Here is a 231,015-nt window from a genome sequence, read left to right as displayed (position 1 = left end):
AAGGGGAGCAAGAATGAACATAGGGAAATCCACAAGAACATTGCATTGAGTCTGGATGAGTAATGAAAATTATTTAAGTGTTTAATGATACATGGTAAAGAGTTATAATTTTAAAAAGTTCGTAAGTTCAGTTATGAAAATCTGTTATGTGTATAGAGGAAACAGGGCTGGGCCTGGTGGCTCAATCTTATAATTCCAGCACTTTGGGAGGCGGAGGCCGGAGGATCACTTGAGCCCAGGAGTTCAAGACCAGCCTTGGCAGCATAGTGAGACCCCTGTCTCTACAAAAAATACAAACATTAGCTGGGCATGGTGGCTCGTGCCTGCAGTCCCAGCTACTCTGAAGGCTGAAGTGGGAGCAGAAATTCCGCCTCCCAGGTTCAATCAAGTCTCCTGCCTCAGCCTCCCGAGTAGCTAGGATTACAGACATGAGCCACCATGTCCAGCTAATTTTTTTTAGTAGAGACGGGGTTTCACCATGTTAGCCAGGCTGGTCTCGAACTCCTGACCTCAGGTGATCCACCCGCCTCAGCCTCCCAACGTGCTGGGATAACAGGCGTGAGCCACCGTGCCCAGCCTCATACCTGACACTTCTATAACAGAAGACAGATTAACAAGAGGTAAGCATAACAAATTTATTTAAACATATTTTAAGTGGACCGACCATGGCGGCTCAGGCCTGTAATCCCAGCACTTTGGGAGGCTGAAGTGGGAGGATCTCTCGAGCCCAGGAGTTTGAGGCCAGCCTGAACAACAAAGCGAGGCAAGGTCTCCCCCAAAAAATGTAAAAATTAGCTGGGGCTGATGGCACAGGCCTGTGGTCCCCGATATGGGTACCCAATACGGGTCACTGAGGCAGGAGGATGGCTTGAGCCCAGGAGTTGAAGGCTGCAGTGAGCTATGATTGCACCATTGCACTCCAGCCTGGGCCACAGAGACCCTGTCACAAAAATATATATTTTTTTGACCTCCCATTTTGAAACAAATTCATATATATATACATACACACATGTATATGTGTGTGTGTGCGTGTATGTGTGTGTATGGTATTCCAGAGAGGGAAAGCCTGGTAAGGGGAAGATGAGGGCTGCTATTTTGGAAAACCCTACCAACATGCAGCTATTTTTCTTTCTTTTTTTTTTTTTTTTTGAGACGGAGTTTCGCTATTGTTGCCCAGGCTGGAGTGCAATGACACGATCTCGGCTCACCGCAACCTCCGCCTCCCAGGTTCAAGCCATTCTCCTGCCTCAGCCTCCTGAGTAGCTGGGATTACAGGCATGCGCCATCACACCCGGATAATTTTATATTTTTAGTTGAGACGGGGTTTCTCCATGTTGGTCAGGCTGGTCTCAAACTCCCGACCTCAGGTAATCCGCCCGCCTCGGCCTCCCAAAGTGCTGGGATTATAAGCGTGAGCCACCGTGCCCGGCCCGCTATTTTTCTTTTCTTTTCTTTTTTTTTTTTTTGTTTTTTGAGACGGAGTTTCGATCTTGTTGCCCAGGCTGGAGTGCAATGGCGCCATCTCGGCTCACTTCAACCTCCGTCTCCCGGGTTCAAGCAATTCTCCTGCCTCAGCCTTCTCAGTAGCTGGGATTACAGGCACGCGCCACCACGCCCGGCTCATTTGGTATTTTTAGTACAGACAGGGATTGCTCCATGTTGGTCAGGCTGGTCTGGAACTCCCGACCTCAGGTCATCCGCCCGCCTCGGCCTCCCAAAGTGGCGTGAGCCACCGCGCCCTGCCGACACGCAGCTATTTTACTTAAGCTCTTTCCATGCTTTCTAACCGTGGCGGCCCGGGCCTACCCCGGGCCTGTCCCTTTGCCCCGGCAGCCCCACCCCAACGCTAGCCTCTCTTTGCATTCGTTCTCACTCTCCACCCTAGCATATGTGCGGTTCAAACCAGACGTTTCCACCTGGCTTTGAAGGTTACCCGCCTTGCATTCCTGCAGTGGAAGCCCAGGGGGGCACGACGGAGTCGAGCAGCCCCGCTGGGGTGGGGCGGGAGGGTCCGGAGTTCACCTAGGCGGGACGCCGCGGGGCGTGTGAGCAAAACAACTCCTGGCGTCCACGCCTCCTCCTCACCTCCCGCAGCCCTCAGTTGCCTTCCTCTCCAGGAATCCTCCTTAGTTTTTGGAATTCCACAGTGAGAAATTAATACTCCCAGGGCCAATTATTTAATAGCTTAGTGGAAAATACTTAATGATGACAATACGATGACAGCCCTCTAAAGAGCTTGCTGGAAGAAATGGTGGCTCTGATAGAAAGAGGGGAAGATGGGTGGTAGATTTCCCAAAATTCGCTGTTTGAGTGAGGCTATCTGGAACCCTGACTAAAGGTCACTTGGGCCTCTCAGAAGAGGGCAGTAAATACTGTTAGCATTCCCAGATTTGCTTAAGGATGAGATTTCAGGAAAGACTTGTTTTGTGTATTTATAGAGCTCCACAGAATGTACAGGGAGTAATGCTGGTGGGGTGTTGCCTAAGAATAACTTTGTGTTTCATTGTTTCTTTTTCTTTTTCTCTTTTTTGAGACAGAGTCTCGCTCTGTCGCCCAGGCTGGAGTCCAGTGGCGCGATCTCGGCTCACTGCAACCTCTGCCTCCCGGACTCAAGCGATTCTTGTGCCTCAGACTCCCAAGTAGCTGGGATTACAGGCACGTGTCACCACGCCCGGCTAATTTTTGTGTTTTTAGTAGAGACGGGGTTTCGCCATGTTGGCCAGGCTGGCCTCGAAATCCTGACCTCCGGTGATCCACCGCCTCGGCCTTCCAAAATGTTGGGATTACAGGCGTGAGCCACCGCACCCGGCGAGATCTTACTTTCTAGTAACATTCTCCAATAAAAAGAACGAGAGCTCCCTGGAGAAATGGCTAATTCTAGGACTGGGAAGAAAATATGTAAGATAAGAGCATTGTCAGACCAGGCGTGATGGCTCACACCTGTAATCCCAGCACCTTGGGAGGCCAAGGCAGGTGGATCACTTTGATACTGCTCAGGTGAATGAAGGAACACCAGGGCTCTTGTCTCTCCTTGAATTAGATAAAACAACATGGCCGGGAGCGGTGGCTCATGCCTGTAATCCCAGCACTTTGGGAGGCTGAGATGGGCAGATCACAAGGTCAGGAGTTCGAGACCAGCCTGGCCAATATGGTGAAACCCCGTCTCTACTAATAATACAAAAATCAGCTGGGAGTGGTGGCGCACGCCCGTAGTCCCAGCTAGTCGGAAGGCTGAGGCAGAAGGATCACTCTAGCCCAGGAAATCAAGGCTGTAGTGAGCTTTGTTCATACCACTGCACTCCAGCTTGGGTGACTGAGCAAAACTGTCTCAAAAGAAAAAAGAACCAAAAACAACACACCTGTTGGTAGGAGCACAGGAGCCAACTAAAAGACCTGGAACAGCTTGAGCCACAAAATAAATAAGTAGTATTGGATTATCACCCAAAGTTTAAAATAAACATTCATGAGGTCACTCTGATATAAATAAATGATAGGACAAATTAATAATTGGACAGGAAGTGACAACTCTCTCTCTGGGCTGTTTTTTGTTTGTTTGTTTGTTTGTTTGACAAAGAGTCTCGCTCTGTCTCCTAGGCTGGAGTGCTGTGGCGTCATCATACCTCACTGCAGCCTTGAACTCTTGGGCTCATGCGATCCTCCCACCTCAGACTCCTGAATAGCTGGGATTACGGGCATGAACCCCAACAGTCGGCTAATTTTTTTAAGTTTTGGACAAGAATTCCAACTCTCTTTAGAATTGCAGAAGAATTCCAAACAATGTATGCTCAAGACAGGGGTGGGGGGGGCACACCCAACTACCCACTTCTTAGGTGTGAGCTGCACATAGTGACTCCTTTTATGGTATGAGGCCACCACTTCTCCTGTTGGCCTTCTCAGTTTCTCCCCAACCTCCCCTTTTCCCTAGTTTATAAGACAGGAGAAAAGGGAGAAAGCAAAAAGTTGGAAAGAAACAGAAGTAAGATAAATAGCTAGACGACCTTGGCACCACCACCTGGCCCTGGTGGCTAAAATAATAATAATATTATTAACCCCTGACCAAAACTACTGGTGTTATCTGTAAATTCCAGACATTGTATGAGAAAGCACTGTAAAACTTTTTGTTCTGTAAGCTGATGTATGTAGCCCCCAGTCACGTTTCTCATGCTTACTTGATCTATTATGACTTTTTCACGTAGACCCCTTAGAGTTGTAAGCCCTTAAAAGGGCTAGGAATTTCTTTTTTGGGGAGCTCAGCTCTTAAGACACGAGTCTGCCGACGCTCCCGGCCGAATAAAAGAACCTCTTCCTTCTTTAATCTGGTGTCTGAGGAGTTTTGTCTGAGACTGGTCCTGCTACACTTTCAAAGTGTACAGTATGGCTGGGTGTGGTGGCTCATGCCTGTAATCCTAGCACTTTGGGAGGCCAAGGCAGGTGGATCACGAGGTCAGGAGTTCGAGACTAGCCTGACCAACATGGTGAAATCCCATCTCTACTAAAAATACAAAAATTAGCCGGGTGTGGTGGCACACCTGTAATCCCAGCTACTTGGGAGGCCGAGGCAGGAGAATCACTTGAACGTGGGAGGCGAAGGCTGCAGTGAGCCGAGATCACACCACTGTACTCCAGCCTGGGCGACACAGTAAGACTGTCTCAAAAAAATAAAAATAAAAATAAAAATAAAAATAAACCCCCAAAATCAAAGTGTACAGTATGGAGCCAGGCGTGGTGGCTCATGCCTGGAATCTCAGCACTTTGGGAGGCCGAGGCAGGCAGATCACTTGAGGTCAGGGTTTCAAGACCAACCTGGCCAGCATAGTGAAACCCTGTCTGTACTAAAAATACAAAAATTAGCCAGGCCTGGTGGTGTAGGCTGAGGCACAAGAATCACTTGGACCCAGGAGGCGGAGGTTGCAGTGAGCCAAAGTTGCACCACTGCACTCCAGCCTGGGCAACAGAGCAAGACTCCATCTCAAAAATAAGAAAAGAAAAGAGAAGAGAAAGAAAAAAAAAATCAGGTGTTGGGATTATAGGTGTGAGCCACAATGCCTGGCCCTTTATGTATCCTGAATTGATAATTAGACATAATTTAATAAGAAGATAATATGGCCGGGCTTGGTGGCTCGTGCCTGTAATTCCAGCGAGGAGGCCAAGGAGGGTAGATCACGAGGTCAGGAGTTCAAGACCAGCTTGGCCAACATGGTGAATCCCCATCTCTACTAAAAATACAAAAAATTAGCCGGGTGTGGTGGCGGGCACTTGTAATCCCAGCTACTTGGGAGGCTGAGGCTGAGGTAGGAGAATCGATTGAACACCCGGGAGGTGGAGGTTGTGGTGAGCCAAGACCGCACTACTGCACTCCAGCCTGGGCAACAGAGCAAGACTCCGTCTCAAAAAAAAAAAGAAGATAATATAAAATGTAAATCTTTTTTTTTTTTTTTTTTTGAGATGGAGTCTTGCACTGTCACCCAGGCTGGAGTGCAATGGCACAATCTCTGCTCACTGCAGCCTCCACCTCCAGGGTTCAAGCAATTCTCCTGCCTCAGCCTCCCGAGTAGCTGAGATTACAGGTGCCTGCCATCATGCCCGGCTGATTTATTTTATTTTATTTTATTTTATTTTATTTTATTTTTTTCATTTTTAGTAGAGTCGGGATTTCACCATGTTGGTCAGGATGATCTGGATCTCTTTACCTTGTGATCTTCCCACCTCGGCTTCCCAAAGTGGTAGGATTACAGGGGTGAGCCACCGTGCCTGGACGTGAGATTCTTTTCAAAAGTTAGTTTTGGTATGTTGGCTTTGTATGTACCCTCGGCAAATTCTATTCAACCTATTTCGATAATGTCTTATTGCCTGTGCTCATTTCCTTTCTTTGAAAACTAGTAAGAAAGGTAGAAATGGTCACCAGGGCATGGCGTGTAATTAGTACAGGACATCTCAAGGAGTTTTCCTTAATTTCTGAAGATTCTTCTCAACTTTTTTTTTTTGAGACCGAGTCTCACTCTATTGCCCAGGTTGGAGTGCAGTGTTGTGATCTCGGATCACTTCCAACTCCGCCTCCTGGGTTCAAGGGATTTTCATGCCTCAGCCTCCCAAGTAGCTGGGATTACAGGTGTGTGCCACCATGCCCGGCTAATTTTTGTATTTTTAGTAGAGATGGGGTTTCATCATGTTGACCAAGCTGGTCTTTAACTCCTGACCTCAAGTGATCCGCCTGCCTCGGCCTCCCAAAGTGCTAGGATTACAGGCATGAGCCACCGTGCCTGGCCTCAACTTTCTTATATCCCTACTAATGATCATATCATGTTTAGAACAGATGGAAGAGGTGTCCACAATTCAGTTGAGAAAAAAAGTTTCAAACAACAACAACGAGACATTTCTATTAGGAAAAGGAGCTCATTTATCAATGGGAGGGTGTTAGAGTATAAGGGTTGAAGAAGAAGCTTCATTATATTTGAAGTTCTCCTCCTGAGTGTTTTTTGTTTGTTTGTTTGTTTTCAAGACAAGCTCTTGCTCTGTTACTCGGGCTAGAGTGGAGCAATTACACTTATTTTTTTTTCTTTCTTTTTGTGGAGAATGGGGTCTCGCTATATTGCCCAGGCAGGTCTTGAACTCCTGGGCTCAAGCTATCCTCCCGCCTTTGCCTCCCTGAGAGCTGGGATTACAGGCGTGAGCCACCGCGCCCGGCTGAGTGAAGCAATTACATATCGGAGCAATCACATAGCGGAGCAATCATAGCTCCTGGGCTCAAGGGATCCTCCTGCCTCTGCTCCACCAAAGCACTGGGATTACAGGCATGAATCACCATGCCTAGCTGGGTTTTCAAATTTTTTTTAATTTTTATTTTTAATTTTAATTTTTAAATAGAGGTGGGGTTTTGTCATATTGGCCAGATGTCTCTTGAACTCCTGGCCTCATGTGATCCACCCTCCTTGGTCTCCCATAGTGATAGGATTGCAGGCGTGAGCCACCACGCCTGGCCAGGAATAGTTTTTAAACATTTAGTATATATTACAAATTTTTCTTCCAGATAAGTTATGTTAATGTATACCTAGACCTGTGTATAATAGTGTTAATTTCCTTGTTTCCTCATCCACACAAGCCGTTGTCTTTTTTCATCTTGCTAATTGGATAGACAAAGACATTTCATTGTTTTAATTTGCATTTCTTTTTTTCACTAGTGAAGTTGAAAATTTTTTATGTTTATGATAACAATAATTCTGCTGGACTGATATTTTTCTCATTTTATTTTATTGTATCATTTTAACTTTTATTTATTTATTTATTCTTGAGGACAGAGTCTCTGTTTGTCGCCCAGGCTGAAGTGCAGTGGCACAATCCTGGCTCATTGCAACTTCCACCTCCTGGGTTCAAGCGATTCTACTGCCTCAGTCTCCCGAGTAGCTGGGATTACAGGTGCGCGCCCCCATGCCCAGCTAATTGTTTTCATATTTTTAGTAGACCCAGGGTTTCACCATGTTGGTCAGGCTGGTCTCGAACTCCTGACCTCAAGTGATCTGCTCGCCTTGGCCTCCCAAAGTGCTGAGATTCCAGGCATGAGCAACTGCGCTCAGTCCTTAACTTTTATTTATTTTTAATTTTTTAATTTTTAATTTTTTTGAGACGGAGTCTTGCTCTGTCGCCCAGGCTGGAGTGCAGTGGCGTGATCTTGGCTCACTGCAAGCTCCGCCTCCCAGGTTCAGGCCATTCTCCTGCCTCAGCCTCCGGAGTAGCTGGGACTACAGGCACCCTCCACCACGCCCGGCTAATTTTTTTGTATTTTTAGTAGAGATGGGGTTTCACCGTGTTAGCCAGGATGGTCTCGATCTCCTGACCTCGTGATCCGCCCGCCTCGGCCTCCCAAAGTGCTGGGATTACAGGCGTGAGCCACCGTACCCGGCCAACTTTTATTTTAAATTCAGGGGTACATGTGCAGGATGTGCAGGTTTGTTACATAGGTAAATGAGTGTCACGGGGACCCGTTGTACAGATTGTTTAATCCAGGTGTTAAACCTAGTATCCATTCATTATTTTTCCTGATTCTCTCCCTCCTCCCACCCTCCCTCCTTTTCTCATTTTATGGATTAGAAAACTAAAGACCAGAGAAGCAATTTTTCCAGGACCCACAGCCAGTAAGCGATTGAGTTAGGATTTTAGTCTTAAGTCCATGACTCCAGAACCAATTCTATACTACCTAGCTATATTGCCTTGATTTTCTTTTCTTTTTCTTTTTTTTTTTAAGACAAGTCTCGCTCTGTCACCCAGACTGGAGAACAGTGGCACAGTCTCAGCTCACTGCAACCCCTACCTCCCGGGTTCAAGTAATTCTCCTGCCTCAGCCCCCTGAGTAGCTGGGATTACAGGCATGTACCACCAGGCCCGGCTGATTTTTGTATTTTTAGTAGAGATGGGGTTTCACCATGTTGGCCAGGCTGGTCTCGAACTCCTGACCTCAAATGATCCACCTGGCCACTGTGCTTGGCTGATTTTTATTTTCTGATTTGGGCTCAAAGTCCAGAATTACAGTGGCTTTGCTTATAGAATCTTTTTTTTTTTTTTGAGACAGTGTCTCGCTCTGTTGCCCAGGCTGGAGTGCGGTGGCATGGTGGCGTGATCTTGGCTCAATGCAAACTCTGCCTCCTGGGTTCAAGCAATTCTCCTGCCTCAGTCTTCCGAGTAGCTGGGATTACAAGCGTCTGCCACCATGCCCCGCTAAGTTTTGTATTTTTAGTAAAGATGGGGTTTCACCATGTTGGTCAGGGTGGTCTTGAACTCCTGACCTCAGGTGATCCACCCATGTCGGCCTCCCAAAGTGCTGGGATTACATGCGTGAGCCACTGCACCTGGTCTGCTTATAGAATCTTTAAAAACAATAAAATTCAATCCTATGATTTCTTAGGTAAGCAAAGTGAGTCCCAAATAGGTTAGCCCTGTATGACATATCAGACCATTCCAATTCTTCACTTTGAAAAATTTCCATGCCTGAGTATATATCATAAAAGACTGAGTGAATTGCCTAAGATTACATTGTTTGTTTATTTATTTATTTATTTTTGAGATGGAGTTTCATTCTTGTTGCCCAGGCTGGAGTTCAATGGTGCGATCTCAGCTCATTGCAACCTCCGCCTCCTGGGTTCAAGCGATTATCCTGCCTTAGCCTCCTGAGTAGCTGGGATTACAGGCAAGCGCCACCACTCCAGGCTAATTTTGTATTTTTAGTAGAGAGGGGGTTTCAGCATGTTGGTCAGGCTGGTCTCAAACTCCTGATCTCAGGTGATCTGCCCACCTTGGCCTCCCAAAGTGCTGGGATTACAGGAGTGAGCCACCGCGCCCAGCCTACGATTACATCGTAATTGGAAATGCTGTGCTTAACTCAGATCCCCTGGCCGATTTGGTGCTTTTTCTGCTAGGCAACTGCACATTCTCTATTACTTCTTTTTCCCTCCATGATCAAACTACCTCTCTCCCTGCCTTTTTTTTTTTTTTTTTTTTTCTTTTTCTCTTAGCTTGTGCTCTGCTGAACCTTTTTTTTTTTCCTTTAGGAACTGGGTCTTGCTATAGTACCCAGGTTGGCGTCGCACTCCTGAGCTCGAGGGATCTTCCCACCTCAGGCTTCCAAGCGGCTGGGACTACAGGCACAAGCCACTGCACCTGATCAACCTCCTCTTTAATTAATAATAATGACGATAATAATAATAGCTAACTTTTATTGAGTGCTTTCCATTCGGCAGACATTGTCCTGAATGTCATCTGTACATTATTTTACGAGTTGCCCTCAGCACCTTAACAAAGAATGTTTTTGTTTGTTTGTTTGTTTGTTTGTTTTGAGACAGAGTCTTGCTCTATCCCAGGCTGGAGTGCAGTGGCGCGATCTCTGCTCACTGCAAGCTCCGCCTCCTGGGTTCACGCCATTCTCCTGCCTCAGCCTCCCGAGTAGCTGGGACTACAGGCACCCGCTACCATGCCCGGCTAATTTTTTTGTATTTTTAGTAGAGACGGGGTTTCACCATGTTAGCCAGGATGGTCTCGATCTCCTGACCTCGTGATCCGCCCGCCTCGGCCTCCCAAAGTGCTAGGATTACAGGCATGAGCCACCGCGCCCAGCAACAAAGAATATTTTATTCCCACTTTACACTTGAGTGGCTTGCTCATGGTCACATAACTAATCAGTAGTGGAACCAGAATTTGAACCAGTTAGTCTGCTTTCTGACCTTAAGTCAGGAAAGTCAAATAAAGAAAACCCAAATACAACCTACTCTTCTTGTTGAAAAAAGGTTAAGATTGTAGATTAATTTAAAAGTGTTAAATAAGATAGAAACAGGAGATAAGTGGGACCTGCCAGCAGTGGCACCTGCCTGTAGTTCTAGTTACTTGGAGGCTGAGGCAGAAGATTTCCTTGATCCAGTAATTCAAGGCCAGCCTGGGCAACACAGTGAGACACTCCCCAAACCTAGTCTCTAAAAAAAAAAAAGAAAAAAAAGAAATGGGGAAAACCTCACTATATAAAAGAGTGAGACCTCTAGAAATAGCAACCAATTAATTCCTTAATTTATTTTTTGCACAGATATTTATCAAATGTCTGCTACCTGCTGGACACTTTCCTCACCAGTGGAGATACTTTGGGGAAAAAGACACACTGAAGATACTTAGGCAAAGAGACACAGTTCTGATCCTCAAGGTGTGAGTTGTCTGAAAAGGAAGGAGGCAAACACAGTAAAATGCACTGCAAAAACTGTAATGGAGGGCCGGGCGCGGTGGCTCACACCTATAATCCCAACACTTTGGGAGGCCGAGGTGGGTGGATCACCTGAGGTCAGGAGTTTGAGACCAGCCTGACCGACATGGAGAAACCCCGTCTCTACTAAAAATACAAAAGTAGCCGGGCATGGTAGCGCATGCCTGTAATCCCAGCTACTAGGGAGGCTGAGGCAGGAGAATCGCTTGAACCTGGGAGGCAGCGGTTGTGGTGAGCTGAGATCGTGCCATTGCACTGCAGCCAGGGCAACAAGAGCGAAACTCCGTCTCAAAAAAAACAAAAAAACAAAAAAACTGTAATGGATGCCCAAGTATGGCTCAGTGGGAGAAAGAAGTATCTCAATCTATTTTGGTGAGTCGAAACTGTGGAAGTAGAGGTGACCTTTGAACTTGGTCTGTGTAAAGGCTCTGAGATGAAACGAGCTCACAGAGCTACAAATAGGTCAATGTAATTAGAGCATCCACACTAAGGATGGTGGGTGGTGAGAAACAAGGCTGGCGGCTGGGTGTAGTGGCTCATGCCTACAATCCCAGCACTTTGGGAGGCCGAGGTGGGAAGACTGCTTGAGACCAGGAGTTCAAGACCAGTCTGGACAACATGGCAAGGCCCCATCTCTGTAAAAAATAAAACAATTAGCTGGGAGTGGTGCCCTATGCCTGTAGTCTCAACTACTCCAGAGGCTGAGGTGGGATGATCTCTTGAGCCCAGGGGGTCGAGGCTTGCAGTGAGCCAAGATCAGGCCACTGCACTCCAGCCTGGGCGACAGAGCGAGACCCTGTCTCAAAAATAAATAAATACATAAATAAAAATAAAAATAAAAATAAAATAATGAAATCTACTTGAGTATTTGTCTAATCCAGGGGTGTCCAATCTTTTGGCTTCCCTGGGTCACATTGGAAGAAGAAGAATTGTTTTGGGCCACACGTAAAATATACTAACACTAATGATAGCTGATGAGCTTAAAAAAAAATCACAAGAAAATTTCATAATGTTTTACGGAAGTTTATGAATCTGTGTGGGGCTGCATTCAAAGCCATCGTGAGCCTCATGCGACCCTCGGGCCGCAGGTTGGACAAGCTTGGTCTATGTAGATGATTAATTACAAGTCTATGAATTATTCACTGCTCTATTCCTAGCACCTATCTCAGCACCGTGCACATAATAGATGCTTAATAACTGTTTGTTAAACGAATAAATGCATGTCTCCTTTTCACTCTGTCTACTGCTGACAACCTCACATTGTTGTAGAATTTATGTCCATGCATTGGTAATCTTTGTTCTGTGAACTTTTTCCTGGAAGAGTAGAGCAAGAGAAGAGAAAAAAAAATTCCCTCTTCACATCCAATGGCCTTTGAGGAGCTGGGAAGAGAGCAATTCACACTTGATTATCTTACATCAGATAAATTAGCAGCCCCTGAATTGTTGGGCAGTCTGGCAGTGGAGCTCTCCCCGGTCTGACAGCCACTCCAGAGGCCATGCTTCGTTTCTTGCCAGATTTGGCTTTCAGCTTCCTGTTAATTCTGGCTTTGGGCCAGGCAGTCCAATTTCAAGAATATGTCTTTCTCCAATTTCTGGGCTTAGATAAGGCGCCTTCACCCCAGAAGTTCCAACCTGTGCCTTACATCTTGAAGAAAATTTTCCAGGATCGCGAGGCAGCAGCGACCACTGGGGTCTCCCGAGACTTATGCTACGTAAAGGAGCTGGGCGTCCGTGGGAATGTACTTCGCTTTCTCCCAGACCAAGGTAAGGAAATGGGAGTGTTATCCAGAAAAACATCTGGAACTGGGTGGTGTGAAGAAAGGAAAGGACAATAGGAAATGACAATTACTGATGGCCTTGTGCTGGTATTTTTCATATTTTATCTCATTTAATTCCAGCCACAATCCTGAGAGGAAGTTAGATATTCTTATCAAGTTCCTAACAGTAAGGAAATTAGGCTCAGACAGTAGGTAACCTGTAATCTATTCAAGATCATACAGCTAGTGTGTGAGAACAAAGTCAGGATTTGAAATACGTTTTTGTTTTCTGAATCAACTGCTTTGTGCTTCAGTTGAGATGAAAGAGGTGAGGGAGGAATCAGAGCTCAGTCTCCCACCCTGCAGCCCATATATACACATCCTGCCGTCTTCCATGTGGCAAGCAGGGTATGACAATTTTGAGGTTGGTTTGCCCAGGAGTCCTGCTTCCCTTCTTTGTACCTCCTGGCTACTCTTGTTGGGTGGCAAAGGTTATTCTAGATTTGTGAATAGAGAGCAATAATATATACAACTGTCATATCCTTTTAAAAGGATCTCAGTGAGTGGGATCCAGTACTTTCCCAAACTGACCACCCACCAAATAACTTAGGTCTTCCATTAACAGTAGATCCTCCAACCCCATTCCTGCCCCTAGTTCTCCCCACCCAATTCTTATTCAAAGTCTGAAATGGGTGTTGAGAATCTGCATGTCTATACAACCTCCTGGGTGTTTCAGATGCAGAATTTAGAGCCTTGGTTAGTTTTACAGCAACTGGAGAGAAGATTTGAATATTTATTTGTCCAAGAAGCACTTATTGGATACCTATGGTGAGCCAGGAACTGTGTATGGCCTTGAGAATACAAGATAAAGTTTGCCTTTTTTTTTTTTTTTTCAGAGTCTCACTCTGTCCCCCAGGCTGGAGTAGAGTGGCACTTTCTCAGCTCACTGCAACCTCCGCTTCCTGGGTTCAAGTGATTCTTCTGCCTCAGCTTCCCAAGTAGCTGGGATTACAGGCGTGTGCCACCACGCCCAGCTAATTTTTTAATTTTTTAGTAGAGACAGGGTTTCACTATATGTTGGCCAGGCTGGTCTTGAACTCCTGACTTCAGGTGATCCACCTGCCTCAGCCTCCCAAAGTGCTGGGATTACAGGCCTGAGCCACCGCACCCAGCCCAGAATTACCTTTTAAAAATGCGTATTGAGTCATACTGCTCCTCCACGTAAAATTCTCGTCTGCAAAATTCTGCAAGAGTTGACCCACCATGCCCTGCCTGTTCTGACCCTGCTGCTTACTTCCCCAGTCTCACCTTTTACACCCTCTCGTTGCACACTCACCTCCAAGCTCATAGTAGTCTATTCCTTCTAGAGCATGCATTCTTGTCTCATCTTCACACGTGCTGTATCCAGGCTGCCTGAAGTACTCCCTCAGAATTTGCCTGGTCAAGTACTTCAGGCTTTTCTTCTTCTTCCTCTTTTAGTTTTTTCCCCTTGAGACAGGTCTTGCTGTGTCACCCAGGCTGGAGTGCAGTGGCACAATCTCGGCTCACTGCAGCCTCCACCTCCTGGGCTCAAGCGATCTTCCCACCTCAGCCTGCCGAGTAGAGTAGTTGGAACTACAGGCTACAGGTGCACGCAACCACGCCAGGCTGATTTTTGTATTTTTTTATAGAGATGAGGTCTCACCATGAGGCTGGTCTCTAACTTCTGAGCTCAGGCAACGGCCTGCCTTGACCTCCCAAAGTGCTAGGATTATAGGCATGAGCCACCATGCCCAGCCAAATTTTGTTACGTTTTGAATGATGCTTGCGAATGAAGAGGTGTGGTGGTGGGGTGCTTGAGAGTGTTTCGGTTTGAGTTGTAATTTCTCCCTAAGCTGAATGACCTCAGAAAATACCTACTTAAGGCCGGGCGTGGTGGCTCACACCTGTAATCCCAGCACTTTGGGAGGCCGAGGCAGGCAGATCACGAGGCCAGGAGTTCGAGACCCGCCTAGCCAACATGGTAAGGCCCCTCCCCCCACTCCCCCGACCCCCGTCTCTACTAAAAATACAAAAAAAAAAAAAAAAAAAAAAAAAAATTAGCCAGGTGTGGTGGCGGGCGCCTGTAATTCCAGCTACTCTGGAGGCTGAGGCAGGAAAATCGATTGGACACCTGGGAGGCAGAGGTTGCTGTGAGCCAAGATCGCACCACTGCACTCCAGCCTGGGTGACAGAGCAAGACTCCATCTCGGGGAAAAAAAAGAGAGAAAATACCTACTCAAGCGTGAAGTCATTCTACCAAACAAAATGATGGCATTAGGCCAAATGAGTTATTTGTGGAAAGGGAGAAATTGAAGATGCAAAAAATAAAATAGTAAAAGTATACTGTATTGGGTCTTTTCCTAGAGGAATAGGTAAAATTTGAAAATTCAGGCAGGAAAGTTAGCTTAGAAAACAGGGAGAGCACATTTGTAACTTCAGAAGAGGGGCATCCATGGACAAAAATCGAAGAATCACATTGTACTTCAATATGAGGAGAGGCTGGGCACAGTGGCTCATGACTGTAATCCCAGCACTTTGAGAGGTGGGAGGATCCTTTGAGCTCAGGAGTTCTCGATAAGCCTAGGCAACATAGAGAGACCCTATCTCTACAAAAACTTAAAAAAAAAAATTGGCTGGGCGTGGTGGCTTATGCCTGTAATCCCAACACTTTGGGAGGCCGAGGTGGGCGGATCACCTGAGGTCAGGAGTTTGAGACCAGCCTGGCCAACACGGTGAAACCCCGTCTCTACTAAAAATACAATTAGCCAGACGTGGTGTGCACCTGTAATCCCAGCTACTCCAGAGGCTGATTCAGGAGAATTGCTTGAACCCGAGAGGCGGAGGTTGCAGTGAGCTGAGATCAAGCCACTGCACTCCAGCCTGGGCAACAGAGCAAGACTCCGGCTCAGAAAAAAAAAAAAAAATTACAGCCAATCTGAATGATTGGACTTTGGCCAACAACACCTGACTGTCTAGGTTGCTATTTTTTTTTTTTTTTTTTTAACTGAGACGGAGTTTTGCTCTTGTTGCCCAGGCTGGAGTACAATGGTTTGATATCGGCTCACCACAACCTCTGCCTCCCAAATTCAAGTGATGCTCCTGCCTCAGCCTCCCGAGTAGCTGGGATTACAGGCATGGGCCACCCTGCCCGGCTAATTTTTTTGTATTTTTAGCAGAGACAGGTTTTCTCCATGTTGGTCAGTCTGGTCTCCTGACCTCAGGTTATCTGCCCGCCTTGGCCTCCCGAAGTGCTGGGATCACTGGTGTGAGCCACCATGTCCCGGCCCAGTCTATTGACTCTTTCTCAGAATAATGGTTTAAGTGCCTGAAGTAAAATATTTAGGATTTCAAAAGAAACCAATTAAATATTGAAATATATTTTTAAATTTTTTTTTAAACTTTTTTTATTTTTTATTTATTTTTTATTTTTTGAGGCAGAGTCTTGCTCTGTCGCCCAGGCCGGAGTGCAGTGGCGCGATCTCGGCTCACTGCAAGCTCCGCCTCCCGGGTTCACACCATTCTCCTGCCTCAGCCTCCCTGAGTAGCTGGGACTACAGGCACCCTCCACCTCGCCCAGCTAATTTTTTGTATTTTTAGTAGAGATGGGGTTTTACCGTGTTAGCCAGGATGGTCTTGATCTCCTGACCTCGTGATCCGCCCGCTTTGGCCTCCCAAAGTGCTGGGATTACAGGCGTGAGCCACCGTGCCTGGCTTTTAAAATATTTTAAAAACAAATATATATATAGTAATATATATAATGCTTTATTGATGTAATACATAACAAGATCTAGGGAGGTGACTATACCTATAACTACCATAAATTTCGGCATAGTGTTAGCATAAGTGTTTTTTTTTTTCTTTTTCTTTTCTTTTATTTATTTATTTTGTAGAGATGGGGTTTCACTATGTTGCCCAGGATGGTCTCAAACTCCTGGCCTCAAGCAAATCTCCCATCTCAGCCTCCCAACATGCTGGGATTACAGGCATGAGCCACCTTGCCTGGACTCCATAAATGTTTTAAGTTATTTGCAACAACTAAACGTATGAACACACCTATGATTTTATTGATAACAATGTCATAGGCCCTGATGATATTACTGGGATTTGTTACCTATATTCATAATGAAGGAAATGCTAAATTTCATTTAGAGTTTAGTGGAAATAATGATGTAATTATTTTTCCCATCTAAGTTTGTGCACCCTCTACATTTCATCCAGGAATCTCTGGGAACCTGTGGATGTGAAGATAAGAACCTCTGGCTTTCTTTTTTTTTTTTTTTTGAGACGGAGTCTTGCTCTGTCACCCAGGCTGGAGTGCAATGGCGCGATCTCGGCTCACTGCAAGCTCCGCCTCCGGGTTCATGCCATTCTCCTGCCTCAGCCTCCCGAGTAGCTGGGACCACAGGCGCCCGCCACAATGCCCGGCTAATTTTTTGTATTTTTAGTAGAGACGGGGTTTCACCATGTTAGCCAGGATAGTCTCGATCTCCTGACCTCGTCATCCGCCCGCCTCAGCCTCCCAAAGTGCTGGGATTACAGGCGTGAGCCACCGCGCCCGGGGAACCTCTGGCTTTCAGGAATAGAGAAACAAACCCTCCCAAATGACAGGGCTTGTGTCCTTCCCTGCCCTTATATTGTATATGTGGGTATCTGACATTTCTATTATATAGGTGGGTATGAAGTAAAATACATTATTATGACTCTGACATGTCTCTTTTCCCATCTAGGTTTCTTTCTTTACCCAAAGAAAATTTCCCAAGCTTCCTCCTGCCTGCAGAAACTCCTCTACTTTAACCTGTCTGCCATCAAAGAAAGGGAACAGTTGACATTGGCCCAGCTGGGCCTGGACTTGGGGCCCAATTCTTACTATAACCTGGGACCAGAGCTGGAACTGGCTCTGTTCCTGGTTCAGGAGCCTCATGTGTGGGGCCAGACCACCCCTAAGCCAGGTAAAATGTTTGTGTTGCGGTCAGTCCCATGGCCACAAGGTGCTGTTCACTTCAACCTGCTGGATGTAGCTAAGGATTGGAATGACAACCCCTGGAAAAACTTTGGGTTATTCCTGGAGATACTGGTCAAAGAAGATAGAGACTCAGGGGTGAATTTTCAGCCTGAAGACACCTGTGCCCGACTAAGATGCTCCCTTCATGCTTCCCTGCTGGTGGTGACCCTCAACCCTGATCAGTGCCACCCTTCTCGGAAAAGGAGAGCAGCCATCCCTGTCCCCAAGGTTTCTTGTAAGAGTCTCTGCCACCGTCACCAGCTATTCATTAACTTCCGGGACCTGGGTTGGCACAAGTGGATCATTGCCCCCAAGGGGTTCATGGCAAATTACTGCCATGGAGAGTGTCCCTTCTCACTGACCATCTCTCTCAACAGCTCCAATTATGCTTTCATGCAAGCCCTGATGCATGCCGTTGACCCAGAGATCCCCCAGGCTGTGTGTATCCCCACCAAGCTGTCTCCCATTTCCATGCTCTACCAGGACAATAATGACAATGTCATTCTACGACATTATGAAGACATGGTAGTCGATGAATGTGGGTGTGGGTAGGATGTCAGAAATGGGAATAGAAGGAGTGTTCTTAGGGTAAATCTTCTAATAAAACTACCTATCTGGTTTATGACCACTTAGATCGGAAATGTCAATATACCTGTGTTTATAATTTGTCTTCCTGAAAAACCCACCATAATTAACAATGCCCATACTTGCATGCGTGTGCACACACACACATCCTGGAGCCCTAATAATCGTAGTTAATTTCTGTTCTAACATACTCATTATGCATATGACAGTATGGACACTGGCATTTACTGATGGCCGATTATGGGCAGGCATTATCCTACGTGTTACTTTACAAACATTTCACTGTCTTTGAGGGAAGCGTTGTTATTTATGCTTTATAGACAAAGAAGCTGAGGTTTAGAGAAGCTAACAAATTTTCCTAAGGTCAGCAGCTCTCCCTGGCTCTCCCTGGCAGATCTGATATGCTAACAGCATTACATTAAAAATATTTGAGGCCGGGTGCGGTGGCTCACGCCTGTAATCCCAGCACTTGGGAGAGAGGCTGAGGTGGGTGGATTGTGAGGTCAGAAGATCGAGACCAGATTGACCAACATGGCGAAACCCCGACTCCACTAAAATACAAAAAATTAGCCGGGCGTGGTGGTGCATGCCTGTAATCCCAGCTACTTGGGAGGCTGAGGCAGGGGAATCGCTTGAACCCAGGAGACCGGTTGTAGTGAGCTGAGATCGTGCCATTGCACTCCAGCCTGGCAACAGAGCAAGACTCCGTCTCAAAAAAAAAAAAATTAATTTTTTTAAAGGAAGCCTTGGCCTCTAAAAGCGCTGGGACTGCAGGTGTAAGCCACTGCACCGGGCCCTAGTTAGACCAGCCCCGTTCTGGTCTTTTATTGATGTTCCATATGATTCCTATAGTGCAGATCACATTGTACATATAACCTTTTTTTTTTTTTCTTTTTGAGACGGAGTCTTGCTCTGTCGTCCAGGCTGGAGTGCAGTGGCGCGATCTCGGCTCACTGCAAGCTCCACCTCCCGGGTTCACGCCATTCTCTTGCCTCAGCCTCCCGAGTAACTGGGACTACAGGCACCCGCCACCACGCCCGGCTAATTTTTTGTATTTTTAGTAGAGACGGGGTTTCACCGTGTTAGCCAGGATGGTCTCGATCTCCTGACCTCGTGATCCACCCGCCTCAGCCTCCCAAAGTTCTGGGATTACAGGCGTGAGCCACTGCGCCCGGCTCATTGTACATATAATTTTATTTTATTTTATTTATTTAATTTTGAGGGCTGGGCGCGGTGGCTCACGCCTGTAATCCCAGCACTTTGGGAGGCCGAGGTGGGCAGATCACCTGAGGTCGGGAGATTGAGACCATCCTGGCTAACATGGTGAAACCCTGTCTCTACTGAAAATACAAAAAATTAGCCAGGTGTGGTGGCACATGCCTATAATCTCAGCTACTCGGGAGGCTGAGGCAGGAGAATCACTTGAACCTGGGGGAGGCAGAGGTTGCAGTGAGCCGAGATTGTGCCATTGCACTCCAGCCTGGGCAACAAGAGTGAAACTCTGTCTCAAAAAAAAAAAAATAGAAATATTTTGAGACAGGGTTTCACTCTGTCACCCAGGCTGGTGTGTAGTGGCACAATCTCAGCTCTCTGCAGCCTCCGCCCCCTGGGTTCAGTCGATTATCCTGCCTCAGCCTCCCGAGTAGCTGGCATTATAGGCATAGGCCACCATGCCTGGCTAATTTTTTTGTTTGTTTGAGATGGAGTTTTGCTCTTGTCGCCCAGGCTGGAGTGCAATGGCGTTGTCTCTGCTCACAGCAACCTCTGCCTCCTGGGTTCAAGCAATTCTCCTGCCTCAGCCTTCCAAGTAGCTGAGATTACAGGCATGTGCCACCACACCCAGCTAATTTTGTATTTTTAATAGAGATGAGGTTTCTCCATGTTGGTCAGGCTGGTCTTGAATTCCTGACCTCAGGTGATCCGCCCACTTTGGCCTCCCAAAGTGCTGGGATTACAGGCATGAGCCACCTCGCCCGGCGCCGGGCTAATTTTTGTATTTTTAGTAGAGACGGGATTTCACCATGTTGGCCAGTCTGGTCTTGAACTCCTGACCTCAGGTGATCCACCAGCCTTGGCCTCCCAAAGTGCTGGGAGTGCAGGTGTAAGCCACTCTGCCTAGCCCTAGTTAGTTAATTTAATAGCTGCAACTGTATGTGCTTGTTTAGATATACCATAATTTACTTCAGAGAATGTTTATCACTAGACATTATGAAGTTTGCAGTTTTCATGATGGAATAGGGTTGTAACTCTGTGTTCACATATCATTGTCCATTTTTTAGTCCCCACCCCCTTAGAAAATTTTCAGACATGGAATTGCGGAGTCAAAAGCATAAGCTGACTCGTGTATAGTTAACATAAAATCAATATTAAAACAAATATGGATAAATTTTGGGGTGAAATGCAAAATTTGCATATATATAGAAAAACTCTAGTCTGGGCTTGGTGGCTGATGCCTGTAATCCCAGCACTTTGGGAGGCCGAAGTGAGAGGATCACTTGAGGCCAGGAGTTTGAGACCAGCCTGAGCAACATAGTGAGATCCCATATCTACAAAAAATTAAGAAATTAGCTGGGTGTGGTGGCACTTGTCTACAGTCCTAGCTACTTAGGAGGCTGAGGTGAGAGCATTGCTCGAACCCAGGAGATTAAGGCTGCAGTGAGCTGTGATTGTGCTACTGCCCTCCAGCCTAGGCAACAGAGTAATAAACAAACAAAATTTACAAAATAATAAAATGTAGATTATAATTTTACTATATTATAAATATATGTGAAGACCCCTGCATAATCCCCTCAATCTTTTTTCTCATCCTTCCAAAGAAACCACAAACCTGAATTTGTTGCATATCTTTTCTGTTTATTTCTTTAAAATTTTACTACATATATATATATTTGAGACGGAGTTTGGCTCTGAATAGCAATCTATTATGTGCATGTTCCATGCTGCCCAGGCTGGAGTGCAATGGTGCCACATCAGCTCACCACAACCTCTGCCTCCTGGGTTCAAGCGATTCTCCTGCCTCAGCCTCCCCAGTAGCTGGGATTACAGGCATGCACCACGGTGCCCGGCAAATTTTGTATTTTTAGTAGAGATGGGGTTTCTCCATGTTGGTCAGGCTGGTCTCAAACTCCCAATCTCAGGAGGTGATCCACCAGCCTTGGCCTCCCAAAGTGTTGGGATTACAGGTGTGAGCCACGACCCCTGACCTACTACATATATTTTTATCCATAAACAGTATAAAACATTATTTCACAAATATGTAAACATTATACAAATCATATTGGAATATCTATCTATCTATCTATTTTAGAAATGGGGCCTCACTGCATTGCCCAGGCTGGAATGTAGTGGTACCATCATGGCTCACTGGAGCCTCTACCTCCTTGAGCTCAAGTGATCCTCCCACCTTAGCCTCCCAAGTAGGTGGGACCACAGGGACGTGCCATCAAGCCCAACTCATTTTTGTATTTTTAGTAGAGATGGGGTTTTGCCATGTTGCCCAGGCTGATCTGGAACTCCTGGGCTCAAGCGATCTGCCTGTCTCAGCCTCCCAAAGTGCTGGGATTACAGGTGTGAGCCACCGCACCTGGCTTCCAAAGATATTTTTTAAAAAATTAGGTCAGAAGCTGGGCATGGTGGCTTATGCCTGTAATCCCAGCACTTTGTGAGGCCGAGACGGGCAGATCGCTTGAGCCCAGGAGTTTGAGACCAGCCTGGGGAACATGGCAAAACCCTGTCTCTACAAAAAGTACAAAAATTAGCCAGGTGTGGTGTGGTGTGCCTATAGTCCCAGCTACTTGGGAGGCTGAGGTGGGAGGATCACTTGAGCCTGGGAGGTTGAGGCTGCAGTGAGCCATGATTGTGCCACTGCACTCCATTCTGGGTGATAGAGTGAGACCCCATCTCAAACAAAAAGAAAAAAAAAAAAGAAAAAAGGAAAGAAAAAGAAAAAAATGGTTTTTGAGATGGGTCTTTCTGTGTTGTCCAGGCTGGCCTTGAACTCCTGAACTCAAGTGATCCTCCTTGTTTAGCCACCTGAGTAGCTAGAGCTACAGGCACCTGCTACTCAATCCAGCTCACAATTTATTATTTCTGTGATTCATAGAGGTTGATAGGTGTAGATATAATCAATTTTATTATTATTTTTGAGAAGGAGTCTTACTTTGTCACCCAGGTTGGAGTAGCAATGGTGTGGTCTCGGTTCACTACAACCTCTGCCTCCCGGGTTCGAGCAATTCTCCTGCCTCAGCCTTACGAGTAGCTGGAACTACAGGCACCTGCCACCACACCTGGCTAATTTTTGTATTTTTAGTAGAGAAGGGGTTTCACCATGTTGGTCAGGCTGGTGTTGAACTCCTGACCTCAGGTGATCCGCCCGCCTTGGCCTCCCAAAGTGCTGGGATTACAGGCGCGAACCACTGCGCCCGGCCAGTGATATAATTAATTTTTTTCCTAGCTGAATAGCAATCTATTATGTGCATGTTCCACGATTTATTGATTTGCTATCTCATTATTGGATACTCAGGACATTCAAACGGATTGCAACAATCATTCCTGTAGAAGGGACACAAAATCTCTTTGCATAGCTAGAGCTTCATTAGGGCAGCAGTTTGGGCAATTTGTAAGGAGAGTGGAGAAAAGCATAGGGAGCCCGTGGCTACTCTGAATGTATGTCCTTGAACATAACTGAAACTGGTCTTTAAAAGCACTCGCCTCGCCAAATGCATCATTTGAATGAAAAGTACTGTTATGACTGAGAGTAGGAGATTGACTCTGGACAAATCATTTAGAACAAATTAGTGGAATAATCACTAACTTGGATAACGCAGTAATAACCTGCATGAATATGATAACAAGGCACTTTTAGATTACGTTTGTTGAAGAAAGAGCTAAGAAATTAATGTATGGACATAAAGAAGGGAACAATAGGCACTGGGGCCTACTTGAGGCTGGAAGTGGGAGGAGGGAGAGGAGCAGAAAAAATAACTATTGGGTACTAGGCTTAGTACCTGGATGACAAAATAATCTGTATAACAAATCCCCAAGATGGGAATTCAACTACGTAACAAACCTGCACGTGTACCGCCGAAATTAAAATAAAACTTAAAAAAAAAAAAAAGTCCGGGCACGGTGGCTCACACCTGTAATCCCAGCACTTTGGGAGGCCGAGGTGGGCGGATCACGAGGTCAGGAGATCAAGACCATCCTGGCTAACACGGTGAAACCCTATCTCTACTAAAAATACAAAAATTAGCCGGGCGTGGTGGCGGGCGCCTGTAGTCCCAGCTACTCGGGAGGCTGAGGCAGGAGAATGGAGGAGAATGGCGTGAACCTGGGAGGCGGAACTCGGAGTGAGCCGAGATCGCGCCACTGCACTCCAGCCTGGGCGACAGAGTAAGACTCTGTCTCAAAAAAAAAAAAAAAAAAAGAATGTAACAGAAGAAAGATGGGTGGATGTTTTGGTGAAGGTAGCAGTGCTTTGGTGAGGATGCGGTGGTCTCAACCCTGACCTCTGTCTGTGGGTCTAGGATTCTTTTCTTTCTTTCTTTTTTTTTTTTTTTTTGTGAGACTGGTCTCGCTCTGTTGCCCAGGCTGGAGTGCAATGGCGCGATCTTGGCTCACTGTAACCTCTGCCTCCCAGGTTCAAGCCATTCTCCTGCCTCAGCCTCCTGAGTAGCTGGGATTACAGGCACCGCCACCATGTCCAGCTAATTTTTTGTATTTTTAGTAGAGATGGGGTTTCACTATGTTGGCCAGGCTGGTCTCGAACTCCTAACCTCGTGATCCGCCCACCTGGGCCTCCCAAATTGCTGGGATTACAGGTGTGAGCCACCGCACCCAGCTGTATACTTAATCTATGAGTTTACAAAAAGATGCCAAGGGAAGAGGGCAGCCAGCACTCTTGTTGATTAAAAACAAAACAGAAAACAAAAAGTAAAACTTTCTGCTAGGGTTGGAGGGGGAAAAAAAAGAATGAAAAAGAAAAGAAAAAACAAAGTACACTTGAAAATCAGTTTATCATCTGAATGTGTATTGGGAAATCAGAGGAAAGGAATTAGGTAAATTATCCCAATGGCAAGATTTATTAACCTCCAGGTCCAGACACTGAAGACATTTTCTAGTCATTTTACATCTTATCTCTCCTATTAATATTCTAATTAGTCTACAATATGCTTGATAGAACTCTAGCTTTTTTTTTTTTTGAGACAGAATCTCGCTCTGTCCACCAGGCTGGAGTGCAGTGGTGTGATCTTGGCTCACTGCAACCTCCACGTTCCGGTCTCAAGAGATTCTCTCACCTCAGCTGGGACTACAGGCACCTGCCACCACATCCGGCTACTTTTTTGTATTTTTTGTAGACATGGGGTTTCACCATGTTGCCCAGGCTGGTCTCGAACTCATGAGCTAAACCGATCCTCCTGCCAGACCTCATAAAGCCCTGGAATTACAGGCGTAAGCCACTGTGCCTAGCCTAGCTTTCTTATTTGTATCATATGTCAAACCTGCTTCCTAAAGCCTCCTAAAGTGCTGGAATTACAGGTGTGAGCCACCGTGCCCAGCCTAGCTTTCTTATTTGTATCATATGTCAAACCTGCTTCCTTGGGCTTATATTGATTGGTGTAATCCTAAATCATGTTGGCCAAACATTACAAATCATAGCACAGATTATCTCTGAAGTAAATTATCTGCACAGTTTCACTTTTATTTCATTCAACTGATATTTATTGTGTGTCTATTATATGCCAATTAGTGTACTAGGTCCTCGGAAATAAGGATAAATGGTCACTTTCATTGTAGAGGTTAAAATCTAGCATTTTTTTTTTTTTTTGAGACGGAGTCTCACTCTGTCATCCAGGCTGGAGTGCAATGGTGGGGTCCCGGCTCGCTGCAACCTCCGCCTCCTGGGTTCAAGCAATTCTCCCGCCTCAGCCTCCTGAGTAGCTGGGACTACAGACATGTGCCACCACACTTGGCTAAATTTTGTATTTTTAGTAGAGACAGGGTTTCACTATGTTGGTCAGGCTGGTCTTGAACTCCTGACCTCATGATCCGCCTATCTCGGCCTCCAAAAGTGCTGCGATTACAGATGTGTAACACCACACCTGGCCTTTCTAGCACTACAAATTATCTGAGTATAAATTATTTGAATATGTACATGTGAAAAAATTTAGCATATATCCCAATGTAGGCATATTTAATTATTCACAAACTGTATGTATTATTTTTAATTAATATATTGTGCATATTTGAAAATGCTCACATTAAAGTTTTTTTTTTCTTTTTTCGAGTCAGAGTTTTGCTCTGTAGCCCAGGCTGGAGTGCAGTGGTGTGATTATGGCTCACGTCATCTTGCTTGAGCCTGCAGCCTCAACCTCCCAGTCTCAAACAATCCTCCCATCTCAGCCTCCTGAGTAGCTGGGACCACAGGTGTGCACCACCACACCCAGCTAATTTTTGTGTTTATATATATATATATATATATATATATATATATATATGGTTTTTTTGTTTGTTTGTTTTTTGGTAAAGATGGCATTTCACTATGTTGCTCAGGCTGGTCTTGAACTCCTGGGCTCAAGCAATCCGCCTACCTCTGCCTCAGGGAGGCAGAGGTTGCGGTGAGCCGAGATCGCGCCATTGCACTCCAGCCTGGGCAACAAGAGTGAAACTCCGTCTCAAAAAAAAAAAAAAAAAATAGTGGCTACTGCCTTTTTCCAGTTGTTCTGAGGTTGGCTGGTTTGTTCTGTTCCTGAATGAATCAGATTATCTCCTGAGGTCATTATCATGCCTAAAACTAAAGAAATGCATGCATAACTGCCTTCTTGGGTTTGGGATCCACATTATTCTATTTATCTACTAGAATCTTCATGTTCGTCAGACCAGTCTACAATAGGCAGAGTATGTGCCCTGTAGGCCAAGTTATAGGCTGTGATTTGGGCAGGTTGGGGCAAGATAGGACTCTTTATTCTAAAATTTAAGTAAATTAAGCATATGTGTACAGCACAGCTATTTTAGAACATTTTAAGACTCATGATCTTATTTAATGGCAGGAATTTTTACCATCAATTTAATTTATTTCTATTCAATTTCACATTTACTGAATGCCTTCGTGAGGGAAAAGAGATTTCGTTCTTTACCCATTGTTCAATTCATGGCTGATGCACACATAACATAAGAAAAGAAGGATTGGTGGGGCACGGTGGCTCACACCTGTAATCTCAGCACTCTGGGAGGCTGAGGCAGGCAGATCACGAGGTCAGGAGATAGAGACAATCCTGGCCAATATGGTGAAACCCCGTTGCTACTAAAAATACAAAAAATAGCCAGGCATGGTGTCACGTACCTGTAGTCCCAGCTACTCGGGAGGCTGAGGCAGGAGAATCACTTGAACCCAGGAAGCAGAGGTTGCAGTGAGCAGAGATTGCGCCACTGCACTCCAGCCTGGCGACAGAGAGAGACTACGTCTCAAAAAAAAAAGAAAAGAAGAATTAACAAGAGAAAAGCAATCAAATTTATTTAACGTTAAGTTTTAGTGAAAGGAGAACCTTCAGAAATGAAGACTCAAACAGGGAAACTTGTGCTAAGTTTGATAAAGGGTAGACAGTTGTGCAGAAGTATGATTGGACAAAGGAGGTCTGACCTAATGGTAATATACTGGGAATGGCTCGGCACTGTGGTGTGAGCCTGTAGTCCTTGCTGCTTGGGGGGCCAGGGCCTGAGGATCACTTTAACCCAGGAGTTCAAGACCAGCTTGACCAGCTTGGGCAACATGGTGAGACCCCCACCTCTTAAAACAAACAAACAAACAAAGGAACTGGAGGAGTACTTAGCAAGCCTGTTTGTTCAGATTCTTCTTAGTGCCTCTGTGTCTTTAAGGATAAAGATGTTCCTTTTCTTTGGGTATAGAGAGGATACATCTAGAATGAAGTTTTTATGCAGAGGAAGGGCAGAGAGTTCTTTCATGGCCTGCTTTAAGAAGAAGGGCAGGAGAAAGTGCAAGAGACTTTCGGGCTTCTGTTTCCTCAGATACCAAGGTGCTGTATTTTGGGATAGTATGTCCTGAACCCCATCACCTTGAAGGGAGAAAGAAAAATAAGATAGAGATTCGGCCTTTGAGTAGTAGTTTATCGTAAAACTATACTTCCTAAATTCAGACTGGGCCTAATTTTTGTTTTCCTTATTTATTTATTTATTTATTGTGAGAAGGCATTTCGCTCTTGTTGCCCAGGCTGGAGTGCAATGGCATGATCTCAACTCACCGCAACCTCCGCTTCCTGGGTTCAAGCGATTCTCCTGCCTCAGTCTCCCAAGTAGCTGGGATTACAGGCATGCACCACCACGCCTGGCTAATTTTTTTGTGTTTTTACTAGAGACAGGGTTTCTCCATGTTGATCAGGCTGGTCTCGAACTCCTGACCTCAGGTGATCCGCCTACCTCAGCCTCCCAAAATGCTGGGATTACAGGCGTGAACCACCACGCCCAGACCTTTTTCTTTCTTTTTTTTTTTTTTTTTTTGAGACAGAGTCTCTCTCTGTCGCCCAGGCTGGGGTGCAGTGGCACCATCTCAGCTCACTGCAACCTCTGCCTCCTGGGTTCAAGCAATCCTCCTGTGTCAGCCTCCTGAGTAGCTGAGATTACAGGCATGTGCCACCATGCCCAGCTAATTTTTGTATTTTTATTAGACATGTGTTTTCACCACGTTGGTCAGGCTGGTTCAGACTCCTGACCTAGTGATCCACCCACCTCAGCCTCCCAAAGTCCTGGGATTACAAGTGTGAGCCACTGTGCCCGGCAATTTTTGTTTCTTTTAAAATAAAACAATCTTTTCTCCTTATCCACTCCCACTGCTTCACTCGACTAGCCTAAAAATAAATAAGTAAATAAAATAAAACAAGCCAGGCTCAGTGGCATGCTATCAGCTACTCAGGAGGCTGAGGGGGAGGATCACTTGATGCCAGGAGCTCCACTCCATCCTGGGCAACATAGCAAGAAATTAAAATCTCTAAAAAATTAAAAATAAAGGGATTCATTTTTATGAAATGAAGGGACTCATATAGGTTCACGCCTATAATCCCAGCAATTTGAGAGGCCGAGGCGGGCAGTTCACTTGAGGTCAGGAGTTCGAGACCAGTCTGGGCAGCATGGTAAAACCCCATTTCTGAAAAAAAAAAAAAAAAAAATTTGCTGGGTGTGAACAAGTGGACCTGTGGTAAGGCGGGAGCATTGCTTGAGCCTGGGAGGTGGAGGTTGCAGTAAGCCGAGATTGCACCACTGCACTCCATCCAACTTGGGTGACAGAATGACGCCCTGTCTCAAAATAATAATAATAATAATAAATGAAAAAATTAAAATTACATAAAACAAAAAAGCAATGGAGCATAAACATCAGTACACCAGGGGTGGTTGCAGGATTGTTTTCTCAACATCTTATTCTCTCCTCAAAATGATATTGAGCACTTTAACTTTTATCGCAGTGGTTTCTGTGCTTTGCTTTTGAGTGAAATATTTGGAGCATGTGTCTTTAAATATTTGAATCTGTTGACTTTTGACGAGAGTTTTGACTGAAAACAGGCACCTGTTTCAACAGGAAAGGGGTATGTTCTGTTGTTTTTTTCCACTCTTCGTAGGGCAGAAAGCACTGTCAGTGATTGCATATGCCGAGATTTTCTCCTGGACCAAACTTTGGTGGGGCTCTTCTGAGCTTGCTTTTCTACTCAGCTTGACCTTGGGCTTCTGTGTTCAGTTCTGGCAAGAATTCCCAACCTTGATATAGGATCACTGTCATTAAGTGACCAAATTCCTCATCCTGCATTGCCCCCAGGTGATGTCTTATCACCTTGGCTTGTCTTCAGCAAGAATTCTAGTCTGAAAAAAAAAAAAAAAAAAAAAGAATTCTGTTAGGTCGATTTAGCCAGAATCCCCCCTTACTCCTGATGTTTTTTCGTAGTAATTTTCCATCAGAGATGAAAGTTTTCCGTCAGAGATTGGAAAATTACTGGTCTTTGGCACTTCATACTTTCATACCCATTTTTCCTTGTTGTATTTGGAATTAAGCCCACTCTAAACTAGGCCCCTTTTCCCCTATTGCAATCGTCCTGAATAAAATCTATTTTTACCACATCAGCTACTGTTTAGCTCTGGGTTTTCTTCAATACATGCAAACATAAATGCATTGCTTTAGGTCCGGGCACAGTGGCTGTGCACGCCCAGGCTGGGGTTCAGTGGCACCATCTCAGCTCACTGCAACCTCCGCCTCCCGGGTTCAAGCAATTCTCCTGCGTCAGCCTCCAGAGTAGCTGAGATTACAGGCACGTGCCACCATGCCCAGCTAATTTTTGTATTTTTCCTTTACATTACAGGCATGAGTCTGTAATCCCAGCACTTTGAAAGGCTGAGGCGGAAGGATCTCTTGCGCCCAGGAGTTTGAGACTAGCCTGGGCAACACAGGGACATCCCATCTCTACAGAAAAAAAAAAAAAAAAAAAAAAATTAGTCCGGTGTGGTGGCACGCCCTGTAGTCCTAGACTGGGACTACAGCCGCATCTGAGATGGGAGGATCACTTGAGCCTGGGAGTCGAAGGCTGCAGTGAGCTGTGATTGCGCCACTGCACTGTAGCCTAGAAAACAGAGCAAGACTCTGTCTAAAAAAAAAAAAAAAAAAAAAAAGTATATCACACAGACACACATATATACACACACACACATGCATACATATATACGTATATATTCAAGTGGGTTTGATGGACAGATAGATTCTTTCTTCTCTCTTTTAATAACAAAAAGCATTAAATAACAAGAGTAGGGGCAATTGTTTCTGATCAAAAATTTATCACTGCAATCATTATTACCCTGTTGCGATAATGTAAAATTTATCTTTCTGAGATAGTGAAACTTACTTGAGAACTGTTTTAGCCACAAACTATTTCCTCCTCCTCCTCCATTTTTTTTGAGACAGAGTCTCACTCTGTTGCCCAGGCTGGAGTGCAGTGGCTTGATCTCGGCTCACTGCAACCTCTGCCTCACGGGTTCAAGCGATTCGCGAACCTCAGCCTCCCGAGTAGCTGGAATTGCAGGCGTGACACCACACCCGGCTAATTATTGTATTTTTAGTAAAGACAGGGTTTCGCCTTGCTGGCCAGGCTGGTCTCGAACTCCTGACCTGAAGTAATCCACCAGCCTCGGAGTCCCAAAGTGCTGGGATTACAGCTGTGAGCCACCGGGCCCAGCCCTATTTTCATCTTTCAAAAAGTAAATAATATACAATAATTATATGGTAAGTGATATGGGAGCTTTAGGCTCCTCATGGGGTAATTGTTCAAGGTCTCCTGGAACAATAGTAATTAAAACAATATCAGTTGTGAAAGAGAATATGATAACTACCGCAGGTGTAAACAGAAATGAGAAAATTAAATTCTTCCGGAAAGATGATTTAAAAAAAGAAAAATGCAAATTAAAGACTGAGTCCAACTAAATAAAAGAAGAGGTAGGACGCAGTGGCTCACGCTTCTAATCCCAGCACTTTGGGAGGCCGAGGGGGATGGGTCACCTGAGGCCAGGATTTCAAGACTAGCCTGACCAACACGCTGAAAGCCTGCCTCTACTAAACATACAAAAATTAGCCAGGCGTGTTGGCGGGCGCCTGTAGTCCCAGCTACTGGGGAGGCTGAGGCCGGAGAATCGCTTGAACTCGGGAGGTAGAGGTTGCAGTGAGCCGAGATGGCGCCATTGCACTCCAGCCTGGGTGACAGCAAGACTCCGTCTCAAAAAAAAAGAAAAAAAAAGAAGAAGAAGAAGGACTGCTTATCTTGATATGGTTATTCAGAGATAGTAGTATTTTGACAGAGGGAGATGTCAGGGAATTTTATCTAGAGCAAAGGCAGGAAACAGATGGCAGAAACTGAGAGGGACTGGAGGAGTTTGAGCAATTTCTGTGTTGTGGTTGGCTCTGCTAATTGTATTGTTTTTCTGCCCTCTGTTGACTTAAATGGGGAAAAGCAAATCTATGAAAACACTTCCTTACGTCTGGGGGATTGAAGGACCCATTAAGAACCTGATAAAACATATAGACACTCCCCCAGAAAATAATGCACATAAACACAAAATGTTTTGCATATAATTTCAGTGGCTTCATGGATAAACTATGGGACGATGAAAGGCACACTCCTCTTGAGTCAGGTGTTTTTCCTTTTGTCTCTGTTTATGATTTTGTGTGTGTGAGTACACACGAACTCTTTTGCAGTATTCAATTCCTTTTAAGTAACCTATTTCCCACTCCAACTTTTTCTATTTCCATATATCTATGGCAGGTTTGTTATGACAATTGCCCTTTAACCTATTCCCTACACTGCAGCTGTGGTGGTTCTTTGAAAACCCGATTCTGGACCAGGTGCTGTGGTGCACGCCCAGCACTTTGGGAGGCCCAGGCAGGAGGACGGCTTGAGCCCAGGAGTTCAGATCAGCCTGGGCAACATAACGAGACCTCGCCTTTACTAAAACAATTAAAAAAATAAAATAAGCTTGTACAGTGTTGAGCACCTATAGTCCCAACTACTTGGGAGGCGGAGGAGGAGAGAAAAATCACTTGAGCCTAGGAGTTTGAGCTTATGATGAGCTTTGATTGCGCCACTGCACTCCAGCCTGGTGACAGAGTAAGACCTTGTCTCAAAAAATAAAAATAAATAAATAAAACCCCAATTCTAGTCATGTTACTTCCCTGTGGTACTGAATTATTTTTTGCCTTAGGGAAGACAACCCCCTGATTTTCCTTAGAACACTTATTTCACTTTTTTTTTTTTTTTTTTTTTTGAGATGGAGTCTTGCTCTGTCACCCAGGCTGGAGTGCAGTGGTGCGGTCTCGGCTCACTACAAGCTCTGCCTCCTGGGTTCACGCCATTCTCCTGCCTCAGCCTCCCGAGTAGCTGGGAGCACAGGCGCCCGCCACCACGCCCGGCTAATTTTTTGTATTTTTAGTAGAGACCAGGTTTCACCGTGTTAGCCAGGATGGTCTCGATCTCCTGACCTCGTGATCCGCCACCTCGGCCTCCCAAAGTGCTGGGATTACAGGCGTGAGCCACCGCACCCGGCCACTTATTTCACTTTTGTTTGCCTTACTGCAATTAATTTTTTAATTTAAAAAAATAACAAACAAAAAAACCCCATACACACTCAAAAGCATTTCCTGGAAGAGAATTGAAGTCTATGACAAAAATGCACGGATTGATCAAAAGTCTCTAATTTCTTCCAATTTCTGAAATTTCTCCTGGACACTGATTTGTTTTGTTTTGAGACAGAGTCTCCTCCATCACTTAGGCTGGAGTCCAGTGGTGCAGTCTCTGCTCACTGCAACCTTTGCCTCCAGGGTTCAAGCAATTCTTGTGCCTGAGCATCCCAAGTAGCTGGGATTACAGGTGTGTGTCACCACACCTGGCTAATTTTTTTTTTTTTTTTTTTTTTGGAGACAGAGTCTCACTCTGTTGCCCAGGCTGGAGTGCAGTGGCGCAATCTCAGCTCACTGCAACCTCCACCTCCCGGGTTCAAGCGATTCTCCTGCCTCAGCCTCCCAAGCAGCTGGGATTACAGGCGCCCGCCACCACGCCTGGCAATTTTTGTATTTTTAGTAGAGATGGGGTTTCACCATCTTGGCCAGGCTGGTCTCAAACTCCTGGCCTCATGTGATCTGCCTGCCTCAGCATCTCAAAGTGCTGGGATTATAGACATGAGCCACTGTGCCCGGCCAAAATTGGGTTTTTATTTCAGGTTCGATAGATGATTAAATAGGTGTTGGAGTCCTTGGTTACGGGTACATTATTTTTCAGACTCAGGCTGCATTTTGAGAAAGGCAGTACAGGAACTGGAGACTAAAGATTTTGATTTATGGCTTGATTACCCAATGGAGGTGTCATAGTGCCAGATGGTCTCAGAGTCAGTGGCATGAAGGAAAAAGGAAGTCTGTGAGACCTCACTGTAAGAGGCTCATGACAATAAAATTGAGTCTGAGAACTCTTCTCAAGCTAATATTTTTAAATAATAATCACTTGGCACATATTGATTGAAAATTTAGGTCGGGCGCAGTGGCTCACACCTGTAATCCCAGTGACTTAGTACAAAATGCAGTTGGTTCAAATGATTCTGGCTGAGAGGCCAAATATATAATTCAGATGTTTATGTTACAAGTATTATTGTTTCCCTTTTTCCCTCTGTTAAATAGCTATTTACACACACACACACACACACACGTATATACAATACACTTGGACACCAAGTGGGTATTTTTTGCAACCCAAACTAAAAATCCATAAGCGTATGCATGGCAAACCAAATAGTAGAGATAAGAAAGAGAAGTATTCCTACACAGGAGGCTCTCACCTCCTCAAAATTCCCGAGTTGACATTTAATGTCAATGATGTTCTTGCCATTGAAATAAACATAAAACAGGAATCACTCTGTTGCCTCGGTTAAAGTACTGGTGGTGTGATCATAACTCACTTCAGCCTTGACCTCCTGGGTTCAAGCAATCCTCCTGTTTCAGTTCCTAGTAGCTGGAACTACCCTGAGGAAGCCGAGTGCAGTTTCTCATACCCGTAATTCCAGCATTTTGGGAGGCTGAGGAGGGAGGATTGCTTGAGCCCAGGAATTTGAGACCTGCCAGGGCAACATAGTGAGACCCAGTCTCTACAAAAAATAAAAAAATTAGCTGAGCATGGTGGCAAGTGCCTGTATTCACAGCTACTTGAGAGGCTGAGGCAGACAGGTTGCTTGAGCCCAAGAGTTCAGGATGCAGTGAGCTGTGATTGTTTCACTGCACTCTAGCCTGGGCAACAGAGACCTTATCTCACTTAAAAAAAAAAACAAATAAAAAAGAAAACAAAAAACTTAGAGGCATCTCAGAGAGATCTTTGCACACCTATGTTCATAGCGCCACAATTCACAATAGCCAAAAGGTAGAAGCAATACAAATGTCATTGACTAATGAAAAAACAAAATGTGATATACACATATAATGAATACTATTCAGGCTTTAAAAAGAAACAAATCCTGTCACATGCTACAACGTGGATGAATCTTGAGGATATTATGTTAAGTGAAATAAGAGTGGCCGGGTGCGGCGGCTCACACCTGTAATTCCAGCACTTTGGGAGGCTGAGGTGGGTGGATCATCTGAGGTCAGGAGATGAAGAATAGCCTGACCAACATGGTGAAACCCTGTCTCTACTAAAAATACAAAAAATTAGCCAGGCGTGGTGGTGGGCGCCTGTAATCACAGCTACTCGGCAGGCTGAGGCAGGAGAATCACTTGAACCTGGGGGAGCTGAGGTTGCAGGGAGCCGAGATCACGCCATTGCACTCCAGCCTGGGTGACAAGAAACTCCATCTTAAAAAAAAAACTTAGTGGCCGGGCGCGGAGGCTCACGCCTGTAATCCCAGCACTTTGGGAGGCCGAGGCGGGCGGATCACGAGGTCAGGAGATTGAGACCGTCCTGGCTAACACAGTGAAACCCCGTCTCTACTAAAAATACAAAAACTTAGGCGGGCTTGGTTGCAGGTGCCTGTAGTCCCAGCTACTCGGGAGGCTGAGGAAGGAGAATGGCCTGAACCCGGGAGGCAGAGCTTGCAGTGAGCCGAGATCACGCCACTGCACTCCAGCCTGGGCGACAGAGCGAGACTCTGTCTCAAAACGAAAAAAAATAAAAAATAAAACTTACTATAAATTTATGATAATCATAACAATGTGGTGTAAACATAATAATGGACATATAGATCAATGGAATGAGAGGATTCCAAAATGAATTCATGCACATATAGGCCAATTAGTTTTTGTTTGTTTGTTTGTTTGTTTGTTTGTTTTGAGATGGAGTCGCACTCTGTTACCCAGGCTGGAGTGCAGTGGCACGATCTTGGCTTGCTGCAACCTTTGCTTCCTGGGTTCAAGCGATTTTCCCGCCTCAGTCTCCTGAGTAGCGGAGACTACAGGCACAGGCCAACACGCTAGGCTAATTTTGTATTTTTAGTAGAGACAGGGTTTCACTATGTTGGCCAGGCTGGTCTCAAACTTCTGACCTCAAGTGATCCACCTGCCTTGGCCTCCCAAAGTGCTGGGATTATAGGCATGAGCCACCGCACCCCGTTTTTTTTTTTGAGATGGAGTCGCACTCTGTCACCCAGGCTGGAGTGTAGTGGCACGATTTTGGCTTACTGCAACCTCCACCCTCTGGATTCAAGCGATTCTCCTGCCTTAGCCTCCTGAATAGCTGGGATTACAGGCGCGCACCACCACACCCAGCTAATTTTTGTATTTTTAGTAGAGATGTAGTTTCACCGTGTTGGCCGTGCTGGTCTCGAACTCTGGACCTCAAGTGATCCACCTACCTCGGCCTCCCAAAGTGCTGGGATTGCAGGCCTAAGCCATTGCGCCTAGCTGCCAATTGATTTTGTATTTTTTGTATTTTTTATTTTTTGAGACTGAGTTTTGCTCTTTCACCCAGGCTGGAGTGAAGTGGCTAGATCTTGGCTCACTGCAACCCCCGCCCCCCGGATTGAAGAGATTCTCTGCTTCAGCCTCCCGAGTAGCTGGAATTACAGGCACCTGCCACCACGCCTGGTTAATTTTTGTATTTTATTTTTTTGAGACGGAGTTTCGCTCTTGTTGCCCAGGCTGGAGTGCAAAGGCTTGATCTCGGCTCACCACAACCTCCACCTCCCAGGTTCAAGCAATTCTCCCACCTCAGCCTCCCAAGTTGCTGGGATTACGGGCATGCACCACCATGCCTGGCTAATTTTTGCATTTTTAGTAGAGACAGGGTTTCACCATGTTGGTCAGGCTGGTCTCGTACTCCCGACCTCAAGTGATCCGCCTGCCTCGGCCTCCCAACGTGCTGGGATTACAGGCGTGAGCTACAGTGCCCAGCCTAATTTTTGTATTTTTAGTAGAGAAGAGGTTTCATCATGTTGGCCAGGCTGGTCTCGAACTCCTGACCTCAGGTGATCCACCCGCTTCTGCCTTCCAAAGTGCTAGGATTACAGGTGTGAGCCACAGTGCCCAGCCTGCCAATTGGTTTTTAAATAAAGGTGCCAAGATAATCCAATGGGAAAAGTGTATACACACACACACACACACACATATATGTATTTCTTTCTTTCTTTTTTGAGATGGAGTCTCACTCTGTCACGCAGCCTGGAGTACACTGGCGAGATCTTGGCTCACTGTAACCTCTGCCTCCCGGGTTCAAGGACTTTTCCTGTCTCAGCCTCCCGAGTAGTTGGGATTACAGGCATGCACCACCACGCCGGCTAATTTTTGTATTTTTAATAGAGACAGTTTTACCATGTTGGCCAGGTTGGTCTTGAACTCCTGAGCTTAAGTGGTCTGTCCGCCTCGGTTTCCCAAAGTGTTAGGATTACAGGTGTGAGCCATGGTGCTTGGTCGGAAAAGTATATATTTTTTAAAACAAATGATGCTATAAAACTAAATATCCATACGAGGGAAAAATAATGCAGATATTCATATGTACAGAAAAGAATCCTGGCCAGGTGCAGTGGCTCATGCCTGTAATCTCAGCACTTTTGGAGGCCATGGAGGGTGGATCACTTGAGGTCAGGAGTTTGAGACCACCCTGACCAACGTGGTGAAATCCCATCTCTACTAAAAGTAGAAACAAAATTATCTGGGCATGATGCTGCACACCTGTAATCCCAGCTCCTTGGGAGGCTGAGGCAGGAGAATCGCTTGAACCCAAGAGGCGGAGGTTGCAGTGAGCCGAGATTTCGACAATGCACTCCAGCCTGGGCCAAAGAGCAAGACTCCATCTCAAAAAAAAAAAAAAAAAAAAGAATCCTGACCCTGACATCACACCATATACAAAAATAACTCAAAATGTATCATAGGTTTAGTGTAAAAGCTAAAACTAAAAATATATAAGTACCAGAAGAAAATATAGGAGAATATCTTTGTGCCTTTTGAGTAGACAATGATTTCATAGACAAAAAGCACTAACCATAAAAAGTAATCCAATTGATAAACTGAACTTTACTAAAACTTCATTAAACTTCTGCTCTTCAAAAGACACCATTAAGGAAAATAAAAGGCAAACCAGAGATTAAGGGAAATATATACAGACAGTCCCCAGTTTAATGATGGCATGACTTAGAATTTTTCAATTTTACAATGGTGTACAGGTGATACGCATTCAGTACAAATTGTATTTCAAGTACCCATACAGCCATTCGATTTTTCCTGTTAAGTGCAGTATTCAATAAATTGAATGAAATGTTAAGCACTTCATTTAAAAATAGTCTTGTGTTGGATGATTTTGCCTAAGTGTAGGCTAATATAAGTGTTCTCAGCATGTTTAAGGTAGGCTAGGCTATGATGTTTGGTAGGTTAGGTGTATTTTTTTTTTTTTTTTGAGACAGAGTTTCGCTCTTCTTGCCCAGGCTGGAGTGCAATGGCACGATCTCGGCTCACCACAACCTCTGCCTCCCAGGTTCAAGTGATTCTCCTGCCTCAGCCTCTCGAGTAGCTGGGATTACAGGCATGTGCCACCACACCCGGCTAATTTTGTATTTTTAGTAGAGGTGGGGTTTCTCCATGTTGGTCAGACTGGTCTCGAACTCCTGACCTCAGGCGATCCACCCGCCTTGGCCTCCCAAAGTGCTGGGATTACAGGTATGAGCCACTGCACCCGGCCAGGTTAGGTGTATTCAATGAATTTTCAACTTAACAATATTTTGCAATTATGATGGGATTATGGAGACATGACTTCATTGTAAACTGAGGAGCATTTGTATACAGATATGACAAAGCTTGTATCCACAATATGTAAAAAACTCTTACAACTCAGTAATGAGACAAAGAACCCAATTAAAAAATGGACGAGGCCAGGTGTGGTGGCTCACACCTGTAATCCCAGCACTTTGGGAGGCTGGGGCAGGTGGATCACCTGAGGTCAGGAGTTTGAGACCAGCCTGACCAACATGATGAAACCCCATCTCTACTAAAAATGCAAAAATCAGCCAGGCATGGTGGCACACGCCTGTAATCCCAGCTACTCGGGAGACTGAGGCAAGAGAATCACCTGAACCCGGGAGGAGGAGGTTGCAGTGAGCCAAGATGGGGCCATTGTACTCCAACCTGGGCAACAAGAGCAAAATTCTGTCTCCAGGGTGGGTGGGAGGTGGGCGAGGTAGGGAGGGAAGACAAAAAATTTGAACAAGTTTCAGAAAAAAGATATATAAATAACTAATAAGTACATGAAAAGATGTTCATTGCATTTAATTTTAATGCAAATTAAAATCACGATGAGATACTACCACACACTCACAAGTATGATTGTAACTAACAGGGCTGACATTACTAAGTACTGATGAGGTTGTATAGCAATTGGGGCTCTCTTATACACCTGATGAAAATGTCATAGTTCCAAGTTTTCTTAAACAAAACAGAACATGGATGAAGCGCGCAATAGGCATTCTAGTAGAAAACAAACCCAAGTTTTGCACCCTCTTGGCTGCTGCATGTTTACTTCCTGGGAGCATGTCCTACCATATCAGTTTCCTATTGCCGCTTCATGAAATTGCTACAGACTTAATGGTATAAAATGACACACATTGTTTTATAGTTCTGGAGGTCTGAAGTACAAAACAGGTCTCACTGAGCTGACATCAAGGTGTCATCAGGGTAGCATTTCTTCTGGAGGCTGTGGGGGAGAATCCATTCCTTGCCTTTTCCAGCTTCTACAGGCTTTCCTCATTCCTTGAATCGTGGCTCCCTTTGAGCCAGCAAGCAGAATCCTGCTCTCATCCTCATATCTCCATTTCGCATCCTGACTCGGACTCTTCTACCTCCCTCTAATAAGGACCCTGTGATTAGACTGTGCCCACCTGCATAATCCAGGATTGTCTTCTCATCTCAAGATTTTTAATTAACGACAAAGACCCTTTTGGCATTTAAGTTCATATGTTTAACAGATTCCAGGGATCAGGACATGGATATCACTGAGGGCTATTATCCTACCTTTTTTTTTTTTTTAGACGTAGTCTCACTCTGTTGCCCAGGCTGCAGTGCAATGGCGAGATCTCGGCTAACTGCAACCTCCCCTCCTGGGTTTGAGCAATTCTCATGCCTCAGCCTTCCGAGTAGCTGGGATTACAGTCACCTGCCACCATGCCCAGCTGACTTTTATATTTTTAGGAGACTGGATTTTGCCATGTTGGCCAGGGTGGTCTCGAACTCCTGACCTCAGGTGATCCTCCCATCTCTGCCTCTCATAGTACTGGGATTACAGGCGCGAGCCACCGCACCTGGCCTAACCTACTTTTATTCTACAATGATTCTATTCTTACCTAACTTAGAAAAACTTGGTCTCTGAAGGGCCTTTATTGATGATGTGGGATTTCTGCCCCTTCTTCAAAACACTGGTCTGCCCCTGTCCAAACTCCTGCTTTATCTCATGGAGGGTCCAGGTTGACTTTCATAACTAAGTAAAGTCTTGTATGTAGGATTCAGGTTTCAGGTTCATGGGGCCTTGAGATTCAAAGTTCAGGGGTTCTAGATTTGAGACACTAGAGGGAGACTTAGGCCTTGAGAAAGTGACCTCAATTCTAGGAGTAAGTGCTGAGACTCAGAGGAATTTTTGGCTTGAACTTGACCCAGGGTTCAGGCAACAGAGAGCAATGGCATAGAGAAGTATGGCATTTACTTTTTCAAGGGGGATAAAAAAAAAGAAGTGGCTGGGAGAGGTGGCTCACGCCTGTAATCCTAGCATTTTGGGAAGCTGAGGCAGGTGGATCACCTGAGGTCAGGAGTTTGAGACCAGCCTGGCCAACATGGAGAAACCCTGTCTCTACTAAAAATATAAAAATTAGCCTGGTGTGGTGGTGGGTGCCTGTACTCCCTGCTACTTGGGAGGCTGAGGCAGGAGAATCACTTGAACCTGGGAGGCAGATGTTGCAGTGAGCTGAGATCGCGCCATTGCACTCCAGACTGGGTGACAAGAGCGAAACTCTGTCTCAAAAAAAAAAAAAAAAAAGGCAGAAGTGGACTTGGCCACAGACTTAATCTTAGATTCAAGGATGACGAGAGCACCAAAGACCTGTACACAAATTAGCTGACTCAGAGGCCAAGGTCCTTCTCATTTTGTATCTAATAGCTCCCCTCCCCTCTCCAACACGGATGTGGGACAGAGAGCAAAATGAGAGGAAGTTGGAAATAGGTAAATAATAGCTGAAAGCCAAGGCCACAGTGTGCTCACCAGATAACATAAAAATTTTCAAGCTATAGTTACAGATTAAGTCTCTCTTAACTTTATTCTTCCTCTCATCTCTCCATTAAAGAATGATGCATCCTAGGCTAGGCACGGTGGCTCATGCCTGTAATCCCAGCACTTCGGGAGGACGAGGCGGGTGGATCACCTGAGGTCAAGAGTTCAAAAACAGCCTGACCAACATGGTGAAACCCCGTCTCTACTAAAAATACAAAAAATTAGCCGGGCATGGTGTTGGGCGCCTGTAATCCCAGCTACTCGGGAGGCTGAGGCAGGGGAATCGCTTGAACCTGGGAGGCAGAGGTTGCAGTGAGCCAAGATTGTGCCATTGCACTCCAGCCTGGGCGACAAGAGCAAAACTCTGTCTCAAAGAAAAAAAAAAAGAATGATGCATCCTTGATGCAGAGTAGGAGATAATGAAAAATAAATAAATAAAACAAAACAAAAAAGAATGATGGATCCACCTTGCCTTAATCTTTATTTAAAGAAAGAGAAAGTTTACCAAATTCAGATGTCATTGAAGAACTTTGGAATTTGGTACCCAGTGATCCACCCTACAAAATTCATGTCATTTGCATCATAGGCTTTCTCATCACTAAAGATGCAAATCCCCACGATAATGTCCCTCTCAGTCGGCCCCCTGTTTGTACAGACAGCTCAGATTCCCGTAACTGCCTGAGATGCGGGAATGAGTCATCCTCTGCCCAAGCAGGTGGCAGTGGGCACACCTGAAGCAACAAAGTCCAGGAACAATCAGCACAACTTATGACTCCAGAGGAGGAAGTCCAGAGACAGAGCACCATGACTTCTGAGAAAGGTAAAATGGATCCGGGGGCTTGGCAAGTATTCTTGAACAATGCAAGAATGGTGTGTGTGTGTGTGTGTGTGTGTGTGTGTGTGTGTGTGTGTGTGTGTCCTGCTGATTCTTGCATCTGTGGGTGTTTTCAAGCTTCCCTATTATTGATTAATATATTAGTCTTAAATAAGATGATTTATTATTATTAAATATTTACATCTCCAAGTGACTTTAACCAAATCAGTGTTTGTTTCACCATGATAAAAAATTAAGTAGCTGGGTGCTGTCGCTCACACCTCTAATCCCAGCACTTTGGGAGTCCAAAGAGGGTGGATCACTTGAGGCCCAGGGTTTGAGACCAGCCTGGCCAACATGGTGAAACCCTATCTGTACTAAAAATACAAAAATTAGCCAGGCATGGTGGCGCATGCCTGTAGTCCCAGCTACTCGGGAGGCTGAGGCAGGAGGATCGCTTGAACACAGGAGGCGGAGGCTGCAGTGACCTGAGATCACGCCATTGCACTCCAGCCTGGCGACAGAGCAAGACTGTCTCACGAAAATAAAAAAAAAGTTAAGTAAAAGTACAACTGTTTAAATAACAGTTTAAGGTAACAACAGACGTGATAGCATGAGAACAATGTGCTAATTGATAAATGAATTGACTATAACTAATTGATAAATTAGTGCACAGTAAGTGTTAGAAAAATGCATGGGAGAGGAAGAACACTTCAGGCTGAAGGAAGTAATTTCAGCTGAGCTAGGATTTGAGCTGGATTCTAAGAGAAGTGTAGACCTAAAAAAATTTTTATCTTATTTTGTTTTTAGAGACTAGGGGGTGGGTTCACTACTTCGCCCAGGCTGGTCTGGAACTCTTGGGCTCAAGCAATTCTCCACCCTTGGTCTCTCAAAGTACTAGGAATACAGGCATGAGCCACCATGCCTAACCAAAGTTTTGTTTTGTTTTTTTTTTTTTTTTAAGACTCGCCCTGTTGCCTAGGCTGGAGTACAGTGGTGTGATCACTGCTCACTGCTGTCTTGACCTCCTGGGCTCAAGAGATCCTCCCGCCTCAGCTTCCTGGGTAGCTGGGACAACAGGCACGGGCCACCAGCCCTGCTAATTTTTTTGTAGAGATGAGGTCTTGCTTTATTGCTCAGGCTGGTCTTGAACTCCTGGGCTCAAGTGATCCACTAGCCTCGGCCTCCCAAAGTACTGGGATTACAGGTGTAAGCCACCATGCCAGGCCAGAAGGGCAGACTTTGGATCGACAAAGAAGAGGAGATTCCAGGTTGATTGAATCCTATTGATGAACAGAATTTAAAAGCTTTTATAGAGACTTGTGTCTGGAATATAATGAATAAACTGATTAGGCTACAAAAAATTTATGTAAACAATTTGCAGTAAGACCAGAAAGCAAATTTGAAGTGTTATTATACTATAGAGGACTTTGAATGCCAGGCTCAAGGAGTGAAAGTTTTTCTTTATGGTAGAGGGAATATCTTTGGAGAATTTATGAATAGCACCGAGAGATGACTAAAATAGTGCTTTAGACACATTTACTTGACATGTGATGGGTTTTGGACTGGAAGCAAGGAGACCAGTTAGAAGACTATTGCAATAGTGTGAGTGTGATGGGGCAGAAGGTAATATAGATATCAGTTTGGAGTTCAAGTAACAATTTATTTTCTCCTTTATGTTCTCCATCTGTTAGAATTCTTTTTTAAGGTCAGGTGTGGTGGCTCACACCTGTAATCCCAGCACTTTGGGAGGTCAAGGCAGGCGGATCACCTGAGGTAGGGAGTTTGAGACCAGCCTGACCAACATGGAGAAACAACGTCTCTATTAAAAATACAAAATTAGCTGGGCATGGTAGCACATGCCTGTAATCCCGCTACTTGGGAGGCCAAGGCAGGAGAATCACTTGAACCAGGGAGGCGGAGGTTGCAGTGAGCCGAGATCGCGCCATTGCACTCCAGCCTGGGCAACAAGAGCAAAACTCCATCTCGAGAAAAAAAAAAAAAAAAAAAGAATTCTTTTTTAAGTGGCATACTGGGGGAAAGACCAAACACATTATTTGATTGTAGTATCTAATACCTTCCCTGGACTTTTCTTATGAAGGTGGTGTGTTCTATACCTCAAACTGTCCCCAGTCATGTGGCTGGTATCCTTGTCTTTGCATCCCAGGAATAATATTGATCAGTGTAGACACAGCATATGTCTCACCGTCCCTTTCTGAACTTCTCACTGCTGCTTCAGCTCTTTCAGAGAAAGTGTCTTCCCATCATCAAATGCCTTTTTCCTATGATGTGGCCTCTGTTTTTGTAAGGCTCCCTCGGAGTAGATTACTGGTTCAAGGGCCCCAATTTGCACTAAGATCTGAGAAGAGCTCATTCCAACGTGCCAGCCACCCACTTCCTCCTTCCTCCCAATGCTCAAATCCCCCATTCCTCCTTTAAAAGTAAGAGATTTGTTCTTCAGGTCACACTTGGAATAGTGTTTCCTGACTTCATCCTATTTCCTAGATATCTGGCTAATTTCTCATTTTAGTTCCTCTCCCCAGCTAGAACCACTCTCTACAAAAAAACCATGCCATGCCCAAGTCCTTTCTACAACTCCTCTACCATCCACTGCAAATGCATAAAAAGTAACACACACAAACAGGCACACACACAGCCTAGGGTAAAGCATGCTCTGTTTTAAAGGAAGTGTCTTCCAGAGCCTGTGAGTCTTCTTTGTCCAAAAATAGCACCTGCGAGTTAAGGCTTGGCCAGGAGCGTGGGATGAATTTCTTGCCTGCATCTCCCCAAATCACCCTTAGAGGTTCAGGCCTTGTCAGTGCCCATTTTATTGCCAGGAACATCCCCAAGCTCTGAGTCCTGAGAGGCGCAGGTCTCTAAAATTCAGTACTCTCCCTTGAATCATCCCCATACTCTCTAATGGCTTCTTACACTTAGCATACTATCCAGAGCTGGTAAGGCCCTGTGGCTTACCCCCTCCATTGCTCATCTCCCTCCGTTGCAGGTCTTGATCACTCCCACCCAGCCAGGCTGACTTGCTTGCTCTTCCTTGAACAAGTCAAGGTCCACACTTCAGGTCGTTTGCACCTGGTGTTCCCTGTGCTTGGAAAGCTCTCCCCTTCCCCAATGTCCACATGTCTTGCTCTCTAAATTTACATTCAGGTCTCAGCTTTAATGTCCCTCTTTACAGATGTCTTCTCTGACTGCCATCTCTGATATGGTCGATATGGTGCCCACACCACCTTTTGTCTCCTTCCAGTACTTTTCTTCTTCCTTTTTTTTTTGAGATGGAGTCTCTCTCGCTCTGTCTCCCAGGCTAGAGTGCAATGGTGTGATCTTGGCTTACTGTAACCTCCACCTCCCAGGTTCAAGTGATTCTCCTGCCTCAGCCTCCCGAGTAGCTGGGATTACAGGCACGTGCCACCACGCCCGGCTAATTTTTGTATTTTTAGTAGAGACAGGGTTTTGCCATATTGGCCAGGCTGGTCTCAAACTCCTGAACTCAGGTGATCCACCCGCCTTGGCCTCCCAAAAGTGCTGGGATTACAGGCGTGAGCCACCGTACCCGGCCGTCTTTTTTAAAATTTTTAAATTTTTTTTATTTTTTAAAGACAATGTCTTGCTCTGTCGCCCAGGCTGGAGTGCAATGGCGATCACGGCTCACTGTAGCCTCGAACTCCTGGGCTCAAGTGATCCTCCCACTTCAGCCTTCTGAGCAGTGGGGACTACTGGTGCACACCACCATGCCCGGCTAATTTAAAAAAGGTTTTGTTTTGTTTTGTTTTGTTTTGTAGAGACGGGGTCTTGCTGTGTTGCTTACGGTAGTCTCAATTTCCTAGCCTCAAGCAATCCTCCTGCCTCAGCCTCCTGAAGTGTTGGGATTATAGGCATGATCTATGGCACCCAGCCAGGGATTCTTTTGACTAAAGGAGAGATCAAGATAATCCCCACTCCCTGAAGCCCTGTGCATTGGGAATTTAGATGACTGCTCATATCCACATCAATTGTTACTTCCCATCTCTCAATTCTAGTGCTGGACCTACTGTTAGGTTCTATACCTAAGAGCAGCAATTGTTGCTTTTTTCTCTTTCCCCTTCCAGGTTAGCACGATTCAAAGGGAGAATCTGTGCCCCACTTGAGGTCCCTTATGTAGCAGGACTGCCCTGTAAATGTCTTCAGGAACCACTTGACTCCAGTTGGAACCTGGTCCTTTTTTGCTGGTTCAATAGGATCTTTCCATATGTTCTTTACAAGTATCTTTTTACACTTATTACTCATTCAGTTATCTTTTCTCCTTCCTCTCGAGTTGTGGTTTAAAATATGTATAATTACAATTATAAAGAGATATCTATCTATCTATCTATCTATCTATCTATCTATCTATCTATCATCTGTCATCAAAGATATCCTGGCTTCTCTCCACACTACCAAATACTCTTTCTTATTTTTTAATTATAATTTTTATTTCAGATTCATGGGGTACACGTGCAGATTTGTTACAAGGGTATATATTGTGTGATGCTGAGGTTTGGGCTTGTATTGACTCTGCTACCGAGATAGTGAACATAGTACCCAATGGGAAGTTTTTCAGCTCTTTCCCCTCTCCCTCCCTCAGTCCTTTTGGACTTTTCCAGTGTCTATTGTTCCCGTCTTTTTTTTTTTTTTCTTTGAGACGGAGTCTCGCTCTATCACCCAGGCTGGAGTGCAGTGGCGCAATTTTGGCTCACTGCAAGCTCCGCCTCCCGGGTTCACGCCATTCTCCTGCCGCAGCCTCCCGAGTAGCTGGAACTATAGGTGCCTGCCACCACACCCGGCTTTTTTTTTTTTTTTTTTTTTTGTATTTTTAGTACAGACGGGATTTCACCATGTTAGCCAGGATGGTCTCGATCTCCTGACCTTGTGATCCACCCGCCTCCGCCTCCCAAAGTGCTGGGATTACAGGTGTAAGCCACCATGCCTGGCTGTTCCTGTCTTTATGCCTATGTGTACCCAAGGTTTAGCTCCCACTTATAAGTGAGAACATGCAATATTTGGTTTTCTGTTTCTGTGTTAATTTGCTTAGGATAATGGTATCCAGCTGCATCTATGTTGCTGCAAAGGACATGATTTATGATTTCATTCTTTTGTATAGCTGTATAGTTTTCCATCAAATACCCTTTTTTTTTTTTTTTAGATGGAATCTCATTCTGTCACCAAGGGTGGAGTGCAGTGGCACATTCTTGGCTCACTGCAAGCTCCGCCTCCCGGGTTCAAGCGATTCTTGTGCCTCGGCCTCCTGAGTAGCTGGGATTACAAGCATGGGCCACCATGCCTGGCTAATTTTTTGTATTTAGTAGAGACGGGGTTTCACCATGTTAGGTTGGTCTCGAACTCCTGACCCTCAGGTGATCCACCCGCCTAGGCCTCCCAAAGTGCTGGGATTACAGGTGTGAGCCACTGTGCCTGGCCCAAATACCCTTTCTTTCTTTCTTTCCTTCTTTCTTTCTTTCTTTCTTTCTTTCTTTCTTTCTTTCTTTCTTTTTTCTTTCCTTCCTTCCTTCCTTCCTTCCTTTCCTTCCTTCCTTCCTTCCTTTCTTTTTTTGAGACAGAGTCTTGCTCTGTCACGCAAGCTGGAGGGCAGTGGCATGATCTCTGCTCACTGCAACCTCTGCCTCCCGGGTTCAAGCAATTCTCCTGCCTCAGCCTCCAGAATAGCAGGGATTACAGGGGCCTGCCACCACACCTGGCTAATTTTTGAATTTTTAGTAGAGACGGGGTTTCACCATGTTGCCCAGGCTAGTCTTGAACCCTTGACCTTGTGAACCACCCACCTCAGCCTCCCAAGTGTTGGGATTACAGGCGTGAGCCACCGCACCCAGCCCAAATACCCTTTCTCGAAATTGAAACTTTATTTTATTTTATTTATTTATTTTTTTGAGACGTAGTCTCGCTCTGTCGCCCAGGCTGGAGTGCAGTGGCTTGATCTCGGCTCACTGCAAGCTCTGCCTCCCAGGTTCACGCCATTCTCCTGCCTCAGCCTCCCGAGTAGCTGGGACTACAGGCGCCCGCCAACACACCTGGCCAGTTTTTTGTATTTTTAGTAAAGTTGGGGTTTCACCGTGTTAGCCAGGATGGTCTCGATCGCCTGACCTCATGATCCGCCCGCCTCGGCCTCCCAAAGTGCTGGGATTACAGGCATGAGCCACTGCGCCTGGCCAGTAGTTGCATTTTTAGTTTTTCTTTTTTAAAATAAATTTGCAAACTGTTTTCCAGTATGGCTGTACCAGTTTACATTCCCAACAGCAAAGTATGACAGATTCAGTTTCTCTGCATCCTTACCAGCATTTGGTGTTTTGCATGCGTGTCTGTGCACACACACCTATACACACACATATAGCCATTCTGATAGATGTGTAGGAATATCTCATTGTGGTTTTAATTTGTATCTCCCTGGTGCAAATTAAATGGTGAGTTGGTCACAAGTACTCCAGGTTGCCGGTAGTTCCTTTTGTGTGTGTGTGTGTGATTTTTAAATTTCAAATATAAACATATATATATATACACACACACATATATATATACACACATATATATATATACACATACATATACACATATATATATACACACATATATATATACACACACATATATATATATATATTTTTTTTTTTTTTTGAGAGGGAGTTTCACTCTTGTTGCCCAGGCTGGAGTGCAATGGCGCGATCTCGGCTCACCGCAACCTCCGCCTCCTGGGTTCAAGCGATTCTCCTGCCTCAGCTTCCTGAGTAGCTGGGATTACAGGCATGCGCCACCACACCCAGCTAATTTTGTATTTTTAGTAGAGACGGGGTTTCTCCATGTTGGTCAGGCTGGTCTCGAACACCTGACCTCAGGTGATCTGCCTGCTTCAGCCTCCCAAAGTGCTGGGATTACAGGCATAAGCCACCGCGCCCGGCCTATAAATATATTTTTAAATTTTCTTTTTTTGGTGGAAGTGCTTTTTTTTTTTCTTTTGAGATGGAGTTTTGCTCTCGTTGCCCAGGCTGGAGTGCAATGGCATGATCTGGGCTCACCGCAACCTCTGCCTCACAGGTTCAAGTGATTCTTGTGCCTCGGCCTCCCAAGTAGCTGGGATTACAGGCACGCGCCACCACACCCAGCTAATTTTTGTATTTTTAGTAGAGACGGGGTTTCACCATGTTTGTCAGGCTGGTCTTGAACTCCTGACCTAAGGTGATCCACCCACCTCAGCCTCCCAAAGTGAGCCATCGTGCCTGGCCTAAATTTTCAATCAATATGTGCCAAGTGATTATTATTTAAAAATATTAGCTTGAGAAGAGTTCTCAGACTCAATTTTATTGTCATGAGCCTCTTACAGTGAGGTCTCACAGACTTCCTTTTTCCTTCATGCCACTGACTCTGAGACCATCTGGCACTGTGACACCTCTGTTGGGTAATCAAGCCATAAATCAAAATCTTTAGTCTCCAGTTCCTGTACTGCCTGTCTCAAAATGCATCCTGAGTCTGAAAAATAATGTACCCATAACCAAGGATTCCAACACCTATTTAATCATCTATCAAACCTGAAATAAAAACCCAATTTTGGCCGGGCACGGTGGCTCACGCCTGTAATCCCAGCACTTTGAGATGCTGAGGGGGGCAGATCACATGAGGCCAGGAGTTTGAGACCAGCCTGGCCAAGATGGTGAAACCCCATCTCTACTAAAAATACAAAAATTAGCCGGGTGTGGTGACGCACGCCTGTAATCCCAGCTACTTGGGAGGCTCAGGCACGAGAATCACTTGAACCCTGGAGGCAAAGTTTACAGTGAGCCAAGACTGCACCACTGCACTCCAGCCTGGGTGATGGAGTGAGACTCTGTCTCAAAACAAAACAAAACAAAACAAAACAAAACAAATCAATTTCCAGGTGATTCTATTTCGGAAATTGGAAGAAATTAGGGATTTTTGATCAGTCCATGCATTTTTGTCATAGACTTCAATTCTCTTCCATGAAATGGTTTTGGGTATTTTTTTTTGTTACTTATTTATAATTTTAGTTTAATTATTATTATCTTTTTTTGAGACAGGGTCTGTCTCTCTTGCCTCTGCTGGAGTGCAGTGGCGTGCTCATGGCTCACTGCAGCCTCAACCTCCTGGGCTCAAGTGATTATCCCACCTCAGCTTTCCTAGTAGCTGGGACTACAGGCATGCACCACTACAGCTGGTTAAACTTCTGTATCTTTTTGTAGAGACGGAAATTTCCCCATTTTACCCAGGCTGGCCTTGATATCTTAGGCTTAAGCGACCATCTTGCCTTGGCCTCCCAAAGTGCTGGGATTACAGGTGTGAGTCACTGCCCACAGCCTGGTTTGTTTTTTAATTTTGTTTTGTTGTTATTGATTGTTTTTATTTTAAGGAATTTAGTAGCTCTAGATGCAGGCTTATCTTCAGTTTTCCACAGCCCTTGCTCACTTTCTTTTCATGGGAATGGCCTGGGCCTACTGTAGAAAGCACACTTCACAGTATATGGCTAGCCCTCTATATGAAAAATAAAACGTCAGAAAGTGTGCAATCCACCTCTCTCCAGCCTTAAAGGTGCAAAAAGCCTCAGAGTCACTTCAAAAGTGTTCTAACTTTGGAGACATATTCCAAGGACTGGCTCAACTTAGGTTCTATGTTATACAACTAAACATTCAGCTAACAATTTGGCAGTCATGGCGAGGAAACATACACACGAGGCTCAGTTCAAGGGTAGTAACTTAGTATGAAATGCAGTTGGTTCAAATGATTCTGGCTGGGATGCCAAATATGTAATTGAGATGTTTATGTTACCAGTATTATTAGTTTCCTTTTTCCTCTGTTAAATAGCTATTTACACACACACACACACAGAGACACACACACACACACACACACACGTACATACAATATACTAGGACACCAAGTGGGTATTTTTGCAACCCAAACTAAAAATCCATAAGCATATGCATGGAAAACCAAATAGTAGAGATAAGAAAGAGAAGTATTCTTACACAGGAGGCTCTCACCTCCTCAAAATTCCCCAGTTGATATTTAATGTCAATGATGTTCTTGCCATTGAAATAAACATAAAACAGGCATCTTTCTAACCCTCTGAAAGGCTGCCATAATAACAGTGCTTAACGTTTATGAAGCATCTGCTGCGTCAGGCACCTTGCAAATGTTTTCCATTCATTGTGTTACGTGAGTCTTCCGACAACCTTGTGGAATAGGCAATCTTAGGGTCTACATTTGACAAATGGGGAAACTGAGGTCTAGAGAGGTTAGGAAACTTGCCAAATGTGTTAGAGCAAGTAATTGGCTAAACTGGGGTTATAACCCGTTTTTCTCTGACCCTAGAGCCTTGGCTCTTGATTGCAACACTGTGTTGCTTCTTTAGACTAGACTGAGATTCATGGACCGTTTAAGTTCGTAACCACCTTTGAGAGTCTGAATGGAGGACATGGTTTTGCCTGGTTTTACTTCCTCCTCTAGAGTGCGGGGTCCATATTCCTCTGATGATAAGGGCCAGGAGCGCCATCTAAACAAAGTACTGCTTAGATCACTCCAAAGCCGGGGCCACTCACACAGCACCGCAGGAAACTGAACCTCTGTCCTTTCCAGCCCAGACTTTCTTCCACGGAGTGACACTGATTAGTTTGTAGGCCAGGTGAGGCATGATTTCATAACCGTGGAGTAATCTGACCAGGGTCATGCAGGGGAGCAGCAGGCCTGCAGTATATAAATTCCCAAATACACATCTTCCATTTATTTCCTTATTTCTCTCTTTAAAAAAAAAATTTGGCCTAGGCATGGCGAATCATGCCTGTAATCCCAGCACTTTGCGAGGCTGAAGCAGGAGGATCTCTTGAGCTCAGGAGCTTGAGACCAACCTGGGCAACACAGAGAGACCACGTCTCCACAAAAAAAAAAAAACAAATGAAATAAAATTTTAATTTTTTAAGAGACAGGGTCTCACTGTATCACCCAGGCTATGTACAGTGACATAATCATAGCTCACAGTAACCTGGAACTCCTGGGCTCTAGTGATCCTCCCTCCTCAGCCACTCAAGTAGCCACAAGTGTGTGCCAACACACCCTGCTAATTTTACATTTTGTAGGAATGGGGTCTCACTGTGTTGCCCAGGCTGGTCTCAAATTTCTGGCTTCAAGAGATCCTCCTGCCTTGGCCTCTCAAAAAGCTGGAATTATAGGTATGAGCCACTGCACTCTCTCTATATATATAAAATCAAAGCCCCACCAATGCCACCTCCTTTTCTGTTTTCCAAACTACTCCACCACCATGGTCTGCACCACTCCCTGTGAGGCCCCTCAAAGCTGTCCATGCCCATGTCTACATTAGGCTTCTCTACCCATCGTGTCATAACATTTCCTGTATTTCCATTTCTTTCTTTTTTTTTTTTAAGGAGTCTTGCTCTGTCACCCAGGCTAGAGTGCAGTGGCGTGATCCCAGCTCACTGCAACCTCCACCTCCTGGGTTCAAGCAATTCTCCTGCCTCAGCCTCCCAAGTAGCTGGGATTACAGGCATGTGCCACCATGCCCAGCTAATTTTTTTGTGTATTTTTAGTAGAGATGGGGTTTCTCCATGTTGGTCAGGCTAGTCTCGAACATCCGACCTCAGATGATTTGCCCGCCTCGGCCTCCCAAAGTGCTGGGATTACAGGCGTGAGCCACCACGCCCAGCCTATTTTTAATTTTTATTTTTGAGACAGAGTTTCACTCTTTTGCCCAGGCTGGAGTGCAATGGTGCGATCTTGGCTCACTGCAACCTCCTCTCCCCAGGTTCAAGTGATTCTCCTGCCTCAGCCACCCGAGTAGCTGGGACTATAGGTGCCTGCAACCACACCTGGCTAATTTTTGTATTTTTGGTAGAGACAGGGTTTCACCATGTTGGCCAGGCTGGTCTCGAACTCCTGACCTCAGGTGATCCACCTGCCTCGGTCTCCCAAAGTGCTAGAATTACAGGCGTGAGCCACTGCACCCGGCCTCTAAGAGGCTTTAAGAAGTGACTTTCCCATTGTGCTTAATCATTTTTGTTGAAGCCTTAAGGCAGACTACCTTGTTTGGGATTGGGCATCTGGGAAAAGAGATTTTGGCAGAGTCCTTAAAAATCTTGCTTTTCTTGGGTACAATGAGCTGGTCCAATACAATTAATCCATGAGAGAATCTTCAAATTCCATTTTTTGAGATGATTTGCAGGTTTGGAATAATAGAGCACTTTTTCTTAGCAACTCATTTGATATTTGAGTGTTGTTTGACGTAATCATATCTTGGTCAACAGGTCCTTCAACCGGTGACCCCACTCTGAGGTAAGAATAACACTATCACAGTGCCCATTTAATTCGATCAAGAATCAATGGGTATTTAAGAGCTGTGCATGGTGGCACATGCGTCTATAATCCCAGCTACTCAGGAGGCTGAGGCAGGAGTAGGAGGATCGCTTGAGCCCAGGAGGTCAAGGCTGCAGTGAGCTATGATTGCACCACTGCACTGCAGCCGGTGTAACAGACTGAGACCCTGTCTCAAAAAAAAAAAAAGGAACTGTGGATATAGCTTTCTTTATTGTTCCTTTTCTCTTTTGCCATTTTCCATTCTTTCTTTCATTTTTGCCTTTTCCAGTTTCATTTTCTATGGTTATTGTTTTTTATATCTTTGCTCTTATGTCTTTTGATCTCTTTAAATAAATGATTTTCTAGCTTGCTTATCTGTTATTGTCTTACGATTTCTCTTCTTTTTTAAAATCGCATGCTTTTATAGCCATTAGTGAAATACCTGGGAAACTCATTCGTCACTTTAACTTCATCTTCGTTTTATAATGTCTGCCCATTTTTCAGACATAGGACAGGGAAGTCATGTCAAGGAATATATTATCTCGTGATAGGTGGAAGGATTGATCTATGTAGTAAATGAATGTGATACTTTAGGGATGAGTGGGAACTATTAGGATGTAATAAGCTTGTGACTTAACCATATTGCAAAGAAGAGTCTGCAGTTCAATTTTGAGTTTCCCTTGAGTCACAGCTGTCAGACATAGAGTGTTAAATCTAAAGACACCACTGAGAGCAAGTAGAATTTCTTTCTTATAGGAGTTAGTATATAGAATCCTAATGTGGAAGAATCTTGAGGCTAAATTGCTCTTTTGTCTGTTCTTGACAATACAATCTTGTTGGCAATTTGAGGCTTCAACACTTGAGAAAATCTGGTTAGAGTCCATTGAGGAATAGAAAAGATAAGGATTGGAACATAGCACCTCTAGGTGTAAAATAGAAAAGTTAGAATATAGCTAGGCATGGTGGGGCACACCTGTAGTCTCAGCTACTCAGGAGGCTGAGGCAGGAGAGTAGCTTGAGTCCAGGAAGGGGAGATGAGGCTGGCCAGCTTAGAGGGACCATGTCTTAAAAAAAAAAAAAAAAAAAAAAAAAGGGTTAGAATATACTGAAAGAAATTTTAAAAGAGAAACAAAGACACACTTATACCTGAATTCAAGACTAAAACATAATGGTATTAGAGAGTGGTCACCAAATAATGTGACTGGGGGAAAAAACCTGTGCACTATGTTTGTGAGAAAAAAAAATCTGATAATTCAAACAGACCTCTTCAGATAACTTTGAGACATATACTAGAAAAAGAAGTTTCCTGAGATGTTATGTCTCAGATCAGCCTGATAGAAGAGGGGAGCAGAGGCTGGGCGTGGTGGCTCACAACTGTAATCCCAGCACTTTGGGAGGCTGAGGTGGGTGAATCACAAGGTCAGGAGTTCGAGACCAGCCTGGCCAACATGGTGAAACCCCGTCTGTACTAAAAATACAAAAAAATTAGCTGGACATGGTGGCGGGAGCCTGTAATCCCAGCTACTTGGGAAGTTGAGGCAGAAAAATCACTTGAACCTGGGAGGCGGAGGTTGTGGTGAGCTGAGATTGCACCACTGCACTCCAGTCTGGGCAACAGTGTGAGACTCCATCTTAAAAAAAAAAAAAAAAAGAAGAGGGGAGCAGGAAAAGATTTCTAAGATCTCTCTAAATATGGCATTACAGTGTGGGCTGCTTTTTGTATTTCAGGAGAAGAATCGAACCCTGGGAGTTTGACGTCTTCTATGACCCCAGAGAACTTCGTAAAGAGGCCTGTCTGCTCTATGAAATCAAGTGGGGCATGAGCCGGAAGATCTGGCGAAGCTCAGGCAAAAACACCACCAATCACGTGGAAGTTAATTTTATAAAAAAATTTACGTCAGAAAGACATTTTCACCCATCCATCAGCTGCTCCATCACCTGGTTCTTGTCCTGGAGTCCTTGCTGGGAATGCTCCCAGGCTATTAGAGAGTTTCTGAGTCAGCACCCTGGTGTGACTCTAGTGATCTACGTAGCTCGGCTTTTTTGGCACATGGATCAACAAAATCGGCAAGGTCTCAGGGACCTTGTTAACAGTGGAGTAACTATTCAGATTATGAGAGCATCAGGTAAAAACAGTAAACAAAGAAACTTCATTGTTTACAACAGACTGTGGTGATAGTAGCTGTTTTTAGGCCAGAAGATTGGTTAGCCCAGGCTGGAAGTCTCAGAAGTAAAAGTCCAAAATAATGTCATAAAGGACTAGGTCTGAAATTCATGACAAGGAAAGTTACAAAAATACAACTCCTGGCTACGCATGGTGGCCCATGCCTGTAATCCCAGAACTTTGGGAGGCCAAGGCAGGAGGATCACTTGAAGCCAGGGGTTCAAGATCAGCCTGGGCAACATAGTGAGACCCCATCTCTAAAAAAAAATTTAAAAATCAGGCCAGGTGCGGTGGCTCACACCTGTAATCTCAGCACTTTGGGAGGCTGAGGTGGGCGGATCACGAGGTCAGGAGATGGAGATCATCCTGGCTAACATGGTGAAACCCCGTCTCTACTAAAAAATACAAAAAAATTAGCCGGGCGTGGTGGCGGGCACCTGTAGTCCCAGTGGAGGCTGAGGCAGGAGAATGGCATGAACCCGGGAGGCGGAGCTTGCAGTGAGCCGGGGTCGCGCCACTGGAGTGCAGTGAGTGCACAGAGTGAGACTCCATCTCAAGATAAAATAAAATAAAATAAAATAAAAAAATCAGACAGGCATGGCAGCATACACCTTTAGAGGCTGAGGTAGGAAGATCTCCTGAGCCCAGAAGTTTAAGGCTGCAGTGAGCTATGATTGGACCACTGCACACTGGCCTAGGTGACAGAGCGAGACCCTGTATCAAAAAACAAAAACAAAAACAAACAACAACTCTTTTTTTTTTTTTTTTTTTTTTTTGAGACGGAGTCTTGCTCTTTCGCCCAGGCTGGAGTGCAGTGGCGCAATCTCGACTCACTGCAAGCTCCGCCTGGGGTTCACGCCATTCTCCTGCCTTAGCCTCCCCAGTAGCTGGGACTACAGGCGCCCACCACCACGCCTGGCTAATTTTTTGTATTTTTAGTAGAGACGGGGTTTCACTGTGTTAGGCAGGATGGTCTCGATCTCCTGGCCTGTGATCCACCCGCCTCGGCCTCCCAAAGTGCTGGGATTACAGGCGTGAGCCACCGCACCCGGCCAAAAACTCTTTTCTCTAGTCTTGCCTCTCAGCCATCTTTAAATGAACTGCTTTATTCTTTTTAGGGGGTCTAATGTCCAGCAGCAACTAGACTAGAGACTACAGGCTTTCCATATGGGAAGCTAGGTTGGGGATCTTCTTAAGTAATTTACCATTGTGCTTGTTGAATGAGCCAAGATTTGTGTTTCCTTAGAGTATTATCACTGCTGGAGGAATTTTGTCAACTACCCACCTGGGGATGAAGCTCACTGGCCACAATACCCACCTCTGTGGATGATGTTGTACGCACTGGAGCTGCACTGCATAATTCTAGTAAGTCACTTTAGGGACACAAATGCTGATGCAAAAAGAAGCATCCTTCTTCAAAGTTCTTTCCTGAGAAAATTTGACTCATATCTTCTTTTTGACATTTATATTGAGATTTAGTTATTTAACTAGCTAGCTCCTCTTAAGAAAATCTCAGAGCCAGGTATGGTGGTGCACACCTGTAGTCCCGGCTACGCAGGAAGCTTGAGTCTAGGAGTTGCAAGCTGCAGTGAGCTATGATCACGCCAATATGCTCCAGCCTGCATGGTATAACAAGATCCTGTTTCTAAAACACAGCTGGGTACAGTGGCTCATGCCTGTAATCCAAGCACTTTGGGAGGCCAAGATGGGAGGATTGCTTGAGGCCAGGAGTCTGAGACCAGCCTGGCCAACATAATGAGACCCCATCTCTATAAAAAAGAAAATTATGTATCAAACAAGCAAACAAACAACATCTAAGCCCAAGAACAAGAAGTGCGTTTGTGGGAGGTAAGTGGGAGAAGGGAATTTGGGTAAACCGATCTAAGATATGGGTGGTCCCCATATTAATTACATTTTATCATTTTTATTCTTATTTTATTATCATTATCTTTTAAGCCACAGGGTCTCGCTGTGTTGCCTAGGCTGGGGTGTAGCGGCTATTCACAGGCACCATCACAGCAACCCACAGCCTCAAACTCCGAATTCCTAGCCTCAAGCAATCCTCTGACCTCAGCCTTCTGGGTAGCTAGAACTACAGGCGTGTGTCATCATGTCTGGCTTTATCATTATTATTGTTCTTGTTACTACAACACATATTGGCTCTACTGTATTTCAGATATTCTCCTTTCCCTTATTAGTATGTGTAATCTTATTGAAGAGAATGTACGTGTTCCATTGGATTCTCTTGAAAGTGGTTCAGGCTGGGTGCAGTGGCTCATGCTTGTAATCCTAGCACTTTGGGAGGCAGAGGGGAGTGGATGGCTTGAGCCCAGAAGTTGGAGACCAGCCTGGGCAACATGGCGAAACCACATCTCAACAAAAACACAAAAAAATTAGCTGGGTGTGGTGGTGCGTGCCTGTAGTCCCAGCTACTTGGGAGGCTGAGGTGGGAGAATTGTTTGAGCCTAGGAGGTTGAGGCTGCAGTGAGCTGTGATTGCACCACTGTGCTCCAGCCTGGGTGAATGCAGTGAGTCCAGAACCAGACCCTGCCTGGGAAAAAAAAAAAAGAAGAAATAGTTAAATCATCTTCCAACTAACATTTTTAAATGTTTGTGGTGATAATATTATTAATTAAAATATTCATCCTAAGGATTAAATATAATCCTTTTTTATTCCAGAGTCTTCCACCCTGTTTAAAGATTTCAAGAAGATGGCAAAATCATCTTACATTTTTCAGACTTCATCTTCAAAACTGCCATTACCAAATGATTCCGCCACACATCCTTTTAGCTACAGGGCTGATACATCCTTCTGTGGCTTGGAGATGAATAGGATGATTCCGTGTGTGTACTGATTCAAGAACAAGCAATCATGACCCACTAAAGAGTGAATGCCATTTAGAATCTAGAAATGTTCACAAGGTACCCCAAAACTCTGTAGCTTAAACCAACAATAAATATGTATTACCTCTGGCAGTTTCTGTGGGTAAGGAATTTAGAAGCAGCTTATCTGTGTGTTCCTGTCTCAGGTCCCCCACGAGGTTGTAGTCAAGATGGCAGCCAGCGCTGCAATCATTTGAGGGCTTGACTGAGGCTGGAGAATGTGCTTCCCAGGTGGCAGGCTCAGATGGCTGGCAAGTTTGTGCTAGTGGCTGGTAGAAGGTTTCAGTTTCTTGCCACACAGGCCTCTCCACGGGGTTGCTTAAATAACCTCAGGACATGGCAGTTGGCTTCCTACAGATTAATTTACCTTTTGAAAAATTTCCTGTAGAGATGGAGTTTTGCTATGTTGCCCAGGCTGGTCTCAAAGTCCTGGACTCAAGTGATCCACCAGCCTCGGCCTACCAAAGTGCTGGGATTACCGGTGTGAGCCACCATACCTGGCCCAGAGCAAGCGATCGAAGAGAGACCAAGGTGGAAATTTCCACGACTTTGATGACTTCATCTTGGAATCACACCCTATTTCTTCTGCAGTATTCTATTTGTTACACAGGCCAGCCATGATTCAGAGTAAGAGGGGACTCATACACAAGGATTTGAAACTCAGGACATGAAAATCACTGGAAGCCATCTTGGATTTTCCCTGTAGGGGCTTTCTCTGTTTTCAGACAAATAATTACATGGAATCAATTTCTGAAGACACAGATAGAGGGAAACAAAAGACAAAGTAGTAACATCTATTTTTATTTGTTTCTTAATTAGAATATTGTAAGATTCATAGGTGATTTATAGAGGATTGGATGACCAGATGCAGAGAGGATCTACCATCTCCATGAGAGCTTCGGAGACCTGCAGAGACATTGCATGACTTGCCTGCGGAAGTTGTTTGACAGGAATTCTCATTGGTTTACAGAAATAATATTGGTTAGTGATTGGCTATACATGGTGTCCAGCACAGGGCATTTTGTGGCGCTTGGTGTCAGTCTAGAGCCCATGTTGCAAGGGGCTTTAAGAGGTAATTAGCTCAAGCAGAGAGTGAGATGTGGTTGCTGTCACATTTTTTTTTAAGTTTTTTTTTTTTTTTTTTTTGAAACAGAGTCTCACTCTGTCGCCCAGGCTGGAGTGCAGTGGCACAATCTCTGGCTCACTGCAAGCTCCGCCTCCCAGGTTCAGGCCATTCTCCTGCCTTAGTCTCCCGAGTAGCTGGGACTACAGGCGCCCACCACCACACCCGGCTAATTTTTTGTATTTTTAGTAGAGACGGGGTTTCACCGTGTTAGCCAGGCTGGTCTCAATCTCCTGACCTCATGGTCCGCCCGCCTCGGCCTCCCAAAGTGCTGGGATTACAGGCGTGAGCCACTGTGCCCAGCCTGCTGTCGCATTTTAAATATTCCTCTGGGCTTGATAATTTAAAGGAGCTCACATTCCTCAGATAAAATGTTCATTTTCTTTCTCAAACCTAAACATCATATTAACCACCCCTATATTATCATTTTTAGTAGGAGGATGAAGGGCTAAATCAGACACAATTACAAAAAACTCTTAGCCTACTCATCAATTACTCATAAGCTGAGTAACAGCAATTCTAATTTATAACTCCTTTATAATAATATTAAATCTACTAATGAGGCTGGGCGCGGTGACTCATGCCTGTAATCCTAGCACTTTGGGAGGTCGAGGAGGGCAGATCACTTGAGGTCAGGAGTTTGAGACCAGCCTGGCCAACATGGTGAAACGCGGTCTCTACTAAAAATACAAAAATTAGCTGGGCGTGGTGGTGCACGCCCGTAATCCCAGCTACTCAGGAAGCTGAGGCAGGAGAATCGCTTGAACCTGGGAGGCGGAGGTTGCAGTGAGCCGAGATTGCACCATTGCACTCCAGCCTGTGGGACAAGAGTGAAACTCCATCTCAGAAAAAAACCCATAAATAAATAAATAAATAAATAATAAATTTACTAATGAGAGGAGAGTGAAAAGTACCAGTTAGGCAGATACCTAGGACATGTCCTTGGTAGAATTCCTTTCTAACAAAGAAACAGCTTGAAAGATCAAGCTGCAAGCACAGATCAGGGGGCAAGGTCCACCATAAAAATGCCTTCCGTGTAACTAACTAAGGTCACAGTCTGAGCTGTCAAAGTGTCAGTCAAAATCTTGGGTTTATATGTATTTTGGAGTCTAGTAGTTGAGGTCAATTACTCACATGTGTGGTCTGACGAGGTGTGACATACTACTCTTGCAGGGAGGGGGAATTACATTCTATGTTCTTATCACAGCAATACATATATCACTCATGTAGCAAACTATGGAAGTAGAATCATTTTAAAGCTTTAAAACAGCACTTTTAGCTGGAAATTTAGCCCAGGAAGGAGCCTCTGTAGATCAAACCATTTTCTCATTACATTTAGCAGGTATTTCATCAATGTTAGGTGCTACTAATTTTATCACAACAATTATTAATATACAACCACAAATTATATCTCAATGTCAAAAATCATTTTATTTGATCTACATTAATTACAGCTGTGCTTTTGCTACTTTCTCTTCCAGTTTTAGCGTTGATATTACTATACCTGTGCTATTCACAAACATAACCTTAATACTGCTGTTTTATCCCACAAGAAGAGGAGACTCAATTTTATATCAGTGTTGTATTCTGATTCTTTCTCTTACAGAAGTTTATATTGTTATTTTACTCAGATGTAGAAGAGTTTCACATGTAACATATTCGGTTAACAGGAATAGTCTAAACCATGATATCTATTGGTTTCTTAAGATTCACTGTATAAGCCTGATAACGGTTTGGATATTTGTTCCCTCCAAATCTCATGGTGAAATGTGATTCCCAATGTTGCAGGTGGATCCTAATGGCGATATGGCTCTGACGAATGGAGGAACACCAGGGTCTTTGGTTTCCTGCTGATTTAGATAAAACAACACGGAAACACTTTGAGTGGTTTTAAGGAGTAGAGAGTTTAATAGGCAGGAAAGAAGGAAGAAGCTCTCCTTTACAGAGACAGAGGGAGTGAGGCTCCAAGGGAGAAACCTGGTGTGTGGTAGGGAAGTAGTTGGTTATATTAGGAAGCTGGAGGAGGAGGTGTCTGATTTGCATAGGGCCCAAGGGATTGGTTTGACCAGGTGTGTCATTCACGTAGACCACAAAAAACCCTGGCACTCCCACCTTAGCCCTTTAATATCCAAATGCAGGCCACCAAGATGTCCTGAGCACGTGTGAGTTATCTGGTGGTGGCTATGACACTTGGCACATGTGGTGACAAGGAGAAGAGGGTGGCAATTGCCATGTTGGCCATGTTGGGTGGACCTAGTTTCTAATCACTGGCATTTGCATATCAAACTTGCCGGTCTGGTTTTTCAAGCTGCCGGTTAGAAAAGAAATGGTTTGGGGGTTGCTTCTCATGACAGGAAAATTTCCACTGAGAGCTTTTACCCTTTCTAGTGGCCTAAAAATTATTTCCTAATAACTCCTGTATTATTCCCTGCCTCAAGAGAAGTAAACCTAACTGCTGTTAAGAGGTGTTGGACGACAATTCTTTCCGGCTACTTCCTGTTGAAAAGGCTCGTCACGTGAGGGACAGCAGTTGGTCCTCCTCCTGAGGTTGATCTAAGTGTTCTAGGAAGAATGGTGTGTCCATGGGTGGCTCTGCTCGCAGCGTTGTTTGGAGTTTGATTGCTTCTAGGTGAAAAGAGATAAATTTTACAAGAAGATTTAAAATATAGGGTTAGAGTATGAGTATTAAGATGACCACCATTAGAGGGAATTCTGTAGACCATAACTGAGTTTGAAATCGGTTAGTTACACCAAAGGATTGCAATACCGGTTTTCGTCCACTAGATGCCGTTGTACATTGCCAGAGACTTTAATATAAAAGTAACATTTTCCTTGAGAAAAGCACACATTTTCCTTGAGAAAAGCATACATTTTCCCCTTGACTTCCCATTAGAGAATAATTTTAGGCATAGGCCATTTTTGTGAGTTGCAATATGATTGGGAGAAATATGATATTGGGTGGCTAAAATAACTTTAGCATTAATCTTGGCAATTCCTTTCCTTTAATTAGTAAATTCTTTTGTGACTTTGACAGACTCTCTTACAACATACTCAAACTCTCTGACTTGTCCTAAACATCCTTCCTGTAAACAACCAGTCATTTCCTTTTAGGACAAGAATTTACCATACAAAATCCTTCCTTATATAAAATCTCTTTCTTTATAAACTTCTTTTAATAGTTTAGAATGCATCCTATTACCAACTTTCAGTAAAAAGTCATATCAAACTTAATGATAGTAAAACTTTTATACTTTCATGCTTGCTTCTTTTTTTCTTTTTTTGATATGGAGTTTCGCTCTTGTTGTCCCAGCTGGAGCGCAATGGCACGATCTCAGCTCACCACAACCTCCTCCTCCCAGGTTCAAGCGATTCTCCTGCCTCAGCCTCCCGAGTAGCTGGGATTACAGGCATGCGCCACCACACCTGTCTAATTTTGTATTTTTTAGTAGAGATGGGGTTTCTCCATGTTGGTCAGGCTGGTCTCGAACTCCCGACCTCAGGTGATCCACCTGCCTCGGCCTCCCAAAGTGCTGAGATTACAGGCATGAGCCATCGCGCCCGGCCTTATGCTTGCTTCTTATCCATAACTATCACTCCTGCTATAAGCAAAATAACCTTGACTAAATCTTTCCTGCAATTATTAATCCTAAGATAAGGAAGATAATCAGGCAAAATATTACAACAATTAGAATTTTACAACCAAAATTCCGCATTGTGGGTGCCACGGTGTATAGTGCCATCGCAAATAGTGGTGTAACTATAACATTTCCCACAAGAGTGGCATAGTAAATAATTTTCGTTTAAATCTTTACTTGCCTAGATATAACATTTCCCTTTGGGGATCTACAAAGTTACAAATGCAATCCCATGTATAATTAAATCTCGCTGCAAATATGCCTTTAAAGGAGTTTTAATATTTGGTGGCAGATTTTGAGAGGAAAGGCAGAAATAATAAAAAGTACCCGATGAGGTAGGAGTAGCCCTCACTCAGTTACTTATCTTTTATGATTTTCAGTTTAAGATCTTCTATTTCTCCACATTGATATTCAGGACGTGCCTCTGGGCTGTCAGAGGTTGATCCCTCAGCTGTTCAGGCTTTGACTTGAATGTGGAAGTCAGGAGTTGATTCCTGTAACTTTTACTGCCAATGGGGTTGAAAGAAGAACAGTGTAGGGCCTTTCACAGCTTGGCTTAGGGAAGGAGACAGAGATGAGGGTTTTCACTAACACCAAATTTCCTGGGTTAAATAAAGGTGGTTCTGTTTCCTGGGGTTGGACTTCTGTTAGTTGCGTTAATTCTTGTTGGAGAGGTTTCCTGCCTGAAAACAATCTCTGAGCACACTGATAAGTTTTATCCTTTCCCAAGTGAAAAGCTTGGTGAAGGATTTTAAGGACGTTGGCTGGAGGCTGGCAAATGGAGTTTGCCATCCTCTGACTGTAGCCTTTCTGAGGGCTGGGAACTACGTCCTCGAGAAGTGGCCTATTTTATTTCTGCAGGGAAATACTGAGGTTTAATTTTTCTTATGGAGCCTTCCTAGATTAGAAGGGGCTTAAGTGCCTTAACGGCTTGAGGCTTCCTTGCCTCTGACTTAACTGCCTGATCAGCTAACCTATTTCCTTTGGCTACCTCATTTGTTCCCTTTTGATGTTCCTTACAATGCATTCCTGCTATTTCTTGTGGAAGAAAAACTGAAGATAACCTGCTAATTTCCTGGTGATATTTTTATAGGGGATCTATTAATGGTAAGAAAACGTCTTTTCTTTCTTTCTTTCTTTCTTTCTTTTTGAGACGAAGTCTCGCTCCGTCGCCCAGGCTGGACTGCAGTGGCGCGATCTCGGCTCACTGCAACCTCCACCTCCCAGGTTCACGCCATTCTTGTGTCTCAGCCTGCCGGGTAGGTGGTACTACAGGCGCCTGCCACCACGCCTGGCTAATTTTTTGTATTTTTAGTAGAGACGGGGTTTCACCGTGTTAGCCAGGATGGTCTTGATCCCCTGACCTCGTGATCCGCCCGTCTGGCCTCCCAAAGTGTTGGGATTACAGGCGTGAGCCACCGCCTGGCCGAAAATGTCTTTTCCTTCAAATGGCAGCATGAGCATAGAGAACCAAGAAAGCATACTTGGAGTTAGTATAAATGTTAGCTACCTTTCCCTTGCTTAATCCAAGTGTGCTTGTAAAAGCTGTTAGCTCAGCTAATTGAGCGCTTGTGCCCGGGGAGAGACGTTATTTAGAGTGACTACTGCTTATCCTGCCTTATGTACTTCTTGCTTTACTGGCGGTTTGTTGGCTAAGAGCTCCCCCTAGAGGACAGTAATCCTGCCACATTATGTGGGGTGTAAACAGTTAAATTATTTCCTAGGGTTAACTTGGAGGCTTTTCTGATTAGCGAGCTGTCATGGTAATGGCTTGGAAGCACGTGTCAACTAAGGTTGAGAAAAATACTGGAGTAGAGTTTTTCCTGAGATGCCCCTTCTGGTTGTGCTATGGGAAGAGGGGAGGCCTGGATTAGAGAGGAGAAAAAAGAGAGACTGGCTGAGTGTTTAGAAAGAGGTCTACTTTCCTTCTTTTAATTTCCAGAATCACTCAGAGCTCCTGTGCTATAATGGCAGTTTGAGCCGCTGGAGCTGGAGTTTGAGCCCCGGGATCCAGTTCTGCTGGATCATCAGTAAGACTGGTTCTGAACCCAGTGACCTCCACCTCTGGGGGCAGTTCCATCTCCTGTTGTCTCTGCCACAGGCTGGAGAGGGTTGAGGTGGCTTTGTCTTGCTGTATGGGCATTCTTTCTTAACATGCCCTGGCCTGCCCCACTGATACCAACTAGCAGATGCACCTCCGGGATCCTGGACTTTGCAAGCCTGCAAAGCTGCTGCTAGAGTCTCTGTCCTTCTGACCATTGTCTCTTTCTTTTGGGCCTCCTCCTGGTTCCTATTACAAAAGACCAAAGTGGCCACTTTCAGGAAGTTCTCTAAGGTGCTATCTGGTCCTATAGCTTGCTTGTGTAGTTTCCTTTTAATATTGGCAGCTGCCTGTCTAATAAACTTGTCCTTTAGGATGAGCTGTCCCTCGACTGAATCAGGGGATATGGAAGGGTGTTCTGTTAGTGCCTCTCTCAGCCTTTCCATAAAGGCTACAAGATTCTCATCTGGCTGTTTATCATGGACAGTTTAGAGTAATTGAGAGGTTTGGCCCTGGTTTTCCGTAGGCCCTCTAATGCACACTTAAAAAAGAGCTTCCTTTTCCATTCATCTCCTGAGTTATTGGGGTCCCAATTAGGGTTGTCAAGGGAAACTGCTTTCCTCCCAATTGGGAATGGCATTTCTGCTATTTCTTCTCTTTCCTTATCTGCTTTCTTCCCTTTTGGTGTATTATAGGAGATATGTTGCTAATCTCTGAAATCAGAGCTGCCTGCTTTTCAGCTGCAGTGAGGGTCTGACTTAGGAGCAACATAACATCCTTCCATCTGAGGTGAAATACCTGAGTTAAATTTTGGAAAGCTTTTTTTTTGAGACGGAGTCTCACTCTATTGCTAGGCTGGAGTTCAGTGCCGTGATCTTGGCTCACTGCAACCTCCACATCCTGGGTGCAAGCGATTCTCCTGCCTCAGCCTCCCGAGTAGCTGGGATTACAGGCACATGCCACAACGCCCAGCTAATTTTTGTATTTTTAGTAGAGACGGGGTTTCACCATGTTGACCAGGATGGTCTCAATCTCTTGACCTCGTGATCTGCCCGCCTCGGCCTCCCAAAGTGTTGGGATTACAGGCGTGAGCCACCGCGCCCGGCCTGGAAAGCTTTTATATACCTATCAGGGTTGTGAGAAAATTGGCGTAAGTCTCCCTTTATTACAGGCCTAAGGGGCAGTAACAAGAAGGGAACCTGAAGGGGCCCCCAAAGAAGGGGTATCTTCAGATGGCTCCTCTGGAAGTTGCTTTTCTAATTTTGGGGAACTATTTTCAGTGAGCGTGCCTGATATGATTCCTAAAAGAGCTGGGTTGATTTTACACTGCTTGCAAAGTTTTAGTAAAAATACCATGCCCTTGTGCAAAATAAAATGAGTTGCTGTTCTCTTTAATGTCCTGAGGTTAAGGAAGTTTCAGTGTTTCAGAGTGTACACCAGAGGGGCACAAGCTGAAGATAATCTGTTACCCATCTAGAAAGAAAGCAAGAATGAAAGTGTCCTTTTAATCTACTTTGATTCCCTATGACCCCTGACGGAGAATAAGACAGTGGAGTGTCCTCCTGTTTTCCTTCCCTGGTTCCTAAGACCCTGTTAAATGTGCCACCCATGGTTGTAGGCATGGTCCTCCAAGCTATGGGAGCGGATGAACTAAGTGATTGTGTGTCCGGAATTGGCGGGTTCTTGGTCTGACTTCAAAAATGAAGCCGCAGACCCTCACGGTGAGTGTTACAGCTCTTATGGTGGCGCGGCTGGAGTTTGTTCCTTTTGATGTTCAGGTGGGTTCATGGTCTGGCTGGCTCAGGAGTAAAGCTGCAGAGCTTTGCGGTCAGTGTCACAGCTCTTAAGGCGGCGCGTCTGGAGTTGTTCGCTCCTCCCGGTAGGTTCGTGGTCTTGCAGACTTTCGTGGTGAGTGCTACAACTCATAAAAGTAGTATGGACCCAAAAAGCAAAAGAACAAGGCCCCAGCAGTGCAGAGGAACACTCGAGCGGGTTACTACTACCAACTCGGGCAGCCTGCTTTTATTCTCTTATCTGGCCCCACCCACATCCTGCTGATTGGTAGAGCCGAGTGGTCTGTTTTGACAGGGCGCTGATTGGTGCGTTTACAATCCCTGAGCTAGATACAAATGTTCTCCTCCTCCCCATCAGATTAGTTAGATACAGAGTATCCACACAAAGGTTCTCCAAGGCCCCACCAGAGCAGCTAGATACAGAGTGTCGATTGGTGCACTCACAAACCCTGAGCTAGACACAGGGTGCCGATTGGTGTGTTTACAATCCCTGAGCTAGATACAGAGTGTCCATTGGTGTATTTACAATCCCTGAGCTAGACATAAATTCTCCACGTCCTCACCAGACTCAGGAGCCCAGCTGGCTTCACCCAGTGGATCCCGCACCGGCGCTGCAGTCCCGCGCCATGCGCTCGCACTCCTCAGCCCTTGGGCGGTCGATGGGACTGGGCGCCCTGGAGCAGGGGACGGCGCTCGTCGGGGAGGCTCGGGCTGCACAGGAACCCACGGAGGCGGGGGGAAGGCTCAGGCATGGCGGGCTGCAGTCCCGAGGCCTGCCCCGCGGGAAGGCAGCTAAGGCCCGGTGAGAAATCGAGCGCAGCGCCGGTGGGCTGGCACTGCTGGGGGACCCAGTACATCCTCCGCAGTCGCTGGCCCGGGTGCTAAGCCCCTCACTGCCCCGGGCCGGCCGGCTGCTCCGAGTGCGGGGCCCGCCAAGCCCACGCCCCCCCCGGAACTCCAGCTGGCCCGCAAGCGCCGCGCGCAGCCCCGGTTCCCGCTCGCGCGTCTCCTTCCACACCTCCCTGCAAGCTGAGGGAGCAGGCTCCGGCCTTGGCCAGCCCAGCAAGGGGCTCCCACAGTGCAGCGGTGGGCTGAAGGGCTCCTCAAGTGCCGCCAAAGTGGGAGCCCAGGCAGAGGAGGCGCCGAGAGCGAGCGAGAGCTGTGAGGACTGCCAGCACGCTGTCACCTCTCAATGGGACTAACCACGCTTTACCCACGCAACCTTAACTTACCTGCCTTGTGTGATTCCCTTTGACTTCCTAAGCCTATGTGATCCACCTGGCTCCCTGAAAAATTGATCTTTGAAGAGACTGTGTTGTTTTTGGTCAAGGCTCCTTTAACAGAGGCAATGTGCTAGACTGCCTGCTATTATGGCCCATGCCAAACCATTTACCCTCAGAAAAATGGTTCTGGTTAACTTCTGAACTTAAAATCTCCCTACTAATTATACCATTTTAACAGGAAACAGACTAGATGTCTTAAAAGAGCGTAGGAACAGAATGGCCATTTTCCTGCTTATGGGACAATATCAAGACTAAAATTTGGCAGCAGACATATTACTTCTTTTTGAGACAGAGTCTCACTCTGTCACCCAGGCTGGAGTGCAGTGATGCAATCTCAGCTCACTGCAACCTCTGCTTCCCCGTTTTAAGCAATTCAATAGCCTCAGCCTCCTGAGCAGCTGGGACCGCAGGTGTGCACCACCACGCCCAGCTAATTTTTGTGTTTTTAGTAGAGACGGGGGTTTCACCATATTGGCCAGGCTGGTCTCGAACTCCTGACCTCGTGATCCACCCGCTTTGGCCTCCCAAAGTGTTGGAATTACAGGCGTAAGCCACCATGCCCGGTCGAGGACATATTACTTCTAATTGCTGAAGGCAGAACTTTCCGGTTCACAGAAGTAGCTTAGAGCCTGATTTCTAGCGGTGCAAAAGGATGTTCAGTGTTACCGTAAAAAATGTGGCCCCTGAAGAGGATTTCTACTTCCACTAGGTGGCGCTGTTGGCTTAGAAATACTATATGCTCACCAGCGCAGCCACAGAGAGAGCGGGCTTGTTGAGTTACTGCCTGCTGCGTTTGCCATCTTTCCTAGCAGACCTGTTTCACTGAACTGTAAAACTCCCTGCACTTTTCACAGAGAGAGAGTAAGAGACCGTGGATAGAGAAAGAAGGAAAATTTTGCAACAGGATAGTAAGAAGAGAGCCTTGAAATTGAAGGAGAGATTTGAGGTTGGGGCTCGCTCTACAGTCACCACTCCGATGAATGAATTCCCGGTCAATGCAACCAAAATGATACTGCTCTGATGAATGGAAGAACAGCAGGGTCCTTGGTCTAACATTGTTTTAGATAAAGCGACATGGACACATGTAGAGTGGTTTTAAGGAGTGGAGAGTTTAATAAGCAAGAAAGAAGGAAGAAGCTTCCCAGTACAGAGACAGAGGGAGGGGGGCTCCCAGAGAGAAACCCCGTGTGTGGCAGAGTAGTTTGTTATAGCAGGAGGCTGGAGGAGGAGGTGTCTAATTTGCATAGGGCCCAGAGGTGCATAGGAGGTGTCTAATTTGCATAGGCCCAGATTGGTTTGACCAGGCGTGTCATTCACATAGCCCGTGAAAAACCTGGCACTCCTACCTTAGTCCTTTAATATGCAAATGCAGGTCACCATGATATCCATGTTATCTGAAGGCAATGATCATGACGCTTTGCACATGTAGTGATGAGGAGGAGAGGGTGGCACTCGTCCTGTTGGCCATGTTGGGTGGACCCAGTTTCTAATCGCCAGCATTTGCATATCAAAGCTTGCCGGCCTGGTTTTTCAAGCTGCCTTTCTGTTAGAAAAGAAATGGTTTGGGGGTTGCTTCTTATTACAGGAAAATTTCCACTGAGAACCTTTACCCTTTCTAGCGGCCTAAAAGTTATTTCTTAATAATTCCTGTATTATTTGGAGGTGTTTGGGTCATGTGGGTAGATCCCTCCTGAAGTAATGAGTTCTCACTGTTCGTTCACACAAGAGCTTGTTGTTTAAGAGTCTGGCATCTCGCTTGCTCCTACTCTCACCATGTGGCACACTGTCGCCCCTTTGCCTTCCACCATGATTGTAAGCTTCCTGAAGCCCTCATCAGAAGCAGATGCTGGCACTATGCTTCATGCACAGCCTGTAGAACTATGAGTCAACTTAACCCGTTTTCTTTATAGATTACCCAGCCTCAGGTATTCTTTTATAGTAATGCAAGCAGACTAACACAAAGCTCATTATATATTTACAGTAGAGATGGATGTTAATACATGAGCGTATTTTACATGAGCCACTATAATTATTGCTATTCCTATAGGAGAAAAATTATTCAGCTGATTAGCAAACTTTCACAGAGAAAATATCTAATGGTCATTAGCTGTACTATGAACTTTAGGCTTTATTTTCTCATTCACAGTTGGAGGCTCAACAAAAATTGTATCAGCTAAATTATCATTTGATATCAACCTTCATGATAGATATTGTAGTAAAGCAAAGTAAAATGAAAGTAAAGTAAAAGCAAAGTAAAGCAAAGTAAAAGGCTAGAGAGTGTTGGAAGCAGTGAATCCTATTTTAGATGGACTTGCCAAGGATACTGGTAATTTTCTTTTTTTTTTTTGAGATGGAGTCTTTCTTTGTCATCCGGGGTGGAGTGCAGTGACTTGATCTTGGCTCACTGCAACCTCTGCCTCTGGGGTTCAAGCGATTCTCCTGCCTCAGCCTACTGAGTAGCTGGGATTATAGGCACGTGCCATCATGCCTGGCTAATTTTTGTATTTTTAGTAGAGACGGGGTTTCACCATATTGGCCAGGCTGGTCCCGCACGCCTGGCCTCGTGATCTGCCCGCCTCGGCCTCCCAAAGTGCTAGGATTACAGGCATGAGCCACTGCACCTGGGCGGATACTGGTAATAAAGTAAATGAGCAGGCCATGTGAAAATCTGGAGAAAGTTTATTTCAAGCAGATGGAAGAAGGTGCAGGCATTTGAAATTGGAACAAAACAAATTTGGCATTTTTTAAGGAATAAAAAATGTGGTTAGAGTGGAATAAATGAGGTGAGAAAATGTAGGAAATAGGGCCAGGGAGACAAGCAAGGGTAAGATTATGTAGGGAAGTATAGGTCATGGAAAGAAATTTGGATTTTCTTTTGAGTAAACTGGATTTTAGAAATTTGTGGTAGTGCAGGATTTATTATGTATTAACAAGAACTGGTTGCCTGCTGTATGGAAAACAGATATAGTGGGGCAAAAGTGAAGTAAGGAAGTCCAGTTAGAAATACAGCAGATATCTAGTGAAGACTAAGCTCTGATTTTTTATCTGGCCCAAATTCCTTATTAAGGGGTATGGGGAGTCATGACCCACAAACCATAAATTCTCATCAGATGGGTTTTATTTAATCCTGTATATTACGACTTACTTTCCAATCTGACTCTGGCATAACTAGAAAGAAAATAAAAATGTTTTACCCCAAAATATATTTTCTTGCCATACCTTGAAATTGCCCTGCAAAGTCCCTTGTGGGAAAAATCCACATTCTATAGAGAATCCCCTTTCCCCTTTGTTTTCCTTTCTTCCTTTCTGGATCCAGGAGATAATCAACTAAGAGCCAGGTACCCTTTTAGGTCTGATAGGAAACATTTTACAACCTGCTGTCTCTGAAGTCTGCTATCAGAGAGCTTCCTCTGCACAATAAAACTTGGTCTCCACAATTCTTTATCTTAACCTGAACATACCTTTCTTTTTTTTTTGAGACAGAGTCTCACTCTGTCACCCAGGCAGGAGTGCAATGGTGCAATCTCGGCTCACTGCAACTTTCGCCTCCTGGGTTCAAAAGATTCTTGTGCCTCAGCCTCCCAAGTAGCTGGGGTTACAGGCACCCACCACCATGCCCAGCTAATTTTTGTATTTTTAGTAGAGACAGGGTTTCACCATGTTGGCCAGGCTGGTCTCGAACTCCTGACCTTGGGTGATCCACCTGCCTAGGCCTCCCAAAGTGCTGGGATTACAGGTGTGAGCCACCGCACCCAGCCTGGACATTTCCTTTCTATTGATCCCAGCTCTTCAGATAAACTCAACCAACTGTCATACAGAAAATGTTTAAATTTACCTATAGCCTGGAAGCCCCTGCTTTGAGTTGTCCTGCCTTTCTGAACCAAACCAATGTATTTCTTAAATGTATTTGATGTGTCATGCCTTCCTAAAACATATAAAAGCAAGCTGTACGCCATCCATCTTGGGCACATGTTCTCAGGACCTCCTGAGGGCTGTGTCGTGGGCCATGGTCACTCATATTTGGCTCAGAATAAATCTCTTCACATATTTTATAGAGTTTGACTATTTTCATCCATACTAGGAAATATGACTATTATCTCTACTGAAATAAAAATACAAGTGGTGAGAAGTAGTAAGATTTGGGATATATATTAAAGGTTTAGTTGACAGGATTTGTTGATGGAATAAATGTATGCTACAAAGGGAAAACTCATGACTTTTACATTTTTAGCAAGAACAACCAGATGAATGATACTGTCACTTACTGAAATGAGGAACACAGGGCTAGGAGTGGTTTGAAAGTGAAGTCAAGAGTTCCATTTAATTATGTTAACTTTTAAAATGTTTATTAGATGTACAAGTGGACAGTTATTCATGTCTGAATTTGATAGAAAAGGTAAAACCTGGGGATTAAAAAAATGGGCTTTATCAACACATGCATTGTCTTAAAGTCACAGGAATGGTTGACCTTACTTAGACATGTGAATATGGATTGTGGACATAAGAAAACTGAAGGCCAATCCACGGGATTTACCAACATCTGGAGATCAAGACAAAGATGAAGAAACAGCAAAGTTGGCTGAGTAGCAGTAGCCAATAAGATAAAAGATAAATCAGAAAACTTTTATCCCAGAAGCCAAGTGGAGAGAAAAGTGTTTTAAGAAGGAAGATGGGGAAGATTCTATGTAGGTGGTTTTAGTACAGTGCACTTTAAAAATCTCCATCTAGGGCAGCAAAACCAAGGAGCAATGAACAAAACCCATTTATAGCAAAACTAGATGGCAAAATTTCTCCATGAGCTTTCAGTTATGAGAAGATGATGACGAATTATCAATAACTACACAACCCACAAAGTATCAGCATCTGTTTGGGAAGTTGGACAGGATCCAACTCACAGGAAAGTCTGATAGGGCCACAGTGCAATAAAGTGTAAAGATGTTGGGTAAGTCTGGGCCCTATAGACTTTCTTTTTTAAAAATTTTTAACCTTTTTTTTTTTTGGAAACGGAGTCTCGCTCTCTCGCCCAGGCTGGAGTGCAGTGGCACGATCTCCCCTCACTGCAAACTCCACCCCCCGTGTTCACGCCATTCTCCTGCCTCAGCCTCCCAAGTAGCTGGGACTACAAGCGCCTGCCACCACGCCCGGCTAATTTTTTGTATTTTTAGTAGAGATGGGGTTTCACCATGTTAGCCAGGATGGTCTCGATCTCCTGACCTCGTGATCCACCCGCCTTGGCCTCCCAAAGTGCTGGGATTACAGGCGTGTGCCACTGTGCTCAGCAAATTTTTTTAACTTTTTAGTTCAGGGCTACATGTGCATGTTTGTTACATGGGTAAACTTGTGTCATGGGGGTTTGCTGTACAGATCATTTCATCACCCAGATATTAAGCCTAGTACCCATTGTTATTTTTCCTGATCCTCTCTCTCCTCTCACCCTTCATCCTCCAATAGGCCTCAGTGTGTGTTGTTCCTTTCTCTGTATACATGTGTTTTCATCATTAGCTCCCATTTATAAGTGAGAACACATGGTATTTGGTTTTCTGTTCCTGCATTAGTTTGCTAAGAATAATGGTCTCTAGCTCCAGCCATGTCCCTGAAAATGACATGATGTTTGAGCTAATGGATATCCCAATTACTTTGATTAGATGATTATATACTATATGCCTGTATCAGAATATTACATGTGCTCTATAAATATGCACAACTATTATGGATCAGTAAAAAATAAAAATAAACTAAGGCTGTCATTTTCAAGCTACAAAAGAAAAAAGGCAATTAGGTCCTACATATGTCCTTTTCCATGTCATCTAAGTCTAACTTGGCTTATAAGATCACAATCAATATCCTAAATGGGAATATGGGATTTTAAGAATTATCTCTTAGCTTCTAATTTTCTTTAGCTTCTAATATTTCTGTAGATAATATGCCAGTATATTGAAAGTACATATATCACACAGGGGCAACAGTTATGTTTCCATGCAAGAATTTATTCCCCAAATAGTTATTCAACACTTACAACGTGCCAGCCTGGGGTATAAATTAGGAAGCAAATTAGACGTATTTCCTATTATGAAGAGGTTACATTTACATATGAGTAGATATTAAAAGCAAATAAACAGGCAGTGTTGTAAGGCCTAAGACGACGTAAGAAAACCAAATAACGCCTCTTAACTTAGACTTGGAAGAGCAAGGATGTCCTCCTGCAAGGAATGACATCTCAAAGAATTAGGTCACTAGTAGAAGTTACGTAGCTGAAGAGTTGAATGAGGGCTGTTCTGATGAACATAGATGCCAAAGTCCTCAACAAAATATTAGCAAACGGAATCCAAAAGCACATTAAAAAGATTATTCATCACAGTTAAGTGGGCTTTATTCCAGGGATGCAAGGATGGTTCAACATATGCTAGTCAATTAATATGAGGCACGATATCAACAAAATGCAGAGCAAAAAACAATCATTTCAACTGATGCTGAAAAAGCATTTGATAAAATTCAACATCTTTTCATAATAAAAACCCTCAACCAATGAAACATCAAAGGAACGTACCTCAAAATAATAAGAGCTATATATGACAAACCCACAAACAACATCATACTGAATGGGGGAAAGTTGAAAATATTTCCCCTAAAAACTGGAACAAGAAAAGGATGTCCACTCTCACCACTCCTATTCAACATAGTGCTGGACTCCTAACCAGAGCAATCAGGAAGGAGAAAGAAATAAAAGGGATCCAAATTGGAAAAGAGGAAATCAAATTATCAAATTATCTCCATTCACTGATGATAGGATCATATACCTAGAAAACCATAAAGACTCCTCCAAAAGACTCATAGACCTGATATTGACTTCAGTAAAGTTTCAGGATACAAAATCAGCATATAAAAATCAGTAGCATTTGTATACATCAATAATGTTCAATCTGAGAACCAAATCAAACTCAATCCCATTTACAATAGCCATGAAAAAATCAAGTGCCGAGGAATACATTTATCCAAGGAGGTGAAACATCTCTACAAGGGGAACTACAAAACACTGGTGAAAGAAATTGTAGATGACACAAACAAAAAAACATTCCATAGTCATGGGTTGGAGGAATCCATATACTTAAAATGACCGTATTGCCCAAAGCAATCTACAGTCAATGCATTTCCCATCAAATTACCAACTTCATTTCTCACGAACTTAGAAAAAACAATTCTGAAGTTCATATGGAACGAAAAAAGCCTGAATAGCCAAAGCAGTCCTAAGCAAAAAGAACAAATCCAGAGGCATTACATTACCTGATTTTAAATTATATCACAAGTCTATAGTAACTAAAGCAGCATGGTACTGGTACAGAAATAGACAATTAGATCAATGGAACAGAATAAGAGAACCCAGAAATAAAGCCAATACCTACAACCAACAAAGTTGATAAAAACAAATAATGCAGAAAGGACACTCTATTTAATAAATGGTGCTGGAAAATTGGATTGCCATATGCAGAAGAATGAAACTGGATCTCTATCCCTCACCATATTAAAAATTAACTCAAGATGGATTAAAGACCTAAATTAAATACCTAAAACCATAAAAAATCTAGAAGAAAACCTAGGAAAAAGTCTTCTGGACATCACCCTAGGCAAATATTTTATGAAAAAGACTCCAAAAACGAATATAACAGAAACAAAAACAGGCACACGAGACTGAATTAAACTAAAATGCTTCTGCATAGCAAAAGAAATAACCTACAGAATGAGAGAAAATATTTGCAGATTATTCCTCCAATAAAAGATTTATACCCAGAATTGACAAGGAACTCAGTAAGTGAAAAACAAAGAACCCCATTAAAAACTGGGCAAAGGATATGAACAGATATTCCTCAAAAGAATAAATAGCAGCCAACAAACACATTGGAAAAAAAAATGCTCAACATCACTAATCATCAAAGAAATGCAAATTAAAAAGACACTGAGATATGATCTTACACGAGTCAGAATGGCCATTATTAAAAAGTCAAAAAACAACAGATGTTGGCATGGATGTGGAGAATAGGGAATACATATACACCATTGGTGGGAATGTAAATTAGTTCAGTCTCTATGGAAAATAGCATAGAGATATCTCAAAGAACTAAACATAGAACTACCATTCAACCCAGCAACCCCACCACTGGGTATCTACCCAAAGGAAGGGAAATCATTATATAAAAAAGACACCAGCACATATATGTTTATTGCAGCAGTATTTACAATAGCAAAGTCATGGAACCAACCTAAGTGTCCATTAATGGCTGTTTGGATAAAGATATTGTGGTATATATACTCCATGGAATACTATGCAGCTATAGAAAAGAATGAAATCTGGCCGGGCATGGTGGCTCATGCCTGTAATCCCAGCAGTTTGGGAGGCTGAGGCGGGTGGATCACCTGAGGTCAGGAGTTTGAGACCAGCCTGGCCAACATGGCGAAACCCCATCTCTACTAAAAATACAAAAATTAGCTGGTTATTACGCGCCTGTAGTCCCAGCTACTCGGGAGGCTGAGGCAGAAGAATCGCTTGAACCTGGGAGGCAGAGGTTGTAGTGAGCTGAGATTGGGCCACTGCACTCCAGCCTGGGTGACAAAGTGAGACTCCGTCTAAAAAAAGAAAAAAAAAAGAAAAAAAGAATGAAATCATGTCTTTTGCTGCAACATGGATGGAACTGGAGACCATTATCCTAAGTGAACAAACCCAGAAACAATAAATCAAACATCACATGTTCTTTCTTAAAAGTGGGAGCTTGACAATGGGTACACATGTGCATAAAGACAGAAATAGACACTGGGGACCCTCAAGTGGGGAGGGTAGAGGTTGAAAAATTGCCGATTGATTACAATGTTCAATCCCCTCATTAGCTGTATACCCACGTAACAAACATGCACATGAACCCCTGAGCTTAAAATTAACCCACAAAAGGAGATCTGAACAAGTCAGGGAAGTGAATTAAAGCTTTTCTGAGGGGTGACATTTGAGCTCAGCTTAAATTTACTGAAAGAACAGAAAACAAGGTATGAGCCTTCCAGGTATGAGGAAGGGCCCTGATACAGGAATGAGCACGGCAATTATAGAGGACAGAATGCCAATGCATCTAGACCTATCCCTGGACAAATATACCTAATATTTGCATAAAATTTCAGAAACATTGACATCCTGAGGTTCATAGGCTCCAGTACTGCTCTTGTGTCATATGGTAGCCGTGAAAGAACAAAATGATATAACCCCTATGGAGGGGAATTTGGCAAAATCTACAAAATCACGTGTTTATCCTTTGACCACCAATCTCACTTCTTGGATCCTATCTCAAAGATATGCTTGCAAAAATATGAAATGGCAGATGCACATGGTTATTTGCACCATTATTTACAATAGTAAAACTGGAGCCCCATTTGAATATTCATCAAATTCAGGACTAATGAGGCAGAGCAACACAATGGATTATTATGCAGATATACAAGAGAATGCGGAAGCTCTCTAAAGTAGAGTGTGAACTCAAGGACACAGAGTGAAGTGAAGAAAGCAAGGTGCAGAAATTGCACACAGTATGCCATCTTTTGTACTGGGGAAAGGAATACAAAGCAGCGGGGAAAGGAATGTGCATGCATGTATATGTAAATACAGTCATTAAAACTGAAAACAAAGTGGCACAAATAAGCCTAATTCCCTATCGAGTTGGCATTGCTGTCTCAACCACACAGAGGAAAGCATTATTACATCTGACTTTGGAACACAGTATCTTCACTGTATTTCTTCAGTATGATATACTCCAAAGACAAAAATACTGCATAGACATCTCAACGTCACTTGAAGTGAAATAACATAAAAATGGGAACAGCCTCCTCCTGATGCTCCGGAAAGATGAATATGAGAAGGGGACCATTATCTCTAACGGGAAAACTTCCGGCCTAAGGGTTGGGCCAAGTCAAGGTTCTGTGTGGGAATTCTGAGCATATCAGTGGGAAGTGTGCAAGGCTTGTCATCTCCGTGAGCACTTGTTTCCTGTCCATGAACGACGAGAATAACCCAACTTTCCTGTTTTAAGTAGGGTTCTTTTTATTCTTCTTCTTCTTTTTTTTTTTTTTTTTTTGAGAGGACTCTCGCTCTGTCGCCAGGCTGGAGTGCAGTGGCACGATCTCGGTTCATTGCCACCTCCGCCCCCCGGGTTCAAGCAATTCTTCTGCCTCAGTCTCCCAAGTAGCTGGGACTATAGGCGCGCGCCACTACGCCCAGCTAATTTTTGTATTTTTAGTAGAGACGGAGTTTCATCATATTGGCCAAGATGGTCTCGATTTCTTGACCTTGTGATCTGCCCGCCTCGGCCTCCCAAAGTTCTGGGATTACAGGCGTGAGCCACCGTGCCCGGCCTAGTAGTGTTATTTTTCACATACACCAATAGGCATCTTGGCTCAACATACGAAAGCCCCTTTCCACAGAGACAGCTGCCTCCAGCCTGAAGAAGTTGCCACAGGAGGTAGAAGGAGGTCCCTTGCCCATGCCTGGGAGACCCAGCCAGAGTGGACAGGGAGGCGGCCCGGGCCGGGGTGCCAGACTCAGCAAATAAACACAGCATGCCCAGGTAACCCTGAATTTCAGATAACCAGCGAATAACTTTGTATGATACTATATTTGTACTTAAGAGTAACTCGTTTATCTGAAATTCAAAGTTGACTGCGCATGCGTTACTGTATTGTATCTGGCGACGCTCCACCTGGAGCCCTTAGGTTGGTTTTCCTACTCGGGTTTGTGGAAGGGGCGCCCCCTGTCTTGCAGGTGCCCGCGGCGCTCTCCACAGAGGAGGAGCGCTCGAAGAGCGGCGGCGGCGGCGGCAGGGGCGGCGGCGGCGGCGGCGGCGGCGGCGGCAGGGGCGGCGGCGGCGGCGGCGGCGGCGGCGGCAGGGGCGGCGGCGGCGGCGGCGGCAGGGGCGGCGGCGGCGGCGGCGGCAGGGGCGGCGGCCCGGCACTGACTGGAGACCCAGGTGAGTCCTAGCAACTCTCACGGCCCAACGGTCAAAACCTCCTCTGTGGTGGGCGCGCACCCAAGGCACGCACTTAGGCTCAATCCAGGAGTCGCCTCCGGCCACTGACTGGAGACCCAGGCGAGTCCTAAGGAACTGACAAGGCCCAACGGTCAAAACCGCCTCTGTCGTGGACGCTCACCCAATGCACCCACCTACTCTCTCTCAATCCGGGCGTCGCCTCCCGTTGCCAGGCAACGAGAGCGCGCGCAGCAAAGAGGAAGCGGGACTGACAGATGAGGAAACCGAGGTTCGCAGAGACTGAGTGACTTGCTGAAGATCACACAGCTAGTAAGAGGCAGAATCAAGACTGGAACTTGGGGGCTGGGTGCGGTGGCTCACGCCTGTAGTCCCAGCTACTCGGGAGGCTGAGGCAGGAGAATCGCTTGAACCTGGGGGGCGGAGGTTGCAGTGAGCAGAGATCGCGCCACTGCACTCCAGCCCGGGCGACAGAGCTAGACTCCATCTAAAAACAACAACAACAACACAAAATCGCGCCACTACACTCCAGCCAGGATGGTGAGACCCTGTCTCAAAACAAACAGCGGCAACATAAAAAACCCAAAAACCAAACCATAACAAAAAAACCCTGGAAATTGAACTTGGGCCCCAGGATGGAAACTAACTACCTGAAGAGGTGCTTTGGAAATTGCCTGGCCCAGGCACTTGCACTTGACATGCATGGGGTATATTCTTCCACGTACAATTACATATATGCATTCATATGATTATGTACAGTAGTAGTAGATTATTAAATGTTGAAGAGCACTAACACACCATGTACATAATGGAACTGTATTTAATATTTATTTTTGGTAGTGATATGGCACATGAAAATAATTTGTTTTCTCGTAGAAAATTCAGGGAATGGCTTAAATAGAATTTCAGCTTTGGGGGCTCATAATTGAGTGAGAGGCTTCTTCCTTGATTCCCCTGAGAAGGAAGAAATCTTCATTTTTGGTTTGCAAGACCATGAAAACAGTAAGTACAACAAATGAAATACTTTACACTCAAGGAAACATGTTTTAAAAAACAGAAAAGATATAGAAAAGAAGTATAAGTAATATATTCAAAGAGCAATTAAACGATATTTTATTAATTTTAAAAGCCATAGATTATAAAAATAAAAGTTTGCCCTATGAAAATAGAAAGAAAATCCTTAAGATAGTAGGTGAAGAACAGAATGGATAATGCCAGAAAAATTTTGACCTGAGAGACCTAAATAAGTAATTCTCCCAAAATACAGTAAAAGGGGAATAATGACAAAGAATATAAAAGAGATATGGAGGATACATATACAGAAATTTAAATATGCATCCAAGTTATAGAAATATTAAATGGAGTAGAGTACAATCAATAATAATTATAACAACAATAGATGAGAAATTTTCAGGATTTAGCTAAAACATAAATCTTCATCTAAACTTCAGAGTGGAAAAACACATAATACTCAAAGGAAATACAATTACATTGACTTCCAATTTCTCATCACCAACACTAGGAAGAAGAAAATTTAAAAGAAAAATATTTGTCACCTTGGGTAAGCAAAGAGTTCTTGGACATAAGACCAACACCAAAGGACAAACTGATAAGGTAGATATTATGAAAATTCAAAACTTTACTTCTTCAAAAGACCATTAAAAGATTGGAAGGCTAGCCATAGTCTGGAAGAAAATAATTGCACATCATATAGTTAATAAGTTTGTATCTAGAATACATAAAGAACTCTCATAACTCAATTTTAAAGAGTAAACAATAGGCAAAAAGATTTGAACAGATACTTCCCCAGGGAAGATACTCAGATAGAAAATAGGCACCTGAAATTAATTAACATCACTAGTCATTAGAGAAATGCAAATTAAAACCACAACCAAATACCAATACACAGTGATTAGAACAGCTAAAATAAAAAGACTTTACAATACCACATACTGGCAAGGAGGAGGAGTAACTAAAAATTTCTTATTGTTTAAATGCAGAATGGTACCATGGGGTTGGAGCCTACTAGTCTAATGAGGTTTTAGCTTAATAAAAGTGTTTAATTTTCATTCAATTAATGTGGGATAAAGTTTTACAGTCCTTATTTTTCAGGAATTAAGTATGATATACTTGCTTAAGACTTTGAGGGTTGTTGTTCTGGCTAACCTAAATTCCTGATCCAATGCTAAAAATATTCGTGCAAGGGGGAAAGAAAAGATTGATAATATCCTAAATGGAGATAGAAAGGCTATTTTGTTTGTATTCTTGACCTGGCATTTTGTTTTTATGTTGTTGGTTGTTGGCAATATTTTAAGTGATGTAGAGTAAATCAGTCATACATAAAAATATAAACTAAGTAAAGCTATGATAGCTACAAGTGTTGGTATAATAAATTATTGTTCTTTGACATGAATAATAATTCATTTAGGTAAAAATCTGGTAAGTGATGGTAGACTTCCTAAGGAAAATAAGGTAACTGAAATTGTGGTTGCTTAGGGTGATAATTTATTTCATGTGTATGATGATGATAATGCTGTGGTACATATATTTAATAATAATTGCCTTCTGGGAGAACAGCTTAAATTTCTCATTTGCTTTACATCCTGCTGCTCATTTGAAATTTTCATTGGTTCACAGATATTTTAAGTAGCAAACACAGCTCTGAGGGCAGAAAATGAGTGAGACAGTTATTGCCTTGAATTATACTTCTGATGGTGCGAAGAGTAGCTCTTCCCCACCGCCATCATACTTACTGTGATCTCTGTGGCTCCTGTAATTTTTTTTTCTTTCTATGAACCGGAAATACATCATCAGAACAATTTATGGCTAGGCATGCCTGTAATCCCAGCACTCTGGGAGGCTGAGGTGGATGGATCACCTGAGGTCAGGAGTTCGAGACCAGCCTGGCCAACATGGCAAAACACTGTCTCTACTAAAATACAAAAAGATTAGCCAGGTCTGGTGGTGTGCGCCTGTACTCCCAGCCACTTAGGAGGCTGAGGCAGGAGAATCGCTTGAACCTGGGAGGCGGAGGTTGCAGTGAGCCGAGATCATGCCATTGCACTCCAGCCTGGGTGACAAGAGTGAAACTCCATCTCAAAAGAAGAAAAAAAAAAGAAAAATTTATTATTGAAATACTCAGTCAGCACCTCCAGCCCTCCCTACCAAGATGGCTTTGTGGCAGGCCAGGTCTCGCTAATGCAGTTCTCCATAACAACTGTTTCAGAGTGGTTAAGTTAACTATTAAAAGCCAGTGCTCTTATACACCGGTTGGAATGTAACAAAAGTCCAGCAAGAGTTTTGCCTAGGCCTTTCCCGAACCTTAAAGCATGATTAAACATGCCTATTGGAAGTCTGAAGGAACTCCCCAAACCTCTGTGATTTAGCAGGAGACAAGATAGGGGTAATCACCCCAGCATCTAGACTCATTTAGATTAAGCAGATTTACTGAGGCTCCAGAGGAAGGTCGTCAGGACTCAGACCTTAGTTATAGATTGAAAGAAGTTAATCACTTATGTCTTTAGATGAATGCACATTTACATGTAGACATATAGCTTAGAAGGTCTATGAACTCTGGAAAACTTTGTAATTTTGAGTTGGTCTGGCGATAATTTCTGGGCCTTTTCCTTGTAACTGGTTACAGAGATAAAAACTCTCTTCCTCCCCAGTACATTGTCATCTTGTTACTGGGCCATGAGAAATAGCAGCCTGACCCTCAGTTCGGTCCAGGTACTCAGCTTGGTCTCTGTTGTGCCTGGATCACAGTTCAAATTCTTCTCGTATCACATTTTGTTGTCTCATCATTCCCCGACTCTGCTTTCTTTCAAAGGTGTTAATTCCTAATAAATGTTTTGCCACTGCCACTTTGTTTTAGCATCTGCTTCTGAAAAATCCAATCTGCGACAATCCTCTTCAGATGGGTTGAAGCAGAAGGAACAAGCCATGCTCACAGGGAGCAGGGTTCTCCCTCTCCCTGTGAGTCACAGTTACTTTACAATTCACTATGCTTCATCCTTGCCCCAGAGCCTTCTGAAAATAATAAACTCTCATTAACCCAGAGAAATGACAATGTTGCATCAACTATCTCTGTGAGGATTCCACAGAGCCTGAAGCCTTACATTTTTTTTTTTTTTTTTCTGAGACGGAGTCTCGCTCTGTCGCCCAGGCTGGAGTGCAGTGGCGCGATCTTGGCTCACTGCAAGCTCCGCCTCCTGGGTTCACGCCATTCTCCTGCCTCAGCCTCCCGAGTAGCTGGGACTACAGGCGCCCGCCACCACGCCCGGCTAATTTTTAGTATTTTTAGTAGAGACGGGGTTTCACCGTGTTAGCCAGGATGGTCTCGATCTCCTGACCTCGTGATCCACCCGCCTCGGCCTCCCAAAGTGCTGGGATTACAGGCATGAGCCACCGCGCCCGGCCGAAGCCTTACATTTTCTACCAAGGGCATGAAAGAATTTTAGCTGCTGCTCAGCTTCGGAAAGGGAAATGCCTTGAAAGTAAAATTGAAGGGGAGGTGGGATCCACTCAGACACTGAAATATTTCTCACATTCTAGGTTACTTAAAACTATTTTTCTAGTTTCTTCAGTAGAATTTTTAGTACACTTTGAAGTTGTTTTTGAAGTTTGAGTGCATACGAAAAACCATACAATTACATTGTTCTTTTCTACACCTTTCATAGATTGAACACACTCATGTAATTGTCATCCAGGTCAAGAAAACACATTGCTGACACCCCCAATCCCATTTGTACATTCTTTCAGTTACCATCCTCCATCACATAACCAGTAGGTAAACATCTAACAATACAGTTTCCAGTGTACTTTGGAAATCCATATAAATAGAATTATAAAGGATATAATCCTCTCTGTTGGATTTTTTATTTTATATATTGTTTGTGAAATCCATGTATAATATTGTTGGCTGTGGTTGTAGTTTTTTCATTCTCGTTACTATATTGCACTCCATTGTGTGAATAGACCACATTTCATGTATTCACTTTACTGCTGGTGTTTTCTAGTTTGGCGCTATTATAAATAAAACCGTTATGGCTATTTTGTACATGTCTTTTGATGTATTGTGTATGGAATTGGTTCCTTCTGGTGGGTTCGTGGTCTCGCTGACCTCAAGAATGAAGCCACAGACCTTCGCGGTAAGTGTTACGTCTCTTAAAGGTGGCATGGACCCAAAGAGTGAGCAGCAGCAAGATTTATTGTGAAGAGCGATAGAACAAAGTTTCCACAGCATGGAAGGGGACCCAAGCAGGTTGCCACTGCTGGCTGGGGTGGCCAGCTTTTATTTCCTTATTTGTCCCCACCCATGTCCTGCTGATTGGTTCATTTTACAAACCTCTAGCTAGCTACAGAACGCTGATTGGTGCGTTTTACAATCCTAGCTACAGAGTGCTGATTGGTGCATTTTACAATCCTCTTGTAAGACAGAAAAGTTCTCCAAATCCCTACTCACCCAGGATGTCCAGCTGGTTTCACCTCTCAGTATTAGTTATACTCCCTCAAGCCTGAGAAATCTATTTGCTCCACATCCTCACTGACACTTGGAATTTTCAGGTATTTTTCATTTTAGCCATTATAGTGGGATGTAGTTATATAACATTTGAGTTTTCTTTGATGATTAATGAAATTGAGCAATTTTCAAATGTTCTTTGGTTATTGAAAAATCACTTTTTGTGACATATCTGTTCAAGTATCTTGCCCAATTTTTTCTAAGTTGTTTATCTTTTTTTTATTACCTGTAGGAATCATTTATATATTCTGCATATAAGCCCTTCGTAGACATCTGAATTGCAAAACTTCTTCCATTACGAGAGATATCTTTAAAGCTTTTTTAGTAGTGCTTTTTAATGAACAGAAATTCTTAATGTAGACCAGGCATGGTGGCTCATGCCTGTAATCCCAGCACATCTGGAGGCCAAGGCGGGTGGATCACCTGAGGTCAGGAGTTTAAAACCAGCCTTGCCAACGTGGTGAAACCCTGTCTCTACTAAAAATACTAAAATTAGCTGGGCATGGTGGCAGACACTTGTAATCCCAGCTACTCGGGAGGCTGAGGCAGGAGAATCACTTGAACCCAGGAGGCAGAGGTTGCAGTGAGCCAAGATTGTGCCTTTGCACTCCAGCCTGGACTCCATCTCAAAATAAATAAATAAATGAGTAAAAGAAATTCTTAATGTTAATATTGTTGGAACTTGTGTTTATTTCCTGTGGTAATTGTATACTATTTAAGAAAACTACTCCAATGTCATGAAGATGTTCTGTGTTTTCTTCTGAAAAGTTTATTGCTTTATCTTTTTATGTACTTTATATTAAAGTATAATACAGCAAAATATATCCTTTTAGTGTATTAGTTCTGCAAGTGTTGACAAAGGGATATAGTCATGTAACCACTGCCATAATTAATATACAGAACAGTTAAATTACAACAAAAAATTTCCCTCCGTCCTTTTGTGATTAACTTCTCCTTTGCCAAACCCTATGCTTTCTATTCCTATAGTTTTGTCTTTTCCAGAATGTCATTCAGTGAATTCATACAGTATGGAAACTTTTGTGTCTTGCTTCATTCACTTAGCACAGTGCATTTGAGATTCATCCCTGTTGTAGCATGTATAGGTAGTTCTTCCTTTTTATTATGGGGTAGTGTTTCATTGTTTGGATGTTCTGCAACTTGTTAATCCATTAACTAGTTGAGAGACATTTGGGTTCTTCTGGTTTGGGTAGTTACATATAAGGCCGCTATAAACAATCTTGTACAGGTTTTTGTGTAAACATTTCATTTTGGTAATATGTAGGAGTGGGGTCTCTAAGTTATGTGGTACATTTATGTTTAACTTTATAAGAAACCACCAAATTGTTTTCCAAATGATGGCACCATTTTGCATTTAAACAATAAGAAATTTTTAGTTATTCTTCCTCCTTGACAATATGTGGTATTGTAAAATCTTTTTATTTTAGCTATTCTAATCATTGTGTATTGGTATTTGGTTGTGGTTTTAATTTGCATTTCTCTAATGACTAATGGTGTTAATTTCAGGTGATTATTTTCCATGTGACTATCTTCCCTGGGGAAGTGTCTGTTCAAATCTTTTTGCCTATTGTTTACTCTTTAAAATTGAGTTATGAGAGTTCTTTATGTATTCTAGATACAAACTTATTATTAACTATATGATGTGCAATTATCTTCTCCCAGCCTATGGCTTGCCTTTTCAATCTTGTATAAGCCATATCAGGTGTATACAGTGAATCTTAGGGAACCAATAGATATTATGTTTTAGACTATTCCTATGTAACTGAATAATTCTTTTTTCCTGAATATGTTACAACATGTGAAACTCTTCTAAATCTGAATAAAATAAGAATATAAACTTCTGTAAGAGAAAAAATCAGAAAAAAACATTGATATAAAATTAAGTGTCCTCTTTTTGTGGGATCAAACATAGTAGTATTAAGGTTAGCTTTGTGAATAGCACAGGTGTAGTAATGCCAGCGCTAAAACTAGAAGAGAAAGTAGCAAGAGCACAGCTGTAATTAATACAGATCAAATAAATATCAATTTTTGATGTTGGATATAGTTTGTGGTTGAATATTAATTACTGTTAAAATTAGTAGCATCTAACATTGATGAAATATTTGCTAAATGTAATGAGAAAATGGTTTGATCTACAGAGGCTCCTGCCTGGGCTAAATTTCCAGCTAAAAGTGCTGTTTTAAAGCTTTAAAATGATTCCACTTCCATAGTTTGCTACTTGAGTGACATATATTTTGATGTGATAGGAAAATGTATTGTAATTCCCCCTCCCTGCAAGAGTGTTATGTCACACCTCATCAGACCACATATGTGAGTAATTGACCTCAACTCCAAAATACATATAAACCTAAGATTTTGACAGACACTTTGACAGCTCAGACTGTGGCAAAGCCCCAAACAGGTGGGTAGACTGGTCACCCTGTTTAGCAGCAGCTTAGACTATTGCAAGAGGAGGAATGATAGGGGCAGAAGTCAGAAACCTATTCTGTATTTCTGGGAATACTTTATCTGGAGCCCCAATTATTAATGGAATTAATAAATTACTGAAACCATTGATTAGAATAGGTAAAACCATAAAAAATTATTGCAAATATATAGGCAGCAATGATAACATTACAGATTTGATCATCTCCTAATACATAGCTTCTGGCTGACCCAATTCGGTATGGACATGTCCTGCCCGTGTACCCTAGAACTTCAAATAACAATAAAAATTTTAAAAAGCCCACAAGCTACAAAAACAAAAAAACAAACAAAAAGAAGACAGAAGGCAGTTCCCACTATTCTGGCTTAGGCACCAAATTATAATGTGTCAATGTTTTTTTGCGGTTTGTTGAGAAGAATCAACGATTAATGAACATAGGGAGAAGCAAGGTAAAAATGGCTGAGTGAGCATTAGTCTGTAAATCTAAAGACAGAGATTAAACCTCTTTTCACCAAGTCCTGAGGTGAAATTTCACACTGAATTTGCAAAGTTAAAGGAGCAGCTTCAATTCTGCAGCGGTAGGGGGGCACTTCTGCATTTTTTTTTCCAGGGAGGGAAAGGTAGATTAAAGCCAGTTGGTTAAGATATTTAGCCGCTAACTAATATAATGGATGAATATTATTATATTATTAAAATTAATAAATTATCAATTATTAAAATCCTTCTTTGAGTCTAAAAAACATAGTCCATCAATATTACTGAAGTTATGAGTACAAAAACTATGAAGACCTAAACTGCAACCCTTATATAATTTCCACAGCTGACCAAAAGCCAGAGAAGCATAACTAATCAAGGTCAATGACCATAGAAAAGTCAATTTGTGTGTTAATCTCATTTGAAGATATATTATACTCATGAGCCATACCTTCATTAAGCTTAAAAACTGACACAATTTTCATACGTTTAAATCAAGAAACTTCAATATATATACCCAGCCAGGTTTATACTATGGGCAATGCTCAGAAATTTGTGAATCAAATTTCAAGTACAATGTGCTTGAATTAGTACCATCAAAACGTTTTGAAAATTGATCAATATCTATATTATAATATCCTTGTGAAGCTAAATAACAACTTTTAAGTTAAAGACTGAGAGTAAAAAAAAGTTGTCTCTGGCTTATTTATTATGTAAATCTTTATAATGATTGTAAGTTTCAAAGGCCCAGACTGTTTCAACTACAGATGCAGGTGAAGCTAACGTAGAGAAATGAGAACACTTACTATATATGGCTTGTTTTATTTTCTTGGTAGATAGAGAAAAGTTATAGGGAATTATTCCTTATATAACTCTAACTATATTTCCTATGTAACTTTAATGCTAGGATTAAGTATCAAACTTAATATACCCCTCTCTGCAATAGGTTCGTTTCAGGAATCACTTGCCCTAGGAATCAACAAAGCTCAGAGTTGGAGGAAAAACCAAGCTTTCAGTATTTGAGGCAGCCCCTTGTGGAAGGCAGTCATTAAAAACTAAAAAAGAAAAAAAAATTTAGAAGATATATTCTTTTAGTAGTCAAGACAAAATGTTACTAGGAAAGTAAAAAGGAAATTAGAGGAGGACGTTTTCATCTGCCATTACTCCTTGTATACTTATTTACCCTGGGGAAGTCATGGAGAAAAAAGTTTCTAGATTTAGATATCTGTTGTATCTGTTGGCTAAAAAACATATTGATGCTATAAAAATATAGCACCTGTTCTTCCTCAGCATCTACTCATATTTACCATGTGATAGTCTGAGTTTTGAAATCACAGTTTAAATTATATATCTGTGTCAATTTGGATTTTTTTGAGGCAAGGCAGTATACATACCTGAACAATTTTATATTGTGTGGCAGAAATTCCTACATGTAAAATAGATCACTGTGGCCAACAGAAAACAGAATTCTATTTAAATACTTGGAATAACTTAATGTTATACATCTTTTTATCTACAGATCCTGGCCTTCACAGTTCAAGGTTATACATAAACGGGTCTGGTTAAGATACGCATGTCTGCACAAAGTCTTTTTGGTAAGAGAATGATACAAACATACACAAAAAAGTTAATTCATATATTTTATCAACGAAGTTCTTCTTTTTTTTTTTTTTTTTTGAGATGGAGTCTTGCTCTTGTCACCTAGGCTGGAGTGCAGTGTCACGATCTCGGCTCACTGCAACTTTTGCCTCCTGGATTCAAGCAATTCTCCTGCCTTAGCCTCTCGAATATTTGGGGTTACAGGTGCCCACCACCACACCTGGCTAATTTTTGTATTTTTAGTAGAGACAGGGTTTCACCATGTTGGCCAGGCTGGTCTCGAACTCCTGGCCTCGTGATCCACCCGCCTTGGCCTGTCAAAGTGCTGGGATTACAGGCGTGAGCCACCGCACCTGGCCTCAACCGAGTTCTAACAAAAATATTGATTATTACAGAATGAAACCTTAACGCCTAATTTCAATTTTTGTGTTGTCCCACAGTGACACCTATTGATGGATACTGCATGAGTCTCCTTTTTCTTCCCTTTATTGCCTTGCTTAATAAATACTGCAATAAGCATCCTTGTGGATATATGCTTACATATTAGTATATCTCTTAAAGTGTACTTGGAAATAGAACTTTTGGGCAAAAGGTATGCATAATTAAATTTTGATAAGAACTGCCAATTTATACTTCAATCTACACTCAAACTAATAATTTATAAAATTATTGGAAATACAGAATCATTTTGATTATTGTACTTTATAGTGTTTTCTCTATTTTGACTTCATAAATCTAATATACCAAATCCCTTAAATTACAGTTTTATCATATCTTTCTGAATTTTGGTACAGAACAAATTGTACCAAATGTGGAGTAGGCAACCTGTGTTCAATTTCCTAATACACTATTTATTTCCTTTGGGTTATCAGTAATTCATTTAGATCAGTGATTTTTGTACTTTTTTGACTGAGACAGCCCAAAGTAAGAAATAGCATGGCCCAGTGCATACACACAAATGCACACATACATGTGTATGGCACACACATACACTTTCATAAAGTACAAATAAAAGTTTTATAAAACTGTAGTTACCAGGATTATACGTGACGTACTCTATTTTCTTTTGTAATGCTTTGTAGTTATTTTTTATTAATGGTCACCAACAGCTAAAAGGCTTTCACCAACTGCTAATGGCTCAATAGGTCATCACTCCACAGTTTGAACCATGCTGAAGACTTCTTTGAGTCTTGATCAATAAATTAATAAATAAAATAAGGTTAATAGTAATTATATAATTATGTAATATATTATATAAAAATCATGTCAAAATTTATGTTTCTGCTTTAAAATTCCATGATTCCAAGAATAGCTCTCATTCTGTTTCTTAAAATGTCTTTCATGAATTTCTAAACAGAAAAGAAAATGACATGAACCTGAGAACAACTTTCTGTGATCCAAAACTTTCCCAAATAATTTACTACATCTTGCAAAGAGACATAAAGATGGTGATGAGACTTGAAGAAGAATGTCACTCAAAGATACAAGGAAATCCTCAGCTTTTTAATTCATTAACAACAATTTGGAATCAGAATCTATCCTGTTTTTGGTACGATTCCATAACAAATTGCATTGAAGCTAATGTATCTTCTCAGAAAAGAAAATTGTTTTCAGGAAATAAATGGCCTTACAAGCCAAGCAACTGTGGAATCTGGGGCTCATGGGAAGTAAGTGAACTGTTAGGAATGGCATGACTTGAGAAGTAACAGTGGTCTTCTTTCCACGTCATTTAAAACTTTTTTCACATAGCTGCCAGAGTTCGTGGAATTTCAGTTTGAAGTGTGCCTATTAAGGTTTTGAATAATTCTATTAAATGGGACACCTATTACCCATGAAAGGCGGTACAGTAAGCCTTCTGCAGTCATGGTCATATTATACTAAAACAATTGGTCTATTAGACACCATACAAGGCCTTGAGTAATACGTCTTGATGGACACAAAGGGATTTTTGCTCTCAAGGTGGTTACAGTATAGGAGCTAAATTTAAATTTTGAGCCAGATGATCTCTATTATGCTATTGTAGACCATGGCCAGAATTGCCATGCTCAGTTGCCTTCAGAGCTTGTAATATCAGAGATATTACAGCCTGTGCAGACTAACAGTCTGGTTATCACTCCATAGTTGGAATGTAAGAGTGCACATTTGATGCTTGATCACTTTTTCCTGGAGATAATATGACAATTGGCCCTAATGGCATGATAAGATAAGGTATCCAGTCTGGGGACAGTGGCTTATGCCTGTAATCCCAGCACTTTGGGAGGCCGAGGCAGACAGACCAGCCTGAACAATATGTTGAAACCCTGACTCTACTAAAAATACAAAAATTAGCCGGGCATGGTGGCATGCACCTGTAATCCCAGCTACTCAGGAGGCTGAGGCACGAGAATCACTTGAACCCAGGAGGTGGAGGTTGCAGTGAGCTGAGGTGGGCAACAGAAGAAGACTCTGTCTCAAAAAAAAAAGAAGATACTGTATCCAAAACCCAGATGACAGATTAGAACTCTGTGGCTAGTTACATGTACAGTCAATTCTCATTATTCATGGATACTGCATTTGCAAATATGCGTGCTTGTTAAGATTGTAACTCCAAAATTAATACTCAAGGTCATTCATGAAAATGTGCAGAGCAGCAAAAAATTTGTGTCTGTCAGTGTGCACATTCCCAGCTGAGAGTGAACAAGGGGAAACTGGCTTCTTACTTATGTCTGTGTCTTTGTGTCTTTTTCGTGGTTTATTAGGGGTGATACTTTTTTTCATTTTTGTGCTTGTATTAGTCAGGGTTCTCTAGAGGGACAGAACTAATAGGATACATATATATATCTCATATATATATGAGTTTATGAGTATTATATATGAGTTTATATAATACACTCATGAGTTTAACAAACTAATGTAATAATATATAACACAAAACGAATGAATTCATATTATCATATGAGTTTATATGTATATTTGTTTATTATATAAATATATATGAGTTTATTAAGTATTAACTTAAATGATCACAGGTCCCACAATAGGCTGTCTGCAAGCTGAGGAGCAAGGAGAGCCAGCCCAAGTCCCAAAGCTGAAAATCTTAGAGTCTGATGTTCAAGGTCAAGAAGCATCCAACACAGGAGAAAGATGTGGGCTGAGAGAGTGCCTTTATTGGTGACTTTGCTGTTTAAAATGATCCCCAAGCCCAGTACTAGAGTCCTATATAGTGTTCCTAAGTGCGAGAAGTCTGTGACATGCTTTAAAGAGAAAATATGCGTTAGATAAGCTTTGTTTGGGCATGAGCAATAGTGCAGTTGGCCATGAGTTCAATGTTAATGAATCAACAACATATAGTAAATAAGATGTCTTTATTTTTATTTTATTACATATGTTTTCAGCTTTATTGAGGTATAATTGACAAAATGTTATATAGTCAAGTTGTACACTGTTGACGTTTTGAAGTACATTGTGAAACGACTGTTTCTATCAAGCTGATTAACATATCCATCATCTCACACAGTTACCTTTTTTATGATAAGAATACTTAAGGCCTCTCTTAGCAAATTTGAAGTATAGAACAAGTTGTTAACTGTAATCCCTGTGTAGCACATTAGCTCTCCAGAATGTATTCCTCTTATAACTGCAAGTTTGCACACTTTGACCAATATCTCTCCATTTCCCCAAACCCCTAACTCCTAGTAAGCACGTTTCTACTTTCTATTTCTCTGAGTTCAACTTTTCTTCCCTTCCTTCTTCCCACTTTTCTTTCTTTCTTTCTTTTTCTTTCTCTCTCTTCTTTTTCTTTCTTTTCTCCTTTCTTTTTCTTTCTTTCTCTCTCTCTCTTTTTCTTTCTTTTCTCCTTTCTTTCTTTCTCTCTTTCCCCTTCCCCTTCCCCTTCTCCTTCCTTCCCTCCCTTCCTTCCTTCCTTCCTCACTCTGTCACCCAGGACTAGAGTGCAGTGGTGTAATCTCGGCTCACTGCAACCTCTGCCTCCTGGGTTCAAGCAATTCTCCCACCTCAGCCTCCTGAGTACCTGGGATTACAGGCACCGGCCACCATGCCCAGCTACTTTTTGTATTTTTTGTAGAGACGGGGTTTCACCATGTTGGCCAGGTTTGTCTTCTTTTGTCTCTTGTCTTTATTCCCACATTTTCCCTCCTCAATCCACCAGGGATCGAGGGCGGTTACAAACATATGCATGCACGTATGTCTTTATAGTAGAACAATTTGTATTCCTTTGGGTACATACCCAATAATGGAATTGCTGGGTCAAATGGTAATTATGTGAGGAATGGTCAAACTGCTTTCCACAATGGCTAAAATGGTTTACATTCCCACCAGCAGTGCATAAACATTCCCTTTTTGCCTCAACCTCACCAGCATTTGTTACTTTTTTTTTTTTTAACTTTTTAATATAGCCACTCTGACTGGTGTGAGATGATATCTCATTGTGCTTTTGACTTGCATTTCTCTAATGATTAGTGATGTTGAGCATTTTTTCATATGTTCGTTGGATGCATGAGTGTCTTATTTTGAAAAGTGACAGTTCATGTCCTTTGCCCACTTTTTAATGGGGTTGTTGGAATGTTAATTCATTTAAGTTCCTTGTAGATTGTAGATATTAGACCTTTGTCAGATACTTAGCTTGAAAATATTTCCTCCCATTCTGGAGGTTGTCTGTTTACTCTGTTGATAATTTCTTTTGCTGTGCAGAAGCTCTTAGTTTAACTAGGTCCTATTTGCCAATTCTTGTTTTTGTTGCAATTGCTTTCGTTCTTTGTCATGAAGTCTTTGCCAGGTCTTGTGTCCAGAATGGTATTACCTAGTTTATCTTCCAGGGTTTTTATAGTTTTTGGTTTTAGATTTAAGTCTTTAATCCACCTTGAGTTAATTTTTGTATATGATGTAAGGAAGGGGTCCAGCTTCAATCTTCTGCATGTGGCTAGCCAGTTATCCCAACATCATTTATTGAATAGGGAGTCCTTTTCTTATTGCTTGCTTTTTTGGATTTTGTCAAAGATCAGATGGTTGTAGGTGTGTGGTACTACTTCTGCACCCTCTATTCTGTTCCATTGGTCTATGTGTCTGTTTTTGTACCAGTACCATGCTGTTTTCATTACTTGTAAGGTAGTTTGAAGTCAGGTATTGTGATGCCTCCAGGTTTTTTTCTTTTTGTAAAATAAATAACTAAATAAATAAATAAATTTCTTTGGCTATTTGAGCTCTTTTTTGGTTCCATATGAATTTTAAAATAGTTTTTTTTCTAATTCTGTAAAGAAAATGTTGATAGTTTGATAGAAGTAGCATTGAATCTATACATTGCTTTGGGCAGTATGGTCATTTCTCCAGTATTGATTCTTTCTATTCATCAGCGTGGAATGTTTTCCCATTTGTGTCATCTCTGATTTGTTTTAGCAGCGTTTTGTAATTCTCATTGTAGATATCTCACCTCCCTGGTTAGCTATATTCCTAGGTATTTTATTCTTTTTGTGGCTTTTCTGAATGGGATTGTGTTCCTGATTTGGCTCTCAAATTGACAGTTGTTGGTATATAGAAATGTTACTGATTTTTGCAAACTGATTTTGTATCCTGAAACTTTGCTGAAGTTGTGTATTAGATCTAGGAGCTTTTGGGCAGAGAATAGGGGTCTTCTAGGTATAGAATCACATCATCTGCAATCAGGGATAGTTTTACTTCCTCCCTTTCTATTTGGATGTCTTTTACTTCCTTCTCTTGCCTGATTGCTCTGGTTAAGACTTCCCTTATTATGTTGAATAGGAGTGGTGAGAGAGGGCATTCTTTTCTTGCACTGGTCTTCAAGGGGAATGCTTCCAGCTTTTGCCCATTCAGTATGATGTTGTCTCTGAGTTTTTTACAGATGGCTCTTATTATTTTGAAGTCTATTCCTTCAGTGACTAGGTTGTTGAGAATTTTTAACATGAAAGCATGTTGAATTTTATCAGAAACCTTTTCTGCGTCTATTGAGATGATCATGTGGTTTTTGGTTTTGGTTCTGTTTATGTGATGAATCACATTGATTGATTTATGTATGTTGAACCAAACTTGCATTTCAGGGATAAAACGTACTTGTTCATATGGATTAGCTTTTTGATGTGTTGCTGGATTAGGTTTGCTAGAATTTTGTTGAGTATTTTGCATCTATTAGGTTGGTGCACAAGTAATTGCAGTTTTGGCTTTTCTTTTCCCTTTCTTTCTTTGTTTCTTTCTTTGTTTCTTTCCTTCCTTCCTTCCTTCTTTCTTTTTTGACATGGATTCTCTATCACCCAGGCTGGAGTCCAGTGGCACCATTTCGGCTCATTGCAACCTCCGCCTCCCAGGTTCAAGCGATTCTCCTGCCTCAGCCTCTTGAGTAGCTGCAACTACAGGTGTTCACCACTACGCCTGGCTAATTTTTGTGTTTTTAGTAGAGATGGGGTTTTTGTCATGTTGGCCAGGCTGGTCTCGAACTCCTGGACTCAAGTGATCTGCCTGCCTTGGCCTCCCAAAGTGCTGGGATTACAGGCATGAACCACCACACTTGGCCACTTGGCCTTTATTTTTAATGGCAAAAACTGCAATTACTTTTGCACCAACCTTATATGTTCATTGAGGATATTGGCCAGAAACTTCCTTTTTGTTTGTGTGTCTCTGCCAGGTTTTGGTATTAGGATGGTGCTGGCTTCGTAGAATGAGTTAGGAAAAAGTTTCTCCTCCTCAATTTTTTGGAATACTTTCTGAAGCAATGGCACAAGCTCTTTCTTGTACATCTGGCAGAATTTGGCTGTGAATTCATATAGTCCTGGGCTTTTTCTGGTTGGTAGGCTTTTTATTACTGATTCAATTTTGGAACTCATTATTGGTCTGTTCAGGGATTCAATCTCTTCCTGGTTCAATCTTGGGAGATTGTATGTTCCCAGGAATTTATCCATTTTTTTCTAGGTTTTCTAGCTTGTGTGCATACAGATGTTTGTTATAGTCCCTGAGGGTTTTTTGTATTTCTGTGGGGTCAGTGGTAATCCCATTTGTTATTTCTGGTTGCGTTTATTTGGATCTTCTCTCATTTTTACTTATTAGTATAGCCAGCAGTCTATCTTACTGATTCTTTCAGTGATCCAGCTCCTGGATTCATTGATCTTTTATATGGTTTTTCACATCTCAATCTCCTTTAGTTTAGCTCTGATTTTGGTTGTTTCTTGCCTTCTGCTAGCTTTGGGGTTAGTTTGCTCTTGTTTCTCTAGTTCCTCTAGTTGTGATGTTAGGTTGTTAACTTGTGATCTAACTTTTTGATGTGGGTGGTTGGTGATACAAACTTCCCTCTTAACAGTGATTTGGTTGTGTCCCAGAGATTCTTGTATGTTGTATCTTTTTCTAATTAGTTTTTTTTTTTTTTTTTTGAGATGGAGTCTCGCTCTGTTGCCAGGCTGGAGTGCAGTAGCACGATCTCAGCTCACTGCAACCTCTGACTCCCAGGTTCAAGCAATTCTCCTGCCTCAGTCTCCTACTCAGTAGCTGGAACTACAGGCGTGCGCCACCACGCGCAGTTAATTTTTGTATTTTTAGTAGAGATGGGGTTTCACCATGTTGGCCACGATGGTCTCAATCTCTTGACTTCATGATCTGCCTGCCTCAGCCTCCCGAAGTGCTGGGATTACAGGCATGAACCACCACTCTTGGCCCTCTGATTAGTTTCAAAGAATTTCTTGATTTTTGCCTTAATTTTATTGTTTACCCAGAAATTGTTCTGGAGCTGATTGTTTAATTTCCATTTAATTGTATGGTTTTGAGTAATTTTGTTAGCATTGATTCTATTTTTGTTGGACTGTGGTTTGAAAGTATGGTTGGTATGAGTTTGGGTTTTTTTGGTATTTGCTGAGGGTGTTTTATGTCCAATTCTGTGGTCAATTTTAGAATATGTGACATGCACAGATGAGAAGAATGTATATTCTGTTGTTTTTGGGTGGGGAATTCTGTAGATGTCTATCAGGTCCATTTTGTCAAGTGTTGAGTTAAGGTCCAAAATGTCTTTGTTAGTCTTCTGCCTCAATGATCTGTCTAACACTGTTAGTGGGGTGTTAAATTCTACCACTGTTATTGTGTAGTTATCTAAATCTTTTCACAGGTCTCTAAGAACTTGCTTTATTAATCTGGGTGCTCCTGTTTTGGGTGTGTATATATTTAACAGGTCTTCTTGTTGAATCGAGCCCTTTATCATTATTTAGTTCTCTTCTGTGTCTTTTTGAATCATTGTTAGTTTAAAGTCTGTTTTGTGTGAAATTAGAATAGCAACTCCTATTTGCCATTTTCCATTTGCTTGATAGATTTTTCTCCATCCCTTTACTCTGGGCCTATAGGTGTCATTGCATGTGACATGGGTCTCTTGAAGAGAGCGTACCACTGGGTTTTGCCTCTTTATCTAACTTGCCACTGTGTGCCTTCAAATTGGGGCATTTAGCCTGTTTACATTCAAGGTTAGCCTTCGTATGTGTGGATTTGATCCTGTCATCATGTTGTTAGCTGGTAATGATGCAGGCTGTTTGTGTTCCTGCTTTATAGTGTCACTTAAGTTTTGCGGTTTTTTGGGGGGGGTAGTGGCTGGTAACAGTCTTTTCTTTCCATATTTAGCACCTTCTTCAGGAATCCTTGTAAGGCAAGTCTGGCGGTAACAATTTCTGTTAGCATTTGCTTGTCTGAAAAGGATCTTATTGCTCCTTTGTTTGTAAAACTTTGGCTGAATATGAAATTCTTGGTTAAAATTTTTTTCTTTAAAAATGCTGAATATAGTCTCTAATCTCTTCTAGCTTGTAGGATTTCTGCTAAAATGTCTGCTGTTTGCCTGATGGGATTCTCTTTGTAGGTGATCTGTCCCTTCTCTCTAGCTGCCTTTAACGTTTTTCTTTCATTTTGTTGTTGGAAAATCTGATGACTGTGTGTCTTGGGGATGGTCTTCTTGTGTAGTATTTTGCATGGCTTCCCTGTCCCTGCAATTCCTGAATTTGAATGTTGGCCTTTCTAGTGAGTTGGCAAAAATTTTCATGGACAATATCCTGAAATATGTTTTTCAAGTTGCTTAGTTTCTCTTTCTGTCTCTCAGGCACACCAATGAGTCATACACTGGGTCTCTTTACATAAGCCTATATTTCTCAGAGGTTTTGTTCATTCTTCTTTATTGTTTTTCTTTATTTTCCTCTGACTGAATTATTTCAGAGAGCCAGTCTTCAAGCTCTGAGATTATTTTCTTAACTTTGTCAGTTCTGCTGTTGATACTTGTGATTGCATTATGAAATGTTTGTGGAGTGTTTTTCAGCTCTCTCAGATAATTTTAGTTCTTTTTTTCAATGGCCATTTCATCCGTTGTCTCTTATATTGCTCTATAATCTTAGATTTCTTGGATTGGGTTTTGACTTTCTCATGTATATTAATAATCTTCATTTTTATCTGTATTTTGAATTCTATGTCAGTCATTTCAGCCATCTTAGCCTGGTTAGGAACCATTGCTGTGAAACCACTGTGGTCATTTGTAAGTAAGACACTCTGGTTTTTTGAGTTGCCATAGTTCTTGCACTGGTTCTTTCTTCTCTTTGTGGTCTGATGTTCCTTCAAACTTTGAAGTTGCTAAGCTTTGGGTAGGTTTTTTTTTTCTTTCTTTTATTCTCTTTATGTCCTTGGGGATTTGATTGTGATATAAGGTGGGTTCAGGCAACTGGCTTTGTTTCTGGAAGATTTTAGGGGTCCAAGGCTCAGCTCAGGACTTCTGGACTGGACTGTGGTGTTGTAATTCTGAGCAGCTGGTATCAGCCCCTTGCTTTGTTTTGTAGCTCCTGAAGGTTAGAAGCCTGCTATACTGGAGGGGCCAATTTGTTCCTGGACCACTGGTCACAACACTTTGATGGATGGTGCCAGCTACAGCACTTTGTAGCAAGGTAGCAGTGGGATTCATCCTCACTTGCATATGCCAGCAACAACAGCAGTGCAGCAGGGTGCATGCTCATCAACTGTAGAGGTGTGCTGGTGGGTGCAGATATGCCAGCCATTGTGCAGGCAGTCACAGCTTTGGTGGTGGCTGTATGGCATGGGGGTAGGGGAATCCAGTGGTGCCCATGCACACATTTGCACTGGCAGTGGTGTTGGCAGAGAACCGGTTGGCATGGGCTTGTGTACATCCTCTGTGTGCACGTTAACATGGGCAGCATCTACCACTGAGTTGGGGACAGGTCTGCTGGTCTCCCTCGGTAGTTTTCTGCCAGTGGCAGTGTTGGCATGGGGGAAGGGTGCTGGTGAGTGCAAGTCTGGTGGTTTCTGTGCCTGTGAATGCTGTTTTTTCAATGGTAATAGCACAGCAGGGTGTTGAAGGTGTGCAGTGTACTCATGCCAGCAGCTGTGGCATGTCATGGTGCATGCCCACACAGGCACTGACAGGGAAGTGGAAGAAAGTTCTGCCCACAAGCACATGCACCAGCAAAGCAATGTACCACATTCTCCTTATCTAATCTGTCATTGACTACCATTGATGAGCACCTGAGTTGATTCTTTGTCTTTGCTACTGTGAGTAGCACAGTGATGAATATACCAGTGCATGTGTCTTTTGGTAAAATAATATATCTTCTTTTTTTTTTTTGAGATGGAGTCTCACTCTGTCGCCCAGGCTGGAGTGCAGTGGCACGATCTCAGCTCACTGAAAGCTCCGCCTCCCAGGTTCATGCCATTCTCCTGCCTCAGCCTCCTGAGTAGCTGGGACTACAGGGGCTCACCACCATGCCCGGCTAATTTTTTTGTATTTTTAGTAGAGACGGGGTTTCACCGTGTTAGCTAGGAAGGTTTGAGTATATATAGAGTAACAGGATTGCTGAGTCAAATGGTAGCTCTGTTTTAAGTTTTTTGAGAAATCTCCAGACTGGCTAGATGAATTTACATTCCCACCAGCAGTGCGTAAGCATTACCTTTCTCCACAATGCCGCCAGCATCTGTTGGTTATTGACCTTTTAATAATGACCATTCTGACTCATGTTATAGTATCCCGTTGTGGTTTTGCTTTGCATTTATCTGATAATTAATGATGCTGAGTATTTTTAATAGGTTTGTTGGCCACTTGTATGACTTCTTTTGGGAAGTATCATATCCTTTGCCTGTTTTGTATTTTTTTTAATAGTTTGAAACACAAATTTATTCTCAGAATAATGCACAAAAGCATAGGTTGAGGCTACTGTTGGGAGGCTTCTCTCCCTTCCTCTTCCTACTCCCCCTACTCTCTGAATGCCAGGTAGAACACAGTTGAAGGAAACACGCAATCACAAACAATGATCAACTCTAAAGACAAAAAGGTTTGGACCAAAATAACTCAACATAATTAATCCAATAACTGTGAAGAACTTTGCTAAGTAGGATTAAGATATTGCAGATGTAGTGTTTCCACAGGGTGGCTCCTCAGTGCACCAGCGGGGCCTGCTTGAGGGAGATGAGGACTGAGCACCTCTGGGAGATGTCTTTAGCCTGCTTTCTGGACTTGGGGTTAAAGTTACACAGCCAGGCCACACTTTCCCACTCAGTGCCTGGGAAGAACTGGTCAATGTCATTTACAAAGGCTTCTTCTGCTGCCCTGTTTGCTTTTGTTTTCTGTAGTTGCTCATCCTATCTCACATATCACACCTCTAGCTCCTTTATTGCCTTTTCTTTCCACTCTGCTTCTTGCTTCTGAGAATTGGCATCAAGGGCTTCCAAGCGTTCTGTTTGCTCTTCTCTCCATTTACGGATACTTTCAGGCTCTGACTGCAATCTATCCACTTGTGAAATGCTGCACAACTGTCTGTTGGACTATTACTTTCCTGGTAGTATTTGCCATTCATTACTCCATCAACAGCATCCAGACCCCCAGGCAGCTTGCCATGTGCCTGGGGCCTGGGGGCACTACCTTCCAGGATGGTGAAGGCCTCATCATTCTTTTTTTTTGAGACAAAGTTTTGCTCTTGTCACCCAGGCTGGAGTGCAATGGCACGATCTCAGCTTACTGCAATCTCCACTTCTTGGGTTCAAGTGATTCTCCTTCCTCAGCCTCCTCCACCTCCTGGGTTCAAGCAATTCTCCTGCCTCAGCCTCCTGAGAAGCTGGGATTACAGGCGCACGCCACAGTGCCCAGCTAATTTTTGTGTATTCTTAGTAGACATGAGGTTTCACCATATTGGCCAGGCTTGTCTTGAACTCCTGACCTCAAGTGATCCACCTGCCTTGGCCTCCCAAACTGCTGGGATTACAGGCATGAGCCACTGCACCAGGTGGGAGTGAGACTTTTAATGATAGTCTTGCAAGATCAGGTGTCTGGTAGGCAGGCACACCCGGGGCAGTAACAGCAGGCAATTTATTTCCTAGCACGCAAGTCCCTCCCCCAGTTCCTCATTGGTCGAGTACTATGGGGTTACAATCTTCCCAGACGTCACCTAAGTTTCATTATCTCCTTATAGGGTCACACCCTGGTCCCCTTCCTTGCTTAAGTTTTTATTTCCCAATAGCAAAACTTTATTCCCTTTTATGGGCTGACCCCTCCTCTGCATTCTGTTTGCTTATTATGACTTCCTACGTGCATAAGCTGTGCAGTTTGTCATATCCGCAGGCTGGCTGCGAGTACTTAGGTCTATCATGCCTTGAAAATGGACCATTAAAATGTTTTCTTACAAGTTCCCTTTTTTTTCTTTCCTTCTCTTCTCTTCTCTTCTCTTTCTTTCTTTCTTTTTTTTTCATCTTTTGGTCTTATTTTTACTTTAATCTTTGGGTCCTTTGGTCCTCAAATCATTTTAGGACTACTTTACTTTCTTCTTCATAGTCTGGTTCAGTGTCTAACAACAGTAAGTTATTTTGCTGGTAGGTCATGGGCATTTGTTTGTTAATAGCTGTTCCAATTAACCTTTGTGCTAGTTCCCCTATACAAGGGATAATATAGCATCCCATTGCCCTTAAGGCCCTTGCTACAATTATGAGAGATGTAAGGACTGAAGCTACCATGCCTTTCCATTTCCCAAACCAACCTTCTAGCCAACCAGTAAATCGGTCGTCAATTCCAGCATTTTCTGCCAGTTTGTTGGCGAGAGTTTTCCGTCCTTGTAATGGTTTTGTAATAGTTCAATCTGGGGCAGTGTTGTTGGGAGTGAAAATACAACATTTCCCACCCAGCATAACACATATGCCCCCTTTATCTGCTAGTATCATGTCTAGCTCAAGCCTCTTTTCCCAGGCCATTCAGCTGGTGGCATGTAACTGGCTAGTTAATTAAACTCGGGTGTCCCAAGTATAATTGATGAATCTCTGTTGATAATAATAAATAGAATTAATCCAATCCACATTTTTATTAATAGTTGATCATGAGAAGAGTGCTGACTGAAACCCAGCAGCTATTTGGTTTCAGGCCTTAAATTCATTAGGCACCCCCTCTAGGGACTCCTATGAAGGCAACATATATATTACGATCAAAAAAATTTGTCGGGGAGCTGAGAACCTGATGTTTCTAGGAGTGCCTCATAGAGTTAGTGATGGCCGCTTTTGGCATGGCAGCCTTTTCTGTACCAGCTGGGCCAATCCTGTCACTTAACCCGCAGGAAGATGTCGAGTTTCAAAAGGAGGTGGTAGAGGTTTGCAAGTGCACAACCCAGCAAAAAGAACAAGAACAACTTGCTCCTGGAGTAGTCTTTGTGTGCCACCTACTTAATGAAACCCAGATCTTTTCGTATTTCTCCCAGTTTGGCACTGTTACATGGTTCAGACTGTTCAGAAGTAAAAGGACTGGAAATAGCAAAGGCTATGCATCTGCGAAGTTTGAGTTTGAGGATGTTGCCAAGATAGTTGATGAAACAATGAACAACTACCTGTTTGGTGAAAGACTCTTGGAATGTCATTATGTGCCACCTGAAAAAGTACACAAAGAGCTCTTTAAAGACTGGAATATTCCATTTAAGCAGCCATCTTATCATCAGTGAAATGTTATAATCAGAATCGGACACTAACACAAAAGCTACAGATGGAGGAGTGATTTAAAAAGAAACAAAGATTACTCAGGAAGAAATGAGCTAAAAAAGGAATTGATTATGATTTTCCTTCTTTGATTTTACAGAAAACAGAAAGTATTTTAAAAACTAATCATCCGACATCTACAAAAGGCCAGGTTTTCTATTAGGAGAAGAAAAAGGTTTTTGGCACTCTTGACACTCCTGAGAAGACTGTGGATAGCCAGGGCCCCACACCAGTTTGTACACCAATATTTTTGGAGAGACAAAAATCTGAAGTGGCTGAAATGAATGATGATGATAAATATAATGAAATAGTTTTCTAACAGCCCATATCCTGTATAAAAGAAGAAATACAAGAGACTCAAACACCTACACATTCACAGAAAAAAGAAGAAAAACAATCAGTGATTTTCAATGTATTATGTGTAATATTTCTTCTGAAAAATATAATATTTTTATGAGAAAAAAAGAATTTGTTAAGTCTCTCTGGTTCCAATGGCCATGTGTATTTTCAGGTATTTTATGGAATGCCAGGGTGAAGGGAATGGCCAATTGAACTAAAGCACAAGTCCTGGTCCAATTAGATGGTAACAGGTTACCGAGGTTCCTGTTCCCATAATACCATCAGACATCAGCCCAGGGTATATAAAAGCTGAGTAATTGCCATTGCCTGACTTACCTGTGATGTTTAGGATGTGGGTACAAGTTGAGAGTTCTCCCATAGGCTTATTGAACTCTGCCCCTGCCTAAAGAGGCAAGAGGAGTGGTTCATATTCCCTATAGAGAAGGAGGGGATTGCTCTGGAATCTGACCTCCACAATGTGGGAAAGATCAATGACAGACTCTTATGAGTCTCATTTCCCCATGCATCCTTGTCCTGGTTTAGAGCCAACATGCAACACATTCCTTCAGGATCAATACCCAGCCTAGGGGAAACAGAAACACCTGTGCCTGAGGTCCTCCCACAGCACACGTGTAGCAGTTACTCTTGTTCAGTGTTTATACCAAAAATTTGAGCCATTTGACCCAGGCATTCACATCTCTGTTCCCTGTCTCAGTTTCTAAGGTTTGCCATAAATCCTTTACTTCAATTATTTCTACGCTTTTAGGGTCATTATTTGGTGGATTAAAGTGTGTGTTAGGGTCTGGGGTTGGAGTAGTCCCAGGCAAATGGGAGGTCAAGTTCTTAATCAGTTTGAGAACAAATCACCCTATGGGGGCTTTTCCTGTGATGTCTGCCCCTAACCATATACTCAAGACACTACTTTTGGTTCTTGGTCTAGAACGGCTGGATTGTCAATGGTGATGAGTGTAGGACTGCATTCTATATTCTGGCAGTTATTTGGTGGGGAGCCCTTGGACAGATGTAGTTTATTCTTCAAGGGTCTCCAGCTCAGTGTTACCCACCCCATGCTTATTGTCCAACCATGAAATTTGGTAGTCCACCATACATCATCCCAGCTGGGGCAGGATGATGCCCTATCATAAGCTGTATCTGGTTCAGGACAAAGATATTTATCCACCTGCGAGAGCTGTCTCTGGTTTTCTAAATTCCCATGAGATAAAACCTGGCAGGCATCAAATCTTATAGTGTGGGGTGCTACTGTCTTGGTCAAATTAATCACTAACTTGATTGGGTATGGAAGAGTCCCCTGCCAATTTCCATTTTGACCTTCTGCTCTTTGTATAGTAACCCATCCCAGCCATACTGACTTCCAGAGATGAGGCCAGCTCATGTTTTCTTTTTAGGTTTTTCTCAGAGTTAATTTTAAGGTTTCCTCAGGTGACCCATGCACTTTGCATTGGTTTTCTTTTTTTTTTTTAAGGCGGGGTCTTGCTCTGTTGTTCAGTCTGGAGTGCAGTGATGCGATCTTGGCTCACTGCAAACTTCACCACCCAGGTTCAAGTGATTCCCCCACCTCAGCCTCCCAAATAGCTGAATTACAGGCATACACCACCATACCCAGCTAATTTTTGTATTTTTAGTAGAGACAGGGTTTCATCATGTTGGCCCGGCTGGTCTCAAACTCCTGACCTCAAGTGATCCACCCACCTCGGCCTCCCAAAGTGCTTAGATTACAGGTATGAGCCAACCTGCCCTGCCTCCATTTTTTTTTTTTCCTCTCCCTTCTGGCTTCTTTTTGTTTTTTTCTTTTTTTACCAGTTCCTTGACTTGAGTAAAGTGAGTCCACTCGTTCAGCTGTTTGCATGTCTGTCTTGGTGGTTAGGAGTACTTGATATGGACCTTTCCAACTTGGATGGATGTTGTCTTTTTTTCAAGTCTTAATCAGCATGGAGTCACCAGCCTGGAAGTGGTGAGTCATGAGCTCAAGAGGTGGAGTTTCAATCAGAAGTCTTTTTAACCGAAGGGATGACACGATGGAGAATATAGCCAGTATGCAATTTCTTAAGAATTGGTCCTTGGTTTCCCTAGTAGGAAGATCTGTAGCTCTGCCCAAGCAGAGGAGCCCATATAATAACTCAGAGAGGGACAATCCCAAGTATTTTCTTGGGGCTGTCCTAATCCTAAGGAGTGCTATTGGGAGACATTTTCTCCAAGCCATTTTAGTTTCTAAGATTAGTTTGGTAATATGCTTTTTGAGAGTTTGATTTATTCCCTCTACCTCTCCAGAGGAAGGGAGATGCCAAGGAGTGTGATACTAACATCTAATGTGTAAACCTTCCATAATTCCCCTTAGCATCCTTGAGGTAAAGTGGTTTCCATTGTCCAAATCAATATTTGCCACCAGGCCAAATCTAGGTACACTGTGTTCTAATATTATTTTTACCACATTCCAAGCAGTGGCTGTCAGAAAGGGAAAGTCTTCCACCCAGCTGGAAAGGTGATCTACAATCACCAGCAAATACTTTGGTCTTCCTACCTTGGACATTTCTGTGAAATCTACTTGAATGCTCTGAACTGGTCTTAGTCCAGGAGGTCTTCCTCCAAAGGCCTGTTTTCTAATCACCATTTTGTTTATTCTTTGACAAGTTACACAGCTTCTACATAGTTATTTAGTGAGGGTGTAAATCTCTATACACCCATATAATTCTTAAGTTTTACATCACACAGAGCCTGGGGTCCCCAATGACTCCCTTTGTGTAATGTAGACTTTAGTTCTGTCATCAGGGGTTTACTTATCATTTCTCTCCCATGAGGAAGTACCCACCCTCCATTTTCAATCTGAGTGGCCCCTATCTTGCCTAGTTTCTCTTTCTCTTCTCTAGTGAATTGGGGCCTTAATATTACCTTCAAGATGTCTAGAATTAGGTTAAATAGTCTTAATTTCTTCCTGTAGAGAGGCTTGTTTGGCAGCTTCATGAGCAAGCCTGTTCCCTACAGCTTCCATAGTGTTCCCTTTCTCATGGTCACTTATATGAACTATGGCTATCTCTGCTGAAAACAGAAGGCTCTTTAAGACCTGCTGATTAGTTTCCCATGTATCAGTTCCTTTCCCTTGCTATTTCTTAAGCCCTGCTCTGGCTAGACTTTCTCCAAAAGTGTGTACCTCCCAAAAGCATATTTGGAGTCAGTATATATAGTGCCTTCTCGGCCTTCAAGGAGCTTTAGGGCCTGGTTAAGGGCATATAATTCACAGGTTTGGGCTGACCAGCCATTAGGTAATCTACCTTCCTCACATAACGAGTGTTCATTTCCATCAATGACAGCATAACCATTATGTATCTTGTCATCTATCACTTGGGATGACCCATCCACAAACAGCCTAATCCCATTATGTAGAGGAGCTTCTCTAATGTCTGGTCTAACTCTGGTTTGGTATTCTATGATATCTAAGCAGTTATGGTCTTATGCCTCTTTGTTCTCGTCTCCTTCCCATAGGAAACTGGCTGGATTCAGACAAGTATTTGTTCTTACAGCCAAATCATCTTTTTCTAATAATATAGCTTCATATTTTAGAATCTGAGAATCCATTAACTCTCTCCCAGATATTTGATTTAATATATTCCTGACCTGATGTGGGGTGCTCACTATTAGGGCCTCACCAAAGATTAGCTTTCAACTTTCTCTACCAGTGGGGTGGTGACAGGTACTGCTTGCACACATCAGGGCCATCCTTGAGAGTCAGAATCAAGAAGCTTGGAGACAAAAGCAACAGATTGCCTCTTCCCTCCCCAGGTTTGAATAAGCACCCCAAGGGCACACCCTGGTCTACCATTACAAACAGATGGGCTAGTTTCTCTAAAAATAGGAGGGCTAGGATTGGGGCTGTAATGAGGGCCTGCACCTAAAGTAGCCAGTTAAACCAAAAACTTTTTGGAGTTCTCGCTTTGTCTTAGACAAAGGCAGACCCACTATTCCTGATATTCTTTCTGGGTTTATTTTCCACTTCCCTTCACTAATCAGGTGTCCTGAATATTTAACTTATTTTTCAACAAATTGCAATTTGTTCTTTTTTTAATTATTATACTTTAAGTTCTAGGGTACATGTGTGAATGTGCAGGTTTGTTACATAGGTATACATGTGCCATGGTGGTTTGCTGCACCCATCAACCTGTCACGTACATTAGGTATTTCTCCTAATGTTACCCCTCCCATAGCCCCCCACCCCACTGACAGACCCCAGTGTGTGATGTTCCCCTCCCTATGTCCTTGTGTTCTTATTGTTCAACTCCCACTTATGAGTGAGAACATGCGGTGTTTGGTTTTCTGTTCTTATGACAATTTGCTGAGAATGATGGTTTCCAGCTTCATCCATGTCCCTGGAAAGGCCATGAACTCATCCTTTTTTATGGCTGCATAGTATTCCATGGTGTATATGTGCCACATTTTCTTTATCTAGTCTATTATTGATGGACATTTAGGTTGGTTCCAAGTCTTTGCTATTGTGAATAGTGCCGCAATAAACATAAGTGTGCATGTGTCTTTATAGTATCATGATTTGTAATCGTTTGTGCATATACCCAGTAATGGGATCACCATATCAAATGGTATTTCTAGTTCTAAATCCTTGAGGAATCTCCACACTGCCTTCCACAATGGTTGAACCAATTTACACTCCTACCAACAGTGTAAAAGCATTCCTATTTCTCCACATCCTGTCCAGCATCTGTTGTTTCCTGACTTTTTAATTATTGCCATTCTAACTGGCATGAGATGGTATCTCATTGTGGTTTTGATTTGCATTTCTCTAATGATCAGTGATGATGAGCACTTTTTCATATGTCTGGTGACTGCAGAAATGTCTTCTTTTGAGAAGTGTCTGTTCATATCCTTTGCCCACTTTTTGATGGGGTTGTTTGTTTTTTTCTTGTAAATTTGTTGAACTTCTTTGTAGATTCTGGACATTAGCCCTTTGTCAGAAGGATATATTACAAAAATTTTCTCCCATTCTGTAGGTTGCCTGTTGACTCTGATGATAGTTTCTTTTGCATTGCAGAAGGTCTTTAGTTTAATTAGATTCCATTTGTCAATTTTGGCTTTTGTTGCCATTGCTTTTGGTGCTCTAGTCATGAAGTCTTTGCCCATGCCTATGTCCTGAATGGTATTGCCCATGTTTTCTTCTAGGATTTTTATGGTGCTAGGTCTTACCTTTAAGCCTTTGATCAATCTTGAGTTGATTTTTGTATAAGGTGTAAGGAAGGGGTCCAGTTTCAGTTTTCTGCATATGGTTAGCCACTTTTCCTTACACCATTTATTAAGTAGGGAATCTTTTCCCCGTTTCTTGTTCGTGTCAGGTTTGTCAAAGATCAGATGGTTGTAGATGTGTGGTGTTTTTTCTGAGGCCTCTGTTCTGTTCCATTGGTCTGTATATCTGTTTTGGTACCAGTACCATGCTGTTTTGGTTACTGTACTGTAGCCTTGTAGTGTAGTTTGAAGTCAAGTAGCGTGATGCCTTCAGCTTTGTTCTTCTTGCCCAGGATTGTCTTGGTTATGTGGGCTATTTTTTGGTTCCATATGAAGTTTAAAGTAGTTTTTTCCAATTCTGCGAAGAAAGTCATTGGTAGCTTTATGGGGATAGCATTCAATATATAAATTACTTTGGGGAGTATGGCCATTTTTACGATATTGCTTCTTCCTATCCATTAGCATGGAATGTTTTTCCATTTATTTGTGTCCTCTCTTATTTCCTTGAGCAGCAGTTTGTAGTTCTCCTTGAAGAGGTCCTTTACATTCCTTGTAAATTGTATTCCTAGGTATTTTATTCACTTTGTAGCAATTGTGAATGGGAGTTCATTCATGATTTGGCTTTCTCTTTGTCTGTTGTTGGTGTATAGGAATACTTGTGATTTTTCCACGTTGATTTTGTATCCTGAGACTTTGCTGAAGTTGCTTATCAGCTTGAGGAGATTTTGGGTTGAGATAATGGGGTTTTCTAAATATATAATCATGTCATCTGCAAACAGAGACAGTTCAACTTCCTCTCTTCCTACTTGAATACCCTTTATTTCTTTCTCTTGCCTGATTGCCCTGGCCAGAATTTCCAATACTATGTTGAATAGGAGTGGTGAGAGAGGGCATCCTTGTCTTGTGCTGGTTTTTAAAGGGAATGCTTCCAGTTTTTGCCCATTCAGTATTATACTGGCTGTGAGTTTGTAATAAATAGCTCTTATTATTTTGAGATAAATTCCATCAGTACCTAGTTTATTGAGAGTTTTTACATGAAAGGATGTTACATTTTTTCAAAGACCTTTTCTGCATCTGTTGAGATAATCATGTGGTTTTTGTCATTGGTTCTGTTTATGTGACAGATTATGTTTATTGATTTGCATATGTTGAACCAGCCTTGCATCCCAGGAACGAAGCCAACTTGATCGTGGTGGATAAGCTTTTTGATGTGCTGCAGGATTCAGTTTGCCAGTATTTTATTGAGGACTTTCACACAGATGTTCTTGAGGAATATTGTCCTGAAATTTTCTTTTTTTGTGGGATCTCTCCCAGCTTTTGGTACCAGGATGATGCTGGCCTCATAAAATGAGTTAGAGAGGATTCCCTCTTTTTCTATTTTTTGGAATAGTTTCAGAAGAAATGGTATCAGTTCCTCTTTGTACCTTTGGTAGAATTTGGCTGTCAATCCATCTGGTCCTGGCCTTTTTGGTTGGTAGACTATTAATTACTGCCTCAATTTCAGAACTTGTTATTGGTTTTTTCAGGGATTCAAGTTCTTCCTGGTTTAAACTTGGGAGGGTGCATGTGTCTAGGAATTTATCCGTTTCTTCTAGATTTGCATAGAGGTGTTTATAGTATTCTCTGATGGTTTGTATTTCTGTGGGATCAGTGGTGATATCCCCTATACCATTTTTTATTGCATCTATTTGATTCTTTTCTCTTTTCTTTATTAGTTGGGCTAGTGGTCTATTTTGTTGATCTTTTCAAAAAGCCAGCTCCTGGATTCACTGATGTTTTGAAGGGTTTTTTTCTGTCTCTATGTCCTTCCATTCTGCTCTGATCTTAGTTATTTCTTGTCTTCTGCTAGATTTTGAATTTGCTTGCTGTTGCTTCTGTAGTTCTTTTAATTTTGATATTAGCATGTCAATTTTAGATCTTTCCTGATTTCTCTTGTGGGCATTTAGTGCTATAAATTTCACTTACACACTGCTTCAAATGTGTCCCAGAGATTCTGGTCCACTGTGTCTTCATTCTCATTGGTTTCAAAGAACATCTTTATTTCTGCCATTATTATGTTATTTACCCAGTAGTCATTCAGAAGCAGGTTGTTCAGTTTCCATATAGTTGTGCAGTTTTGAGTGAGTTTCTTAATCCTGAGTTCTAATTTGATTGTACAGTGGGTCTAAGAGATTGTTTGTTATGATTTCTGTTCTTTTGCATTTGCTGAGGACTGTTTTACTTCCAACTATGTGGTCAATTTTAGAATAAGTGCGATGAGGTGCTGAGAAGAATGTATATTCTATTGATTTGGGGTGGAGAGTTCTATAGATGTGTATTATGTCTGCTTGGTCCACAGCTTAGTTCAAGTACTGAATATCCTTGTTAATTTTCTGTCTCATTGATCTAATATTGACAGTGCCTGTTAAAGTCTCCCACTATTATTGTGTGGGAGTTTAAGTCTCTTTGTAGGGTGTCTCTAAGGACTTGCTTTATGAATCTGGGTGCTCCTGTATTGGGTGCATATATATTTAGAATAGTTAGTTATTCTTGCTGCATTTATCCCTTTACTATTATGTAATGGCCTTCTTTGTCTCTTTTGATCTTTGTTGGTTTAAAGTCTGTTTTATCAGAGAGTAGGATTGCAACTCTTGCTTTCTTCTGCTTTCCATTTGCTTGGTAAATATTCCTCCATCCCTTTGTTTTGAGCCTATGTGTGTCTTTACACATGAGATGGATCTCCTGAATACAGCACACTGATGGGTCTTGACTCTTTATCCAATTTGCCAGTCTGTGTCTTTTAATTTGGGCATTTAGCCCATTTACATTTAAGGTTAATGTTGTTATGTGTGAATTTGATCCCGTCATTATGATGCTAGCTGGTTGTGTTTCCCGTTAGTTAATGCAGTTTCTTCATAGTGTTGATGTTCTTTACAATTTGTATGTTTTTGCAGTGGCTGGTACTGGTTGTTCCTTTCCATGTTTAGTGCTTCCTTCAGGAGCTCTTGTAAGGCAGGCCTGGTGGTGACAAAATCTCTCAGCAGTTGCTTGTCTGGAAAGGATTTTATTTCTCCTTCACTTATGAAGCTTTGTTTGGCTGGATACGAAATTCTGGGTTGAAAACTCTTTTCTTTAAGAATGTTGAATATCGGCCTCCACTGTCTTCTGGCTTGTAGGGTTTCTGCTGAGAGATCTGCTGTTAGACTGATGGGATTCCCTTTGTGGGTAACCCGACCTTTCTGTCTGGCTGCTCTTAATATTTTTTCCTTATTTCAACCTTGGTGAATCTGACAATTATATGTCTTGGGGTTGCTCTTCTTGAGGAGTATCTTGGTGCTGTTCTCTGTATTTCCTGAATTTGAATGTTGGCCTGTCTTGCCAGGTTGGGGAAGTTCTCCTGTATAATATGCTGAAAAATGTTTTCCAAGTTGATTTTATTCTCCTCGTCACTTTCAGGTACACCAATCAAACGTAGATTTGGTCTTTTCACATAGTCCCATATTTCTTGGAGGTTTTGTTCATTCCTTTTCATTCTTTTTTCTCTAATCTTGTCTTCTCTCTTTATTTCATTAAGTTGATCTCCAGTCACTGATATTGTTTCTTCCTCTTGATTGATTCAGCTATTGAAACTTGTGTATGCTTCATGAAGTTCTCGTGCTGTGTTTTTCAGCTCCATCAGGTCATTTATGTTCTTCTTTACACTGGTTATTCTGGTTAGCAATTTGTCTAATCTTTTTTCAAGATTCTTAGCTTCCTTGCATTGGGTTAGAACATGCTCCTTTAGCTTGGAGGAGTTTGTTATTACTCACCTTCTGAAGCCTACTTCTGTCAATTCATCAAACTCATTCTCTATTCAGTTTTGTTCCCTTGCTGGTGAGGAGTTGCAATCCTTTGGAGGAGAAGAGGCATTCTGGTTTTTGGAATTTTCAGCGTTTTTGTGTTGGTTTCTCCCCATCTTTGTGGATTTATCTACCTTTGGTCTTTGGGGTTAGTGACCTTCAGATGGGGTCTCTGAGGGGACGTGCTATTTCTTTCTGCTTGTTAGTTTTCCTTCCGACAGTCAGGCCCCTCTGCTGCCGATCTGCTGGAGTTTGCTGGAGGTCCACTCCCGACCCTGTTTGCCTGGGCATCACCAGCAGAGGCTGCAGAACAGCCAAGAATGCTTCCTGATCTTTCTGCTGGAAGTTTCATCCCAGAAGGAAACCTGCCAGATACTAGCCAGAGCTCTCTTGTATGAGGTATCTCTTGGCCCCTACTGGGAGGTGTTTCCCAGTCAGGATACACGGGGGTCAGAGGCCCACTTGAGGAGTCAGTCTGACCCTTAGCAGAGCTCAAACACTGTGCTGGGAGGTCTGCTGCTCTCTTGAGAGCTGTGAGGCAGGAACATTTAATTCTGCTGAAACTTTGCTCACAGTCTCCCCTTTCCTTAGGTGCTCTGTCCCAGGGAGATGGGAGTTTTATCTATAAGCCCCTGACTGGGGCTGCTGCGTTTTTTTCAGAGTTGCCCTGCCCAGAGAGGAGGAATCTAGAGAGGCAGTCTGGCAGCAGTGGCCTTGCTGAGCTGCAGTGGGCTCTGCTCAGTTCAAACTTCCCAGCAGCTTTGTTTACACTATGAGTGTAAAACCACCTACTCCAGCCTCAGCAATGGCGGATGTCCCTTCCCCAACCAAGCTTGAACCTCCAGGTCAATCTCAGGCTGCTGCTATGCTGGCATCAAGAATTTCAAGCCAGTGGATCTTAGTTTGCTGGGCTCCATGGAGTGGGACCCACTGAGCCTGACTACTTGGCTCCCTGGCTTCTGTACCCCTTTCCAGGGAAGTGACAGTTCTGTCTCACTGGCATTGCAGGTGCCACTGGCATATGGAAAAAAGGAACTCCTACAGCTAGTTCTGTGTCTCCCCAAATGGTTGCCGAGTTTTATGCTTGAAACCCAGGGCCCTGGTGGGGTAAGCACTGGAGGGAATCTCCTGGTTTGCAGGTTGCGAAGACCGTGGGACAAGTGCAGTATCTGTCAGAGTTCCTCAGGCTCAGATGCTCACAGCTTCCCTTGGGTAGGGGAGAAAATTCCCTGACTCCTTGCACTTCCCGGGTGAGGTAATGCCCTTTGGATTGCCTTCCATTGGTGGCACCCACTGTCCAACCAGTTCTAATGAGATGAACTGGGTGCCTCAGTTGGAAATTCAGAAATCACCCACCTTCTGTGATGATCTCGCTGGGAGCTGCAGACCGAAGCTGTTCCTATTCAGCCGTCTTGCCAGTAATCGCCCCAGCTTACCAAAAAGAGCCACACTGGGGTTTCAGCACAAGTCCAGCTAACTGTAACACGGCACTTTCTTCCCCATTGTTTTGTGTACACTTCTTTCCATGGAGAACCTTGGGAGAAAAAGGGTGGCTGAGCCGCTTGGCTTACCAAGGTAACCAGATACCACCTAAAGCTTCCCAAAACTCACAATGGCCACTAACATGCCACAATTTGTTCTTGAAGACTCACAATCCCATTTCTCTTTGGAAGTTAAGCAAGCTTATGGCGGTTTCTGAAATCTTGGCCCTCCTCTCTCCAGAAATTAAAACATCATCCACATATTGTAATAACTGGGTTCCCCTGGAAGGTTGGAATTCCTCCAGGACTTTTTCTAAGACTTGACTAAATAAATTTGGGGCTTCTGTAAAACCTTGTGGTAGCACAGTCTAGTGGTACTGTTGTTTTCTCCCATTTATGGGATTTTCCCATTCAAAGGCAAAGAGATCCCTACTCCTAAAGTCTAGGGGACATGCTCAGAATCCATCTTTTAGATTTACCACACTAAACCACTTATGTTCATAGGGTATCTTACTGAGGAGGGTGTAGGGGTTAGGCACCACAGGGTGGCAGGTTTGGGCAATTTGATTTATGGTCCTTAGATCTTGCACTAATCTATATGACCCATCAGGCTTCTTAACTGGGAGAATTGGCATATTGTATGATGACATGGAGGGTTCCAATAGTCCATCTCTAATCAATCCCTCTATTACTAGTTGGAAACATTTTCTCCCTTCAATGTGAATCGGGTATTGTTTTCTGCAGATTACTTCTCCTGGTTGTTTTAGTTCAATCTATAAGGGTGTCATTTTTAGCCCTCCCCTGTTGCCTTCCCTAACCCACACAAGGGGATTGATTTTTCTTTCCTCCTCCTCTATTAGGAGGTCCATCATTACTTTTATTTGTCCCTCCTCTATTCCTAATCCTAAACCCAGTCTCACAATCAAGTCTCGACCCAGGTTAGTTCCTGCTTCAGGAACATATAGGAGTGACCCCTCAATTTGATCTGGTCTCAATATAATTAAAATTTTCTTGAATATCAGAATGTAAAATCCCTCCCCTTTTACCCCTGATACTGTCAGTTTTTCCTTAGAGAGTTCTGTACTCTTTGGTCAGTCAGTTAGGGAGGAGCGAGCCTCCCCAGTGTCAACTAAGAATGTCACTTTTTCCCCCTTGAGTCCCACCCTCAAATCTATCAAGGGTTCCTGGTGGTACCTACTCAGAAGGAACCCCTGACCCCCCCCAACCTTCATCAAAGGTCATAAAGGGGGTCACCTTTTCTTCTTTTTTCCATTTGGGAAATTCTCTTTTAAAATGCCCTGGCTTTCCACACTTGTAACATCCATTTATAGTCTTAGGAGCTTTTCCCTGCATTTCTCTTCTCTCTCTGTGTCAAAATTTATCATTCCCTTGTCTCTTTTGAGGGAGGTCTTAATCTAACCTTTTTCTAACTACCTCTTCCACAGTGAAAAACATGATTTTCACTTTTTGTTTCTGCTTCTCTTCCTCTCTCCTTACAAAGACCTTCTGAGCTTCCCTCAGTCATTTTTTAATCAGTTTCTCATTCCATCTACCAATATTTTGTAGTTTCTTAGTAATGTCAGGCCAGCTTTTAGTTACAAAGTTAACCTTCAAAAGGCCTTACCCTACTGGGTCCTATGGATCTAATCCTGAGTATTTCCTCATTTGGTCTCTGAACCTCTGCAAGAATGAAGAGGGGATTTCTTCTTTTTCTTGTTGAATCTCAAATGCTTTAGAGATATTTTGTGTCCTAGGAGTGGACTCTTTAATCCCTTTCATTATTATTTCCCTGAGGTACTGCATTTGGGCCTGATCCATGGGATAATTATTATCCCATTCAGGATGGACATTTGGAAATTTTTATTCAGCTGATGAGACTCCTTTTCTGGGAGGGTGATGCCTCTCCAAGATAGTCATGGCCACTCTCCCAACAATTCCCCTTTCTTCTCCTATGAACAGAATATTTATAATAGGTATTATTCAGCCCAGGTGTAAAAGCTGGGCCATAGGAATTGGTCCAGCTTATCTGCTAAACAAAGGGGATCTTCTAGGAGTGGGTTCATCCCCTTTTTGAAATTGCTAACTTCAGTGCTTGTAAGTGGAGCATTTACAAAGCCAATCTCTTCCTGTCCCGTGGGAAGTTCCCTAATGGGGAACATGCAAGATGTCTGCTGTTTGGAAAGGATAGAGTAGTCCTTAATATCCCTTTTACATTTTTCTAATTCTTTTCTTAAATTTGGGTAAGGCTCTAAAGGAGCATCTGGTTTGGCTCCCCCGCAGTCTCCAGGTCTTTCTTCCTCTAACCCTCGTGATGCCCCTTAATCTTCCCTTTCCCCTATTCTGTGAGACGTATGGAGGGGGAAAGCGTGACAGGGGGTCCCTGGGCTTTTCACCAGGCAAGGGCTTTTTACTAAGCTCTTTTTCTTCTTATTCCTTGAGGGGCAACAGGGGGCTAATTCCTTGATCCAACAGAGAACATAACGTATCTTTTCTTGTGAGGATGTGGTTTTATCATTCACATAGAGAATTAAAGCTTGGCACACCCAATCCTCATCTGAGCCAAACTTAGGCCAAAACACTGATGGCTTTTATAAAAAGTCTTTGATCCAGATAAAACAGAAGTACTTTATCATCTTTTGCTTTTTCTTGTCCCTGGTTGGAGGGTTGTCTCTCCAAAACTGCAGAATTCTCCCCAAGGAGCTATCTGGGGGAATATTAGAGGAAGTCACTTTGGCTCCCGCTTTCCTTTGTTCCCTCCGCCCAGAATTTCTGTTTCCCATTTTCAGTAAGTCTCTGTGTTTGAGTTTTTTTCCTATGTACTCAACTCCCCCTGCTGGAAGTTTCTTGCACACCTAGAGAATTGCTTCATTTGTCTCTGGCTGTTTCCCACATGGGAGAACAGAATGGTGGACTGGGACTCTGCACTTGCTTCATATCCGGGATGTGTCTCAGTCACGCACACATGACCTCCAAAAATGCCCAACCACCAAGGCAGTACTTACAGTCCAATTTTCCTACCTTGGCTCATGCACAAGTTGACTGGTTGCGATGGTGCCTGCTTTTTCTCCCTGTGTCACCTTTGCTGCCTCCTGAATAATAGTCTTGGATTTGTCTATGGCCTCTGTGGGGAGCCAAAATGCTCAGAGTGGGCCACCTAAAATTGCGTGGGACACATCTCCCGTGTCAGCCAGAGTCCCACCTCATGCAGGCACAGATGAGCCCCCAAGCTTGTGAGAAACACATTCACCTGTCCAACCCCAAAGAATGGACTCAGAGACACAAAGAACAGCAGAAGTGAGACTTTTAGTGGCAGTCTTGCAAGATTGGGCGTCTGGTAGGCAGACACACCTGGGGCAGTTACAGCATGCAATTCATTTCCTAGCACACAAGTCCCTCCCCCAGTTCCTCATTGGTTGAGTACTATGGGGTTACAATCTTCCCAGATGTCACCCAAGTTCCATTATCCCCTTAAAGGGTCATACCCCAGTCCCTTTTCTTGCTTAAGTTTCAATTTCCCAATAACAAAACTTTATTCTCTTTTATGAGCTCACCCCTCGTCTACATTCTGTTCACTTATTGTGACTTTTTAGGTGCATGAGCCATGTGGTTTGTCATGTCTGCAGGCTGGTTACCAGTACTTAGGTGTATCATACCATAATGATGGACCATTAAAATGTTTTTTTCACACTATGTTGATCATTTCTTTTGCTGTGCAGAAGCTCTTTAGTTTAATCATGTCTCACTTGTCTGTTTTTGTTTTTGTTGCAATTGGTTTTAGCGACTTAGCCAAAAATTCTTTGCCATGGCTGATGTTGATAAGAGTATTTCCTAGGTTGTCTTCCAAAATTTTTACAGGTTGAGGTCTTACATTTAAATCTTTAGTTCATTTTGAGTTAATTTTGCTTGTAGTAAAAGGGAGGGGCGCAGCTTCAATCCTCTGCATATGGCTAGCCAGTTATTCCAGTACCATTTATTGAATAGGGAGTCCTTTCTCTAATACTTGTTTTTGTCAGCCTGTTCAAAGGTCAGGTGGTTGTAGGTGTGTAGCTTTACTTCTGAGTTTTCTATTCTGTTCCATTGGTATATTCGTCTGTTTTTGTACTTTTTTTTGGTACCTGTTTTGTGCCAAGCTGTTTTGGTTACTGTGGCTTTATAGTATATTTTGAAGTTGGATAGTTTAATGCCTCTGGCATTGTTCCTTTTGCTTAGGATTGCTTTGGCTATTCGGTTTTTGATTCAATATGAGTTTTAGATTAGTATTTTGTAATTCTGTGAAGAGTGATGTTGTTAGCTTGATAGGAATATCTTGAATCTGTACATTGTTTTGGGCAAATATGGCCATGTTTACAGTATTTATTCTTCCAATCCATAAGCATGGAACATTTTTCCATTTATTTGTGTCATCTCTGATTTTTTCTGCAGTGTCTTGTGGTTGTCCTTGGAGAGATCTTTCACATCCTTGGTTAGCTATATTCCTAGGTGTGTCATTTTCTTTGTGATTATTGTAAGTAGGATTGTATTCTTGATTAGATTCTCAGCCTGGATGTTGTTGGTGTATAGACATGCTCCTGATTTTTCTACATTGATTTTTTTTAATCCTGAAACTTTACTGAAGTTTTCTATCAATTCTAGGAGCCTTTTGGCAGAATCTTTATGATTTTCCCAAGTATATATAGAATTATATTGCCAGTGAATAGAGATAGTTTGACTTTTTTTTCCTATTTGGAAGCCTTTTTATTTCTTTCTCTTGTCTGATTGCTCTGGCTCAGACTTCCAATACTATGTTTAATGAAACTGGCAAGAATGGGCATCCTTGTCTTGTTCTAGTTCTCAAGGGCAATGGTTCAACCTTTTGCCCAATTAGTATAATGTTGGCTGTGGGCTTGTCATAGATAGCTCTTATTATTTTGGGGTATGTTTCTTCTATGCCTAGTCTTTTGAGAGTTTTGTTATAAAGGGATGTTGGATTTTATTGAGAATTTTTCTGCATTTATTAATATGATGATATGGTTTTTGCTTTTGATTCTGTTTATGTGAGAATCAAACGTGTTTATTGATTTGCATATGTTAAATGAGCTATGCATCCCAAGTATAAAGCCTTCTTGACTGTGGTGTATTACCTTTTTGGTGTGCTTCTGGATTCAATTTGCTAGTCTTTTGTTGAAGAGTTTTGCATCTATATTCATGAGGGATATTGGTCTGAAGTTTCTTTGTTTTGTCTCTGCTAGACTTTGGTTTCAGGCTAATGCTGGCTTCATAGAATGAGTTAGTGAGAAGCACCTCCTCCTTAATTTTTTGGAATAGTTTCAGTAGGTTAAGTATCAGTTCTTGTTTGTATGTCTGGTAGAATTTGTGAATCCATCTGCTCAAGACTTTTTTACTGTTGTTAATAGGTTATTACTAATTCAATTTTAGAAGTTGATATTGGTCTATTTAGGGTTTTAGCCTCTTCTTGATTCAATCTTGGGAGATTGTACACTTCCAGGAATTTATTTTCTCTAGATTTTGTATTTTGTTTCACAGAGTTGTTCATAATAATCTTTGACGATCTTTTGTGGGATCAATGGTAATATCACATTTTTTGTTTCTGATTGTGCTTATCTGGATCTTCTTTCTTGTTGTTGTTGTTGTTAATCCAGCTAGGGGGTCTATCAATTTCATTTCATCTAATTTTTTTTGAAGAAACAGCTCTTGGTTTCATTGATTCTTTTTGTATAAATTTTTGTATCTCAATTTCATTAAATTCTTCTTTAATTTTAGTTATTTCTTTTCTTCTAGTTTGGAGTTGGTTTGTTTTTCTTTTCCTAGGACTTTATGTGTGAAGTTAGATTGTTGCTTTGAAACCTTTCTAGCTACTTTATTAAGGCATCCAGGTCCATAAACTTTCCTCTTAACACTGTTTTGGCTGCATCCCAGAGATTTTGGTAAGTTTTGTCCCTATTTTCAATAATTTCTAAGAATTTAAAAAATTTCTGCCTTAATTTTGATGTTCACCTAGTAGTTATTCAGGTGTAAGTTGTTTAACTTCCATGCATTTGTGTATTTTTGAGAGTTCTTCTTGGTATTAATTTCTATTTTTATTGCACTGTTTTCTGATATTTTGCTTGGTATGAATTCAATTTTTTTTAATGTATTGAGGCTTGCTTTATGACCAATCAAGTGTGGTTGATCTTAGAATTTGTTCCATTTGCAGATAAGGGGAATGTACATTCTGTGTTGTTGGGTGGAGTATTCTGTAGATGTCTATTAGGTCCAATTTAACAAGTATCGATTTTAAGTCCAGATTTTCCTTGTTATTTTTTTGCCTTGATGATCTAACACTGTAAGTGGGGTGTTGAAGTCTCCCACCATTATTGTGTAGTTGTCTTATGTGTTTTCATAGGCCAAAAAGTTGTTTTATGAATATGTATACTCCAGAGTTGGGCACGTATATATTTAATATAGTTAGGGCTTCTTGTTGGATTGTACCCTTTATCATTATGTATTGCTCTTTATTGTTCTTCTTGATTTTTGTTGGCTTAAGGTCTGTTTTATCTGATATAAAAATAGAAACCCGTGCCCTTTTTTTTTGTCTTCTGTTTGCATGGTAGATCTAAATCCACCCTTTTACTTTTAAACTGTGGGTATTGTTACATGTGAGATGGGTCTCTTGAAGACAACAGATGGTTGGGTCATGTCTTTTTATCCAGTCTGCCACTCTGGGTCTTTTAAATGGGTCATTTACCTCACTTATATTTAAAGTTACTATTGAAATGTGTGATTTTGATCCTGTCATCATATTGTTAGCTGGTCGTTATGTAGACTTCATTGTGTAATTGCTTTATAGTGCCTGTGGGTTATGTGCTTAAGTGTGCTATTATGGTAGTAGGTGTTATTCTTTCAAATATATGTTTAGCACTTTCTTAAGAACCTCCTCTAAGGCTGGTCCAATTGAAATGTATTCCCTCAGCACTTACTTGTCTGAGAAGGATTTTATTTCTCCTTTAATTATGAATCTCGGTTAGGCAGGATATAAACGTTTTTGTTCAAATTTCTTTTCTTCAGTGATGTTGAAAGTCTGTCCCCAATCTCTTCTGATGTGTAAGGTTTCTCCTGAGAAGTCTGCTGCTGCCTGATGAAGTTTCCTCTTAAGTAACCTGGCCCTTCTCTCTAGCTGTCTTTAAGATATTTTTTTTTTGCATTGACCTTGGAGAATCTGTTTACTAGGTCCCATGGTGATGATCATATTGAACAAGGGAGGGGAAGGGGTTCTTATCCCTGATGCAGGTAGCCCCTACTGCTTCATTGTTCCCTATTGGCTAGGGTTGGACTGCACAGTCTAAGCTAATTCTGAATGGCTATTTTAAAGAGAGCAGGGGTATGAGCCAGAGTGGCAGGGTGAGTAGTTTGGCAGGAAGGATGCTTACAGAACAGGTGACTCAGGATGACTCAGGTCAGAGCAGGTGACCAGGGGTGACTCAGGATGGAGCAGGTGACCAGGGGTGACTCAGGATGGAGCAGGTGACCAGGGGTGACTTAGGATGGAGCAGGTGACCAGAGGTGACTCAGGATGGAGCAGGTGATAGAGGATAGGAGGGTGTTGTTTACTGAAACTAGGGGCAAGGAGATGAAGAGAATGAGGAACTTAAACTTTAAAATGCGGATCAAAGAACAGGGGAGCTGAACATACTGATACATTGGTTCTTTGGAGAGGATCTCAGAACTAATTGTACTTAACAATTGACAGGCTAAAACATTTGAAGAGGAATTTATTATATGCTACAGTTGATAGGTCATTCTGGCCATGGGGCTCCCTTGGGGAGAGGTCTGATCAGGAAATAGGCCACACCTTTACTAGACCAGCCCTGTGGAGGGAGACACAGCTAGGTCCCATGCCAGCCCACAAACCTGTTAAACTCAGCCTTCACAGTTTTCTGAGAGTCTGGGCTTCTCCCCTGTTTAAGTGCTGACCACAGATCCCAGCTTGGCATTACTGAGCTGCAGGCTGCTGTTCTGGGATACCAGGACCTGATGGTGCTCCCTCCTCCACATGCTGGGGGGTGGGTTCTGGCGCGTTGTGGGAGCTGAAGCGCTCCTAGGCTGAAAGAATGCACTTAGGTGGAGCAAAGCACTCAGGCTGGGCAGCAGAGGCTGTACTGTGTACACACTCCTACAGGACAGCCAGGCAAGTGGGCAAGTAGGCCTGCAGGATAGATGTGCCCCAGTTCCGCAGAGAAGCAGTCCCTGCTTTTCCTCCAGCAGTTAGCTGGGGCCAGGGCCTCTCAAAGGGAGGGAGACAGGCAGCCCTGCAGGGTGAGTGCTTATGGCCAGGCTCCCTTGGAGCTGATGCATGGTCAAAGTTCCCAGGATCTATGCCTGCTTCATCTCTCTCTGTGTAATCTCTGGGGAGATTCTCCTGCCAGCTGCCATGTCCATGGTAGGGTGAAGTCACCTGAAGGTAGGATCCTAGAGGTCCACAGCAAGAGTGAACAGTCCTCCAGCCCCTTTATTTACTCACCCCTTTAACAGGTCCTGTTTAGAAACCAGCCACAGCATTTGGGCACTCCACATGGGATTCCCAGCTTTCCCCCTCTTCAGACTCAGCAACTGTGTCTTTTCCCCATCCACATTTGGTGTTTTCTCACCAAAGATCTGTTCAAATTATGTTGGTGTAGTCAAAATTTTGGTTTCTCTCTGTGAGGACAGCACTTCCCAGCTGCATCTAGTCAGCCATCTTTGATAAAGTCCCTCATTTTATTTCTTAATAACCATCTAAAGATTCCCACTCTGCTGAGATGAGTCCCATCATTTTTGCTTTTTGTTTTCCTCTCAGTTTCATCTCACCAAGGTTTTTAAAATTCCCCTATTTCTTAATAACCATTTAAACATTTCCACTTTCCTGCGATGAGTCTTTAAACTCTACTCTTCACCAATCTTTTGTTAATCTATTATTTTTATTAGCATTTGTCAGACTCATGAGAAGAAGCTGAGATAGCAAATTTGATAAGGTTTCTCTGACTGTAACTTGATTTTGAGGTGGTACATTTACATTAATGCCCATGCAGAAAGGACACTCCCCCCCCCCCCCCCCCACCCTTTTTAAAAGCATGACCTGGGTAATGGGCATGTAGAATGTGAATGTCTCAGTTCTGGTTCTCATAAAGCCAGTCCCACATGGATTGCATATGAAGCTGCTTCATCTGGGCTGTTCCACTTGACATTTATAGATGGAGTTGAACAGTCTCCCTTCTCAGGGTAAGCAGACCTTACAGTGGTTTTATCTAGTCCACCAGGCTGGCTGTTCCCTTGAGAATAACCTTTTGCATGTCAAGATCACATATAGCCATCTGTGATTGTTCAATAGTGAGCTGTGGGTCCTCCATCAACCCAAACATGTTCTCCCACTCTGCATTTAAAATGAAAGACACTTCTCCTATACAAGTTACCCTTACAATGCATTTTAGTAAAAGTTCCTCAGGGAGCTGATAAGATCAATAGTTTTAATAGTTTCTTGGTTGTTTTCTTCTCCCACATTGATAAACTTCATAGTAACCACAGATCTCAAGTTGTGTTGTCCCCCAAATATTTTGCCCACATGGGGCAGCTTTGAGGCTAGTGATGAAGCTCAAACTCACTGAAATCTAAACTTGATGTAGCATCAAGGTCAAACCCAGCATATCATTTCATTTCATGTTAGCTGTTATAGATAACAATAACCAAATGATTGGATATTTTGCTTTTTTCTTATTTGTTTGCATTTCTTCATGTGTCTAGTGAACCAACTCCCTGTGAGCTGGATTTATCTCTAAATTCCACTGGTAACTTTTACCTTAAGTCATCTTCTACCCTCCCATTCTTTTCATGAGCCAGGGCCATTCTAGCAATTCCCACTTCTGACACCAATTGTGTGTAAAAAAAGCAAAAAATAAAAATGAAACCTCAAACTGTGTTTTTCTTCTGCTTTCACACCACAGTGATCAACACAGAAGACCTCTGTGACCAAATGTGGGAGGGGTTTTCCCCACCAGCTAGCAAGCAATCAGTTGTGCAGCAGACACCCACTCAGTGTCCTCCAATTTAATTCTGATGTTATCTACCTAAAACTAGTGTCAGATTCCACATGTTGAGGCTAAGTGTCCAAGACTGCTCCTTCCAATTTCAGACATGAGTTGCAAGTTTGGGCCTCCAGAACATCTGATCAACCAGTGATAAATCAACGTTCTCAGGACCGCCCCCCAACCCTTGAGTTCAGTTAATTTGCTAGAGCTGCTCACAGAACTCAGGGGAAACACTTACTTACATTTACCAGTTTTTTACAAAGGATATTTTTAAAGAGATGAATAAACATCCAGATTAAAAGATACATTGGGTGAAGGCTGGAAGGATCCTTAGTGCAAGAGCTTCTGTCCCTGTGGAATTGGAGTGCTCTACCTCCTGACACATGGATGAGTTTTTGTTCACCTTCCTATAAGCCTCCACATGTTCAGCTTTTTGAAAGCTCTCCAAACTCTGTCTTTTGAGGTTTCCATGGAGGCTTCGTTAGGTAAACATGACTGATTAAACCTTGGCCAGTAGTGATGAACCTAACCTTCAGCCTTTCTCCTATCCCCAGAGGTTGGGGGTAGGACTAAAAGACACAACCTTCTAATCCTGCCTTGATCTTTCTGATAACCTGTCCCATCCTGCAGCTACCTAGGGGCTGCCAGCCATCAGTCAATGATTAGCACACAAAAATACATCACTTTGGAAATTGTAAGGATTTAAAAAAATTGTGTGTCAGGAAATAAGGTCAAAGACCAAACATATTTTATGGTATCACAGGGCCATATTTCTCTCTTCTTTGTATTATACATTTTTTTCCCTAGGATTTGGGTATTTGTAAAAACAGCTATCTCTTTCAGTCATTGTGTACTAGATTTTCGCAAAGGACAATTTTCACCAATCACCCCAGCTGGAGGTTCTAGGACCTCTCTAATCTTTTCTGATCTCTGTTCACTCTGGTGTCTGCTTATAGAACTGCAGTTCTAAAATGTTGCTGTCCTGTGTTCAGCAGCTTCCAAACTCTGCTGTTGTTCCTGTCTGTGCTCTTAGGTGAAATAGGAACTAATCCTTGGGAAACCCCTAGATAAGCCAGAAAGTTTGATGCACAGTCCACTCTTTTTTTTTTCTTTTTTTTTTGAGACGGAGTCTCGCTCTGCCACCCAGGCCGGAGTGCAGTGGCATGATCTCGGCTCACTGCAAGCTCCACCTCCCGGGTTCACGCCATTCTCCTGCCTCCACCTACTGAGTAGCTGGGACTACAGGCGCCCGCCACCACGCCTGGCTAATTTTTTGTATTTTTAGTAGAGACAGGGTTTCACTGTGTTAGCCAGGATGGTCTCGATCTCCTGACCTCATGATCTGCCCGCCTTGGCCTCCCAAAGTGCTGGGATTACAAGTGTGAGCCACCATGCCCGGCAGTCCACTCTTGCTCCAATCCCAGAGATGAGCGATACTTCTCCTATCTGCACATCCGTCTATAGGCTTTCTGTGAGAAGAAAAATATGGCTCTATCCTGCCCAAGCCCGCAGACAGTCAGACCTTATGGTTATCTTCCCTTGTTCCCTGAAAATCGCTGTTATTCTGTTCTTTTTCAGGGTGCACTGATTTCATATTGTTCAAACACACATGTTTTACAATTAATTTGCACAATAGTGGTCCTGAGGTGATGTACATTCTCAGCTTATGAAGATAACAGGATTAAGAGATTAAAGTAAAGATAGGCATAAGAAATTATAAGAGTATTATTAGGGAAGTGGTAAATGTCCATGAAATCTTCACAATTTATGTTCAGAGATTGAAGTAAAGACAGGCGTAAGAAGTTATAAAAGTATTAATTTTGGGAACTGATAACTGTCCATGAAATCTTCACAGTTTATGTTCTCTGCCTTGGCTCCAGCCAGTCCCTCTGTTTGGAGTCCCTGACTTCTCGCAACATTATATAATGATAAAATGATTAATTCAACAAAAATATATAACAATTATAAATATATATGAACCGAACTCTAGAGCTTTAAGATTCATAAAGCAATTACTACTAGAACTAAGAAAAGAGATAGAAAACAACAAAATAATAATGAGGGAATTCAACACTCTATTGACAGCACTAGACAGATCATCAAGGCAGAAAGTCTACAAAGAAAGACTGGATTTAAGCTGCACTCTAGAACAAATGAGCCTAAACAAATGGGCCTAACAGATATTTACAGAACATTTTACTCAATGACTGCAGAATATTCATTATTCTCATCAGCACATGGAACATTCTCCAAGATAGACCATATAATAGGCCATAAAACAAGTCTCAATACATTTTTACAAATCAAAGTCATATTAAGTATCTTCTCAGATCATGGTGGAAAATAAACCTAGAAATCAATTCCAGAAGAAACCCCTAAAACTATACAAATATGTAGAAATTAAACAGTCTGGTATACATCTGCTATAGATGATATGGTTTGGCTATGTCCCCACCCAAATCTCATCTTGAATTGTAGCTCCCATATTTCCTATATGTTATTGGGGGACCTGGCGGGAGATAATTGAATCATGGGGGTGGTTTCCCCATACTGTTCTCATGGTAGTGAATAAGTTTCACAAGACCTGATGATTTTATAAGGGGTTTCCCCTTTTGCATGGCTCTTATTATCTCTTGCTTGCCACCTTGTAAGATGTGACTTTTGCTTTCTGCCATGATTGTGAGGCCTCCCCAGCCATGTGAAACTGCGAGTCCATTAAACCTCTTTTTCTTTATAAATTACCAGTCTTAGGTATGTCTTTATCAGCAGTGTGAAAACAAACTAATACAGTGGAATACTGCTCAGCCATAAAAAAGAATAAAATAATGTATTTTGCAGCAATTTGGATGCAGCTGGAGACCATTACTCTAATTGAAGTTACTTGGGAATCAAAAACCACGTATCACATTTTTTTGCTTACATATGGGAGCTAAGCCATGGATATGCAAAGGCATACAGAGTGGCATAATAAACATTGGAGACACAGAACAGGGTAGGTTGGGAAGGGGGTGAGGGATGAAAAACTAACTATTGGGAACAATGTACACTACTCAGGTGATTGGTGCACTAAAATCCTAGACTTCACTAAAATCCTAGAGTTTACCACTATACAATTCATTCATGTGATAAAAGACCACATGTAGTCCTAAATTTCTGACAGTTTAAAAAAATAAAATATAAGTATATGTAGTAAATATTCTTCCAATATTTCTTTGAATGAACTTAGCTTCTGGCAGAACTCTCACATAGGTTTAATGACCTGTGGAATAAGAGGAGTTATGGAAGAAAAAGTTAAGTGAAAACCATTAATCTACATCTGTCGCTCAGCACCCAACTCTCAGAAATAGCTAATCAGATGTAATTTCACCTTTCTGGGGAGAATTTCAGATATTAGTGTGACCATTAAAGGTTTTAAAAATAAAAGGGTGGTGGTCCCTTTCATATTTTCATTTTTTTCATTTTGTTTTTAAACAGTTTTATTGAGATGCAATTCACATAACACAAACTTTACCCATTTAACCCTGATACCAAAGCCAAAGACACTGCAAGAAAAGGGAACTACAACTCAATACTCCTGATGAACATGAATGCAAAAATTCTGAACAAAATACTAGCAAATTGAATCCAACAGCACATTAAGAAGAACATGCACCATGACCCAGTGTTACTTATTCTTTATTGGTGGATGACATCAATTATTTATTTTATGTCTGATCCTCTTTTGTCTTTTTGAGCAGTCAGATTTCTACAAATATAATTAAAATGTATCATAAAGCATTTACATTGAAAAAGTATATAAAATAAATGTGAAAATTTCCTCTTTCATTATGGCTTATAGCATCCAGGTAGAGTAACTTAAAAATTTGATATACGAAATTCAATGTGGTGTACTAGACAAGAAATAAACAATTATTCAAAATGAGAATTAGAGAAGCCTTTTGTAGGTGGTGGGTAACAAAACTTTAAAAGCAAGAGGCGGAAGGTCACTTGGCAAATGGTGTATTAAATTTATTTACTCATTTAAAGTGTACAATTCAATATTTTTAGTATATTCACAGTCACTCAATGATAACCTCAAAATAATTTTAGAAATTTTTTTCATCCTCTAAAAAATTCCATTTCCTTTTGCAATCATTTTGAATTACCTCCTCTACCCTAGCCCTATGAAAACTCCAGTTTACTTTTATTCTCCATAGACTTGCCAACTCTGTGCATTCATATAAATGCAGTCATATCATGTAGCAATTGTCCATATTTCATTTATTTAGCTGAATATTATATATACATCATTTTATTCATTCATTTACTAGTTATTGAAATATAGGTTGTTTTCACTTGTTTGATTTTCTGAATAATGCTACTATGAACATGCATACAAGTTTTTGTTGAGCAGAATGTGCGTTTTGCTGTTGTTGAATGGTGTGTTATATAGATACCTGTTAAGACTAGTTGATTCACTTGGCTAAGTCTTCCATTTTTCTTTACTTTTCTACTTAGTTGTTCTATTTATTATTGCATACAGGATAATGAAATTATTGAATGTTTATTTCTGTCTTTGTATTTGTCAATTTTTGCTATATTTTGAAATGTTGTTAGGTGTATACATGCTTGAATTGTTATATTTTCTTAATCAGTTGACTCTTGTGTCACTATGAGATATATATTTTTCTATGTAAAAATTGTTTTTTGTTTGAAAATCTATTTTGTCTTATTGTAGACATGTGAGCTCTTTTATGGTTGATGTCTTCCTGGAATCTCCTTTTCTATCTTTTTATTTTCAATCTCTTTGCATCTTTGAATTTAAAGTAGGTCTCCTGTAGACACCATATACTTGGGTCTTGCTTTTTAAAATTTTAACTGACCATCTCTACATTTTGATTACATTGATTAATTCATTCCCATTTAATGTTATTATTAATGTGGTTAGATTTCCATCTGCCTTTTTGTATTTTGTTTTACATATATATCCTATTTTTTTTGTTTCTTTGCTTCTTCTTTACTGCTTTTTTGTATTACTGGATATTTTCTAGTATAAGTCCCTTAATATTTTGAAAATAATTTGAGTTATTTTTAAAATAATTGTTCTATGACTTACAATGTGTTTATTAATTTATCAAAATCCACTTCTGATTTATCCTAACTTAATTTCAGTGAAATACAGACAATTTACTCCTACAAAGATTCAGTATTTCCACCATTTTGGGGTTTATTATTTTTGTGCATATTACATCTCTATATATTACATACTCAAAAATTCACTCTAAATAATTAATATCACATAGTATTATTTACTGTAGCTTTGTAATAGGTCTGGAAGTTGAGTAATGTCTGTCCTCCAACTTTGTCCTTCTTCTTTGATATTGTGTTGGCTACTCTGGTTTTTCTGCCTTTTCATATAAACTTTACAGTCAGTTAGTCAATATCTACAAAACAACTTACTAGGATGACATTTGGGATTGGATTAAATTTATAATTAATTTTTGTTTTATCCATTTTATTATTTTATCTCTTTGCATTTCTGTTTTCAAAGTTTCTACTGACATATCTTCAAGGTCAATGATTCTTTCCTTGGCCATGTCTAGTCTACCAATGAGTTCATTAAAGGCATTCTTCATTTCTGTTACAGTGTTTTTGAATTTTAATTGTTCTTTTAAATTTTTTCTTAAAGTCTCCATCTCTATTCTTACATTACCCATCTTTTCTTGCATATTATTTACTTTTTCATTATAGCCCTCAGCATATTATTTATCATTATTTTAAATTCTCAGTCGAATAATTCCAAAATTTGTGCCATAGCTAAGTCTGGTTTGATGCCTGTTTTGTCTCTTAGAGTGCTTTTGCCTTTCATCATGCCTTATACTTTTCTTGTTGCTGTTGAAAGCTGGACATAATGCAGCAAGTAAAAGGAACTGAAGTAAATAGGCCTTAAATGTGAAGATTCACATTTTTCTGGCTAGGAATTAGCCTGTTTACTATGTGTTGTAATGTAGTGTCAGAAGCTAAGATTTTTCTCTTTATGGCCATATTATTGACTCCTTATTTTCTTTAGATTTTCTTAGAGACTCTCCAAATAGGATGTGAGCCTTGTAGCATTTTTTAGCTGTAATTCACAATGTTTATAGAGGAGCCCTATTGATGTGATGGTAAGGTGTCAGGGAAGGGAAATAATTTTATAGATTGTCTTAGTCTTTTAATGAGCTTGAGTTGGTATTTCTCTTCCCATACATCAAGGGCTAGATAGGGCTGGAGTTGTGTGGTAAAATTGTTTCCCTTGAAGATCAGACCTTAAGGAGAACAGAGAGCTCAGTGCCTATTTCAAAATGCTTACTGTTCTCCTCCCGCTACTGGATGCATAGCAGGGTTTTTCTCTGGTCCTTAGCATGAGAACCTAGAACTCAAGAAAGCATTCCCTCACCCCCTGCCAATCCCCACTCATCCCCCCAACCCCCACCGTCAAGACTGACTTCCTCAGACGTCTTAAATGTTAAGTGAATCTACACTGAGCTTCCAGCATTTCATCAGTTACAGTTTAAAGTATTTCTACCAATATTGGCTCCAGCTGCTAGTTTTGCTCTGGACTTTTCTGCTCCTGATAAGTTGTGATTCTCAGTGTTTGCCCTCCAGCCTCTAGTTTTAGGGCAGCAATTTTTCCTGTGACCTCAATTCTCTGACGGCTCTAAGAAGAGATGTTTGTCAGATTTTTTTCTTGTTCTGAGGACCGGAGTCATGATTTCTCAACCTTTTACATATTAGACCGGAAAGTGGAAGTCTCACACAATGTATTTTTGAAAAATAAATATGAAATTCTGATGTACAATTTACATGTTATAGGTCATGAAAGAATTCATACTTATATCTTACCTGTTTGACATAGTTTTTATAACTTACATTAAACATTTTGTATGATTCATTCTATAATTGTTTGCTACCTACTATTGCTAGATGCTGAGGATATAATAATGAGGAAATGGAAGCAATGTGGTCTATATTTTTGTGGATCCTCTATAGTTATGGTCTCTCTCTCTCTCTTTTTCTCTCTCTCTCTCTTTTATTAGACGGAGCCTCGCCCTTCACTCTGTCGCCCAGGCTGGAGTGCAATGGTGTGATCTCGGCTCACTGCAACCTCTGCCTCCCGGGTTCAAGCGATTGTCCTGCCTCAGCTTCCTGAGTAGCTGGGACTACAGGTGCGTGCCACCAAGCACGGCTAATTTTTGTATTTTTAGTAGAGACGGGGTTTCACCGTGTTAGCCAGGGTGGTCTCAATCTCCTGACCTCGTGGTCCTCCTGCCTCAGCCTCCCAAAGTGTTGAGATTACAGGTGTGAGCCACCGCACCCAGTCCTCTCTCTCTCTCTCTCTCTCAATCTTTTTTTGTTTTTAAAGTAATGAGGAGATTTAACTTTTACATATAACAGGAGGAACTTTAGAAGTGAGAAAGTCAAGAATTACATAATGACTCAGTGATGTCATGGCACTTTACTTGTGTCTCTGCCAAGTCCTCATGGTTGCAAGAAGGTTGCTAGTGCTCCTAGTCAAGGAGAGATCCCAAAGAAGGAAAAGGGAAGTGGGTGAAGCAATACCTTTATATTAATTATTTTCCTTCACACTTAAACACAGATCCAAGTGGTTTAATAGCAATGAATATCCAGTTGAAGCTACAGATTTATCATTTTCAGCACAATTAATGTGTGTGTTGTCTTAACTGTAATTTTATGAGACCTATACACATTGACAGTATCATCAATTTTTTTCTGTTTGGACTCATGTAAATGCAATAAAAGAAAATTGCTGAAGAATATTTAAATAAATGTAGCAACAAAGGTATATATCTGAAACTAGTGGCATTGACTGTGGTACTTACTAGGATGTATAATCATGAAATACTTTCAATTATTGATTTACATATAAAAATATATTTGATATATGAGTGAGAGAACATGATGACTTTATATAAAGTATAAGTATTGTTGTGTAAAAGCTGAATAATTAAAAACTGAACTGAAAGGTATACTTGGGTCAACCAAATACTAAAGTAAAAAAGAAGCATACAAATCTAGAAAAAAATTATCCAAGGTTTGAAGGTGCACAATAAAACCAGTTAAGCATGGGCGTTAAATCTAAATTAATTAACCTAACAGACTTACAAAACAATATGAATGTAATAACTAATCCTTAAAAAAGAAATTGAAAACCTAGAGAAAATTAGTGATTATAACAGCAATAATAATAACAGTGTGATTCAGAGATCTTTATTTTAGAAACCAAAAATGCAATAGGGTGAGGAGGTAAGAAAGGAAGTAAAATAGGTAAATTTCGTAAATTTTCAGGATGTATACTTTTTAATTATTGATGTTGCAAAAGTTAGTTTTGAATCATTTCTCTGTGAATTCAGCATTATTCTTTTTTATAGTTTGACCATAAATCCTGTTTTATATACAGTGTATAAAGGGTATATAAAACAAAACTAGGAGAGTATCAATGGCATATAACACTTATATTTTCCTCAATATCTCCAATATCACTCTTAAAATGTAATTAAGATTACAGTTTAATGCTTGTCTAATATGTCTTAGAGAACGTAGTAAGCATTTTATAAATATTGCCTCATTTAATCTTAAGAGACTTTCAATAAAGCAGGAATGATACAGAGAAGCACCAGTATAGGACAAGGTCAATTTATTAATATCTCTCTCATTTAGACATAGATATGGAAAAGGAGGCAGAAAACAAGTTACCTTCACTGGTAAGTCAAATTTTTTTAGGTCTAAGAGAGTGAAGTAAGGGGTAAATAAGCCTGTATAGAATAAATCCAAGATACATAAGAAAATAACAGGAGTATGACCTGTTTGAGAAGTGAAGAAGGTGAAAGGTGCAAAAGAGGGCAGAATACATCAACTGGGAAGCATAAGAGAGTGTGGGTAAAGAATAAGGAAATTCTGGAGAGAGAGGAAAGTTATGAAGCAGCCATAGATGTTGGGAGCTACACCAATAGGAAGCTACACCAGTAAGAATCAAGGAAGAGATGGACACATGGGGACATATGGGTACACACACACACACACACACACACACACACACACACACACACACACAGGTGTTTGACAAGATAAGACCCAGAAGCTACAACATCAGTGAAAGCTTATCTAATAGAAAGACAAAGAATGTCTAATTATGGCATTCAAAGGCAATCGGGGAAACTTTTCATATTTTAAATAACAATAAACCATTGAAGGAGTAGTTGTTGGGACATAATCTAGAATCTTTTAAAATGTTTTTATTTTTAATTTGTATGGGTACATAGTAGGTTTATATATTTATGGGTTACATGAGGTGTTTTGATACAGGCATGCAATGTGAAATAAGTACACCATGGAAAATATGGTATCCACCCCCTCAAGCATTTATCCTTTGTGTTACAAACAAATCAATTCCATGCTTTTAGTTATTTTAAAATGTACAACTGTTATTATTGACTATAGTCACCCTGTTTTGCTATCAAATAGTATGTCTTATTCAAAGTATTTTTTTTTACCCATTGAACATCCTCACCTCCACCCCAGTCCCTCACTACCCTTCCCAGCTTCTGATAACCATCCTTCTACAGTGTATGTTCCTCAGTTTGATCGTTTTCATTTTTAGATCCCACAAATAAGTAAGAATGCGTGATGTTTGTCTTTCTGTGCCTGACTTATTTCACTTAACATAATGATCTCCAGTTTCATCCATGTTATTGCAAATGACAGGATCTCATTCCCTTTTTATGGCTATATAGTACTCCATTGTGTGTAGGTACTACATTTTAAATCTAGAATCTTCTTGGACTTCCTTATTCATATTGGAATGCTTAATTATTTTTAATTACTTATATGGAAGAGCACCATAAGGTGTTCAGGACTTGAAAGACCCTGAAAGTTTTAATCTGTCTCTCATAGAACTCTAGCTATCATTTCTTTTTTATCCCCCATGGCTGTGTAAGGATCACTAGCATTCAAGTAAGGTCAAACAAATATTAAACATCATGGTAACAAAGGCAAAAACTGACACAGAAAATTAATGGTCCTTTAACCCAAAGTCATAGCCTTCTGAATCATATGAACTTTCCTGAACACACTGAAATCCTCATTTTCATTGTTGTACTTCAGAATTTACTTCCTTGCCCTGTTTAGGAAAAGGTCATAGGCCTCACAGTGACTGCATTTCTTCATTCCTTCTAAACTTACTTCCTCTTCATGCTTACTTTCTCCTTCCCTTGCTAGCCCTAGAGACAGTAGCCAGGGAAGGAGGACTGGGGAAGGAAGAAGAACATGGCAAGAGGGAAAAAATGCAACCTCAGATTCTCCTAAATAATAAACTCAGCATTTCCTCTCACACTGTTTTGCTGATTCCAAAGGGACTTGCCTGGTACGTCCTGCTGACACATATTTTCTTTCACTCCTGTTGCTTTCCTCCCTGTTCTGCTTTCCCATATCTTTCTTAGTCACTTATGTTTTTGTCTTTCTGAAGTAATTTTGGACACTGTGTGCAAGTGCACATTTTCTAAAACATTACAAATCTAAAATGTCCTACCATCCTCACACATGACAGATGGGTTGGTTGATAACTATTGGGTCATAAACATTTTCTTACAATAATCCATTACTCTATATTCATTGTCACCTGTTGCAGAAAATAAGTCTCAGGCCAGTGTAATTTTGTTCCTTTACATTATAGTTTACCTATTTTTAAAATTTATGATTTTTTTCCTCAGATTTTTTCTTGTGTACTTAAAATGTTGCCAAATAATATGAATGAGTCTCTTTTCATTATTTATTTCCCAAAATACAATGATCCTTTTAAATCTACATGTTTAATTTATCTTTCTCCTTTTAGAAAACTTTTGTTATTCCAATCAAATTCTTGATTATTTGTTTTATCCCATTTACTGTGATTCATACTTAAGGAAAAGCTCTATTCCTTTGGTTGTATTATTCATATCTGCCCCCTATAGATTATTTCTGTCTTACTCCTCAATAGTCTAATGGAGTTTCTCAGTTTTATCTTCCTGTTATAAATTTATTTTTCTGGACTGTCAATTATCTTTGCTTGTTCTAATACAGATTTTAATTATAGTATTACATTTTTAATGTTCCACAAGGCTTTTTAACTTCACCAAGCCCCCATTCCAACTCTTACTCTTTATATTATCTTGCTCTCTTCCCGTGTGTGTTTGTTTATGTCTCATAAAGGTCACAACATTTGTATACCTACTGAGGATGACAAAATATCTAATGATTGTTCTGCCTCCTTCCTTTCCTCAGGTGTTGCTTGCCCTTCATGTTGACAGTCCTCATCTTACCTATTACTTTTTAGTAAATATAATGCTGACTTTGTTTTTGTTCCTTCAGTAGGTAAAGTATGCACATACAGGTTTTCCTTATGTTTACTTCCTCATATCTACAGCGGGAGGACAATTTGATGGGCACTGCTTCCTATGCAGTTCCAATTTCTGGAGGATATTACTTTACTTTAGCCCAGCTGGACTTAAGTTCATTGCCATTCAATGCTTACTGTCTGGTTTTCACATGTTCAATTTATGGAATATTTTGAAAATTAAAACTCATTCCCATTATTCATACAAGATGTGGACATATTTCAGTTCATTTTCTACCACCTATCAGTAATTTTGGTATCATAGTTTTCAAAAGGGTATCATAATGGTTTCCTTCAAAACCAGAGAAAATAGAATGGTGGCTTCCCAGTTTTTTCAGGTAAATATAGGTACAGACTTTGTATTCTTGAGGCAGAAATGGAGAGTAGGAAAAGGATGAGAGATTAGTGAGACAATTATAAACATAGTCATAAAATAGAAGATTGTTGTTGTGTCAAACATGATTTCACCCACCCAATATTAGAACGTATAATTAGCTAGAGTCCACATAACAAAACTTTAGGTAATTTAATTGTCTTCATGATAGCAACTAACATAATTTGAGCTGAAGTACAGGTCTGAGCAGTGGATCTTGACCCTTTGGTGTACTATTCAAAATTTTCACAATCTCCTCCAAATTCTCAGTTAATGTTACCTCCAATTAGCAGGAAAAATAACAGAAATACTATTCAGAGAAAAGGGAGGAAACTAATTATGTCACCCTTACACAACTAAGACATTTGTTCTTAGATATATTATTTTATTCTAGTAGTTTTCTGATAACTGGTGGGACAGAAAATGTAATTTCAAACACTGGATAGATCTGGACAGTCCTGATTTTTAAATTGCATATATTTAAAGTATTACAACATGAAGTATTGATATACATATACAAGTGAATTGATTAGTACAGTCAAGCAAATTAACATATCCATCATCTCATATTTCATTTTTTTGTGGCTAAAGTAGCTAAAATCTTAGCAAATTTCCAGTATTCAATACCGTATTATTAACTACAGTCTACATGCCACACACTAGAGCTCTAGGTTTATTTATCCTACATAACCGAAACGTTGTATCCTTTGACTTCCATCTCCTCATTTTCCCCACCATCACCGGTGGCCCCGGTAACCATCTTTCTACTCTCTGTTTCTATGTATTTGAGTTTTGTAATTAAAAAATAATCTTCCACATGTAAGTGAGTTCACATGGTATATTTTTCCTGTGTTTGGCTTTTTTTCACTTAGCATGATGTCCTCTGGGTTCACCTATATTCTTGAAAGTGGCAGGATCTTTTTCTTTTTTAAAGCTGAAGAATATTCCTCTCTGTGTATGTGTGTGTGTGTGTCCTACAATTTTTTTTATCCATTCTTCCATCGACAGACAGGTTGTTTCTACCTCTTGGCTACTGTGAATAATGCTGTGGTGAACACAAGAGCACAGTGTCTTTACAAGGTGCTGATGGCATTTCCCTTGGGTATATGCCCAGAAGAGGGATTGCTGGGTTACATGGTGGCTTTTTTTAAAAATTCCATTAGAAACCTCCAAATTTTTTTTCCATAATGGCGGCACCAATCTACATTTCCACCAACAGTGTACAAGTGTTCCGTTTTCTGCGCATCCTCACCAACACTGTTTTATCTCTTGTCTTTTTGATAGTAGCCATCCTAATAGATGTGAGGTGACAGCTCATTGTGGTTTTTATTTCCATTTCCTTCATGTTTCATGATGTTGAGCACCTTTTGCTACACTTGTTGGCCATTTTTACTTCTTTTTTGGAGAAATATCTGGTCAGGTTATTTGCCTACATTTTAATAGGATTATTTGTATCTTTTGCTATAGAATTGTTTGAGTTCCTTATATATTTTGGATCTCAACCCTTTTTCTGATATATGCTTCATAGATATTTTCTCCCAATCCATTGGCTGTCAGTTTTGATCATTTTCTTTGCTGTGTAGAGCGTTTTAGTTTGACATGGTTCCACCTGTTTCTTTCATTCTTATTACCTGTTCTTTTTGGTGAGATATCAAAAAAACCCTTGTCAAGGCCAATATTGAGATTTTCCTGTTTTCCTCTAGGAATTTAATGGTTTCAGGTCTTTAATATCCTTCTAGTTTATTTTTGTGTGCAGTGTAAGACAAGGGTCCAGTTTCATCCTTTTTGCATGTGGATATCGGGTTTTCCAAACACCATGTATTGAAGAGACTATCTGTTCCTCATTGTGTCTTCTTGGTGGCTTTGTCAAAAATTAATTGACTGTACATGCTTAGATTTATTTATGGGTTCTCTATTCTGTTCCATTGGTCCATATCTCTGTATCTCTGTTTTTGTTTGTTTGTTTGTTTGTTTGTTGTTTTTTTGAGACGGTGTCTCTCTCTGTCACCCAGGCTGGAGTGCAGTGGCACAATCTCGGCTCACTGCAACCTCCGCCTCCCAGGTTCAAGAGATTCTCCTGACTCAGCCTCCCGAGTAGCTGGGATTACAGGCGCCTGCCACCATGCCCGGCTAATTTTTGTATTTTTAGTAGATAGAGATGGGGTTTCACCATGCTGGCCAGGCTGGTCTTGAACTCCTGACTTCAGGTGATCCACCTACCTTGGCCTCCCAAAGTGCTGGGATTACTGGATGAGCCATCATGCCTGGCCTATATGTCTGTTTTTATGTCTGTTTTCATACTGCTTCATTATGCCTCTTTTGTGATATAATTTGAGATTAAGAAGTGTGATGCCTTCAACTTTGTTTTCCTCAACACTGTTTTGATTACTTGAAGTATGTTGTGGTTTCACACAAATTTTAGAATGTTTTTTTCTATTTCTATGAAAAATATCTTTTTTTTTTTGGCTGAGTACAGGGGACTTTATTGATGGTAAATGACATGGTGGGGCTCCCTAGGTCTCTCCTTCTTCAGAGGATCTGGAAACTGTGAGGAGAGAAGATTCTGTGTGGTCGGGGACTGAGTGCAGCAGGGAATCCCCAGCAGCTAAGGGTCCCTCTCTTCTTCCTGCGCTCTCCCTGGGGTTAGTGATTGGGGGATTTTACTCCTCAGAGGCCATGTGTACCATGAGTCCATCACCTTGTTACTGTAGGCAAATTCATTGCCATACCAGGAAATGAGCTTGACAAAGTGGTCATTGACGGCAATGCCAGCCCCAGCTTCAAAGGTGGAAGGGCGGGTATTGCTTTTAAATTCCAAAGGGACAACCTGGTGCTCAGTATAGCCCAGGATGCCCTTGAGGGGTCCTTGGGTGCCTGCCTCACCACCTTTTTGATGTCTGAAGAAACCTGTCTAGCAGGTTTCTCCAGACAAGAGGTCAGTTCCACAACTGACACAGTGGTGCTGGGAACACAGAAGACCATGCCAGTGAGCTTCCCATTAAGCTTAGGAATGACCTTGCCCTCTCATTGCCCTACTTGGCAGCACCAGTAGATGCAGGAATGGTGTTCTGGAAAGCCCCATGGCTGTCATGCCAGAGTTTCCTGGAGGGGCCATCCACAGTCTTCTGGGTGGCAATGATGCTGTGGACTGTGGTCATGAGTCCCTCCCTGATGCCAAAGTTGTCATGAATGACCTTGGCCAGGGGATCTAAGCAGTTGGTGGTACAGGAGGCATTGCTGATGACTGTGAGGTTGTTTTCATGCTTATGGTTCATGCCCATCACAAACATGGGGACATCTGCAGAGGGGATGGAGATGATGAACCGTTTGGTTCCCCTCTCCAGGTGAGCCCCAGCCTTTGCCAAGGTAGTGAAGATGCCATTGGACTCCATGACATAATTAGCACCAGCATTATCTCATTTGGTTTTGGTGAGCTCTCACTCCTGGAAGATAGTGACGGGATTTCCATTGATGACAAGCTTCCCATTCTCAGCCTTGATGGTACCATGGAACTTGCCATGGGTGGGATCATAGTGGAACATGTAGACCATGTAGTTGAGGTCAATGAAAGGGCCATTGGTGGTAACAATATCCACTTTGCCAGGATTAAAAGCAGCTCTCATGAACAGGCACCTAATATGGCCAAATCCATTTACTCCTGCCTTCACTTTCACTCTGGTGTCTCAGGAAGAGGGCTGATGCTGCATAAGAAAATTGGATATTTGTCCAATGGGAGAAGCAGGGAGGTCGCTGGAATTTTGATGGGGTTGCACTGAAAATGCTTATCATTTTAGGTGGTATAAACAGTCCTAATATCTTGAGACCAAAGATGTCAGGTATTTATACCTGTTCTTTCCAGTTCCTTCTAGATACCCTCAGCTAAGACAACTAAAAAACATGCACAAGCCTTATATATGAAATAAGGAAAGTATAAAATGCTAATGTTACAATTACAATTGTTAAAAAGCTGGTGATAATTCTTTTCAGAGATACAACATACCTACTGTTGACACACACTTAAAGTATTTAACCTGGAAACAAATTACTTGCTGGGGCTATAATGCTATCACATGAGATAGGAGCCCAACTTAATATACTACTATTATTAGCTCATATATCCCATCTCCCAATCTTTTCTAAAAATTATTTTACTTTAAGTTCCCAGATACATGTGCAGAATGTGCAGGTTGGTTACTTTGGTATATGTGTGCCTTGGTGGTTTTCTGCACTATTGACCCATCCTCTAGGTTCCCTCCCCTCACCCACAAACCCTCAACAAGCCCTGGTGTGTGTTGTTGCCCTCCCTATGTCCACGTGTTCTCATTGTTCAACTTCCACTTATGAGTGAGAACATGCAGTATTTGGTTTTCTGTTTCTGTGTTAGTTTGCTGAAGATGATGGCTTCCAGCTTCATCCATGTTCCTGCAAAGGACATGATCTCATTCCTTTTTATGGCTGCGTGGTATTCCACAGTGTAGATGTACCACATTTTCTTTTCCAGTCTACCATTGATGCATATATTCTCTTTAAATTGATTCCAACAGAAGTTGTGTTTCCTTTTTTTTAACCTAGAAGAATAAGCTTGGATAAAAGTTATGTTTTTCTTAATAAAGAGACATATTTCTTTTTTTTCTTTCTTTTAAATTATACTTTAAGTTCTAGGGTGCATATGCACAACACGCAGGTTTGTTGCATATGTATATATGTGCCATGTTGGTGTGCTGCACCCATTAACTCATCATTTACAGTAGGTATTTCTCCTAATGCTATCCTTCCCCCCTCCCCCCACCCCACAACAGGCCCCGGTGTGTGATGCTCCCCATCCTCTGTCCAAGTGTTCTTGTTGTTCAATTCCCACCTATGAGTGAGAACATGTAGTGTTTGGTTTTCTGTTCTTGCGATAGTTTGCTCAGAATGATAGCTTCCAGGTTCATCCATGTCCCTGCAAAGGACATGAATTCATCTTATTTTATGGCTGCATAGTATTCCATGGTGTATATGTGTCACATTTTCTTAATCCAGTCTATCACTGATGGACATTTGGGTTGGTTCCAAGTCTTTGCTATTGTGAATAGTGCCGCTATAAACATACGTGTGCATGTGTCTTTATAGCAGCATGATTTATAATCCTTTGGGTATATGCCCAGTAATGGGATGGCTGGGTCAAGTGGTATTTCTAGTTCTGGATCCTTGAGGAATTGCCACACTGTCTTCCACAATGGTTGAACTGGTTTACAGTCCCACAAACAGTGTAAAAGTGTTCCTATTTCTCCACATCCTGTACAGCACCTGTTGTTTCTTGACGTTTTAATGATTGCCATTCTAACTGGTGTGAGATGATATCTCATTGTGGTTTTGATTTGCATTTCTCTGATGGCCAGTGATGATGAGCATTTTTTCGTGTGTCTGTTGGCTGCATAAATGTCTTCTTTTGAGAAGTGTCTGTTCATATCCTTTGCCCGCTTTTTGATGGGGTTGTTTGTTTTTTTCTTGTAAATTTGTTTAAGTTCTTTGTAGATTCTGGATATTAGCCCTTTGTCAGATGGGTAGATTGTAAAAATTTTCTCCCATTTTGTAGGTTGCCTGTTGACTCTGATGGTAGTTTCTTTTGCTGTGCAGAAGCTCCTTAGTTTAATTAGATCCCATTTGTCAATTTTGGCTTTTGTTGCCATTGCTTTTGGTGTTTTAGTCATGAAGTCCTTGCCCATGCCTATGTCCTGAATGGTATTGCCTAGGTTTTCTTCTAGGGTTTTTATGCTTTTAGGTCTAACATGTAAGTCTTTAATCCATCTTGAATTAATTTTTGTATAAGGTGTAAGGAAGGGATCCAGTTTCAGCTTTCTACATATGGCTAGCCAGTTTTCCCATCACCACTTATTAAATAGGGAATCCTTTCCCCATTTCTTGTTTTTGTCAGGTTTGTCAAAGATCAGATGGTTGTAGACGTGTGGTATTATTTCTGAGGGCACTGTTCTGTTCCATTGGTCGATATCTCTGTTTTGGTACCAGTAGCATGCTGTTTTGGTTACCGTAGCCTTGTAGTATAGTTTGAAGTCAGGTAGCATGATGCCTCCAGTTTTGTTCTTTTGGCTTAGGGTTGTCTTGGCAATGCGGGCTCTTTTTTGGTTCCATATGAACTTTAAAGTAGTTTTTTCCAATTCTGTGAAGAAAGTCATTGGTAGCTTGATGGGGATGGCATTGAATCTATAAATTACCTTGGGCAGTATGGCCATTTTCACGATATTGATTTTTCCTATCCATGAGCATGAAATGTTATTCCATTTGTTTGTGTCCTCTTTTATTTCATTGAGCAGTGGTTTGTAGTTCTCCTTGAAGAAGTCCTTCACATCCCTTGTAAGATGTATTCCTAGGTATTTTATTCTCTTTGAAGCAATTGTGAATGTGAGTTCACTCATGATTTGGCTGTTTGTTATTGGTGTATAGGAATGCTTGTGATTTTTGCACACTGATTTTGTATCCTGAGACTTTGCTGAAGGTGCTTATCAGCTTAAGGAGATTTTGGGCTAAGACAATAGGGTTTTCTAAATATACAATCCTGTCATCTGCAAACAGGGACAATTTGACTTCTTGTTTTCCTAATCGAACACCCTTTATTTCTTTCTTCTGCCTGATTGCCCTGGCCGGAACTTCCAACACTATGTTGAATAGGAGTGGTGAGAGAGGGCATCCGTGTCTTGTGCCAGTTTTCAAAGGGAATTCTTCCAGTTTTTGCCCATTCAGTATATTGGCTGTGGGTTTGCCATAAATAGCTCTTATTATTTTGAGATACGTCCCATCAATACCTAGTTTATTGAGAGTTTTTAGCATGAAAGGCTGCTGAATTTTGTCAAAGGCCTTTTCTGCATCTATTGAGATAATCATGTGGTTTTTGTCTTTGGTTCTGTTTATGTGATGGATGACGTTTATTGATTTGTGTATGTTGAACCAGCCTTGCATCCCAGGGATGAAGTCCACCTGATCATGGTGGATAAGCTTTTTGATGTGCTGCTGGATTCCGTTTGCCAGTATTTTATTGAGGATTTTTGCATCGATATTCATCAGGGATATTGGTCTAAAATTCTCTTTTTTTGTTGTGTCTCTGCCAGGCTTTGGTATCAGGATGATGCTGGCTTCACAAAATGAGTTAGGGAGGATTCCCTCTTTTTCTATTGATTGGAATAGTTTCAGAAGTAATGATACCAGCTCCTCTTTGTATCTCTGGTAGAATTCAGCTGTGAATCTGTCTGATCCTGGACTTTTTTTGGTTGGTAGGCTATTAATTATTGCCTCAATTTCAGAGCCTGTTATTGGTCTGTTCCAGGATTCAACTTTTTCCTAGTTTAAGTCTTGGGAGGGTGTTATGTGTTCAGGAATTTATCCATTTCTTCTAGATTTTCTAGTTCATCTGCATAGAGGTGTTTATAGTATTCTCTGATGGTAGTTTGTGTTTCTGTGGGATCAGTGGTGATAGCCCCTTTATCATTTTTTATTGCATCTATATGATTCTTCTCTCTTTTCTTCTTTATTCGTCTTGCTAGTGGCCTATTTTGTTAATTTTTTTTTAAAAAAACAGCTCTGGGATTCATTGATTTTTTGAAGGGTTTTTTGTGTCTCTATCTCCTTCAGTTCTGCTCTGATCTTAATTATTTCTTGCCTTCTCCTAGCTTTTGAATATGTTTTCTCTTGCTTCTCTATTCTTTTAATTGTGATGTTAGGGTGTCAATTTTAGATCTTTCCTGCTTTCTCTTGTGGGCATTTAGTACTATAAATTTCCCTCTACACACTGCTTTAAATGTGTCCCAGAGATTCTGGTATGTTGTGTCTTTGTTCTCATTGGTTTCAAAGAACATCTTTATTTCTGCCTTCATTTTGTTATGTACCCAGTAGTCAATCAGGAGCAGGTTGTTCAGTTTCCATGTAGTTGAGCAGTTTTGAGTGAGTTTCTTAATCCTGAGTTCTAGTTTGATTGCACTGTGGTCTGAGAGACAGTTTGCTATGATTTCTGTTCTTTTACATTTGCTGAGGAGTGCTTTACTTCCAACTATGTGGTCAATTTTGGAATAAGTGCAATGTGGTGCTGAGAAAAATGTATATTCTGTTGATTTGGGGTGGAGAGTTCTGTAGATGTCTGTTAGGTCTGCTTGGTGCAGAGTTGAGTTCAAGACCTGGATATCCTTGTTAACTTTTTGTCTCATTGATCTGTCTAATGTTGACAGTGAGGTGTTAAAGTCTCTCATCATTATTGTGTGGGAGTCTAAGTCTCTTTGTAGGTCTCTAAAGACTTTCTTTATGAATCTGGGTGCTCCTGTATTGGGTGCATATATATTTAGGATAGTTAGCTCTTCTTGTTGAATTGATCTCTTTACCATTATGTAATGGCCTTCTTTGTCTGTTTTGATCTTTGTTGGTTTAAAGTCTGTTTTATCAGAGAGTAGGATTGCAACCCCTGCTTTTTTTTGTTTTCCATTTGCTTGGTAGATCTTCCTCCATCCCTTTATTTTGAGCCTATGTGTGTCTCTGCAGGTGAGATGTGCTGAAAGCAGCACACTGATGGGTCTTGACTGTTTATCTAATTTGCCAGTCTGTGTCTTTTAATTGGGGTGTTTAGCCTATTTACTTTTAAGATTAATATTGTTATGTGTGAATTTGATCCTGTCATTATGATGTTAGCTGGTTATTTTGCTCGTTAGTTGATGCAGTTTCTTCCTAGAATTGATGTTGTTTACAATTTGTCATGTTTTTGCAGTGGCTGGTACTGGTTGTTCCTGTCCATTTTTAGTGTTTTCTGCAGGAGCTCTTATAAGGTAGGCATGATGGTGACAAAATCTCTCAGCATTTGCTTGTCTGTAAAAGATTTTATTTCTCCTTCACTTATGAAACTTTCTTTGGCCGAATATGAAATTCTGGGTTGAAAATTCTTTCTTTAAGAATGTTGAATATTGGCCCCCACTCTCTTCTGGCTTGTAGGGTTTCTGCAGAAAGATCTGCTCTTAGTCTGATGGGCTTCCCTTTGCAGGTAACCTGACCTTTCTCTCTGGCTGCCCTTAACATTTTTCGCATTAGCCAGGTGGCTATTTGGGGAACAATATTCAAGGAAAAGGGAACAGCCAGTGCAAAAGCCCTAAATCAGGACTAAAATTGGGGTGCTTGAGAACAGCAAGATGGCCAGTGTGGGTGGATATTAATAGATAGGGAAATAGTCAAAGAAGATTCAGAGAGGTGAGGAGAGTGGTGGTAGTCGTGGGGTGAGCTGGTTACTTCCCTATAGACTGGCCATTTTAAGTAACAGCTTTTATTCTGAATGAGATAGGGACCCTTTGAAGGGTTTTGAATTAACCAGTAACATGATCTGACATAAAATTTAAAAAGTTTACCCTAGTTATCTTGATGAGAATAGATACTTAGGAAAGGCAAAAGTAGTTAGGAGGCTGGAGTGGGATTCCAGGCAGGGGATGATGGTGACCCTGATCAGGATGATGTTAATGGATGTAGATGTATTTTGGAAGTGGTGCAAATGGGATTTCCTGAAGAATTGGATATGGAACATGGAAGTAAGAGAGGGATCAAGGATGACCCCGAGAATTTTGCCCTGAACACTGAAAATTGGTGGTGTTGCCATCAACATCCTTTTCATGTATGTGACAGTGAAACCCTAGGATCTATATTGGTAATACATGGATTTTACCCATTTGTATCTTGTAATGTCTAATTATACTTAGATTAACAAAGTTCTTCCCAGAGATTTTACTTTCTGTTTCAGGTTGCCTTTTTAATTTTGTTTATGGAGTGGAGAAAGGATTAAAGCTGAGCTCCAATCTGAATTAGAATCAGTCCCCAGAAATACCCCATTCAGACTTACATAGCCATCCATCTTGGCATATTTCTTGAACTGTTGCTCATACTGGCTCTCTAACAATTTTTCTCCTAGCATCTAAGTCACATTCTTGATTTGGTGGTCAAAATGATAGATGTCATTTGTCCTGTTCATAAAAACTGTCACAGAATAATAAGCCACTTTTCTTCAATAACAAATGTCTTTTTAACTTACCTGCCACATTTTTCCTTTTTATCAACTGACTTTTGTCATTATTGTTGGGCACTCGTTTTTCTGCCTACTTGTATGTCGAATTTATTGGTAAGACATGAAATGTATGAATGATTCTTCTCTTTTCTTATCCATTCTCTGAAGATTTTTACTTTCTTTTTTCAGTGCCTCCCCATAATGCCCGACACCTGAGGATTAGCTTTTTCAGAATAATCTCAAATTCATATTGAACTCTAAAACACTTGTGTACCCAAAAACTTGTGTACCAGTATTTGTAACCACATTGAAGATCCCTCTGATCTTCTCCAACCTATTTGCTTGGCAGAAAATCTGGAAGTCATCTACACCACTCCATTAGTGCCTGCATCCATTAACCAAATTTATTTACTTCTTTATTCTAATATCTATTAACTGTCTTCTCTTAATGTGCCCTTACGTTAATTCAGGCCCTTATCATTTCTTTCTTGAATTACTCCTGTACCACATACCACAAAAAATTACTGATTTATAAGCTGTTCCTAGTTACTTCAACATTTAGGAATTGCAGAAGACATGTTTAGGGGCTCTTTTGTTTGGGAGAACTCCTCAATTACCCTCGATTATGCCAGGTGTTAAAACACTTAGCCAAAACTAGGAGGAAAAGCTCTGCAAAATAAAGCAAAATGATTATTTTTATTGGTGTTGAGGTTACTATATATTAAATAATGACAGATTATTATATTTTTACTTGTAGGGGCCGTGGTAAATATGTAATAACAAAGAGAGACCTCTGCTTTGAGTAGAAGCAAGTCCCAGAAACATGAGAAGGTTGGGGCTAAAAAGGGAGTTGTTGGTTCTCCACTAAAGAACCTCTATAACAGGGCAGTATTAATGGTCACAGGGCAAGGATTATATGATATTCACTTTTAAGTTTTCTGTTTTCTCTTGCTTTCCTAATGAATTCTTTAAATCTTCATGAAAGGTTATTAGCAGCAATATTAGGAAGAAAAATGTATAAGAGAACAGAGGTGATCCTAGAGAAGGGAGAAGGGATACTTTGAGAAGTGACCAAATCATGTAAACATCCACGGGAGAGTTTTGGAGATTCTAGGCACAAGGACTGAGTTCTCTGCAGGACCACAGGATAAGGACTCAAATTACAGACAATTTACTATTAAACTGAAGACTTTTGTTGTTGTTGTTTTGGTTTGTTGTTGTGTTATTGTTGGTGGTGGGTTTTTTTTTTTTTTTTTGAGACAGGCTCTTGCTCTGTCACTTAGGCTGGAGTGCAGTGGCACAATTATGATTCACTGCAGCCTTGAACTCCTGGGTTCAAGCAATCTTCCCACCTCAGCTGCCTAAATAGCTAGGACTACAGGCACACAGCACCACACCTGGCTAATTTTTCTATATTTTGTAGAGATGGGGTCTCACTGTATTGGCCAGGCTGATCTCAAACTTCTGGCCTCAGCAATCCTCCTGCCTTGGCCTCCCAAAATGCTGGGATTACAGTGAGCCACTGTGCCCAGCTAAACTAAAGATTAACTTTAGATATCGGGAGATTTCATAACCACTTGGAATACACACTTTGCTTTTCATTTTATTTTTTATTCTCCTTCTGGTTATCTTTCTGTGTTTCAAACGTAACCATATTCCCCTGATAAATTACACATAGGGAGCCATATGCTATTTTAAAAAGTTATTTCTTTACTTTTAATATAAAATAAAATATATAGTACAGGTCAGTCAGAAATAAGTAAAGTATAATTCAATTTTTATCATTTCAGACCTTTTAATTTATATATAGATATATGTAAAAATATAAATATGTGTAGGTATTTGTAAAATGTAATTATATATTTTAATGTTCTGCAACCTTCCTTTCTAACTTATAAAATAATACTGATTTTCTATATCAGCACCTAGAGTGACATTATCATCTTTAAAATAGCTGCATAATAGTCTGTTGAATTGATGTCCTAAATTTTATTGAAAATTTTATTCTCTTATTGGATACACATTTATTTCAAAATTTTCACTACTATAAGTAACTCTGCATATGTATCTTGTTCACTTGCTTCCTTAGGATCGATGCCTATTAATAAATTCTTAAATATTTTTGACTTAAGGATTTAATAATAATCACATGGGGAAAATCTATGCTTTGTACATTTTGTACTCAATTTTTATTGTGGATGTAAAAGGCTGAGGTTTTCAGCAAGTAACTGGATGTACTCTTTCTGGGTTTTGCAAGCAGCTGCTTTTAAAAAAGGGAAGCACATTACGCTCTTCCTTTAAAAATCCGTTTATGAAAACACTCATCTCTATGCTCATAAGCTTCAAAGAAACTTAACAAGGATGACCATAAATCTCACATACCACTTTTGGAATTTAATAGAAAGAACAAATTTGGTTGTTATCTGACTTATTACTCCTTTTTTTTTTCTACAGAGAATAGGAGAAAAGATTCTATACTATAAATAAGTGGTAACATTCTTCCATCTGGAGCATTGACAATAAAGAAATGATACAAATATTTCTGAAGCCCACTACATTCTCTTTGCCCATTTGTACTGGCACTTTTACTATGGATTTAAGTTTTGCTTAGAGTTTACATTTTTTTTCTTCAGACTAAATGAAAGTTTCTGGTCTCTGGGATTGTGTTCTTCATGATGAAAATTCATTGTGCAATTTGCTTTTCTTTGCCTTAAAGTTTTCTGGGATCTTTTTATAAAGAGTTTTCTAATCCTAACAGAATATGTTTAAATGGAAAGGAAAATGGGCATGGAGTCAAAGTGTCACTGTTTCAATCCTTGTTCTTCTACATAATACAACGTTGAGTAAAGCATTTAACTTATTTAAGCCTCAGTTTTCTTATCTGCAAGATGCAGAAATTATTAATGATTTTATAAAGTGCCTGGCAAGATGAAAGGAGGCCATGTGCCTGAAAATGCACAGCACATGCCCTGGGTAAAGAATGGGTCCTCTGCGATTGTTAGTAGACAGGATTGGCTTGACTTCTGCAAAGGCCTTAGTTTTCTTTATTTTGTTCTTTTATATGTTAGAATTTGGTATTTGTGCTTCTTTGCTCCTGAAGCTATATTTTCCTTTTTCATGTTTAATATCTTATTATTATTATTTTGACAGAGTCTCACTCTGTCGCCCAGGCTGGAGTGCAGTGGCGTGATCTCAGCTCACTGCAGCCTCCGCTTCCAGGGTTCAAGCTGTTCTCCTGCCTCAGCCTCCAGAGTAGCTGGGATTTACAGGCATGCGCCATCACACTCTGCTAATTTTTGTATTTTTAGTAGAGACGGGGTTTCACCATGTTGGCCAGGCTGGTCTCAAACTCCTGACCTCAGGCGATCCGCCTGCTTTGGCCTCCCAAAGTGCTGGAATTATAGGCGTGAGCCACCGCGCCCAGCCCTAATATCTGATTTTTAAAGTGACTTCTTAATTTTTAAAGGTCTAATTTTTTACAACTTTGATACATACCTTCTAGACTTTATGATTTTGAAGAAGTAAAAAGACTTTTGCAATTCCCGTTTTCTCTCCTGAATATTCTTTCACTTTGGCCATTATTGAAATTACAAACTTACAGTGGCAATCCTGCTTTCTTATACAAGCATAGCACCAGCATTTTGATGATCCAAGAGGTGTGCCATTTTGTCCTATATTTTTGCCTGATCACTACAACTGGGCTCCACTCCTGCCTCATATCCTGTTTCTATTTTTAACACTAAAGGAAACATTCTCATGTCCTAAGCAGTCTCTGTAATCTGATCAGTCTGTGCTTTCCCCCCACTTCAGTCATTCTAATTTCGTCACTATTTACTGGACCTACTTTTTAAATAGTCTTTATATCCTGCTTTTTTGTTCTTTTAACTTTAAATTCTTGGATTTAAAGTGCATTGAAAATTGAACTTCTTATTGTGTGCCACTTGGACCATGAAATAATTCAGTTACTAAAGCCAAAAAGAAAACCAAAGCAACAACAAAAAAAACCCACCATGGTTTAGAAGACACCTTTGGAAATGCAGTGAAACCACCATTTGAGAGGGACTCTGAGGGTAATTTATAATGTAATACTGTCCCCTGCTTAAATACCTACAGGTTTTTTTTTTCTGTATCACTTATTTACTTATATAAGTATTTAAAATAAGATTATCTGACATTATTGAACTGGAATTTGTTTTGAATCTTCAATCAGAGTACCAAGAGCAGAGTTAATAGGTTATTTTATATATATATTCATAATATCATTCTTTGTGTAAATCTCATAACATCATTTGTAATTGCCTAGTCTCCAAATGAGATAGTAAATTCTTTTTTTATTTTTTATTTTTTATTTTTCTTTTTTTAAATTTCATTATTATTATACTTTAAGTTTTAGGGTGCATGTGCACAACGTGCAGGTTTGTTACATATGTATACATGTGCCATGTTGGTGTGCTGCACCCATTAACTCGTCATTTAGCATCAGGTATATCTCCTAATGCTATCCCTCCTCCCTTCCCCCACCCCACAACAGTCCCCGGTGTGTGATGTTCCCCTTCCTGTGTCCATGTGTTCTCATTGTTCAATTCCCACCTATGAGTGAGAACATGTGGTGTTTGGTTTTTTGTCTTTGCGATAGTTTGCTGAGAATGATGGTTTCCTGTTTCATCCATGTCCCTGCAAAGGACATGAACTCGTCATTTTTTATGGCTGCATAGTATTCCATGGTGTATATGTGCCACATTTTCTTAACCCAGTCTATCATTGTTTGACATTTAGGTTGGTTCCAAGTCTTTGCTATTGTGAATAGTGCCGCTATAAACGTACGTGTGCATGTGTCTTTATAGCAGCATGATTTATAATCCTTTGGGTATATACCCAGTAATGGGATGGCTGGGTCAAATGGTATTTCTAATTCTAGATCCCTGAGGAATTGCCACACTGACTTCCACAATGGTTGAACTAGTTTACAGTCCCACCAACAGTGTAAAAGCGTGTCTATTTCTCCACATCCTCTCCAGCACCTATTGTTTCCTGACTTTTTAATGATCACCATTCTAACTGGTGTGAGATGGTATCTCGTTGTGGTTTTGATTTGCATTTCTCTGATGGCCAGTGATGATGAGCATTTTTTCATGTGTTTTTTGGCTGCATAAATGTCTTCTTTTGAGAAGTGTCTGTTCATATCCTTTGCCCACTTTTTGATGGGTTTTTTTTTTCTTGTAAATTTGTTTGAGTTCATTGTAGATTCCGGATATTAGCCCTTTATCAGATAAGTAGGTTGCAAAAATTTTCTCCCATTCTGTAGGTTACCTGTTCACTCTGATGGTAGTCTCTTTTGCTGTGCAGAAGCTCTTTAGTTTAATTAGATCCCATTCGTCAATTTTGGCTTTTGTTGCCATTGCTTTTGGTGTTTTAGACATGAAGTCCTTGCCCATGCCTATGTCCTGAATGGTATTGCCTAGGTTTTCTTCTAGGGTTTTTATGCTTTTAGGTCTAACATGTAAGTCTTTAATCCATCTTGAATTAATTTTTGTATAAGGTGTAAGGAAGGGATCCAGTTTCAGCTTTCTACATATGGCTAGCCAGTTTTCCCAGCACGATTTATTAAATAGAGAATCCTTTCCCCATTGCTTGTTTTTGTCAGGTTTGTCAAAGATCAGATAGTTGTAGATATGCCGCATTATTTCTGAGGGCTCTGTTCTGTTCCGTTGATCCATATCTCTGTTTTGGTACCAGTAGCATGCTGTTTTGGTTACTGTTGCCTTGTAGTATAGTTTGAAGTCAGGTAGCGTGATGCCTCCAGCTTTGTTCTTTTGGCTTAGGATTGACTTGGGGATGCGGGCTCTTTTTTGGTTCCATATGAACTTTAAAGTAGTTTTTTCCAATTCTGTGAAGAAAGTCATTGGTAGCTTGATGGGGATGGCATTGAATCTATAAATTACCTTGGGCAGTATGGCCATTTTCATGATATTGATTCTTCCTACCCATGAGCATGAAATGTTCTTCCATTTCTTTGTATCCTCTTTTATTTCATTGAGCAGTGGTTTGTAGTTCTCCTTGAAGAGGTCCTTCACATCCCTTGTAAGTTGGATTCCTAAGTATTTTATTCTCTTTGAAGCAATTGTGAATGGGAGTTCACTCATGATTTGGCTCTCTGTTTGTCTGTTATTGGTGTATAAGAATGCTTGTGATTTTTGTACGTTGATTTTGTATTCTGAGACTTTGCTGAAGTTGCTTATCAGCTTGAGGAGATTTTGGGCTGGAGATGATGGGGTTTTCTAGATATACAATCATGTCATCTGCAAACAGGGACAATTTGACTTCCTCTTTTCCTAATTGAATACCCTTTATTTCCTTCTCCTGCCTAATTGCCCTGGCCAGAACTTCTAACACTCCGTTGAATAGGAGTGGTGAGAGAGGGCATCCCTGTCTTGTGCCAGTTTTCAAAGGGAATGCTTCCAGTTTTTCCCATTCAGCATGATATTGGCTGTGGGTTTGTCATAGATAGCTCTTATTATTTTGAGATACGTCCCATCAATAATTTATTGAGAGTTTTTAGCATGAAGGGTTGTTGAATTTTGTCAAAGGCCTTTTCTGCATCTATTGAGATAATCATGTGGTTTTTGTCTTTGGTTCTGTTTATATGCTGGATTACGTTTATTGATTTGGGTATGTTGAACTAGCCTTGCATCCCAGGGATGAAGCCCACTTGATCACGGTGGATAAGCTTTTTGATGTGCTGCTGGATTCGGTTTGCAAGTATTTTACTGAGGATTTTTGCATCGATGTTCATCAAGGATATTGGTCTAAAATTCTCTTTTTTTGTTGTGTCTCTGCCAGGCTTTGGTATCAGGATGATGCTGGCCTCATAACATGAGTTAGGGAGGATTCCCTCTTTTTCTGTTGATTGGAATAGTTTCAGAAGTAATGATACCAGCTCCTCTTTGTACCTCTGGTAAAATTCGGCTGTGAATCCACCTGGTCCTGGACTTTTTTTGGTTGGTAAGCTATTGATTATTGCCTCAATTTCCGAGCCTGTTATTGGTCTATTCAGAGATTCAACTTCTTCCTGGTTTAGTCTTGGGTGGATGTATGTGTCAAGGACTTTATCCATTTCTTCTAGATTTTCTAGTTTATTTGCATAGAGGTGTTTATAGTATTCTCTGATGGTAGTTTGCATTTCTGTGGGATCATTCGTGATATCCCCTGTATCATTTTTTATCGCGTCTATTTGTTTCTTCTCTCTTTTCTTCTTTATTAGTCTTGCTAGTGGTCTATGAATTTTGTTGATCTTTTCAAAAAACCAGCTCCTGGATTCATTAATTTTTTGAAGGGTTTTTTTGTGTCTGTATTTCCTTCAGTTCTGCTCTGATCTTAGTTATTTCTTGCCTTCTGCTAGCTTTTGAATGTGTTTGCTCTTGCTTTTCTAGTTCTTTTAATTGTGATGTTAGGGTGTCAATTTTAGATCTTTCCTGCTTTCTCTTGTGGGTATTTAGTGCTATAAATTTCCCTCTACACACCGCTTTGAATGTGTCCTAGAGATTCTGGTATGTTGTGTCTTTGTTCTCATTGGTTTCAAAGAACATCTTTATTTCTGTCTTCATTTCATTATTTACCCAGTAGTCATTCAGGAGCAGGTTGTTCAGTTTCCATGTGGTTGAGTGGTTTTGAGTGAGTTTGTTTAATCCTGAGTTCTAGTTTGATTGCACTGTGGTCTGAGAGACAGTTTGTTATAATTTCTGTTCTTTTACATTTGCTGAGGAGTGCTTTACTTCCAACTATGTGGTCAATTTTGGAGTAGGTGTGGTGTGGTGCTGAAAAGAATGTATATTCTGTTGATCTGGGGTGGAGAGTTCTGTAGATGTCTATTAGGTCTGCTTGATGCACGGCTGAGTTCAATTCGTGGGTATCCTTGTTAACTGTCTGTCTCGTTGATCTGTCTAATGTTGACAGTGGGGTGTTAAATTCTCCCGTTATTATTGTGTGGGAGTCTAAGTCTCTCTGTAGGTCTCTAAGGACTTGCTTTATGAATCTGGGTGCTCCTGTATTGGGTGCATATATATTTAGGATAGCTAGCTCTTCTTGTTGAATTGATCCCTTTACCATTATGTAATGGCCTTCTTTGTCTGTTTTGATCTTTGTTGGTTTAAAGTCTGTTTTATCAGAGACTAGGATTGCAACCCCTGCCTTTTTTTGTTTTCCATTTGCTTGGTAGATCTTCCTCCATCCCTTTATTTTGAGCCTATGTGTGTCTCTGCACATGAGATGGATCTCCTGAAAGCAGCACACTGATGGGTCTTGACTCTTTATCCAATTTGTCAGTCTGTGTCTTTTAATTGGAGCATTTAGCCCATTTACATTTAAAGTTAATATTGTTATGTGTGAATTTGATCTTGTCATTATGATGTTAGCTGGTTATTTTGCTCATTAGTTGATGTGGTTTCTTCCTAGCGTTGATGGTCTTTACAATTTGGCACGTTTTTGCAGTGGCTGGTACCACTTGTTCCTTTCCATGTTTAGTGGTTCCTTCAGGAGCTCTTTTAGGGCAGGCCTGGTGGTGACAAAATCTCTCAGCATTTGCTTGTCTGTAAAGTATTTTATTTCTCCTTCACTTATGAAGCTTAGTTTGGCTGGATATGAAATTCTGGGTTGAAAATTCTTTTCTTTCAGAATGTTCAATATTGGTCACCACTCTCTTCTGGCTTGTAGAGTTTCTGCTGAGAGATCAGCTGTTAGTCTGATGGCTTCCCTTTGTGGGTAACCCGACCTTTCTCTCTGGCTGCCTTTAACATTTTTTCCTTCATTTCAACTTTGGTGAATCTGACAATTATGTGTCTTGGAGTTGCTCTTCTCGAGGAGTATCTTCTAAACTATAAGGTTTCCTACATTCTCAGGACTAAGATTTAGTGCTTTGGGGAGTTAACGATAATATAAGCCTCAAATATAATTGGAGATTTAAAAGGTGTTTTCTTTTTTTCTTTCTTTTTAAAAGAAAAAGAGTTTATTTGGCTCACAATTCTCATGGTGGCCAGAAACCTTGAGCATCTTCATCTGATGACAGCCTCAAGCTACTTCTGCTCATGGGGGAAGGCTAAGGAGAGCAGTGTGAAGAGATCACATGGTGAGAGAGGAAGAAAACAGGCAGGCAGTTTCAGCCTCTTTTTTTTTTCAATTTTTACTTTTTGTGGGTACATAGTATGTGTATATATTTATGGGGTGCATGAGATATTTTGATACAGCCATACAATGCATAATAAACATAACAAGATATATGGAATATCCATCACCTCAAGCATTTACCATTTCTTTTTTTTTTTTTTTACTTTTTATATGGACTTTTTTACTTAGTAATATGCACTTAAAGTTTCTCTATGTTTTCCGTAACTTGGTAACACATTTCTTTTAAGTGCTGATAAAATTCCAATGATTGAATATATCCAAGTCCCTGTATTCATTCACCTACTAATACAATTCCATTGATTGAATGTACCCGAGTTCATTTATACATTTATCTAGGACATTTTGTATGCCTCTAAATTTTGGCAATGATGACTAGAGCTGCTATAAACATCCATGTGCAGGTTTTGCATAGACTTAAATTTTCTTGTTTTCTTTCTTTTTTAATACTTTAAGTTCTAGGGTACATATGCACAATGTGCAGGTTTGTTACATAGGTATACATGTGCCATGTTGGTTTGCTGCATCCGTCAACTCATCATTTACATTAGGTATTTCTCCTAATGCTATCCCTCCCCCAGCCCCCCAACCCCTGACAGGCCCTGGTGTGTGATGTTTCCTGCCCTGTGTCCAAGTGATCTCATTGTTCAACTCCCACCTATGAATGAGAACATGTGGTGTTTGGTTTTCTGTCCTTGTGATGTTTGCTGAGAATGATGGTTTCCAGCTTCATCCATGTCCCTGCAAAGGACATGAACCCATCCTTTTTTACAGCTGCGTAGTATTCCATGGTGTATATATGCCACATTTTCTTAATCCAGTCTATCATTGATGAACATTTGGGTTGGTTCCAAGTCTTCGCTATTGTGAATAGTGCTGCAGTAAACATATGTGTGCATGTGTCTTTGTAGTATCATGATTTATAATCCTTTGGGTATATACCCAGTAATGGGATCACTGGGTCAAACGGTATTTCTAGTTCTAGATCCTTGAGGAATCACCACACTATCTTCTACAATGGTTGAACTAATTTACACTCCCACCAAAAGTGTAAAAGTGTTCCTATTTCTCTACATCCTGTGCAGCACCTGTTGTTTCCTGACTTTTTACTGATTGTCATTCTAGCTGGCATGAGAGGGTATCTCATCGTGGTTTTGATTTGCATTTCTCTGATGACGAGTGATGAGGAGTATTTTTTCATATGCCTGCTGGCTGCATAAATGTCTTCTTTTGAGAAGTGTCTGTTCATATCCTTTGCCCACTTTTTGATGCGGTTGTTTGTTTTTTTCTTGTAAATTTGTTCAAGTTTCTTGTAGATTCTGGATATTAGCCCTTTGTCAGATGGGTACATTGAAAGATTTTCTCTCATTCTGTACATTGCCTGTTCACTCTGATGGTAGTTTCTTTTGCTGTGCAGAAGCTCTTTAATTAGATTCCATTTGTCAATTTTGGCTTTTGTTGCCATTGCTTTTGGTGTTTTAGTCATGAAGCCTTTGTCCATGCCTATGTCCTGAATGGTATTGCTTAGATTTTCTTCTATGGTTTTTATGATTTTAGGTCTTACATTTAAGTCTTTAGTCCATCTTGAGTTAATTTTTTTGTATGGTGTAAGGAAAGGATCCAGTTTCAGCTTTCTACATGTGGCTAGCCAGTTTTCCCAGCATCACTTATAAAATAGGGAATCCTTTCCCCATTGCTTGTTTTTGTCAGGTTTGTCAAGGATCTGATGGTTGTAGATGTGTGGTGTTATTTCTGAGGCCTCTGTTCTGTTCCATTGGTCTATATATCCGTTTTGGTACCAGTACAATGCTCTTTTCATTACTGTAGCCTTGTAGTGTAGTTTGAAGTCAAGTAGCATGATGCCTCCAGCTTTGTTCTTTTTGCTTGGGGTTGTCTTGGCTATGCGAGCTTTTTTTTGGTTCCATACGAACTTTAAAGTAGTTTTTTTTTTTAATTTTATGAAGAAAGTCAGTGGTAGCTTGATGGGGATAGGATTGAATCTATAAATTACCTTGGGCTGTATGGCCATTTTCACAATATTGATTTTTCCTATCCATGAGCATGGAATGTTCTTCCATTTGTTTTTGTCCTCTTTTATTTCATTGAACAGTGGTTTGCAGTTCTCCTTGAAGAGGTCCTTCACATCCCTTGTAAGTCGGATTCCTAGGTATTTTATTCTCTTTGTAGTAATTGAGAGAATGGGAGTTCACTCATGATTTGGCTCTGTTTGTCTGTTGTTGGTGTATAGGAATGCTTGTGATTTTTGCACATTGATTTTGTATTCTGAGACTTTGCTGAAGTTGCTTATCACCTTAAGGAGATTTTGGGCTGAGACAGTGGGGTTTTCTCAATATACAATCTTGTCATCTGCAAACAGAGACAATTTGATTTCCTGTTTTCCTAATTGAAAACCCTTTATTTCTTTCTCTTGCCTGATTGTTCTGGCCAGAACTTCCAACACTATGTTGAATAGGAGTGGTGAGAGAGGGCATCCTTGTTTTGTGCCAGTTTTCAAAGGGAATGCTTCCTGTTTCTGCCCATTCAGTATGATATTGACTGTGGGTTTGTCATAAATAGCTCTTATTATTTTGAGATATGTTCCATCAATACCTAGTGTTTTGAGAGTTTTTAGCATGAAAGGGTGTTGATTTATATTGAAGACCTTTTCTGCATCTATTGAGATAATCATGTGGTTTTTGTCATTGGTTCTGTTTATGTGATGGATTATGTTTATTGATTTGCGTATGTTGAACCAGCCTTGCATCCCAAGGATGAAGCCGACTTGATTGTGGTGGATAAGATTTTTGATATGCTGCTGGATTCAGTTTGCCAGTATTTTATTCAGGATTTTCGCTTCGATGTTTATCAGGGATATTGGCCTACAATTCTCTTTTTTTTGTGTGTCTCTACCAGGCTTTGGTATCAGAATGATGCTAGCCTCATAAAATGAGTTAGGAAGGATTCCCTCTTTTTCTATTGATTGAAATACTTTCAGAAGGAATGGTACCAGCTTCTCTTTGTACCTCTGGTAGAATTCGGCTGTGAATTCATCTGGAGCTGGACTGTTATTGGTTGGTGGGCTATTAATTATTGCTTCCATTTCAGAGCCTGTTATTGGTCTATTTAGAGATTCAACTTCTTCCTTGTTTAGTCTTGGGAGGGGCATGTGTCCAGGAATTTATCCATTTCTTCTAGATTTTCTAGTTTATTTAAGTAGAGGTGTTCATAGTATTTTCTGATGATAGTTTGTATTTCTGTGGGGTTGGTGATGATATCCCCTTTATCATTTTTTATTGCATCTATTTGATTCTTCTTTCTTTTCTTCTTTATTAGTCTTGCTAGTGGTATATTTTGTTGATCCTTTCAAAAAACCAGCTCCTGGAATCATTGATTTTTTGAAGGGTTTTTCATGTCTCTATTTCCTTAAGTTCTGCTCTGATCTTAGTTATTTCTTGCCTTCTGCTAGTTTTGGAATTTGTTTGCTCTTGCTTCTCTAGTTCTTTTTTTTGTGAGATGGAGTTTTGCTCTTTCACCCAGGCTGAAGTGTGGTGGCATGATCTGGGCTTACTGCAACCTCTACCTTCTGTTTCAAGTGATTCTCCTGCCTCAGCCTCCCAAGTAGCTGGGATTACATGTGCCCACAACCATGGCCAGCTAATTTTTGTATTTTTAGGACAGACGGGGTTTCACCATGTTGGCCAGGCTGGTCTTGAACTCCTCACCTCGTGATCTGTCCACCTCGGCCTCCCAAAGTGCTGGGATTACAGACGTGAGCCACCGTGCCCAGCCTCTCTAGTTCTTTTAATTGCAATGTTAGGGTGTCGATTTTAGATCTTCCTTGCTTTCTCTTGTGTCATTTAGTGCTATAAATTTCCCTCTACACACTGCTTTAAATGTTTTCCAGAGATTCTGGTACATTCTGTCTTTGTTCTCATTGGTTTCAAAGAACATCTTTATTTCTGCCTTCATTTTGTTATTTACCCAGTATTCATTCAGGAGCAGGTTGTTCAGTTTCCATGTAGTTGTGCAGTTTTGAGTGAGTTTCTTAATCCTGAGTTCTAATCTGATTGCACTGTGGTCTGAGAGACAGTTTGTTGTGATTTCTTTTACACTTGCTGAGGAGTGTTTTACTACTAATTATTTGGTCAATTTTAGAATAAGTGTGATGTGGTGCTGAGAAGAATGTATATTCTATTGATTTGTGGTGGAGAGTTCTGTAGATGTCTACTAGGTCTGCTTGGTGCAGAGCTGAGTTCAAGTCCTGGATATCTTTTTTAACCTTCTGTCTCGTTGATCTGTCTACTATTCATAGTGGGGTGGTAAAGTCTCCCATTATTATTGTGTGGGAGTCTAAGTCTCTTTGTATGTCTCTAAGGACTTGCTGTATGAATTTGGGTGCTCCTGTATTGGGTGCATATATATTTAGGATAGTTAGCTCTTCTTGTTGAATTGATCCCTTTACCATTATCTAGTGGCCTTCTTTGTCTTTTTTGATCTTCTTTGGTTTAAAGTCTGTTTTATCAGAGACGAGGATTGCAACCCTTTTTTTTTTTTTTGGTTTTCATTTTCTTGGTGGATCTTCCTCCATCCCTTTATTTTGAGTCTATGTGCATCTCTGCATGTGAGATAGGTCTCCTGAATACAGCACACAGATGGGTTTTGACTCTTTATCTAATTTGGCAGTCTGTGTTTTTTAATTGGGGCATTTAGTCCATTTACATTTAAGGTTAATATTATTATATTTGGATTTGATCCTGTCGTTATGATGTTAGCTGGTTATTTTGCCTGTTAATTGATGCAGTTTCTTCATAGCATCAATGGTCTTTACCATTTGGCATGTTTTTGCAGTGGCTGGTACCGGTTGTTCCTTTCCATGTTTAGTCCTTCCTTCAGGAGCTCTTGTAAAGCAGGCCTGGTGGTGACAAAATCTCTCAGCATTTGTTTGTCTGTAAAGGATTTTATTTCACTTTCACTTATGAAGCTTAGTTTGGCTGGATATGATATTCTGGGTTGAAAATTCTTTTCTTTAAGAATGTTGAATATCGGCCCCCACTCTCTTCTGGCTTGTAGGGTTTCTTTAGAGAGATCCACTGTTAGTCTGATGGGCTTCCCTTTGTGTGTAACCCGAGCTTTCTCCCTGGCTGCCCTTACCATTTTTTCCTTTGTTTCAACCTTGGTGAATCTGACAATTATGTGTCTTGGGTTGCTCTTCTCAAGGAGTATCTCTGTGGTGTTCTCTTTATTTCCTGAATTTGAATTTTGGCCTGTCTTTCTAGGTTGGGGAAGTTCTCTTGGATAATATCCTGAAGAGTTGGATATTAACTAACTTGGTTCCATTCTCACCGTCACTTTCAGGTGTACCAATCAAACGTGTATTTGTTCTTTTCACATAGTCTCATATTTCTTGGAGGCTTTTTTCATTTGTTTTTACTCTTTTTTCTCTAACCTTGTCTTCTCACTTTATTTTATTAATTTGATCTTCAATCACTGATATCCTTTCTTTCACTTCATCAAATCAGCTACTGAAGCTTGTGCATGCATCACGAAGTTCTCATGCCATGGTTTTCAGCTCCATCAGGTCATTTAAGGTTTTCTCTACACTTTTATTCTAGTTAGCCATTTGTCTAACCTTTTTTCAAGGTTTTTGGCTTTTTTGCGATGGGTTAGAATATGCTCCTTTAGCTCAGAGAAGTTCGTTATTACCGGCCTTCTGAAGCCTACTTCTGTCAACTCATCAAACTCATTCTCTGTCCAGTTTTGTTCCTTTGCTGGCAAGGAGCTGCGATACTTTGGAGGAGAAGAGGCACTCTATTTTTTTGAAGTTTCAGCTCCTCTTCCCTGGTTTCTCCTCATCTTTGTGGTTTTATCTACCTTTGGTCTTTGATGTTGGTGACCTACAGATGGGTCTTTGGTGTAGATGTCCTTTTTGTTGATGCTGATGCTATTCCTTTCTGTTTGTTAGTTTTCCTTCTAACAGTCAGGTCCCTCAGCTTCAGGACTGTTAGAGTTTGCTGGAGGTCCACTCCAGACCCTGTTTCCTGAGTATCACCAGCAGAGGCTGCAGAACAGCAAATATTGCTGCCTGATCCTTCCTCTGGAAGCTTCATCCCAGAGGGGTACCCGTCTGTTTGGGGTGTCTGTTGGACCCTGTTGGGAGGTGTTTGCTAGTCAGGCTACACGGGGGTCAGGGACCCACTTGAGGAGGCAGTCTGTCCATTCTTGGAGCTAGAACGCTGTGCTGAGAGAACCACTGGTCTCTTTAGAGCTTTCACATGGGGACGGTTAAGTCTGCAGAAGCTGCTGCCTTTTGTTCTACTATGCCCTGCCTGCAGAGGTGGAATCTATAGAGGCAGTAGGCCTTGTTGAGCTGAGGTGGGCTCCACCCAGTTCGTGCTTCCTGGCCTCTTTGTTTACACTGTGAGCTACTCAAGCGTCAGCAATGGCAGGCACCCCTCCCCACATCAAGCTGCTGCATCACAGGTGAATCTCAGCCTGCTGTGCTAGCAGTGAGCAAGGGTCCATGGGTGTGGCACCCATTGAGCCAAGCACAGGAGGGTATCTCCTGGTCTGCTGGTTGCTAAGACTGTGGGAAAAGTGCAGTATTTCATCAGGAGTGTACTGTTTCTCCAGGTACAGTCTGTCACTGCTTCCCTTGGCTAGGAAAGGAAATCCCTCGACCCCTTGCAGTTCCCAGGTGAGGCGATGTCCTGCCCTGCTTCAGCTCGCCCTCCATGAGCTGCACCCACTGTCCAACCAGTCCCAGTGAGATGAACCAGGTACCTCAGTTGGAAATGCAGAAATCACTCGTCTTTTGCGTCGATCTCACTGGGAGCTGCAGACCGGAGCTGTTCCTATTCGGCCATCTTGGAAGTGCTCTCCAAGATGTTTTCTTGAGATGCAAATAATTTGAATGCTCTTTCAAACACTGTGACAGAACAGCAAGGCCCACACTTTTCCTTCTTCCACTTTATCAGTTCAACTTAGCAGGGCCAGAATTCAAACTCATGTTCATAGAGATTTCATTTAATTTTCAGCAAAGAGCATTGCGTAAATCAATACATTCTTTCTTGTTTTTCACTGCCCCTTTGGAACTATATACAGGTGTGCTATGATTATGGAGGACTGAAATCAGCACACGATGTAGGAACTCTTGTTGGTCTGTACTGCTGTTTTTCTCTGTTTGCTTTTCTGATGGTAGATTATGTTAATGTTATCTTTCTTGTCTTTAATTTCTGAGTTGACACAAAGTAAACAATCTGACATTCCTTTAAGAAACAAACTATTCCTCTTTCTGAAAACACTGACATTTGACTTTCGTTTTAGGCAAATTTTTACTGTCTCTGCTTTTGGGAACTGCAGTAAATGGTTAAAAGTACCAGAAGAACTTGTCTTCTATAGCATTCCTGTTAGAACATTTCACAGAGACTAGAAATCTTTGTAGACAGTAGAGTGGAACAGAAAGAATGGGAAGTAGCTCTTTCTTGGCAGGGTTGCAGTATACTTTTTTCTGGAATTAGTAAGAATGACGAACTGTTACACAATGATGGGGAAGTTGTGAGTGGGTGACCCAGAGAGACATGATAGCTAAATTTCACTGGGATCCTGTTTCTCATTCTGTTTTCCTCCTTTGGCTGTGATCACTGCTGGATAAAACAACATAGCTGAGCAGATAGAAAACACTTTAAATCACTCTCCCTATCCTCACCTGGCCTTCAGTTCTGTCATTCAGCTCACTCACAATCTGTACTACATCATTTATTCATATTTCACAAAAAATAAAAATAACTTCACTGAAACTCTTCTCACCAAGTTCATTATTGACCTGCACTCTACAAATCCAGAAGAATCTTTACAATCTTTATTTTGTCTGATGTGTTAATATGATTTGACACATGGACGATTGTCTTGTAGCAGGATGAGCCATGGACAAAACCCCTCAGACACCGAGATAGTGAAGGGAGTGGCTTTAATCAGCTGGGAGCATCGGCAGGCTAGCGTCTTAAAATCTGAGCTCATCACGTGCTCAACTTTTGTCCCTTTTAAGAGCTCACAACTCTAAAGGGGTCCACGTGAGAGGGTCGTGTTCGATTGAGCAAGCCAGGGGGTACGTGACAGGGGCTGCAAGCACCGGTGGTTAGAGTGAAACAGAACAGAACGGGAGGTTTCACAGTGTCCTTCCGTACAATGTCTGGAATCTATAGACAACAACAGTTGCTAGGTCAGGGGTCGAATTTTAACTACCAGGCTTAGGTCAGGCAGGCCCTGGCCTGATTTCAGGTCTGGTTCCTTGGTTTCGGGTCTGGTTCCCAGGCGCCAGGCTACCTGCCTTTAGTTTCACTTCTCTTTCCTTTTCTGAGTATAAAACAATATAAAACAATATGAGAGGGTCTCTCTCTTCCCTCAGTTTCTGTTTTGAATATTTCTTTTTTTTGGCTATGGGGTCTCACCTCCTCCTGGATTTTCTTACATAGATCTGGCCATTCCTTCTATGTTTCTTTTGAAAAGAAAGATCCTGGTAGGTGATCTCTTTGACATCTTTGATTTTCAACTGCCATTGAAGACCAGCTGTTGTGATTTTCCTCGAGTTTTTGTTCCAGAAGAGGTTGCAGTGGGTGTTTACAGTGTGTCTTTCATGGGACACTTTTTTTTATCCTGGAAGGCAACTCAATGCCTAAGTGTCTGCCCCTTCACCAGGTGTTCCTCTCACAGGAAACTTTATTAAGCTAGCAGATGTTCTTGCACTCTTCTCTGACCTGTGTCCAGTTTATTCCTACCAAGATAGCCACTCTCTAAGAGAGCCCTGCCTGGGAGGAGTGTTCAGTTCAGGTGTATTGGTCAGGTGAGAAACAGAGGAGCCAACATAGCAAAACACATGAAATAACAGAAGCACTGTATTACTTACAGATCCCAGAGAGAAGGGAGCAGCAAGAAAAATTCTGAGGTCCAGTGTTCACTGTTTGAACTCTCTCAAAAAACAAAACAAAACAAACAAACAAACTCTACAACTGTGGAGCAAACATGTAAAGCTTTCTAAGTTTTGTGTCTGTCTCTACTTTTTTTCCTGCCTACTTTGAATCTGATAACTCTTCTATTGGTGTTGAGATAAAATGGATGGCTTATGGCACTCCAGCCAAGACTTTTTAAAAAGTCTTAAAAAGCTTTCAACTGAATGGCTTTACAAATTACAACAGCTTCATTGTAACCAACAACCTAAACACCTTTTGAAAATGTAAATATTTAGTTAGGCTCGTCTGACCAATGTATGCTCAGGGTGATGGAACAATTAGTTGAATAATTAATATTCTAAAAAAAAAAGAACTAGACAAACGTTTACAAAAAGTTAAGCTCTCAGATTAAACAGATCAAAATCTTGAGCTCAGAGAAATAATGTAAACTGTATCTGCCACAAAAATTGCTCTCTCTGCCACACAAGGACCAACAGACAAAGCAAAACAAACAAACAAACATAACTTCTAAAGCGCTTCCCCATCTGCATTGACTAGTCAACCAAACAAAAAGTGCCTCCTTGCATATGATTTGCAGGAATGCATCACTGCCTTTTGCTCTTTTTCTTTCTCCCCTTGAAAAGGTGTTTGTTTGTTTGTTTGTTTTGATTAGCTGGGGTGATAAGTCTCCCCTTCAACTTTTTTGTCAGCTCCCATAACTATTTTTCTCTAGTTCTAACTCTGCTATTATGGCCTGATGCTAAAATGTTTGTCTTTATATGAACACTCATTTACCTAAGACAATCTGAGTAAAATTTCTTAAGAGATTTCTGGCTGACTATATCAGATTTTACCATGTAAACACAATATATGACATAATACATGTACACATGGATAAACACACCTAAACACACATACATTCACACAAATGTATTATAGCTTTTATTTTAGAATTTTAGCCATGAGACAGTAAAACAAACTTACTGGTTTACAAAAGGCAGTTGGATTAAAAAACTGGTTATAGTGGCTCATGCATGTAGTCTCAGCTTCTGAGGAAGCTGAGATTAGCGTCTCCCTTGAGCCCAGTAGTTTGAGTCCAGTCTGGCCAACATAGTGAGATCCTTTCTCAAAAAAAAAAGCAGTTGGATCCAAATTATATTTTTGACAAAATGAGGCCTGTTCACATGGCTAAACATCACTTGTCCTAATTAAGTTAATGGGCCAAAATTGGGGGTAAAGCAGATTCCATAGCAGTTTGATTTTTAGCAGCCTACTTTTATGCTTTTTTTCAATTTTAAATAACTGTAGTGTTACATTTTTAATGTTTACATTTTAGCCAGAACTGGCTGAATTGTGTAAGAAAGCCAAAATCTCAAAGTTTTTCCCCAATTTGATTCCGTACTAGTGGTTTTTTTAATGTGTCTAAATTATTCCATGTATCCAGGATACTTCCCATACTGTCCTGAAAAGCCATGTATTCCCCTGCTCAAGATAATAGTTTTCTTGTTTACATTCCTCTATAATATGTGGTACACTCATAGCTTTGGACATCATTATTCCCACATCTGATTAAAATCAAGTGCCTTCTTCATCAGACTCAACCTCAAGGATATCTAAATGGGCTTCCCATAAGGAGAAGCAATCACAGTGAAGGAGTTTTTGTTTTAGTTTTAAATTTTTTTTTTAATTTTTTTAACTTTTTTGGTACCCAGCCTAATAAACAAAAAAGAATTTACATTTTATCAAGATAATTTTCCAATGTCATCTTTATCAGTTTTTTAAATTAGGAAAGCAGAACTTTGAGAATTTGTGTGGTACCAGTTTTCCAGGTACCATCTGTCTTGGCTTCCCTTGGCTAGGAAAGGGAATTCCCTGACCCCTTGTGCTTCCTGGGTGAGGTGATGCCCCGCCCTGCTTTGGTTCACAGTCTGTGGGCTGCACCCACTGTCCGACAAGCCCCAGTGAGATGAACCCACTACCTCAGTTGGAAATGCAGAAATCACCCATCTTCTGCATCACTCAAGCTGGGAGCTGTAGACTGGAGCTGTTCCTATTCAGCCATCTTGGAACGGGAACCCTGCTGCTTAGAAATTTCTTTCACCAGGTACCCTAAATCATCTCTCAAGTTCAAAGTTCCACAAATCTCTAGGGCAGGGGCAAAATGCCTCCAGTTTCTTTGCTAAAACATAACAAGAATTACCTTTACTCCAGATTCCAACAAGTTCCTCATCTCCATCCGAGACCTCAGCATGGACCTTATTGTCCATATTGCTATCAGCATTTTGGGAAAAGCCATTCAAAATGTCTCTAGGAGTTTCCAAACTTTCCCACATTTTTCTCTCTTCTTCTGAGCACTCCAAACAGTTTCAACCTCTGCTATTACACAGTTCCAAACTCACTTCTACATTTTTGAGTATCTTCTAAGCAATGCCCCACTCCACTGGCAGAAATTTACTATATTAGTCTGTTTTCATGCTGCTGTTAAACATATACCTGAGACTGGGAAGAAAAAGAGGTTTAATTGGACTTACAATTCCACATGGCTAGAGAGGCCCCAGAATCATGGTGGGAGGCAAAAGGCACTTCTTACATGGCAGTGGCAAGAGAAAAATTGGAAAAAGAAAAAGCAGAACCCCCGATAAACCTATCAGATCTCGTGAAACTTATTCACTATCATGAGAATAGCACAGGAATGACTGGTCCCCATGATTCAATTACCTCCCCCTGGGTCCATCCCATAACACGTAGGAATTCTGGAAGATACAATTCAAGTTGAGATTTGGGTGGGGACACAGCCAAACCATGTAAGATGGAAACTGTGAGTGAACTCTGCATCTTGAATTGAGGTATTAAAGTTCTCTTATTGGGACTGGCTGGGTGGAGAGCAAGCAACAACAGGGTGAAGCAAGATCCCACCCAGAAGCTGCACATGCAAAAGTAGTTCCCTCCCCCAGCCAAAGGAAACAGTGAGGGACTGTGCTTTCCCTCACTGAAAATGAAGTTTTTCCTACAGATCCTTGCAACTCGCAGATGAGGAAGTCCTCTCCTGAGCACATGCTACCAAAGCCTTGGATCCTAAGCACAAAGCTATGCAGAATCATGGCAGTTGCTCAGGTGGGTGGCCACTTTGAACAGGCACTGAGACACAGGAGTGTTAGCATACTCCAGCTCTCAGAAATCCCATGAGGAAGATATCTGTCCACTTTCATAAGGAGGGGGCTGAAGCCAGGGAGCCAAGTGGCCTTGCTTCCATAGAACTCCACAAGCCAAAACCCACTAGCTTGGAATCCTCCTCCAGCCAGACTACCAGCTAGAAACTGCCTTAGAAGACTGAGTTCCCCAGGGAGAGTGGCAGTTGCCACCATTGTGGCTCCAGTCAGCCACTTTCCCTCGCCACTGGCACCAGTGAGATGGGGAAGGACTCCGATCCACTCCTCCTCACTGGGTGGGGCCTCCCTGTGGGAACCTCAGCATCCCCAGCCAGTGATTTATGTACGGAACACTGGCAACTCTGAGGGGAGCCCCTAGGAAGAGGAGCAGCTGCAGTATTGTGGATCAATGATCTTAGTCTTTTCTGCTTGCTGGGTCTGGAGAGTCAGGGCAGCCCAGACAAGGGTGATTTCCCCAAGTTCAATACACCCATCCTGTCAAGGGTCAGACACACTGCTTATTTAAGTGGGTCTCTGACCCTGCTTTTCCTCTTTGAGTGAGACCTCCCAACAGGAGTCTCCAGAACACCTTGTACAGGAGCGTTCTGGCCTGCATCAGGCCAGTGCCCCTCTGGGACAGAGCTCCCACAAGAAGGAGCAGGCTGACATCATCACTGGTCTGCAGCCTTCACTGGCAATATCTCCAGGGACAGGAAGGACCCAGGTGAATAGGGGCTAGAGTAGATCGTGAGAAAACTGCAGCAGCTCTACAGAAGAGAGGCCTGACTGCTAAAGGAAAAACAAACAAAATGCAACAACATCAACAAAAAGACACCACAAAAACCCCTTCCAAAAATCAGCAACTTCAAAGATCAAAGGTAGGTAAACCCACAATGATGAAAAAGAATCATTGCAAAAATGATGAGAACTCAAAAAGCCAGAGTGCCTCTTCTCCTCCAAAAGGTAGTAACATGTCTCCAGCAAGAGTACAGAACTGGGCTGAGGCTGAGATGGATGAATTGACAGAAGTAGGATTCAGAAGATGGGTAATAATGAACTTTGCTGAGCTAAAGGATTATGTTCTAATGCACTGCAAAGAAGCTAAGAACCATGATAAACATTACAGGAGCTGTTAACCAGAATAACCAGTTTGGAGAGGAACATAAATCACCCAATGGAGCTGAAAAACACAACACGAGAACTTCATAATGCAAATACAAGTATCAATAGCTGAATAGACCAAGTGAAAGAAAGATATAAGAGCTTGAATACTGTCTTCCTGAAATAAGGCAGACAGACAAGATTAGAGAAAAAAGAAGGAAAAGGAATGAGCAAAAACTCTGAGAACTATGGAACTATGTTAAAAGACTGAAGCTACGAATGATAGGGGTACGTGAAAGAGATGGGGAAAACGGAACCAAGTTGGAAAACACACTTCAGGATATCATCCAGAAGAAATTCCCTAACCTAGCAACCAGGCTATCAATCAGATTCAGGAAATCCAGAGAAACTCAGTAAAATACTCCATGAGATCAACCCCGAGACACATAATCATCAGATTCTCCAAGAATGAAATGAAGGAAAAAATGTTAAGGCCAGCCAGAGAGAAGAGCCAGGTCACGTTACCTATAAAGGGAAGCTCATCAGACTAACAGCAGATCTCTCAGCAGAAACCCTACAAGCCAGCAGAGATTGGGGGCCAATTTTAACATTCTTAAAGAAAGAATTTTCAACCTAGAATTTAATACCCTGCCAAACTAAGCTTCATAAATGAAAGAGATATAAAATATTTTTCAGACAAGCAAATGCTGAGGGAATTTTTCACCACCAGGCCTGCTTTGCAAGCACTCCTGAAGGAAGCATTAAATATGGAAAAGAAACACTGTTATCGGCCACTACAGAAAACACACTGAAATATACAGATCAGTGACACTATGAAGCAAACACATAAACAAATCTGCAAAATAACCAACTAGCATCATGATGTCAAAATCAAATTTACACATAACAATATTAGCCTTAAATATAAAATGGCTAAATGCCCAAATTAAAAGACACAGAGTAGAAAGCTAAATAGAATCAAAATCCATTGGTGTGCTGTATTCAAGAGACCCATTGCAAATGCAAGGACACATATAGACTCAAAATAAAAGGATGGAGGAAAATTTACCAAGCAAATGGAAAACAGAAAAAAGCAGGGGTTGCAATCCTACTTTCTGACAAAATAGACTTTAAACCCACAAAGATCGAAAAAGACAAAAAAGGGCATTACATATTGGTAAAGGGGTCAATTCAACAAGAAAAGCTAACTATCCTAAATGTATATGCACCCAATGCAGGAGCACCCAGATTCATAAAGCAAGTTCTTAGTGACCTACAAAGAGACTTAGACTCCTACACAATAATGGTGGAAGACTTTAACACCACACTGTCAATATTAGACAGATTTTTGAGACAGAAAATTAACAAAGATATTCAGGACTTGAATTCAGCTCTGGACCACGTTGACCTGATAGATATCTACAGATCTTTCCACACCGAAACAACAGAATACATATTCTTCTTTGTGTCACTTACTCTAAAATTAATCACATAATTGGAAGTAAATCACTCCTCAGCAAATGCAAAATAACTGAAATCATAACAAACAGTCTCTCAGACCACAGTGCAATCAAATTAAAACTCAAGAGTAAGAAGCGCACTCAAAATTATACAACTACATGGAAATTGAACAACCTTCCTGAATGACTCCTGGGTAAATCATGAAATTAAGACAGAAATTAAGAAGTTCTTTGAAACCAATGAAAACAAAGAGACAATATACCAGAATCTCTGGGATGTAGCTAAAGCAGTGTTAAAAGAGAAATTTATAGCACTAAATGCTCACATCAAAAAACTAGAAAGATCTCAAATTTACACCCTAGCATCACAACTAAAAGTACTAGAGAACCAAGAGCAAGCAAAACTCAAAGCTAGCAGAAGACAAGAAATAACCAAGATCAGAGAGGAGCTGAAGGAGACTGACAAAAAAAACCAATGAATCCAGAAGATGATTTTTTGGAAAAAATTAATAAAATAGACTGCTAGCTAGACTAAGAAAGAAGAAAGGAGAGAAGAATCAAATAGATACAATAAAAAATGATAAAAGGGATATCACTGCTCACCCCACAGAAATACAACAACCATCAGAGAATATTTTAAACAGCTCTATGCAAATAAACTAGAAAATCTAGAACAAATGGATATATTCCTGTACATATACACCCTCCCAAGACTGAACCAGGAAGAATTTTTCCCTGGATAGACCAATAACAAGTTCCAAAATTGAGGCAGTAACAAATAGCCTACCAACAACACAACAAAAAGCCCAGGACCAGAAGGATTTACAGCTGAATTCTACCAGAAATACAAAGAGGAGCTGATACCATTCCTTCTGAAACTATTCCAAACAATTGGAAATGAGGAATTCCTCCATAACTCATTCTATGAGGCCAGAAGCATCCTGATAACAAAATCAGGCAGAGGTACAACAAAAAGGAAAACTTCAGGCCAATATTCCTGATGAACACTGATGCAAAAATTTTCAATAAAATACTGCAAACTGAATCCAGCAGCACATCAAAAAGCTTATCCGCCACAATCAAGTAGGCTTCATTTCCAGAATGAAAGGCTGGTTCAACATACATAAATCAATAAACATGATTTGTCACATAAACAGACCTAAAGACAAAAAGCACATGATTATCTCAATAGTCACAGAATAAGCCTTTGATAAAATTCAACATACTTTCATGTTAAAAACTCTCAACAAACTAGGTATCGAAGGAACATACCTCAAAATAATAAGAGCCGCTTATGGCAAATCCACAGCCAATATCATACTGAATGGGCAAAATCTGGAAGGGTTCCCCTTGAAAACCAGCACAGACAAGGATGCCCTCTCTCACCACACCTATTCAACATAGTTTTGGAAGTTTGGGCCAGGGCAATCAGGCAAGAGAAAGAAATAAAGAGTATTCAGATAGGAAGGGAGGAAGTCAAAATTTCTTTGTTTGCGGATGACATGATTGCATATCCAGAAAACCCCACTGTCTCAGCCCAAAAGCTTCCTAAGCTGATAAACAACTTCAGCAAAATCTCAGGATACAAAATCATTGTGCAGAATCACAAGTATTCCTATACACCAACAACAGCCAAGCAGAAAGCCAAATTATGAGTGAACTCCCATTCACAGTTGCTACAAAGATAACAAAATACCTAGGAATACAGGTAACAAGGGAAATGAAGGATCTTTTCAAGGAGAACTACAAATCTCTGCTCAAGGAAACCAGAGAGGACACAAACAAATGGAAAAATATTCCATGCTCATGGATAGGAAGAATCAGTATTGTGAAAATGGCCATACTGCCCAAAGTAATTTATCAATTCAATGCTATTCCCACTAAAGTACCATTGATATTCTTCACAGAATTAGAAAAAACTACTTTAAATTTCCTATGGAACTGAAAAAGAGCCTGTGTAGCCAAGACAATTCTAAGCAAAAAGAACAAAGCTGGAGGCATCACCATACAGGACTTCAAACTATACTATAAGGCTACAATAACCAAAACAGCATGATACTGGTACAAAAACAGACACATAGACCAATGGGACAGAATAGAGAACTCAGAAATAAGATCGCCCATCCACAACCACTTAATCTTTGACAAACCTGACCAAAACAAGCAATGGGGAAAGGATTCCCTATTTAACAAATGGTGCTGGGAAAACTGGCTATCCATCTGCAGAGAATTGAAACTGGACCCCTTCTTCACACCTTATACAAAAATTAACTTAAGATGGATTAAAGACTTAAATGTAAAACCCAAAACTGTAAAAACCCTAGAAGAAAATCTAGGCAATACAATTCAGGACATAAGCATGAGCAAAGATTTCATGATGAAATCACCAAAAGCAATTGCAACAAAAGCAAAAATTGACAAATGGGATCTAACTAAACTAAAGAACTTCTGTAGAGCAAAACAGATTATCATCAGAGTGAACAGGCAACCTACAGAGTGGGAGAAATCTGCAATTTAGCCATCTGATAAAGGTCTAATATCCAGAATCTACAAGGAACTCAAACAAATTTACAAGAAAAAAAACATTAAAAAGTGGGCAAAGGACATGAACAGACGCTTCTCAAAAGAAGACATTCATGCAGCCAACAAACATATGAAAAAAAGCTCAACATCACTATCATTAGACAAATGCAAATCAAAACCACAATGAGATACTGTCTCATGCCAGTCAGAATGGCCATTATTAGAAAGTCAAGAACAACAGATCCTGGTGAGGTTGTGGAGTAATAGGAACACTTTTACACTGTTGGTGGGAATGCAAATTAGTTCAACCATTGTGGAAGATGGTGTGGTGATTCCTCAAAGATCTAGAACCAGAAATACCATTTGACCCAGCAATCCCATTACTGATTATATACCCAAAGGAATATAAATTATTCTTTTACAAAGATACATGCACATGTATGTTCATTGCAACACTATTCACAATAATAACATGGAATCAACCCAAATGCCCATTAACGATAGATTGGATAAATAAAATGTGGTACATATACACCATGGAACACCATACAGCCCTAAAAAGGAAAGAGATCATGTCCTTTGCAGGGACATGGATGAAGCTGGAAGCCATTATCCTCAGCAAACTAATGCAAGAACAGAAAACCAAACATCGCATGTTCTCATTTATAAGTGGGAGCTGAACAATGAGATCACATGGACACAGGGATGGGAGCAACATACACTGGGGCCTGTCAGGTGGTGGGGTGGGGGCAGGGAGAGTATTAGGAAAAACAGCTAATGCATGCTGGGCTTAATACCTAGGTGATGGGTTGACAGGTGCGCAACCACTATGGCATATGTCTACTTATGTAACAAACCTGCACATCCTGCACATATACCCCAGAACAAAAAATAAAAATTTGAGGTAAAAAAGGAAAGTGATAATGAAGATTAGAGCAGGAATAAATGAAATTGAAATAAAGAAAACAATATAAAAGATTAATGAAACAAAATTTGCTGTTTTGTTCTCACTCAGAGGTGGGAATTGAACAATGAGAACACTTGGACACACGAAGGGGAACATCACACACCTGTTGTTGTGGGATTTGGGGAGCCTGTTGTGGGATTTGGGGAGAGGGGAGGGATAGCATTAGGAGATATACCTAATGTAAATGATGAGTTAATGGGTGCAGCACACCAACATGGCGCATGTATACATATGTAACAAACCTGCGCGTTGTGCACATGTACCCTAGAACTCAAAGTAAAATAAAAACAAAAACCAAAAAGAAAATTTAAACACAATTCATAAACCTTTAAACAGACTAAGGAAAAAAGAAAGAAGATCAAAATAAAATAAGAAATGAAAAAGCAGACATTACAACCAATACTGCAGGAATTCAAAGTGTCATTAGTGGCTACTATAAGCAACCAAATGCAAAGGGATGGAAAATCTAGAAGAAAGGGACAAATTCCTACACACATACAATCTAGCAATATTATACCAGGAAGGAATCCAAAATCTGAAAAGTCCAATAACAAGTAATGGGATTGAAGCCATAATAAAAAGTCTTCCCCTAAAGAGAAGCCCAGAATCTGATGGCTTCACTGCTGAATTGTACCAAACATTTGAAGAACTAATACCAATTCTACTCAAACTATTCTGAAAAATAGAGGAGGAGAGAATACTTCCAAACTAATTATATGAGGCCAGTATTACCCTGATACAAAAACCAGACAAAGGCACATCATAAAAAGAAAGCTACAGGCCAATATCACTAATGAATATTGATGGAACAATTCTCAGCAAAATACTAGCAAATGGAATTTAATAATATGTTAGAAAGATCATTCATCATGACCACGTGGGTTTTATCTCTTGAATGAAAGGATGGTTAGGCATATGCAAATCGATGTGATACACCATATCAACAGAATAAAGGATAAAAACCATATGACCATTTCAATTGATGCTGAAAAAGCATTCGATAAAATTCAACATCCTTTATGACAAAAACTCTCAAAAAACTGGTTACAGAAGAACCATATCTCAACATAATGAAAGCCATATTTGACAGACCCACAGCTAGTATCATACTGAATGGTGAAAAACTGAAAGCCTTTCATCTGTAATCTGGAAGACGACAAGGATGCCCACTGTCACCACTATTATTTGACATAGTACGGGAAGTCCTAGCTAGAGCAATCAAACAAGAGAAAGATACAAAGGTATCCAAATTGGAAAGAGGAAGTCAAATCATTCTTGTTTGCAGGTGATATAGTCTTATATTTGGAAATACCTATAGACTCCACCAAAAATATTAGAACTGATAAACAAATCCAGTAAAGTTGCAGGATATGAAATCAACATATAAAAATCAGTAACATTTCTATATGCCAACTGTAAACAATCCAAAAAAGAAATAAAAAAGTAATCTCATTTACAGTAGCCACAAATAAAATTAAATACCTAGGAACTAACTTAACCAAAGGAGTGAAAGATCTTTATAATGAAAACTATAAAACAGTGATGAAAGAAATTGAAGAGAACACCAAAAAATGGGAAGATATTTCAGGTTCATGGATGGGAAGAATCAATATTGCTAAAATTCCACACTACCCAAAGCAATCTATATATTCAATGCAATCCACATCAAGATAACAATGGCATTCTTTACAGAAATAGAAACATATTCTAAAATTTATATGGAACTACAAAAGAGCCAGAATAGCCAAAGCTATCCTAAGCAAAAAGAATAAAACTGGAGGAATCACATTACCTGACTTCAAATTATATTACAGAGCTGTAGTAACCAAAACAGCATCACACTGGCATGAAAACAAACACAAAGACCAATGGAACAGAAAAGAGAACCCAGAAACAAATCCAAACACCTACAGTGAACTCATTTTTGACAAAGGTACCAAGAACATACACTAGGGAAAACTGTCCTTTCAATAAATGGTGCTAAGAAAGCTGGATATTCGTATCCAGAAGAATGAAACTAGCCCCCCATCTCTCACCATATACAAAAATTAAATCAAAAAGTACTAAAGACTTAAATCTAAGACCTCAAACTATAAAACTGCCATAAGAAAACATTAGGGAAAATCTTCAGGACATTGGTCTGGGCAAAACTTTATTGAGCAATACCCCACAAGCACAGTCAACCAAAGGATAAATAGACAAATGGGATCACATCAAGTTAAAAAGCTTCTGCACAGTAAAGAAAACAATCAACAAAGTGAAGAGAAAACCCACAAAATGGGAGAATATATTTACTACTTATCTGACAGGGGATTAATTACCAGAATATATAAGGAGTTTAAACAGCTGTATAGGAAAAAATCTAGTAATCTGATCAAAAAATGGGCAAAAGATTTGTAGACATTTTTCAGGAAACATACACAAGGCAAACAGGCAGATGAAAAGGTGTTCAACATCATTGATCATAAGAGAAAGCAAATCAAAACTACAATGAGATATCATCTCACACCAGTTAAAAAGGCTTACATAAAAAAAAACAGGCAATAAATGCTGATGAGAAAGTGGAGAAAAGGGAACACTCCTACATTGTTGGTGGGAATGTACGTTAGTACAACCAGTATGGAGAACAGTTTGGAGGTTTCTCACAAAATGAAAAATTGCGCTACCATATGATCCAGCAATCCCACTGCTTTTGGGCACACATCCAAAAGAAAGAAAATCAGCATAACGAAGAGGTATTTGCACTCCCATGTTTGTTGCAGTACTGTCCACAATAGCTAAGATTTGAAAGCAACTTAAGTGGCCCTCAGCAGATTAATGGATAGAGAAAATTGGTACATATACATAATGGAGTACTATTCTGCCATGATTCTGTACTTTGCAACAACATGGATGGAACTGAAGATCATTATGCTAAGTGAAATAACCCAGGCACAGAAAAGCAAACATGTTCTCACTTGTTTGTGGGAACTAAGAGTCAAAACAATTGAAATCATGGATATAGAGAGTAGAAGGATGGTTACCAGAGGCTGAGAAGAGTAGTGGGGAGCTGGGGGTAAGGTGGGGATGGTTAATAGGTATGAAAAAAGTTAGAAAGAATGAATAAGACATACTATTTGATAGCACAAGAGGGTGCTGATAGTCAATAATAACTTAATTGTACATTTTAAAATAACTAAAAGTGTGTAATTGGATTGCTTGTAATACAAAATATAAATGTTTGAGGGGATGAATACTCCATTCTCCATGATGTGATTATTACACATTGCATGCCTGTATCAAAACATGCCATGTGCCTCACAAACATATATGCCTACTATGCACCCACAAAAATTTAAAAAAATTTTAAAAGATCTTATATAAAATTAAAAAATAAAGCATTGATTATTTGCTTAAATATTTTGTTTTCCATATTTAAGGAAATTTTCTCTTTTAAGCTATGTATAGTTTACAATATAAACAAAGCAATTTGGTAAAGTATACTTTTATGAACAAAGATAAAAGCATTTGCTTTTTCTCCCTACCTGATCTCTCTAAAATTTGGAAACTATTCATAAGTGTTTTTATTTGTATAACAATTAGGTTAGTTGAATAAGTCCAATAATAATCTGCCTTCTCTTTATAGCAGGATACAGTTGGAAACATTGATTATATTACCAAGGATTTGACTAAAATATCATATTTGAAAATGTGCATAGAATGCCTGACTTCAGTGATTCTCAGCCTTACAGTGAGTGAGTAAAAATGGTCACTTCCTGGAAGGGCCAGGAACCTTAAAATTGTAGGCAAAATGTAGACTCAGCCTTGGTTTACCTTCCTAGCCTAAAGAGTTATTTAAATCTGAGATTCCTATATGGTATTAGGGAAAGTTATGTTTCTAAAGAAAAGCTATAATATACTTATTATTGGATTGTATCTCTGTGCATTGTTTTTGAGTTCTTGTTGTTTAACTATGGACTAGACTAGATCCTGAATTCTTTTAGATTCCTCCAATCCAGCCTTCTTTTTCTTTTTTCTTTTCTTTTCTTTTCCTTTCTTTCTTTCTTTCTCTTTCTTTCTTCTTTCTTTCTTTTTTTTTTTTTTTTTTTGAGACAGAGTTTTGCGCTTGTTGCCTTGGCTGGAGTGCAATGGCACCATGTCAGCTCACTGCAATCTCTGCCTCCCAGGTTCAAGCCATTCTCCTGCCTCAGCCTCCAAAGTAGCCGGGATTACAGGCATGTGCCACCACCCAGCTAATTTTGTGTTTTTAGTAGAGACACGGTTTCACCATGTTGGTCAGACTGGTCTTGAATTCCTGACCTCAAGTGATCCACCTGCCTCCGCCTCCCAAGGTGCTGGGATCACAGATATGAGCTGCCACATCCGGCCCAATCCAGCTTTCTTCCATGGAATTGCTAAAAACAAGAACTGCTCTCTTCCTGAACTCCTATAAGCTGAAACTAGATGAATTTTAAGGAATAAGTCTCATGCTTGATGCTTTGGTCACAAGAAAGTTACCAAACCACCCAATTCCATAATTCCACCTACAAACCAGGATGAGAAGTTGATGTTTCCATGCTGTAGATAGCTTTTCTGAAGGTTTCACAATAAGACTGTATGTCATAATGAGACTCTTACCGCTCTTAATGCCCACTTTTTTACTTGCGAAGATAATGGTTACTTGATTTATGCAATTCGTTGTTCTTAGCCTGGGTTCATGGCTCAAAACCATCATGCAAACTTGGATTGTCATATTAGTATGAATTTTACTTTGTATTTTCCCTTTTAAAACTTCTTATCTGTTACTTGTTATTTTTTTTTCAGAAGTACAATTCCTGGCAAAATTATACTGGCCTAACACTTCGAGATTATAACAAAAAACTATGGAATAGACAAAATTAAACTATGTAATGAACACCATCCAGGTAGAAAGCCTGAGAGTCGCTTTCTTCAAAACTCCCTTCTTGCTCTAATGTTACTAAAAGGGTTTTGAAACGGACTGTTAGCCTCCATTTACTCCCTCCAGTGTGAGATTAGACCAGCAACCTAGAACAGGTTCATCCCAGCACTGAGGGACGTCAAAACCTAACTATGAGATGATTGATCAATTATGCTTTTGGAGAAAGATCTTTTTATTTTATTTTATTTTATTATTATTATACTTTATGTTTTAGGGTACATGTGCACGATGTGCAGGTTAGTTACATATGTATACATGTGCCATGCTGGTGTGCTGCACCCATTAACTTGCCATTTAGCATTAGGTATATCTCCTAAAGCTATCCCTCCCCACTCCCCCCACCCCACAACAGTCCCCAGAGTGTGATGTTCCCCTTCCTGTGTCCATGTGTTCTCATTGTTCAATTCCCACCTATGAGTGAGAATATGCAGTGTTTGGTTTTTTGTTCTTGTGATAGTTTACTGAGAATGATGATTTCCAGTTTCATCCATGTCCCTACAAAGGACATGAACTCATCATTTTTTATGGCGGCATAGTATTCCATGGTGTATATGTGCCACATTTTCTTAATCCAGACGCCCTCCCAAGACTAAACCAGGAAGAAGTTGACTCTCTGAATAGACCAATAACAAGCTCTGAAATTGTGGCAATAATCAATAGCTTACCAACCAAAAAGAGTCCAGGACCAGATGGATTCACAGCCGAATTCTTCCAGAGGTACAAGGAGGAACTGGTACCATTCCTTCTGAAACTATGCCAATCAATAGAAAAAGAGGGAATCCTCCCTAACTCATTTTATGAGGCCAGCATCATCCTGATACCAAAGCCGGGCAGAGACACAACCAAAAAAGAGAATTTTAGACCAATATCCTTGATGAACATTGATGCAAAAATCCTCAATAAAATACTGGCAAACCGAATCCAGCAGCACATCAAAAAGCTTATCCACCATGATCAAGTGGACTTCATCCCTGGGAGAAAGATCTTGATGAAAAGGGGAAAATGAGAAAGTTCTCAGAATCCAAATGGAGTCACTAGTGTTTTGTTTGTTTGTTTCTTCAAAAAAAAAAAAAAAAAAAAAAGCGAAAACCAAACCAAAACAGAACAAACCCTGACAAATAGAGCTGGGAAGGCTGTGAAGAGAGGGTTCTCATGCATAAATGCCTGATAACAAAAATTATCACAAAAAACTGCAAAAAACACAAGGCCATCACATCCATACACACACAAAAATACTTCTGCAAGGACATCTGTCCAGCCATTTCCTGTCTAACCTTGAATTCGTATCACCCCATTATTGATCTTTGTAGCCAAGAATAATTATATCAAAATAATCAGGTAATCCTCCTCATTTTTTCTTTAAAAACCTTCGTCTTTCTTCCCTGAACATGCACAAGTTTACGATGGCACATGTATTCTCATTGCAATGCCCTATTCCTGAATAAATATCATTTTCTTCTAGAAAGCCTCTGTTTGTTATTTAGGTTGACACACATATGCATTTATTTTTTGTTTCTTCTACTTTTGGATTTCAAGTGGACATAATTGAATCAATGATAAGCCTTGGGAAATGGAATATTATTATTGGTACATGTATATACTTTATTTGGCTAGTTAGGCAGTCATTTATTCCAGTAATAATTAAACACTGGTGAGTCCACCTCTACATCCCATCATTTCTACCAAATCTCATTGTCACTAAACACTATATGACCCTTCTATAAGGCATTATTACATATACTTTTGCCCTTTTGTGAGCTCTCTTTTATACCATAGTCAGAGTCATCATTGAAAACAGAAATTCGATTATATCAGTACTCTGCTTGCCACCCTTCAGGGTCTTCCTTATTACTCTATGTTCTATTTCCATAAATATTTTTGGGAAAGCAAGACTCCCAGTCATAAATCACCCATTCATCTGTAGAGATAGTCAAGGCAGCAAGTAAAGCATAAGTAGATCAAATAAAACAAACTCCTGGAATGGAACTTGACACAAACTTTGTCACAAGGCACAAACAAAACAGAAATCCAATTACTAGAACCAGGCAAAAAAATCAGAATATGATGAAATCAAAACTATTAGTCAATAAGCAGCCCACAATGAACGAATTATATGCAATATGCATATGCCATATTATGCCAATGTGCACATTTTGTATGTTCCTTGTAAATGACTGAGTTTCCAAATGCATAGCTTAAAATTTTATTCAACATACTAGAATAGTAAGGGGGAAATAATCTGAGATAAGAACAAAATTGAGTTAATTAAAGAGTAAGAGGAGTCAGGGCTGGGCGCGGTGGCTCACGCCTGTAATCCCCCAACTTTGGGAGGCCGAGGCAAGCAGATCACTTGAGGTCAGGAGTTTGAGACCTGCCTGGCCAACATGGTGAAACCTCCTCTCTACTAAAAATACAAAAGTTAGCTGGGCGTGGTGGCACACGCCTGTAATCCCAGCTACTCAGAGGCTGAGGCAAGAGAATCACTTGAACCGGGAGGCAGAGGTTGCAGTGAGCCAAGATCATGCCACTGCACTCCACCCTGGGCGACAGAGAGAGACTGTGTCTCAAATAATAATAATAAAAATAAAATAAAGAAATGCAGCCTTAAAAAATGTTTTTTGTATCCTGCAAATTTACCGAGTTCATTTATTAGTTCTAACAGCTTTTTTTCTTTTTTGGTAAACTCTCTAGAGTTTACTGTATATAAGAAAAAAAGAAAATAATAATAATGTTATTCAGTGATTGGTTGAACCTAAGGAAAAAAAGTTGAACTTGAGTTTGCTCAGCATTCTAAAGAGGCTATATATTGGACAAATTAAGAAGACAGCACACATTCTGTCTTGTTGGGTGGTAGAAAACTGAGTAAGAAAAAGGCATGGGCTTGTCCCAGAATTTACATAATAATACCATACACCTGCAATTTATATGTAGAGATTTTCAACGCAGCAATACAGAAACTTATTTCACTATTAAAAACCTATCTGACTTTGACACAATTAGTGACTTTATTCCGAAAAGGGACACGATGAGATTACTAACAAGCCTCAAATCTATTCCAAAATTCAGAACAAGTTTCAAAATCTGATACCATTCCCTTTATTTATTCCTCTTCTTTTTCTCATTCCCCATGAATATGCCCACATAAAAATGTCACAGATTTCTGAGTAAATCATCTGCTAACCTACAGGTCCACTCAACATTTTTGTGTCTTCAGCTTCCCCCAAGCCTGGCCCTTTTTGGAGGGTTTGACTTCACAATTGTTGTAAACCTTAAAGATTGAGCTGCTGGTGGACTTCTCTCTTTCTTTTGTCCTCCACCAATCATAGCTCACAAAGATTTTTAAAAACATCTTTATTGGAGCATAGTTAATATACAATAAGCTGCACATATTTAAAGTGTTCAATTAGTTTAGTTTTGACGTATGTGTATACCTGTGAAATTATCAACACAATCAAGACAATGAACATATCAATTACTCCAAAAAACTTCATCATGATTACCCCTCATTGTGATTCTTTCCTTGCACTCCTTCCCATCCATCTCTAAGCAACCACTGCATCTAGTCACAGTCGATTAATTTTCACTTTCCAGAATTCTATATAAATAGAATCATGCGGTATAAGATTTGTAAGAATATACTGTCCAACACTGCTATTGAAATTAACCTATTTTCTGTTTTTACAGCACCAATAACAATTAGCTTTTAACTTTATCTTTTGCCATTATCTAGACTTGCACACTTAATCACAACATTTTACAAGAGTAAAATTTCACAGTCTCTTTCACTGTGTCATAAAATACCGTAAGAAGGAATCAATTTGGCTTCCCCAATACCAAATCTGTATTAGTCAGGGTCCTTCAGAGAGGCAGATCCAGTAAGACATATATATATATAGACATTGAGAGAGAATTTATTAGGGGAATTGGCTTGCATAATTTTGGTGGCTGAGAAGTCCCATGATAGGCTTTCTGTAAGCTGAAGACCATGGGATGACTGTAGCATGACTCAGCCCAAGTCCAAAGGCCTGAGCACCAGGGGAGCCCATGGTGTAACTTCTCAGTCTGAGACCAAAAGTCTTAGCATTCTGGAGCCACTCCAGATGTAAGTGCTGAAGTCGAAAGGCCAGTGAGCCTGCAGTTCTGCTGTCCAAAGTAGCACAAGAAAAGTCTGTCCCAGCTCTCAAAGAGAGACCAATTTTCCTTCTGTATTTGTTCTCTCTGGATCCCTGATGCAGGCCAGCGCTGAGGGAAGATCTTCCCCACCTAGTCCACTCAGACTCACACACTAATCTTATCCATTATTTTGGATGTGTCTGGAAGCACTCTTAGAGACATATGAAAAATAATGCTTTATCAAGTGTCTAGAATCCTTAATCCAATCAAGTTGACACCTAAAATTATGTCTATAAATCCACCCCTTGTCAACTTGGCACCCATACTTAATTGCATCTCCTTAAACTATATTTAATTTCCAAATAAAGACAATACCAAGGGAATAGTTCCGCCTAATGTGTTGTAATCAACAGAACGCAACTATCCTGTATGCAACCAAAAATGTACTGATCTGTTCCCCAGAATTCAACTTTCAGAATTTCAACATTCTGAATTGTAATTTTTGCAATTTTTGATGTTAGGAATTTTTAGATTTCAGAGATGTTGATCTTTAGGGATTTTGAACTTTGGGATTTTAACATTTAGGATTATGGCATTTGTAATTGCATGTTTTGAGATTATAATCGGCACTGTCCCCAACTCCCCAAAAAAGAAACTACACAACATAGACTCCGAGTTTTATAAACAGCAATTTATTTCTTTGTTTTGGAGGCTGGAAGTTCAAGATCAAGATGCTGTCAGATTCAGTGTCTGGTGAGAGTCCACTTCCAGGGTTATAGATTACCATTTTTTAGCTGTACTTCACATGGCAAAAGGGATCAGTCGTCTCTCAGGGATCTCTTTCATGAGGGCAATAACCCCATTCATGAAGGCAGAGCCCTTATGACCTAATTATCTCCCAAAGGCCCTACCTACTAATACCTTGGAGATTAGGATTTCAACATATGAATTTTGAGGAGACACAAACATTTAGACCATAGCACTCTAAGTAATATTTTGTTTAATTCCAGACATTGTCAACTAAACTTCGCTGAGTTTTAAATTATTTTTATTGCTTTAGATATTCTAACGTTTAGTCTAGAATGCTGCTATATTCTTGGAAACAATTTGATTCTTTGGGTCTTGTCTTTAAAATTTGTTAGGTGGGATCTAATCAGCAAGTAGCTAGGGCTAATTATTTCCCACCACCGTGGTAAGACTCATCTGTGAACTCTACCCAATACCCCATGAATTGTGAGTTTTCCATGTGAACAGTCACTTTTCCTGGCCCTGTGTGTAACTCTAATCCTTTCATTATTCTTTCCCCAGGCTCAGGTGATTTGCTCACATGCATGCACTTAACAATACTCAGCTGAATACTCAAAGGGGACTCTACAGATATTCAGCTCTCTCTCCTTGCCTCCTCCCTACTCTCTCTCTCTCTCTCTCTCTCTATCTTTCTTCTTGCAAGTTTCCCCTCTGTGAGACTATTTGCTGTGAATTCTAGCCACCTTAGTCTCCCAGATTCTCAGCTGCTTCTCCCCAACTCTGAGACTCCTCTGATCATTCTCTGGGTTTCCTATTCCATGATAGCCTGGAAACTATCTCAAGGCAGTAAACTCAGCTTAGCTTCTCATCTCTCATGGATCACTATCTTTGAGATCCAGGCAACAACTCTTCTTGTTGCCTCATTTTCAGTGTCTTGAAAATCATTGTTACACATGTTTGGTTTTGTTTTTAGTTGTTTCTGGTGGGGCAGTAAACACACTTCCTGTTTCTTCATTTTGAATAAAAGCAAAAATGTCTTGTTCACCTAGCTTTTAAATTTTGCACCAATCTATTTCTTCCATTTTTCTACCATATCTTTTCAATCGGGCTCTTATTCTATTAGATTTTTGCTATAATATTCACTTTCACTGCATTTAATCTTGCTCTTATTTCCATTTTTACCCTGGCCACCAATCATCCTCAAAGTTGCTACCAAGATGAGATATGTAAAAGACAAAGCAATTTAATACTCATGTTTCAAACTATTTAATGTCATTACTTGCCTACAGCGTAAAATTATAATTCTTTAACATGGTATATAAAACTCCTCTTCATGTAGTCCTTGTTTACCTCAGCAATAATAACAACATTGTCAACAACAACAACAAAATAGGTAATATTGAGCCTAGCATCTGGCAGGGACTGGTAGATATCTTTTTGAAAAAAAACACAGTTCCTATCCTGGTATCTTAAGAGTAGCAAGTAAGATAAACAATAAATATAAAAATATAATTGGGAGGGGTGGAGCCAAGATGGCCAAATAGGAACAGCTCCGATCTACAGCTCCCAGCGTGAACAACGCAGAAGACGTGTGATTTCTGCATTTCCATCTGAGGTACCGGGTTCATCTCACTAGGGAGTGCCAGACAGTGGGTGCAGGACAGTGGGTGCAGCGCACTGTGCACGAACCGAAGCAGGGCGAGGCGTTGCCTCACTAGAGAAGCGCAAGAGGTCAGGGAGTTCCCTTTCCCAGACAAAGAAAGGGGTGACAGAGGGCACCTGGAAAATCAGGTCACTCCCACCCTAATACTGTGCTTTTCCAACGGGCTTAAAAAACAGCACACCAGGAGATTATATCCCGCACATGGCTCGGAGGGTTCTACACCCATGGAGTCTCGCTGATTGCTAGCACAGCAGTCTGAGATCAAACTGCAAGGCGGCAGCGAGGCTGGGGTAGGGGCGCCTGCCATTGCCCAGGCTTGATTAGGTAAACAAAGCAGCTGGGAACCTCGAACTGGGTGGAGCCCACCACAGCTCAAGGAGGCCTGCCTGCCTCTGTAGGCTCCACCTCTGGGGGCAGGGCACAGACAAACAAAAAGACAGCAGTAACCTCTGCAGACTTAAATGTCCCTGTCTGACAACTTTGAAGAGAGTAGTGGTTCTCCCAGCACGCAGCTGGAGATCTGAGAATGTGCAGACTGCCTCCTAAAGTGGGTCCGTGACCCCCGAGCAGCCTAACTGGGAGGCATCCCCCAGTAGGGGCAGACTGACACCTCACACGGCCGGGTGCTCCTCTGAGACAAAACTTCCAGAGGAACAATCAGGCAGCAGCATTTGCAGTTCACCAAGATCCGCTGTTCTACAGCCACTGCTGTTCTGCAGCCACTGCTGCTGATACACAGGCAAACAGGGTCTGGAGTGGACCTCTAGCAAATTCCAACAGACCTGCAGCTGAGGGTCCTGACTGTTAGAAGGAAAACTAACAAACAGAAAGGACATCCGCACCAGAAACCCTTCTGTACATCACCATCATCAAAGACCAAAAGTAGATAAAACCACAAAGATGGGGAAAAAACAGAGCAGAAAAACTGGAAACTCTAAAAAGCAGAGTGCCTCTCCTACTCTGAAGGAATGCAGCTCCTCACCAGCAATGGAACAAAGCTGGATGGAGAATGACTTTGACGAGCTGAGAGAAGAAGTCTTCAGATATCAAACTACTCCAAGCTACAGGAGGGAATTCAAATCAATGGCAAAGGAGTTAAAAACTGTGAAAAAAAAATAGATGAATGGATAACTAGAATAACCAATGCAGAGAAGTCCTTAAAGGAGCTGATGGACCTGAAAGCCAAGGCTCGAGAACTACGTGAAGAATGCAGAAGGCTCAGGAGCCAATGTGATCAACTGGAAGAAAGGTTATCAGTGATGGAAGACGAAATGAATGAAATGAAGCCAGAAGGGAAGTTTAGAGAAAAAAGAATAAAAAGAAACAAACAAAGCCTCCAAGAAATATGGGATTATGTGAAAAGACCAAATCTATGTCTGATTGGTGTACTTGAAAGTGATGGGGAGAATGGAACCAAGTTGGAAAACACTCTGCAGGATATTATCCACGAGAACTTCCCCAATCTAGCAAGGCAGGCCAACATTCAGATTCAGGAAATATAGAGAACACCACAAAGATACTCCTCGAGAAGAGCAACTCCAAGACACATAATTGTCAGATTCACCAAAGTTGAAATGAAGGAAAAAATGTTAAGGGCAGCCAGATAGAAAGGTCGGGTTACCCACAAAGGGAAGCCCATCAGACTAACAGCGGATCTCTCGGCAGAAACTCTACAAGCCAGAAGAGAGTGGGGGCCAATATTCAACATTCTTAAAGAAAAGAATTTTCAACCCAGAATTTCATATCCAGCCAAACTAAGCTTCATAAGTGAAGGAGAAATAAAATCCTTTACAGACAAGCAAATGCTGAGAGATTTTGTCACCACTAGGCCTGCCCTAAAAGAGCTCCTGAAGGAAGCACTAAACATAGAAAGGAACAACTGGTACCAGCCACTGCCAAAACATGACAAAATGTAAAGACTGTCAAGGCTAGGAAGAAACTGCATCAACAGAAATCATAGCAAACTGTCTCTCAGACCACAGTGCAATCAAACTAGAACTCAGGATTAAGAAACTCACTCAAAACTGCTCAACCACATGGAAACTGAACAACCTGCTCCTGAATGACTACTGGGTACATAATGAAATGAAGGCAGAAATAAAGATGTTCTTTGAAACCAACGAGAACAAAGACACAACATACCAGAATCTCTGGGACACATTCAAAGCAGTGTGTAGAGGGAAATTTATAGCACTAAATACCCACAAGAGAAAGCAGGAAAGATCCAAAATTGACACCCTAACATCACAATTAAAAGAACTAGAAAAGCAAGAGCAAACACATTCAAAAGCTAGCAGAAGGCAAGAAATAACTAAAATCAGAGCAGAACTGAAGGAAATAGAGACACAAAACACCTTTCAAAAAATTAATGAATCCAGGAGCTGGTTTTTTGAAAATGTCAACAAAATTGATAGACCACTAGCAAGACTAACAAAGAAGAAAAGAGAGAAGAATCAAATAGATGCAATAAAAAATGATAAAGGGGATATCACCACCGATCCCACAGAAATACAAACTACCATCAGAGAATACTACAAACACCTCTACGCAAATAAACTAGAAAATCTAGAAGAAATTGATAAATTCCTTGACACATACACCCTCCCAAGACTAAACGAGGAAGAAGTTCAATCTCTGAATAGACCAATAACAGGCTCTGAAATTGTGGTAATAATCAATAGCTTACCAACCAAAAAAAGTCCAGGAGCAGGTGGATTCACAGCCAAATTCTACCAGAGGTACAAGGAGGAGTTGGTACCATTCCTTCTGAAACTATTCCAATCAATAGAAAAAGAGGGAATCCTCCCTAACGCATTATTTTATGAGGCCAGCATCATCCTGATACCAAAGCCGGGCAGAGACACAACCAAAAAAGAGAATTTTAGACCAATATCCTTGATGAACATTGATGCAAAAATCCTCAATAAAATACTGGCAAACCGAATCCAGCAGCACATCAAAAAGCTTATCCACCATGATCAAGTGGGCTTCATCGCTGGGATGCAAGGCTGGTTCAACATACTCAAATCGATAAATGTAATCCAGCATATAAACAGAACCAAAGACAAAAACCACATGATTATCTCAATAGATGCAGAAAAGGCCTTTGACAAAATTCAACAACGCTTCATGCTAAAAACTCTCAATAAATTATTGATGGGACGTATCTCAAAATAATAAGAGCTATCTATGACAAACCCACAGCCAATATCGTACTGAATGGGCAAAAACTGGAAGCATTCCCTTTGAAAGCTGGCACAAGACTGGGATGCCCTCTCTCACCACTCCTATTCAAGATAGGGTTAGAAGTTCTGGCCAGGGCTATTAGGCAGGAGAAGGAAATAAAGGGTATTCAATTAGGAAAAGAGGAAGCCAAATTGTCCCTGTTTGCAGATGACAGGATTGTATATTTAGAAAACCCCATCGTCTCAGCCCAAAATCTCCTTAAGCTGATAAGCAACTTCAGCAAAGTCTCAGGATACAAAATCAATGTACAAAAATCACAAGCATTCTTATACACCAATAACAGACAAGCAGAGAGCCAAATCATGAGTGAACTCCCATTCACAATTGCTTCAAAGAGAATAAAATACCTAGGAATCCAACTTACAAGGGATGTGAAGGACCTCTTCAAGGAGAACTACAAGCCACTGCTCAATGAAATAAAAGAGGATACCAACAAATGGAAGAACATTCCATGCTCATGGGTAGGAAGAATCAATATCGTGAAAATGGCCATACTGCCCAAGGTAATTTATAGATTCAATGCCATCCCCATCAAGCTACCAATGACTTTCTTCACAGAATTGGAAAAAACTACTTTAAAGTTCATATGGAACCAAAAAAGAGCCCGCATCCCCAAGTCAATCCTAAGCCAAAAGAACAAAGCTGGAGGCATCACGCTACCTGACTTCAAACTATACTACAAGGCTACAGTAACCAAAATAGCATGGTACTGGTACCAAAACAGAGATATAGATCAATGGAACAGAACAGAGCCCTCAGAAATAATGCCGCGTATCTACAACCATCTGATCTTTGACAAACCTGACAAAAACAAGAAATGGGGAAAGGATTCCCTATTTAATAAATGGTGCTGGGAAAACTGGCTAGCCATATATAGAAAGCTGAAACTGGATCCCTTCCTTGCACCTTATACAAAAATTAATTCAAGATGGATTAAAGACTTACATGTTAGACCTAAAACCATAAAAGCCCTAGAAGAAAACCTAGGCAATACCATTCAGGACATAGGCATAGGCAAGGACTTCATATCTAAAACACCAAAAGCAATGGCAACAAAAGCCAAAATTGACAAATGGGATCTAATTAAACTAAGGAGCTTCTGCACAGCAAAAGAAATTACTGTCAGAGTGAACAGGCAATCTACAAAATGGATGAAAATTTTCGCAACCTACTCATCTGACAAAGGGTTAATATCCAGAATCTTCAATGAACTCAAACAAATTTACAAGAAAAAAACAAACAACCCCATCAAAAAGTGGGCGAAGGATATGAACAGACATTTCTCAAAAGAAGACATTTATGCAGCCAAAAAACACATGAAAAAATGCTCATCATCACTGGCCATCAGAGAAATGCAAATCAAAACCACAACGAGATACCATCTCACACCAGTTAGAATGGTGATCATTAAAAAGTCAGGAAACAATAGGTGCTGGAGAGGATGTGGAGAAATAGGCACGCTTTTACACTGTTGGTGGGACTGTAAACTAATTCAACCATTGTGGAAGTCAGTGTGGCGATTCCTCAGGGATCTAGAACTAGCAATACCATTTGACCCAGCCATCCCATTACTGGGTATATACCCAAAGGATTATAAATCATGCTGCTATAAAGACACATGCACACGTACATTTATAGCGGCACTATTCACAATAGCAAAGACTTGGAACCAACCCAAATGTCCATCAATGATAGACTGGATTAAGAAAATGTGGCACATATATACCATGGAATACTATGCAGCCATAAAAAATGATGAGTTCATGTCCTTTGTAGGGACATGGATGAAACTGGAAACCATCATTCTCAGCAAACCATCGCAAGGACAAAAAACCAAACACCGCATGTTCTCACTCATAGGTGGGAATTGAACAATGAGAACACATGGACACAGGAAGAGGAACATCCCTCTCCAGGGACTGTTGTGGGGTTGGGGGAGGGGGGAGGGATAGCATTAGGAGTTATACCTAATGCTAAATGACGAGTTAATGGGTGCAGCACACCAGCATTGCACATGTATACATACGTAACAAACCTGCATGTTGTGCACATGTATCCTAAAACTTAAAGTATAATAATAATTAAAAAAAGGAAAAAATATATATATAATTGACAACCCTCATAAGTACAGGCTATCATGAGTGCATATTTTCTGGGGTCTTTCAGCATTAGAGTTATTTCTCCTAGTGAAGGGAGGTTTAACTGAGAAATAAAGTATACGTGAGTGAGAGTTATCTTAGAGAAAGGTACGGGTAGGGAGGCAGTAAACACAGAAGGAACAATATGTATGACATACCATGAGACAGGGAGAGATTTGGCATGCCCGAGAAGTGGAAGAAAACCAGGATGCCTTTGTTGACTGGGTTCTAGTGAATGTCTCTCTGGAAGGCTGGAGTTGCTCTTTAACTCCCCATTTCAGGCCCATCACTAACACCTGACAATATGTATGCCATGATGAACTATTAGTAGTTCTTTTGAGCTTATATGTTTTTATATACAAATATTCATTTGTATGTGCTATTTTTTAATGCCTTAAACTCCTTTATCATTTGTCCCTTTGGCAATGTTTTTCTCATCTTTTAGGACACAATTTAAGCCTCTCCTCAGAGAAAATAGTTTTCTGACTGTTCATTCCTTTCTCTCAATAGATAGGACTACTTTGTCCATTATTTTTAACACTGCACTTTAGCTTTATGTTCATTGTTGTTATCATATGTGTTTCTCTTACTTGAATCTGAGTTATATAGAGCTAAAATCATGTGTTGCTAATTTTTGTTTCACCATTTGTAATATCAGTAATAGTCACGGCTAATTCTCTTGGTGTACTTCATCCCATTAGAAAAGAAGTGACAAATGCTGTGTCTCAACAACTTACACAAAATTACTCATTAGACACATTTGATTATGGAAATAAAATTAAAAGTGCATATAATAAAATGTTATTTAATTATGTTTTGCCTGTTTTGCTTTAGTTTTTTACATAATTTTTCTACATGACAATTAGTAATTTTTTGTGTGCCTTATATATTTGTCCAAAATGAAGTTCAAAAATGTAAAATATTTAATTCAGCAACAGCAGCATATGAGTTAGTATTTCCTCCAATTTTTCGAAATCTGTGGGAAGTGTTTCCCAATTTCCTTTGGTTGTTTCGTGTGCTATATTGAAGAAAACATGAGTATGAAATGGAACCTCAGCTCTTTCAATGACTTCCCTTTTTGAGTTGACTCCGCCTCCATATGTAGCCTTTTCATTTTCATGAAAGTGAAGTGATTTTTAGAATTCTTAGCCGTTTTCTTTAGAAGAACATTTCTAGGGAATAATACAAGAAGATTTAGGAATCATTGAAGTTATAAATCTTTGGAATGAGCAAACTCAGAATGGTGCTACTTGAAGACTCTGGATCTGCTGGTAAAAGCTTCTCATTTATTCTACATTTCCCCTTTAATGGTGTATGTAATTATTATGACAGTCAATGGATGTGATTTAAAAGTGATTGGCATCAGGAGAGTAAGGAGTGGGAAAAGGACATAGGCTTATATGGCAGCACCTTTGATCTGCCATAGATTCAAAATTGAAGATGTGATATGGGAATCAGAGTTGGCATTAATTTTGTAAAACTGCTGAGGTGAAATTAAGTCAGGAACTAAAGTTAACTGAAATGTACTGAGTATGAAAAAATAGTTGTTAGAAAAGATAGAATATGCAGAAAGGAATATTGATAGAGAGTTAATTACATAAAGAAGGTTATCTACTCTGATAAGTGAGTTATCTATTTTAAGACTTACTTGGACATGTTAAAATCATTTAGCATTTTTAGTTTTAAATTAGTGTTGGGTTAGAGTAACGAGAAGACATGAGAGTAATAACAGCATTAAAGAGTGTATTATGTGATAATGATACAGGTAGAGATGACAAGATTTAATATTTGAGTTTTTCAGATATGAATATCATCACTTAGGTATTGTTCTGCTAGCTACTATTTGGCAAGCATCAAGCCAGGTACTGGTGAAATTATGGTGAACATGATAGATATAATTCGTTTACTCATGGAACTTATCCTCTATCAGTGCGGCTAGGTAGTCTTAAAGATGGGGGCATCCATAATTGAATATCAAGGTGGTTAGGGAATAGAGAAATCTCAGGATACCTTCCCTGTGTCTGCTGGGAGAATTGTCCACTACTAAGTTTCATTGATGTTTCCGTTTTCCAGGTTTTAAGGGTTGCCCTTGCAATTCTCGTTTCCACCACCAACCTTCTTCTAATCCGTCACCTCTAGGTTGCCTATAAACATGAACATTTTCAAAGCTATTTCACTGAAACTATATGAGCCTGGGTATGAATGTTTCCTGCCTGCCTTGCAATTTAGAAGGAAGAGTTTTCTGTCTTGGTTTGAGCTTCTTTGTTAATTAACCTCTGAAACCATCTATCTTTTCCAAAGTCTCTTTTTGGGAAGATGCTACTTCTGCCCTCTTTTCTTTTTCACAGACTTCAGAAGACATTTTGTCAACTTGAGTCCCTTCACCATTACTGTGGTCTTACTTCTCAGTGCCTGTTTTGTCACCAGTTCTCTTGGTGAGTACTTTGTCAAATTTACTTACAGCCTTAGCCCACTCTGACAAGAACAGTTAAAAGGCAAACAATTTTTCTGAAGGCCGAGTAGCATCTAAAAACTAGGTGACATGCTCCATGTATTCAAAGGATCAGATATTATTAAAAGCACACAATAAAAATCTAACCATGCAACACCAAAATATTAGCATGGTTCCTCACCAAATGAAATAAACTCACAGGAGAGAAATGAATTTTACTTAAAGATTAGAAATAATGTTGAACTAAAAAATAGGAAAGAATACAAAGGAGGAGAAACTTCAGAATCATTAGAACAAAAGTGAATTTGGGAAACACATTAGTAAATTCAAATGCCAAAATTTATCTAAAAATGTATTGAGAGATGCCAGGTTGGTGGGACCAGATTCCTAAATAAAGCTAAAATAATGCCAAGGAGGCAACTGAGATCATCTATCATCTGGGGGTGGGAAGAGAGTACAAAGAGGTTTATTTTATGGTAGAAAATAGCAGAAAATATCTCCATCTTAATTTTTATTTAAGTAGGTAAGTTTCAGTCTAGCGTTTTTAAGATTTATGCTATTTTACATATACGTATGAAATAAGAGTTAAATTTCTTACAACTAGTCTTTTCATCTTCATAAATTCTCTATCAGCCTTCTTTCTATTGACCTTAGGATTTTGGAGAAATGTAAAAAGTTCATCCCCATAACGTTTTGTAGCATCTTATTTAACTCGAAAATGCTTCACAGAAATTATATAAATTGCCACTATTAAGGCTATCCAGCCATAAAATAAAGCTATTAAACACTATTGTGTTACTTACCTTTACTGGTTATATAGCACTGCTTAATTTGAAACCAGTGATACTGATACTTATATTTGAATGACTGTGAAATAACATTCTTCTGTTTTACCATGGATAGGACTAGGATGGTTCTCAAATCTGAGTTTGAAGGATAAATAAGTAACGTAAAAAATAATTTTCTACTTGCTCTTTGCGACCTTGGCCAATTACTGTCTTAATCCATTGTTGCAGGAGGAACAGACAAGGAGCTGAGGCTAGTGGATGGTGAAAACAAGTGTAGTGGGAGAGTGGAAGTGAAAGTCCAGGAGGAGTGGGGAACGGTGTGTAATAATGGCTGGAGCATGGAAGCAGTCTCTGTGATTTGTAACCAGCTGGGATGTCCAACTGCTATCAAAGCCACTGGATGGGCTAATTCCAGTGCAGGTTCTGGACGCATTTGGATGGATCATGTTTCTTGTCGTGGGAATGAGTCAGCTCTTTGGGATTGCAAACATGATGGATGGGGAAAGCATAGTAACTGTACTCACCAACAAGATGCTGGAGTGACCTGCTCAGGTAAGACTTGCATTAGTCAAAGCCTCAACACAAAATCCTTGGTGGGAAAAAAATATGTAGATGGGTTAAAACCTAGAATAAGCCACTTTCCTGTAAGCAATCTAGTTCATGTATAAAAGTACTCCACCCATTGCTAGAAAACCACAAAACACAAGGTCATTTTTTTTAATAAAAAAAATTCTGAACACTGTGATTAATGAGGAGGTGACTGGCTTCAATTTTATACATGATCTTAGCCAAAAAGCCAAGAAGTGGTGGTTTAAATTTGATATTCAGTAAGCTTACTGTAACCTACTATTCCTATATCATAAAAATATCATGGCATCTAAGTTATTTCCTTGTTCTTTCCCAGTGACTTGTTTTGATATGTTGAACCACAAATTATTACCATTTTGTCCATTAACTGATAATCAACTTAGTGAATCAAAAAACAACTATTTCTAGCATTAATACATCATTTCTTGTTGTAGGAAGGATTCTTTGAAAGTATAATTGCTTGACCAGTGTGCAATGCTAGTCATTTCATTTACATTGTGCTTTTAATTTACAAAACATCTCCATATGTTTTATTGCAATTGACCCCACAATAACTGAGAAAGTCATGTGTCAGGCCTTTCTGCTGACAAATCCCAAGGGCACGTTTCTGATCCAACTCAGATTCCTGGGATCCCCATTTCTCTTTGTTTGTTTCATTCCTTTTTTTTTTTTTTTTTTGGGATGAATTGTCGCTCTTGTCCCCCAGGCTGGAGTGCGATGGCGCTATCTCAGCTCACTGCAACCTCCACCTCCCGGGTTCAAGCAATTCTCCTGCCTCAGCCTCCCGGGTAGCTGGGATTATAGGCACCTGCCACCACACCTGGCTGATTTTTGTATTTTTAGTAGAGACAGGGTTTCACCATATTGGCCAGGCTGGTCTCGAACTCCTGAGCTCAGGTGATCCACCTGCCTCGGCCTCCCAAAATCCTGGGATTACAGGTGTGAGCCACCGTGACTGGCCTGTTTCGTTAATTTTTATACAATCCTCTCACCTCCCAGCCTCTCTCTCTCCCATAGGACTGACTATAGAAAGGACTTATCTCTGTCCAGGCATCATGATGTGATAAGAGAAACACACAGTAGCATCTAGAAAAATGCTGAAATAAATTTTCACATAGCTAATATCCTGTGATTTTGTGCAAGTTGTCAAATCTCTCTAAACTTCAGTTTCTGAGGACTCAATGATATAATACATGTAAAACTACTGGTACACTGTTTGGTATGTAACAGGTGCTGAAGATCCTCATGGCTCAGTTCTCTTGGTGACTCAGTTCTCTTTCTTCTTTCTCCGCTTCCTCTTCCTCTTCCTTCTCCTCCTTCTCCTCCTTCTTTCCTCTTATTTTTAACCACTATGGGAGGTGTGAAATGGGGAATAACAAAAGTAACATCTACTGCAAAGTTTAAAATTATCATAAATTTTAGGAGGCTCTTATAATTATTGCTGTGTATAGAACTGGCTGTTTAGCTAAAACAGTGTAGTACTTTTAGCTCTTTTTTTCTGTTGTTTTATAACTAACAGTGGAGTTAATCAATTTGCTTTTTGAAATTTATACACTGAAAGCTTTAACCTGAGTCAAATTTAAATAACTTGAGTCGAATTTATCTATTTCTGTATAAAAAGAGTATTTACATCTGTCCTAGTAATAGATGGAAACAAAACAAAACAAAAAGTTTAAAAACTTTAACCTGTAAACATTTTCCTTTGTAAGTAGATATAGATAAAAATCCTAATTGCTTCCTAGATTTTAACATATTAAAATTCTCTACTGTGTGGAGCTGGGCAACATCCAAAATCAGGCACCATTTTAAGGACAACATAAAATCCCAAGTGTCCAGAGGAAACTTCTTTTCTAAAATCACTTCTAAATGAATGTAACTTCTGAACTCTGGTCTTTTCTCTGCTCCAGATGGATCCAATTTGGAAATGAGGCTGATGAATGGAGGGAATATGTGTTCTGGAAGAATAGAGATCAAATTCCAAGGACGGTGGGGAACAGTGTGTGATGATAACTTCAACATAGATCATGCATCTGTCATTTGTAGACAACTTGAATGTGGAAGTGCTGTCAGTTTCTCTGGTTCATCTAATTTTGGAGAAGGCTCTGGACCAATCTGGTTTGATGATCTTATATGCAACGGAAATGAGTCAGCTCTCTGGAACTGCAAACATCAAGGATGGGGAAAGCATAACTGTGATCATGCTGAGGATGCTGGAGTGATTTGCTCAAGTAAGGACTGATCTTGGCTCATTCTATTCTCCAGGAGAGGACGAAAGAAAGGGGTAATAAATCTTAAGAGCCTGAACTCTTAAGAACATAATGAAGTCTGCTTCTTTTGTCACCGCATTTTAACCTAACTTCAGGTTCCAGTTCTGATACCTGTGGACTTTTTACCTTAATTGAAATTAGGAGAAATAGGTTAGGGAAGAAGGGTGCATAGGGAAACTGAGATCCAGGTCATAAGAAAAGAAGAAAGTGTTTAGGAAAAGCCCATAAAGAAAGGGAGAGACTGAAAAGAAAAAGAGGGGAAAAAGGAAAGAAGGAAGGGCTTTACTAGGAAATTTTGCACTATGAAGTTTTACGACCAAACCACTCCAGTTATCATCTAATCCACAAAAGCCTCCTCATTAGCCTCATTAACCCACTCCTTCCCAAATCATTTTTCAAGTTCACAGAATCGAATCACTTGTTAAAAATCAATATTGGTTTCCCATTAAAACTTTATTTATACTAGATATGCATTGTATCTGTCTAGAGACTTTCACGTTGTATACTCAGACTGGGGGCAGGGAAAATGGTTTGTGTATGCAGAGATACCACTCTTCGTTTTTCTGTTTAATTCTTAGTATAAAAGGAGATTGAGTGTGTCTTGAACCCCAGAGAACACTTAGGAAAATAAGAGTAAAAAATCCCTATCTTCACCAGGTCCCTTTCTCTCTCTCTCTCTCTCTCTCTGTGTGTGTGTGTGTGTGTGTGTGTAAATAAAGGAACTTCCATTCAAACTTGTTTAAAAAGAAGAGAATACTGGCTCACAAAACTGGGAAATCCAGAGGGTATAGTTAGCCTCATGCATGGTTGGATTCAGGTTCTTGAACAATGTCATCTGGGTTCTATCTCTTTCTGCATGTCTTGAACAGGCTTTTTCTTGTTGAACAATGTGATCAGCTATAGCCTGAACCACAATGAATGGAACTCCTACAAGAAAGATAGATTTTGTTAGCTTAAGAATGTGAAGAATTTGGAGTAGAAAAAACACAGACTGTACCTTCCATTCTCTTTTACCCATCAAAATTTCTCTAGGCCCCCAGTTAGCACATGCTGACGAATCACAATCAATAACATCGTGGGAATGAAAACGGAAACTGCCAGAGGAAACAACCAGTTTAATTTATTACAGAATATTCTTCAGAATCAACGTCTGTTCTTTGAAGAATATTGATTTGGGGAAGGTGAAAATTGTAGTACTGAAGCCTCCTTTCTCTTTGCTCTGCTTTTAAACTAAGGAAGTGGTCACAACAGGTTCAGGTGTACAACACAGGCTAGGTAGTATCAATGGAGAATGCAGTCAGACGCAAAAGGGATTGCTAAGTATGGAGGCAAACCGAAGGATGAGGGAGTCACCTAAACACATGCAAATATATTTTAACCAGAAAAAGTAAACAGTTCTAACGAGAACTCTGTGGTGGTCAAAAGCAGGTCTCTACATGAAATTCAGTCCCTGTATCTCCTGTTAGAAACACTTCCTGTAGTATATGCTGTCTATACTGAGATGTCCCATCTTCTTGCCTGATCCACTCCTCCTTCCATCTTGAATGATTTCCAGTGGTAGTACAGTACATCACAGTTTTCTCTGTCTCCACTTATGTCTCTCCCCTTTTCCTTAACTCATCTCAGGTATAGCTATTTATAGTCTCATGTTCTTGCTTCCTTATCGCAGACCTGTTGTGTGTCTCTGTTACAGAGGGAGCAGATCTGAGCCTGAGACTGGTAGATGGAGTCACTGAATGTTCAGGAAGATTAGAAGTGAGATTCCAAGGAGAATGGGGGACAATATGTGATGACGGCTGGGACAGTTATGATGCTGCTGTGGCATGCAAGCAACTGGGATGTCCAACTGCCATCACAGCCATTGGTCGAGTTAACGCCAGTGAGGGATTTGGACACATCTGGCTTGACAGCGTTTCTTGCCAGGGACATGAACCTGCTGTCTGGCAATGTAAACACCATGAATGGGGAAAGCATTATTGCAATCACAATGAAGATGCTGGCGTGACATGTTCTGGTAAGTTAAAACCAAACCAAAACCAAAACACTAAACAAAAAGAAAAGCAGAAACGGAAAGTCCTGTGCTCCTTAAGAAGTAGAAATGCCTAGTAAATTCCTTGCTGGGAATTCCTTTATACCTGTAATCTTTGACACATTCTTTATTCAACTAATTTGGAAGGTCGTCTGACGGCATTCTCTGTAATAATTACCCAGACTGCTTTTATGGAGCACACTTCAAACTCAGAATCTACCTGGAGCTCAGAGAGACAAAATTTCCTAGGAATCTGTTTTTAAATTTTTTTAATTTACTTATTTTTTTACTTTAAGTTCTGGGATAGATGTGTTGAATGTGCAGGTTTGTTACATGGGTAAACATGTTCCATGGTGGTCTGCTTCACGTATCAACCTGTCATCTAGGTTTTAACCCCCCATGCATTAGGTATTTGTCCTAATGCTCTCCCTCCCCTTTCCCCCCACCCATTGACAGGCCCCAGTGTGTGATGTTCCCCTCCCTGTGTCCGTGTGTTCTCATTGTTCAACTCCCAGTTATGAGTGAGAACATGCAGTGTTTAGTTTTCTGTTCTTGTGTTAGTTTGCTGAGGATGATGGTTTCTAGCTTCATCTGTGTCCCTTCAAAGGACATAAACTCATTCTTTTTTATGGCTGCATAGTATTCCATGGTGTATATGTACCACATTTTCTTTATCCAGTCTATTATTGATGGGCATTTGGGTTGGTTCCAAGTCTTTGCTATTGTAAATAGTGCTGCAATAAACATACATGTGCATGTGTCTTTATAGTAGAATGATTTATAATCCTTTGGGTATATACCCAGTAATGGGATCGCTGGGTCAAATGGTATTTCTAGTTCTAGATCCTTGAGGAATCACCACACTGTCTTCCATAATGGTTGAACTAATTTACACTCCCACCAACAGTGTAAAAGCTTTCCTATTTCTCTACATCCTTGCCAACATCTGTTGTTTCCAGACTTTTTAATGATCGCCATTCTAACTGGGATGAGATGGTATCTCATTGTGGTTTTGATTTGCATTTCTCTAATGACCAGTGTTGATAAGCTATTTTTCATATGTTTGTTGTCCGCATAAATGCCTTCTTTTCAGAAGTGTCTGTTCATACCCTTCGCCCACTTTTTGAGGAATCTCTTTTAAAGCTGAATTGCTCATATCTTTCTGCCATTGACAATTTTTATCAACCCTTGAAACTACAGTCCCATTTCTAACAAAAATTTATGGTCTATATTATTGTTTCTTAAAAAGTCAGGAAATAAGTTAGCTATAATTTCCAGTGTATCAGTATCAGAGAAGAAAAAAGACAAAAAAAAATCCTCTGGAAGCTAACCTCCATAGTATCGATGGTTTAAGTTTATGTTTCTTTTGCAGATGGATCAGATCTGGAGCTAAGACTTAGAGGTGGAGGCAGCCGCTGTGCTGGGACAGTTGAGGTGGAGATTCAGAGACTGTTAGGGAAGGTGTGTGACAGAGGCTGGGGACTGAAAGAAGCTGATGTGGTTTGCAGGCAGCTGGGATGTGGATCTGCACTCAAAACATCTTATCAAGTATACTCCAAAATCCAGGCAACAAACACATGGCTGTTTCTAAGTAGCTGTAACGGAAATGAAACTTCTCTTTGGGACTGCAAGAACTGGCAATGGGGTGGACTTACCTGTGATCACTATGAAGAAGCCAAAATTACCTGCTCAGGTATGACTTTCAATCAACTTGTTAAGAAGAAGGGTGTAAATTTCCAGTACTACCTTTGAATTGAAAAGAAACGTTGGTCCTTATGACTAGATCACTCTCAAGAAACCAGAAAATATCTATACAAATTCCACTGGGAGAGTCAGATAAGTTTACAATTCATGTTGCACTTTAGATAGAAGTCTTTGGGTTTTGCTCACTTTGGTTTTTGAGTAATTTTTAGATCAATAGAGGTATAAGAGATTAAGGAGGATTAAAATTTAAAAAATAGAATTCAATATTTCTTTCACAGGATGTCACCAAAAGATTTAAAAAATAACCATGTTAGATAAACTGACATAACCTTCAGCTCGCTCTATTGTACTGTGAAAGAATTTTCTTTTTTTTTGGAAAACCTGTGAATATTTCACTGCAACCTCTTTAAAAAGCTCAAAAATGAGTTGTAAACTGGTTAGGTTTGTGGATAATCTTTAGTATTTTATGCTAATTATATTTATACAAATGCTAACTTTGTTGAAAAGTGATGCTTTTAAATAACTCTAAAGTAAATGTAACTTTTACTCATGCAACAAAAAGGCTTTAGAAAACACAGTGTACAAGAAAACCATTAAACATGTAGAGACCTCACAGAATGGAAACTTGTACGTGCTGCATGTCCTCTAACCAACAATATGGCTCCAGATACCTCCCAACCTAGGCATGCAGTGAGGGGCATTTCCCTGATGTTACAAATGGTGCTTACCTCTAGTTAAGTGGAAATTATCCTCCGATTGAAAAAAGGCAATCATTTAAGATATAAATTTGAATTTCTATATTACTTTTTAAAAAATATTCTGGACCAGGCAATATAATCACATGGTTTAAACTTCAAAATAAAAAAGTGTAAACTTTTCCCCCACTACTATCCAATTCTTTTCCTCACAGACAACTTATGTGGTTGGAATATTTATGTATTATTTGAGATATTTCATGTAAATACAAGAAAATACAAACAAATCTATATATAGCTATCATTTGCTTTCATTATCCAAATGGTGGCATGTTGTATAAATTGTTTTGTACCTTAAGTATTCACTTAGTAAAATTTCTTGATCAAATTTCACATCAGTATTTAAAGAGCTGTCTGAAATTACTTCCATATCTATAACATTTCTTATAATTTATTACCATGTGTATTCATTTATTCTTTTAATTTTTTACCTGACAAGGTTAGCCATTCTTTTACCTAAATTTTTTTAAAAAACCATTATTTGGATTTTAAAAAATTAATGTTACTTTTATTTCCTTTCTAATTCATTAAAATTTACTTTTCTTTCTAATAATTCTCTTCAGATTTCCTAAAGTTTGATTTCTTTTTGGCCCCCAACTTCTTGAGTTGAATCTTAAGTTTTATTTCTTCTGATTTACTAATATAAATATTTTAGGTTATAGATTTTCCTTCTAAATTTATAATGGTTTGTATATTTTCTTATTAATTATATTTTACATTGATTAGCATTAAGTTCTGCTGTATCTAAAAGAGAAACAAATAATAGTGACTGAAAAAAGACAGTGTTCACTTTTTCTCATTTAAAATTAGTCAAATAGATAAGCAGTTTAAGGCTGTTTTGGTGTCTCTGTTGTCACCAAGAAACATCCAGAATAGATTTGCTGCAGTAAGTATCAAATCCTACCGGACAGGAAGGATAAGCCACCCCGCAGCTCAGTGAGTTCCTTGGAAAGCCAATCTGGTAGACGAAGTGCTGGCTTCTGAGAAGGTGTCTTCTGTCCGCTGTCCTTCATGGGCCCCAGTGTTGCTCTCAGGGCAGTTCTTCCTGGCACATTATTCTTCACAGTTACATCCAAGTTTGGTTTGGAGAGTATCTCTATCTAAGGACAGCACACCTTTCACAACCCACTTTCTGCTAATATTGGTTTAGGGACCTTTGGATTAAAGATTGACTAATCAAGGGCTGATGTCAGCTGCCCTCAAATTCAACAAAAAAGTTCTTTCCAAGGTTACTAAGCTTCTAGTCTACTTGCTTTATAACCCAATGCCATCTGAAAGTAACTGTAGTCCAAGAGCATATAAATATACTTTGATCTATGCTGTGACCAGCCCTTCTCTTTAATTATTGACCACTGCCTTAAGGCTGTTTGAAACTGTGGGTTTGGGAGGAAGGACAAGACCTAAATTCCGTCTTTGCCGGTAGACTCATTGCCTTTGTATCTGGAGTATCAATTTTATCTTCTGACAAGGCTACAGTTTTACCACCACCTCAATTTGGGGGGACAGGATACTTAGAGTTTTTTCTTCAATTCCAAATTATAGGACTCTTGATTAACAATATACAACACCTGCAGGCAGACCATACCGCCTTATAAAACATATTTCTCCTCCCATTTCTGCTTGCATTCTGACTGCTCGTAGTCTGAATTCATCTTTCTTGTAAATGCTAAAAGTGGCAAGGAGAATCCACGTCATGCAAATATTCTAATTTTTTGTAGTTTTGTTTCTTGTACTTTGCCCAATAAATTCTGCATTTTTTAAGCATCAGTGAGCACATGGTTTTCTTTTCAAAGTGAGGCTTACCAAAATATTTTACCATGTGTAAGACTCATTAGGTTTTTAGCCTCTCATACCTGAGTCATTAATGCATTCTGCCCATCAACTCCATTCAACCACACCCATATTTTAGGTTGCATTACTAGAATACCTTACTTATGGTAACATGTTCTAAATTATTCAGGATTCTATTCAGATGTGTATAATAGAAATCATGAATAACATAAATTTGCAACTTAAGATGGGCTCCGTACTTCACAGAGCTGTATTTTTGTTTGCTATTTGCCATGTGCACTTTTTGTTTCCTTTTACAAACTCTTTTGTTATATTGCTGTAGGTTTTGGAAGTTCTTCTACTTATGTTGGGGGCCTTGGTTTTTAGCTTTTTACATGTTTTGTTAGTAATATAGTTTGTACTTTTGTTTCTTGATTTACTTGATACTTTCAATGATGACATACTGTCTCTGTCAATGATGATATGCTGTCTCTGTGCCTGCCAAATTCAAGCTACGAATTTGATCATCTGTTTAAATTGTTTAACTTTTATATAGCACAGGGCTATACAGCTGAAAAGAACCAGAAGAATTCAACTAAGCAGGAGAATTGGAAACAATTTAAGATAAATTGTTGACAGAAAAAGGTCTAGGAAATTTTGGCCACAAAATTACTTTGAATCTCAGACATTTCGTTTGTGATGTCTGTGTATGTACTGTAGAGGACATCTGACCTTCAGAAACAGTTCATTTGAGCTATGCTGTATTTTAACTTAGGATGGAGAAATAATTCTGAGATTATGATGATCTATACTTCTTCAGAGTCTGAAAAGCATTAAATGTTGAAAATACATTAATGCTTCTTTAAATCATAATTGTATATTTTATTTATCACTAAACAAAAGGAAGTAATTCTAGTTAATTATGTCTCTAATTATGTTAAAGCTGTTTGTGGATCTATTCATTTTTCTAGAGAAAGAAAGAAAAACAGATTCAGTTACTTATGCCAGGGGAAAACTGTAGTTGTTGATCAATGGTGCTAAATCCAGGTGCAAAAATTTACTTAATGGTTTTTATGTAAAAACACAGTCAGAGACTTAGCAGAAAAAAATCCGTTAAAGGGATACATTTCCAATATTCTATCCATGTCTAAAGAGTAACGATAGAAGCACAGCGACCCATAGGATAGATTAACATGTTACTAGCAGATTCACAAAATAAAGGCTGAGGATGGAGTCTCCAAGTCACTTTCTGAGTGGGAGAATTTGTCCTCTGCCTTGACTCAAATATGTTAGGACAAAGAAAACAAGAGGATACTTATAGAAGGGACTTTTTCTCAATTGCTTAATGAGTTTTCACAATGGAAAAGAAAATATTTTTGTTTGTTTGTTTGTTTTTCACTGGTTTTCTTTTGTTTTATTTTGTTCAAGATGGGTCCAAATGAAAGAGTAAGAAGTTACAAGAAACCAGAATTTGGCTTGATCTAGGAGACTGCCTTTACTTAAAGATTTAGGGCTGTCCAAAAGAGGTTGGGATCATATGAATACTAGTTAATGATATCTTAGAGAAATTTCATGCTTGAATAAAGATTCAAAAAGAAGAAATGAAAGACCATCCCACTCAAGGGTCATTAATTATTTGTATTGTAGAGGTGTTATTTGCTTTAAACTCTGAGCTATGTTTAGAAAGCAGCATGTTTTTCATTTCAAATTTGGATAGGAATTTGCTTTGCGCAGATTTAATGGATAATGAGTGAAATTTTGACATGTTGAGGTATTCTATATTGCTGTAGTACAGAATATGGTCATATTCGAAACATTTTCTAAGACATTTTTGTGTCAGGTGAAAGGTTTATGAGACATGAAAGGAAATCAGAGTATGTAGATTGGCAAGGGCTGATGGTGTATCTATATCATCGTGATAGTAACATCAAGAGATTACAAAAATTGTTGATATTTGATAGCAGATATCTATAAAGGACTTAAGACCTTCAGAAGGTCTAATTTTCAACTGCGTTTTCTTTATTTCTCTTAAAGAACAAGTTAAAAGAAATAGTTTGTATCTCTTAAGTACTTTATATTGCCTCTGAGTATTTTCAAAGAAACTCACTTATCTTGATGATTGTGTTTCTTAACTTGACAAAGAGCATCTTCATAATATAAATTCCATTTATTATTTCTGGTGTGTCTTTTCTTTATATTTTAAATTTCAGCTACAGTAAGTTACTTATAATTCTTCAATGACACCATGCATTTCGTGACCATATTCCTTAAAGATTGTTTCACACACTGTGTATTTGGCAAACTCCTCATCTTTTTTCAAGATCCAGTTTAGATCTATGGTATTCTCTCCTACATAGTCTAAAACAGAGTGAATGATTCCTTTATTTGTTAGTTTTATGTCTAATACATATTTCTATTTTTGGGTTCATCACTATTAAAATATGTATATCTTGTAGTGAACTGTGTTCATGGAGGAGAAGGCTATTAGTGAGAAATTGAACAGCCTTGAAAAGAAGTAGCCTTTTCCTAGGTATATAAGATAGGGAAATAAATTTTAAGTAGAGAGAAAAGTTTCTACAGAGGCACAGAAGCATGAAAATTATGGCATGCCCAAGCATCTTTAGGCTGGAGCATCAAATTAGGTTGATAAAGTAATAGATATTAAAGCTTTTAAGGTAACAGCATACTATTTTAAAGTGTACTAAAGAATTAGTGTTTATCACCTCTCCTTAATTTTAATAGCTGGACGAAATTAGGGAATCTATGAAAACTGTTTGTGCTGCAGTTTGCTCAGAAGAAAAATGGGAGTGGTAATAGGGCCTACCTCACAGGAATTATACAGTGAGCTATAAATACATGTTAGCTAATATGATTATGATTATTATTTTTAGTATTATCTATCTTCACTGACAGACTGAATTCTGTGGCAGCCTTTTTAACCCACCCATCATCAAATGCCTAAAATAGAGTCAGAGAACATTACAGGTTGTTACGTTATAGGTTGTTACATTGATACTTTTGGATTAATTATTGCATACATGATTATTACAGAAATTATAAGAAATTATGTAAGGGATCATTGCATAAATTTTAAGGAAACATTAAGTTATCTAAAGAAAAAACATCGCATGAAAATATTTGAAATTTATTAATATATTTATAATCATGGCATAAATTTCTTGGAAAAAAGACTTGGAAGCAAGGAAACAATTTACGAAGCTATTGTAGAGGTCTGCATGACAGATGATGACAAATCACTTTATGGCAATAGCAACAAATATGCAGAAGAAGAAATATGCTGGAGGACCAACAGATATGGTGGTTTTCTACATGTTCAATGTATCATGAAAGTCAACATTCTAGGCTCTGGAATATACTGTCTGGCTTCAAATTCTGTTCTCTTACTAATTCTGTAGTAATTTCTTGTGTGACCTTAGCAAATTACTACACCTCACCTCTCTATGTTTCAGATTCCCTGTCTGTAAAATCAGAATGATATTAACAATTATCTCCTAAGGCAATTTTAAGGATTGAATGAAATAATGTTTGTTAAATGCTTATTGGAATGCCATATATGTAATATAATAGACGCTCACTTAATATTCACTGCTATCATTATTACCATTATTTGTGGTGAGATAAAGTGGGTCAATTTTAGGTGATTCTAATTTGGCCTGTATATCATTAATTAAGTAAAGAATATAGTGGGCTTGTCATACAATAATTCATTCAACTTTGAATACTTTAAGCTCCACATGTCTAAGCAGATACATTTGTGGATCTAAAATTAAAGAAAAAAGTATGGATGAAAATATATTTATTAGCAGTTGAGACATGTCCATTGAGCAGATGAGAAGGTTACGGACAGAACCTTGACTCAAGGAATACACGAAATGTTTTGATAAAGCACTGTCAGAAAGAATGGAGGAGAAAATGGGACAAAGAATGGAGGAGAAAATGGGACAAAGAAGGGTCACGTATACCAAACGTAACAGACGTCAAAAGGAAGAAGTCTGATGTTCATTCTGAAAATTAGAAGTATATTGAAAAGCTTTACATAGAACAATTCAAAAAGGTTGAGCAGACCCCAGATTGCAGTACATGGAGGAATGAGTGCAAGACTAAGAGATAGCGATAGTAGATACACATTGTTTGTGGTCTCTAATGTTATTATGAATAAAGTAAGCAAAATGTTGGAAGAACAGAGTTATCATTGCCTTTGGGGATGGTTGGCTGCACAAGGTGAAGTCCCAGAATTCTCTCAGATGGATGAGTTCAGCTAGGAATAGGGAGGTCTAGATTTATCCATACCCAACTCGAGGCAGAAAAGCCAAGACAAACAAGTGTAGGAAATCACTGAGCACCCTGGTCTCCATTTCCCACTCCACACCACCTTCTTCACCCTCATCATGAATGGAAATCTGGAAATCATATTACCTCTCACTGAAATAATATTTATTTTTCAGCCCACAGGGAACCCAGACTGGTTGGAGGGGACATTCCCTGTTCTGGACGTGTTGAAGTGAAGCATGGTGACATGTGGGGCTCCGTCTGTGATTCGGACTTCTCTCTGGAAGCTGCCAGCGTTCTATGCAGGGAATTACAGTGTGGCACAGTTGTCTCTATCCTGGGGGGAGCTCACTTTGGAGAGGGAAATGGACAGATCTGGGCTGAAGAATTCCAGTGTGAGGGACATGAGTCTCATCTTTCACTCTGCCCAGTAGCACCCCGCCCAGAAGGAACTTGTAGCCACAGCAGGGATGTTGGAGTAGTCTGCTCAAGTAAGACCCAGAAAACATCTTTAATTGGTTCTCATACTGCGAAAGGGACAGGGTTAGGGAGTCATAGCTGTCTTTTTCTAAAGCTGTGTCTCCTTCCAGGATACACAGAAATTCGCTTGGTGAATGGCAAGACCCCGTGTGAGGGCAGAGTGGAGCTCAAAACGCTTGGTGCCTGGGGATCCCTCTGTAACTCTCACTGGGACATAGAAGATGCCCATGTTCTTTGCCAGCAGCTTAAATGTGGAGTTGCCCTTTCTACCCCAGGAGGAGCACATTTTGGAAAAGGAAATGGTCAGGTCTGGAGGCATATGTTTCACTGCACTGGGACTGAGCAGCACATGGGAGATTGTCCAGTAACTGCTCTAGGTGCTTCATTATGTCCTTCAGAGCAAGTGGCCTCTGTAATCTGCTCAGGTAAGAGGATGAGGGGCAGCCAGTGATGGGTCTTAAGAGAAGGTGTACATAGGGATGAAGAACAAAAGTGAAACGCAGTGATCCATTTTGAAGGGTCATGAGAAGAATGAATACTAATTCATGCTTCAGAATATTAACCTCATTTGTCTTTTCAGAGGGTGAGCAAACCTAATTTTGATGGACTTCTTAGTTATCCAGTGCTTACTATGTGCCAAGCCCATCTCAAAGCACCTGATTTATTTCAAACTTGTTGACCATCCACCTTCCCCTCTCTCTCTATGTTTGTCCTCAACTCATCCATATAACATTTCATCTGACTCCCCTAACCTTTTGTGTCTTGTATGACTGAGTACCTTGGTGTTTGCAGGAAACCAGTCCCAAACACTGTCCTCATGCAATTCATCGTCTTTGGGCCCAACAAGGCCTACCATTCCAGAAGAAAGTGCTGTGGCCTGCATAGGTAAGACTCTGTGACAAATCTGTGAAAATATTAATAACAAGTGGAATGCTCATTATTAATAGTTTCATTTCTCTTTGCAGAGAGTGGTCAACTTCGCCTGGTAAATGGAGGAGGTCGCTGTGCTGGGAGAGTAGAGATCTATCATGAGGGCTCCTGGGGCACCATCTGTGATGACAACTGGGACCTGAGTGATGCCCACGTGGTTTGCAGACAGCTGGGCTGTGGAGAGGCCATTAATGCCACTGGTTCTGCTCATTTTGGGGAAGGAACAGGGCCCATCTGGCTGGATGAGATGAAATGCAATGGAAAAGAATCCCGCATTTGGCAGTGCCATTCACACGGCTGGGGGCAGCAAAATTGCAGGCACAAGGAGGATGCGGGAGTTATCTGCTCAGGTAAATTATGCATATGACCTCTGGTCATAATTACATAGAGAAAGGACTGAGGAAGGGTAGTGAGGGGTATTAATCTTAAAGATTTTCCTGAGAAGTTGATCCAAAAGGAACTATTGTGGGAGTCAGGACAACAGAAGTCTGGGTTTGATGTGCTAGTGGTACTTCATGAGCAAGGTAGTGCAACATTGTAAAGAGAAAAGACCAGAAATGGTCTTGTATATCATGAAAATGACAACAAAGTTAATAATGAAGGTTTTTAATAAATATATTTGGGGCCAGATATTAGATAGCGATCCAATAGCAACACTTGATAATTACAGTATTAATAAAGAAGTAGATTTAAAGGGACAAGAAGAAATATATATGTTGCATCATTCTACAGAAAAAAAGATAATTACTATGCCCAAGCAATTTTTCATGGCAGATAAATGAGACTTACTTGTCATAGAAACAAAAAGTAGCATGAGGTTACTGCCCTCATACTGCTTTGTATACATGGTGAGTTTTAGAAAACATTCTGAAATTTTAAAATGTACTATTTCATATATATTATGGGGAACAGAACTATGATTCAGTAACTTAAGGAAGTGAAAAACTCTGTATCTCAGAAGCGATTTATTCCTATTTTAATGACATAAATCTGGTAGAAGACATGCACAGCAAAACTGTGAAGTGTCAGCAAATGAACTATGTCATTTTAAGAGATGTACACAAAACATTGATTTTAGTGCCTGAGTGTCTAACAATTTTAACTATCAAAGACAGTTGCAAAAAAAAGAGAATATTTTTGGGAAAAAATCCAAACTATGTAACTGAAAAAAGCCTATTAGAATGATTGAGGGTAATCTAAAGAGGACTCTGAGTCCAAAACCAAAGACCAAAAAACTATAATGTATTTATAGAATAAATAAAATATTTTAATAATATCTATGAAATCATCCAGAAGTTACTAACGAATTATTAGTAACTGACATATTGTACTATTGTACCTATTTTTAAAGCCATTCTTACATCAAGGTAAAGGGAAGGAGTCTCTGAATCTTCAGAAAAGATGCAAAACTACTAATTCTGTGTTTCGCTGCAGAGTTCATGTCTCTGAGACTGACCAGTGAAGCCAGCAGAGAGGCCTGTGCAGGGCGTCTGGAAGTTTTTTACAATGGAGCTTGGGGCAGTGTTGGCAAGAGTAGCATGTCTGAAACCACTGTCGGTGTGGTGTGCAGGCAGCTGGGCTGTGCAGACAAAGGGAAAATCAACCCTGCATCTTTAGACAAGGCCATGTCCATTCCCATGTGGGTGGACAATGTTCAGTGTCCAAAAGGACCTGACACGCTGTGGCAGTGCCCATCATCTCCATGGGAGAAGAGACTGGCCAGCCCCTCGGAGGAGACCTGGATCACATGTGACAGTGAGTATCCATCGACCTATATGAAAATTCCATTCTGCAGCCCCGCTATCATCTTCTGATAATGGACACTGGATTTTATTTTCCTATTCTCACACTGGCTTAAATTGTTAGATTGAATTAAGCAAGAATGGGTAACTTGTGGGTAATATCTATTCTACCTGGATGGTGTAATTGGTTTTATTTAATTTGGCCTGTAGATATTCAGGGTCAGCTATTATGATTCTAAAGAATATCATACTCCCCATGGTCTGCTTTAAAGATTTATTCAATTGCTTTCTCTGAGGAGGAGAGAATATGTGGTTTAATATTTGACTGTTGAATGGTCTACCTTACCTTCCCATTTTTCTTTCAAATATTATCTTGTTACACTAATATAAGCAGAAAAGCAGTCAGAAATCAGAAAGATCAATTCTGAAGTATTTCCACATTCTACAGGTTTTTTTTTTTTTTTTTTTTTGAGACAGAGTTTTGCTCTTGTTCCCCAGGCTGGAGTGCAATGGCGTGATCTTGGCTCACCGCAACCTCTGCCTTCTTGGTTCAAGCAATTCTCCTGCTCCAGCCTCCTGAGTAGCTGGGATTACAGGCATGAGCCACCATGCCCAGCTAATTTTGTATTTTTAGTTGAGATGGGGTTTCCCCATGTTGGTCAGGCTGGTCTTGAACTTCTGACTTCAGGTGATCCACCTGCCTTGGCCTCCCAAATTGCTGGGATTACAGGTGTGAGCCACTGTGCCTGGCCTCTACATCTTAAACTGTGAGATTTGTGACAACCTGCCAGTTTCCCAAGATCTTGCCTATGTGAAAGAATTTGACATCACATATTTATAATGTTAACTTTAATCATTTAACATTTACTGGGTCACATTATGTATCTTATGTGCAGGATGGAATATACCTAGTTGGCTGTAATGACAAGTCCTCTTATAAAAGATAAATTTTGTAAAAATATAAATTTTAGGCCAGGCACGGTGGCTCACGCCTGTAATCGGACTTTGGGAGTCCGAGGTGGGCAGATCACGAGGTCAGGAGATCGAGACCATCCTGGCTAACATGGTGAAACCCCGTCTCTACTAAAAATACAAAAAATTAGCCGGGTGTGGTGGTGGGTGCCTGTAGTCCCAGCTACTTGGGAGGCTGAGGCAGGAGAATGGTGTGAACCCGGGAGGCGGAGCTTGCAGTGAGCCGAGATTGTGCCACTGCACTCCAGCCTGGGTGACAGAGCGAGACTCTGTCTCAAAAAAAAAAAAAAAAAAATATATATATATATATATATATATATATATATATAAATTTTAATATGCACATTCAGTAAAATTTTAAATATTTTTTTTTAAGTTTCAAATCTCTCTTTTCACCTGTGAACTCTTGGAAACTTTTAGAAGTCTTAGAAATAGGCTACATGTCTCTGATTTTTCAGACAAGATAAGACTTCAAGAAGGACCCACTTCCTGTTCTGGACGTGTGGAGATCTGGCATGGAGGTTCCTGGGGGACAGTGTGTGATGACTCTTGGGACTTGGACGATGCTCAGGTGGTGTGTCAACAACTTGGCTGTGGTCCAGCTTTGAAAGCATTCAAAGAAGCAGAGTTTGGTCAGGGGACTGGACCAATATGGCTCAATGAAGTGAAGTGCAAAGGGAATGAGTCTTCCTTGTGGGATTGTCCTGCCAGACGCTGGGGCCATAATGAGTGTGGGCACAAGGAAGACGCTGCAGTGAATTGCACACGTAAGTGCCAGAAGCCTGGATTGAGCTTGTAATCTCTGGCAGCAAAGAGGGGTTGGGCAGTGATGTGTGTTGTGTAAAAACCGGATTTATCAGCACAGGGATCTGGTGGGGATTCTCAGAGAATCATAATGTCTCTACTGAAAGAATGATGAAAGCAATTGTTATACAATGGCCTTCACCAAGGAGACACATGCAACCTATATGCCCTGTGCAGAGAAAGAAAGACTAGAGGACTCTAGTTTTAGGTGGGAAAGAGTCATATACTTGGTTGAGAGGTACTAAGGGGTCAGACAAGGAAATCAGAAGGTTTGTTCTATATATCATGCAAAGAATTAACCCTCTCTCTTTCTTTTCTCCTACAGATATTTCAGTGCAGAAAACCCCACAAAAAGCCACAACAGGTATTTCATGGAGTTTATGATGATGAGACCAATTATCTGCATACATAGAATTTTTCTTGTTTAGAAATTTTAGGTCAGACGTTCTGAGGATTTGATATTTACCTCAGGGATCATGTATTTGACCTAAGAGAGAATCAGTAACTAGGGACCTTGATCTTTTCGATAAGACATGATCATATCTCTTGATATTTACTTTTACTTAGGTCGCTCATCCCATCAGTCATCCTTTATTGCAGTCGGGATCCTTGGGGTTGTTCTGTTGGCCATTTTCGTCGCATTATTCTTCTTGACTAAAAAGCGAAGACAGAGACAGCAGCTTGCAGGTTTGAGCCAAATTTGGTTTATCTAATATGTCTACAGGATAAGGGGGTTCTTGTAAGAAGAAAATATTAGACTCAAGTCTAATGGCCAGAAAGATGGACTCTAAAAGAGGTTTGAGCAGTTTCTCAAAACAGAGGGAAGGGCCAGGCACGGTGGCTCACACTTGTAATCCCTACACTTTGGGAGGCTGAGGCAGGAGAATCGCTTGAGTCCAGGAGTTCAAGACCAGCCTGGGCAACACAGGGAGCTCCCATTTCTACAGATTTTTTTCATTTTTTAAATAGAGGGAATAAGATTTCAGAGGAGAAAAGGGGTTTAGGTTGCATTGATGATTCCTGTGTTCTATCTACATGCTTAACTAGAACATTACAGAATTGAAAGTTCAGAATGAATATGTTAGATATTGTTTAGGATGACTTTTTACCTAAACATTTATTTTCTCTTACTATAATCAATCTCCTTATTACAAATTTTACTGTTCTGTTGAGCAATGTATTAGGCTCTGAAGATACAGACATGGACAATAAATCTTGGTGGAACTTCAAGTCTAGTGGAAGAGATATATATGTAAACAAATACACTACAATGTAGCCATTTTACATTAATAGGAAAAAGGAACAAAAGTGGCACAGAGAAGGGAGTAATTAACTGAAAGGGGAGGGGGATTACTGGAGGCTTCAAAGAGGCTTGGGGACAAATTTCGAACATAGAGGCTCAGAGAATTGGGTGAGGAACATTCTACAGAAGAATATGTACAAGTCTAGAGAAGCCTAAAGGATGAAGCATTTCTTGTTTTTTTCCTGAGGGGCGGGGGGAGAAAAGTTGAGTGCGAGGAGAGAGGCTGCTAAGTCTGAAGAAGAGAAAAGGCACAAATTATGAAGTTCTTATGTTTCACATAAGATTCATAGTCATTAAAGAGTATCATGTAGGGGAGTGAAATGGTCAAGATATCTTTTAGGAAGATCTTTTGGCAACAGGATCTAGGAGGATTGAAGGAGGACCACTTGACTGACAGGAATGGCATTTTGTAACAGTTGAGGTGAAAAATGAAAAGTACTATAACATATATAGTGAGAATGGAGGGGAGAGGAAAGACTTTTAGAGATACTTAAGAAAAGCTCCAGTGAGTTATGGAAGACTGCTGGCTTCCTTGGGTAAAAACAGTGGGTTGTTTATATTAATACAATGGCAGTGGGGAAGATTTAGGCTTGTGCCTATTTCATTTGAGTGTGCGACATTGTAAGGGAAGAGCTTGGTAGTAGAATGGGATAGAAACAATAGCAGGGATAAAGACGAAGTATGTTTGCAGCGCTTGGAAAAAGCACACTTACAGCAAGGGAAATTTTATTATGATAGCTGATCCCTAACCTAGGGATCTCTGTTTTCAGTTTCCTCAAGAGGAGAGAACTTAGTCCACCAAATTCAATACCGGGAGATGAATTCTTGCCTGAATGCAGATGATCTGGACCTAATGAATTCCTCAGGTCTGTGGGTTCTTGGAGGGTCTATTGCCCAGGGGTTCAGATCAGTGGCTGCAATTGAGGCACAGACATTCTACTTTGATAAACAGTTTAAAAAGTCTAAAAATGTAATAGGAAGCTTAGATGCATATAATGGACAAGAATGACTGAAAATTATTCTTGGAGAATATCAAAATTGCAATCATAGGGAGGCCTTTAGCTTAAGAGGCCTGTGATTATTCCTGATAGAGGTATGTAAAGAACCATGCAGAGGAATATTATGACTTGGGCCTCATTTTATTAAAACAGAAATTAATCTTACAAAACATTGTCATAAGTGACAGTTTAACTTTTTTCTTTAAATTTTGTTGTGTATATTTAAGGTATACAACATGATTTTATGGGATGTATATAGATAGTAAAAAGCTTACTAAAGCAAAGCGAATGAACACACCCATCATCTGACATAGTTACCCTTTTTTGTGTTGTTCTTGTGGCAAGAGCAGCTAAAACCTACTCACTTAGCATGAATCCTACAGACAGCACAATGTTATTACCTATAATCCTCATGTTGTACATTAGACCTCTAGACTGGTTCATTCTACGTATCTGCTACTTTGTATCCTCTGACCTACATACGTCTTTCACAGTTTCTTCCATTCCCATTTCCTGCCATTTTTTTTCTCTAGCTTGATATTTATTATATTTTTCCCTAAAAGTCTAAAACCTTAAACTTTCAATATCTTTATTGCATGAGAAGCCATACAAATCCACAGAACTAGCCTTATTTCTCATCACATCATGCTGTTTTATCCTTGAACTTCTATTTAGCACCAGTGCACTAATTCTGCCTCTGGGCAGGATGACTTTACTGGGTTGGAAGAAATATCCCAAAACCCATTGTCTTTACTCCATGAAGGGTCCCTGACCTTCTGAGAGGGGCCTGCCTCACTTCTTCCATCCAAAGAATTATGCATCTGCTACTGTGTCAGGGAACATATTTAAGGAACATGTACTGTTACTGTGTCAGGAAACATATTTAAGAAATAGGAAAGACTTTCTCTGCCCCTTAAATCACACATGCTTTTCTTCCTAGTTATGGGTGGTGTTTTTAGTTGCTCAAAGAGCCTCACAGTTATGTGAAGAGAAGTCTGGTTTATTTCCCAGTAATTATTTTCTTCCTTTCAGAAAATTCCCATGAGTCAGCTGATTTCAGTGCTGCTGAACTAATTTCTGTGTCTAAATTTCTTCCTATTTCTGGAATGGAAAAGGAGGCCATTCTGAGCCACACTGAAAAGGAAAATGGGAATTTATAACCCAGTGAGGTGAGTGATGAGAATTTATTAGTCATTGTTCAAAACAGCTGCATTCCTTTTGAGGACTGAGAGCTCTTCTGGCATTAGAAAGAAAGAATGTATATAAACATATTTTATTTGCTTATGTGCATATGTTTGTATAGGTATATATCTATATTGAGAATATATAAAAGCTTATAAATATAACTGATTCATCTCTTAATTATACACACACATAAATAGTAATAACACATCCATGGAGCTAAGGAGAAACTGAGTAAACAAATACAAATTAATCTTTTGAAGACATTACAGGTATCATTTCAGGAAAAAGATAAGACATATTATACATCTACATCGTATAATACATGCTATGGTAAAGACTGTACAAGACACTACAGAAAGTTTGCCTAAGAAACTTTGGGGTTGTTGTAAGGTGATGTGATATTTAAGGTAAACTTTAAAAATGACTGAAAAATAGACAGTTCCAAAGAAAGGACACAGTATGTGCAAACTAGAGGCAGAAAAAAGAACCATGCCTTTAGGGAACTATAAGAAGTTTTTTATTCAAAAACATATATTGAACGTATTTATGGTAACAAGTGGTACCTTGAGCACTGAAGATAGAGATAAAATATACTATTGGCAAAGACATGATTGTTTAATAAAAGATATCATAGTCTATAGGTGGTAATATGAAGAGGCCATGTGGAGAGAAGAGAGGTGGTTAGAATCTAAGCTGAAAAGGCTGCATAGAGCCCTGTAATGAATGGTCTTACCTGCTATACTTTATGTTCTCTTTCATTGGGGGTCTGTTGAAGAGGTGATGATGAGCTTTGAAAGTTTCAGATGAGACAAGATGATTAGAATTGCATTTTACAACTTGCTTTCATGAGAAAAACATAAAAAAAAATTCAAATGTGAACAAGATGTATAGTTAAGCTATACATCAAGAGAAAAAGATTGTGAAATGAGTTACTAGATACATTTTCTGTTTTTAAAATAATAATTTGGGGAAGACTACATCTAGAAATGAAATGTAGAAAAAGTATTTTTTATAGAAATATTATATATTCCTATAATTCATCTACATATTATACATCTACATTGTATAATACATGCTATGGTAAAGACTGTACAAGACACTACAGAATATTTGTATATACGAAATATAGATTAAGACAAAGGATAAGAGTTGGAACTCTTAAAGTACATGAAATGTAAATTGTGAATATCTATAAAATGCAGAGCTAATTTTACATACTATATATATACACACATAGATACATAGAGTTCTTATAAACTGTACAGAGCACAAAAGGGTTAATATATGTGAATGTAAATTGTATGTATGTGTATGTGTAACATCTAATAGATAATTGGGCAAAGCTATGAAAAGACAATTGACACAAAATGAATTTCAAATGACAGACATTTTTAAATGTCTGGAGGATTGAAATTATAATTAACAATGAGCTATCACTTTATACAAATCAGACTAACAAAAATTTGAAATACCATCAATGTTTATTATTGGCGGGAATACAGAGAAAAAGGCCATTTCAAACACTGCTTTTGGAAGTGTGAGATATGGTAGGTAGCCTTTGGAGAAAGCAATCTGGCAGCTTCTGTTAAAAATTATTTTCAAAGATTCACAGACCCTTTGACCCAATAATTCTATCCCTGAGAATTTCTTCATACCAATAAAGTCACTAGTATGTAATGACAAATATACAAAGATTCCTTTCTGCCATGTTGTTGAAAGTGGCAAAAACTAGAAACAAAGTGAATGCCAATTGATGGAGTAATGACTGGAAAAATGACGGTTTAGGCAACTAAAAAAGAAAAAATCATTATAAAATATAATAATATTCCATTTATGTATTGGCTATAATTAAATACAATGTTTACATCTATAAAATTATGCATTCATATGTGCATAAAGAAGCTAAAAATTCTAGTGTTGTAAACTGAGAACCATGAATAATATTTGATTTATAATCTGAAGCATATGAATGTTTTCTGATGTGATAAATGATAATTGAACTACTTTTCCCTGAAAGAGTAATCACTGCTGAATAACTGCTTCAGAATCACATGAGGGTGCTTTTAAAAAATGACGATTCTTTTTTTGTTTTTAATCTTTAAGTTCTGGGATACATGTGTTGAATGTGCAGGTTTGTTACATAGGTATACACGTGTCATGGTGGTTTGTTGTGCCTATCAACCCACCATCTAGGCTTTAAGCCCTGCATACATTAGGAGCTTAAATTTGTCTTAATGCTCTCCTTCCCCTTGCCCCCACCCCCCAGCAGGCCCCATGTGTGATGTTGCCCTCCTTGTGTCCATGTGTTCTCATTGTTCAACTCCAACTTACAAGTGAGAACATGCGGTGTTTGGTTTTCTGTTCCTGTGTTAGTTTGCTGAGAATGATGATTTCCAGCTTCATCCATATCCCTGCAAAGGACATGAACTCATTCTTTTTTATGGCTCTATAGTATTCCATGGTGTACATGTGCCACATTTTCTTTATCCAGTCTATCATTGACGGGCATTTAAGTTGGTTCCATGTCTTTGCTATTGTGAATAGTGCTGCAATAAACATGTGTGCCTGTGTCTTTATAGTAGAATGATTTATAATCCTTTGGGTGTATACCCAGTAATGGGATTGGTGGGTCAAATGGTATTTCTGGTTCTAGATCCTTGAGGAATTGCTACATTGTCTTCCACAATGGTTGAACTAATTTACACTCCCACCAACACTGTAAAAGCATTTCTATTTCTCCACATCCTCTCCAGCATCTGTTGTTTCCTGACTTTTTAATGATCACCATTCTAACTGGCATGAGATGGTATCTCATTGTGGTTTTGATTTGCATTTCTCAGATGACCAATGATGATGAGCCTTTCTTCACATGTTTATTGGCCACATAAATGTCTTCTTTTGAGAAGTGTCTGTTCATATCCTTTGCCCACTTTTTGATGGGGTTGTTTGTGTTTCTCTTGTAGATTTGTTAAAGTTCTTTGTAGATTCTGGATATTAGCTCTTCGTCAGATGCCTAGATTGCAAAAATTTTCTCCCATTCTGTAGGTTGCCTGTTCACCCTGATGATAGTTTCTTTTGCTGTGTAGAAGCTATTTAATTTAATTAGATCCCATTTGTCAATTTTTGGCTTTTGTTGCCATTGCTTTTGGTGTTTTAGTTATGAAGTCTTTGCCCATGCCTATGTAATGAATGGTACTGCCTAGGTTTTCTTCTAGGGTTTTTATGGTTTTAGGTCTTATGTTTAAGTCTTTAATCCATCTTGAGTTAATTTTTGTATAAGGTGTAAGAAAGTGGTCCAGTTTCTGTTTTCTGCATATGGTTAGCCAATTTTCCCAGCACCATTTATTGAATAGGGAATCCTTTCCTCATTGCTTGTTTTTGGCAGGTTTGTTGAAGATCAGATGGTTGTAGAGGTGTGGTGTTACTTCTGAGGCCTCTGTCCTGTGCCATTGGTCTATATATCTGTTTTGGTACCAGTACCATGCTGTTTTGATAACTGTAGACTTGCAGTAAGTTTGAAGTCAGATAGCGTGATGCTTCCAGCTTTGTTCTTTTTGCTTAGGATTGTCTTGGCTATACAGGCTCTATTTTGGTTCCATATCAAATTTAAAGTAGATTTTTTCCAATTCTGTAAAGAAAGTCGACGGTAGCTTGATGAGAATAGCATTGAATCTGTAAATAACTTCGGGCAGTATGGCCATTTTCACAATATTGATTCTTCCTATCTATGAGCATGGAATGTTTTTCCATTTGTTTGTGTCCTCTTTTCTTTCCTTGAGCACTGGTTGGTAGTTCTCCTTTAAGAGGTCCTTCACATCCCTTGTAAGTTGTATTCCTAGGTATTTTATTCTCTTTGTAGGAATCGTGAATAGGAGTTCACTAATGATTTGGCTCTCTGCTTGTCTATTATTGGTGTATAGGAATGCTTGTGATTTTTGCACATTGATTTTGTATCCTGAGACTTTGCTGAAGTTGCTTATCTGCTTAAGGAGTTTTTCGGCTGAGACAATGGGGTTTTCTAAATATACAATTATGTCATCTGCAACAAGAGATAATTTGAGTTCCTATTCCTGTTTGAATACCCTTTATTTCTTTCTCATGCCTGATTGCCCTGGCCAGAACTTCCAATACTCTGTTGAATAAGAGTGGTGAGAGAAGACATCCTTGTCTTGTGCTGGTTTTCAAAAGGAATGCTTCTAGGTTTTGCCCATTCAATATTATATTGGCTGTGGGTTTGTCATAAATAGCTCTTATTATTTTGAGATACGTTTCATCAATATCTAGTTTATTGAGAGTTTTTAGCATGAAGAACTGTTGAATTTTATCGAAGGCGTTTTCTGCATCTGTTGAGATAATCATTTGGTTTTTGTGATTTGTTCTGTTTATATGATGGATTACGTTTATTGATTTACATATGTTGAACCAGCCTTACATCCAGGGATGATGCCAACTTGATTGTGGTGGATAAGCTTTTTAATGTACTGCTGATTTGGTTTGCCAGTATTTTATTGAGGATTTTCGCATCAATGTTCATCAGGGATATTGGCCTGGAATTTTCTTTTCTTTGTTGTGTCTCTGCCAGGTTTTGGTGTCAGGATGATGCTGACCTCATAAAATGAGTTAGGGAGGAGTCTCTCTTTTTCTATTGTTTGAGATAGTTTCAGAAGGAATGGTATTTGCTCTTCTTTGTACCTCTGGTAGAATTCGGCTGTGAATTCATCTGGTCATCGTTTTTTTTTTTTTTTTTTGGTTGGTAGGCTATTACTTACTGCCTCAATTTCATAACTTGTTATTGGTCTAGTCAGAAATTCGACTTCTTCCTCGTTTAGTCTTGGGAGGATGTATGTGTCCAGGAATTTATCCATTTCTTTTAGATTTTCTAGTTTATTTGTGTAGAGGTGTTTATAGCATTCTCTGATGGTAGTTTGCATTTCTGTGGGATCAGCGGTGATATCCCCTCTATCACTTTTTATTATATCTATTTGATTCTTCTCTCTTTTCTTCTTTATTAGTCTGGCTAGTGGTCTGTCGATTCTGTTTATCTTTTCAAAAAACCAGCTCCTGGGTTGATTGATTTTTGAAGGGTTTTTCATGTCTCCATCTCCTTCGGTTTTGCTCTGATCTTAGTTGTTTCTTGTCTTCTGCTAGCTTTTGAATTTGTTTGCTCTTACTTCTCTAGTTCTTTTAATTGTGATGTTAGGGTGTTGATTCTAAATATTTCCCACTTTCTGATGTGGGCATTTAGTGCTATACATTTCCCTCTTAACACTGCTTTAGCTGTGTCCCAGAGATTTTTGTATGTTGTGTCTTTATTCTTATTGGTTTCAAAGAACTTCATTATTTCTGTCATAATTTTGTTACTTATTCAGTAGTCATTCTGGAGCAGGTTGTTCAGTTTCCATGTAGTTGTGAGGTTTCGAGTGAGTTTCTTAATCTTGAGTTCTAATTTGATTGCACTGTGGTTTGAGAGACTGTTACGATTTCTGTTCTTTTGCATTTGCTGAGGAGTGTTTTGTTTCCAATTATGAGGTCCATTTTAGACTAAGTGCTATGTGGTGCTGAGAAGAATGTATATTCTGTTGATTTGGAGTGGAGAGTTCTGTACATGTCTATTAGGTCCATTTGGTCCAGAGCTGTGTTCAGGTCCTGAATATCCTTGTTAATTTTCTGTCTCATTGATCTGTCTAATATTGACAATGGGGTTTTAAAGTCTCCCACTACTATTGTGTGGGAGTCTAAGTCTATTTGTAGGTCTCTAAGAACTTGCTTTATGAATCTGGGTGCTCCTGTATTGGGTGCATATGTATTTAGTATAGTTAGCTCTTCTTGTTGCATTGATTCCTTTACCATTATGTAATGCCCTTCTGTGTCTTTTTTTTATCTTTATTGGCTTAAGGTCTATTTTATCATAGAGTAGAATTGCAACCCCTGTTTTCTTTTTTTTGTTTTCCATTTGCTTGTTATGTTTTCCTCCATCCTTTTATTTTGAGCCTATGTGTGTCTTGAACATGAGGTGGGTCTCCTGAATACAGCACGCCGATGGATCTTGACTCTTTATCCAATTTGCCAGTCTGTGTCTTTTAACTGGGGGCATTTCACCCATTTACATTTAAGGTTAATATTGTTGTGTGTGAATTTGATCCTGTCATCATGATGCTAACTGGTTATTTTGCACATTAGTTGATGTGGTTTCTTCATAGTGTCATTGGTCTTTATATTTTGGTGTGTTTTTGCAGTGGCTGGTACTAGTTTTTCTTTTCCATATTTAGTGCTTCCTTCAGGAGCTCTTGTAAGGCAGGCCTGATGGTGACAAAATCCCTCAGCATTTGCTTCTCTGTAAAGGATCTTATTTATCCTTCACTCATGAAGCTTAGCTTGGCTGAATATGAAATTCTGGGTTGAAAATTGTTTCCTTTATGAATATTAAATATTGGCCCCCACTCTCTTCTGGCTTGTATGGTGTCTGGAGAAAGATCCGCTGTTAGTCAGATGGGCTGCCCTTTGTAGGTAACCTGACGTTTCTCTCTGGTGCCCTTAATATTTTTTCATTCATTTCAGCCTTGGAGAAACTGATGATTGTGTCTTCGGGTTGCTCTTCTTGGGGAGTATCTTAGTGGTGTTCCCTGTATTTCCTGAATTTGAATGTTGGCTTGTCTTGCTAGGTTGTGGAAGTTCTCCTGGATAATATCCTGAAGAGTGTTTTCCAACTTGGTTCCATTCTCCCCATCACTTTCAGGTACACCAATCAATCATAGGTTTGTTCTTTTCACATAGTCCCATATTTCTTGGAGGCTTTGTTTGTTTCTTTTCATTCTTTTTTCTCCAATCTTGTCTTCATTCCTTTTTTCAGTAAGTTGATCTTCAATTACTGTTATCCTTTCTTCCACTTGATCGATTTGGCTATTGATACTTGTGTATACTTTACGAAGTTCTCATGCTGTGTTTTTTAGCTCCATCAGGTCATTTGTGTTCTTCTCTAAACTGGTTATTCTAGTTAGCAGTTCCTGTAACCTTTTATCAAGGTTCTTAGCCTCCTTGCATTGGGTTAGAACATGCTCCTTTAGCTCAGACAAGTTTGTTAGTATCCACCTTCTGAAGCCCACTTCTGTCAATTCATCAACCTCATTATCTGTCCAGTTTTGTGCCCTTGCTGGAGAGGAGTTGTGATCAATTAAAGGAGAAGAGCCATTCTGGTTTTTGGAATTTTCAGCATTTATGCACTGGTTTTTCCTCATCTTCATCGATTTATCTACCTTTGATATTTGAGGCTGATGACCTTTGTTGGGGTTTTTGTTTAGGGGTCCTTTTTGTTGATGTTAATATTATTGATTTCTGTTTGTTAGTTTTTCTTATAACTGTCAGGCCCCTCTTCTGTAATTCTGCTGCAGTTTGCTGGAGGTCCACTCCAGACCCTATTTGCCTGGGTATTACCAGCGAAGGCTGCAGAACAGCAAAGATTGCTGCCTTCTCCTTCCTCTGGAAGTTTCGTCCCAGAGGGGTACTGGCCTGATGCCAGCCAGAGCTCTCTTGCATGAGGTGTCTGTTGACCCCTGCTTGGAGGTCTCTCCTAGTCACTAGGCATGGGGGTCAGGGACCCACTTGAGGAGGCAGTCTGTCCCTTAGCAGAGCTCGAGCGCTGTGCTGGGAGAATTCTCCTTGTCAGGATCTGCTGCTCTCTTCAGAGCCAGAAGACAGGAATGTTTAAGTCCGCTGAAGCTGCACCCACAGCCGCCCCATTCCCCCAGGTGCTCTGTCCCAGGGAGATGGGAGTTTTATCTATAAGTCCCTGAGGGGGGCTGCTGCCTTTCTTTCAGAGATGCCCTGCCCAGAGAGGAGGAATCTAGAGAAGCAATCTGGCCAATGGCCTCCTTGGCCTCCTTAGCACTGTCACGGGAAAACCGCCTACTCAAGTCTCAGTGATGGCAGATGTCCCTCCCCTGACCAAGCTTGATTGTCTGAGTTCGACTTCAGACTGCAGTGCTAGCATCGAGAATTTCAAGTCAGTAGTTCATGACTTGCTGCGCTTTGTGGGAGTGGGACACGCTGAGTGAGACCACTTGGCTCCCTTGCTTCAGCCCCCTTTCCAGGGGAGTGAAAGGTTCTGTCTCCCTGGGGTTCCAGGCGCCACTCAGTTGGAAATGCAGAAATGACTCAGTTGGAAATGCAGAGACTTCCGCGTTGGTCTCACTGGGAGCTGCAGACTGGAGCTGTTCTATTCAGCCATCTTGCCAGCTCCTAAAAATGGCATTTCTTAATCTTACTGTATTTCCATGGAATAAAAGTAATTCTTATGCACACTGAAGTTAAAAAAAATAGCATTTAAAATTTCTGCTCAGGAAAGTAGTATAATTTTTAACATAAGTGAGTTTGTCTTTGTGTTATAATGTAATGAATTCTTATACGCATATGAAGAGGAAAATGACATTTTTCTATTTATGGTTTTAGTTCAGCCTTTAAGATACCTTGATGAAGACCTGGACTATTGAATGGAGCAGAAATTCACCTCTCTCACTGACTATTACAGTTGCATTTTTATGGAGTTCTTCTTCTCCTAGTATTCCTAAGACTGCTGCTGAATTTATAAAAATTAAGTTTGTGAATGTGACTACTTAGTGATGTATATGAGACTTTCAAGGGAATTAAATAAATAAATAAGAATGTTATTGATTTGAGTTTGCTTTAATTACTTGTCCTTAATTCTATTAATTTCTAAATGGGCTTCCTAATTTTTTGTAGAGTTTCCTAGATGTATTATAATGTGTTTTATTTGACAGTGTTTCAATTTGCATATACAGTACTGTATATTTTTTCTTATTTGGTTTGAATAATTTTCCTATTACCAAATAAAAATAAATTTATTTTTACTTTAGTTTTTCTAAGACAGGAAAAGTTAATGATATTGAAGAGTCTGTAAATAATATATGGCTAACTTTATAAGGCATGACTCAGAACGATTCTTTAACTGCTTTTTGTTACTGTAATTCTGTTCACTAGAATAAAATGCAGAGCCACATCTGGTGAGGGCACAAAGACTCAGTGGTTTCGTTTCTCATTCCTCAGGACATTATAACTAAAGCTGAAATACATACATAAACTATGTCTTTTCTATATAAATATAATGGTTATAAAGTAAGTTTATATATTACTAAAAATTACTTATGATACATATTCACATAAAGAAAAGATAGCATTTAAAGTAGTACAACACTAAACTTAGGGTCTACTAACTTGCTAAATATCCTAGTTTTCTATGCAATTGATTTTTTTTTAATTTTAGTGGGTCCACCGTAAGTGTATATATATATGGGGTATATGAGATATTTTGATAAAGGCGCACAATGTGTAATCATCACATCAGGGTAAATTAGGTATTCATCACCTCAAGCATTTATCCTTTCTTTGTGTTATTTATTTTTTAAATGACAAAATTTTATATATTTATCATGTTCAATATGATATTTTGAAATATGTATACATTGTGGAATGGCTAGATCAAGCTAATTGACATATGCATTACCTAACATACTTACTTTTTTCTGGTGAGAACACTTAAAACCTCCTCTGAGTGATTTTCGAGAATACAATACCTTGTTATTAACTGTAGTCACCATGTTGTACAACAGATCTCTTGAACTTTCTCCTCCTACCCAATGGAAATTTTGTATCCTTTGACCAACATCCTCCAGACACCTTCCTCCAGCTACTGGTAACCACCACTCTACTCTCTGTTTCTATAAGTTCAACTTTTTCACATTCCACTTATAAATGAGGTAATATGGCATTTGTCTTTCTGTGCCTGGCTTATTTCACTTAACATAATGTCCTCTAGGATCATTTGTTTTGTTGCAAAGGACAGGATTTCCCTCTTTTTAAAGGCTAAATAGTATTCCATTGTGTATATGTACCACATTTTCTTCATTCATCCATCAGCGGACACTTAGGTTGATTCCATATGTGGGTTATTGTGACTAGTGCTGCAATAAACATGAGCATGCAGATGTCTCTTCAACGTGCTGATTTCCTTTACTTTGGAAATATACACAGAAGTGGAATTGCTGAATCATATGGTAATTCTATTTTTAATTTTTAAGGCTGTCCTAATTTGCATTCTCACCACTAGTTTACAAGGGATCCCTTTTCCCCACAACCTCATCAATCCTCATCTTTCATGTTTTTGATTATAGCTATCTAATAGGTATAAGGTGAGGTGATACTGTGGTTTTAATTTGCCTTTTCCTGATGATTAGTGATGTTAAGGGTTTTTTTTCATATACCTGTTTGACAGTTGTATGTCTTCCTTTGAGAAATATCTGTTGTTCTGCCCATTTTTAATGAGGTTGTTTTCTCAATATTGGGTTGTTTGAGTTCTCTCTATATTTTGGATATTAACCCATTATCAGTGTGATGTAAACTCATTTGTTTACGTTCATCTTTGTTGTCTGTGTTTTATTTCCAAAGAATCATTGTCATGAAATTTCCCGTGCCCCACCCTTTATTATTATTATTGTTGTACTTTAAGTTCTGGGATACATGTGCAGAACATGCAGTTTTGTTACATAGGCATACATGTGCCATGGTGGTTTGCTGCACCTATCAACCCATCATCCAGGTTTTAAGCCCTGCAGGTTTTAAGGTATTTGTCCTAATGCTCTCCCTCTCCTTGCACCCAACTCCCTGACAGGCCCCAGTGTGTGATGTTGCTCTCCCTGTGTCCATGTGTTCTCATTGTTCAACTCCCACTTATAAGTGAGAACATGCGGTGTTTGGTTTTCTGTTCCTGTGTTAGTTTGCTAATGATGGTTTCCAGCTTCATCCATGTCCCTGCCAAGAACATAAACTCATTCTTTTTTATGGCTGCATAGTATTCCATGGTGTACATGTGCCACATTTTCTTTATCCAGTCTATCACTGATGGACATTTGGGTTGGTTCCAAGTCTTTGCTATTGTGAATAGTGCTGCAATAAATATACGTGTGCATGTGTGTTTATGGTGGAATGATTTATAATCATTTGGGTATATACCCAGTAATGGGATTACTGGGTCAAATGGTATTTCTAGTTCTAGATCCTTGAGGAATCGCCACACTGTCTTCCACAATGGTTGAACTAATTTACACTTATACAATGAGTTTGGAAGTATTCACTTCTCGTCTATTTTTTGGAATAGTTTGAGTAACATTGGTATTAGTTCTCTTCTTTAAATGCTTGGCAGAATCAGCATTGAAGCCATTGGATCCCAGACTTTTTATTTTTTAATGGGAGATTTTTTACTATGGCTTCAATCTTATTATTGTTATTGATCTGTTCAGGTTTTGGATTTCTTTATTGTTCAATCTTCGTAGGTTGTATGTGTCTAGGAGTTTGTCCATGTCTTCTAGATTTTCCAATTTATTAGCTTATAGTTAGTCATAGTTGCCACTAATGATCCTTCGAATTTCTGCAGTAACAATTTTCATGTCTTCTTTTTCATCTCTGACTTTATTTATTCGGATTCTCCCTCTTTTTCTTAGTCTAGCTTACTAAACTAAAGGTTTGTTAATTTTGTTTAATTTTCAAAAAACCAACTGTTTGATTTGTTGATCTTTTGTATTGTTTTCTTCATTTTAATTTTATTTATTTCTGCTCTGATTTTTATTATTTTGTTTCATCTTCTAATTTTGGCTTTGATTTGCTCTTGTTTTTGCTCTAGTTTTTTAAGATGCATGATTAGGTTGCTTATTTGAAGTCTTTCTACCTTTTTGATGGATTTGTTTATTGATATATATTTTCTTCCTAATATTGCTTTTGATGTATCCAATAAGTTTTGGTATGTTTTGTTTCCATTTTCATTTGTTCACAAAATTTTTAAATTTTATTTTTAATTTCTTCATTTACCAATGTTCATTCAAGAGCATATTTTTTAATATCTGTGTATTTATAGTTTCCAATGTTACTTTTGTTACTGATTTCTAGTTTTTTTCTACTGTGGTCAGAAAAAAAAATTGATATGATCCCAATTTCTTTGAACTTCTTGAGGCTTGTTTTGTCCTCTAACATGTGGTCTATCTTGAAGAATATTCTAAGTGCTGAGAAGAATGTGTATTCTGAAGCTCCTGAATGAAATGTTCTATAAATGTCTCTTAAGTCTATTTAGTCTATAGTGCAGATTAACTCTGATGTTTCTTTGTTGATTTTCTGTTGTGATGATCTATCCAGTGCTGAAAGTGGAATACTGAAGTTCCCAACTTCAATCGTATTGGGTTTATTTCTCTTTAACTTAATAACATTTAATAACATTTGCTTTATGTATTTGGGGGCTCCAGTACTGGGTGCATATATATTTACAATTGTTATATCCTCTTGCTAAGTCGACTCCTTTATTATTATATAATGATCTTCCTTGTTTCTTTTTATAGATTTGTCCTGAAATCTATTTTGTCTGATAAAAGAGTGACTATTCCCTTTTCTTTTTTGGTTTAAATTTGCATGGAATATCTTTTCTATCCTTTCATTTTTAGTCTATGTGTGTTTATATAGGCAAAGTGAATTTCTTGTAGGAAGCATGCAGTTGGGTCTTTTTGTTATTATTCATTCAGCCACTCTATGTGTTCTAATTGGAGAATTTAGTCCATTAACCGTCAATGTATTATTGACAGGAAAGGACTTACTACTGCCATTTTGTTATTTGTTTTCTAGTTGTTTCATTGGTCCTGTCTTCATTTCTTACTGTCTTCCTTTGTGTATAAGTGATTTTCTCTGGTAGTATGTTTTAGTTTTTTGCTTTCTAGTTTTTATGTATCTATTTTAGTTTTTCTTCTCATGGTTACCATGAGGCTTGTAAATAACATCTTATAACAGATTTTTTTAAGCTGATGAAAACTTAATTATACTCATAATAAAAAAGGAAACAAGCAAAGAGAAAACTAAAAAATCTACACTTTAACTTTATTCTCCCCTTATCATTTTTTGAGTTGTTGTATATATATCTTTTTATATTGCCTGTATTTAACAAATCATTGTAGTTGTTATTATTCTTGATAGGCTTGTCTTTTAGCCTTCATACTAAATATATGCGTGGTTTACACACTGCAATTACAGTGTCAGAGTGTTCTATATTTGTTTGTGTACTTGCTTTTACTGGTGAGTTTTATACTTTCAGGTGATTTCTTGTTGTTTGTTAGCACCTTATCTCTCAGACTGAAAAATTTCCTTCAGCATATTTTTGCAAAGCAGGGCAGATGTTAATGAAATCGCTTAGTTTTTGTTTGTCTTGGAAAGTCTTTATTTCTCCTTCATGTTTGAAGGATAATTTTGCTGGATATAACATTCTAAGTTGAAGAGGTTTTTTTCTTCACTACTTTGAATATATTATCCCCATCCCACTTGGCCTGTAAGGTTTCCACTAAAAAGTCAACTGCTAGATGTATCAGAGTTCCTTTACATGTTATTTGCTTCTTTTCTCTTGCTGCTTTTAGGATACTTTGTCCTTGAACTTTGAGAGTTTGATTATTTTGTGTCTTGAGGTAGTCTCATTTGAATTGAATCTCCTTGGTCTTCTTTGAGCTTTATGTACCTGGGTATTCAAATCTTCCTCTAGGTTTGAAAAGTTGCTATTTCTTTGAATAAAACTTCTTCACTGATCTCTTATTCTACATCCTTTTTAAGGCCAATAACTCTTAGATTTGCCCTTTTGAGGGTATTTTCTAGAACTTGTAGGTGTTTTCACTCCTTTTAACTCTTTTTTTCTCCTTGGACTCTGTCTTTTTAATATAGCTATTTTCAAGCTCACTAATTCTTTTTTTTCTTTACGTCTTCTAAAAAAATGGGATACATGTGCAGAATGTGCAGGTTGGTTACATAGGTATATGTGTGCCATGGTGGTTTGCTGTACCTATTGACCCATCCTCTAAGTTCCCTCCCCTCACTCCCCACCTCCCAATAGGCTCTGATGTGTGTTGTTCCCCTCCCTGTGTCCACGTGTTCTCAATGTTCAACTGCAACTTATGAGTGAGAACATGTATTGTTTGGTTTACTGTTCCTGTGTTAGTTTGCTGAGGATGATGGCTTCCAGCTTCTTCCATGTCCCTGCAAAGGACACGAACTCATTCCTTTTTATGGCTTCATGGTATTCAATGGGGTAAATGTGCCACATTTTCTTTATCCAGTGTATCATTGATGAGCATTTGGGTTGGCTTCAAGTCTTTGCTATTGCAAATAGTGCTGCAATAAACATACCTGTGCATGTGTCCTTATAGTAGAATGATTTATATTCGTTTGGGTATATATCCAGTAATGGGATTGCTGGGTCAAATGGTATTTCTGGTTCTAGATCCTTGAAGAATCACCATACTGTCTTCCACAATGGTTGAACTAATTTACATTCCCACCAACAGTGTAAAAGTGTCCCTCACCAGCATCTATTATTTCCTGACTTTTTAATAATTGCCATTCTGACTGGCATGAGATGGTATCTTATTGTGGTTTTGATTTGCATTTTTCTGATGAACAGTGATGTTGAGCTTTTTTTATGTTTCTTGGCAGTGTAAATGTCTTCTTTTGTAAGCTCATTAATTCTTTATTCTGCTTGATCAATACTGCTGAGAGACACTGTTGTATTTTCCAGTTTGTCAATTGAATTTTTCTGCTCCAGAATATCTGCTTTGTTTTTTAAATTATTTAATATCTTTGTTAAATTTCTCTGATAGAATTCTGTACTTCTTTTCTGTGTTATCTTGAAGTTTGTTGAGCTTCTGAAAGACAGCTATTTTTAATTCCATGTCTGAGAGGTTGCATGTCTCCATCACTCTAGAATTAATCACTGGTGCCTTATTTAATCTACTTAATGAAATCACATTTTCCTCAATGTTCCTGATGCTTGCAAACATTCACTAATGTCTAGACATTGCAGAGTCGATTGTTTATTTCAATCTTCACAATCTGAGCTTGTTTTTATTCATCATTTTTGAAAGGGCTTTTAAATAATTCAAATTAGAAATTAAGACTGAGAAATTCACCCAAAGCCATACAGTTACATGGAAATTGAATAACATGATCCTGAATGGCTTTTGGGTAATGAAATTAAGGCAGAAATCAAGAAGTTCTTTGAAACTAATGAGAACAAAGATAAATATACCAGAATCTCTGGGACACAGCTAAAGCAGTGTTAAGAGGGAAACTCATAAGACTAAATTCCCATATCAAAAACTTAGACCGATCTCGTTAACAACCTAATATCACAACCAAAAGAACTAGAGAACCAAATGCAAACAAACTCCAAAAGTAGCAGAACACAAGAAATTACCAGTCAGAGCTGAACTGAAAAAAATAGAGACATGAAAGAACATCCAAAAAATCCAGAAATTCAGGGGTTGGCATTTTGAAAAAATTAATAAAATAGACCACTAGCTAGACTAATAAAGAAGAAAAGAGAGAGGATTCAAACATACACAGTCAGAAATGACAAGGGGGATATTACCACTGACCCCACAGAAATACAAACAACCATCAGAGAATATTATGGCGGACGTTGCAGTGAGCCAAGATCGCACTACTGCACTCCAACCTGGGCAACAGAGTGAATCTCTGTCTCAAAAAAAAAAAAAAAAAAAAATGGTGCTGGGATGACTGGCTAGTCTATGCAGAAGATTGAAACTAGACTCCTTCCTTACACTATACATAAAAATTAACACAAGGTGGATTAAAGATTTAAATGCAAAACCCAAAACTGTAAAAACCCTGAAAGACAACCTAGGCAATACAGTTCAGCACATGGGCAGGGCAAAGATTTCACGATGAAGATGCCAAAAGCAATTGCAACAAAAACAAAAACAGACAAATTGAATCTAATTAAAGAGCTTCTGCACAGCAAAATAAACTATCAAGAGAGTAAACAGACAACCTACAGAATGGGAGAAAAATTTTGCAAACTATGCATCCAACAAAGGTCTAATATCCAGCATCTATAAGGAACTTAAATTTACAAGAAGAAAACAACCCCATTAAAAAGTGGGCAAAGGACATGAACAGAGACTTCTTAGTAGAAGACGTACATGCAGCCAACAGGCATATGAAAAAAGCTTGATATCACTGATCATTAGAGAAATGCAAATTAAAGCCACAATGAGATACCATCTCACACCAGTCAGAATGACTATTATTAAAAAGTCAAAAAATAACGGATGCTGGCAAGGTTGTGGAAAGAAAAGAATGCTGTTGGTGAGGGTGTAAATTAGTTTAGCCATTATGGAAGACAGTGTGGCGATTCCTCAAAGACCTTAAAGACAGAAATACCATTTGACTCAGCAATGCCATTACTTCGTATATACCCAAGGAATATAAGTCATTCTGTTATAAAGACACATTCACGTGTATGTTCACTGCAACACGTTCACAATGGCAAAGACACGTAATCAACCTAAATGCTCATCAATGGAAGACTGGATAAAGAAAATGTGATACGTATACACCAAGGAATTCTATGCAGTGAGACTAAGTCCTTTGCAGGGACATCATTCTTGGCAAACTAAGTCAGGAACAGAAAACCAAATGCCACGTGTTCTCACTTATAAGTTGGAGCTAAATGATGAAAACACATGAACACATAAAGGGGAGCCACACACACTGGGTTTTTCGG

The 231,015-nt window shown here is 40.4% G+C and overlaps 4 protein-coding genes and 2 pseudogenes across 10 annotated transcripts; 4 read left to right on the top strand and 2 right to left on the bottom strand.

Annotated features, from left to right (window-relative positions):
* Positions 1-12,159: 12,159 nt before the first annotated feature.
* Positions 12,160-18,144, top strand: GDF3 (growth differentiation factor 3). The gene is made up of 2 exons (XM_004052633.4): positions 12,160-12,496; positions 17,238-18,144. Exons 1-2 carry the CDS (start codon positions 12,229-12,231, stop codon positions 18,062-18,064), a joined length of 1,095 nt encoding a protein of 364 aa, XP_004052681.2. The 5' UTR covers positions 12,160-12,228; the 3' UTR covers positions 18,065-18,144.
* Positions 18,145-37,652: 19,508 nt separating this feature from the next.
* Positions 37,653-57,659, top strand: APOBEC1 (apolipoprotein B mRNA editing enzyme catalytic subunit 1). 2 transcript variants are annotated; one of them, XM_063693722.1, is made up of 6 exons: positions 37,653-37,666; positions 41,145-41,170; positions 52,471-52,498; positions 54,248-54,645; positions 55,930-56,048; positions 57,363-57,659. In XM_063693722.1, the coding sequence occupies exons 2-6, from the start codon at positions 41,155-41,157 to the stop codon at positions 57,510-57,512; spliced, it is 711 nt and encodes a 236-aa protein (XP_063549792.1). In that variant the 5' UTR covers positions 37,653-37,666; positions 41,145-41,154; the 3' UTR covers positions 57,513-57,659. The 2 variants fall into 2 exon arrangements, with proteins under 2 accessions (XP_063549792.1, XP_030856728.3); XM_031000868.3 differs by lacking the exon at positions 37,653-37,666 and having other exon boundaries at positions 41,119-41,170.
* A 20,815-nt stretch (positions 57,660-78,474) lies between these two features.
* CD163 (CD163 molecule) lies at positions 78,475-223,070 on the top strand. 6 transcript variants are annotated; one of them, XM_063693794.1, is made up of 22 exons: positions 78,475-78,765; positions 79,330-79,455; positions 88,411-88,486; positions 130,433-130,561; positions 166,314-166,414; positions 176,126-176,234; positions 191,695-191,781; positions 192,815-193,138; positions 195,082-195,402; positions 197,135-197,455; positions 198,843-199,163; positions 206,166-206,480; positions 206,580-206,894; positions 207,262-207,354; positions 207,435-207,749; positions 208,834-209,154; positions 210,572-210,880; positions 211,243-211,281; positions 211,485-211,604; positions 212,991-213,086; positions 214,334-214,387; positions 222,849-223,070. In XM_063693794.1, the coding sequence occupies exons 5-21, from the start codon at positions 166,331-166,333 to the stop codon at positions 214,354-214,356; spliced, it is 3,513 nt and encodes a 1,170-aa protein (XP_063549864.1). In that variant the 5' UTR covers positions 78,475-78,765; positions 79,330-79,455; positions 88,411-88,486; positions 130,433-130,561; positions 166,314-166,330; the 3' UTR covers positions 214,357-214,387; positions 222,849-223,070. The 6 variants fall into 6 exon arrangements, with proteins under 6 accessions (XP_063549864.1, XP_018894868.1, XP_018894866.1 ...); XM_004052630.4 differs by lacking the exons at positions 78,475-78,765; positions 79,330-79,455; positions 88,411-88,486; ... (1 more) ...; positions 166,314-166,414; positions 176,126-176,234 and adding an exon at positions 190,269-190,617; XM_004052631.4 differs by lacking the exons at positions 78,475-78,765; positions 79,330-79,455; positions 88,411-88,486; ... (1 more) ...; positions 166,314-166,414; positions 176,126-176,234 and adding an exon at positions 190,269-190,617 and having other exon boundaries at positions 214,251-214,387.
* Positions 99,848-108,871, bottom strand: LOC101153782 (clathrin light chain A-like; annotated as a pseudogene).
* Positions 101,753-102,777, top strand: LOC101153429 (MKI67 FHA domain-interacting nucleolar phosphoprotein-like). Its single transcript, XM_055358595.1, has one exon. It carries the CDS (start codon positions 101,981-101,983, stop codon positions 102,422-102,424), a length of 444 nt encoding a protein of 147 aa, XP_055214570.1. The 5' UTR covers positions 101,753-101,980; the 3' UTR covers positions 102,425-102,777.
* LOC101153069 (glyceraldehyde-3-phosphate dehydrogenase-like) lies at positions 137,818-138,795 on the bottom strand (annotated as a pseudogene).
* Positions 223,071-231,015: the final 7,945 nt, after the last annotated feature.

This window comes from Gorilla gorilla, chromosome 10 (assembly GCF_029281585.2).
Source record: "Gorilla gorilla gorilla isolate KB3781 chromosome 10, NHGRI_mGorGor1-v2.1_pri, whole genome shotgun sequence".
Taxonomy (NCBI): Eukaryota; Metazoa; Chordata; class Mammalia; order Primates; family Hominidae; genus Gorilla; species Gorilla gorilla.
This window is presented reverse-complemented; position numbering and strand designations above follow the sequence as displayed.

Coding starts and splice junctions, on each gene's coding strand:
- GDF3 (XM_004052633.4), top strand. CDS start 12,229: ATGCTTCGTTTCTTGCCAGATTTGGCTTTCAGCTTCCTGTTAATTCTG. Junction 12,497..17,237: donor TCGCTTTCTCCCAGACCAAG/GTAAGGAAATGG, acceptor TTTCCCATCTAG/GTTTCTTTCTTTACCCAAAG.
- APOBEC1 (XM_031000868.3), top strand. CDS start 41,119: ATGACTCCAGAGGAGGAAGTCCAGAGACAGAGCACCATGACTTCTGAG. Junction 52,499..54,247: donor ACCGGTGACCCCACTCTGAG/GTAAGAATAACA, acceptor TTTGTATTTCAG/GAGAAGAATCGAACCCTGGG. Junction 56,049..57,362: donor AGCTGCACTGCATAATTCTA/GTAAGTCACTTT, acceptor TTTTTATTCCAG/AGTCTTCCACCCTGTTTAAA.
- LOC101153429 (XM_055358595.1), top strand. CDS start 101,981: ATGGCCGCTTTTGGCATGGCAGCCTTTTCTGTACCAGCTGGGCCAATC.
- CD163 (XM_063693794.1), top strand. CDS start 166,331: ATGAGGAAGTCCTCTCCTGAGCACATGCTACCAAAGCCTTGGATCCTA. Junction 197,456..198,842: donor TGCTGGCGTGACATGTTCTG/GTAAGTTAAAAC, acceptor TTTCTTTTGCAG/ATGGATCAGATCTGGAGCTA. Junction 213,087..214,333: donor GGACCTAATGAATTCCTCAG/GTCTGTGGGTTC, acceptor GGAATGGAAAAG/GAGGCCATTCTGAGCCACAC.